The sequence below is a fragment of the Pelobates fuscus genome, chromosome 8 (assembly GCF_036172605.1).
Source record: "Pelobates fuscus isolate aPelFus1 chromosome 8, aPelFus1.pri, whole genome shotgun sequence".
Classification (NCBI taxonomy): Eukaryota; Metazoa; Chordata; class Amphibia; order Anura; family Pelobatidae; genus Pelobates; species Pelobates fuscus.
Genome location: NC_086324.1, coordinates 134620379 through 134875793, shown reverse-complemented (window position 1 = coordinate 134875793; position 255415 = coordinate 134620379). Strand labels below are relative to the sequence as shown.

Genomic DNA, 255415 nt, shown 5'->3' with positions numbered 1-255415 from the left:
CAGATATACATGCACATTAACACACAGATACATATAAATACACACAAATTCATAGACACTGACACATACACATACCTTAACACATGCATACACCGACATATACACACACACAAACATTGATACATGCACACACCATGACTCAGATACACACAATGACATAAAAACACACACCCTGACACACAGATGCACATCCTGACACACAGATGTATGCACACACACAGACACATGTGCACACACACATAGACACACAGAAGCACACTGACATATACACACAGATGCACACCCTGACAAACACACACACAGATGCATACCCTGACACACATACAGAAGCACACTGACATATACACACACATAGATGCACACCCTGACACAAACTCACACACACACACACACACACACGCACTTTCCTGTAGTTTAGACACTCAGGAAACACATTAGGAATGGTGCAGTCAATATTGACATGAAAATATATATTACTTTTTTTAAATCAAATATCAATTTATATAGTGTGTGTTTGTGTCAAAGTCAGCAAAATTGTTATTGAAATATATACTTAAAGCAACTCTGTCATCTAAAATTGTATTTACATAAATCTATATAAAACCATATTTCCCACATATTTGCATGAATCTAACCAAGCTCTAGTCAAGAGGGATGTACAAACAGGGTATGCAAGGTGATTCCAAGCACCACCAAAGGCAGGGCCAAATCCACCTCTCTGTCGGCCATGTAGATCCCACCTACCTTTTGCTCCAGTGTGAAAATAAAGATCAGGAATATTCCATATACTTTTTACTACAGAAAAAAAAATATATATATATAGATTTGACAGGTGACTATATTGGAATTAAAGACAATTTAATGTCAACAGCGAATCAGAACCCGTGATTTTAACAGCTGAATAACTCCCAGAATTCCACTCTACAGAAAAAGGAACACCATTTATGGAGCATCAAACATGTTCTTATGTTGTATTAACTTTTTTATAGGATTTGTTTAGGATATTGTGCCTTCTGTGAGAGTGTTACTGTCTAGAAAAACTTTTGTTTTATGTTTTAGGTGACAGTTATCAAACTTAAAAAATAAATTAAAAATATAGCAATTGAGCAACCACTGATAAAGAGTAGGTAAGATGTATGCTGAGGGGAAGTATGTACACAGTGCAAAAGCTGATAAATGGAAGTGTTAAAAAATATTAACCATCTTTAAAAAAAATAATACAGTTTTTATGCACAGGCAATACATGTAAAGTATTTTTTATGAGTCAGTATAGGAGGCAATTTGAAGGAAAAAAGGTTGTTGTTTGTAGTGATGTTCATGGTTCTTTAACATGTTAATATAAAAGTGTGATAAACTACTAAACGTTTCACATGTCAGCATTAAAACAATCAATAAAAAAAAAACTTTTTACAAAAGTCAATTTATATGCATTCCTCATTTTTATATTTTAACCATTTCCTGGTACGTTGTATAGTTATATAAATGCCTGTTTTAAATTTGAATGTCAAATTGCTGTTCTGTTTGTCCTTTCATTGCAGAATATAATGTAAATTCTCTGTGGCTAAAGCAACATCTGTTTTTTGCACAATGTTCAGAAGGGGATTTATTCTTCAAAATGGGATTTGTTACGAACTGACCAGGGAATTGCAATCGAGCAGCTGGACAAATAGCTGAACTTGAGATTTCTCTTTGGCCAACTTGAAACAAAATGTGCTCTTGTTAATTTGTTGGTGGTTTAGTGTTAGAACAAGATAATTTGTACCTTAGCAAATATTACAGAAACCCCAAATATCACCTAGACAGGGCAAGAACAAATAAAATTACTACAAAACTTACTTGCCATACCAGTGGCAGTTACAGAGAGATACCCCAGGACAAAACTGATTTACCATACCACTTGTAGTTACGGAGAGATACCCAAGGACAAAACTGATTTACCATACCACTGGTAGTTACGGAGAGATACCCCAGGACAAAACTGATTTATCATACCACTGGTAGTTACGGAGAGATACCCAAGGACAAAACTGATTTACCATACCACTGGTAGTTACGGAGAGATACCCCAGGACAAAACTGATTTATCATACCACTGGTAGTTATGGAGAGATACCCAAGGACAAAACTGATTTACCGTACCACTGGTAGTTACGGAGAGATACCCCAGGACAAAACTGATTTACCATAATGCTGGTAGTTACATATAGATACCCAAGGACAAAACTGATTTACCATACCGCTGGTTGTTACATATAGATACCCCAGGACAAAACTGATTTACCATACCGCTGGTAGTTACTGAGAGATACCCCAAGACAAAACTGATTTACCATACCGCTGGTAGTTGCGGAGAGATACCCCAGGACAAAACTGATTTACCATACCGCTGGTAGTTGCGGAGAGATACCCAAGGACAAAACTGATTTACCATACTGCTGGTAGTTACGGATAGATACCCCAGGACAAAACTGATTTACCATACCGCTGGTAGTTACAGAGAGATAACCAAGGACAAAACTGATTTACCATACCGCTGGTAGTTACAGAGAGATAACCAAGGACAAAACTGACTTACCATACCACTGGTAGTTACAGAGAGATAACAAATGACAAAACTGATTTACCATGCTACTGGTAGTTACATATAGATACCTCAGGACAAAACTGACTTACTATACCGCTGGTAGTTACATATAGATACCCCAGGACAAAACTGATTTACCATACCGCTGGTAGTTACTGAGAGATACCCCAGGACAAAACTGATTTACCATACTGCTGGTAGTTACGGATAGATACCCCAGGACAAAACTGATTTACCATACCGCTGGTAGTTACAGAGAGATAACCAAGGACAAAACTGATTTACCATACCGCTGGTAGTTACAGAGAGATAACCAAGGACAAAACTGACTTACCATACCACTGGTAGTTACAGAGAGATACTCCAGGACAAAACTGATTTACCATACCGCTGGTAGTTGCGGAGAGATACCCCAGGACAAAACTGATTTACCATACCGCTGGTAGTTGCTTAGAGATACCCCAGGACAAAACTGATTTACCATACTGCTGGTAGTTACGGAGAGATACCCCAGGACAAAACTGATTTACTATACCGCTGGTAGTTACAGAGAGATAACTAAGGACAAAACTGATTTACCATACCACTGGCAGTTACATATAGATACCTCAGGACAAAACTGATTTACCATACCACTGGTAGTTACATATAGACACCTCAGGACAAAACTGACTTACTATACCGCTGGTAGTTACTGAGAGATACCCCAGGACAAAACTGATTTACCATACCGCTGGTAGTTACTGAGAGATACCCCAGGACAAAACTGATTTACCATACCGCTGGTAGTTACGGAGAGATACTCCAGGACAAAACTGATTTACCATACCGCTGGTAGTTGCGGAGAGATACCCCAGGACAAAACTGATTTACCATACCGCTGGTAGTTGCGGAGAGATACCCCAGGACAAAACTGACTTACCATACCACTGGTAGTTACAGAGAGATAACAAATGACAAAACTGATTTACCATGCTACTGGTAGTTACATATAGATACCTCAGGACAAAACTGACTTACTATACCGCTGGTAGTTACATATAGATACCCCAGGACTAAACTGATTTACCATACCGCTGGTAGTTACTGAGAGATACCCCAGGACAAAACTGATTTACCATACCGCTGGTAGTTACGGAGAGATACTCCAGGACAAAACTGATTTACCATACTGCTGGTAGTTGCGGAGAGATACCCCAGGACAAAACTGATTTACCATACCGCTGGTAGTTGCGGAGAGATACCCCAGGACAAAACTGCTTTACCATACTGCTGATAGTTACGGAGAGATACCCCAGGACAAAACTGATTTACCATACCGCTGGTAGTTACAGAGAGATAACCAAGGACAAAACTGATTTACCATACCACTGGCAGTTACATATAGATACCTCAGGACAAAACTGATTTACCATACCACTGGTAGTTACATATAGATACCTCAGGACAAAACTGACTTACTATACCGCTGGTAGTTACATATAGATACCCCAGGACAAAACTGATTTACCATACCGCTGGTAGTTGCGGAGAGATACCCCAGGACAAAACTGATTTACCATTCGTTGGTAGTTGCGGAGACATACCCCAGGACAAAACTGATTTACCATACTGCTGGTAGGTACGGAGAGATATCCCAGGACAAAACTGATTTACCATACCGCTGGTAGTTACAGAGAGATAACCAAGGACAAAACTGATTTACCATACCGCTGGTAGTTATGGAGAGATACCCCAGGACAAAACTGACTTACCATACCACTGGTAGTTACAGAGAGATAACAAAGGACAAAACTGATTTACCATGCCACTGGTAGTTACATATAGATACCTCAGGACAAAACTGACTTACTATACCGCTGGTAGTTACATATAGATACCCCAGGACAAAACTGATTTACCATACCGCTGGTAGTTACTGAGAGATACCCCAGGACAAAACTGATTTACCATACCGCTGGTAGTTGTGGAGAGATACCCCAGGACAAAACTGATTTACCATACCGCTGGTAGTTGCGGAGGGATACCCCAGGACAAAACTGATTTACCATACCGCTGGTAGTTGCGGAGAGATACCCCAGGACAAAACTGATTTACCATACCGCTGGTAGTTGCGGAGGGATACCCCAGGACAAAACTGATTTACCATACCGCTGGTAGTTGCGGAGAGATACCCCAGGACAAAACTGATTTACCATACCGCTGGTAGTTGCGGAGAGATACCCCAGGACAAAATTGATTTACCATACCGCTGGTAGTTGCGGAGAGATACCCCAGGACAAAACTGATTTACCATACTGCTGGTAGTTACGGAGAGATACCCCAGGACAAAACTGATTTACCATACCGCTGGTAGTTACAGAGAGATAACCAAGGACAAAACTGATTTACTATACCGCTGGTAGTTACATATAGATACCCCAGGACAAAACTGATTTACCATACCGCTGGTAGTTACTGAGAGATACCCCAGGACAAAACTGATTTACCATACCACTGGTAGTTGCGGAGAGATACCCCAGGACAAAACTGATTTACCATACCGCTGGTAGTTACTGAGAGATAACCAAGGACAAAACTGATTTACCATACCGCTGGTAGTTACAGAGAGATAACCAAGGACAAAACTGATTTACCATACCGCTGGTAGTTACAGAGAGATAACCAAGGACAAAACTGATTTACCATACCGCTGGTAGTTACGGAGAGATAACCAAGGACAAAACTAATTTACCATACCGCTGGTAGTTACAGAGAGATAACCAAGGACAAAACTGACTTACCATACCACTGGTAGTTACAGAGAGATAACAAAGGACAAAACTAACTTACCATAACACTGGTAGTTACAGAGAGATAACAAAGAACAAAACTGATTTACCATACCACTGGTAGTTACATATAGATACCCCAGGACAAAACTGACTTACTATACCGCTGGTAGTTACGGTAAAATACAACAGGAACCAACCATAATTGAAAACCAAAAACAATATACTATGTCAAGAAGACCATATACTAAGTAAGAAGTTACTTTTAGGATTAGGGAAGTTGGTGAGGCTTATCAACATTAGCATTAGAATATATTTTATGACGTGTTCTTGGCCTTGTCCACATTTTCTAGTCTGCAACTTCCATCACTCTCAGCTTGTTTAGGTAATAATAGTAGTTCTAATGCATTTGGCCTGAACTCTTTGTTTAGAAAGAAGTACATGAAACACGTATACTTGATCAGCTGCCAATATGTACTTAGATGACACAGTAACTTTCTTTTTTTGCTAATGTTTTAAACACCAGAGAATAATACCACTTATATAAAGAGCAAATCAGTTAGGAGTGTCAGGGTACCTGTGGTCTCTACCTCTGAAAGAGGTAGAGACTTAGCTGTTCCTCCATCCAGACGGCCAGATGGCTCCCTTCCCCACGGTCTATCCGGTCATGCAAGGCCGGCCGCGAGGGAGTGACTGCCTTTTACAGCATCTAGGCAGGAAGTTGTCATCAGGACACTCCTCCGGAACGACCTGTCACTCAATTGCTGCAGGACCAATCAGGACGCCTCGGAGGCGTGGTTACTGCTCTGAACAGGGTATTTAACAGAGCTTCTTTCATTAGCTCATTACCCTGTCGTGGTTCTAGCTTGTTCTAGTCACTCAGTGCTTGTGTATTCTATTATCCCTTTTGGTTTTGACCCGGCTTGTTTACCTTACTCTGCTTATCTCTGTTACCCTTGATTCGGCTTGTCTCTCGCTTACCTGTCTTCTGTTACCCTCGACCTCGGCTTGTCTTTGACCATTCTATACTGTACTACTTACATTAGTCCGGCCATTCTAAGGTCCGGTATACGTATCTGGCTACTGTTTGTACTCTGCGTGTTGGATCCCTGTCCCGATCCTGACATTACGACAGGGCCAATGGATCCTGCAAGTACAAACAGTCAGCTGGCTTCTCCTGATCCTAGGTTTGAAGCCATGGACCACAGAATGGATCAGATGGCGCTTGCGCTACAGGCTCTATTATCTCGTGCCAATAACCCACCAGAGGAGATACGTAATACCCCTGTTTCTCCTGTCGGTTCAGGTCTAGAGGTAGCCACAGTGGGTGCTTCTTCTCGCATTACCCCCCCAGTACGCTATGGTGGGGCTCCTGAGAAGTGTCGTGGTTTCTTAAACCAAATTAGTATCCACTTTGAATTGCAACCTCGCTCTTATCCTACAGATAGGGCAAAGGTAGGATTTATTATCACCCTACTTATTGAGAAAGCTCTGAGATGGGCCAACCCATTATGGGAGAACGATAACCCATTAGTTTATAACTATAACGCCTTTGTAGCTGCTTTTAGAAGAACATTTGACCCTCCAGGTAGAAAGGTTAATGCAGCCAGATTACTGTTGCGTCTGAAACAGAAGAACCGAACACTGGTGGATTATGCACTAGAGTTCAGGTCTCTGGCGTCAGAAGTCAAGTGGAATGAGCAGGCGTATATGGATGTATTTTTGAATGGCTTATCTGAAGTAATCCTTGATGAGGTTGCTACCAGAGAACTCCCCGAGAATTTAGAGGATTTAATTTCGTTCATCTCTCGTATAGATGAACGTTTAAGAGAGAGACAGAACACTCGAGAGAGGAACCGGAGACCTTCTTTTAGGTTAGCCCCCGCTTTTCCAAGTCCTGACTCCACGGTATCTTTGCTTCCTGAACCTATGCAGATAGGGTATACCCGCCTCTCTGAGGAGGAAAGACAGTACAGGAGAAGAGAGGGTTTGTGTATGTATTGTGGAGCTAAGGGTCATTTACTCTCGAACTGTTCTAACCGCCCGGGAAACGCTCGCACCTAAGTCTCTCTAGAGGACAGGCCTTGGGTGTTTCTATATTGTCCTCTACTCCTAATTATAAAGATCACAGGCTTCTGCTACCAGTTTCCTTAACTTGCGGGAGGGAAGTAGTAAGGGCTATGGCTTTGATAGATTCCGGTGCTGCTGAGAATTTTATCGACCAAGCCTTTGCTAGTAAAAACTATTTCCCATCCCAGCTAAGGGAGACACCCTTGGCCGTTGAGGCCATAGATGGTAGACCACTACTAGACCCTGTTATCTTTCGTGAGACCATACCCATTGATTTAAATGTTGGTATCCTACACGTGGAGAAGTTATCTCTTCTGCTCATTTCGTCTCCTTCCGTTCCCATAGTTCTGGGGTATCCATGGTTGAAAGAACATAACCCTATTATCGATTGGGAGTTAGGGGAGATACTCTCGTGGGGCCAGGGCTGCCAGGATCGGTGTTTGTGCAAGGTTTCTCCATTAGCTAATATTAACATACAGGAGAATCCTACTCAGTCCACAGAAAGACAAATACCAGACCTTTACCTAGACTTAAGGGCAGTGTTTGACAAGAAGAATGCTGATTCTTTGCCGCCACACAGGTCATTTGACTGTAAAATTAAGCTTCTACCCGGGACTATGCCTCCGAGGGGCCATGTATATCCTTTGTCTGTTCAGGAAAACTCGGTTCTAGAAGAGTATATTCAGGAGAATTTAGAAAAGGGATTCATCAGGAGGTCTTCTTCTCCGGCCGGGGCGGGGTTCTTTTTCATTAAGAAGAAGGATGGCACGCTGAGACCTTGTATCGATTACCGAGGCTTGAATAAAATAACTGTCAGAAATGCCTATCCTATCCCACTGATTACCGAGTTATTTGATCGTCTTAAGGGCTCCAAAATCTTCACCAAGTTAGATCTCAGAGGGGCTTACAATTTGGTGAGAATCCAGCAAGGTCACGAGTGGATGACGGCATTCAATACCCGGTATGGCCATTACGAATACACTGTTATGCCATTTGGACTATGCAATGCTCCTGCAGTATTTCAAGATTTGATTAATGAGGTACTTAGGGAGTTTCAGCATGATTGTGTTATTGTTTACCTGGACGACATACTAATACACTCTAAGGAGATTGAGACTCACCATAGACAGGTCAGAAAGGTGTTACACAAACTTCTGCAACATGGTCTATACTGCAAATTGGAGAAGTGCAGTTTTGATCAGTCTCAGGTAGACTTTCTTGGGTACGTGATTTCTGGGGAAGGTTTTAAAATGGATCCTGGTAAAATCCAATCTATTTTAGACTGGCATTTGCCCAAAGGACTCAAGGCTATCCAAAGGTTTATTGGTTTTTCCAACTACTATAGGCGCTTCATTAAGGGTTACTCCTCTATCATTGCGCCTATTACCAATATGACCAAACAAGGGGCTGATACTAAGTTCTGGTCTGAGGAAGCTCTTGGTGCTTTTAAGACTCTCAAGGAACTTTTTGCCTCAGCTCCCATTCTAGTTCATCCTGATACGACTCTGCCTTTCTTGCTCGAGGTCGATGCTTCTGAGACAGGAGTTGGGGCTGTTCTGTCTCAAAGGTTAGGGGTGGATAAACCGTTACACCCTTGTGGTTTCTTCTCTAAAAAAATTTCTGGGCCTGAGAGCAGATATGACATCGGGGAGAGGGAACTGTTAGCGGTCATTAAGGCTTTAAAGGAGTGGAGACATTTACTGGAAGGGACACTACACCCTGTTACTATTCTAACGGATCATAAGAACTTGTCTTATATTGGGGAAGCTAAGCGCTTGTCCGCCAGGCAGGCTCGCTGGGCCTTGTTCCTCACTCACTTTAATTATGTACTTACGTATAGACCTGGTTCTAAGAACTCTAAAGCCGATGCTTTGTCTCGTCAATATGAACCATCCACTATAACTGAACCACTTCTGTCCTCCATAGTTCCTAAGGGGAATATCATCGCGAACACGAATCTCAGGATTCACTCTCCATTGCTTTCTGAGATCATGAAGTTTCAGCATTTGGCACCCAAACAGACCCCTGGGGATCGACACTTCGTTCCTGACGCTCTCCAACTGGAGGTGCTACGCTGTCTCCATAACAGCAAGGTGGCTGGGCATCCTGGCATCCGCAAGACTTATGCGCTGGTCTCTAAAGATTTTTGGTGGCCTGACTTACGCAAGGATATTAAAGAATTCATCGGGGCATGTGAAGTTTGTACCAAGACCAAGCTACCCCATTCGCTTCCATGCGGATTTCTGCACCCTTTAGAGGTTCCTGAAAAGCCTTGGTCCTGCCTGGCAATGGACTTCATTGTTGATTTGCCTATCTCTAAAAAGCAGACTGTCATCCTCACTGTGGTAGACAGATTTACTAAAATGGCTCACTTCATTCCCTTACCTAAACTCCCATCTTCGCCCGAATTAGCGGAGATATTCGCCAGGGAGATTTTCCGTTTGCATGGGATACCTTCCCAAATTGTCTCTGACAGAGGCTCCCAATTTGTTTCCCGTTTTTGGAGATCATTCTGCTTCCAACTAGGCATCAAATTGAATTTCTCCTCTGCCTATCATCCTCAGTCCAATGGAGCTGCTGAACGCACTAACCAAAAAGTTGAACAATATTTACGTTGTTTCGTTTCAGAACACCAGGACGATTGGGTCGGTTTGATTCCTTGGGCGGAGTTTGCACATAACAATCTCATTTGTGATTCTACGCATTCTAGCCCTTTTTTCTTGAATTATGGCTTTCATCCTTCCATCCTTCCTTCGGAGTCTTCTTCTCAAGGGATACCGTCGGTGGATGTTCATGTTGCCAATTTAAGAAAGTTGTGGGATCGAACTCGACAAATCCTTCTGCACAATTCTACGCTGGTTAAAAAACACGCTGACAAACGTAGAAGGGCAGCACCGGTGTTTGTTCCAGGCGATAGAGTATGGTTAAGTACTAGAAACATTCGGTTAAAAGTGCCGTCCATGAAATTTGCTCCTCGATATATTGGACCGTACAGGGTACTGTCTCAAATTAACCCAGTTGCGTATCGTTTAGCGTTGCCTAATGCCTTACGCATTCCTAATTCATTTCATGTTTCCTTGCTAAAACCATTAATATGTAACAGGTTCTCCTCCACGATCGCCCCTCCCCGCTCAGTTCAGGTGGAGGGTCAGGAGGAGTATGAGGTCAATTCCATAGTTGATTCTCGAATCTCCCGGGGGAAACTGCAATATCTGGTCGATTGGAAGGGTTATGGTCCTGAGGAGAGAAGTTGGGTACCTCAGGAGGAGGTGCATGCTCCCCGTCTCCGCAGGGCGTTTCACTCTCGATTCCCTTCTCGCCCTGGTGTATTCCGCCCGGTGGGCGTATCTGAGAGGGGGGGTACTGTCAGGGTACCTGTGGTCTCTACCTCTGAAAGAGGTAGAGACTTAGCTGTTCCTCCATCCAGACGGCCTGATGGCTCCCTTCCCCACGGTCTATCCGGTCATGCAAGGCCGGCCGCGAGGGAGTGACTGCCTTTTACAGCATCTAGGCAGGAAGTTGTCATCAGGACACTCCTCCGGAACGACCTGTCACTCAATTGCTGCAGGACCAATCAGAACGCCTCGGAGGCGTGGTTACTGCTCTGAACAGGGTATTTAACAGAGCTTCTTTCATTAGCTCCTTGCCCTGTCGTGGTTCTAGCTTGTTCTAGTCACTCAGTGCTTGTGTATTCTATTATCCCTTTTGGTTTTGACCCGGCTTGTTTACCTTACTCTGCTTATCTCTGTTACCCTTGATTCGGCTTGTCTCTCGCTTACCTGTCTTCTGTTACCCTCGACCTCGGCTTGTCTTTGACCATTCTATACTGTACTACTTACGTTAGTCCGGCCATTCTAAGGTCCGGTATACGTATCTGGCTACTGTTTGTACTCTGCGTGTTGGATCCCTGTCCCGATCCTGACAAGAAGCCAATAATCAGTTAGCGTCCACTGAAAGTATAAAGGCAGCACTACTCAAATTTTCTAGTTTGGCTTCAACTTGCTAGATCCATGGGGCAAACAGAAGACTCATGTGAGAGGTTCCTGTAGACTTCATACATGATGAATGTGGTAACCATGATTACAACATCTAAAATGTGAGACCGTTGAACTTGAATGGTCTTGAACTGTTCAATTTTAGTTTCTTTCCAAAAATATCATATATCTGCTGTTATGACCAGATTCTGGCAAATGTCTTCCTTGATATTGGACTAAGAACCAATTTCTTGAAAACTATGAATGAAGTAATAATCATATATACAAGTCTAGTAGTTATAGATATGCAATACTTCAAGGTTACTTCAGCTGAAAGTAAGGGTAGATTCTGTTAATGGTTCGGAAAAAAGACATGCTGAACTATCAGGATTAAATCTTTGGCTTCAGATATAACCGTGGGTCTTGGCTTGAGACTGCTGTAATGAAACTGATATCTGACATAAGATATAAGGATAATCTGCCAGAAAGAGGTTTACTGGGTATGTGAGGGATGTCACTTGAACTTTTAGAGCCCCTTGTTAAATCCCAGCTGAAATAAATCCAAAATCCTATAAGAAGATGCTAAGATAGGGGAAACAACTGCACCTCCACAATGCTTGGACTTTTTCCCAGATCTTGATATACTCTATAAGAGTAACCACCGTCCTGCTTTGATATATTGCCTCAGTGATTCTACTCAAGGGACCCTGCATGTTCTTAATCTTCTTTATAGTTAGTCAAATGTAGATAGCCTGGGTTGTCATATATGTGTCTGAGATTATGTGGAACACCAAAGAAATAACCTGGTGGGATATGGACTTCAAATCGGGATGGTCCTGTCAAACCCCGGGCAATTAGGAGTTGTGAAAAACAGCTGGAATGAGACCCCTACCTGGTTAGCCTCATAAATGTAGAGCAGTTTTCTTGCCAATATATAATTGTGGGTCCTTTACTGCCATCCTGACTTGGTTCCCTGGTGTTTCGCTTTTAGGGAGACACCAAGAAACTGTCCCCAAAAAGTGTAGCGAGAGTGCCCCCTGCATGTCCTACCCTCAATGGGCCGGCCTGGATGATTGACAGGCAGTCTGGCTTGCACCCCACGAGGCTGACCCGCCAATCCTTCGGGTTGCAACTTTCAACCTATCTGAGTGGGTCAGCCCCTTTGGACGGCACCAGTAACACAATCACATCACTGGCCCACCCACTTTTTTTCCCTCCCGATTCACCAGAACTGATGTTGGCAGGGGAAGGCATTTCAAACTCCGGCCCCCAGATGTTGCTGTACTACAACTCCAATGATTCTATGAACATATACACCATTCAAATCATTTTGGGAGTTGCATGCCTTCAACGTCTGGGGGACATAGTTTGCAATCACTGATCTAGAGTTAACTGGTGAAGTAGGTTTGCACACTATGCCAGTAAAACCTGTCTGACTGTGTTTATTTACTATGTAACTAGTCAATTAAGGCTTAAAGTGACACTGTCACTGTCTGGAGACTTTGCATTATTTGCAAAGACCCACAACGATTACATCGCCTTTGAAGGTCTGGTTGTGGGGGGAGGGAGGCTAAGGTTAGTTTAACTTACCTCAACCCATCCCTTGTGTGCGATGCCATCTTCTTTGGGCCAGTCCTCTTCTGCTTCTGGTGCTTCATTGTCAGGAAGCAACATCACAGCTGTACTCTCACGCACGCGAGAGAACACAGCATTGAGGTCTATGGAAGGTCCCGCAAGGCCGAGGCATCCTCCATAAAGAGAGCCAATTCCCTGTAGCCATCACTGGTGTCTCAGTATATATTTGGCTGGGCTGGAATGTCAGTGAAATTCCATTAGTCAATATGAAATACTAATTTTTGCAGGGGAGGGTGACAGAGTTGCTTTAATCAGATGTGGACTGAACAGATGTTGCCTAACAGAAAGCATATACACAAAACACAAAACTCATTCACCATCCCGTGTCTATGTACAGCTTTCAGGACAGTCCTGCTCTGTGCCCATATTGCAAAGTTTCTGCAATGAGATCATAATCTTTGAAAAACTTCCCACCAATTTGTTGAGCTTTCTAAAATTCCTTCCCAAGGGAAAAAAAATGTTTAGCATTTTACAAAGCCAAAAATGCACACTGAACGTCTATTCATAGAATATGTATATATGTACTGTGCCTCTAGCACTGAAATGTGTAGCAAAGGGTGGAGAACACCATCTTTGTACATATTTTTCAAGAAATCAACATTCTAGACAAAATTACATTCCAGATAGCATGTCTTGTCATGCATTTTATTGATAAAATCGCATTGTTACATTTAAACGACATACTGGTGATATGTTATACTATTATGTTCAGAAGTTAAGATTCGCTGTTACATTATTCTACATACTGGGGTTTATTTACTAAACTGAATAATGAATTGAAAACTGAATCATGAACTTTGGGCTAAAACAGATAATTTGGACAAATTATTCAAGTAACAGATCAGCTGTTTTAGTATTTCAAATGCTTTATTAAAGTTTTGTAACGGCATATAGTCATAGCATAAGTGAGACTCGCAGGTCTCTGTATCAGGAGGTAACAATGTGGCCTCACAGGGCCTATCAACTGAAAGCAGTTATTGGTGCATTTAACGGTAGTGAAGCGAGTGTCAACATCATAGTATGTAACTATAGGTCACGTGGAGTAATTGTATGTTTTCCTGGTTTGGTGGGGTTTAGAAAGGAAAGAAGTAGTGCAATGGGATGAGAGTGTGATGGTGTGCACCTGTTTTAATTTGTTTTTTGGTAGCCTGGTATAAGCATTTGCTTCGTGAAGGTCTCTCGGGTGTTGAGGATTTTCCTATACCATGCTGTCTCGTCCCTAGTGTTGTTGTCCCTGCTATCGGAGTAATGTAGGGTGCATGTTGAGTGTGTTGACTTGTGATGTCCAGTTCGCTATGCGTGGTTTTCAGGAGCGGGGCGTGTGATTTTCGTTCTTTGGAGCGGGTTTTATTGAATCAGCTGTGTGTTCAACTTTTTATGGTTTCTGGGGTGCTTGTGTGGCGCTATCCGCCGCGTGTTCTTACATTTTCTTCGGTTTGATGTGTTGCGGGTACCTGTCTCGTGTTTTTCCCCCTTCCCTTTTTTGTTTGTGTTGCGGTGTGTTGGGGTGGGTGGTAAGTGTGGTGTCATGTGACTTAAGCGAGGTTGAGAGTGCCAGAGCTGTTAGAGTGGTTAGTTAGAACCGTGTAGAGTTAGGTCAGGGGGGGAGGGGAATGTGATGGGGGGGGATGAGGGGCAAAGGGGAGGTACCTGAGCTACTTCCCAAGGGGCAGGTCGTCCTGCTCTTCACCGTGGGTGTCCTTTATAGGAACGCAGGGAGGCCTTCCAATTCGACTCCTTGCTTATCTCTTATGGTCTTGTGCTCCCCCTAGCCTCTGCCGTCCGTCCGTCTGTCTCGCCACATAGACCAACCATGGTCGCCATCTATCCGTGTGTTTCTCCTCCGTACCCATTAGTGTGGCCTGCACTGATTCTGCGGTATGTATCCCGTCTACTTTTTCCAGCCATTGTGTTATTGTAGGAATGTTAGTTTGTTTCCAGTGTTGCGGGATTAGGGCTTTGGCTGCATTCAGGAGGTGTCGGAGTATGGATTTTCGGTATGTTCCAATGGGGATTGGTGTGGAGTGCAGCAGGGCTAGTTCTTTATCGAATTCTCCTGTGTCACCCAGTATTTCCTTGATTTCTCGATGTATCGCTTCCCAGTATGTTGTGATGAGGGGACAATCCCACCATATGTGTGTTATAGTTCCTCGTGCCACACCTCCAACACACGTTTGGCGTCGCCAGGAACATTCTATGTAAATTGTCGGGTGTTTTGTACCACTGCTAGTAGTTTGAAGTTGGTTTCCTGGTAGTAGGTGCTGGACGAGCTTTTATGGTGTAGGATCAGTATTTTTTCCCATTGGGCCTCGGTGAATGTCTTATCTAGGAGTCGCTCCCAGCGTCTCCTGTAGGTGTTTTTCGTGTCGAGGTGTCCAACTAGGAGATGTTGGTAGAGGAGGGAGAGGGCTTTGTCAAGAGCCGTTTTGTTGTCGCAGAGGCCTACGAACCATGTTAGGTCTCGATGTAGTGTCTCTGTTTGGAAGTGATCGGTAGAAATTTTTGAGTTGTGCGTAGCGAAATGTTTGTATGATCGACGGTGGGGAGCCATCCGTCATTTCTCTTAGTGGTTTCAGGTCCGCGTTGGCCAGCGTATGATAACCCTTGTCGATGAAGTCCCATGCTTGTGGGTGTATTCCCCCTCCTATTTTGGGGTTGTGCTGTACTTGGATCAGTGGGCTTGGCGTTGGGGACACTTGGGTGGCTCCTCTGAGGCGGTCCCAAACCCTCAACGTGTGAGCTACTGTAGAATTGGGGTCTGGGGTGGTTGGTGTTGAGCCACCCGTGTTCCACACCCTCGGAATCAGGGTTGGGTGAAGGTGTCCCTTGTCCAGTGTAACCCATTGTTTATATTTTGGGTGTGCGTGCCAATCTAGAATCCTCTGTAGGATAGCCGCTTGGTGGTATTTGCGCATGTCTGGGAGTGCCAGGGCCCCCCAGGGTCTCGGGAGGCATAGCAGGTCGTGGCGGATTCGTGCCTGGTGTCCGTTCCATATGTAGCGGATCATGGCGGTACGTAACAACGAGAAGAAGGCTGCTGGCAGGGCCATGGGTATTGTTTGTACAAGTAGAGTATTCTAGGCAATAAATTCATCTTTAGCACCGCGATTCTACCGAACCAGGATATATGGGGATACATCCATTTCTTCAGGTCTTGTTGAATTCGTTGGAGAAGGGGCAAGTAATTCACCTGGTATAGTTCTGACATGTCTGCGGTGAGGGCTATTCCAAGGTAGCGCATGTGGGACGAACACCAGCGGAATGGGTATTGGCATTTCAGGGCTTCGGCTTCTGGTGTAGGTACCGTGAGGCTTAGTACTTCACATTTTGTCGTATTTAGTTTAAAATTTGACAGGTGTCCGTATTCCTTGAGTAATGTCATCAGGCCGGGTAGTGTGTTCTCCGGGTTGGTGATATAGAATATGAGGTCGTCCGCGTAAGTGGCTACTTTGTGTGTTGAGGCCTGCCACGGGAAACCCTGTATGTCTACCGACTGCCGGACTGCCTCTAGAAAAGGCTCCAAGGAGAGTGCGAAAAGCATGGGGGAGAGTGGGCAGCCCTGTCGCGTGCCATTCCGTATCTGGAATGAGTCCGTGAGTGCGCTGTTAACCCTAACCTTTGCGTTTGGGCCGTTATATAGTGCTTTAATCCATAGCATCATGTCGTCCCACAGGCCCATTTCCCTCAGTATGCTCATAAGGAAGGACCAGTTAACACGGTCGAATGCCTTCTCGGCATCTGTGGATAGGAGGAGGGTCTGAATCTTGTGTTGTCGTGCTAGGTGGTGGATAGAAAGGGTTCGTAGAGTGCTATCCCTGGCCTCTCTCCTGGGTATGAATACGGTTTGGTCAGGGTGGACGAGTTTCGGCAGTAGGGGGCATAATCTGTTGGAGAGTATTTTCGTGAGAAGTTTCACATCTACATTGAGGAGGGAAATCGGCCTGTAGCTGCCGCAGAGTTCAGGGTTCTTCCCTGGTTTGGGGAGGACCGTGATAGTGGCCGTTAATGACTCATGGTGGAATTGGGCCTCTGTTGTGAGGGCATTAAAGGCCTGAGTGAGCCTCGGGATGAGTATGGTTTTAAATTTCTTATAATATTCCAGTGTGAAACCGTCTGGTCCGGGTGCGCGTCCTGTTTTAGCGACCTGGATTGCCCCAGCTATTTCCGCTTCTGTGATTGGATCTAGGCTCCAACCAGACAAAAGGGAAACACTAGAGCCCTTTTGTCTGGTTGGAGCCTAGATCAGCTGTTTTACCCTACATTTTACATTTCTATTTTCAATTGACCACAAATTAGTGTTTAGTTATAAAAACATAACAATACATTATTCAGTAAAACACTTTTCACTAAGGCCAAGCCTTTCACTTTTTATTTTTAGATTCAACTATTTCATGTGAAATTTTACAACATAAAGATTTATTAAAAAAATTAACAAGCAAAAAGGCGCAAAAAATTTTGTGATAATGGTAATAGAAACATAGAATGTGACGGCAGATAAGAACCATTCGGCCCATCTAGTCTGCCCAATTTTCTAAATACTTTCATTAGTCCCTAGCCTTATCTTATAGTTAGGATAGCCTTATGCCTATCCCATGCATGCTTAAACTCCTTTACAGTGTTAACCTCTACCACTTCAGCTGGAAGCCTATTCCATGCATCCACTACCCTCTCAGTAAAGTAATACTTACTGATATTATTTTTAAACCTTTGCCCCTCTAATTTAAGACTATGTCCTCTTGTTGTGGTAGTTTTTCTTCTTTTAAATATGGTCTCCTCCTTTACTGTGTTGATTCCCTTTATGTATTTAAATGTTTCTATCATATTCCCCCTGTCTCGTCTTTCCTCCAAGCTATACATGTTAAGATCCTTTAACCTTTCCTGGTAAGTTTTATCCTACAATCCATGAACCAGTTTAGTAGCCCTTCTCTGAACTCTCTCTAAGGTATCAATATCCTTCTGGAGATACGGTCACCAGTACGGGGTACAATACTCCAAGTGAGGTCTCACCAGTGTTCTGTACAATGGCATGAGCACTTCCCACTTCCCTCTTTCTACTGCTAATACCTCTCCCTATACAACCAATACAATAAGTATTAAAAAGGGAAGCTGCACCTTTTAAGTGAAATAGCCCCCAAAGCACCATAAATACTTAAAAAACAAGGGGGGAAAGTGCGCTGTACCTTTAAAATACTGTACAGTGTGTATATTTGTGCAGCACAGAGCAAATAACAGTGCACTATAAGGTGCAAAGAAGATAGTAAAAACCAAAGAAAAAAAAGTTACCTGCCCTCTCTCCTTAATCCCTATGTTTATTTAGACAAAACGAGGTCATTTAGTTACTCCAATGGCCACTGGAGGGAATGCCCGCCTGCCAACGCCAAGGCAGACCCCCCTAGACGGGTCCTACTCTGACCCTTCACCTTGCTTCCTTGAGCTTCTGGCAAAGATATATCTAATGAGACAGAAAGGGATATTTTTTATATACTTATTAACCCTTAATAGGGAACACATGGGATGGGCGGCAGCATTGTAACCTAGCTGTGTTATACAAAAAGAAAAGTCCTACGCTCACTCCCATCCCTCCTGGGCGGCAGCAACGACCACAGTACACATCAGCTCCAATACATATAGTAAAAACCAAAGAAAAAAGTTACCTGCGCGCTCTCCTTAATCCCTATGTATAATTAAACAATTCAATTTACCCAAGTGTTAAAATATTACACTATATATTTTCTCTTTTTATTTTTTATGTATTATTATCCAATGTTATCTCTGGGAGAATACTATGAAACTCCAATTTTAAAGATTATTAGTAAGTTTTAATATACTTTGTGCACTTGCATATTTTGCACTCTATCTCATGTGTGTATTACTATCTTCTTAACACCTTATAGTGCACTGTTATTTGCACTGTGTTGCACAAATATACACACTGTGCTGTATTTTAAAGGTACAGCACGCCCTTTTCACCTTGTTTTATAAAGATTTATTCATTAAATCCAGCAGTGTTGTAAACTGGAATTTGAATAGCAAGCTGTAGGCTAAAATAGTAAATCTATCTCGAAGAATTCACTGATAATTGACAGCCAGGGGAGTGTATCATTAATTATTTATTAAGTCGATTTGTAATAGAAATCGGCACTTTTATAAACTATCATTAATGTGGGGTACTCTTTAAACATAAAGCACTTCAACAAACTGAAATGCCTTAAGAGTGTGGGGTGGTCCTTTAATTTAGCAATTTGCGTTTAAGTTTGCTATAATAGTGAATAAGCTGCTTAGTTACAAACTATTTAAAACTCACTGTATAATAAAAGTCTCTTTAGAGTTTTTTATTTGTTTTTTTTTTTACACGAAAGATTTCCATTGCTAAGGGTATCTGCAGTATAAAATCTGAAACACAATGCCTGTCTGTGCTCATTTGCATGTCAAGCTGGGAACTCTGGGATAGTTGTAGAAACATGATGTCTCTAGGTTTAACATACAAGAAGGACTCCTCAATGCCCAACTTGAGAAATACCGGTGATGCATAACAGCAATTTTTGTATTTGTGCTGTGGAGAGTATTATTGTGTTTCGTCTCACCACAATCTTTTTGGTACCTAGCTAAGTGCTCTCAGAGAGACTTCAATTTCCACACTTTAATTGGCACCCTGCTGATTAGATCCACATGGTTGAAACTGCAGCCATTCTTCAGCTTCTGCTTGCTGATCATTTGGGATTATAGCTCTTGCCTCGTTTTTTAAATGGCTGTTTTAAAACCAAAGCAAGATTAACCATAGGGTGACCCTAGGCAGCTATCTAGACCCAGGGGTTTCTTAGGAAAAGTATTTGCTTGACTGAAATCACCAGTAATAATGATCTCAACCAAGGAAGGAGCACCAGCTTAGACATCAGGTGTGCTTATCTTCACTATTTAATTGTTATGGAGGGGGAAGAAATATACCTAAATAGGCTAGAAGTATATCTAACAGAATAAATACTTGTTTATATTTCTAAAATCTGACAGTCACTAGAGGTATGTACTTGGACAATTCTAAACATTGCTGTTTCTAAAAAAATGACAACGTTTTACATTGAAATGTACTGGTTGATGTTTCACGTGTACCTCTAATTGTGCTATTTTTAATGCTCGAGTTAAAGAACGATTGTCTATATTTAAAAGGCACCAGCACTGAAGATGTGAATTGTGACTATAATTTTCAGCCAGATGTTATTTTATTGTGCCTATTTGGATAGGATTGGTTCCTCAATATAGCTACATTGATAATGCCACTATTCTTAATGCTTCTGCTAGACTAGAGCTTGTGGTATATAGGGTTTAAAGACGTGTGGACGTAAAGGACTCTCGCCATGACTTAGAGGGCACCTATATTCAAGAACTTATAGCCTGAAACTATAGGGGTTAGAGTTTATGTACCGAAATGTGACAATTAACTGAGGCATATTCAATGTTAATTGTCCTCCATACTTTAATACATTGATGGAGGACTGGTAGCATTTGTTTGGTGGGAAAAGTCAAGGGCAAACATTGCTGTGGGGTGTGTTTGATGTAATAAGGTTCCTCCTTGATCACAGGTGACTCAAACTAAGATTATTTATCTAGATTTTCCAATACTCACTATCACTAGACTTGTCCATTTGGTTTCTAGTGAATTCCTATTAGAAATTGCTGGTTCTTCTGAGTTCCATAACTCTGAAATGACGAATCACTAAAAGAAATAAAAAAAAAAAACAGATAATGGATGAACAGCTTCATTGGATTTAGCGTTCTATCTGTGGACCCCAAAAAAAGAGATGAATAATGAGAAAAAAGATGATTGATGGTTAGTGAACAGCCACAATATGTCGATTGTATTCACAGATCAAGGGAGAAGTGGCAATTAATGGGGAAAAAGGGGGAGCTGTAAAAATAATCTTATATTATATTGAATAAATATATATTTTATAAATATAGATATTTTCACTGTTCCCACTTTTTTTCCCCCCTATTAGTTACTTCTTCTCACTTGAACTGTTAAACAAATAGATGAAAAATATGCCAGTGTACTGCAAATTGTATACATAATATTTATTGTTTGCATTACAATATTTAGACCATTTTCTCTCCATTTGGTATGTTTAATCATGTTTCCCGAAAGGATTACATGGATGAAATTCATCCGAACTGAAAAACCACGTGGACAAATCCAAAATCGCCCACAATTTATTTTTTCGTATGAATCGATTTAAACGAACAGAATTTTTTCGCCACGCACAAGTCTAGTATTCACCGCTCGTGAACTACTTGAGAGAAGAAAATTGCCCCCTTTATCATGACATAGGAAGCAAGTTTTAAATTTTAACTTCTGAAGACAATATAGAATAAAAAAAATTATCATCTTCCGTAGCAAATATATACAGTTGTTCTGCATCCTCTAGCACAGGGGTAGGCAACCTTGGACACTCCAGATGTTATGAACTACATCTCCCATAATGCTCTGACAGCCATAATGCCGACAAAGCATCAATGGTAATGTAGTTCACATCTGTAGTGCCGACCGTTGCCTACCCTTGATCTAGCAGATTCTGTAGTTAGAATATTCTCAGAGATCTTAAAACACACATTGTACTATCATGCATACAACCTGTGACATACAATCCAAGGACTAACACAGACAGAACTAATTGGAGACTTTGAATATATGCTAATATTTTCACTGGTGGAGAAGGATGACATGTGGAGGCTGTAAAGGGGACATATTAAGCTCTCACAGAGCCCTGTGGTCCATCCATGTAGTGCAGCCCATGATCACAGACTTTGCAATATAATCACATTTAATTATGTCTTTGAGATGTACCTTTTTGGGAACTTTTCATTTGTGTTGCAGAACACTAAAGAAGAGACCATGATGAGAGGGAGCTACAGGTCAAATGCTGCTTCCTGGCCTTCAAAACCTCTCACATCATGGGCATCAGGGGGATGAGGATACCCTGTAACATTGGCATCCAGAAAAGTGGGATACCAGTGGGAGAGGGTAAAGGGGGCAAGCCATTCATTCAAATGTTCCACTGACTCCGCCCAAAGGGGGGCCTCCCAGAAAGGGTTTGGGTCTGCCTGAATTATTGGCAGGTCAGCCTAGCATGTATGCACACCAGGTTGCCTGTCAATGAATTTAGCCAGCCTACTGAGCGAGGGACATGAAGGAAGCACTGTTTCAATGCTCACTGCATGATGTCAACATAATTAGGTGAATGATGCTCGCATGTGACAGTTTTAACAAATAATATTAATTAAAAAAAAGAAAAAAAGAGAAACTGTGGGTAAGTAACTGCCTAAATTAGACATAATTGATGTGGAAAAATTGCTCTAATGTAGAATCCTGCCATCATGGCTACCAAGGCCTAAGATTTGCTTAACAACTCAGCAAAGTGTAATAAAAATTATCTAGAGTAACATAGAGCTTGAAGTGTTCATTTAAACTCCTCTGACAATTAAAACTTAATCCTCTAACCGCCTGGAGCAGGGAGTATTTTAAATAGTGAAGTTGTTGTGCAGCAAGCCAAGGCCTTTGGCATTTTGCAAACATAATAAAATGTTGTCAATATAGGTTGCCCAATAGTGAATTAGTTTCCACTGACTTTTCCCTCGACAATGAGCAGAGCGGTATGCAAATATGTTATTGCTTAGGGCTAGGTAGCTCAAAACCACCTGCTTTATTGATAGTGTTTAACACAAGCAAATGCTGCCAGTAAATGGTTACATAACTGTTATTTCTAAGCACGCATATTGGGTTTATTTACTAAACCAGGATAGGCCCTTTTTAGACCAAAACACTGAGGTTTGAAAAATAGCTGAAATGGAAATTCCCCCCTCCCCCACCCCTCCAATTTGACTATTTTAAGCTATTTATTGTAATTCCATAGACAGTTCTTTACCATTCCAAGTTAATAAAAAATAAACTCCATCTGTGCGTCAATGAAAGGAAATTATTAAAGGAGGATTTCAAGCACCATTATGGTGCCAGAAGTGCCCTGGCACTCCCTTCCCCCAATTTAAATTAGTAAAACCATTCTGGAATAGTTAGACTACTTACCTGGACACTGCTTCCTGTCTCTATTAGTTTCTATAGAGAGTCAGACAGTCTGAAGCAGGGCCGGACTTAGGTCTTTTGTTGTCATCAACAAAATATCTTCACAACACCCCTCACAGGCCACACCACTCCCAGGACAGACAGCGGCTTAAACGGCAAGGAACTAAAGATGGTGGCGCTGACATTTAAAGTGAAAAAGTGACCATTTCTTGTTCCCTTATGCCAGGAAACACTATTGCAGCATTTGCTCAGGTCAATAATGCAGGGGAGGCAAGTTGAAAAAAAAGCTAAATAAAAAACACACACTTACTACCACTACACTTCCATTTTGTTGGCTACTTTGCTACTTCATGATGCATCAGGTGACTTTTGAGAATTTCTGTAAGACTGCATGTGCGCTCAGCATTCTTTAAGCAGCGCTATGCACGAGCAGGTACATAGTACAGCAGGGGTTCATTTAGAATGTAAACTAAAAATAGGAAACGAGCTAAATTAAAAAAAAAAAAAGAAAACAGTAGTACAATTCATGGCTTTTAGTTAGCTATTTGGTTGTGCCAAAATCCCCCCCAACTCATTGAGTCCCAGATTAAAATTAGAACTGTGAGTATAACATTTTGTGCAATTTGGTCATTCTTGTGAGTTAGCAATGGTAAAGTTCAGTGTAGCCAATAGTAAAGCCCCCAAGGCGCTGCTGAACTATGCTTTGCCAGACTAAATGGGAGTTGTAACATAGTTGTCGACATCTAAAAAGTATTTCTAGGGACACTTTGATATTTATGACTGACACTTCTATGGCTAATTTTTGGCTAATATTTGGCGCAACTTATTAATTCTGTCTGTTTTTTTCCATTTGTTGCTTATTTTTGGTCTTTAAAATGAGCATAAGTTGTGGGTTCCATGACAGGTTACCTTTAACAAAAAAAAAATGCATTGCGATTTTTTTGCTTTACAACACTACAGGAAGGGTGAATAAAAAAAATTGGGAACCACTTGAATACCTATAAGAATCTTAATGTTAAGTCTCCTTTTTAACTCATCACATAATCTCCTCCTGTCATTATCTCATCACATAAATACCTGTAAGATGTTTAATGGTAAATTAATCTGATCATCATCTAACATTAACCATCTTACAGGTAATTGTGAGGTCATGACTGTTGCCTCACCCATTATATACAATTTAGGAATTAATAGATTAAAAAAAAAAAAAAAACGCTTGCTATCCCGTAGAATCAAATTTATCTGTATGAGAAACAGTAAATGTTTTATGAATGTTTTCATATACTTTAGGTCCATGACAGAACGGTAATCTATTGAAAAAAAAGACCAAAAAAAAACCAAAAAACTTTAATCCTTCATATTTCTAATGGTATAATAGGGCACAGATATAATGATTTTAAAATCTGCTAATGATATCTGTCATAGTAAATATAAGACATCCATTGCACTCTACCATAAACAAATCAAATCAACCGGCATAGAACCCTTTATGATTCCTTTTTAAATGGATAGATCTTTGTTTAAAATAATTGAAACGAGTTCTATGTAGGATGAATAAATTAGCTGTAGATTAAAAACTCTTACTTAGTGTTAATGTGACACATAATAAGCATGTTAGGTACTAAGTACGAGTGTTAATTTTGTCGACTAACAATTTTAGTCAAATTTTTTAGATTTAGTTGACTAAAACTAGACTAAAACTAAAACAATTCAGATCACTAAAATATGACTAAAACTAAAATGGCTTTTTAGTCAAAAGACTATGACTAAAACTAAATTGAAATCTACTGCAAAAATTAACACTGTACTAAAGGGCTGGGGAAGGGGCAAAAGAGACAGACCAGGGCTTGGGAGAGAGACACCCCGACAGGTTGGGAGGACACAAAGAGACATAGAGTGGCTGGGGAAAGAGGACAGATAGAGGCTATAACTAAACCCATTATATTTTAGTCATGTCGACTAAAATCAACTGGAGATTTAGTCAACTAAAATAAGACTAAAACGGCTTTTTAGTAAAAAGACTGACTAAAACTAAATTGAAATTTGCCGCCAAAAATAACACTGCTAAGTACTCTTGTTACTGCTCTAGTGCTCTCTGTTGCTCCCCCTGAAGCCTCCGCAGCGGTCAAATCCTACAGCCCATATCATCCTGGGTAGCCTAGAGCCAGTGGCATCCCACCTAATGATCAGCACCCCCCATGAGTAGCACCTGGGGTGGCCTACCCCACCTTGCCCTCCCATTAGTACAGTACTGATATTTATATCATACTTTGTAAAACCTGCCTTACAAGTGAAGCAAGACTCCAGGTATTTGGAGCCTTTGATTACAATACCTGATTTTCTGGACAGCTACAGAACAATACAGTGTAATTCTCCTCCCAGTTACATTTACAGTTTGCCAATACATGGGTCTAACTCTATTTACTAAACATTGAGCTGTTGAGAGCAAACAATTGACTCAGAAGAGTTGTGAAAGATCATATTACAGCGTTTAAATCCGCAGTGCACTAGGGCGCTGGAGTTTGGAAGGGCTCTGGGCACAACTTATATTGTATTGTGTAGACTGCGATGTCATTTAAAGGGAACTTGTCACAACAGGCTAATAGCATCCCCTTATGAAATTACAGACTACTTATCAATTTGTGCACACGCTTGAAAAACCAAGTGCAGCGAAAAAAGAAAGAGGGGATGGGGGGAGGAAAAAAAATATTAAAACAAACAAAAAAAACACCTTTATTGAGATAAGCCAATTAAATCAAATACTGCAAAGTATTTACAATAGTAATGTGAGTAGGACAACACTAAGACTGTATTCACATTGTGTGGGATAAACAAAAAAAAGTGTAGTAGGGTAAAAATATGGAGTAATATAAGAGAACTTTATTGAAAGGTAATCTAGAAACCACATTCCTAAGACACCCCTCTATGGGAAAAGGACAGAAAAATAGAGATATATTCTATATAATGTGCAGGTTAGCGAGACTAGGTGATGGCGATGCCAAATCACCATCAACACTTTTGGCGCAGCTGAATTGGCACAGGCTCACTGTTTGACAGCACATAAAAGGTTAATGGCGATTTGGAGCAGCCAAACCATTTTTACCACTAGAAGGTCATATGAGAAAGCTTCACCTTCCTCAATGTGCGTTATTGTCAAAAATGAGAATTCAAAGTGAATTTCAGATTTAAGGCCAAAATACAAACTGGAAACATAGCTGACATGGAGAGTTTTTTTTATATATACTATTTGGGCTTTAACTTGAAATTTCACTTTTAATTCTCAATTTAGTAAATAACCTTTTTAGAAATACTTTGGAAGCAGAATAAGGAAGGTGAAACATTCTCATATGATGTTCTTGGCTGAGGTGGGTGGGTTTTAGGTGCCTGGGAATCTTTCATTTTCGTCAAACTGCTTCAGAAGACATTTGACAAAAACTGAAGTGAATGCACCCACTACAATAAGCTGTTTCGAATTCTAGTTTTGTGTTTTTGCTGTCAAACTTTTCAATTCACTCATGTACAACATCAAACATTTTAAACTACAAAAGAGGGACACAGATGGTTTTTGATCACTGAATAACCCTGCAAAACGGACACACTTGATAGGCCATTCCGAAGAACTAATAGTGAAGCACTGTCTAAAGCTGGGGACTTTGCAGAATTTGCAAAGACCTCTGACAGTGACACCACCGTTGGGGGTCCGGTGGCAAGGGACAGGGAAAGATGAGTTCTACTTACTTAAATCTGGCCCTTGGCAGGCGCCGCCATCTTCTTTTGACGGGTCCTCTTTAGCGCCTCGTACTTTAATGCTTGGAGACGAGGTCGCTGCTTTACACTCGCATATGCACGGGAATACAGCATTGAGGTCTATGGAGGATCCCGCAGGACCGTGGGGTCCTCCATTGATAAAGCCAATTTCCTGCAGCCATCACTAGTTTCAGCTGGTGGGACTGACACTTCTAGACAGCGGAAGCTCTGCCCAGTGTCTAGAAGTATCAGGTGTAGGAAATATACAGAGATAAAGCAGTAAAGCGCTACGGAATTTGTTGGCGCTATATAAATATGATAATAATAAAGTAGTCCCCACTTTGTCTCAGTATATCTCTTGACTGGGCTGGAATTTAAATATATCAACACAGTCAGTATGAGTGTACTGCTTTAAATCCCAATAAGAACTAGCCTGCAGAAATTAGGAAGAATGTGAACATTTTTATTAAAATAAACCAAAAGCATGATAAAAGATGAAATGCTGCCTCATGGCCAGACAATTGGGATCAGTCATCTACTTTTTGTAATGTCCACTGAGCATAATTTAAAGAGATAGGAGATAAATGCAAGCCATATTTTATTATAATATATTTTCACATGAAATCATTTAGGAACTACAGAGGAACAGAAAAATTAACTGAGTAGCAATTCTCCAACAAAAGGCAGATGGGGTTAAATATAACAGGCTTTATTTATGGATTAGTTCATGTACAGAAGTTTAAAAAAAATCTCACATTCTAGTGATTGGGAGACGTTAATTTCCCTAATGTGGTCATGTTGGTCTACATATCTCACATCACAATTTAGTGAATATACCCATTTTTTTTAGTATCTAACTCTAACGGTATTTTGCTTGATCAAGGGTCAACCTTAATTATTTGAGATTAAAAATATAAACATTCTTAGTAGTGATCCTTGTTATGTCCTGTTATAGAGGATTACTTGTTATTGTCCTGTTATAAATGATTACTCTCATTACTGATTATAAAAACAAAACAGAACACACAAATAAAACAAAAAGTCACTTTATTTTTCTGCAGCGTCTAAAGGTGAAATTTTACAGGTGTAAAGGTGACGCATAGAACGTCCTATTTGTTTCCATGACAACTGCTTTACTTTTGGCATTTACCCGCAAAATAAGCGAATGTTCCACGTTTAAATCTGTTTCTATGTTGGATACAGGGCGACCCATAATAAAACTTATAATAATAATAAAATGGGACAGCCCTATAGTCACTGGACGGCAGGGTTAGAGTTAAGGTGACAGCTCAGACAGTTTCCAGGAAGTATAGCAGCAGATTGTCTGTGGACTTCATGGCACTATAACAGGAAGTATGAAACACACTGCAGCCCGGTGACAGAAGAGTTAATCCGCTGTTCCCAGAGCTGAAGGAGTTAAACAAACATTTCCCAGGCTTAGCAGCGTGGCAAGCGGAGCTCCCATGCTGTAATCATCCCAGACTGTGCGAGGCAGGGACAGGATAACACTGAGCCCGGCTGTACGGAGCGTTAAAGGGACAGCGCAGAGGGAATATACAGACTGAACGGGGTCCCACGCTGTACTCATCGCAGAATGCTAAGAATTCCAAGATCGAACTCTGCAATACAGTGACTCAACCACTGCTAATGTTACCTTGTGTAATACAGAGATCGAACCACTGCTGATACAAAACAGAGGCAAACTACAGCTGATACAATACAGAGACAAACCACTGCTGATCCAACCCTGTGTAATACAGAGATCGAACCTCTGCTGATACAATACAGAGACAAACTACTGCTGATACAATACAGAGACAAACCACTGCTGATCCAACCCTGTGTAATACAGAGATCGAACCTCTGCTGATACAATACAGAGACAAACTACTGCTGATACAATACAGAGACAAACCACTGCTGATCCAACCCTGTGTAATACAGAGATCGAACCTCTGCTGATACAATACAGAGACAAACTACTGCTGATACAATACAGAGACAAACTACTGCTGATACAATACAGAGACAAACCACTGCGGATACAATACAGAGACAAACCACTGCTAAACCAACCCTGTGCAATACAGAGACCAAACAAACTCCAGCGGCTTCTAACCTGTGTAATACAGAGATCAAACCTCTGCTAATCCCACTGAACAGACTGCAAGTTCATTGTGGTCCCACTCTGTGCAGCACAAATCCCTCTCCTATTGGGGTCCCACTCAGTGTATACCTGATCCCTACCCTGTGGGGGTCCCTCTCTGTGTATATTCCAGACCCCTTCCCTGTGGGGGTCCCTCTCTGTATATATTCCAGACCCCTTCCCTGTGGGGGTCCCTCTCTGTGTATATTCCAGACCCCTTCCCTGTGGGGGTCCCTCTCTGTGTATATTCCAGATCCCTACCCTGTGGGGGTCCCTCTCTGTATATATTCCAGACCCCTTCCCTGTGGGGGTCCATCTCTGTATATATTCCAGATCCCTACCCTGTGGGGGTCCCTCTCGGTGCAGTGCAGCACATGTCCCCCCCGGATAGCAGGATTTGGCAGTGCACCCCAAGCAGATGTAACCCAGCTCAGTCTGGTAGCACACACTGGCATTTCCTCTGAGCTCACAGAAAATATGACGCAGCCCCAGCCTCCCTCGGAAGAGGAAGTTTAACTCTGAATAACGGTCAGGCTGCACAAGCCGGGAAAAAAAAAAGGGACCACGACCCAGCAATTTGGAAGACTGGAGCATCCAGTGACCAGCAGGAAGCACCCCATACTCCATCTCCCCCTGACTGTCCTGCACACCTAGAGGAGCATGGGCTGACATCTCATCTGTCTGGGGCAGGATGACAGTGTACTCATTGAATCTGAAAGTCTTCTGGCTCCTGGTTGCCTTCCTCTTTACATGCAGTTGGTGGTTGTTTCTGGCCCTGAGGAGAGACAGCAATGTCGAGGAAGGAGGGGGCTGCCAGGAGAATGGGTTCACTCACTTGCAACTTCTGCTCAAACTTTGTTTTGTGTTCCTGCTCTTTTACATTGTCCTCAGGTGTTGCAACTCCACCTCAGCATGCAGGCATGGAAACCAGGATCTCACCATCCACCAGGAGGTGCAACAGCAGCAACTGAGAAGAAACTTGTTGGAGTCCTTCTATGAGCATCATATCAAACTCTCCCCCCATGTCTTGGGTCACAGCAAAGCACACGTTAGCCAGATTGTGGGAGAACTGATCAAAGTTGGCAAAGCTAAGCAGCAGGACACCGGCGTGACATTCAGGGGAGACTTTGTTCAGATCGGCAGCGCTTACGAGCAGCACAAAATCAACAGCCCTGACTGCTTCGATATCCTCATGCCACTAAAGATACCACAAAGTCTGAAGCTGGAGCCACTGTTTGCTGTCGCTGGCAAGGAGTCCACCGCGCCTGTCTTGCAAGGCAGTACCATGTGCCGAGTGGCAGCGCCCAAAAAATCCGAGTGGGTCAAGACGTACAAGCAGTTTAGCGACTATTTCTGTTCCGAGACGTTGCACGGCCACCAACTTTCCTCTGCCCTGGTCCTCAAGTGGTTCCACTGGAAAATTCAGAGGTGTCTCAACGTCATTAGGTACCAGTTTGAAGAGAGGTGTCATATCACACTGAGCGTGTGCGATGACAAATTAATTCTTAAAATATTGCCAAGATCGGATTATGTTTGTTGCCACATTTCCATGTCCGTACGCCTTATCCCGGCCTTTCACCTGGGTGACTCTGTGTTCCTTACAGCCCAAGTTTGGAGTGGTCCTTCTCATTTGGAATCTCTAAACCATGATGCGCACTGGGGCATCAATTTTTCCAAACACGAGCAAAAGTTTTTGAATTGGTTTAAGGACCAAGCTCCCGCCAACTCATGCCACCTAAAGTGCCTTCAGGTCATGAAAGCCTTGAGAGATCTGAACACTGTTACATTTCAGCCTTTTTTATACTCACAGTGGAAAGCTATTCTTTCATCTTACAATCTGAAAACTGTACTTTTTTACTTATTAGTAAAGATCCCCTTGGAAAAATGGGATGATACCTTACTCATGGACAGAATGATGGACTTTTTTCTATTCTTAAAGGAGTGTTTGCAGAGTCGGGTCCTCATGCATTTCTTTCTGGGGAATAAAAACCCTCCGAATGTTATTACTTTGCCAAAAATGTTCAAAGATGCGCAGCCAGTCAACTTGCTGGAGGGATACGAGTCAGAGTTATTGGATCAAGTGTGTTTTCAACTTTTCAACATGTGGATCCAAATGCCACGAATTCTAAGGATACGTTCCAGTCCAAAAAGCATTTTCAGGGACCCATCCAGATGTAAACATTCAAATATTTAATTGTTATTCCAAAAATTGAACAAGGGCAGTTTGAAGGACACAGCTTTAGAAATAGAAAACCAGCATGACGGAAACTTTCAGTCATTTGTCCTTAAGGGGTTTATTCGTAACTAATGCATCGGAAGCTTTTTGGGAATAAAAGTCTTTCTAAATGCAATTTGTATGGGTATTGAAGAGTTAAAAAACAAGCTTCTAGGTAGCCAGCAAGTAATTTTTTGAACGTCACTAAACTTAATCTCCAATAATTTACAACTAGGCTTATTCACTACAATGAGAATTGTCAGGAAATCAAAGTGAATTTCAAATTTAAGACTAAGTAAGCGAACTGGAAGCATAGCTGACTTAATTTAAATTCCCCACAATTCTCACTTTAATGACTAACTGCAGCTATTCCTTGGTCATCCAAATAATAGCTGAGATTCATAAGACTACAATTCTACTTGTTGGCTACATTTGCTTAGGAATAAGACAATCATACTCATTCTAAGAGTCTCTAAATCAGGCTTCCCCAAACTCCGGCCCTCCAGATGTTGCTGAACTACAACTCCCATGATTCTATGAATGAAATAGGCTGAGAATCATGGGAGTTGTAGTTCAGCAACATCTGGAGTGCCAGAGTTTGGGGAAGCCTGATCTAAATGGATTTGTAGAGCATTATACATGTTATGGGAATACCTACAGGGTTATTCACTAAGTGAGGATTCAAAGTGAATTCAAAGCGAGTTTCAAATTGAAGGTCAAAGTAGCCTATCTTGAAAAATTCTCCAAGTCAGATATGCTTTCAGTTTAGCTACTCTGGCCTTAAATTTGAAATTCACTTTGAATTCTCACTCTGGTAAATAATCCTGCTAATGTGTTTTGAGTGCATTTGGTTACATCTTGCAGCAATGTTTTGTTGAAATCGCTTCCCGTTTTGTAATCGCATCGAACACCTAACAATGAAATGGTGTTTTTCTTGCAATTCTAGACAATTCGGCCTTCTAACGGCTCTTTAGTAAATTTAATCTTCCTTTAAAGGGATAAAACATATTTAGATATATATTAATGTTTTTATCATCACATTCCATTTAGATATTGGTATATACACTAACAAACACAGTGTGTTTCACTGAAGTGTGCATTGTGGGTAATGTAAAGTAAATTTCAAAGTTGAGCTTTTAATTTAAAAAAAATGGCTGAATCGAAAACTAAGATGATGAGAATTTGTCCAATGTGGTTTTTTTTGGCCTAAAATTTTGAAATTCAGTTTGAATTGCCCAAATCCCACACTTTAGGGTTATACACTGAATCCCACACACATGAAAGGTAATTAAATTAAAATGGCAACTTGTTTTTATTTGTATTGCAGATTTCAATATTGCACATTTTTAACACGTTTTAGCATACAAAATAATTTAATTAAAACAGCAATATATTTTTTTTTTGTATTGCACGTTTTTGGGACGTTTTAGCACTCTTTTTCTAATAAACTAACATTTTATAATTAATTTCAGTATTAACAAGGTATGAGATTGCAAACAATACAAGATTAAGGCAAATGCACACCTAGAGGTATATTCACTAAAAACTATAGGAAATTGCAAAATTTAGACTGAACCAGCTAAACTGGAAAAACAACTGAATGTTTTTTTTTTTTTTTCAAAATGTAAAAGATTTCCCCCCCTAAAATTTGCAGGTCACTTGTCACATTTCCTTATAGCTTGTGCTACTTAATAAAACATAAAACTCTGTTTTATTTTAAAATGTGACCCTGTTAAACTGAAAATAGACCATTAGACCAAATTCTGCATTAATGTATTTTAACAGTTCAATTACTGTCCATTATCTGCTGTACATTCCAGATTGGTCTGGCTTAGAGTTAGGTATGAGTGTAGGACACAGATGGCAATTAAGCTGAATAAATTAACCTAATTTCTATAAGATTTTTTTTTGTCCCATATCAGATTGAGTGCCCAAATAGGAAGTAATGGCATGATGCTTTGCTAATGTCTTTTCCATTTCTGACAGTGCTCTAAGTAAAGTAAAAACATGACAGCTTCCCTCTTAAATTAAAAAGTTATGTTTAAAATATTTTATCTGCGCACCGTTATTATGGTACAAAAATATTGGGGATTTTCAGGTTATTGAAAGATATGTAAAAATATTTAAAACAATATTTTAGCACCCTGCACAATTTTTGTTTTAATTTAATTGTTTTTTTTTAAATGACAAAATGAAGAATCTTTTGTTAAATAAAAAATTAGTTATTTTTACTTGATATACTGAAAAAAAAAAACCATAGCACTTTAACATTACTCTGTGTCAGAGTGACGTTATTTTTTGTCCTTTCTTTTGGAACACAAGCCTCTGTTTCCCCTTCTACCAGAATAAAGTTATTTTTCTTTTATGATGTCCAAAAATGCTAAATAGGTAACCAAAAATATTCCTCATGTTCTATCTTAGGAGTTTGATAATTGGTTTATATCCTTTTAAATCGGTAATGGCTAACCTTGACACTTCAAAAATTTGTGAACTGCATTTCCCTTAATGCTCAGCTAGCTTTTAGACTTTGCGTGAAGCTCAGACAGCCTTCTGAATGGGTAACCATCATACAGATATACCTCTCTAACATATGTACTGTCAAAGGCAGCCATCACTGTATTTTAAATGTATGGTAGTGTTCTTAAGCAGACTGGTTTAGTAATTAGAGGCGATTTAAGTTAATTGGAGATTAAGAAACAATAGTGGAAGCTAATAGGGCTTCGACTAGCGGGGCAATCAATTTACTAAGGAGCATGTGTCCCTTTAAGTATTAAAAGCTTAAAGGAACACTCCAAGTGCCATAGCAATAACAGCCGCTTTCTGGAGATTATGGTGCCAGGAGAACAGTCTAACTTACTTACTAACATACTTACCTGGGATCCACTGGGCCCTGTCCGCCTCCTGCTCTGGAACCAGAAGTGCATGCATGTAACTTCCATTTGCTCCCGTGAGCTAAGCCCAAGATGATTAGCTCAGTGTAGAAGGCTTTCAGGCTGCAGAGAAGGTCACTAGTGTCCGCAGAACCCAGTTAAGTTGTCAAACCTTTCTTAAACCATTTGATTATTTAACATGGAAAGGTTCCTGGGCACAGAAAATTGCAGTGGTTATGGTGTTTACAGTGTTGCTTTAAGTTGGGCAGCCATTGGGTCCCTCCAATATATGAAGAGTAAAAAAGAAGCAATGTTGTCATCTGATCACGACTTCAGTTAACTTGCACCACTTTCATGCTTGAAGTTAACCAGCCCTGTTTGTATGTCTAGGTATGAATTTGTGGAATAGTTGTGAAGTCTGTGGTTAGCAGATACTCTGAAGGACTAGGTAAGTTTTAATGGTATTAGTGCTGCCATTAGCGGTAATGGATTAATGCTTTAACTTGCTTGAGTCATTAAGAGCATCTGCTAACCACAAGATTGTGAGATAAGATGTTCACAGACTAGAGCTGATGTGGCCCAGGACCACGGCTGGTTACGTCTGAGCAAGAAAGGTGTATTAGTTGAAATTGAGGCCAAGTGAGGATAGCGCCAATTTTCCTTTTCAGACATTAGAAGTACCACGGAATTACTGTTTGCCAAACTAATGTAAGCCATGCTGTAATGACAAGATTTGCTTCACCTCAACAAAATTGCTTGAAGACCCCAGCGCCAGAGTATAGTGTATAAACAAAGCACCATTTTTCTTTATTTACATATTTTAAGTGGCATTAATATTCTTTATTTTACTTATTTATATACTCATATTATTTCATGTGTGCCCACTTTTTTGTGTGTACTTGCTACAGTTTAACAGCCAAATGCACTTCTGTGGTACTACTTGCTGTATTATGATTAGCAGAAGCAGTCTTGCTTTCCTTATCAGGTATAGACAGTTCTCAACAGATTAAAACTCCATACACTATTACTATGCAATATTCCTTATTAAAGCTTGCATTCCATCACTAGAATATCTATATGATAGTGTGTGTCTACTGAGAAATTGTTTTACCAACGCGTTACCTCACCTGATGAAGCAAAAGCACAGAAGTGACTTTAGCTGCTTAATCGGAGCAGCAAGACATATAACTAAATCAATCAATTTGCATCTTGTGTTTTTAACCCCTTAAGGAACAAACTTCTGGAATAAAAGGGAATCATGACGTGTCACACACGTTATGTGTCCTTAAGGGGTTAATCTCTGGCAAATTGGTACCGGACAAATCAAATTGTATATATGTGTATGGGATGCTACCATAGGTTATATAAAAATATATTTGTACATTTTTCTAGATTCCCTTAAATCCTCAAAATATTTTTTTATTTTTTTTTTGTTATCCTTGTATATGGTTGTAAATAGTTTCATACAAAGGTATATAATACTTTCATACTTAAGGCATTTCTAACTTATTTTCTACTAATTGTAAAGATCATATATATTAATTGCTTTGATTGCCTGATTTATATCATACAAATTCAACATATGCCAGGACCAAAATAGTCAATTACTTGCTCATCTAAAGTTAAATGAATTGAATTATATATACATGCAATTTTAGACTTTTCTAACTTCTATATACTGGAGACTTTTACTACATATATATGTGTTTGTGTGTATGTATAAGTGTGTATTTATACATGATATACATCGTAGAATTGTAATACCTCATTTTTTGGATGTTTTAACAGTTCACTGATTCTTCATCAATAATACAATTTATGTAAAGTTATCTATTTTCTGCTTTATTTCCTACTATACATGTATTTCACTTACAAATATTAAGTTATTAATGCCTTAACAATATAATTGCAATGTATGGTAACCCCTTAAGGACACATGACATGTCATGATTCCCTTTTATTACAGAAGTTTGGTCCTTAAGGGGTTTTAAGGACCAAACTTCTGTAATAAAAGGGAATCATGACATGTCACACATGTCATGTGTCCTTAAGGGGTTAAATAGAACACTATGTTAGTAACAGTTATGAAGTTGTCTATTTCGTATGTTACTCCGCAATTTAGTGAAAGCCTAAATGAAAGGTGCTATTTGGTCATCCAAATGATTAAAATCTGATTTGTGTTTTAAGTCAAGGAATAAATGGACACGTGTTTCAGTCTCACCTTGACAAAGGTCTCATGGCGAGACTGAAACGTTGTCCATTTATTAGTTTGACCCAATAAAACTGCTAAAAAGAAACCATTGTGTGCCCATCAGTTATTGACTTTTATAACTGTTTAGTCATTTTAGAAAATCCAGATACTGTTGAAATTCAAATCTTGATCAGTGACCAGATAATCAATGTACGAGGATAAAATAAGTGTGGCCCTCATTGAGCTGAAATTTCCAGAATGAGAACAGTAAAAAATGGGCGTATTCCATCACTATTATAGATCTATTTTGTAAAAAAAAAAAATCTATATGCTCTATTTAATATTATAAATAGATTTTTTTTATATTTAGGTAGAAATTATTTTATTTTTTTATATTTCTCCTAGAGTGCCATGCGGTTCATTTATAAATAAATAAGTATATATTTATATCAGGGTATTCACGGGAAATATTCTCTAATTTTGAGAACTGCAGTTTCATAGTCCCTTTGAGAGGAGCAAAACAGATCAATGGTTTTACAAAGTGTTTGATACGTTTTTCAAACAGCTTTCTTAAAAGGACAGCACTTTGGATGGAGAAATATGTCCTTCCTAGCCTATTCCACAACATGCTATATAATTTATATTGTTCTTTGGGCTCCCGTAGCTATTGCATAAGACTGATTTCAATTGAAAAGGGTGCATGCGCAATATTACTGGACCTGCCATTTCTCTTTGCTAGATGTCCGTACTGAAACATTGCAAAAGAAGATCTCATTCATCCTATTGGCTATAATCTGCAGAAATAATTAAAGTCTTCGCATTTCAAATGTCATGTATTTGAGCAGTAGCCCTAGCAACTCGGCCATACTAAAGCTTTCTCAGAATGCAATTTGAGAACCCATACAAGGCTAAAATCAAATTTTTCACTTGTAAACGTTAACCTAAATAAGACCAAAGATGAATTTGTTTTGTAATGATACTGTTGATTTGAATGAAATGTTTACATTGTATGATGTTGTTACACATGCCTAAATTTGAAGGTGTTTTTTTGTATATTTAAAGACACGTGCAATTCTATTGTTCTAAATGCAAAAGTTATGGTACAAAACCTGTACACTTTCACAAATAAACAGTAAAACTTGATTTGTGTAAGTTTGAAGCATTATTATAAACTCATTTATCTAAATTTGTATTCTTCATTAATTCTGCATTACGACGACACAGCGCAAACCCATATTTAATCTCTCCACCCACCCCAGCCCAGCCTCGTTTATACATGGTTTAAATTTGAAATTTAAAAAGATATATAGATTAAAAATAATCCAAATCAAGGAGGACACAGAACATCATCAAATGTAGCTCATGGGGAAGCATTCTTTGCAGTGCTTCTCTATGAAAAGCATCTGATTGGACACACGTACAGAGGTTGCCGCACATGCGCGTCTTGTCCCCAAGGCTTCTCTATGATGAGCATTGAATTGGACAAGAAGCAGGAACGTGACGCCTCCAGGATAACGTGATAGGAGGAGGAGTGAGCTACAACACCATGTGAGTTTCAGTGCTGCAAAAAAGGCAAGTAAATAAATAGAGCATGTTTATATTAAATACTAAAATGCATTATGAACAAAATAACTTTCATTAGACTTTTCCCTTTTGAAAGGGGTTTCTGTTGCAGTAGGAAAATCTTTGTTGCTACAATAATCAATTTATTGTTAGGAGTTGCCTTCAAGCCCAATGACATGATGTGTCTATCCCATCCAGTGGTGGATCCCCTGACCCAATAAGGTTTCAACCCATGGCTTAAGAATAACTCGCTGGTTTAGCTATGACAAGACCAATCTCGCCACTGTGCATTGGTTGCCTGCCTGCTGCCTTTTGACTATGGACCGGCATTTAAATACTTTATTTTCCTATGCAGAAAGGTCTATTCATGTATTTCTGCCCTGGCGTTCGGTATATTCTCGGATTTACTGAATGAACTCATTTAACCCAGATAGCTATGCCATGGAGCCTATTCGTGTAATAAAAGACTTTGGCTCCATGGCAATTGAACTTGTGTGGTCTGAGCGCCATTCAGTAATAATGTGTGCTCAGACCTAAGCTATCTGGGGATATGTTGCATGTCTGTATTTTATGTAATAAATGTAACCTTGTCTATTTTATTGTATTTTACTGTCTTTTGCTACCATGTGGCTAATGGAGTTTTGCCTCTGTCCTTGGAGATAATTGGATTACTTCTCAATTATTTCCAGGATAGAAGACTCTGTGGAACTGGTTTTGGACAGAAAAGCCATGCTTCATTTGGTCACAAAGAACCAGAAGGGCGACACCAAGTTGTTTATTTAATTTCATTTTAATAGAGACAGCAAATTATCCCGCAGTGACTGATTAGGTCTCACTTATTACATACTTAGCATGTATGACCTATTAATACTTTCTCTTTCTGTGCCACCTTGCATCTCATGGGCGGCGCTGAAAGGGTTCATTTCAATAGTATAGCTCTCTTAGCGAGACCTTATGCCCAGTCTTACTAGGGCAGTAAAAATACTTTTTATAAAGCCTCTGAAAATGCAACTCCATTTAGTGATAAGCAAATGGTATTACGGTTTTGATGGTTTCCTATGAAATGCTCGCATTCCATCCGGAACCCTTTACTAGTTGGTGTTGCCTGATCATATCTGTGTAATGAAAAACAAAAAAACTATTCTGTAAAATTGCCTAATTTTTTTATTTATCCATGAGAATGTAGATTTAGTCGCTCTTACTGAGACATGGTATAAAATGACTGGGACATAGCAATACCAGGTTACTCTTTAGATAGAAAAGACAGGGAAGGCAAAAAAGGGGGATATGCATGTATTGCTTTCAAAGTAGACCAAAAAACAAGTTGCAAGAGAGTACTGAGAATGGACAACAGCTCAAATAGCTTGCCCTTCGGTGGGTCCCCACTCAGATCACAAGCTGGTTTTAGCTCATCTTGTGCCATTACAAAAAGAACCAGGCCATTTGCATATCAGGTCGATCCCACCCAGAAGTGAGGAACAGATGCAAATTGCAGACTGTCTCTCTCTGCACGAGAGATACAGCAACCCCAGACGATTGTTTCAACCTTGTTAGGGATAGTCAGTGAGGTATAACCCTATCCCTCTAGGTACCGTGAGCGTGTTTTCAAATTAACACTCATTACCAACAATAGAATTTGAAACCTGCCTTCAGGAAGATGTGGATTTTAACTCCAAACCCTAACCATAACCATAAATCCCCCCTAGGCCTAGCTTTAAATTCCTGTGAACCCACATGGAATTATTCTATGGGATACATTGCTGTGAACTGTGTAATGTACTTTCTCTGTAATGATAATGATGGTGTGCTGTGGTGGTTTTGGTGCATGGGGTGTTATTTTAATGACAGTGCTGCTTTAAGATTTACTCTCATGCAATATCTATTATTATGTAATGTTAATTCTTGCATAACTGTTTGTTTCCTCAAACAAAACAGAACATGAAACAGATACTTCTCCTATTGTGCCTAAGCGATTACTCAAACTTCATATTTATTCCTGATTAGACCCCAAAATGTTCTGGCAAAGACAAAAATTATAGTTAGACAAACCTGGCTCCTTTAAAAAAAATGGTTAGTATACACATACATGTTATAAGTTAAAAATGACCCCTGGGTTACTGTTGACCACAATTCATACTTATCGAGTCATCTTTAGGCAAAAAAAAGTTATTGAGTCATTTCCCTTTTATGTTCTCAGTGGCTTAAAGAGGAAAGGAAGTGATTCTGCAGTAAACATACAAAAATGACTACTGACTAATATGCATTTTTGTATTTGTACTTCTCACTTGTGCGTGTTTATATGTATGCAGTGAATGTATATATTTTTATATATATATATATATATATATATATATATATATACACTGACAAATTTCTATATATCGTACAAGATTTAGTGCACTCGCTCATTAACTAAACAGCAATTCCAAGGCTCACAGAATATAATAGTTTTATTTAACTCCTTATGGACACATGACATGTCTGACATGTCACGATTCCCTTTTATTCCACAAGTTTGGTCCTTAAGGGGTTAAAAACACCTCACCTAGGCAAAAAAATAATGGGTGTTTAGTTACATTATATAATCATACATTGCATAAGCCTGCCACAACTTCAATGTACCCAAATTTTGGCAGGCTTACCTACCTCAGGTACTTACCTTTTTCGTTCCACTATGTGAATAGGGAGCTACTGATGGGTTGCCCAGTCCAAGGCTTCCTGATTAAAGCCTCAGACTCAAACACAAGTAACTGGGCATAGCCTATTAACAGTTTAACCCCAGTAAATAAGCCAGAGCCAATGGACCTAATTGAGGCACAGTCCACTTACTTCTTTTGGCCCAGATTGTGGGACTTCTCTTCTCAGCTATGCAGGTGATCTTTTAGAGACCCCTGCATTACAGGGCAATGCAGCATCTAAAGGTCAAGTTCCTAACAATCCACCTGTCCAGTGACCAACGTATTCCATTGTTCCCCAACGTACGTACAGAACTCAAATGGATGCCAGCTAGCCTGCCTCTGGAACAGTCTGCGTTGGGACTGTCTGCAGGGGCTTAGTCAGATGCTAAAGGTCTGTGCACATTAATTACCTGGAACTGATCGACAGCGCCATTTAAATCTGGAGGCTGGCCAAGGATCTAATGAATTGTTGCATCCTCTTACGGATGGACAACATCTTGAGGGTGAGGTTCATCAACCACCTAGGCAGTGCTCAGTCCAAAATGCTGTCAGATATTTCCAAAGACATATATAATTTCTTTTTTCAATGGAACATTACCCTAAAAGCAGAATATCTACCGGGTGCAAATAATCTGTTGGCAGATGGGTTCTTCAAGCATTGGACAGATCCCTGTGATTGGATGCTGGACAAGACAGTCTTTACTTACCTGGTGGAGCTCAGGGGTCCATTCACTTTGAATCTGTGTCATGGAGAAATCATCAAGCTCCAGTATTCATCAGTTGGAGTGTGGTAGATATATTAGACCCATTCCTTTTAAACTGGCGCTTGCGCGTTTCCTCCTTTTACAATGATTGCACAAGTGGTTCACTGGATTCAGGTTTAATGTTTTCCCATCATGTTGGTAATATAGCTTGGTTGCTTCATCTAAGTGTTGCTTCTTAAACATTCCTAGTGGGTGGTGCTTTTAGGAGTTATATAAGGGTAGTTGTCATTAGCTTGGCTAATATAGCTTGGTTGCTTCATCTAAGTGTTGCTTCTAAGTGTGGTTGGAGATATTCTGGAGAGTTTTACAGAAGCTTCAACTGTCTAAGAGTTGTGCTAAGAGTTTTTCTTTTCTACTGTTACAGGTAAGATTCATCTGTAGGAAAAGGTTACTGACTGCACAAGGTTTGATTTCCTGTTGGTAATTACAAGGCATTTGATTTGATTAGTTAGCTACTTGCTATTGATTGCTGTTTAATTAGTTATTGTGTGCAAATAAGCAGAGGCCTACCCAGGTGTTCAACATTCCCAGTTGGTGGTGCTTTTAGGAGTTATATAAGGGTTGTTGTCCTTACCTGGAGGTAATCTGAGGTATTCAGGAGGATAAATAAAAAGTTAAGATTAGTTTGATTTAAATTATTCACCTCGTTGCAATGGCAGACTTAGTTAAGTGTAACAGTTGCTATGCATTTGTTTCACGTTCCACTTTTTGAAGGTTTGGTTGTTGTCTAATCTGTAGACAGTTCTCTATCTTGCGGCAGGAGATTGTATTTTTGAAGACTGAGATTTGTAAATTATCTGGTAAACAAACTCAGGCTGGAACTGCTGCAAAGCCACTGCCGCAGAGACCTACTAGGAATGGCAGATGGATCACTGTAGGATCTGGTAGACTTAGAGTTGTGGATAAAAGGCATATTGCACAGTCTGTGGCTCTACATAATTCATATTCTGCACTTTCAGAGTGTAATGGTGTTGTGAAGAGAGGCATTGAGGCTAGTGGTGTTGTGGAGAGAGGCATTGAGGCTAGTGGTGTTGTGGAGAGAAGCACTGAGGCTAGTGGTGTTGTGGAGAGTGGCATTGAGGCTAGTGGTGTTGTGGAGAGAAGCACTGAGGCTAGTGGTGTTGTGGAGAGAGGCATTGAGGCTAGTGGTGTTGTGGAGCGAGGCATTGAGGCTAGTGGTGTTGTGGAGAGAGGCACTGAGGCTAGTGGTGTTGTGGAAAGAGGCTTGGAGACTATTGTGAGGCCTAATAGAAAGCAGTTGTTGTTAGGGGATTCCATCATAAGAGGTGTGGAGATGGGCAATGGTGGTCTTGTGAGGTGTCTTCCCGGAGCTACTGCTCACAGAGACAGGAGACGTATTTTTAATATTGTTAAGCGAGCAAAGCAGCAAGGCGAATTGGATGTACTTGTCCATCTAGGGACAAATGACTTGGCTTGTAATGAGGTTTCAGAGGTTAAGGACGTTTTTAGTGTTTTTGCCAATGATAAACGGCAGGTTGCTTCCACACTGTCATTCTCTGAAGTTCTGCCTGTGCCTAACACTCAGAACGACAGGCAGATGCGTATTAGGGACTTTAACTTGTGGCTTGGTGAATGGTGTCGGGTGCAAGGATTTGGCTTTATTTCTCATGGTAGCTCTGTTTGGAATGGAAATAAACTGTACAAAAAAGATGGTTTGCATCTTTCTCAAAAGGGAACAAATATTCTCAGTGAGCAGTTCAGAGGTTTTGCTAGGATGTATTTAAACTAGGGGGGGGCAAAAGGGTGATAAAACATAAATCCCATTGTCCCCCAAAACAAGGACAGAAGGTGCCTGTAGCAAGTGTGTTAAAAAATGATGAGCTGGGGGGCGGAGCCAGCACTCAGCCCGATCAGTCGCATCCTTGCAGCTCTCCGACGATCGGACGACAAAACACCCCCAAAACCGACTAAAATAGCGGCATACGACCCGAAACCAAGCCCACTGGAAAGCTGCAGCGTTTGTGCACCCGGCGACACCCAAATCGGGACCCGGCATGCCCGACAACCGCAGTGGCCGGCTCGGGCCTACCCGAGGAGGTGACGGGGAAGGACGGCCGCCTTCCCGCCCGACTCAGCGACCCACAAGCGTATGGCAAAGGCTCCCCCCCCCCCTGTGGACCGGTGGGGGATATCCCGGTGCCCGCCAGGAGGGAGATCTCGCACGTCACACCAAGCGATGGCCCCTGCTAGCCCCTCATGTAAAGTGGCGGCGACGGCCTCCAAGATGGCGGCGCGGAAAGACCCAGCAGCACGAAAGATGGCCTCCCAGCAAGGAAGAAAGACAGAGAAAACAGACAGCTACAAGCCCCACCGCTCCCTGGAAGCCCTAGACCGGCTGTGCCTGAGCCTCTGCATGACACTGCGGAGCAAGGGGGTACCCTATCTGCAAGCAGCTCAACTAGTGGCCACATGGTTTCGACCTATAACCCGCCGCCGCCACTACGATCTCCCCTCCCGGGCTTTCCAGGCGGCAACCCGACCACGCAGAAACCGAAAGCCGGCATTGCGAGCAACAAAGCCACATGACCTGGGCCCACACACTCGCTATTATCCTCAGAAGTGCGAGACAGCCGGGCAGGCCCCAAGTACTCCATCCAAACACACAACACTAGAAACGAGCAACCCATCTGACCTGCACACTCGAGCCCTACGCAGCTCGGCACCACGCTCCCAAACAGCAGCGACGAACCAAGAAACCACACGGGAGAAGGTACCACGACACCCCGCAGGCCTAAACGATATACCCATGAGCCTCAACCCATCACCAAACGGCCGACTCTCACCTCGGCAGGAGGAACGAAGACCCTTACAGCTGGACTTTGTGGAAACCCGCCGGGGCATCGGCTAGACACTGAACGGGACTGAACTCTCGGGCGCATCTAGCACCCCCCCCTGACTGCCATCGTACACAGCAAGTAGAGGGGAAAACAAAGCTCTTACTGAACTTCTGAACACTATCTTGGGGCAATCAGCAGTACTATGTTTTTTAAAAGCCATTTATTTTGCAGTGAGTTCGTAATTGCTTCGAGAAATGTGCCTAAACCAGTTTAGTTTCATTCTTGTACTGAATTTTATGTCACTTAGTCATAACCTCCTGAAACATACCATGTGCCTCCTATTACATACTCTTCCCTTTTTCCTAAATCGCATCTTATAAACATGTCTATGACCTTGTCTTTACTCAATCACTCACACGTCCAGCTAACCCATATAGAAAGCAGAATCTATAGAGCTGATTAGCCGGACATATGTGAACAGCCTGAGACCCAGCTACTTAATTAATAACGTATGCAATAACACTGTATGCCTTAGATCACCCATCGCAGATGTTGTGTTGTGCCTACTATCCCTGCTTTCTTGATGATCGCTCCACTATACGCTAACTCATGTAGGGGACTGTGGGCCAACATAACACACCTGCGATTATCTTTTCATTGCGCCTCATAAAAACTGCGTTGAATTTAGCTTGCAAAACAGATGCGCTTAATGTTCCAAAGTAAAATTGTTACCAGATTGTTACAACGTACAAAAAAAAAAAGTGCAGTTCCTGAGTACCACATTGTCAAAACTGGTACTTAATCCATGTGTGCTGTTGTGGCACTTGATATATGCTTGTAACTCCTCATGCACAAATAAAATAAAGAATAAAAAAAAAAATAAAAAAAAAATGATGAGCTTAGAGTCATGTCTACAAATGCTCGCAGTTTAGGGTAAAAGATCCACGAACTTGTGGCAATAATGGCAACTGATAGTGTAGATTTAGTCGCTGTTACTGAGACATGGTATAATGAGAAAAATGACTGGGACATAGCAATACCAGGGTACTCTTTATATAGAAAAGACAGGGAAGGCAGGAAAGGGGAGGGGTGGCCCTGTATGTGAAGGATAGCATAAAATCTAGCCTAATAAAAGTTAGTGAGGCGAACATAGAGTCCGTTTGGGTTACGTTAGAATTTGGTAATCACACAGTAACTCGTGTAGGTGTGATTTATAGGCCCCCAGGACAAATTGAAGAGTTAATCTACTAGTTGAGGAATGGTGATGTACCGAACTGTTCGCCGGCGAATAGTTCCTGGCGAACATAGCGTGTTCACATTCGCCACCGCGGGAGAACACATGGGCGGTTCGATCCGCCCCTATTCGACATCATTGAGCAAACTTTGACCCTGTGCCTCACGGTCAGCAGACACATTCCAGCAAATCAGCAGCAGACCCTCCCTTCCACACCCTCCCACCTCCCTCCCAGCATCCATTTTAGATTCATTCTGAAGCTGCATGCTTAGTGAGAGGAGGGAAAGTGTAGCTGCTGTTGATTAGATAGGGAAATTGATAGCTAGGCTAGGGTATTCAGTGTCCACTACAATCCTGAAGGACTCATCTGATCTCTGCTGTAAGAACAGCACCCCAAAAAGCCCTTTTTAGGGCTAGAACATCAGTCTGCTTTTTTTTTTTTTTTTTGTAATGTAATTGCAGTTGCCTCCCTGCCAGCTTCTGTGTCAGGCTCACAGTGCATACTGTGCCCATTTGCCCAGTGCCACCACTCACTCACTGCTGGTGTCACAATAGCTTAAGCTTGCATTTATTTTAAATTCTTTATTTTTGTTCGTGCATAAGATTAACATGTGAATTTACACTGCCACAATAGCTGGTGCATTCAAGTTTGCAAACACGCATTGTTACATGGCATTATTGACATTGCACTTTTTTTTGTAGTTATATAAACAGGATAAAACATTAATGATGTACATAGCTTAGAGAGAATGAGAATCATAACATATAAAAACAACGCTTTTGTTTTCTACGCAGTAGATTAATATGCTGTGTCAGATGCTAGGCTGAAACATGTAAAGTTGTTCTGATTGTAAATTAAGCAGACATGTTACACATTACGACAATATATATGAAGCGGTCAAACTTTAGGACTAAACATAACCTAAGCTGATTAATGAGATGGTCAGACATATCTCTTGTCTAGCTAGGTAGAGATTAAGTGGTTGTTATGCTATCCTTAGAGTATAATATGAGTAACAGGAGAAACAAATGCCAAAAACAAAAGCAGCATCAACATTTTAGATTAAGCTTTAGATTTTAAATTTTCCACCTCAGGTGGGGCCCTGGCCAGAGAAGCGATCAGTGGTCGCAGTCCAGGTGGCCTGTTTTTATACAAAAGATTTAATGATGGGTACCTAGTAACGGACATATAGTAACATACTCTGTGTTTAAGTAATAACAATATGGGTCAAGATTATGGATATGACAAAGAATAAACACGTTTAAGTGACCGACAGATTGCATATTAAGAGGTGCCACTGGGCATATAAATAGGCTATACAAGGGCCGTCAGCACTTAGTGAGCTATGTGGTAGTGGAACCTTGCTCAGCCTATGCCTAACATATTATGCAGTTGGACCCGTATAGAGAGATCACAGATGTCCCGCCGACCTGTGCCCTTCCAACCCCAGTCCGCTGTACCCGTCTCCCAAGTCTCTATGTGAGCTGCACACCGGGGAGGAACCTGTAGCCAGCCGCCCGATGTCTGCATAGCTTGATGGGCAGGGGCCTTCCGCGGGTGTGAGCAGTGTGGCTGGGATTGTCCCATGATGAATCTTGGCCCGTGCGGGTTAAGGCACATAGCAGGCTTCAGAGCATCATCAGTAGTGGCCCTCCGAGGGTATGTCGGCTGCGGGTGAGCAGTGCTCCTTCGTCGCTTCTTCCGCCTGGTTTCGTGCTGATTATCCGCTCCAGCGGCTTTGCTGCTTTAGTCGGGCGCTCCGGCTTCTTGTGAGGAGGTGCACAGTGACGTACTGTCTGTTTGGCTGGCCTCGTAGCAGGAGGTGAGTGTTCCCCCTCTAGTCGCTCCCAGAATTTTTGGCATACCACATCGAATTTCGCACGGAAGGCTGCTGCCCACTCTTCAGCGGTCTGTTGCTGTGCGTTGGCTGCCCCCTCATCGGCCATTTTAGCTTGACCTCGTGGGATCGGCTGGTCATAGTTTGTCTGTTGGGTGCCCCAGATATAGGCGTTCTCCTTGGGCTGGTGGACCGGGATTACCCCCACCGGTCCAAAGGGGGGGGAATGGTGGCCCTTCTTCACCGAGGCGGCCATTAGTGGCGGGGGGAGAGCGGCCGTCTCTCCCGCGTCCGCCTCCCGAGTAGGCCTCAGGTGCCTGTCCGGCAAGTACTGCTCCTTTTGTCGCTTGAGGGGTCTCATTTTGCTCCGATTAGTGTCCACTTTTGGTATCTGGCCTTTGTGGCCCGATTAGTTGCCGTTTGGGTTGCCTAAAGAGGCTTTCTTCGCAGTTTAGTGCAGGAGCTCCTAAGATCGTCAACCGCTCGGCTCTGCGGTCAGGCCCACGCCCCGCTTAAGCTTGCATTTAAAACCCAAAAAAGTTTTTCACTGTAATAGATTGAAGAAGAGCAGTTAGTTGTCTGCCAGCTTCTGTGTCAGGCTCAGTGGATACTGTGCCCATTTGCCCAGTGCCACCACTCATATCTGTTTTCACAATAGCTTATGCTTGACATTTAAATATATTTTTTTTTCACTGTAATAGATTGAATAGCAGTTAGTTGCCTGCCAGCTTCTGTGTCAGGCTCACAGTGGATACTGTGCCCATTTGCCCAGTCAGTGCCACCACTCATATCTGGTGTCTCTGTAGCGTGCTTTTACAAAGCAAAAAAGTTTTCCAGTGTAAGCTAATAGCAGTCAGTGTCCTTAAAGCGGGTGTTTCAGGCCTTCAGCGTGCGCCCTGCAGACCCCTGCCAGTGTACTTTGACAGTTGCCACTCATATCTGGTGTCTCTGTAGCGTGCTTTTACAAAGAAAAAAAGTTTTCCAGTGTAAGCTAATAGCAGTCAGTGTCCTTAAAGCGGGTGTTTCAGGCCTTCAGCGTGTGCCCTGCAGACCCCTGCCAGTGTACTTTGACTGTTGCCACTCATATCTGGTGTCTCTATAGCGTGGTTTTACAAAGAAAACTAACTGCGTTAGGTTAGCTCCTGGCCCTGTCCAGAGGGACTTCCTTTTCCTACCGTCCGACCTGCTGTTTACCTTCTACCCGAGATAGAATTGGCGTATTTTTTCTTATCTACGTTAATTGTTCCTTTTTTAGTTTTTTCTTGACTTCCTTTCCTTCTCGCTTGGGTCGTCGTGAGGTCGACTTGACCTCCTCCGACCTCCCAGGCACCCGTGGATTGCAGGAGAACGTCTCCAGCTTTCCTCAGACTACCAACGGATTACCTGGACCCCGCGCGCACGCACGGGATCCGGATAGTCGGTTGATAGTTTTTTCCATCGTTGTTTCCGAAGATTACCCTCAGCTTTATGCTGACATTAATAATTGGTGCGCCCTAAAGTTTGGTCACCCTGAATCTCTAGGGACTCTAATTTGCACCACGGGAGGGTGCGGCCCTCCATCACCTCGATCCGAGTATATTTACTTTCAGGAACGGAGGGCGATCCCTCTCATACAGAACTGGATACTGATTTGTTATTAGAGGGCGCAACCCCTCTCTCGTTCTCAACCAGATACTGGGCTGGATTCAGAGGACAGGTTGGGAGGACCCACTTGCATAGAGAGAACCGGTCACGGATGTAGACTCTGCTGTTGGTTACTAACGGTGTGGCCCGCTCAGGCTAGCAGCCGGACGCTCTCACGGTGTCAGGATCGGGACAGGGATCCAACACGCAGAGTACAAAGAGTAGCAGATACGTATACCGGACCTTAGAATGGCCAGACTTAACGTAATACTACGTATAGAATGGTCAGGGACAAGCCGAGGTCGAGGGAACGAGAAGACAGGTAAGCGAGAGACAAGCCGGGTCAAGGATAACAGAGAAGACAGGTAAGTAATAACAAAGCCGGGTCAGAACCAAAAGACAAGAGAATACAAGAGCACTGTGTGACTAGGCTGGCTAGAACCACGACAGGGCAATGAGCAAATGCTGAGAGCTCCCTTAAATACCCTGGTTCTAGAGACTAATCACGCCTCCGCCGAGACCTGATTCGTGTCCGGGATTTGACTGACAGGTCGGGCTAGAATAGCGTCATGACGTCGACTATTGAGCGTCACGTTACAAAAAGGCATAGTTCTCTCGCGGCCGGCGTTTACATGTGCGAGGGGACCGCGAGGAACGGGAGAATCATGCCGTCTGGATGGAAAAACGTCTAAGTCTCTACCCGTCTCAGGGGTAGAGACTACAGGTACCCTGACAGTACCCCCCCTCTCAGAAACGCCCACCGGGCGGAAGGAACCAGGACGAGATGGAAAGCGGGAATGAAAAGCCCTGCGAAGACGAGGAGCATGGACATCCTCCTGTGGTACCCAGGTCCTCTCTTCTGGACCATATCCCTTCCAGTCAACCAGGTATTGAATTTTCCCCCGGGAGATTCGAGAATCGATGATGGAGTTGATTTCGTACTCCTCCTGACCCTCAACCTGAACAGAGTGAGGAGAGGAGACCTTGGAGGAGAATCTGTTACAGATCAAGGGTTTTAGCAAGGAAACATGAAAGGAATTAGGAATACGTAAGGCAGAGGGGAGCGCTAGGCGATACGCAACAGGATTAATTCGATTCAGGATCCTATAGGGTCCAATGTAGCGAGGAGCGAATTTCATAGACGGTACTTTCAAACGAATGTTTCTAGTACTCAACCATACCCTATCACCAGGGACAAAACTAGGAGCCGGCCTTCTGCGTTTGTCAGCGTGTTTTTTATACAGTATAGAATTATGTAGGAGAATTTGTCGAGTCTGATCCCACAACTTCTTCAGATTGGCAACATGAGTATCAACCGACGGTACCCCCTGGGAAGAAGGAACCGACGGAAGAATGGAAGGATGAAAACCATAATTCATGAAAAAGGGGCTAGAGCGAGTTGAATCGCAAACAAGATTATTGTGTGCGAACTCTGCCCAAGGAATCAGACCGACCCAATCGACCCTGGTGTTCAGAAACAAAACAACGCAGATATTGTTCAATCTTTTGATTGGTACGTTCAGCGGCTCCGTTAGACTGAGGGTGATAAGCAGAAGAAAAATTCAATTTAATGCCTAGTTGAGAACAGAATGATCTCCAGAAACGTGAAACAAACTGGGAACCTCTATCAGAAGTAATCTCGGAAGGTATCCCATGTAAGCGAAAGATCTCTTTAGCAAAAATCTCCGCTAATTCAGGTGAAGTCGGAAGTTTAGGTAAAGGCACGAAATGAGCCATCTTGGTAAACCTATCCACCACTGTGAGAATAACAGTGTGCTTTTTCGAAACAGGCAAATCCACAATAAAATCCATCGCCAAACAGGACCAAGGTTTTTCTGGAACTTCCAGGGGATGTAAGAGACCACAAGGAAGCGAATGAGGTAGTTTAGTCTTAGTACAGACCTCACAGGCTCCGATAAAATCCTTAATATCCCTCCGTAAAGAAGGCCACCAGAAATCCTTAGAGATCAAGGAATATGTCTTGCGAACGCCCGGATGACCAGCCACCTTACTCTCGTGAAGACACTGTAAGAGCTCCAGTTGGAGTTCAGGAGGAACGAAGTGTCTAGACGCAGGAGTCAGTCTAGGTGCCAGATGCTGCAAGCTCCTGATCTGATCCAGAAGCGGAGAATGGATTTTGAGAGTTGTGTTAGCGATGATATTACACTTAGGTACTATAGAGGATAAAACCGGCTCAGATATGGCAGAAGGTTCATGTTGGCGAGACAAGGCATCAGCTTTAGAATTCTTAGAACCAGGCCTATATGTGAGTATGTAATTGAAGTGAGTGAGGAATATAGACCAACGGGCCTGTCTCGATGATAATCGTTTAGCCTCCCCAATATAGGATAAGTTTTTATGATCCGTCAAAATGGTAACAGGATGCAAAGTCCCCTCCAATAGATGTCTCCACTCCTTTAAAGCCATGATAACCGCTAGGAGTTCCCTGTCACCAATGTCATATCTGCTCTCAGTACCCGATAATTTTTTGGAAAAATACCCACATGGATGTAATGGTTTATCCACACCCAACCTTTGGGACAGGATGGCACCTATACCCGTCTCAGAAGCGTCAACTTCGAGTAGGAAAGGCAGAGTAGTATCAGGGTGAACTAAAATTGGTGCGGAAGCAAACAGCTCCTTGAGAGTCTTAAAAGCCAGGAGTGCTTCAGTAGACCAATTCTTAGTGTCAACCCCTTGTCTGGTCATATTGGTGATAGGAGCAATAATAGAGGAGTAACCCTTAATGAAACGTCTGTAATAATTAGAGAAACCAATAAATCTCTGAATGGCCTTGAGACCCTTAGGTAAAGGCCAATCTAAAATGGATTGGAGTTTCTCCGGATCCATTTCAAACCCCTCTCCAGAAATCACGTAACCAAGAAAGGTAGTCTGGGATTGGTCAAAGCTACATTTCTCTAATTTGCAGTACAAGCCATGTTGAAGAAGTTTGTGCAAAACCCTTCTGACCTTTCCGTGGTGAGTCTCAATATCCCTGGAATGTATAAGTATATCATCGAGGTATACAATAACACAGTCATGCTGAAACTCCCTAAGAACTTCATTAATTAGATCCTGAAATACCGCCGGGGCATTACAGAGACCAAAAGGCATTACAGTATACTCATAGTGCCCATAACGAGTATTGAACGCAGTCTTCCACTCGTGTCCCTGCTGAATTCTCACCAAGTTATAAGCACCTCTGAGGTCTAACTTAGTGAAAATCTTGGAACCCTTTAATCGATCAAAAAGCTCGGTGATCAAGGGGATCGGATAGGCATTTCTAATGGTTATCTTGTTCAAACCTCGGTAGTCAATGCAAAGTCTTAAAGAACCATCCTTCTTTTTAACAAAAAAAAATCCAGCCCCAGCAGGGGAGGAGGATCTCCTAATGAACCCTTTGTCTAGGTTTTCACGAATATACTCCTCTAAGACTAAGTTCTCATTCGTAGACAAAGGGTATACATGGCCCCTGGGAGGCATAGTACCAGGAAGTAAATTAATTTTGCAATCAAAAGGCCTGTGTGGTGGTAAGGTATCAGCCTTTCCTTTGTCAAATACCACCTTTAAATCTAGATACAAGGATGGTATCTGTACTTTAGTAGAGTCGGTAGAGTTATTAAGTGTGTTAACAATACAAAGGGGTGACACTCTCTTTAAACATCTCTCTTGACAACCCTGACCCCACGAGACTATTACCCCTGATTTCCAATCTATAATGGGGTTATGTCTCTTCAGCCAGGAGTATCCCAGGACTATGGGAACAGAAGGAGATGAAATGAGTAGTAGAGATATCTCCTCCTTGTGTAGAATACCAGTAGTTAAGTTAAGAGGTGTGGTCTCCCGGAAAATCACAGGCTCAACTAAAGGTCTACCATCTATGGCCTCAACAGCCAAAGGTGTCTTCCTTAACTGGGATGGGATAGCGTGTTTGGTGAGAAAAACTTGGTCGATAAAGCTCTCAGCAGCTCCGGAGTCTATCAATGCCACAGTCTCTAAAGTTCCCCTCTCCCAAGTTAAAGAGACGGGTAATAGAAGCCTGTGTTCTTTGTAGTTATGAGTAGAGGACAAAATAGAAACACCCAAGGCCTGTCCTCTAGAGAAACTTAGGTGCGAGCGTTTCCCGGGCGATTGGGACAATTCAAACGTAAGTGACCTCTGACTCCCCAATACATACACAGTCCCTCCCTTCTCCTGTACTGTCTCTCCTCTTCTGAGAGGCGAGTAAGGCCTATCTGCATAGGTTCTGGAAACTGTGGAGTTTTGGTTTCAGGGCTTTGAAATGATGGAGCTAGTCTAAAGGAAGGTCTACCGGTTCTATCTCGAGTGTTCTGCCTCTCTCTTAGACGTTCGTCAATGCGAGAGATAAAGGAAATTAAGTCCTCCAAATTCTCGGGAAGCTCTCTCGTCTCTACCTCGTCAAGTATTACATCGGATAATCCGTTTAAAAATACGTCTATATAAGCCTGTTCATTCCACTTAACCTCTGCCGCCAAAGACCTGAACTCTAGTGCGTAATCCACAAGTGTTCGGTTCACTTGTCTAAGGCGCAACAGTAATCTAGCTGCATTGACCTTTCTGCCAGGGGGGTCAAAAGTTCTTCTAAAAGCAGCTACAAAGGCATTATAGTTATAGACTAATGGATTATCATTCTCCCACAACGGATTAGCCCATCTCAGAGCCTTCTCAATGAGTAAGGTGATAATAAATCCCACCTTTGCCCTATCAGTAGGGTAGGAACGGGGTTGTAGCTCGAAATGGATACTGATCTGGTTCAAAAAGCCACGACACCTTTCAGGAGAACCAGCATAACGTACAGGTGGGGTAACTCGGGAAGAAGCACCTACAGTGGCTATCTCTAGCCCTGAACTCACAGGAGGAATAGAAGTATTACGCATCTCCTCAGGTGGATTATTAGGACGTGATAGTAACGCCTGTAGTGCTAGTGCCATCTGATCCATTCTATGATCCATGGCGTCAAACCTAGGATCAGGAGAACCAAGCTGACAGTTTGTACCTGCAGGATCCATTGGCCCTGTCGTAATGTCAGGATCGGGACAGGGATCCAACACGCAGAGTACAAAGAGTAGCAGATACGTATACCGGACCTTAGAATGGCCGGACTTAACGTAATACTACGTATAGAATGGTCAGGGACAAGCCGAGGTCGAGGGAACGAGAAGACAGGTAAGCGAGAGACAAGCCGGGTCAAGGATAACAGAGAAGACAGGTAAGTAATAACAAAGCCGGGTCAGAACCAAAAGACAAGAGAATACAAGAGCACTGTGTGACTAGGCTGGCTAGAACCACGACAGGGCAATGAGCAAATGCTGAGAGCTCCCTTAAATACCCTGGTTCTAGAGACTAATCACGCCTCCGCCGAGACCTGATTCGTGTCCGGGATTTGACTGACAGGTCGGGCTAGAATAGCGTCATGACGTCGACTATTGAGCGTCACGTTACAAAAAGGCATAGTTCTCTCGCGGCCGGCGTTTACATGCGCGAGGGGACCGCGAGGAACGGGAGAATCATGCCGTCTGGATGGAAAAACTTCTAAGTCTCTACCCGTCTCAGGGGTAGAGACTACAGGTACCCTGACACACGGTATGCGATCACGGTAGTAGAGAGCGCGGCTCTCTCATACACTCGTCGCTCTACTGTACCGGTCATTTGTTAATCACACAGGCTGGTACCTGTGCAAACATCGATGACTACATAGCGGGGCGTCCCTCCTGCATTCAATTAGAGCTGACATCCACGCTACTGACTTCGTTCTAGAGGTCCGCCTGGTCATGCAAGAAATACTCAGAGGTATAATGGGGGGAGTCTCCCACTTATTTGCACACACTCCTGGAGATGGTACGGCTAACGGATGGCCCTCCGGTACTAGGAGTGTGCAGGTTTTTTGGCATATTCTGCACCATGTAATACAGAGATTGCCTTCTGTTTGGATATCCAGACCATTACCAACAAACTGCGCAGACAGTTTCTCCCTTGTCATGATGTCAGGAGATGTGGAGACCTTCATGGAGCAAACGGGCACTGCCTTGCTCGGATAACATGATTATGGAAGGCCTATTTTCCCGGCCTGAAGGTATAACAGTACGTATGGATCGCAGGGTAAGACCGGAAACCCCGGTTGTCTTGAGTTCCCGGTCTTTATGACCTTGGGATAAGACGGCTGGACTGCCTCGTCTCCTCGGAGGAGGACCCTCCGTCTATGCTCTATTTATCCCTCACGAGAGCCATTTTGTTGGATTCGCGCTAACCTACTTTTCAACTACCGTCAAGGAGACCTACGAGACTTCATGGAGGTTCCTGGTGTGCCCCGACTCCTACACAGACATCTTTCACTCTTGGACGAGGGCATTTCTGGATGGAAATCTGCGTTCCAGTTTGTTTTTCCCATTCATAGAAGATTTCTGGGATTCACTATTCCCGGAGTAGTCGACCACCGTTTCCTCCACACAAGTTCAGTTCGGAACCCTGAATGGACGTCCTTTGGCGTCTTTTCTCTACTACGTCCGAGGTTTTCACAGTCCATTTGGAATATTGGTATCACTTAGAGTAGGGCTGGTTTGGCCACACTCTTGCCTGCGTTATGTTTTTATCCTCGGATGAGACATCCCGCCGGGTAGGACAGGAAGGAACGGAAGATCTTCCTCAGGTTTTCTGTTGCGATTTTGGTGGGGGACTTTCCTCGCATTCCTCGAGATTGGAGATCTACCTGCAAGGCCGCATCGCCGAGGGACCCTGGCACGATCGGAGGAGCCGCCTTACGGATCGTGTGTCCGAGCTTGACCTTCTATATTATGCAAATACAGGAATATGGCTAATAAGTCAGCTTGCCAGCTCATGGACCAACTGCTAGGAAACAGGTCGCAACACCGCGTACAATGGATTTACCAGCGGATGGTGGTTTTTTTTCTGTATTGGAGATGCTTCGTCGACTGGCATCTTCTTTGATCCGTCTGCTGTCATTTATCGTTCTTGGAATGTCCGATTAGGATTACCCTGAAATTTCCTTGAATAGATACCAGCGACACAAACAGCGTTGGATTGGTGAACTGAGCATTGAAACAGCAAATACGAAGCCTCCTGTCATGTTATAAAATTGTAGATTATGCTAGCTTTAGTGTACCTATAATCTTAATTTTATTAATGACAGGAGGCGAGTATTTCCCACCCATTCTTGTCCCTCCCTTGTTTAATGTTTTAGTTTAGATTATCAGGTACGTATGCAACTCTGTTTGTTGTCTCTGCTACCTGTCGCTTATTCCTTATGTCTGAGTTTTTTTCATAAGTAGGGTTGGGATATCTACATATTAAGGTTAATTTTGGTTGCTGCATTGGGTACCTACATGCTTATTCAGAGTGCATTTCATTGGATAATCAACCTGTTCGATTCAGTTTTTTCTCTCGTTTCAGTTTACAGTCCATCAACACTATCTAGTAGGACGGTTACTCTCGGATGATGGACATCGTTATTTTCATCGTATCTAGGACTTCGTTTCTTCCCCATGATGTTTCTCTGCCTTTTATTCTGTTTTGTCGCAGCTTGAAAGAGGAAATGTTGCATGGGGAGGGGAGTTTTATAGTACCTAACTTTTTTCTGATTGGTTGTTTTCTGTGCTGCTGTGGAGTTCTAGTAAAGAGAGACTTAAGCAAATACTCGCCTCCTGTCATTAATAAAATTAAGATTATAGGTACACTAAAGCTAGCATAATCTACAATTATACAGATAATGTTCAAGACAAAAAATGTGCTATGTCCTTTATAGAAATGGAAACTTGTTAAAATGATGATGTTTCCTGTAGAATGTGATGTTCTTACAGTAAGTGCTATGCTTAACATTTAAATTATTTTCAAACAGCAGGAGGCAGACTTGCCGAGCCTGATGGCAAGTGTTTATTTACAGAATATTTATGCGTGAGGTGATTACCTCTGATAAAACAGAGCAATCCAAGCTGCAGACTTGGGATCAGACCGTTTACATTTCCAGGGGGTAATACAGCTCAGAAATCATCACACAACAATAACTAAGGTCGAAGGTTATACACACAGTGTTAGAGGGGCAACTAACGAGGTCAACAGGACACCCGCCTCTTTCCAAGAAACAAGCAAGCCAAATAAATTAACTATACCCACCTTACATCAAACAAGTAAATAAATGTAGCCAGCTTCAAACATTGGCCAGTGAGTGGCAGCCTGCCAGGGAATGCACGTATAGAGGACAGTTTTATACTATGGTTAGCAGAGGATGATGGGAGTTATACAGGCCAGATTGGAAGGACTGCTGCTCGCTCAGCAAAAATATATTTTGACGACTCCAAGGACCAGTGCAAGGATTTTCGGGTACACAGCCAAATAGGATTTTGTCACCCACCCACCCAAAAGCATCTTCACCTGTGTGCCCCTTAACCTACCTTTTGTTTCTTATCCCCTTTTTTAAATCTATTTCTCCTTTTGTGCATCTTATCCCCTATTTTTCTCCATTGTGTCTCTTACACCTCCCTTGTGTATTTCTTACAACCCCCCTTTGTATGTTTTACGCCCCCCATCCCCTTTGTGTGTTTCCTTCTCTCTCCCCTTTGTGTCTTTTACTCTTACCAGCTCCTGTGTGTGTGTGTTTTTCAACACCAGCCCCTCTGTGTCTCTTTTTCCTCTTCTCCAGCCCCTCTGTGTCTCTTTCACCACCAGCCCCTTTGTATTTCCACATCCAGGCCATTTTGTGTGGCGCTTTCAACCCCAGCCCCTCTGTGAACTTTCTCACCCCCAGGCCCATCTGTGTGTCTTTCTCCCCCCTCATGTCCCTCTGTGTATCTTTCTCCCCACACAGCCCCCCCCCCGTGTTCCTCTTTCCTTCCGTCCATGTCCATTAGTGTTCCTCCGCCCCCCCTTACTTGTCTCTTAGTGACCCACCATTCCCCTTAATGTTCCTCTCCCTTCTCTTTTAGTTGTCCCCCCCACCTGTGTTCCTTTTCCCTTCCTTCCCCTGTACTTTAGTGCGCCCCCTTAATGTTCCTCTCCCCTCCCTCTTTTTTAGTGTTCTTCCCCCATAGTGTTCTTTGCCCCCCCATCTCATAGTGTTCTTTTCCCTCCTCCCCTGTCCCATAGTGTTTGTTTCTCCACCCCCCATCCCATAGTGTTCTTTTCCCCCCTCCCCTGTCCCATAGTGTTCGTTTCCCCCCTCCTCTGTCCCATAGTGTCTCCTTCTCTACCAGCCCCTTTGTGTCTTTTACTCTTACCAGCTTCTGTGTGTGTTCTCTTTGATCACCAGCCCCTCTGTGTCTTTTTGTCCTCTTCCCCAGCCCCTCTGTGTATCTTTCACCCCCAGCCCCTTTGTATATCCACACCCAGGCCCTTCTGTGTGGTGCTTTCATCCCCAACCCCTCTGTGACCTCACACCCAGGCCCATCTGTGTGTCTTTCTCCCCACTCAGCCCCCCGCCCCCCTCCAAGTGTTCCTCTCTCCTCCCCTCCCCTCCATGTCAATTAGTGTTCCTCTTCCCTCTTTTTACCTGTCTCTTAGTGACCCCCCATTCCCTTTAATGTTCCTCTCCCTTCTCCTTTAGTGGTTTCCTGTACCCGGCTGGACTGACAGGAAGTGCTCTCTCAGTGAGCACTTCCTTTCAGTCCGGCCGGTTACAGAAAACATAAGTTCCTGTACCGCGGTGCGTGCTGCTCTTCTCGGCCACGCTACACAGAGTGCCTGGCAGGAGGGAGTGCTGTGCGCCCACCTCCTGCCGGTCACTCTGATCTAGCATCCCCCGGGACGGTGCGCCCTAAGGCAGACGCTTGTGCCGTCTTATGGATGTACCAGCCCTGATGACTCCCATTCCTTATCTATCTTCCTAAGAGTATTATTTTTCATCTTCCCATTCAAATAAATGAAAGGACTACTCACTGATCTGTGTATAAACGTGCAGATCAGGAGTCCTCAAACTCAGGCCCCCCAGATGGTGCTCAACTACAACTCCCATGATTCTCTGGCTATCTATCTAATTTTAAAAAATCATGTGAGTTGTAGTTCAGCAACATCTGGGGGGCCGGAGTTTGAGGACGCCTGATGCAGATGATCAAGTCTGACAACATAGGCACACCCTAACCTTTTGTGAATAATTTTCAAGTATAAAAATGTTTCTGATTTAAATGTAAATGTAAAAGGGGAGGAGTCTCCGATAGAATGTCCCTCTGCATATCCCACTGGTTTCCATGGAGATTGTATCACTTTTAGTACTTTGGACCACTTTTTAGGACATGCTAAATCCATTGTGTGTGAAGTATTTCCATTATCAAACTCCAAGGAATAAAGCACTGTTAGAGCAAACAGATTTATGTATTTTTTTTTTTATTTTTATTTTTTTTTTTTATCAACAAGCACATTGCAATTATTTACCCAAGTTTTGTACCACTTTAATATACAAAGATCCTTAGGGAATATTTGTATGTTCTGCAAAATACGATGGAGGAAGAATTTAAAAAAAAAATGGGAACAGCGCCATCTGCTGCATCCTTAGTACAACTGCTCTTCTTAAGTAGAGAATTTAACACTCAATAGAAGAGTTAGAGACCAAAATGTGAATTGTTGAAAATTCACTTGAATTCTACAAATTAAAGGGAGAAACAGCCAAACTAGACATATTCTTCATGCCAGTTTAGTTTCCAGCTCAGCAATGTTTTACCAGGATTGATAAATTGATATTTATCTTGTTTTCAAGTATGTCCAGGGTATTGAATGTATTGAATGGAGAAAGCTGTTTTACTCTGTCCTTACATGCTTGTATGTGGGTATTCTTTACTGGCATACCCACCAATTACAAAGGAAGAGTCTGTATTGCAAAGAATCATCTAATTAGAAAGAAAAACAGAAAGAGAAGGTGTGTCAAGATTGCTATAAGTGAAACTGGGGGGGGGGGGGGGGGAGGGGGGTAACCCCTATTGAAACAATAATAGTGGAGAAAAAGTACAAGTAAAACTGTAGGGTACATAGAATCTAGATATTAAACCCACAGTCTGCTGGTACATAGGTAGCAATCCATACTGTAATAAAATATAACCTTTAATTGATAGTTTAAAACCAATATTGATTCAGTCACAATGTATCTAAATAGCTAAATCGCTATGTCAAACTAAAAGTAAGATAGCAACAAAGGAGAGGGAAAGGAAAGATGAGATAAATAGAATCGTGCCTATTAGGATCCTGGCACTGGTAATAAGGGAAAGACAGGATTAAATACAGGGTAGAGCCCAATCGCCCAGCGTTGTCTCCCCACTCCCGTTTCCCAGTATCACCAAAAGTAAATTAAATTCCTTCCATCACTAATCGCTACCTAAAGACTATATGTGTGTATCGAAACCCTATCCTCCTTCACAGTTAACGCTTGATAGCCCAGTGTGCTGTGAAATAGGACAAAAACAAATACATTAGTGAAATAAATCACAATATTAATTATCATAAATCGAAAACATACTCAAAAAATAATAATAATAACTGAACTGAACAAATTATAAATCAGTGCTGTCCAATTGAGATACAAAGGAAAGGCAAAAGAAAGGTGCCTCCAGGGAAGGAAAAAATATAAATATAAATATAAATATAATCTTTGCAAAATAAATCCCTGATGTTAAAGAGACCTTATTGTGTCAATGTTGTATCCATAAAATTGCTAGTCACAAGGTGAATACGTATTGTAGACTGTTTAATACTGCCTATATTAATGTTGTTATGAATAGTCGTTATAGTTAATATGTTGTAAATACTTGATAGAGGGTTAGTCAATAATCATAATCCTATGAAAAAATTAATTAAAATCTCAATTGTCCCAGATCACCCTGGAACCTTAGTGTCAAAATCAAATTTACAAGTTGGAAATTAATAAACCTATAGTTGTTACTGTAAATGAATATCGATCCACTGTGTGATAAAAACCCTTTAGGTGGCCAAGAGGTAACAAGTCACGGATTTATTTATTTGGAGTAAAATTAAACTCCTCATTGAGTCCTTTCGGATATAATGTTTGAAAAAAAATAAATCCAACGGGACTCAGCTTTTAAAAGGGCAACATTAATATCTCCCTTCCGGTGGTTCTGAATTTTTTTTTGAATCACCTGAATTTTTAGTACATTAGATTTGGAGGCATGGTTCAGGCGTACATGTTTGGCAATAGGTGTGTCCATACGTGGATTCGTGATGGAATTAATATGTTGTAAAATCCGTCGACGTAATTGTTGGTATGTTTTGCCAATGTACTGTAGCCCACATTCACATGTTATAAGGTAAATGACATTGGTGGAACTACAGTTGATAAACTAATTCACCACTATGTCTTTTGAGGTTCGTTTGTTATGTACAGTTTTGGATGGAAGAATAAAGTCACAAGCCTTACAGTGGCCACATTTGAAAAGACCTTTGGTTTGGAGCCATGTGGATGTAACTGGTGCTCGTTTTAAATGGCTATGTGTTAGATGGTCTGCCAAATTTTTAGCTCTTCGATAGGTCATTGAGGGCTGTTCTGTAATGGTGTTTTGCATGCATGTATCATAACCTGTAGTGCTTGGTTCCAATCTTTGTCATAAGTGCCTATAAATCTCGTAACCCCTGGAGTTGTAGATTTATTTTTCGGGGGTCTATGCAGACTTTCTATCCGATCCACAGCTTTGGTTCTTTGATAGGCTCTTTTTAGTATTCTGTTGGGGTAGCCAAGATTTTTAAATCTGTTTCTTAGTTCCTTTGCCTCCTTTTCGTAGTCTTCCTGGTTAGAGCAGTTTCTTTTTGCTCTAAGATATTGGCCATAAGGTATATTGGCCTTGATGTGATGTGGATGGAAGCTCTGCCAGTGAAGCAAACTGTTGGTTGCTGTAAGCTTTCTAAACAGTGATGTAGTGATTTGTCCGTCATCTTGAATACTAATCATTAGGTCCAAGAATACCAGTTGTTTCTCATGTATAACATGAGTTAATTGGAGATTGATTTGGTTTTCATTTAGTGTATCTACCATTTCTTTGAACAACATGAAAGGGCCTATCCAGAAGATTAACACGTCATCTATATGGCGATACCATTTAAATATAGAAGAGGTGTAAATGGCATTAGAACCAGTGAATACCATGGTCTCTTCCCACCACCCCAAAAATAAATTGGCATAGCTGGGTGCACACGATGACCCCATGGCAGTGCCTCTGAGTTGTAAAAAGTATTTCCCATTGAATGTAAAGTAATTATGTGTTAACACAAATTTTAATAACAACAAAATGAACCGTTGTTCCTGTTCATTGAAAGTCTCAGCCTTTTCTAAAAAAAATAGGCCACACCTGCTAGTCCCTTGTCATGTGGAATATTATTATACAGTGCCACCACGTCTAGACTAGCCAAAGACGTATATGGTGGCACAGTGAGATTTTCCAAAGTCAATAGCGTCTGTTTGGTGTCACGTATATGGGACTGAAGGCCTTGCATTATAGGTTGTAATAATTTATCCACGAATTGACTGGCCCTCTCGGTTAGACTGTGATTGCCTGAGACAATTGGTCTCCCCGGAGGATTGCATAAGTCCTTATGCACCTTGGGGAGACAGTAAAATGTAGCTATAGTAATATTAAGCTGAGACACAATGTACCTATATTCATTTTGTGTAATTACTTTATCCGTTAAGCCTCCTTGTACCAATAGCTGTAATTCCCTCAGGAATCCTGTGGTAGGATCTTCTTTTAGGGTCTGATAAGCCTTATCATCTGATAGATGTTTCATACACATATCAATGTATTGGTCTCTCTGCATGAGGACTATATTCCCTCCTTTATCAGAGGATGTTATCACAATTTCTGTCTCTAATTGTAGTTCTTGTAAGGCTAAACTTTCCTCAAATTTCAAGTTGGAAGTTTGACACTGTTGGGTTCTTTGACACTCTAAATCACTGGTACACATTTGTACAAATAAATCTATACATGGGAATTCTTTAAGGTTCGGAGTAAACCAACAAAGAGGTTTACAGTCTGTAAGGGAATCTGATAGTTCCTGTTCAGAATACAGGTCTGTAAGGAGGTTGTATATTTCATTATCCTCTGATGTAAGACCTAATTCCCTCAGATTCTTTAGATTTCTCTTTTCATGAAAGGCATGAAGGGCCAATTTCCGACCAAATTGGTTTACATCCTTGGCCCAGTTGAACCTATTTCTAGAGGGTGTAGGAACAAATGATAGCCCTTTTTGTAGAAGTGAGATATGTCTTGGTTTGAGAACAAAGTTGGATAAATTGATTATTTTGTTATCTTCCAATTTATCCACTATTGGAAGTTGGACTGATGTATTTTGTACCCCCACTTTTTTCTGTCTCTGAGTCGTGCTCTTTGTGGTTGGGGCCATTCCTGATCTAAAAAAGTCGAGGAGGACTGAGATGAACCTGAGGGGTCTTATTGTCTAGAGTTAGAATCTGAGGTTGAACCAAAGGGAGGGGGATCTGAGAAGGAAATATTCCTATCTGTGTTTCTCAAGATGCCTCTAGTTTGGGCTGTAGATGTATATTGTGTCTTTTTGGGAGGTGGTCTTTTATTATATCGAGATCTTGTTTCTGATTCAGACCATTCTGTTTCATCAGAGGAGGAAAAACCCTTATTCCCCAGTTTGTTGTTTCTAAAACCATGTTTAGTTTTATTTTTATTTTTAAAGATATTTCCTTCCTGGAAATCCTTAAAATCCCTCTGGAATTTATAATGTTTTTTTGTCTTATATTCCTCTTAAAATTCTCCAAGTTCTTTTCTAACTTTGTTTCCATAGCTATAAAGTTTGGTTCTTTTTCAAATATTTAGATTTTTTTAATCTCCGTATCCAAATCCCCATTGGTCTTTTCTAAGTTCTCTTGTTCCAATTTAATTAAGAATTGCATTATCCTTGCCGAACAGTCTAGCAGAATGGAGTTCGGGCTATTTAAATGACGGCTATTCACTTATCCGGTTCCCTTGAAAAGCCGACTCTCGGCGAAACGCGCGTCGGGACTAGTGGGGCAGAGGGTGTGGGAGGCAGACAGGGACGACTCTGAAACAGATTGCTAGACTCGAACAGCCACCCCTCTGCTCCATTTTATTTTATTTCAGACGCATCAGACGCTAAACTAGATTAGATGTTTTCTAATGTTAGTCTTTAGGTAGCGATTAGTGATGGAAGGAATTTAATTTCTTTTTGGTGATACTGGGAAACGGGAGTGGGGAGACAACGCTGGGCAATTGGGCTCTACCCTGTATTTAACCCTGTCTTTCCCTTATTACCAGTGCCAGGATCCTAATAGGCACGATTCTATTTATCTCATCTTTCCTTTCCCTCTCCTTTGTTACTATCTTACTTTTAGTTTGACATAGCGATTGAGCTATTTAGATACATTGTGACTGAATCAATATTGGTTTTAAACTATCAATTAAAGGTTATATTTTATTACATTATGGATTGCTACCTATGTACCAGCAGACTGTGGGTTTAATATCTAGATTATATGTACCCTACAGTTTTACTTGTACTTTTTCTCCACTATTATTGCAAAGAATCATCTGTTCACTGGGAGCTCACCATCCAGATCCTGTCAGCACAGTGTGGGAAACTTCCCTCTCCCATGGAGCTTTTCAAACCCAGAGCCAGGGGTTATGGGGCTCTGGTCCGTGTGATTTCTCCCCATTACCCCTTTGTGTACATTAAAAATCCAAAATCCAAAAGGTGCAGGTGTGCAATGTTATTTGGAAAAATAGCAACCAGAGAAATATACTTGAACAGATAGTATGAGAAATATACCAATATATACACACACGTAAATACAGAAATAAAAACAAGATCAGTGAGCAGCTGAAGCTTGCATAAAACACCAAGTGGTCAGGCAAAATACATACAATATATATACAATATAATGTGAACAGCAAATTTATACTTGCACTTGTACTTGTACACAGGAACAGCTTAATCTAAAATACATAAAAACAAGAACCTAGTGCAATATTGTAAAACGGTCTTTTGTATGGTATATGTAAAAATCTAAAACTCACAATTGTGGAGTGGTTGAAGTACCACTCCAAACTATCAGGCTCTGGGAGGATCAGCCCCTGGAGAACGTAGGATCCAAGTGCAGTGTGCTTGATGAACTCACTCTCAGCCGAATAGTTGAAGTATACACAAATATTTCTTTAATTGTCAATTAAACAAATATATCAAATAATTAAAAAAGTGATGTAGGAGTACATCAAATATAGTCCTGGGTATCAGTGATTAAACCATACAAGTCCTATTACACTGTGTATTCCAGCTGATAACAGACTCTCCATCCACATGTAATGACTTCTGGGTTCGGCGTGCTACATGTTTCGCCCCGCCTCTCGGGCTTTCTCAAGCATAAGTGAGTTCAGTTGGGCGTGTGTTTTATACCTTCTCTAATCAATCGAAGGTGTGTCTACCTCCAAAGTATAAGTCCACATGGCATAGAAGGCGGAATTATAGAGAACAGATGAAGACATGAAAAGCACCAATAAAAGAAAAGGCAATCAAAATTACATGGAGTAAAAACAAGGGCATATCGCCTAAACACAGTATATCAATAGAAATATAAAGTCTAAAAAAACTCCAAATTATACATTACACTCTCCAGATTGTCTTCACTATATTGTGTTTTTTCTGTTATCTATAGATTAATTTTGTCATCAGTTCAAGCAAGCTTTTTGTGGTAATATTATTATCTGTATATACATTTTTGTGTCACGGTGGTACAGTGCAGCTGAACTGAGTACCTCATCACCTCTACAGCACTTATACACTTTTGGTTCCTTGTATTTGGTCTGGTGTCTATAGCATGTCCATGCAGGCCTAGCATTTGAAATATTACCTTCTCAGAGAAAAGGCAGTGTTTAAAAAGCTGCCGTGTAACACCTCTAGAGGTTATCACTCAGACAGCCACTAGAGGGAGTTCCTCGGTTAGGTCATGCAATCTTTGCAGGACCTACATTCAGCATCATCATGCTCTGCATTACTTCAATGCATCTCTATAAAGGAATGCTGATTGGCGCAGTGTTTGTGCATGCACCCTATCCTCTCAATGCTTTCCTGTGGAAAATCATTGGATTGGCTAAGATCATCAAGACTGGTCATCTCAGCTAAGGAAGAAGGGTAGCAGAGTGGAGACCAGCACGATGATGTGATTGGAGGGGGACTGGGACCTTAAACAATGATCAGGTCACATATTTGTATTCCTAACACTATCGTGTTCTTTTCAAGTAAACATTCTACAAGGCTCTATGCTTCATGTGCTGCATGAAAAAGTGATATTGTCTACCATATGTGAAGATATGGTGGATCTGGCAAGCTTATATCAGTTCCATAGTCACCACCATTTATTGAGTTTCTATGGAAGCATTAGATGTGGTTACTGAAGGGTTAGGATAGCAGATCATCAGTTATTAATCAAGGGCATAGTACGGCTGGCGGATAATCAATTTTGACAGATAACTGATATCTCTTAAACTTGTCCATTGATGGAAGGAATGAGGACCATTCACTAACGGAGATTGATTCTCTGCATTTAGTCTTTGGTAATCCACCTTTTTCAAAGCATTAGCACTATTATGAAACAGAATGTAAATTGTCTGAATAATTAAGTAGAGAGATAATAAATCACCGGATAAGCTGACTACTGTATTTTGAGGAGTGTTAGGATCAGTTTATTTAAAAGGATTCATGTATGTAAATAGACGTCACATTCTACACATCAATAACTATGGTGAGTTCAGCAGTACGTGCTATCCTATTTTTTTACATTCCAATGGATTATCTCAGAATGTGTTTCATAATTGCACATTGCATGCACAGGTGTATTACATCTTGGATGGTGTCCCCTGCAAAAAATAACTCATATGCTCCATAGGTTTTCCTGATAAACTGCATATGCCTTCACACTATATGATACCTCCCAACAGTCCTACATTTGACAGGGCAGTCCTGATTTGGGGCTCTTGTCCCAACATCCTGAGCTTCCTTCCTGGTGTCTCGTTTCTGGTGTTCAAAAGGTCAGTCTCCACAACAACTACAACTTCCATGATGCTTTGTCAAGCATCATGGTAGCATTTGTTTTGCAACATCTGGGAATCTACCACTGGTCTAATTCATTGGACATGCTGGGTGCCTAAAAGATAGATTAAAAAATGTTTTGCATTTCTTGGTGTAAATCTAGAAATGCACAGACACAATATTTCTGACACACAAACGCACATAAATACACATCAATCTTTTAATAAAAAAACAAACAGAAGTAGACGCTCACTATAATAGAGAGGTGGCAGTGGTCTAAAAAAGGTGTCCCAAAACCTTACAGAGAGTAAAACACACAGCAATAAATAAAGAAAATCGTGCTCAATAAAAAGGTGAATTAAAAATATCTTAACACCCATTAACAGTGATAGAAATACAATACGTACAAGTAGATATTGAGGTATCTGTGTTTGAAATCAGCAGCAAAAATCTAAAATAGATCAAGAAAACAACCAATAGTGCAATATAGCCAAGCACAAGTGTGTTAATAAGAATCTTGTACGTATTATGTTTCTAGCAATTTTAAGGGGTGTAAAGATATTTTTATTTCACCTTTTTATTAGGCAAGGTTTTATATATATATATATATATATATATATATAGTTATTTAAATGTATTTAGTTATTTTAATTTAATATATTTAGTTATTTTTAATTATTTTTCTGTTATTGGACACATCTAGACATTTTTGTCTATATTTTCTCAGTTTCTCTAATGCTGTATACACACTAAAACTTAAAGGGACACCCAGACCAATTAATTTAAATGAAGGAGTCTGGGTGCAGTGCCCAGTATAAGCCAGACTTCATTATTCAATAGAGAGCATTCTCTTTTCATAGAGAGCATTTGATTGGCTCAGCACAGCAATTTGCCTCACATACGCACTAGTCTCCCAGCGTTTCCTTATGGGAGGGCATTGGATTGGGTGAGATCATCAAGATTGATGATCTCAGCTATGGTGGTGGAGCTGACGCATCAAGACTAGCATGTTGTGGGATATAATGTAAGTAAACTTTAAAATCTCATCTTTCAAACCATTTTAAACACTCACAAAGGTGAGGTGGGGCACCTGAATAGAGAATAGAACACTATAGCATTGGCAATACATGTTTGTATTCCTAACCCTACAGTGTTCCTTTAAATACTTATTACATTGTTACATAGTTACACAGCTGAAAAGAGACTTGCGTCCATCAAGTTCAGCCTTCCTCACATTTGTTTTTTTTTCTGTTGATCCAAAAGAAGGCAAAAAACCCAGTTTGAAGCACTTCCAATTTTGCAACAAACTAGGAAAAAATTCCTTCTTGACCTCAGAATGGCACTAAGATTTATCCTTGGATCAAGAAGCTATTACCTGCATGGAAAAATTATATCCTTGAATATTCTGTTTTTGCAAGTATGCATCTAGTTGTTGTTTGAACATCTGTATGGACTCTGATAAAACCACTTCTTCAGGCAGAGAATTCCACATCCTTATTGTTCTTACAGTAAAAAAACTTTCCTTTGCCTTAGACGAAATCTTCTTTCTTCCAGTCTAAATGCATGACCTTGTGTCCTATGTAAAGTCCGGTTTGTGAATAGATACTTACTGGAATCGAGTACTCAACTGTACATAAATAGAAAATGTAAACCACGTGGACTAAATTACCAATTTAGCAGTAGCCTGGTGTATATATTAAAGTCAAAAGCAAAGATTACAAACAATTAAAACTGCCACATAAATAGAGATTTGAATTTATTTAGGGTACGGGCAAAACCAAAGAATACCCACATGGTCACATGTGGCACTCCCCATGCACGCTCCTCTGCATATTATACTTTGGGAATTAATTGAATAATATATTAACAGATGGTTTGCAGATAGGGCATAAGCACTTTTTTTTATAGTTGGGAAAAAAAATTGATTGAAATTATTCTCTGACCATTTCGAATGAAAACATTCATTTAAAAGGGAAATTAACTTATTTCTGTTTCTACTAGTAGGAACGGGCATGTTTAATACCGACCTAATCGATTCCTCGTGAAAAACACAACCGCAGACAGACATACACGGCAGAGACTCAATTAATCAGCAGGTTACAAGACATAAAACTCATTTTCAAGACTGAGTCAGCCAGAAGATTGGCAGAATTACTGAAAAGTCACAGTATCCTGCTTTATTTCTCTAGAGAAAAAAAAAATCGTCGGAGATCTAAGTATTAGAAAAGTGAATCAAACACAGGTGTGAATCCATCTGGTTAATTGTTTGCCAGCTTTTATTTATATTACACCAATATTTCGTTGTACACAGTAATTAACAAAGTGGTCAACAACACACAAAAATGGTGAATTGCACAGCATATATCTATCTAGAAAATATAATGGAAAACAGAGACCCAGTGTTAAGTGTTATAGTCCAAATTATAATTAGAGTTATTATTTTCTTTTAATGTGTGCGGATGGGTCCCCAAATACTATACACTGCCAGTGCTATTCAATAAATTCTGTATTGTAGGGAAATTAAATCCAAATGGCAAGATACAGACAACAACAGTGGATTTGGGAAAATTCTACAATTCGACAATAGTCACAGTTGGCTTTGTTAGCCTAAATGTTTGATGTTAATTTGATAGAGTTGGCAGTGAATAACCATTCTTTATGTAACAATATAGAAAGCAAGAATATAACCAGGAATTGTCACAAATTGCACATTTTAGGATGATATATTGGAGATAAAAAAAAATAGCTGAACTGAAGAAATGTTTTGTAGTTCGACTTGGGTTATTCACAAACACGAAAAAAAGGCCAAAAATTGGCGAACTGATAAAACATAACTGACTTTGAGAATGTATCCGGTTTTGCTCTTTTGGGGGGAATAAAAAATTAATTTCACTTTGAATTCATGATAATTGACAATTCAATAAATAAAGATGTAAATCATGAATTGTCAGGAATTAACCAAGTCATTGCACATGCTGAAGCTGAAATGCCCTAGAGTGCTTATCTAGTGTGGAGGAGGTTAAACTTTCATCTGGAGTACCCAGAAGCCAGTCAACCCAGATTCTAGACTGGATAAGATTCATAAAATTAATATTGCCCCACTGAATAAAGCATTGCTCGGAAGTCGACATGAATGATACCCAGAATCATTCAGTTAAGAGATTGAAAAGTGTTTCAAACACTGTTTACTGGTAAAAAAAATAGACTTTGGGGCAGGAAAGAGAGACTTAGGAATCACAACCCAAAATCAGGACTGTCCCACCTAAAATGAGACACTTGGTAGGTATACATCACCCTCGATAGCTTTATCTGGCAACACATTCTAATGCATGGGTCCTCAAACTCCGGCCCCCCAGATGTTGCTGAACTACAACTCCCATGATTCTCTGGCTATCTATGTAATTCAAAGAATCATGGGAGTTGTAGTTCAGCAACATCTGGGGGGCCGGAGTTTGAGGACCCATGTTCTAATGCAATTGTAATACCCAATGAGAGACCGATTTATGAATAGTAAAATAGTAAAATTGTAAAACCTGTTATTGCTAACACTTACAGGACTTTTCATTAAAACATGGATCATCCACATTTTATATTAAATTCAAAGTGAATTTAAAATTCTAATCCAATATAAACTAATAGGAAACATTCTTAAAGTTGTCTACATTTTCAGTTTGGGAATCTTGGTCTTAAAGTTAAAATTCACTTTACTTTGACTTTCTACTGTAGTGAATAGCCGTGTTTTAGGCAGACTTGATAGCAGTCTTATGCCAACAAACCAGGTTTTATAGTGCTGGTTACTGCATTTTTCTTTTGGTTGTGATATTCCTTAACCTTTTGTTTAATCTGTATAGAGTCAATCCTGGTCTCCTGCATGTGTTTGGAGCAGCTTGAATTACGGCTCACACTGTTCATTAGACACAAAAGCTGATATTACATAAATATTAATTATCTTCCCGGGTACATTATCCATTTCCACCCTGAAGTGGCCGTTTAAGTTTTCTCTTCCTCTAGAGTCATGCATTGATAATTCTCACCCGCAGCTTCACTGTAAACATCTCGTTACACCATAATTAAAATGCTGATTAGCTCGGGGACAGACAATTGCTATTAAAAGGTCAATGCAGAGTGCTCATTAATGTGTTGGCCTTTTAGGCTGAATGAGCTGGTAAGACGTAGCTGGCATGAACAGCACACAAATGGGAAACCTGTAGTTTATTTTCTTAACAGCAGGGGTAGGCAATCTCTGGCAGAGCAGATGCTCTAAACAAGACTTGGGCATGGACCTAAATTAGTTTCGTCCCTTTTCCATCAGAAAATAAAACCTGATCTACTGAACTAAATTTTGTCCATGGTTTGGTTTGGTCCATCTGAATTTCGTTTGCATTTACGTTGCAAGCTAAATTTTGACCAACCAAATAAATTTTTTACTTTTCACATATTGCCTGCGACTGAGGGGTTGTTGCGGTCACCGGCCCGCCGAGCCTCACGGCCGTGCCCGACCGGCACGACCGTGCCGACTACACGAGCTTACCTGCTCGTCGGCGAGCCGGGAACCGCGCACTCACTTCTTCCGGGCATCACGCCCGAATCCAATATGGCGCCGACCACGTGGTCGCGTCTATGGATAGCCCCGCCCCCGAGAGTTATACCAACGTGTGCGTGACGTCACGACGTCAACGCACACGCACGTTTTGGGGTCAGAGGTCGCCCTCTGACCAATCATAGCCTAGAGAGGGGTATTTAAACCCCTAGCTTTTCCCAGAACTTTGCCATGTCGTGGTTTCAGTTTCCTGGTTTCCCGAGAGTGCTATTTCCGTGTTTCTGATTTCCTGGTATCCTGATCCTTGGCGTTTCCCTGATTATTCTGATCTCTTGTTTCCCTGACTTGGCTTGTTTTATCGGTATTGAGTATTTTCTGGCTTCCTTGACCTCGGCTTTCCCTTTGACCATTCTCTGTCTCTAGCGTATTAGTCCGGCCATTCTAAGGTCCGGTTTACGCTCTATCCTGTTATTTTCCTTTTCTTACTTATGTATATATTTACATAGTTTCTGCGTGCTGGACCACATAGTTAGCCGTGACAGGGGTTGAAAAGGGAATTGGAGGGGAGGGGAGCGCCACAATGCTTCTTTCTCAAAATCCTCCAATGGCTTATATTAACTTTGCTCAGTTGTCATTAGTTTTAAACCTCCCTAATGCCCCCACCTGCCATGCCATCTACTAAACAGCAAGCAGCCACTTGCTGCTTGCTGTCATAAAAGAAAAGCAACTGGGCAGATAGTCTATGCTAAACCATGATCCTCCCATTATCCTCAGCTAGACGTTAGGCTGGCTGTGGATAATGTGGTTTGTAGAGATGAAGACCAAAGATTCAGTTGACTATAAATTCATTGTATCCTCTCCCACCACAGCCAACAGTCACTCAATAGAAATGTATTTCTTAACAATTTTTGTCCATCCCAAGTGAGCCTTCTTCAATTCCTATACAAACACAAAGCACCGCGTTTACAGCAGCAGTAGCTTAGTATCCAAGAGTTCAAAATACATAGTAAAAACAAAGAGAACGTTACCGTCGCTCTGGCCTAAATCCTTATGTACATTTAAACAAATGGCCATTGGAATAAAACTAAAGAGCCTCCATTTTGTTAAAATGTACCTTTAGGATTTAACTTTGTCCTTTCTGACTACACTTCTGCTTATTCCTTTTGATACCCCGCTTTGGCTTATTCCTGCTGCCTGGGCTCCTCCTGTCAAAATACGTAACACATGCTGGTGTCCAACTCACTATCTTTTGATTTCATAAAAACACATTACACACATTCAGACTTATTCACTAAAGCAAGAATTGTGAAGAATGCAAAGTGAATTCAAAGTGAATTTCAAATTTAAGGCCAAATCAACCAGCTCAGATATTTTGGCCTTAAATTTGAAATTCCTTTTGAATTCCCAATAATTTAAAATGTTGTAATTATCCGATTAACCATTTATCTCAACCCATCAAGTGCCCCATTCAACAAGGTGCAATCAAAGGAGATTTTGAGCCTGTGCTTGCTTGTTTCCCAACTTTTAAAGGGACTAAATTGTCGCCTGTGTGAATGGGCAGCAAAAGAGGTTTACAAGCAATAAAGTTTAAAACATCCTTCCCATTGCAACAAATGGGACTATTTGGCCAATTCTGGGGACAATAAAATGCTGCCACATAGCTTTTCATACAGAAGCAGACCTATGGAACCATGAGTAGTAATACAAATAATTATTAGCCGTATTCGGTGTTACCATACTGTGCAAGATCATGCCAAATATGAAGACTCTGGAACATTGGTTACATGCTTTCATCCAAATGTAAGCATTGCCATTTCTCAGAATTGTTTTACATTGTCCAAGAAAATATATTTGCATATTTTTTCAGAGAAAAGGCAGGGTTTACATTTCCCCCTAGGGACAGGGCCGGATTAAGAGCACAGTGGGCCTGGTGCTGACAATTATGATGGGTCTAATTACGGAATCTTATTGACCAAAAACACTAAAACAGTCATACCTCCCAAGCGTCATGTATCTGATGGAGATGGTGCTGGAGGGAAACTCATAGGATGCAGCTATGAGAAAAAACATACTCTATGCTAATCTCTCTCTAATTTATGCTTTCATCTTTCAAGTAAATCCATATCCCCTAACAGCAGTGTCCAGTGAAGCAAGAAGTCAATGGGCGGGGTAAAAGGGTGGGCCACTGGTGCGAATCACGTGACCAGACCTGCCAAAAGGGGGTGAACATGCCCAAAGAATTGGAAGGCCAGCCTGGCATGAATGCATGTCAGGCTGCCTGCCAATCCTGCAGGCTGTCCAACTAAGGCCATACTATGCAGGCAGCACCCCGAGCGTGACATAAATCCTTACCTTCTTACTAGCAGGCAGAAGTTCCTGGTATATAGTCTGAGACAGAGAAAAGGTGTATGTAGTGAGTATAGAAGAAAGGGGACATGCCACAGTGTTAGAGAGACCAACGTCTGCATTACCTAAACTAATTTTATTGTCAGCCAGTCCACACAAGTTTTGTTCCCATACATCCCTCTTAAGCTTCCAAACTTAAAGGGACACTATAGTCACCAGAACAACTACAGCTTATTGTATTTGTTCTGGTAAGTAGAATCATTCCATTCAGGCTTTTTGCAGAAAACACTGTCTTTTCAGAGAAAATAACTCCACTGGCCGCTCCTTAGATGGCTGCTAGAGGTGCCTCCTGGGGCAGTACTGTCTAGTGTGCAGCACTGACATTCAGGGTCTCCACCATCTGCATGCAGACACTGAACTTTCCTCATAGAGATGCATTGATTCAATGTATTTTTATGAGGAGATGCTGATAGGCCAGGGCTATGTTGGACTTGTGCTGGCTCTGCCCCTGATCTGCCTTGTTGACAGCCTCAGCCAATCCTATGGGGAAGTGTTGTAATTTGCTCAGACCACCACTCCTGATGATGTCAGCAGACAGTCAGTTCAGAGGCAAAGCTAGCAGCTGCAGACTTGAATACAAGTAATATTATACTATATGTAGGGAGGTAAGAAGGGGCCAGGGTGGTGGTTTTAACATAATAGGGTCAGAAATACATGATTGTGTTCCTGACCCTATAGTGCTCCTTTAAGCAAGAGTATGTGAAGAGTAGTTAAGGTTGCCACCTTTCTTGGAAAAAAATAACAGCCTTAATCATTTGTATAATTAATTAGTTATGCGTGACATCACATGATGTAAATCACAAGGAGTGACATTAGAGAAAATTCTGTAAAATCACCAACAAACTACTCACAGTTTGATTCTGCTGTATAGATGGATTGCTCCCAGTGTCTCCCTGTCTCCCAGTGTCTCAGTCTTGCAAGTCACCCAGTGTCTCAGTGTCCCTATGTATCACATTGTCAGTGTCCCCATACTGCCCAGTCCCCTAGTCTCCCAGTGTCTCAGTTTCCCCATCTCTCCCAGTGTCCCAATGTCTCAGTGTCACTAGGATACTGGGGACACAGTGAGACATGGGGACACTGAGAGAAATGGGGACACTGAGAGACATGGGTACACTGAGAGACCCGGGGACACAGAGACATGGGGACACAGAGACATTTAGGGAAACTGGGAGAAATGGGGACACTGAGACACTAGGGACACAGACACTCGGAGACATGGGGACACTGAAACATTTGAGGACACTAAGACACTAAGGACACAGAGACATGGGAACACAGACACTGGGAGACTAAGGGACACTGGGAGACTAGGGGACACTGGCTGGGAGACCAACACTTGGGGACACTTGGAGACATGGGGCAGTTGTGGACATAGACATGGGGACACTGGGACATATAGTGACACTGGGACATATGGGGACACTAGGCACACTGAGAGACATGGGACACAGACACTGGGAGACTTGGGGACACTAAGGACACTGGCTGGGGGACATGGGGACATTGGGAGACATGGGGACATAGTGTCTCCGTGTTCCAATGTCTCAGTGTCTCCCAATGTCCCTATGTCTCACAGCATCCCCATGTGTCTCAGCATCCCCATGTGTCCCAGTGTCCCCTAGTGTCTCAGTGTCCCCTGTTTTCCAGTGTCCCCAAGTGTCTTAGTGTTCCCAGGTCTCCCTGTGTCTGTGTCCCCATGTGTCCTAGTGTCCCCTAGTGTCTGTGTCCCCATGTGTCCCCTAGTGCCTGTGTCCTCTAGTGTCTCAGTGTCCCCATATGTCCCCTAGTGTCTCAGTGTCCCCATGTTTTCCAGTGTCCCCAAGTGTCTGTGTCCCCATGTCCCCTAGTGTCTCAGTGTCCCCTAGTGTCTGTGTCCCCATGTGTCCCCTAGTGTCAGTGTCCCCTAGTGTCTCCATATGTCCCCTAGTGTCTCAGTGTCCCCATGTGTCCTTGCTGCCTTTCCCCCATCCCTCACTTACCTGAGCTGTAGAGCTGCTGTCTGGACTCTGTGCTGTGTTGCTGCTCCCCCATGGATCAGTGAGTAGTGGAGAGAGGCAGGGATATGCTGTAACTTCCTATCCCTGCCTCTCTCCACACAGAGTGACCCCTACTGGCTGGTGCTGGTATTGCAGAGTAATCTCCATTTATTCTGAGAAAAATACCTGCGTTTGTATTGCAGGTATTACTGCAATACCGGCACTGCCAGGCAGCCTCAAATACCGGCTGTGCCAGTAAAATACCAGTCAGGTGGCAAACCAAAGAGCAGTGTGTTAAAAAAAAATATAATTTTTTTTTTTTTTAAATGGGCCTATTCCATGGGCCTGGGCCTGGAGCTGCAGCTCCATCAGCCCCTATGTTAATCCGGCCCTGCCTAGGGACACCTCCAAGTGGCCACTCCACAGACGCTCTGTATGGAGACGTAGAATTCTCCTCATAGCAAGGCCGGACTGGCCCACCGGGATACCGGGAAATTTCCCGGTGGGCCGTCGGCACCTGGGGCCGGGCAGACAGCTGGGTCTGCTGGCTGCCGCAGGGGGAGCAGGCTGTTCTGTCTCTGCTCTCCCGCCCTCGCGCGCAGCTTAATGAGAACGGGGCCGGAATATGATGTCATATTCCGGCGCCGGTCTCTTTCTAGCGCGCAAGGGCGGGGGAGCAGAGACAGAACAGCCTGCTCCCCCTGCGGCCGCCAGCAGACCTCCCCCAGCCAGCGGCCAGCAGATCTCCCCCAGCCAGCGGCCAGCAGACCTCCCCCAGCCAGCGGCCGCCGGGTTGAAGAATAAATATAAGATTTTGAAAAGAAGACTTCTTATGGTAAGTATAATTATTTTGTTTTACAGTCTGCCTTTATCTCCAAAAGCTTTAATGTTTTTTTTTTTTTTTTTTTTTAATGAATTAACCAGTTAGATAAGTTAGGGGAAAAAAACACTGACTGAATATTTTCCACACTTGACTAAATGACCAACTTGACTTTTTAGGGCTTTATATTGTGAATTCGGTTTTCCAAGCCTCAGGTCGCGGTTTTTAGTTTAATGGTCCGTCTCCACTCACTATTATAAGGGTCAAAGGGGGTTTTCAAGGGACTGGTTAGCAATGGCTCCCCATGTTACTAGTTTTCAATATATAGTAGATATGCCCACACCCACCCCATGATAGGTGGGGGCATAGGGAGATTTAGCATCTCCCCTATTGTAATGTGAAGTCTTATTAACCCCCATAGGCTTTTATTTATTTACATTTTTACTGTGGTGGTTGGCTAGCAAGCGCTGGCCAGCTCCCACATGGTGAGCCCTTGCTATGTTAAGGGTTATTTAACCTATTTTCTTTCTGTGTATATTTGGATCCAGACTAGATTCCTTTTGTACTGAGCACTCAACCCATCCACTATGAGTGCCCATTTTAAGGGGACCACAGAAAGTATAAATTGAGGAGTTTCTGGAAGCTGTTTAAGAAGTAAATATTACAGTTAGAAGGGTGGACCTTATGCCATTAGGCACCATGTGCGAAAAATCTTTACAGCACCTCCCTCCTCCCAAGGTCATACACTTTCATCCATGTATGTGTGTGTGTATAGGAGTGTAGTGTTTGTATAGGGTATATTTTAAATTAATGATTTAAAACCAAATATTAATTTTCCCTTCCCTGTTACCTTGCAGTGAGAGGGGAATTCTGATATTCCTGGTGATCCAGTGTGCTGGGAATCTGTTTCGCAAGCTAATTGTTAGAGCTTTTCTCTGGTAATCCATGGCAGAGCACTGTTTGGCCCGAGCGCAGAAGACAGCTAATTGTGGTCTGCAGCCAATAGTGCCAAGCCAGAAGTGCCAAGCTGCCTTCTCCGTATTACAGGCAGACACACACACACGCCGTGCTGGTCTCCCCTCGACTGGCCCTGCCTCTATGGCTGAGATCATCAAGCATGATGATCTGAGCCAATCCAATGCTCTGCCATTGGATTGGCTGCAAAGGCCCTGATAGTAGGTGCTGCACACTGTGCAATCATGCTGTGCAGCACTGACACAGGAAGCACCTCTAGTGACTGTCTGAGTGACTGTCACTAGAGGTGTCACTAGGAAGCAATGTAAACACTGCATGTGAGTATGCTTAATGTATAATTAAATTAAAAGGACCAATATTATATATTAGAAAAAGCAATATATATATATATATATATATATATATATATATATATATATATATATATATATATATGATCCAAATGAAATAGGCTGCTCTCCGGACTTAAAAAATTCAATTTTTATTAAAGTTGATTAAAAGCTACGACCAACGTTTCGGTCCCCGTTCGGGACCTTCTTCAGGGTCAAAATTCAGCAGGATTGTCCTGCTGAATTTTGACCCTGAAGAAGGTCCCGAACGGGGACCGAAACGTTGGTCGTAGCTTTTAATCAACTTTAATAAAAATTGAATTTTTTAAGTCCGGAGAGCAGCCTATTTCATTTGGATCATTTATCATTTTGGAGCTTTGGACTGGCGCCCGGCATTGGCTTATGGTACACGTGAGTGCTGTGGACTTTAAATAATTTTTATATATATATATATATATATATATATATTACTCAACCATCTGGGGTGGCAAGACATTTCCTTACATATGGCAATATATGGCGCAATGACTTATGGGGCTGGCATAGATCTTTTTTTTCCAGGGCTGCTTTGTATCCCCAGTCCGGCCCTGCCTCATAGAGATACATTGACTCAATGAGGAGGTTCTGATTGACCAAAATGGTGTTTGGCACTGCTCTCATTCCGCCAACTTTCCGATTCCAGCCAATTTTTCTATGGGAAAGCATTGGATTGGCTAAAAATCTTACAGTTTGATGATGTCACCAAGGAGGCAGATCGGGGGCGGGGGCGGGGCCAGTGCCGGCAGACCAGTGCCGGTGGAAATAAGGTGAGTTTTAAACCCTTCTAACGGGCTAAATCAGGCCACATAAATGGTGGTTTTAACACTGTAGGATCAGGAACACATGTTTGTGCCCCTGACCCTATAGTGTTCCTTTAATGAATAACTCTGAATAACTAATGAAAAACTGACCACCACCACACTTCTTTTTGTTTCTCAGATTTAGGACATTCACTGTGGGAGAACAGAAAATAAACTCATGCAATTACCAGGGAAAAGAATCTATAAACTAGTACGTTGGAACATTTCGATAAAACGTAAATCTCCAAATGCAAGAACGTTCTCCCATGAAATAAAAAGAGGCAAAAGACTTATGTTGTTACTTTATTGTGGACCTAAGAAAGAGAGTCGGTGTAAATACAGCTTACTGCAGTAAGTAAGTGAATTACAAAGCAGTATTTTTCTAATAGTGTGCCGAGGTACATTTTTATGCTATGACGCACCTCCAAGTGTCCCATAGCAAAGAGGGTTATGAGGTCGATGTGGGCTGATTCGGCAAATCACAAAAACTTCCTTGATTAACGCCATCTGTAAAATATGAGGCTGCATCAAACGTTCCTTACTCTCTCTGCGACTGGTGGGAAATGACCAGCTTTTGGATTATATCTCCTGTCTTATTGCCAAGTGCTGGCAACATCTGGAAAGGGAATCTCAGATCTAAGACAGGATTCAAGTCTTTATCATAAATCTTAACTCACCAAAATGTGATAAGAATCTCCTCACCACCACAAACACTTTTATGTGTAACTAAAGGGACTGTTAACTAATAACGAATTACTCCATTCATTTATTTATTTTTAAATGTATACATTTTATTGAGATTTTTTTTTCAATTTGGTTGATATTACATGACAATAGCAATCAATATTACAAACATAAAATAAAAAATAAAGTATAACATAAAAGTTCAAAAGTACAGTCAGTAAATTATACATCATATCAAACGTAATATAGGTTTTAGAGGTCATTGACGTCATGTAAGTATTGTATGTGTGATTCAGGCAGGGCTGGATTTTCCTATAGGCTAACTAGGCTTCAGCCTAGAGCCTCAAGATCAAGAGGGGCCTACATTCAAATTTTTAGCAAAATTAAAATTACACTATTCTAAAACCAGTGAACACTAAAACACTGAACTGAAAATAAGGAGAAATTCTACGCATATGATATGACCAGTGGCGTACTAAGGGGGGCGGTCTGCCCCGGGTGCCACTTACTAGGGGGGTGCCTGGGGCAGACTGCAATGACCCTCCTGTCACCCCCCTACCTCTTACATCACCCCCTCTCACAATCACCCCCCTCCCTCTCACAATCAGCCCCCTCTCCTTATCACCCCCTTCCCTCTCCTTATCACCCCCTTCCCTCTCCTTATCACCCCCCCTCTCACAATCACCCCCCTCTCCTCATCACCCCCCTCTCCTCATCACCCCCTCCCTCTCACAATCACCCCCCCTCTCCTCATCACCCCCTCCCTCTCACAATCACCCCCCCCTCCTCATCACCCCCCCTCTCACAATCACCCCCCTCTCACAATCACCCCCCTCTCCTCATCACCCTTCTCTCCTCATCACCCTTCTCTCCTCATCACCCCCTCCCTCTCACAATCACCCCCCACTCCTCATCACCCCCTCCCTCTCACAATCACCCCCCCTCCTCATCACCCCCTCCCTCTCACAATCACCCCCGTCTCCTCATCACCCCTCTCCCTCTCACAATCACCCCCCCTCTTCTCATCACCCCCTCCCTCTCACAATCACCCCCCTCTCACAATTACCCCCCTCTCCTCATCGCCCCCCTCCCTCTCACAATCACCCCCGCCTCCTCATCACCCCCTCCCTCTGACAATCACCCCCCTCTCACAATCACCCCCCTCTCACAATCACCCCCCTCTCCTCATCACCCCCCTCTCCTCATCACCCCCTCTCCTCATCACCCCTCTCCCTCTCACAATCACCCCCCTGTAACGAGAATATACCCCTACACGCAGGATCCAGCTAAACAGAAGACAGCACAGAGGAGAGATACGTCTACCGGACCTTAGAGTGGCCGGACTCGACGTATATAGGAGAAGTACAGAGTCAGGAACGATCCGAGGTCAAGGGCACAAAGAGACAGCGTAAACGAGAACTAGCCGGGGTCTGGTACACAGGAATCAGCAAGCCGGCAAACAGAACAGACAAGGATAAAGCGAAAACGAAGTCAGAATACAAAGCCAAGGTCAAATACGGAGGAACACAACTGAACACAACAAGCGCTAAAGGGAACTGTAGCAGAAACCACGATAGGGCAAGGAACTAAGGGAAGTATAGGAACTAAGGGTAAGTATAAATAGGTTCAAAACTAATGTGATTGGCTCCTGTCACTTCCACACCCCCAAAAGGTAAGTGTATGGGGTGTGTGGGATGACAGGGGCCAATGGGAGCCTTTTGGCAATTTAGGCTCCCACTGTCTCTTTAAGAGCGCGCCCGAGACTCGCGGCGCGCTCTTAGATTCAGGCGGGACATGTGACCGCATCTCGCGATCACTGCCCGCCTTCCTGTCTGAAGCGTCGGATGAGCCGCGCGCCTTGTGCAGCCGCAGGACCGCGCACGGCTTGAAGAGAGGAACGCGGCCGGCCCATGGGAAAGGTGAGTAACGCTACAGTACCCCCCCCTGAGGACACGCCCTCCGGGCGGGCAGGACTAGGTCGGGTAGGAAAACGTGAATGGAAAGAACGCACAAGGCGGGGAGCATGAACAGCATCAGCAGAAATCCAACTGCGCTCCTCAGGCCCATAACCCTTCCAATGTACCAAGTACTGAAGCCGACCCCTAAGGAAATGAGAGTCAAGAACAGCAGACACCTCGAATTCCTCATGACCCTCCACAGAGACAGGAGGGGGAGGAGGAGCATGCCGGGTATAGCGGTTGCGCACGTAAGGCTTCAACAACGAGGTGTGAAAAACATTAGGTATGCGCAGATTCTTAGGCAGACCCAAGGCATAAGAAACGGGATTAACCTTATGTATAATACGATAAGGACCAATGAAGCGGGGAGCCAATTTCATAGAAGGCACCCGGAGGCGAATATTCCGCGTGGAAAGCAAAACTCTGTCCCCCACAACATAGGAAGGAGCCGCTCTGCGATGCTTGTCAGCCTGAGCCTTCTGGCGAGCAGCAGAGTCAACCAAAGAACGCTGAACCTGCTCCCAAGTATTACGCAAACCAGCCAAATGCTCATCCAGAACTAGCATGCCCTGTGAGGAGAATGCAGCCGGGAGAACAACGGGATGCTGGCCATAGACGACGTAAAAAGGGCTTTTGCCGGAAGAATCATGAGTGGCGTTATTCCGAGCAAATTCAGCCCAAGGAAGCAGGTCAGACCAATTGTCCTGATGGTGAGACACAAAACAACGGAGGTACTGCTCCAGAGACTGGTTGGCACGTTCAGCAGCTCCATTAGACTGGGGATGGTAAGCGGAAGAAAACGAGAGAGAAATACCCATTTCTGTACAAAAGGCTTTCCAGAACCTGGAAATAAATTGGCTACCCCTATCGGACACAATAGATAAGGGAATGCCATGTAACCGAAATACTTCTCTAGCGAAGATAATGGCCAGTTCCTTGGATGTGGGCAACTTGCGAAGAGACACAAAGTGAGCCATTTTGGAAAACCGGTCAACTATCATCAGTATGACTGTGTTACCATTCAAAGGGGGTAATTCAACAATAAAATCCATAGATAGGTTGGACCAAGGTCTCTCGGGAACGGGTAACGGATGCAACAGCCCACAAGGAACTCTACGAGAGGATTTCATACAGGCACAAGTAGTACAAGCACTTATATAGTCAGTGACATCCTTTCGTAAGTAAACCCCCCAAAAATACCGAGAAACAGCTGACACTGTTTTGGAAATACCAGGATGTCCAGCAGTCTTAGTATCATGATATAGTGACAGAATATCCCGTCTCTCGGGAACGTCAACGAACAATTTATCATTAGGCCTCTCGCTAGGTGCCATGCTTTGTTTCGCTTGTATGGCCTGCATGAGGGACGAGGAAATAGACAATACAGTAGTTGCTATTATCCTGTCTAGGGGAATGACAGGAGTAACATCAATCTCCTGTTTGTCAATAGTTTCAAACTGTCTGGACAGAGCGTCCGCTTTAGTGTTCCGTTCACCTGGCCTATAGGTGATTATATAATTGAAATGGGACAAGAACAGTGACCACCTAGCCTGCCTGGAAGACAATCTTTTAGCTTCGCTAAGGTAGGACAGGTTCTTATGATCCGTAAATATGAGGATGGGATCCTTAGTGCCTTCTAACAAATGTCTCCATTCTTTGAGTGCTAAAATGATAGCAAGGAGTTCGCGATTACCCACATCATAATTCTTCTCTGCTTTGGACATTTGTTTAGAAAAGAAGCCACAAGGATGCAATGGCTTTTCAGGAGACTCTCTTTGAGATAAGACAGCACCTACCCCGATATCCGAAGCATCAACTTCAAGTATATAGGGCAATGAGGGGACAGGATGCTGTAAAATAGGTGCAGAGGCGAACGTATTCTTAAGAAAGTCAAAAGCTTGAAGTGCCTCGGTAGACCACACACGAGTATTGCCATCCTTTTTTGTCATACGAGTAATAGGTGCTACAATAGACGAAAAACCTTTGATAAAATGTCTATAATAATTAGAGAAACCCAGAAAACGCTGGATGGCTTTTAGACCTTGCGGCAGAGGCCATTCTATGACAGCAGCGAGCTTCCGGGGATCCATACGAAAACCCTTAGCGGAAATCAAATACCCCAAAAACTGGACTTCGGATTGGTCGAATAGACATTTTTCTAGTTTACAATAAAGACCATTAGCAAGAAGGGTCTTCAGAACTGTCGTAACATGTCTGTGATGAGTGTGTAAGTCTGTAGAATATATTAAAATGTCATCCAAGTACACAATAACAAATGAGTGAATAAAGTCTCTTAAGACATCATTAATAAATTCTTGGAATACTGCTGGGGCATTGCAAAGCCCAAATGGCATGACGGTATACTCATAATGACCTGACCTAGTGTTGAAGGCTGTCTTCCATTCGTGGTCCTTTTTTATACGTATCAAATTGTATGCTCCTCTAAGATCTAATTTGGTGAATACCGTAGCATGTTTGAGCCTGTCAAACAATTCTGTTATTAATGGTATAGGGTAAGCATTTTTGATGGTGATTTTATGAAGACCTCTATAATCAATGCAAGGTCTTAAATCACCTTCTTTTTTTTGATACAAAGAAGAACCCCGCTCCAGCCGGAGAAGAGGATCTCCTAATAAATCCCTTGTCTAATGATTCTTTGATGTATTCCTCCATGACACGGTTTTCTTGAACCGATAGAGGGTACACCCTGCCCTTTGGGGGTATAGTGCCAGGCAACAAGTCAATAGCACAATCGTAGGGTCTGTGAGGCAGTAATTTGTCAGCCTCTCTTTTATCAAAGACAGTCTTTAGAGATAAATACTGAGAGGGTATAGTCGTAGACAAAGGAGGAATGGTAGGAACATTAATAGTATTCACAGGCGTGACTTCAATAGTACAAGACTCATGGCAGGCTTCACTCCATGATTTTATCTGCCCTGTCTCCCAGTCAAAAATGGGATTGTGGGCACGTAACCATGGATACCCTAACACTAACTGTGAAGAGGGAGAGGTGATCACCTGGAACCGAATGGTTTCATAGTGTAAAACCCCTGTGTACATGTGTAGCGGTGCAGTCTCATGAGTAACAACTGGAGATATCAAGAATGTTGTTTTTCTTTACAAAACCAGAGTCTATAAAATTCTCAGCTGCCCCAGAGTCAACCAGGGCGAATATATTTTCAACTATACAACTCTCTCCCATGTGTAAAGAAACAGGGAGAAGCAGTCGGTTAGGAGGCAATGTAGGAGACTTAGAAATCACACCCAAGGCCAGTCCCCTATAAGGTCTTAGGTGCGAGAGTTTTCCGGGAGCAAAGGACATTCCTTTACCATATGGTCTCTCCTACCACAATATAGGCAGAGTCCCTCCCTTCTCCTATGTAATTTTTCATTATCAGAGAGTTTGGCAACCCCTAATTGCATAGGTTCCTCTTCAGATACTTTAACACTCTCCGGTGTATTAACTCTGGGGTGAATAGGTGTAACAAAACGTCTATTCCTGTTCTTGGTATAGAGCCTGTCACGAATCCTATTATCTATATCAATGAGGTAGTCAATAAGGTCCTCTAAGGCAACAGGAAGCTCCTTAGCTGCTACCTCATCCAATATAGAGTCTGATAAGCCTTCCATGAAGGCAGTAGTTAACCCATTGTTGGTCCAATCTACCTGTGAGGCAAGGGTACGAAACTGAATAGCAAAATCAGCCACAGATCTAGAACCCTGTTTAACTCTCATTAATGCTCTTGCGGCATTCTTAGACCTTTTCATAGTGTCAAAAGTTCTGCGAAAAGCTGTAAGAAAACTGTGAAAGTCATGCACCATAGGTCCATTAGCTTCCCAAATAGGATTTGCCCACTCAAGTGCTTTGTCGGTAAGTTGGTGCATAAAGAACCCAACTTTGGATCTCTCTGTGGGAAATGAACGTGGATACATCTCAAAGTGAAACTCTATTTGGTTAATGAACCCTCTGCATGTCTTAGAATCCCCTCCATACCTAGGAGGAGGCGTTAAATGGGCCGAAGTATTAGGCAAAGTAGATACTTCAGGAAGCAGGGGTGTAGGAGGGTTAGGTGTGGTTGCTGGAATGGTTCTAGCTAAGAGCGTCTGGAGAGCCTGAGCTATCTGATCCATACGGTGATCCTGCTCTACAAATCTAGCCTCATGGGACGCCATCTGTTGAGCTAAATCTGCGGGGTCCATGGCCCTATCGTAATGTAACGAGAATATACCCCTACACGCAGGATCCAGCTAAACAGAAGACAGCACAGAGGAGAGATACGTCTACCGGACCTTAAAGTGGCCGGACTCGACGTATATAGGAGAAGTACAGAGTCAGGAACGATCCGAGGTCAAGGGCACAAAGAGACAGCGTAAACGAGAACTAGCCGGGGTCTGGTACACAGGAATCAGCAAGCCGGCAAACAGAACAGACAAGGATAAAGCGAAAACGAAGTCAGAATACAAAGCCAAGGTCAAATACGGAGGAACACAACTGAACACAACAAGCGCTAAAGGGAACTGTAGCAGAAACCACGATAGGGCAAGGAACTAAGGGAAAAGGGTAAGTATAAATAGGTTCAAAACTAATGTGATTGGCTCCTGTCACTTCCACACCCCCAAAAGGTAAGTGTATGGGGTGTGTGGGATGACAGGGGCCAATGGGAGCCTTTTGGCAATTTAGGCTCCCACTGTCTCTTTAAGAGCGCGCCCGAGACTCGCGGGGCGCTCTTAGATTCAGGCGGGACATGTGACTGCATCTCGCGGTCACTGCCCGCCTTCCTGTCCGAAGCGTCGGATGAGCCGCACGCGGCTTGTGCAGCCACAGGACCGCGCGTGGCTTGAAGAGAGGACCGCGGCCGGCCCCTGGGAAAGGTGAGTAACGCTACACCCCCCTCTTCTTATCACCCCCTCCCTCTCACAATCACCCCCCCTCTCACAATCACCCCCTGACCTCATCGCCCCCCTCCCTCTCACAATCACCCCCCGTCTCCTCATCACCCCCTCCCTCTGACAATCACCCCCCTCTCACAATCACCCCCCCTCTCCTCATCACCACCCTCCCTCTCACAATCACCCCCTCCCTCTTACAATCACCCCCCTCTCCTCATCACCCCCCTCCCTCTAACAATCACCCCCTCCCTCTTACAATCACCCCCCCTCTCCTCATCACCCCCCTCCCTCTCACAATCACCCCCCTCTCCTCATCGCCCCCCTCCCTTTCACAATCACCCCCCCCTCCTCATCACCCCCCTCCCTCTGACAATCACCCCCCCTCTCACAATCACCACCCCTCTCCTCATCACCCCCTCCCTCTCACAATCACGCCCCCTCTCCTCATCACCCCCCTCCCACAATCACCCCCTTCTCACAATCACCCCCCTCTCACAATCACCCCCTCTCCTCATCACCCCCTCCCTCTCACAATCACCCCCCCTCTTCTCATCACCCCTCCCTCTTACAATCACCCCCCTCACAATCACCCCCACTCTCCTCATCACCCCCCTCCCTCTGACAATCACCCCCTCTCCTCATCGCCCCCCTCCCTTTCACAATCACCCCCCCCCTCCTCATCACCCCCTCCCTCTGACAATCACCCCCCCTCTCACAATCACCACCCCTCTCCTCATCACCCCCCTCCCTCTCACAATCACGCCCCCTCTCCTCATCACCCCCCTAAAGAGAAAAGTCCCAGAAAATGCGGAAAAAAAAAGGTGCTGAGTTGAGGTCAGAACTTGTAGGGTAAATATTATCCCAGTCTTGTGGCCACCTCATTATCAATTTTCAGTTGGATTCCCAATGTGTTGTGCATTTTGAGGTGCCGTGCATGTTACATGTTGCTTTCATCCATACAGGCAGCGGGAAGGTTTTCCACATTCTTGATTCTTATTGATGGAATGCCTTGATATTTTATTGATGTTTATGAAGAGGTTTTTTGTTTTCACATTCCTATTTGAGACAGGTCGTTGACACATTTCCATTTCCGCAGCATACCTGCACTGCGCTCTGATGGCAGGGAGGAGTGGGCGGAAGCTGCGGCTTCGCTCTCTGTGCTGCTTTCTCTGCTCGAATTGCAAAGTCCATGGACTTGATATATGATGACATCTGAGGTCTCAGGTGTGTTCACCTTCAATTTCTTTGGTTTTCTGTGGAAGCAGCAGCACAAGGCTCGTAGCAACCGTCTCACGCGGGATCCCCTCTTTTTCTTTTTTTTCTCCTCCTCTACTTTGTCGCCTTCATCAAACTCACTCAGGATTTCGATTTTGTTTTCATCCGATGTATCCTTCCCGCACTGAGGTGGTCTTTCCTGGGTGTCAGGTTCCATATCCTCCGCAACTACTTCACAGCTCTCTTCTGCTTCGCTTGACTCTTCCAGTAAAGGTCCTTCTTGAGCATGCTAGCCACGAAAGGAAAAGAAAACCATCAGAATGCATTCATTGAAGGCGTCAATTGGGCATTGCTATTCATTAACTTTGATCCATTAGGTGTGTGTGTGTATGTATGTGTGTATGTATATGTGTGTGTGTGTGTGTATATGTATGTTGTATGTATGTGTGTGTGTGTATATGTGTGTATATATATATATGTATATATATATATATATCGATTTCTCTGTAAAGAGTGGAATAAAATAGAAAGCACACAGGATATAACAAGTCAACACAATGCGCTATGCTGTGCTACGTGCCACAAGGTTAGAGTGAGTATAGCAGGGTTACACAACCATCTCCCAAAATGCTCTGACAGCCATAATTCTGGCAAAGCATCAGGGGAGATGTAGTTCAGAACATCTGGACTGCCAAAGTTTGCCTCCCACTGGTGTATAGTGTATCACAGTGACACACATGGGAAGGTGATAAATCACACACACTCAGTACTATAATTATCAAACTGTAAGCAGAATAAGCAATGTGTTCTAAATAAATAAATTATCCCTAGAACCATAGCAATAAATATAGATCTAAGATCTTCCTTTCTGTAATGTAGAGAGTATTGTCATCTTTTTTTTTTCTGTGTATAACAAAGTTCGGAGAGGTAAAGTCTCTACCTCCAGTCAATATCTAGTGCCCCAAAACCTTAAGGACTAATCTGCCATATTGCGTACATCCTTACCTGGTCTTGGATCTCGATCTGTGCTGATGGGGAACTCTCACATGCTCCCAGGGGCTCAGCCTCAGTTTGGCTAGCTATTTGCTTTGCAAGTGCGATAGAATTTGTATGCTACAAATCAAAAGAAAAACAGAATCAGAATTTATCCGTTAATGTATCCCTTGGACAATGTCATGTATCAACTTTCATAGTAATATGTATGACACTATGAATTATATTTTATACACAGAGATACAAAATAAAAACAGCACAAATAATTGCGACTGGGCCCTGGAATTCCTCCGATCAAGAAAGAAAATGGAAAAAAAAAAGCAACACACAAATACACACATATTCACTTGCACACAAACCCGACACACAAACACACCTTGCTTTTAAATAGCAAGTTTTTTCCATATAAACATTGACATATCTTTCCAGATATACCCTACATTGACATTTATGGGAACCTCACACTGATACAAACCTGAATTCACAGCACACTGATTATAAACACAACCCATTCATAAAATGTTCATTTTGCACTCAGTTTTATGAAAAGGGAACAAGTCAGTGGTACCAAGTCCGAGGCCTCTGGATTTAATGCAGAATCGGTTGAAGGCACTGTGCAGAGCAGACAGGGTTAAACCCTTCATAGACGGTTTAACCCTTTATGATAGGAAGGCACATAGGACTTCCTGGCACCATAACAACTTCAATTGATGAAGTTGTTATGGTACCCAGAGTATCCCTTTAAGGTTACATACAATCATCCAATTAAACACACAGTCAGACTCATCCCATCATCTCACTCAGATGCATTGCTTAGGGGGGACTGAGATTCTTTGATTCTTGCACCCAGTTACACCCATGGAAGTACTCACAAGTTCCAGATGTCTCTCGCTGCGATCATTCTTTTTTTCCTTTTCTTTCTTCCCAGAATCTTCTTCTATCAGCTGTTCCTTCTTGTCCTCTTCATTCGATGACTCTGTCTCCATTTCTGGAGACTCGGGACACACCTCCTGTTGTATGATAGCATAGAAAATAAAGAGAGAAAATAAATCCCGAAATGTGCTGCTCTGCGTTAACACAAATTAAATTGACATTTTTCTTATAAATACTAAGAGTTTATTTAGTAAAAATAGAATATCATCCCTTTACCTGTTCTATGTCTGTGTTCACGTTATAATTAGAGTTATGAATAATGATCCCCATCCCACAAGCTGGAGAAACCATTACATCTTCAGCTGCACATTGCTGTCATAAAGGGTTAAACCGTCTATGAAGGGTTTAACCCTGTCTGCAGAGCAGACAGGGTTAAACCCTTCATAGACGGTTTAACGCTTTATGATAGGAAGGCACATAGGACTTCCTGGCACCATAACAACTTCAATTGATGAAGTTGTTATGGTACCCAGAGTATCCCTTTAAGGTTACATATAATCATCCAATTAAAGGACCACTCTAGGCACCCAGACCACTTCAGCTTAATGAAGTGGTTTGGGTGCCAGGTCCAGCTAGGGTTAACTAATTGTTTTATAAACATAGCAGTTTCAGAGAAACTGCTATGTTTATCAATTAGTTAAGCCTTCCCCTATTTCCTCTAGTGGCTGTCTCACTGACAGCCGCTAGAGGCGCTTGCGTGATTCTCACTGTGAAAATCACAGTGAGAGCACGCAAGCGTCCATAGGAAAGCATTATGAATGCTTTCCTATGTGACCGGCTGAATGCGCGCGCAGCTCTTGCCGCGCGTGCGCATTCAGCCGACGGGGAGGAACGGAGGCGGAGAGGAGGAGGAGAGCTCCCCGCCCAGCGCTGGAAAAAGGTAAGTTTTACCCCTTTTCCTCTTTCCAGAGCCGGGCAGGAGGGGGTCCCTGAGGGTGGGGGCACCCTCAGGGGACTCTAGTGCCAGGAAAACGAGTATGCTTTCCTGGCACTAGAGTGCTCCTTTAAACATACAGTCAGACTCATCCCATCATCTCACTCAGATGCATTACTTAGGGGGGACTGAGATTCTTTGATTCTTGCACCCAGTTACACCCATGGAAGCACTCACAAGTTCCAGAAGTCTCCCGTTGTAATCCTTCTCTTTTTCCTCTTCATTCGATGACTCTGTCTCCATTTCTGGAGACTCAAAACACACCTATTGTTGTATGATAGCATAGAAAATAAAGAGAGAAAATAAATCCCGAAATGTGCTGCTCTGCGTTAACACAAATTAAATTGACATTTTTCTTATAAATACTAAGAGTTTATTTAGTAAAAATAGAATATCATCCCTTTACCTGTTCTATGTCTGTGTTCACGTTATAATTAGAGTTATGAATAATGATCCCCATCCCACAAGCTGGAGAAACCATTACATCTTCAGCTGCACATTGCTGTCATAAAGGGTTAAACCTTTATGATAGGAAGGCACATAGGACTTCCTGGCACCATAACAACTTCAATTGATTAAGTTGTTATGGTACCCAGAGTATCCCTTTAAGGTTACATACAATCATCCAATTAAACACACAGTCAGACTCATCCCATCATCTTACTCAGATGCATTGCTTAGGGGGGACTGAGATTCTTTGATTCTTGCACCCAGTTACACTCATGGAAGCACTCACAAGTTCCAGAAGTCTCCCGTTGTAATCCTTCTCTTTTTCCTCTTCATTCGATGACTCTGTCTCCATTTCTGGAGGATCAGGCCACACCTCCTGTTGTATGATAGCATAGAAATAAAGTGAGAAAATAAATCCCGAAATGTGCTGCTCTGCGTTAACACAAATTAAATTGACATTTTTCTTATAAATACTAAGAGTTTATTTAGTAAAAAGAGAATATCATCCCTTTACCTGTTCTATGTCTGTGTTCACGTTATAATTAGAGTTATGAATAATGATCCCCATCCCACAAGCTGGAGAAACCATTACATCTTCAGCTGCACATTGCTGTCATAAAGGGTTAAACCGTCTATGAAGGGTTTAACCCTGTCTGCAGAGCAGACAGGGTTAAACCCTTCATAGACGGTTTAACGCTTTATGATAGGAAGGCACATAGGACTTCCTGGCACCATAACAACTTCAATTGATGAAGTTGTTATGGTACCCAGAGTATCCCTTTAAGGTTACATACAATCATCCAATTAAACACACAGTCAGACTCATCCCATCATCTCACTCAGATGCATTGCTTAGGGGGGACTGAGATTCTTTGATTCTTGCACCCAGTTACACCCATGGAAGCACTCACAAGTTCCAGAAGTCTCCCGTTGTAATCCTTCTCTTTTTCCTCTTCATTCGATGACTCTGACTCCATTTCTGGAGACTCGAAACACACCTATTGTTGTATGATAGCATAGAAAATAAAGAGAGAAAATAAATCCTGAAATGTGCTGCTCTGCGTTAACACAAATTAAATTGACATTTTTCTTATAAATACTAAGAGTTTATTTAGTAAAAATAGAATATCATCCCTTTACCTGTTCTATGTCTGTGTTCACGTTATAATTAGAGTTATGAATAATGATCCCCATCCCACAAGCTGGAGAAACCATTACATCTTCAGCTGCACATTGCTGTCATAAAGGGTTAAACCGTCTATGAAGGGTTTAACCCTGTCTGCAGAGCAGACAGGGTTAAACCCTTCATAGACGGTTTAACGCTTTATGATAGGAAGGCACATAGGACTTCCTGGCACCATAACAACTTCAATTGATGAAGTTGTTATGGTACCCAGAGTATCCCTTTAAGGTTACATACAATCATCCAATTAAACACACAGTCAGACTCATCCCATCATCTCACTCAGATGCATTGCTTAGGGGGGACTGAGATTCTTTGATTCTTGCACCCAGTTACACCCATGGAAGCACTCACAAGTTCCAGAAGTCTCCCGTTGTAATCCTTCTCTTTTTCCTCTTCATTCGATGACTCTGACTCCATTTCTGGAGACTCGAAACACACCTATTGTTGTATGATAGCATAGAAAATAAAGAGAGAAAATAAATCCTGAAATGTGCTGCTCTGCGTTAACACAAATTAAATTGACATTTTTCTTATAAATACTAAGAGTTTATTTAGTAAAAATAGAATATCATCCCTTTACCTGTTCTATGTCTGTGTTCACGTTATAATTAGAGTTATGAATAATGATCCCCATCCCACAAGCTGGAGAAACCATTACATCTTCAGCTGCACATTGCTGTCATAAAGGGTTAAACCTTTATGATAGGAAGGCACACAGGACTTCCTGGCACCATAACAACTTCAATTGATGAAGTTGTTATGGTACCCAGAGTATCCCTTTAAGGTTACATACAATCATCCAATTAAACACACAGTCAGACTCATCCCATCATCTCACTCAGATGCATTGCTTAGGGGGGACTGAGATTCTTTGATTCTTGCACCCAGTTACACTCATGGAAGCACTCACAAGTTCCAGAAGTCTCCCGTTGTAATCCTTCTCTTTTTCCTGTTCATTCGATGACTCTGTCTCCATTTCTGGAGGATCAGGCCACATCTCCTGTTGTATGATAGCATAGAAATAAAGTGAGAAAATAAATCCCGAAATGTGCTGCTCTGCGTTAACACAAATTAAATTGACATTTTTCTTGTAAATACTAAGAGTTTATTTAGTAAAAATAGAATATCATCCCTTTACCTGTTCTATGTCTGTGTTCACGTTATAATTAGAGTTATGAATAATGATCCCCATCCTACAAGCTGGAGAAACCATTACATCTTCAGCTGCACATTGCTGTCATAAAGGGTTAAACCTTTATGATAGGAAGGCACATAGGACTTCCTGGCACCATAACAACTTCAATTGATGAAGATGTAATGGTACCCAGAGTATCCCTTTAAGGTTACATACAATCATCCAATTAAACACACAGTCAGACTCATCCCATCATCTCACTCAGATGCATTGCTTAGGGGGGACTGAGATTCTTTGATTCTTGCACCCAGTTACACCCATGGAGGCACTCACAAGTTCCAGAAGTCTCTCGTTGTAATCCTTCTCTTTTTCCTCTTCATTCGATGACTCTGACTCGGGACACACCTCCTGTTGTATGATAGCATAGAAAATAAAGAGAGAAAATAAATCCCGAAATGTGCTGCTCTGCGTTAACACAAATTAAATTGACATTTTTCTTATAAATACTAAGAGTTTATTTGGTAAAAATAGAATATCATCCCTTTACCTGTTCTATGTCTGTGTTCACGTTATAATTAGAGTTATGAATAATGATCCCCATCCCACAAGCTGGAGAAACCATTACATCTTCAGCTGCACATTGCTGTCTACTGGACACCCCTAACAGTTCCCCTCCGGTTTTTAATGGGATCATAATGAGGACTATCACTATACTCACCTGTTCTTTGTTTATCTCCATGGCCTGGGAGCAATGATTTACGCTGGGAAAAGAGAGACAAAGACAGTGAGATTAAATTATATAAAAAGGAAGAATGTCACTGAAAACAAGGAAGTGATAAACATTGTGAAGAAATTAACGAGTAAAAAGTTATGGAAAAATGAAAACAAATGATAAGTAATAGACAAAAAAGTAATAAAATAATTGAATAAACAGGGAATTATATGAGCAAGAAAACACAAATGACGACTCGTTGAATACAACATTCCTTCCCAGACCTGAAGTAAACATAATTTTAGCTGCTGTTAAAGTTAAAAAATACTCTTACAATATTTGTAATGGGAAAACTCCAGGCACCCTAACCGATCAGTGCACTGCAGTGGTTATGGTGCTTGGATTGCCCTGACACCCTTCAATGTAAGTGATCAAACCTTTTTCGGACAGTTTGACTTCACTGCTCGCTGCCTCCACTACACCCTTCACAGAGCAGGAAGCTCTCTTTCTCTGAGCTAAGCGTTCACCTCTCATGGCTGCAGAGTAGGTGGTGAGCTGTTTGACTTCTTGTAACAGAGGGGGCGCCAGAACAGTATGCCTAAAGGGTTCCGTTATATTATGAACCATCACAAGAGGCAGCAAAAAGCTAGAGTGCTGGAGGTTACTCATACAATTTATATAATTCTACATATTCTAGTAGATATATTAAGCTTCCTATATTATTTCTGAATATGATTGATCCTCCTACTCCCACATTGATATCAATTTTCCCAACATTTCCAAGCAACCTTCCAAGTGCACAAGGAAGATCACGTACTATGAACTCCGTGCAAAGTGCTGGAGATGTGCCATGGTTATGAAGGGATGGCTGAGAAGGCCTATCGGAGTTATTCTCTTGTCTGGGTCCATCGTAAGCATTTCCTTCAGCAGATCAATAAACTGCCATACGTCTCCCATCTCCACCAGCGTGTCACTGCTCACCAACTTTAATGGTAAAATTACCTGAAGAGAAAGAAACAGTCAATAAGAAGATTATTTGTTTTAGTGAGGTTAGTATTCATGAAAAAATATACAAAGCAATAATTTTTTTTAGTGGCATAGGGCCAACATTATTCAGTAACTTCAGTAGGTGATTTGGCTGCTTTTCAGTATTCCCTACCAACCTCACAACTTGGTTTGGTAGGATCTGGACTAAATGGCCACAATGTTACTGATGACACTAGTAGGGGTTCTAGGCAGATCGTCAGATTCTTGTAACAAGATCGGTAACTGAAGATAAGGCAGGGGTGCGAAAATCAAGAAATAGGTTCCTGTTTTATACTTTAATAATATATATATATTTTAAAATGCTGCATGTAAAAAAACACATATTACAAATGGAAAATGTAACACATACGTTACAACAAAATGAAGAAAAGTGTTTATGTAGAGGGGCAAAATGTTTAAGGTCTTGCCGTACGAACAATGCACATACAATTTCTTTGCCCCCAAGCTGTTGCTCCTCACATCCAAAGTTCAGCACAAAGAGATTGCTCCACCACCTCTTCTGTGCTTGACCAACTAGACAATTTTTAAAGGGACACTATAGTCACCAGAACAACACCAGAATATTGTATTTGTTTTGGTGAGTTGAATCATTCCCTTCAGGCTTTTTGTTGTAAACATTGTCTTTTCAGAGAAAATGCAGTGTTTACATTACAGCCTAGTGATAACTTCGCTGGCCACTCCTCAGATGGCTGCCAGAGGTGCTTCCTGGTTGAGTGCTGCAAAGTAAGCATCACAACATTCAGTCTCTCCTCCCTCTGCATACAGACACTGAACTTTTCTCATAGAGATGCATTGATTCAATTAATCTCTATTAGGAGATGCTGATTGGCCAGGTCTGTGTTTTACTTGTGCTGGCTCTGCCCCCGATCTGCAAAGACAAACAGGGGCAAAACCAGCAGCTTCAGACTTGAATACAAGTAAGAATGTACTATATTTAGGGAGGCAAGAGGGGCCCAGGGGGGCTGGGTGGTGGTTGTAACACTATAGGGTAAGGAATAAATGTTTGTGTTCCTGACCCTATCGTTTTCCTTTAAGTATTTTTTTTTTCTGCTGAGCCAAAGAGGTGAGAGAAAGATGCCATAAGATTTTGGATTAATGTGAGTGCCCCAGGAATACAGTACCTTCCTTATATCATCAAGAGAGCTGAAGACATATCTCCTTGTTTCCACTGGACTAATACCAGTCTCATATTCGTAGTGGTTTTCACTCTAGAGAAGAGGAAAAACAAGATTGTCCATTAGGTTCTGGAATGAGAACATCACTCAGTATAACATTCTACAGTGTGTCAGTTAGTTTCCTGCTAATGTTAGAATGGAACCGATAAACACGTCTTACCATTACCTGACCCAGCAGCTTTCCCTGAGTCTAAACAGTTTAGTTTTTTTTATTTACCGTGTGGTTGTGAAATTTTATTTATGAAATGGCTGCAAAGCTGACTGAGAAAGGGGGAACTAGGTAAAACACTTTAAGGAGGAACTATTATTGACATTTTATCACATCGGAACTTCCAAATAGCTGAATGTTAGTGTGTAAAACATAATCTGACTTAATAAAATAAATTAAATACAAATCCCGAAATGTTGCTTTAACCAGTTCATGGCAGGTCATTTACTGGGACTGTCATGATATCATAGGATTTGCTAAACCCCACATCCTGAAGGAGTTACATATCATTTTATTTTATATAAACATGGCTATGGTTGATATATAAGGACGCACCTTTAAACTCCATGATAAAACCTCACATTCGCTGTCGTTTCTAAAGTAATCCTCGGTCTTTGCTCCCAAATTGAGCATGTTATCAGGGGGCAAACCCTGGGTCTCAGTGATGTAGCGGATCTGCAGGGAGGAAACAAGAGGTCACAATTTTTCATGCCAGTACCGTCAGCTTCTAGTAAAACTGTAAACGTACCCGTAATCAATCATTTCCCACAATCACCTGCTTCAAATCTGTCTGATTTACTGCATTTCCACAACTTATCAACAACTAACATTTTCTGTGGTTATAACTTGAAAAATTAAGTAAATGAATGGAAACTAGCATTGTGAAATAATATATAAATTACTTAACGTTACAAACAGTGATTCTAAGTATATAAACTAATCTGTTTGTCTCCACATTCTAATGCCGGACACATTTTTATTAAAAGGCTTAGAATTCTATTTGCCACAGGGATACCCATTCTTCATTTTGTTTAAAAACTAGTTAAAATACAAATATTATCAAATTTAAAAGTTGGAGTGCAATTACTTCTTATAATAGAAATGTTTGGATTTAATAAATACATTAATTATACAGCTATATGTTTCTATAGAAAGTTACCTAAACTACCAAATAAACATTGGTGTGAGTATGCTAACGTGCATGCTTTAAAAATGTGTTTCATATATGAATATCTGATGTGAAATAAGAGCTCTGTTTCTCCTGAATAAAATGATTTATAATAAGTTGAGGTGCCCTTCATATGAAAAAAGTAAATTATGGTTGAACAGACATAGAGTTAAATTCCACGGTTTTGTTTTGATCAGAATGTGTACAATTGCCTCCATCCGTAAGGCATTCATTTACTAAACACTGGATTGAGGTGAGTTAATAACCGTATCCCAAACTTTAGGGTAAAAGGTATGACAGCAGTTGAGTTGAAGAGCTCTTCAAAATTTGCACTTTTGCCTAAATTTTTCAAATTTCTATCTTTGATTCACTACAATTCTTTCTCACTCAGTTTAAACAAAATTGACCATTTTAACTTTGCACTTTGACTCCAGTCTGTATAAGCAAATAAAACAGCTATGTGATACCTTTCTATGTGAACCGATTATGGATTCCTGACTGAGACCTTAATATATAATTAGACATAGATATCTATAAAATTTGAACTCACCTGATCATACTCAGATGATCCAGGATACAATGGATATCCTGTAAAAAGCTCTGCGATGATACACCCCACAGACCACATGTCGATAGCCTCCGAGAACGGTAATGCTAATATTATTTCTGGGGACCTGAATTTTATTAAAAGGAGAGAAGTCAGAAGGTTAGATGAATAATTTACCCGTTAGTGCTTAAATCACTTAAATTAGATGTAAATCACTGAAATAGTTACTATTTCTATTAATTTAATCTTTAATCTGTTTCATCTGGCTGCCTGAGAGTTATCAGTGGAAGTGTTTTCCCCCGACTCCTAAAACTCTCAGCACAAGTACATATCAGCTAACAGAGCGCTCAGCAAAACCCAACTCCCATTTCCCCTAGCTTATTGAGAGACCATGGACAGTCTGCAGTCATTTCCAATTACTTTAATGGTGATCAGTTTTTATAAAATGAGAATAATAGAGGAATACTGCCTAAATGGTGCTTTGGAATGTAATTGATATTCTATCATATTCCGCAGATTTACACAGCTTCTCAAAGCCCTTCATATCACTCTGTGCACATATGAGAATTTCGGCAGAGATCCCATGAAGCTATATTTTGTAATCTTTTCTACCAAGAATATACCAGTGACATGTCTTCTGACAGCTTGATATGCAAAGCTTTGAAGGAGAAAAATGGGGGAATATTTTGACTACTTCCCTTCTCCCTCGGAGAGCTTTGTAACAAGCAGCCACGTCACTTGGGCAAATTCTGATAAATCAATGTCCACCTAAGAGTCCTGTGTGCATGTGTAGAGCTAGCTGACTGCTACACTCCATCAGATGCCATAAATATCACTAATATCTCCTAATATTCAATAAAAAAAGTTCAATAGAAAAATAATAATTACAAGCAAAAAAAGGCGCTATGTGGCGCATATTTATTGCATGCTACCCTATGTTTTTTTTTCTTGTGTTTGCTTTGTATATCACCCCGAAGGGTAATCAGCGCCATTGCTGCGTCCTACAGCTATTATCTGTAAGTGTGTATCTCCTCCTTTGGATTTATATTTTCACAAGTTTGATATTGCACATTCACTTTAAAATATTGGTATACTATATATAATGGAATATTAGGTTTTACACATATTAAGTGTTTTAAAAGGTACAGCGCACTTTATTCTTTTTGGATAATAAAAAAAAGTTAACAAAATAATTAACCAGACCTAGTTAACATTATTCTTTATACTCATTTCATAAATGCAAAGGATATCTATACTTTATTTGAAATGTGAATTATGACTAATAAATGTCCCTTACCTATAGTATCTTGTTTGTATGTAGCTTGGAACTCGAACCTTGGATGTATGGATGGCACAACCAAAGTCTATGACCTTGATCTTGAATGGGTACTTGGACGTGTTTACCAACATGATATTCTCTGGCTTCAAGTCGGTATGAATTATCTGTAGACTCTGTAGTTTATCCAGTGCATTGCCCACCTGCTGCACAATAGGGCGTATGTGTCTCACAGGAAGCGGCCTATTGTTGCGTTTCTTAATAAAGTCGTATAGGCTGATATCTAACATCTCGAACACAAGGCACATGTTATCGTTGTGTTGGAAATACTCATAGTGCTTAACAACGTTAAATTTGTCTGGGTTTTCCTTGTTTAGCTGGGAGAGGATTTCCACCTCAGCCTTAGCATATTTAACAACACGTGGGTGGTCCTTCAAGATTTTGATTGCCACATTTTCGTTGGTTGCTCTTATAACACCCTTCACAACGTTTCCAAAGGAGCCGCTGCCCAAGAATTCCTGCACTATGTAATCGTTAGTGCTAGAGCACAGGATGTCACCCTGCTCCAATTTACTGACAGGAGAAAAAAAGGAAATAGTTTAAATTTAACACATTGCTAAAATTCAGTCACAACATGAAACCATCGAAATCAGGATTATTTGACTATTTAACGAGAAGGTTAATAATGCAATAACATGTACTTAGCGCTTAGTGTCTACATTTGTACATCTGATATTTGTGAAGTTTAATTTGTTTTGTCTGTTAACTTCAATAAACTCTCGGTCCCTTAAGTTGTCTGTCAGAAAAATTCCCTGATATTTACATTTTATAGTGGACCTGTCACCTTCTTACCATTCAGCGTCGTTGAAAATGTTTATTACATTTTCCAGTTGTTTTTAAAAAATATGGGATCAAAGACATAGACTGTTTAACCTCATCTGTGTTAAAAATTAGTCACCTAAAAAATTAACTACAATCTATTTCTAGCTTTACCATACAACTTCCACCAGACTGATATAACTGATTGGAGAGGAGTCTTTCAGTTAATAAAATTAGTTTTAACATAATAAACAAAGCTCTAATCGTGTCCTCCGATGTGGTCATTGAAAAGAAACCAACCTTACAAATTATCGCCTGTTAATCTATAGAATTGGATGCACACCTGCAGAGTCATTTACTTGTTTCTTTAAATTAACCGTGTCTAGTTAAAAGGGGATTTAAGTTCTAACAATATCATTACATTAATAATATATAAAATTAAATATTTTTCTATAAACGTACAGCAAATCATTTAGTTGCTTCCCAGGTTTACATAATTCAGAGTTTTCCTCCATTTCATATGGAGGACATTTATTTTCAAATCTGGTTAATACTGTAATAACGTTTAAAGGAACACTATAGTCACCTAAATTACTTTAGCTAAATAAAGCAGTTTTAGTGTATAGATCATTCCCCTGCAATTTCACTGCTCAATTCACTGTCATTTAGGAGTTAAATCACTTTGTTTCTGTTTATGCAGCCCTAGCCACACCTCCCCTGGCTATGATTGACAGAGCCTGCATAAAAAAAAAAAAACTGGTTTCACTTTCAAACAGATGTAATTTACCTTAAATAATTGTATCTCAATCTCTAAATTGAACTTTAATCACATACAGGAGGCTCTTGCAGGGTCTAGCAAGCTATTAACATAGCGGGGGATAAGAAAATCTTAATTAAACAGAACTTGCAATAAAGAAAGCCTAAATAGGGCTCTCTTTACAGGAAGTGTTTATGGAAGGCTTTGCAAGTCACATGCAGGGAGGTGTGACTAGGGTTCATAAACAAAGGGATTTAGCTCCTAAATGGCAGAGGATTGAGCAGTCAGGGGCAGGGGCATGTTCTATACACCAAAACTGCTTCATTAAGCTAAAGTTGTTCAGGTGACTATAGTGTCCCTTTAATCACTGACTATTCAGCACTTCATATACCAGATAATAAACCCAGATACATGATATTTTGTATCATAATCACACTTTGTATTAGGTTGTTTGGTCTGTAGCTGTAGGTAGAGTGCAATGTACAATTATGGTCAGCTAGCTGCAAGCATCCAGCGGTTCTGATGACCAATGATACTTTTATAATTAAATTTATTTTATATAACATAGTGCATGGAGACACATTGTATACGTATTGAATCATTCCGTGCTCCTGCTTCGATTGTTGGAAATAGTCGTGTATTTTTGAATAAATGGCTAATTACTATCATAATCAATTTTCCAACATAAATTCCCCCCCCCCTCATCCCCACCCTACACTTTGTAAATTATTTTAATCATTTTTCTAAAATAGGCAAACATTCTAGACTTTACAGAATAGACCTTGTACACTGTTTGTTTTAAACATTGGATAATTGTTAAACTAATTTTTTTATTCCTAATCTTAAAAATAATTTAAGAGACTAGGAATAACATCATTATTATAGTTCTGGTAGTATCCAGTATGGTTGAGGTTATAATGTCCAGGGTCATAAGTTAAATATTGAACATTGAAATGATAAACAAAATATCACCCAAAAATCCTAACCTGTTAAATTGTATTTATATATATATATATATATATATATATATATGGACGGCCATAGAAGTAGTTACCTAGGGATTTACCTTCTAACTTAATGATTATGTCATTACTAATATAGAAAACAAACTATTTTAAATAAACCTACAGCAAGTCATCCTCGTACTCCTCAGATTCAGATGTATCTAGGTTTGTCTCCATTTTATGAACTGGATATCTTCCAAATTGATCCAATATATGACTGGAGTAACTGTTAATCGCTGTCTACTCGACTCTGGACTAACAGATAATGAACCCCAGATACATCATCATTTTACATCATATCCCCACTTGGTCTGATTGTTACCACTGTTGCTAGGCAACGGCAGCTGTGAGCTAGAGGACAATGGCCATGCATGGTCAGGTGACTGAAAGCATCCAGATGTTCTGATGAGCCAGTAGTACCTGGATATAGTCGTATTTTATATAATAAAGTGCACAGAGATATGTTTGTACGTACACTGAAACATTAATTGCAGCTTCTCTGTATTGGACTGCAGTAATATTTATGACTTTTTATTTTACAAAAGTGTGTAATGGCAAATATAGAGAAAAAAAAAAGATCCAAAACTAGCAAAAAACTTTTAAATCAAACCTATATTCTGATTGGCTGCTATTCTGAAAGTTAAAAAGGGCCCATTAGTGGGCAGGTTAACCAATAATTAAGGAATCTACGACAGTGGTTCCCAAACTTTGGTTCCCAAACTTTTTAGACGCCCTTAATATTTCAATATTTTTCTTTCAAAATTTCTAGGTTGTATACCTGTACAGCGCTGCGGCATATACTGGCACTCTAATTGAATGTGTAGTGTTGGTGTTTGAAGGGGTGCTTGTACATAGTTTTAGTGTTTTAATACAGTGGTGTGTTTGTGTGTAATGTTTGCGTTTGATTGTAGGGGTGTGTTTGAATGTAATGTTCATCTTTAAATGTGGATGTACATTTATGTTTGAGTAAAGTGGTGTGTTTGTATATAATTTTGGCGTTTGAATGCAGGGGTGTGTTTGTATGTAATATTTGTGTTAGATTGCAGGAGTGTGTTTGTATGTTGTGCTTGTGTTTGACTGCTTGAGTGTTTGCATATACACTACCACATACATAGAATCTTACACAGATATGCATGCACATTAACACACAGATACATATAAATACACTGACAGATACACGCAAATTCATATAGACTCCGACACATACAAACACATAGATACACACGCCGACACATACACACCTTAACACACGCATACACCGACATGTACACATACAAATGCACACTCTGACACACAGATACACTCACCCTGACGCACAAAAACACTGACATATGCACATACCATGACACAGATACACACACTGACATAAAAACACACATCCTGACACACTTATGCTCACCCTGACTAACAGATGCACATCCTGACACACAGATGTTGGCGCACACACAGACACACACACTGACACAAATATACAGAAGGACACTGACATCTATACACACACACACGCACACACACACACAAATGGATGCACACCCTAACACACACACACACAATCTCACATAAACACATACAAGTAATGTTTTTTATTTTCTGCAGCCAGCCTCCTGTTAGCTTACCTTGTGTGTCCAGGAGGGTGGCTTGGAGTCCTGGTGGGAGTGAGCGATCTGGAGCAGCTCTTCATGCTCCTCTCCCCTCATGCTGCCTCTGTAGCGGCCTCCTCTCCCACCCAAGCTGTCTCACTTCCTCCCAGCCTTCTGACACTACCAAGTCTCGGTCTTAAAAGGATGCTGTGTCTGACTGGGCCCCAGTTCAGCTGTAATGTTTCCCGGTCCTAGAGTTTGGGAACAGCTGATCTAGGAGATAGTAAGGCATTTAGGAAAAAGCCTGAATCAAATAATTCCTAAAGTTCAGCTGATGACGGCGAAAAGGAGGAGGAGAGTTCCCCACACCGAGGGAGCCCGGCGGGGGAAAACAGGTGAGATTTAGCCCCTTCCACCTCCTAGAGCCCGGCGGCAGGGGGACCCAGAGGGTGAGGGGGACCCAAGGACCCTATAGAGCCAGGAAAACAAATATGTTTTCCTGGCACTATAGTGGTCCTTTAACATACACCACTTTTTTTTTATTTCAATCTGACCACCTAGCAACCAGGATTCACAACCATCCAGTCCACTCATATCTATTTTACTCTTTCACTCTCCTGCTGACAAATGGCCATATTCAATGGATGGGCGTGTGGCCAGGGACAGGGCTTTTATGAGAAATTTTAGGTACTTACTAATATCTGTAAATATGTCTGACTGTATGTATATAGATATGAGGATTTTGCTTATTGAGAGAGGCATATAGTCTGTGTGTATTTAGGTACGAGTGTGACATTATACACAGCCATATAGACTGTATGTATATAGATTGGGACATTTTACATATTGAGAGAGCCATATAGACTGCATGTATATAAAGAGGGACATTTTGCTTATTGAGAGAGTCATATATTCTGTGTATATATACAGGGAGTGCAGAATTATTAGGCAAGTTGTATTTTTGAGGATTAATTTTATTATTGAACAACAACCATGTTCTCAATGAACCCAAAAAACTCATTAATATCAAAGCTGAATATTTTTGGAAGTAGTTTTTAGTTTGTTTTTAGTTATAGCTATTTTAGGGGGATATCTGTGTGTGCAGGTGACTATTACTGTGCATAATTATTAGGCAACTTAACAAAAAACAAATATATACCCATTTCAATTATTTATTTTTACCAGTGAAACCAATATAACATCTCAACATTCACAAATATACATTTCTGACATTCAAAAACATAACAAAAACAAATCAGTGACCAATATAGCCACCTTTCTTTGCAAGGACACTCAAAAGCCTGCCATCCATGGATTCTGTCAGTGTTTTGATCTGTTCACCATCAACATTGCGTGCAGCAGCAACCACAGCCTCCCAGACACTGTTCAGAGAGGTGTACTGTTTTCCCTCCTTGTAAATCTCACATTTGATGATGGACCACAGGTTCTCAATGGGGTTCAGATCAGGTGAACAAGGAGGCCATGTCATTAGATTTTCTTCTTTTATACCCTTTCTTGCCAGCCACGCTGTGGAGTACTTGGACGCGTGTGATGGAGCATTGTCCTGCATGAAAATCATGTTTTTCTTGAAGGATGCAGACTTCTTCCTGTACCACTGCTTGAAGAAGGTGTCTTCCAGAAACTGGGAGTTGAGCTTGACTCCATCCTCAACCCGAAAAGGCCCCACAAGCTCATCTTTGATGATACCAGCCCAAACCAGTACTCCACCTCCACCTTGCTGGCGTCTGAGTCAGACTGGAGCTCTCTGCCCTTTACCAATCCATCCATCTGGCCCATCAAGACTCACTCTCATTTCATCAGTCCATAAAACCTTAGAAAAATCAGTCTTGAGATATTTCTTGGCCCAGTCTTGACGTTTCAGCTTGTGTGTCTTGTTCAATGGTGGTCGTCTTTCAGCCTTTCTTACCTTGACCATGTCTCTGAGTATTGCACACCTTGTGCTTTCGGGCACTCTAGTGATGTTGCAGCTCTGAAATATGGCCAGACTGGTGGCAAGTGGCATCTTGGCAGCTGCACGCTTGACTTTTCTCAGTTCATGGGCAGTTATTTTGCGCCTTGGTTTCTCCACACGCTTCTTGCGACCCTGTTGACTATTTTGAATGAAACGCTTGATTGTTCGATGATCACGCTTCAGAAGCTTTGCAATTTTAAGAGGGCTGCATCCCTCTGCAAGATATCTCACTATTTTTAACTTTTCTGAGCCTGTCAAGTCCTTCTTTTGACCCATTTTGCCAAAGGAAAGGAGGTTGCCTAATAATTATGCACACCTGATATAGGGTGTTGATGTCATTAGACCACACCCCTTCTCATTACAGAGATGCACATCACCTAATATGCTTAATTGGTAGTAGGCTTTCGAGCCTATACAGCTTGGAGTAAGACAACATGCATAAAGAGGATGATGTGGTCAAAATACTAATTTGCCTAATAATTCTGCACGCAGTGTAGGTGGGAGTGTGACATTATTCTCGCTGTACAGTCTATGTATGCAGGGCCGGCCTTAGGCATTTGGGCGCCCTGTGCGAAAAATCTTCACAGCGCCCCCCTTCCCGTCCCCCCCTCCCCCACTCCTTCCCCCTTCCCACACACCCTGTCACACACACACACAGGCAGACAGCCATACACACACACACAAACACACTCAGGCAGTCATACACAGACAGCCACACACAAACACACACACACACAGACATAGAATGTTACGGCATATAAGAACCATTCGGCCCATCTAGTCTGCCCAGACAGTCACACATAGGCAGTCACACACACAAACACACACACACACACACACACACAGGCAGACAGCCACACACACACACAAACACACACAGGCAGACAGCCACACACACAGGCTGGCAGTCACACACAGACAGCCACACACAAACACACAGGCAGACAGCCAAACACACAGAGGCAAACAGCCACACACACACAGTCACACACACAGACAGTCACACACACACACAGACAAACAGTCAAACACACACAGGCAAACAGTCAAACACACATTGGCAGACAGCCACACACACACAGGCAGACAGCCACACACATACAGTCACACACACACAGACAGGCAGACACACACACACACTGGCAGACAGTCACACACACGCAGACAGTCACACACACACACATAGGCAAACAGTCACACACACACAGGCAGACAGCCACACACAGTCAGACACACACACTAACAGAAACACACTAACAGACACACACTAACAGACACAGACACAGACACACACTAACAGACACACACACACACACTCACCCACATTAACACATTTTTTAAAAATTCCTCCCTGGTGGTCGAGTGGCTTCTGGGCGAGCGGCACTGGTGGGCGGGCTGGCGAGGGAGCACTTCCTCTGAGCTCTCTGCTCAGCTCCCTCGCGCGCCTCAGAGTGAGGCTGGGAGCCGGAATATGACGTCATATTCCGGCTCCGCCTCACAGCCTCACTGTGCGGCGTGCGAGGGAGCTGAGCAGACAGCTCAGAGGAAGTGCTCCCTCGCCAGCCGCCCACCAGCGCAGCCCAGCAGCCCAGCATGTCTGTTAGCCGCAAGGCTAACAAGACATTTGCCTTGGGCATTTGGGGGTGTTTTTTTTTCCCGCCCCCTGGAAAATGCCGCCCAAGGCAAATGCCTTGTTAGCCTTGCGGCTAATACGCCCCTGCCGTGTGAGCTATGCGGCCGCAGGGCGTCCCCTGCACCATGGCGCCTTGTGCGGCCGCACAGCTCGCACACCCCTAAGGCCGGCCCTGTATGTATGTATTTTATTTATAGAAAATAACCAAACAGTCTTTTCTTTATATAAAAGGCTCCCAACAATTTTTTTGATCTGGTTTCTCTATTACAGTATAAACAAGGAGACTTTTACTCCATTCTTGTAATTATAACAAAAAATAGCACTAACATGATTAGGGAAAACATAATAACTAATAATTATTAAGGAGAGCAGCTTTGGAACTGAGAGAGTTGAAGGCAGAAAAAATATATTGTAAATGTTATTAATGCATTAACTGTCTTGTAATTAAACAAATGAAAGAATTGGAAGAAAAAATCCAACAGCCAAGAAACATACAGTGAAAGAGAGACCTATTGTCCTACGTTCCCGGCCTCCACCCCTGAGCAGCGGAAGAGCGGCGGGTGGGGGCCCTAAATAACAATGAGGGGGGGGACCTAAATGAAAATGTTACCCCCGCCCAAAGGTGACTAGGGGTCACCAAGCCCCTAGTCACCCCCTACCCAAAAAATTATAATAAACCCTTTGTAAAATGACACAGAGCACTCTGATTGGATGGATTTCAAATTGAAAGCAACCAATCAGTGTTATGAGTCAAATTACATAGTGTGGGAAAATTCCAAAGAACTTTTCCACGCTGTGTAAAATAACACAGAACACTTTGATTGGTTGGATTTCAAGGCAACCAATCAGAGTGCTGTGAAAGGTAAATGTAGTGACTTACCTGTCATTCTCTTCATTTACCTGCCAGGCACTCTGATTGGTTAGCTTAAACCAACCAATCAGAGTGCTCTGAGCCTAATTGCAGGGTGTGGGAAGGCTTTATAAGGCTGACGTCGGCGGGTGAGACCTAATGCGCATGCACGGCAATGGCATGCTTTCTTATGGGGATTTCGGCGTCCTCACTTAGCATAGAAAGAGGGGAGAAAAAAAGGGGGGGGGAAGGTGGGGATGAGAGAGAGAGAAATGGAAAGTAACAAAAAAGAGGTAGAAACAATACCAAACTATATATGTTTATCCATACAGTATGCACTGTTTACCCTTCATCCCCTGCGTGGAAAAACTGTTTATTGTGATGACTTCAATAAAAAACGATTTAACATAAATAAGCAAACAGGTTAACTCATTTTGTGCAATCATATTTCAGAAAAAAAGGTTTATTATCAAAGCATTGCTTTGTTTTACTTCTAGAAAGTTTGATGTAGGTGACAAACTGCACGTTTTTCTTTTCTTATCTACAAAGCTTGCATAGCAATAAACTGGTCAGAGCAGAGCTGGCTTTAGCCTTATGAAAGACCACTAAATACACTTTAACCCTTCCAGCCTGTCTGTTTGTTTGTAGGTCTGTTTCCAGGCTATATCTGCTTTAGCAATAAGAGAGCGGGAGAGACGGATAAGCGCTGCGCGCGCATTCAGCCGGTCGCATAGGAAAGCATTCATAATGCTTTCCTATGGACGCTTGCGTGCTCTCACTGTGATTTTCACAGTGAGAATCACGCAAGCGCCTCTAGCGGCTGTCAATGAGACAGCCACTAAAGGAAATAGGGGAAGGCTTAACTAATTGATAAACATAGCAGTTTCTCTGAAACTGCTATGTTTATAAAAAAAATTAGTTAACCCTAGCTGGACCTGGCACCCAGACCACTTCATTAAGCTTTCACTTTAAGAACAAAAATATATATATTGATACTGTACTGGATCACTGTACCATCTGCAGAAACAAGGTATAATGCTATGGAAGTTAATATGCATGTGTGTACATGCCCTTATTTTCTTGCTTATTTGGATCCATTTTTTTGGATCCATTTTCTTTTCTCTAGATCTGTGCATTTATAACACTAATTGTTATACAAAGAGATTTTTTACTACTTTTTTTATTATTATGTAATCTTATTTGTTTTTTAAATAGTTGATTTTTATACTTAATTCATTATTATGATTTGTGGAGCTCTAGATGGGGATCATTACCCATCATCCACTATATATACCTGGAGTTATAAGAACTTAACATATGTGTCTGCATAGAAATACCAAATGTGAATTTATCTTGAATTTTGGAACATAGCCTTTATATGCCTATGTTGATAGGGTTTCAGTATGGAAGGGAACAAACATATGTTCCAATTTGTTAGCTCAAGTACTTATGTACAATAGTAGATTGGACATTAGCCCCTAATTGAATTTTTTTTTTGCTAGATTAAGCTTTTATGTGCAATAGTAGGATGGACCATTAGAGGAGTACGGTTAGGGTTAGGGTGAGGGGTAGGGTTAGAGTTACCCTACCCCTACTCTAACCCTACTCCTAACCCTACTCTAACTACTAACCCATCTCCTAACCCAACCCCAAACCTTAACCTTACCCCAACCCTTAAACCTACCCCTTACCCTACCCCAACCCCAACCCCTAACCCCAACTCTCTCCTGTTTTGCCACTTTTCAGAAATTCAAAGCACTGTGGCAATTCCGTTCGGCATTCCGAAATTCGGCACTTTGGAAATTCGCCACTTCGGAAATTCGCCACTTTGGAAATTCGGTTCGGCATTCCGAATTTCATCACTTCGGAAATTCGTCATTTCGGGTTGGTTAGGCATTCCGAAATTTGGCACTTTGGAAGCATCCGAATGTCCAAAATTCGTCCGAATTCGCATTCGAAATGAAACGAATTGCACATGTCTACTTCTTAGGTTCCTCTCATAGACTACTGTGATTTGTGGTTTCTTGCATCTTTGTTTGGGATGGCTGCATACTTTTAATTTTGTTGTATGTTCTAATGTTTTTTAAGTTTCTGTCGACCCACAATGAACACTTTAAAGAAAGAGGAAGTGGTGTAGGATTTCCAGCCTATTATGTGATATTCTTTTATTCTGTTTGGTTGCTTCTTGGTTGTATTACTGCTATCGGAGGTCTCAGTAAAGAAAAAATACAGTATTGTCAATATTAAAATTAAGATTATTTCATCAAGAAAGCTAACATATTCTACATTTATTTTTATATATTTTACTACATTGCTAGAAAATATATAGATCTGATTATTTCTGTTTTTATTTTGTTTTGTGGTCAATCAAATTTTATTGAGGCACAAGGAATAGTGGCAGAGTTGAGCAGTGGTGACATTAATGCATAGACATGTAGTGATTGTGCAATAAACTCATGACTTTTGTGAAATTAGACTATGATCACACAGTGGAAAGCACATGATATCACACACAGTACACAAAGCCCTCATTTTATATTAAGAAACACTAACTAGGGAATACACAGTGCGGTAAGGTTATAACTAAAGGGGGTCACAGTAACTTATAGCAATACAAACGCATTGGTAATGGAAACATTTAGGAAAGACTTACTGCCTAAGACGAGCAACATGCTATCAACAATAATAATGGTGCCACTGGGTATGAACTCATAAAGCAATGTCCTACAAATCAAAACAAAAGGCTACCCACTAGGAATTGAAGTGCCAAGATGAAACAGATAGGATGCACTGCAGTTTATTTTGAAGCTCAGTCTGTGCCCATCAAACATAGTTTTCTTTCCCGATATTATAAACTATGTTTCATATAAGCTGAAGACTTTATCACATAATCATAACAGCCCCCTTGAGAGACCACCAGTTTACTCTGACCTCCGGTGTGTCTATCATGAAAGTGGGTAAGAAAGTCCCAGCACACAGACATGTCCAGCATAATCAAACCTATGAACGCCGCCTCGCGGCACAGGAAGATATCCGACGCCGGAACAATCTAAAAGTGAGAGGGATCTCGGAGGAAGTCCCAGACGCCGAGCTGCCGCACTTCTTGAGGAGACTCATGGCCGCCCTTATGCCGTCGCGGCAGGTTAAAGCTATAGTCCTGGATGGCCTATTCCGACTCCCCAAACCGACTAAGGCACCGGCAGCTGTCCCGAGAGACCTGGTGGTCCACTTCAGATCTGGGGCTGACAAAGCAGCAGTCCTCGCGGCTCTTAAGGGGATGTCCCTATACCACTTGGAGAACATGTCACTAGCTTTTTACCAGGATCTCTCAAGCAGTACCCTGGCCTTGCGGAGGTCCTTCAAGCCGCTTACCTTACTCCTACAGCAGAGAAATATACGCTACCGCTGGCGCCTATCTCGCACACTCCTCGTCATGCACGGAGATTCCACATACCCGCTTCAAGACCTTCAAGACGCAACAGGATTGCTACGTGACCTGGGGCTGCCGCAGGACAGTCTGAGCAGTAAAGGCCAAACCACCGCTCTCAGAGCTCCACATACATGGAACCCGGCAGCAGTCACCCCGTTCATCCCACGGAACCCCTGATGGACTCATATGCGGCAACTACTACCTGAGGACGGTCACACACTCAGCCTTACTTTACAGGCTTCTGTTTAGTTTTTTCTCGCATTACTTAACACTTGTAATACTTTACTACCATACAGATCTTCATATACGCTAACTTTAAGATTTTCCACGGCAGACAGAGTACACATACTTACTATTCCCCTACTCAGGGACCCACATCCTAACCACCACCACTTCACAGACAACAGGGGGAAGCATGGGCTCATTCCTATATCTTTGCTGGCATGTTCACCAGCTCAAGCTTAATGCCCCTCACATCCATACCACATGGCACTGAGACGTGCACTCTGCTGGTATAATCTCCGGACGGACTGCCCGTATATACATCCACCTCTAACCTGCCACTGCTGTGTCTTATTTAACTCACAGGCGCTACCCGTAAACTCCCCGAACCTATACTGGCCCTTCTCATGCACCAGTCTGCATTATTTTTTGCTCGCCAAGTTGTCTGGTTTTAAGATGATAACCTACACGGTGCTCCCAAACTTGACATACAGCCCTTGGAAACCTAAGTAATATTGTCCCAACTCTTGCACAACTTCTTTGCAACATGCTCATACACCCTTCCTGCTACAACAGACAACGACATCACATTCTATTATTATTTTTATTATTATTTTTGTTACTATACTCATAAAAGCGTGCATATGTCTTGATTGCCATACCAATGTATCACACTGTCTGACTTTGCAACGTTTGCTGCTGCTGTTGTGGCTCAGCAAGCTGAATGTAATTGCTTGCACGTCAAAAATAAAGAATAAAAAAAAAATTATGTGATTAAGTGGTGCATGGTTGTAACAGAGATAGGTATGTATGGTTGGAGACAAGTGGGAGGGTAAGTTTATTGCGTGCTATTTGTTCTCTTTATTTAGATTCAGCTCCCCCCTCACCTTTAATACAAATGAAAACTGTAATAAAGAGTATTACTTACCTATTTTCCATCACATAGTTTGAGTCCATGTTGCCCCTTGATTTGCCTCGTTCAATGTCACTCCGATGCTTCTAAGTGTTCAATCCAATACTCCTTGGGAATTTTGGGGATAAAAAGTGCATGCTCTCCCAGTGCAATCCCAATAAAATGGCGGTTAGCTGTGAGAACTCAGCACTAGCTCTTCTAGTGGCTGTCAGGAAGACAGTGATAACTAGACAGAGCTCCGTGAGAAGCCAACAAGAACACATCGGCATTCCAAGAAAGAGAGAGAAATAAAAAACAACTAAGCAACAAACAAAAAACGTACAGGAACGCTATAGAGCAGCGGGTGGGGACCATAATAAAAATATTCAAGAGGGGTGACCTAGTTGTCGTCCCCGGCCCCCACCTCTTAGTGTTGGGTGGGTTCCCTAATAATAATCGAGGGAGAGGACACACGTGGGAATCAGGTGGTAACACTAATTAAATGGGGGGTGGACATGCCATAATATGGCAGGTGGGGGTATAAGAAGGTTTAAAACCTTCTTTATAGTAAGAGGGGGGTCTTTTTGACCCCCATAGACTGTTAATTCATATTTTTTTTTTATCTGAGCTGGCTAGCAAACGCTCTCCCCACCAAGGGTTTTTATTTAACTGTTTGCCCCCTGACTGCTAGAGCTACGTGTGGCAAATAGTTCCGATATTTTATTTATCCAAGCATGGATAGCATGTACAATGTCTGGATGTTGTACCCCGAATGACCCCGTATGCAGCTGGATAGTTTTTCCCCATTTGGTAAAGGGCCTTTTGTACATTAGTGAATAACCCTGTTAATTATTGAGAAATCAAAGTGAATTTTAAATGTTAGGCCACAATAGTCAAATTGGCAAAAAATCTCAAGTGCAACTATGTTTTCAGTTCTGCTAATTTGGTTCAAAATTTTCAATTTACTTGTAATTCACTCTGCAGTTTGGGGAGATTGGACAGCCCTTCTGAAAGGTCACTCAATGGACCCAGCAACAGGCTGTCTGCGTCACATCCCTGTCTGCATCATAGACAATATATAAAAATCCATGGGACTTATTCACTAAACACCAAATTGTAATGAGTTACATTCTGAATTGCAACATGTAGGTTAAAATAGCCAGGCTGTGTCTAGGCTGAATTGGAGAATTTTCTATCAAATCAATTATTTTTGTCTATAATTTGCAATTAATATTTTAGTTCACTACATTTCAGTTTAATAAATAATCCTCTGTAGTTTATTCCGTAAACTAAAGAATTTAGTGTGGAGGAAATCAAAGTACAAAATTAAGGCCAAAGTAGCAGACTTGGAATATTTTCCAGTTTTACTATAGTCCCAATATGGCTATTTATGGCTTGAATTTTGCAATTTGTTTTTGAATTTTGAATTTGTGTATTTAAGCATGTAGGTGTAAATTGTATAATTTTAAAAAGGCATGTTATAGGCACACTACAGATGCAAAAAGCAATTCAACTTTCGATAGAAATCACTACTTTTACAAGCTGATGCTGAAAGGCCTATCACTACGAATTCTCACTTTCGAAATGTAGTCAGAAATTAGCCGATTCAGAAAAAAATAAATCTACGACTCTTAGCCTTACTTCTACAATTCTTTTCTCAATTCACTAAATTTTTTTGCTTAGTGAATAAACTACTTGTGGTGTTAATTATACCATTTCTAAAAGGCATTTGCTTACAGAGTACAATACAGTACAAAACACCAGTAAACCCTGTCTGTACATGCATAATAACATACCACTGTCACTTCCTAAAGCAAATCCATTTCAGAGATCTCATTATTTCATGACAGTTACTTATACTGTATAGTGTAACATTGCATTGAAATGGTAGAATGTATCATGGCTGAGCCTGGAGCTCTCTCTGTGGACTAGTGTTAGTGAAGGCTATCATTTAACCATGTTCATATATTAGAAACATTTCGATACATGCCCATTACTAAGTTCAAAGGCATATACAAAGTAATTTTAGATTCCGTTTTTTTTGTTTTTGTAGTAATTATCTGTAATCTGGAAAGACTGTGGGATTTATCTAGTAAACAATGGTTTGTGGTGAAATAAAAAAAAACTTAAAGGGACTCTCAAGTGCCAGGAAAACAAACCAGTCAATGGGGTCTTATTGACACCCATAAATTATTTATTCATTTATTTTTACTTTTTTTTTTTTTAACATGACAGCTGGCTAGCAAGCGCTCTCCCCACCAAGGGTTTTTATTTAACTATTTGCAGGACTGCAGGACCCTACAGTGTCCCTCTCCCTCCCACCCCCCATCCCATGTTGCTGAAGGGGTTAAAACCCCTTCAGTGACTTACCTGAATCCAGCACCGATGTCCCTCTGCGCTGGGTCAGGCTCCGCCCACACTCCTCCCCCGCCGGCAGCCGGCGGGGGAGACCTAATGTGCATGCGCGGCAATGGCTGTGCCGGCGCATTAGACCTCCCCATAGGAAAGCATTATCCAGTGCTTTCCTATGGGAATTCTGGTGATGCTTGAGGTCCTCATGCATAGTGTGAGGACGTCCAGCGTCGTTTAAGACACTTTTTATGTTTTAAGAACCCAGAAGTTCCTCTAGTGGCTGTCTGATAGACAGCCACTAGAGGAGGATTTAAACCTGCAAGGCAATTATTGCAGTTTATAAAAAATGCAATAATTAACTTGCAGGGTTAAGGGTGATGAGGGAGTTGGCACCCAGACCACTCCAAAGAGCAGAAGTAGTCTGGGTGCCTAGAGTGTCCTTTGAACTGCAAAATTTAGGTCAAAAATAGACAATTTAGAAAAACTCTTTGCATTGGCGGATCCAGGGGGGGGGGGGGGGCAACGGGGCAATTGCCGAGATTCTCCCCTGCTGGCTAGTGCAGGGCTGGCATTGCCCAAGCGCCAGCCCTGCAATGTGCCTGCGGACCGGGGAGGGAGATCAGTGATCTCCCTCCCCGGTCCGCAGGCACATTACTGACAGCCGACCGGAAGGGGAGGGAGAGAGGACCCGGGAGCTGTTACCAGCAGCTCCTCCGGGTCCTCCTCTCGCGAGATTTGGAGCGTTGCCGCGGTTACCATGGCAACGCTCCAAATCTTGCGAGAGTGAACTCTAGCCCTGGAGCGCGGGCTAGAGTTCACTGGAACAACTGGACCACCAGGGATTCCCCACTGGGACCACCAGGGATCCAGAAATGTCCCCCTCCTCAATAAAGGTAAGAAGGGAGGGGGGACATAAATATATTTTATTAAATACATTTTTTTTTTATTAAAAAGCCTCCCTTCCCTCCTCCCCTCCCCCCATACACACTGCCCCACATACACTGCCCCCATACACACTGCCCCCATACACACTGCCCAACATACACTGCCCCCATACACACTGACCCCATACACACACTGACCCCATACACACACTGACCCCATACACACACTGACCCCATACACACACTGACCCCATACACACTGACCCCATACACACTGCCCAACATACACACACTGACCCCATACACACTGCCCAACATACACTGCCCCCATACACACTGACCCCATACACACACTGACCCCATACACACACTGACCCCATACACACACTGACCCCATACACACTGACCCCATACACACTGCCCAACATACACACACTGACCCCATACACACACTGACCCCATACACACACTGACCCCATACACACACTACACACACTGACCCCACACACACACTGACCCCACACACACACACTGCCCCCATACATACACACACTGCCCCCATACACACAAACACTGCCCCCATACACACAGTGCCCCCCATACACACACTGCCCCACACATACATACAGTGCCCCCCCATACACACACTGCCCCACACAGACATACAGTGCCCCCATACACACACTGCCCCCTAACACACACACTGCCACCCTTACGCACTCACACTCACTTCACCGCTCACACACACACTGCACCTTTCACACACACTTCACCCCTAACACACACCACTTCTCCTATGCCCTATATCCCAGCAGACCCCAGGTAAGTTGTCAAACTGTTCTTAAACGGTATGACTACTTACTCTGGGGTGGGATCCTGGCACTACTGGCACCATAACTACTAGACTGAGCTGTAGTGGTTATTGTGCTAGGATAATTTTTTTAAAATAATCTACAAGTGCCCCTCCCGAGATCAGGCTCTGGATCCGCCACTGACTCTTTGGCTAATCTACAGTCACAGCTTGGCTAATTTGTTTACATTTTACAGTTTGAATTTCACTTATTATAAACAATTATTTGTTTATAGAATCATTGTAAGAACCAAAACCCCATTAGCGTAAAGATATGGTTTTGGTGCACAGATCACCCCCTGCAGTAAAAGATGCAAATCACAAGAAGTCTTTATCTCGCTTAATTTTGCAGTGATGGAATTATGGTAGGTGAAGGGTATGACCCAACACGCAGAGCATGAACCAATGCTACAATATATAGAAAGGGATTGTTGGGTACTAGTGTTCCCATGCATTCCTGTGCACACCGAATGGACGTGTGCGTAGATCCTGGAGTGACACAGGGCTGGTTGTATCAGAAAATTGACACCAGTACGTCTTATGATAAAAAGACGCAAGGAGATTGCATTCTGCATCAAAATTAAGGCAAGTGTGAAAGTGTGAGTGTGGAAGTGGTCATTGCTCGATGGTGATTGCGTGATGTCAACATTTCCACAAACAGGTTCTGAAGTGCTAAAGTAGGAATGAAGAGCCACAGGTAATCTGGCAGGTAGAAAATAATATACTCATCAATGAATACATTCGAATGCCTAAAGGAATGCCTCTTTGAGGCTGTTTCCTACATAAAAAGTGTCTATTTCTTGAAATTGGAGATTTTATGAATTGGAACTGGAGGGGGGGAGGGGGGAAGGGGGCATCCCGTCAACCCATAAGGCACTTCACAAAGATAATTAATTTCTCATATATGCAACCAGCTGTAAGAATGTTTTTGTAACCATTTTAGTTTTTTGCATTTTTTTTAAAGGCTTTATTTAAGCAGATGGCAGGTTAGACATACAAATGAGAATTTTATATCATAAATCCGATACATGCCCCATCCAAAGGAATTTTAAACCTTTTTTTCTTTTGTATTCTTTATTTTTGTGGGCATTTACAACACAACCTGCACAAAAACTCTCAAAGTAAGTCAGAAAAGCTTCATAGATGCCAAGTGATACAGATACAAATCTGCCCTTGTTTAGTTTTAAAAATAGAGGCAGTAGCTCATGTAACTATCACTGAATAGGTGTAATAATCAGGGCTGGATTTCCCATTACGCAGAGTAGGCAAATGTGCCTTTTTGAGCTTAAATAGTTTGGTGGGGAGAGATAAATACCAGGAGCCTTGACCAGTGCCCTCTGTAGTCCAGTCAGCCTCTATAGCAGAGGCAGGACCAGATATAGAGGGTTTAAAAGTCAGTGCTGCCCCAGCTACTCCAGGATCTGTGTGTGAGGCTGAACGGGAAGTGGAAAGGATCACTTCCTATCTGCCCACTAATAGCCTCTCACACTGGAAGTGCATGTAAGGAGTAACAGGGGAAGAACTGAGTGATGCACACTTTATAACAGCTATTGCAGCTCTAATATAATGAATTATAGGTGTCTGAGAGGTCTGCAGAAGACATAGAAATACTTTTCAAATAGCTCTTTAAACTCCAGCACTTAAACCTGAAAATAAACTCTTTACCTTAAACACCCCGTGTACCCTGATGCAAAATATAACCCATCTCTAACCCTAAAATCAATAATCCTAAAATGCCCCCTGTACACAAATGCTTTATTCGAACCCACTGACACCCTAAGCCAAATAACCCTATACAACTCTTATACCACAACTTTAACCCAACTCAAGTGATGTAGATTAATTTAGAAATAAACAAATATGTTTAAATGTCTATCTGTTCCTGTCCAAATCTGAGATGATTAAATTGCGTATACGCAGAAGTAAGCTCACACTGACACATGGAGTTCAGGTTAAAAGCACTTCAGAAAATTTAATGGCATCTAGTTGGAAAACAGTTATGCAGACCTTTTTAAAGGCAAAATGACATCATCATTGAATATCAGATAATAACAAATAAACATCATTAATTGGATTAAATGTTATGTGACTATATCAGTGTCCACCCATCAATTTTATTAATTGGCTCAGGGGTTTGAGTGACTAGCTAGGTGTCCTCCCACCGGGAGGTGGTATTGTTCTGGACAAGGGTGTGGACAGAAGGCTCAGGCGCCATTTTTCCCAGCATGAGTTTTACTCGGTGGAAAGGGGGGCTTGAGCGTCATTTTACACAGTCAGTGATGTCAGGTCTTGTGGTCAGGTGCAAGGTTCTTTTATGAATAGAACATTTCATTAGTACAGTGTTCTCATGGCCTTGGCTCTGGCCTTGGTTATACTTTGTTGCATGTTACAGGAGATTCAATAATTCCGGAGTCAGCTATGTCTTTATAGAAAATACAGTCTCTGTTCATTGTATTAAATGTACTGGGAAATTCTGTAATGTAATGTAGTTTAAGATGGAGAATCTGTCAGGTAATGAGGACAAAATGGAGGGTTTGTCACAGTGTGAGGTTAAAATGAAGTTAGTACAATAATTCAGTACAAGTTCAATAAAGATTTTTAATAATTCTACATCACAAGCTTTTAATTTTCTTAACACAATCCCCATGTAATTTAACTCTGATGTTAACCCATCTCTACCCCCTTTACCCTAATAACCTAACATTTGCCCAACTGCATACACTAACTAACTATACTCACAGATTCAAACACAATACATTACAAGTAGAGCAGAAATTTGCACATACATACATTTATACATATGCAGTTGTCAAATATAAATATATGTGCTTTTGGCCGGTCAACTTCTGGAGTTCCATGTGAAAGAAATACTGAACGCACACTCTGGCTTCTTGGTAGCGTTTGTTCATGTGAACCATACGAAGAAACCTACAGAATAGCACTCTCCTGACATGTGTGGGGAAAGAGCAGGCGTTCGTCCAAGTTCAGCTGTGTTCGGGAGTTTCAGTATCTGCATTCTCGCAAACAAGATGGCCGTCACAGAGTTCCCACGCGTTTGTGCTTTACGAACGGCGGCCACCCAGCTGCACAATTAGAACCCACACTGATTGAAGTGTCAGGAGAGGTTAACAAGGGTCAACAAGCTCAGAGGTGGTCCGCAGTTCGTGGGTTGGTTCGGTTCCCAAACAGTCCAAGGGAATCCCATGAACCAATGTTTTAATAGCTTTTTAGCAGGGCCCATAGTTCTGAGGCAGGAGGCTAGCAAGCAGGCTCCTCCAGGAGCTCGTGGTGAGGACAAGTTCGCCACACCCTTAGTGACCGCAGATGTACCAGGTACGTCCGACAAAAAATGGTCGTTAATGACCTCGGACGTACTTGATACGTCCGCGGCAAATTTGAGCTCTGGAAGTGATTGTGATCGCTTCCTGCCACACTAATGGTATTGTAGCAATGCCTCGATGTCGAGGCATCCTGCAATACCTCCCCTGACTGCTGGGCCACTGGGTGATTGCCCCAACGTGGCACCCGGCAGTGGGGCATACCATCAGAAGCCATCAGTTAGGCTTCCGATGCTTTGCCTGTGTGCTGAGTGCCTCGAGGAGTCGCGGCACTCAGTAAAAATAAAATAGTAAAAAAATTTTTTTAAATAAATGAATAAAAAAAATATAACTAATAACCCCCCCAGGACCTCGGACGTTCCAGCATCAGAGGTATTCCTAATTACTTACCCAATCGCCATCGTTTCCCCACCAGCGATCGGTCTTCCTCTCTATCTGACTTTCCGACAGCCCAGACAGTCCCCCCTCTGCAAATTAAAAAGAGCGGTCACAGGGCTCTGAAAGAGCAGTCACAGGGCCGCAATAGGTGTCCATAGTGCTGCCTGCTGGTGAAAAAGGTAAAAAAAAAAGTTACAAAAATAAAAAAATAAAGCTAATAAATAAAATACAAAAATCTATATATATATGTAGTATATATATGAAATATATACATATATTATATTTATATATAATATGTATATATCATATATAACGTCATACAAAGTATATTTTTTTATTAATATATACATACATTATGTACAATATAAAAATACACTTAGATTAAAATTACACACGTATATATATAATATATATAATAACTATATATATTGTATATATATAGTATTATAGAAAATAAATAATAATTAATTAAAAATAAATACAAAAAGCAAACATATTTTTTTTAAATTATATATATATATATATGTAATTTTATTCTAACTGTTAATATACATTGATATCAAAATATATTTAGAATCAAATTAAAAGTGTATATATATATATATATATATATATATATATATATATATATATATATATATATACATATGTGTGTGTGTATATATGCAACACTGGTTTTGTGTATGGTTGTGTTTCAGAGTATACCAAACTATGACTAATAATAAGAGTTCTAAGAAACATAATGTAAATGGAAATTACTGTAAACCAAGGTGAAATCAAGTTACTTTCTTTAATGCCATATTACAAGAGAAAGAAGGGTGTTCAATTTACAAATCTTTAAGACACTTGCTCTGTTAAATTTGGAGTATTCTTAAGATGCCCTGTTATATATTTGTAGATTAAAAATAGTAATTACGAATGGGAATTGTCTGCGACGAGGAAAAAATTATTATCATGTGCAATGATAACCCGAATTTAGAGAGTTATCTGAAGAGAAGGAGGACAGACGTTAACATGGTCTGATTCATTATAGTTATATGGCCAGACACTAGACATTGATGATACACAATAAGAGCATGCAAGATGTATGGTAGGAACAGATACCAATTACGACAGCTGTTCTGCTCAGAAAGTTAACAATTACAAAACGGTGCAAATCCTTAATCAATGAATTCAACTAGAAGGAGATTGTAATTAGTTGTACTTAAACGGTTTTCGATATTTCAATAGTCTGTTAAAGCGGTCAAATTTAACGGATGGCTAAAGGAACCTTATCTCAATGAAGTGGTGTAGGTGCGGTGGTCTTTTAGTTTGAATGTAACACAAATTCTGCCCAAATAAAAAATGGACTAAAAAACCTTTTACTCGCCTTTTTTTCCAGTGTCTAGATTCAGTCCCTCAAACCGCAGGATACACCTACCGCGACATCACCTAGACTCTTCTTTATCGTACAAACCAATGCTCTTCACTTTGAATTTCTGTCAATTCTCTTCTAACATGTCTCACTTTAGTGATTAATCCTGACAATACGAAAATACTGTATCATTTTGAAAATTAAAATATGAATTTTGTTGAAGTGGTTATAGTGCCTGGTGTTCCCTGATGCTGTCCCTGCATTTAGCGTTAAACTAAACATATGAATGGGAGCCTTTGCAAGCCTACTGCCTTGCCCCTTTGCATCAGCCTTAGCGTGAGCAGTAATACGCACCACCTTTTATCATTTTGGAGCGTCAGCTGGCTGGTATCCACTTTCACAGCCACCTAGCGCTGGTATAAATTGGTGTGGCTAAGTGTAATCTCTGCCTTTGCTATATCACCGGTGGGAACAGCGATGTGAGAAGCCAAGAACCATGATTTGGTGTCAAACTGTTTCACACTGAACAGAGGGGCAGAACCAAGGGACTCGAACCTCAATGAAATGAAGTGGTTATAGTGCATTAAGTGCCCCTTTAATTTGCTTTTAAATGGACAAATATACCAACAAATAGTCCCTTCATAATTCATATTGACCCTTAAAAGATTACAACATATTGTATGTTACTATTTTATTACGATATTGCATTTTCCGTCACCACGTTCCTATCAGTATTGTCCACTAGGTGTCACTGTGCAGTCAATTTTCACAGGTCTTGAACCTGTACACCTGTTGCTTCATATGGTAATTTCCATTGTTGATGGTGGTTTTAGCTATTACAGAAAGCAGACCGAGACTTAACACTAATGACATTAATGTTCTCATTAATTTACCTATTACTAATGCCGGTCACACTTTCTGTGTTTTATTAAACACACCTAAAAACTAACAAATGCAAAATACGATCTGTACCCAAATAAAATTTACATTTTATATAGAAAACAAATCAATGCTATTTAAAGCAATCATTTAACAATTCCATGCTATATTTTGGAGATTAATTGCAACCTGACTATTTTAGCTTCATATTGTGACATATCTGTCAATAAAACGTAACTCGCGATTTAATGAATTACTGCGCAATAATCAAATATTAAACAGTGTCTGTTGATGTAATTTTTTTAAATGTAATTTTGTTCCCAGCAAATTAACATTATACATTGTTATGCTTTGCATTTTTATTTTATTAGTAATTGATGAGGATAGACGCTTCAAATAATAATAACAGCAAATACAAGATAAATGATTTTATTAAACGTGGCAGTACTGATTTGCTTTACATCCATTTCTGTCCAGAATCCTCCAGGGAGTTTAAAGTGAACATGTAATGGAAAAATGACTCACCTTAAATCACTTCAATATACACACAATATATCAAATATCATAAAGATACATGGTGTATTCAATGTAAAATATAAAGATTTACTTACTTTTCCCCTGTTACAGTGACGCTTCGTGAGTCTTACTCTTCATGTGACACCCGCCTCCTGGCCGTCCTGCACACCTCCCCTTCTTTGATTTGTCCTGCTTGTGACGCATCCACAAATAGGACAAATCTCGTCCAGGGCCGGCGCATCCTATTGGCCAACTAGTAGGCCGCCTAGGGTGCTGTTTAAAGGGGGGCGCCGACAGGAGCTTTACTGCTCTGCTCGTTTGGCCGCCCCTCTATGTTTCAATAATTCTAAAAATCGTGCTGCCAGCCATGTTACCGGGCGCTAGGGACACTTACATGTCTGCTGACTAGCGCTAAGTGTAACACTGGTCCGGCGGCACCCACTTCAGCCTGCTCAGCCAGGCCCCCCAGAAGCAATCCCATGCCACGAGGGCGCTTCAATCCCTCGTTGACACGCAGTGAAAGCAGCCAGGAACATGTGACAAGCAGTCAAATATTAAGAAAGGTAAGTGGGTCAATTGGGAATCTGTATTTGTGAAGAATTTGTGTATGTCAGTCTGTATGGGTCAGTGTTTCTCTATATGGGTCAGTGTGTGTCTGTATGGGTCAGTGTTTGTCTGTATGGGTCACTGTGTGTCTGTATGGGTCAGTGTGCGTGTCAGTCTGCATTCATCAGTGTGTGTGCGTCAGTCTGCATGGGTCAGTGTGTGCGTCAGTCTGTGTGTGTCAGTGAGCGTGCATCAGTCTGTGTGTGTCAGTGCGTCAGTCTGCATGGGTCAGTGCGTGTGCGTCAGTCTGCTTGGGTCAGTGTATGTCAGTCTGCATGAGTGGGTGGAGCAAATGGGGAGGGAAAGTTTTTTTTGCCTAGGGCGGCAAAAATCCTTGCTCTGGCCCTGATCTCATCATTGACATTGTTGCCAGAATGCCGGTGTCGGAATGTAATGACATCACATGACTCTGTTCCTGTACTTCTAGCGTCGACTAGGCAGATTCCATAGCAACCGCAGCACATGTAATATGACCGATATGGAAGGAATGCAAAGGGTCCTCCTTTGGGAGATGTTTTCTGCTCTCCCCACCTAGGCATTGACTGACAGCTAAGAGAAAAAAAAAACGATTTTTAAATAGGTTTTGCTCCTAATCTAGACATTTGTAGTAAAACTGCTAGCAAAAGCATAGATAAAATGTTATGCTCACTCTAATGAGCAAATGTTGTTTGGGGCATGACAGGTGCTCTTTAACCCCTTAAGACCGGAGGGCGTACAATTACGTCCTTTTTTAAGCGGCTCTAAACGCCGCCGGGCGTAATTGTACGCCCTCCGTTTTTTTTTTACTTACCCGGTCGCCGACGATTCCACGCCGGCGATCGCGGTTGGGGGGACTCCCAGGGAGCCACCCGCGGCACGTCCGCCCTCTTCAGCCCCCCCGGGCCATGTGAGAGTGAGGTCCTTGTGAGGACGTCACAATCACATGGCTGGTATAGCTGGCTGCAGCAATGCCAGCAGGGGGACTAACTGTAATGAAAGTTAGTACCCCTGCTGGCTGAAATCAAATAAAAATAAATTAAATAAGTGTAAATAAAATATATATATATACTTAGATCATATATATATATTATATATATATATATGATCTAAGTATATATATACACTTATACATACACACATACACTGTCTAGGTGTATTTTACTATTAATATATATAATTATATATATATATATATTAATATCAAATTACACGTAGACTGATACTGATTAAATATATATATAATTATTGTTATATATATATATATATTTATATATAATATAAAAAAAATATATGTAAATACGTAAAAAAATAACATTTAAAAAATAATTAAAAATAAATAATTAAAAAATATATAGATGTGTGTTATTTCATTCTAACTGTATTGTGATATTAATATATATATATATATTTATATCAAAATACATATAGAACAAAATAATATATATATCTATATACATAAATATATACGTATATATCACTATATATATACCTATATATAAATAAAAATATAAAACAAAATTATATATATATATATACGTATATATACACATATGTATATATATATACATATATTAATTCTACACATATATTTATGTAATATTTTTGCATAATTAGGTATCCTAATTAATTACAATTAGCGGGACCTGCCTGACAACCCATGCCGAAAGTATAGGGAATTTAATTTGCTAGCACTATATTTAGCCCTATAACTTTCCAAGACACCATAAAACCTGTACATGGGGGGTACTGTTTTACTCGGGAGACTTCGCTGAACACAAATTTTAGTGTTTCAAAACACTAAAATTGATGATATCGCCAGTAAAAGTGAAGTTTTTTGCATTTTTCACGCACAAACAGCACTTACACGGTCGATATTATTGCTGCAATACTTTTTACTGTTTTGAAACACAAATATTTGTGTTCAGCGAAGTCTCCCAGTACCAGTACCCCTCATGTACAGATTTTATGGTGTTTTCAAAAGTTACAGCGTCAAATATAAGGCTTGTGTTTCATTTTTTTCACATTAAAATTCGCCAGATTGCTTACGTTGCCTTTGTGACCCTATGGTAGCCCAAGAATGAAAATTACCCCTATGATGGCATAGGGGTACCCAAGGGGGCAACCCAAGGTATTGCGTTTTTTGCATTTTTCACACACAAACAAATACTAACGCTAACTTTGGCCAGTGTTTGTGACCAAATGGCTACTAAAAAAGACAAACCCCATTTGCAATACCTTGGGTTGTCTACTATTGGAAATGGTATGCCATTATGGGTGTAAATTTAATTCCTGGGCTACTATACAGTCTCAAAGGCAACGTAACCAATCTGGCGAATTTCAATTTAAAATGTAACGTGCTATATTTGACCCTGTAACTTCCCAAAACACCATAAAACCTGTACATAGGGGGTACTGTTTTACACGTGAGACTTTGCTGAATACAAATATGTGTATTTTATTGCAGTAAAAGCAAACAGTATTATGACATTGACAGTTAAAATGTCATGTAGAACTAAAAAAATAACAACATTTCTTATTTTCTCACATTATTTTCATATTAAATTATGTTTCATAGCTAAATATTTGATATTAAATGAGAGCCCTGTTTCCCCTGAATAAAATGATATATAATAAGGGGGGGTGCATTTAATATGAAAGAGGTGAATTACGGTTGGACAGACACATAGCGCAAATGCCAGGTTTTGTTTACGTTTTGTATTGTTCACAACTTGTACATTTGGCTCAGTCCTTAAGGGGTTAATAAAAAGAAACAAAACAAATAATATATGTGAACAGCAGGTGGCAGCAGCGAGTCTGCAACGGAGAGATCGACACCGTTCAAAAGCAAGTGGCACAAGACGGCAAAAAAATAAATAAACCACTTTAATCAAAGCATTAGAATCAGCAAGTGATGGAAGGAGGACCCCGTTGACAGAGGCAGACTCACAATGACCCCCGAAATATGCAATCTACATCTGATCTAAAAAGCACCACTCAACTAGTTCAAAGAGACCTGTCTGCTCAAGTAAAGTCTAACCATGAACGAGAAGGAGGGTCGATCGGCTCTGTTCTGATCAGCTAAACAAGTCACGTTCTTTTTTTTTTCTTGTGTAATTTTTTATTTATTTATTTATTTTTCTTTTTTGAGGGCAAAGAGAGAAGAGAATCGTCATGTTCAGGCAAAACTGTGAACTGATGGCAGTTTGAGTGAAGATGGCGTATGTACAGGTAGGTGCTATCTGCACTGTTATATTGTGTTTTGAATTCGAGGAAATGTTTTCCTTTTTTTTTTTTTTTGCTCCAAGAGCTTACATGTCCCTACTTTCTGATAAAGTAACTAACTAGAAGATGCTTTGTCGAAGCACAAAAAAAATATTATAGTAGACGATGCTACAAAGAGATTAACAGATGGTCTGCTTCGTAAAAACACAATATTGTAGAGAAAAGACAGAGCACGAAGAATCGGATTAGATGAGATAGAGCTAGAGATATAGTGTAGTTTCTTACTATCGATAACTGTGTTTACTGAACTCTACACACACGTTCTGTTATCTTCTACATCGTTTTTCTGCTTTTTAACTCCAACTTTTCTGTTGCAGAATATAGGCAAATGGGTATTTTATTATCAAAGATAATTGAATCTCATATAGTAAATTCAGATCATAGTATATCGCAGATATTAAGAACATTGTATGCAGTCTCAGAGGGCAAAAAGTCATGATTATTATCGAATAAATTACAAACTACAACTGCAGAGGATCTGCTCAGCTAATCTCTTTTGTTGTATATTAACATTTTGCAGCCAGCAGACAGAAAATGAGGCTTGACGTGTAAATAGCTTCTTAAGTCAATAATTATTTTTCCAGTTCAAAGAGTTAACCTTTGGAGTGCCAGGGGATTGTTTGTACACCGCTGTAGTGCTCACAAGAGGGGGGCCCCTTTGAAAGTTAGGGTAGCAGCATATTGTACTGTGAAGGGGTTAAAGTGAGATTTTATTATAAAACTAATTGTTATAAATGCATATTTTTTATATAAAAAAAAAAGAATCAAACCACAGAAACAAGTGTTGATTGTATTTTTTTTTTTTCCTCACAAGACTTATAGAGATGTGATACATTTGTGCCTGTCGGTTCCAATAAGCATTGCACGGGGACATTATTCCTGATTTGTGTCACTAGTTTTCATGTATGATGGGTGGGGCTCAGAGTTTGAGTGGAAGTGATATTGATGCACAAACAGTGGACGGTGGTTGAAGATCAACAGTTGTATATGACGGCAGATCATCAGTAAAACTTGTTATGAAATTATGCGTTTTGGTGTTTGGAACCCAGTCGCCACAGACCAGCCTTCATTAACAAATTAAGCAGGCAATTGCACTGTGGGATTTATTCATTAAACACTGAATTGAAGTCGAATCGCACAATTCAGGCCATTGTAGCTGATTTGACACAGATTTTCTGCTACGTTTTGCGATTCATTTTAAACTCTCCACAGGTTGATGTTTAGTGATTACAAATTTATAAAATGGGGTGGGAGAACCACTCACTCAAAGTAGGCGGTCCCCACTCCACGTTGAGAGGACCTCCAGGAATTAAAATATCATTGTAGTGGTATAAACCTTTATTGATATATTGTGCCGAATAAGGAACTAATGAGTACAAAAATGAAATACAAAAATAAGTTTAAATGTGCAAACCCAAGTGATGTAGAAAAATCAAATAAACCATACTAATACAAAATCTGGGAGAGTTTGTCTTAAGTATCAAATTCATATATTAGAGGAACCTGTGTACATGCAAAACAGATCCTTTAGTGGATTAGTAAACAAATGGGTACCTGTAAAATATATAGATAGTAATTAGGTCTGAAAAATAGAGAGACTGTATAAGGTAACAGGTAGGGAAACCAGAATTAGTGTTAGTCTCGCATTATGTATCAGCTTCACTCTATTGTGTATGTTGAAGGATACATAAAATTGAACAAAGTTGCTCCTACAATGTATATGTTAAGTCCTTAACGGATAGTAAATGCACAATCCTGCATCTAGCAGGTGCAGGCAACACAATAAACCCCTATCCAGACAGCACACACCTTAAACCCACATGGAATCCAAGGTTGGAGGGGGTTAAATATCGATGTAGTTACCGAGTAGATGTACGTGTAATCGGGGGTAGCTGATTTACAAATGCCCACCAAAAGCAGGGTTATCACACATCTATTCCCCCCTAACTAATAGGTAGTACCCTCCTGCCTATAGTGGTAAAGACCAAGAGATAGTACCCAAACCCTCCAAGTCGAAAGGTCTAAGTCTTAATAAGGTTTATACCACTACAATGATATTTTAATCCTGGAGGTCCTCTCAACGTGGAGTGGGGACCGCCTACTTTGAGTGAGTGGTTCTCCCACCCCACTTTATAAAAATCTCTTCTCTCTCTAGTATATCCAGGGTTCATGCCCTTGAGTACCTCTGTAACCTTCTGTGGGGTTCAGTGTTGACTAGTTCAACATTGTAGCCTCCCTTTTTTCCTTTCTATGTTTAGTGATTAAAACCCTTTTTTTTACAAGCTAACTTTACTTTGTGATTTAATCACTATACACGTAATTGTAGTGAAATGAAAATAGAATTGCAGACCAATCACCCTGTCACAAACAGCTTTTGCTAACTAACGATAAGATAATTTACCTTTCTGTATTCCGTCACCACAAACCTTGTTTTTGCTAAGAACAGAAGATGACAGTAAGTTTATTTTGTGGACACAGTGACTACAAACCAATCTTTGATAACAACACATTAATGGCAGTTTCGATTTGTGCGCCCCGTCACCACAGAACTACCTTAAGGACACCAGACGTTGACAATTCCACATTGTGTGATCAGTCACCACAGAACCGGGTTTTATAAACAACAGACGACAGTTTCACTTTGTGTACTCTGTCACCACAAGTCAGCCTTACTAACAACAAAATATGACAATTTCTCATTATGTACTCAGTCACCACAGAACAACCCTAAAGAGCCGTGAAAACACTGTGTTATTAGTTTGTATGCCCAGTCATTACAACGCAACCTTTAGAGAACAAAATAAAAATGGTTTACCTTTTTATTGCTGATTACTTGATTGCTAATTTTTCAGCTACATTATGTACATATTTGTTAAATAAATATTGTTTACAAAAACTTGGCATTTTAATTAGCTACAATTGAACGCATTATTAGTAAAAAAAATAAAAAAATTAAAAGGTGTGCTTACCCTAAAATGATTAATTGGGGCTCTGTTACGTCAATATACCTTTTTTTAGGTCCACCCACAACTAGACCACTACTATCCCCCCCCAATTTAATTATGTATTTAAATTAACTCCCCTAATCATCCTATATTCTTCATGGCGCCGGATCTTTATTCCAGACACCGCCATCTTCTAATTACTGGCAGTGACACAACATTGCTGCCTTCTTTTGCCCAGAGTATACAACGACATCGAATTCCCATGCATGGTCAGTAGAGACCAGTACAATGCGGTCATGTGGGAAGGTGATCTTGCAAGACAATATAGAGAAAAGACTGGGATGGAAAGGTGAGTATTGGGAGAAAAGTTTACTTAAAGTGGCACTGTCATGCTGAACTTATATTTCTCCTATTGTTTCCTCTTATCTTCCTCTCTCAAGATCTGTTCTTCTTTTCTATATTTCTGATCTAATTTTCTTTAAAACATAAGAAAAAATAGGGACTACTTTGTCTTACATATTTTGCCTATGCCTGACTTTCTCTGACCCAAGGAGAAGTAAGCTCCATTTCCTGTGTCAGAGAAAGTACTCTCCCTTCTCCTTGACACAGGAAATGGAGCCGACGTAAGCTCCTTCTTAGGTCAGAGAAAGTCAGGTGTAGGGAAAATGCATAATACAAAGTAGCCCCTAATTTGTCTTGTGTTTTATAGAAAACTAAATCAGAAATAAAGAAAAGAAGAACAGATTCTGAGAGAGGAAGAGAAGATGAAATAATAGGAGAAAGGTAAGTTTGGCGTGACAGTTCCGTTTTATCAAAGGAAGTGGAGCTTCCTTAAGCTCCTCCTTTTTGTCAAGATTGTCAAGCGGAGGACAAATACATAGGGCAAAGTAGTACTTTTTTCTTATGTTTTTCAAGAGAAATAGATCAGAGAGGAGAAAAAGAAGAATGGATTCTGATAGAGAAAAGGAAGATGAAACAACGGGAAAAGGTAAATTTGGGGTGACAGAGCCACTTTAATTTAGGAATAGGGAAATAATGTTGAATCAAAACATTTATTTGAGGGCAAAGTATAGGAAAATACTAAAAGAAAACACAAATGTTTATGAGGGAGCTAAAACTGCACATTCATTCTTTGGTACAGTCTTGGAGCTTGTAGTTAGTCATTGCCAAGCAACTATCTAACCATAATCAAATGTAATCTAATCTGTAACTGAGCCTGTAATGTCAGAGAGGCTCCGAGAGCGTCTGTTTCACTGATTCCCTAAGACAATGATCGTGAGTATTCCTAAATGCATGTAAACCCAGATTGTTTTGCTTTTTTTAAACCAGGGACATAGACCGGCTCATTATATTTTTGTATGCAATGCTACTTTGTTTTAGATATTGAATAAATCACTGCTACGCGGATTTGTAGGAAGGAATATACTGAATATCTGTCTTTATAGCAGAGCGAGATAATTGCGGTTTCTCCATGCAATATGTAGAAAAAAAAGAAATCACAATATTATGACTATGCTGTCTACTGTTCAGATCCTATTGCAATCATCCTATTTGTGCAGCTCCCGTGGATATCTGTCTGTCATTTATCTCTGTAAGAATAAATAGATCGAATAAATGGGTATTGGAGCTGGATAATTTAATACTCACAATAAGATTTACAATTGTTGTGGCTGCTGGCTGGAATGTATATACCGTATATATATATTATTGAATAGAAGACAATTTGTTGGTTTCTCAACAATATGCGTTTACATGATTGCTCTGAGGGAGCAGGGGTTAATCCATGATGACTTCTGAGAAAAGCAGATATTACATTATGTTGTGGAAATCACTTGTCATCTTGGGGACAAGATTCCATTTTTATATTTAGTCACGATTCTGGCATACGGTGATTGTAGTGTCTCTTTTCCAAACTCTTCTGTTAAAATATCTTACATTTTGATAAGTGTGATCTCAGAAAAGAGACCCCTCTATTCTTCCTGGATAACCTATTGAAGGTGCAAGATATGACCTCATTAGGTGCTGGTATTTACGTTAGTGGAGAAATAAGTAGAGTAAGGAACATTGAGAAACATGTGGAGAGGGGACCAGTGAGGAGCAAGAGGAAGGGGAACAATGAGAAACAAGGAGGAACAAATGGAGAGGGGACAGTGAAAAGAGGAACATATGGAGAGAGGATATGTCACGAGAAATACCCAAACACTGCGATAGTTGTATTACTGCATCTTAGAATGGTCAGGGTGGGCTTAACGTATAAAACAAAGAGATACAGAGTCAGATTACTAGCCAAGGTCAGGGATATGGATAGGCGGATAAACTAAAGGTACTAGAAAGGTCAGAGATACAGATAATCTGAAAATATAGAACAAGTGTGGTCAGAAACGCAGAGGCACTCAATATTCCTATAAACAAGCCAAGGTCAAAACCAGTAAACACACAGAAGACTTAAGAAACACACTGAGGGGATCTGATGCAAATAATTCCAAACCAGAAGTGATGTTACGCAAATTTTCATCACTTAAAGACATGCACTTATAGCAGGCAGTGTCCAAATTGCCATGCTGAAGCAGCTCGTGGGTCCGAACAGTGCATTCCATGCGTGTGACCTGCTAGGAACACCGAACTGGTGGCATTGATCGGGTAAGAATTGTTACTGGATAAAGGGGGACAAGTGGAGTATTGCTTAAAAGAAAAAACAAAATACAATAATAGTGCAATATATTTTGATGATACAGTGGATGATGGAGGAATATATAATTCTCACTCACACTTTGGAGAGCTTTATAAGCTCAATTTCAAGGGCCTGGACGGAATAATCCCCATCTGCGGATTTCTTGGTATGCAGTCTTCTAGGTAAACTTAAAGATATGGATTGTCGTGGTATATAGAACGAAAAAATAAAAAGAAACCAATGGTATAGATAGTAGGTATATGTAAAACGCAAAATAGAAAAGATCCTACTTACATATACTAGAGTAATGGACCTGCTCTAGTTTAAACAGCTTCAGGTGGAACAATCCCCACCTAGGGATGTAATGGACCCAAATGTAGCAGCAGCAAGATGGAGTAGGAAGTAGGACTAAGGTAAACTGGGTATATATAAAAATGTATATACTTTATTGTAACAAATATTTAAAAGTGGAATAACAAATATATAAAATACCAGTCAGAGTAAAAAAAAGTCAGTGGTTCTTCCTCGCGTTTCGCAGTGGCTTTTTCAAAAGTGAATACTTGCTGCAGGGGGTGCTCTCGGTTATAAATCTTCTGTAATTGTAGAAATGGATTCCGGTGTGCATAGTGTGTCACACACAGACACATACACTCACACACACACCTCTGTACACACTGACACACCAGGAAGGGGAGTGTGACCACTAAAGGGGTGTGGGGTGCACCAAGGGACAGGGAGGGAATGGGAGAGAAACACCAAGAGACAGGGAAAAGAGAGGGGAGGGGAGAAGAACACTAAGGGACAGGGAAGGGACCATTAATGGTCGGGGAGGGGAGAGGGGCTGGTTAAGAGGCACATAGGTGAAGATGTTTTTTTTTGGGGGGGGGGGGGGGGGCGGAAAAATGCATCTTCGCCTATGTACCTAAAAATCCAAGCACCGGCCCTGAAGACCAATCAGGAGAGGGTTACAATAATCCATGTGGGAAATTACTAGAGCATGGACAAGCTCCTTGGTAGTATCTGGTGCAAGAAAGGGGCGGATGCGGGCAATGTTTTTAAGATGGAATCGACAGGATTTGGCAAAATGCTGGATGTGAGGCTCAAAGGTGAGGCCAGAATCAAGTATGACGCCTCATACACATACAGTTTCATAAACAAACATACACATGCAGACATACATTAAAAAACAGGGAATGTTAAATGATTACAGAATGTGTGGGGGAAATGTCTGTGATTTTTATCATCTGTATTTTTATTATTTGTAGGTGATTTTTATAAAAGCTTTTTTTTACCCAATCAAAATTTTAATTTCTGTTTGCAATAACCCCTGCACACGGGCACTTCTGTATACATGACTGCCAGGCCATGCAACCATACACGGCAATCATGTATAAACAATCAGCATCACTGCAATTTAATTGTTTGCAAATTATGCCATAACTACAGTCAGACAGCTCACAACACAGCATCACAGGGAGCCACGACAATGAGAGCCTCTGAACAATGAATAAATGAACCCAGCGCTGCAAGCCCGCCTTTTAATACAACTACAGCTCATTATACACACACGATGCAACCTCTATATATTTTTTAACTATGAGTTTTAGTGGGGGCCTCATGTTTGAGTTTCGCCTAAGGCCTCACAAAGACTAGAGCCGCCACTGGGGGGGGGGGGGGGGTGGGGGGGACGTCGCCTGACTGTCAAGTTGTGCAGACGTGTGCTGAATGAGCTCTTGCACTTGGCACATTATTATCTTGATTTACTGCAGTCAGATAGACTCTTGACCCACAAAATAGATTAGATTGTGAAAGAGAATCTTTGGCATACTGATTGAGACCAGATTTGGTGATACCCTTGTCCAGAACGCCCACTGCGGCCTTTGTGCACAGATGGCACAAGCTAGCTTACTACGACATCTCTATCATTGGATTGCCTTCTTGCACTTGGTTTTGAATCTTCATCCTATAGCACTCTAGTGTCCCCTTCTGTTGCTGTGGTGTCTGTTCTATTTACACCGCAGTTCTATTTTCATCCATACCCATACCTAGTAGCCATTTTTCCATATTATGTTTCTTCTGTCTCTAATTTTTCTTTTTATCTCATTCTCCTTCGATTGCCTATATGTGCAGATCTTGTGACTCCTGGGAAGTGAACCCTGCACTCAGGGCTAGTGCAAGGATTTTTGCCGCCCAAAGCAAAAAAAAAATGTGCTGCCCCATTTGCTCCACCCACTCATGAAGACTGACATACACTGACCCAAGCAGACTGACGCACACTCACTGACCCATGCAGACTGACTCACACACACTGACCCACGCAGACTGACGCACACTCACTGACACCCACAGACTGACGCACACACTGACACATGAAGACTGACGCACACACACTAATGAATGCAGACTGACACGCACACACACACTGACCCATACAGACACACACTGACCCATAGATACACACACTGACCCATACAGACTGACATACACAAATTCCTCACAAATACACTTTCCCCACTTACCGTTCTTAATATTTGACTGCATGTCACGTGTTCCTGGCCGCTTCCCTGCGCCTAGCCACCTTCATTGCGTGTCAGCCCCGCCCCTGCTATGATCCTGCCCACTTGTCCCCACGTACAGGGCAAGGGGCAGGAGCGAAGAATTGAAGCTCCCTCGCGGCAATGGGAGTGCTTCTGGGGGGCCTGGCTGAGCAGGCTGAAGTGGGTGCCGTCCGGACCAGTGTTACACCGGGCGCTAGTCAGCAGACATGCAAGTGTCCCTAGGGCCCGGTAACATGGCCGGCGGAACGATTTTTAGAATTAGTAAAACATCGAGGGGCGGCCAAAACGAGCAGAGCAGTAAAGCTCCTGCCGGGGCCCCCCTTTAAACAGCACCCTAGGCAGCTATCTAGTTGGCCTATAAGAAGCGCCGGCCCTGCCTGCACTCACATCATGTGTAGACTTACGCAGTTTACATATTGCAGGTGGCAATGTTCAAGCACAAGTGATACAGTGTTCAGTTGTACTAACATTCTAATTTGAGGTCCATGTAGAAGGTTTACTCCAGACCACCATAGGACTTTTAGTACTGTCACAGCTGCATTCCTTGGGTTACCTGATTTACACCAGGAACTAAGCAAACGCAACTCTCTGTACTGGACCACTCCATAGAAGAGATGTTGTCATAGTGTGTCACAATGTAACAGTAGCTTTGCAATATATGCAATTAGTAATCTTTGTGTCTTAGTCAGATTAAGCCGCTCATATGAAAAGCAAATTCTGTTGCTCATTCCAAATATAAAAATGTTAACATATGTACAAGTCGAAAATTACAATTGAGGCGTAGGAGGAACGTTCCCAAAATTTCTTGTGACATTACAGACTAAGACAATAATGCCTGGCACTGTCAGAATCGATTGCCTGGTGTAAACACTTCCATGCAAAGCTATGTGCTTTTAGAATTCACTGTGCCTTTTTTATTATAAAATTATATATATATTATTAGATGGTACTTCTCAGCACTTGGTAGAAAGTGGTTGCAACTGCAGTTTGCTTCACAAAACTGACACAACTGTGACTCTCTTTAATCTAGTGTGGATTCAGAAATAATCTTCCACCAATTGGTGTTCTTCCACCAATTGGTGAAAAAAATGCTATAGCACACCATCCAACATTTCTAATGGACAAGGTGAGACACTTTAATTTTAGGAGTGTGCGTGGGGATGTGGCCAGGGATGGGACTGTTCTGACTCATTTTAGGTGACTTACTAATAATTTAGGAAACTAAAGTGTATTAAGAACAAGAAAAATGCATCTAATTTACACTGGTTTCTAAACACATTTATTGTAGTTTAATGACACAATACCGTGCTGTGGAGCTTTGTTTTACACACTAACACACCAACAATATAGAGTTTCTAGAAAAAAAGAGACATTAGGGTAGAGGACAGTCCCTCCTAAATGAGAACACTTGCAAGGTATGCTATAGGAACACTGGCGGATCCAGGGGGGGGGGGGGGGGGCAACGGGGCAATTGCCCCCCCCCTGAGAATCTGAGGTTCTCCCTCTCCCCTGCCGGCTAATGCAGGGCTGGCGCTGTCCAATCGACAGCCCTGCAATGTGCCTTCATGGACCGGAGGGGAGATCAGAGATACAGTACTGTTTGCTGGCCGCCGGCAGGGGAGGGAGAGAGAGAGGACCCGGGGGAGATCAGTCTGCAGCTCCTCCAGGTCCTTCTCTCGCGAGCACAGAGCGTTGCCACAGCAACGCTCCGGATCTCGCAAGAGTGAACTCTAGCCCTGGAGACCGGGGCTAGAGTTCACTCTCACCACATGGACCACCAGGGATTCTCCACCGGACCACCAGGGATCGAGAAATGTCCCCCCTCCTCCCTAAACAAAGGTAAGAAGGGAGGGGGGACATTATGTATATTTTAAATAAATACAAAAAAAATCATTTTATCACATAAAAAAAAACACACATACCCCCCACACACACACACTGCCCCCACATACATAGACTGCCCCCATACACACACACTGCCCCCACATACAGACACTGCCCCCATACACACACACTGCCCCCACATACATACACTGCCCCCATACACACACATTGCCCCCACATACATACACTGCCCCCATACACCCCCATACATACACACTGCCCCCACATACATACACTGCCCCCATACACACACATTGCCCCCACATACATACACTGCCCCCATACACACACATTGCCCCCACATACATACACTGCCCCATACACACACACTGCCCCCATACACACACATTGCCCCCATACACACACATTGCCCCATACACACATTGCCCCCACATACACACACATTGCCCCCCACACACACACATTGCCCCCACACACACACATTGCCCCCACACACATACACTGCCCCCATACACATACACTGCCCCCACATACATACACTGCCCACATACACACACATTGCCCCACATACATACACTTCCCCCATACACACACATTGCCCACATACACTGCCCCCAATACACACACACCCTACACACACATTGGCCCCCCACACACATACACTGCCCCATACACACAAACTTCCCCCCATACACGCACTGCCCCCCATACACACATACATTGCCCCCAACTCACACTGCAATGCACACACACACTGCCCCCCTAACACACACTGCCGTCCTCACGAACACACTGCAACAATCACACACACACACACTGCTCACACAGTCCTTCTTACACAAACACACACACACTGCACCTCTGCTCCTATGCCCCATTTCCAAGCAGACCTCAGGTAAGTTGTCAAACTGTTCTTAAACGGTTTGACTACTTACTCTGGGAGGGGGTCCCGGCACTACTGGCACCATAACCACTACACTGAGCTGTAGTGGGTATTGTGTCTGGATTATTTCTCTAAATAATCTGCAAGTGCCCCAACCGTAATTTTGGGCTTGTCGAAAATGTCACCTACATATTTTGATGTTCAGACACACACATACATATTAGATTAAAATGCAATCATTTAACTTTTAATATCACAAAAATAAAGCAAATAGGTCCTGGAGCTGTAGAGCGCTTGCCTCCTTGGCGATAGCCCAGATGATGCACTATACAGATCTAAAATAGGACAGGCAGGGAATTAAAAAACGGAGTCCCCTGACTTTGCCAGTGTACTATGTAATATGATCCCATAGCCCTGGAAACATTGTGCTCTCCCTTATGAGATATCTGATATTTAATTATATTACATTTTCCACCAGTTATTTGCCTTCTGCATGGTGGGTGATGTCATCTGTGTATTGTTCTCTAGAATGCATGGTTTGGCTGATTCCATTCAGTATGGAGTGCAAATTGCAGGGTAGCAACAGATCATAAATGTTCTAATTTGCTCTAGATTGGTGGAATTCACAATCCTTGACAACAACTTTTATTTTTAGCTGATGCTAATTTAATTCAGCTCCTCTCCCTATTGATATTGCAGGAGAGGAGCTACGGAAACAGAAAAGACAAAGCATTATTGGGAAAGGAGCTGACTGAGTCAATGGCAAGAGCTTCAGATAATAGCTGTTCTCTGGAAGTTTAACTGACATCAATCTCAGGCAGACAGGGACATGTCTAAGATCGAAGAACACCTAACTTTATCCCTAACACTAGGTCGATCCCTAAAAAAACATGTAATCTAAAGTATACGTAACGATGAAGAGTGTTTAGTGAAGGGAAATAAGGACATTTTGGGGAAATCCAGAAGTCACTCAGCTTTCAGTAACGATCTTGATATAATATTATTTGTCCAAAAACTCAATGTCGTTATATACCCTCAGCACTCCGTTCACCTATGTATTTTATTGTTTGTGTTAATTATAGCACCTAAAGTATATTGCAAATATCATTTGTTACACTTTGTTAATGTGCATCAGTTAACTTATACTTTAATGTTACTGTATTTCCAAGAGTATCATGGGAAATTCCATTCACAACAGGTGTGTTTCCAAAGTTTAAAGGGACACTCCACTGCCCAAATACAAAATAAATAAAAATCACCATTTAGTAGATACACACCAAATGAAAATGTGCATGCATTTTATCATGTATTTTTTCATTGGGGGTAGATCTAGAAGCAGCTTGCAAAACCATCAGTTTCTTGTCTGCAGCCTTTGCAAACCCTCCCCTTCTAACCCCGCCCAGACTTTCTGTGCCTGTCCAATCAGAGACTTCCCAATGTAGCTCAATGAAAAGTCTTTGCAAGGCAGATGCTCTGAGCAATTGCTGCCTCTTGAGTATAGCACCACTGAGCTAAACACACCAGGAAGTAACAGGGCTGGTTGTCAGATTAAAAGTCAGGGAGCTGTAACCTGGTAAATTTTAAGGGATACTATAGTGCTAAAAATACAAAGTTGTATTCCTAGCTATATAGCTCACTCTTGCCCCTGCCCCCTCTCCCCCTCCCCCTGTTCAATGTTGCGACCAAAAGTCCCCTAACAAGGAGGAAGTGCCTCAAGGGGCTGTCTGACTGATAGTCACTAGAGACAGTCTTAACCCCCCTGCAATGTAATTATTGCAGTTTCGTAGAAGCTCGAGTGCACCCAGATACTCTTCAATAAAATGAACTGGTCTGGGTGCCTATAGTGTCTCTTTAAAGTGTTGATTTCTTTTTAAATCTGCACTCTTCGAAAAATAAAAAATATGACGCACTGTTCACACATAAAGCTTTTCAGCAAGCTAAAGTGCTTATGGCGTCTGAAGTGTCCCTTTATCTATCAAATGGAATACACGACGCATATTATTAGCCTTTACTGCAATTCCGTTTATTGGATATTAAGACGCAATGCCAATGCAAAGAAAACAACACAACCTCCCCATTTTAGGTGGGGACATTTGTAATGCACATACTTTTAAATAACCTTGCCATCCAACAAGAAAAGCCACTTCGCAAGCAGTGTCTTACATGAGTTGATTGGTTTTATACACACAAGCTGCAGCCCTGATTTATGCTGTAGTTCAGCGTGCATGGAGGAGTGGCTGATATTTTTTTTTTTTCTACTTGTTGCAAATACTGAACGCACACAAGAGAATTCATCAGTGCTGTCTGATTCCCTGTCTCCCATGAGAGGTGGAAAGGGTCTGCAGCCCTGCCAGTCTGTGCAGATGTTTCTATGGTAACAGCTTCAGCTAATTTCTAAGCTAAGATCTGTCCGCTGATGCTCAAGTTCGCCTGCACAAAGATCACCCGCTCCCTCCCCTTTGTATTGAATAGTTTTTAAGGATGCCTTAAGCAGTCATTTGAAGGTCATGGGCCACATTGGTAATTTTGCTAAAATTGCTAACACATTTTCCAAGACCCTTCTGTTTATACCGAGACACAACCCTTAGAGTGAATCCTCATTGATATTTTCATTTCACCTTTGATATTACACGTGGCTTCGTTCTGTACAGTTGACTAACAAAATAAAAGAACTTGCTGCTACCGTTATTGTGGGAGAATATGCAGACACTAGGCCTTATTACCTGTGTGCAGTGAAAATGAGTTTATGGGTAGCACCTTTTAGGCTAAAAGTTAGAACCACAGCTGTTGAACTACGCATTAAATGATGTTTTGCTAGACTGGCAAAGCATTGTGGGTCATTAGGCTATAGCAGCTGGGGTTCCAATTCTTGGCCACCTGTTCACGATTACCATCTAATTTTAGCAGGGAAATCTTTTTTTTTCACCTCTTGTGCCTGTGTCATCATTTTTTTTGTTGAATATTCCTAATGTGTGGCTCTGCAGATCAGGTCATCAGTATCATAAAAAATTAAGCCATGCACTCAAACACCCAGGGCCAGATTAAGAGCCCAGTGGGCCTGGTGCTGACAATTATGATGGGGCCTAATAACAGAATCTTATCGACCAAAAACATTAAAACAGTCATACCTCTCAAGCGTTGTGTATCTGATGGAGATGGTATTAGAGGGAAACTCATAGGGTGCAGCTATGAGAATATACACACTATATGCTAATCTCTTTCTAATATGCTTTCATCTTTCAAGTGAATCCATACCCCCTAACAGCAGTGTCCGGTGAAGCAGGAAGTCAATGGGCAGGGTGAAAGGGTGGGTGACGCGAATCACGTGACCAGAACTGTAAAAAGGGGCGAACATGCCCAAAAAGGGGCATGTCTGTCCAAAGAATTGGAAGGCCAGCCTGTAGAGATGTCGCGAACATAAAATTTTCCATTCGCGAATGGCGAATGCAAATTTCTGCAAATGTTCTTGAACGGGCGAACCGCCATAGACTTCAATAGGCAGGCGAATTTTAAAACCCACAGGGACTCTTTCTGGCCACAATAGTGATGGAAAAGTTGTTTCAAGGGGACTAACACCTGGACTGTGGCATGCCGGAGGGGGATCCATGGCAAAACTCCCATGGAAAATTACATAGTTGATATGTAGTAAAATTTCTATTTTATTTTTTTTATGTGCACTACTGTTACACCAGATATGAGTTGCACTGGTGTGACACTGCCCTGGCAGGACCTGAAACTCACACATGTGAAGGAAACTGACTGCTATTATATTAAAGTCCAAAAAGTTTTTTGGTTTTTTTAAATGCAAGCTATTGTGACAACAGATATGAGTGGTGGCACTGGGCAAGTGAGCACAGTATACGCTGTGAGCCTGACACACACGCTGGCAGGCAGGCAACTGCAATTAGATTACACAGGAAAAAAAAAAGAAAAAGCAGACTGATGTTCTAGCCCTAAAACGGCTTTTTGGGGTGCTGTCCTTACAGCAGAGATCAGATGAGTCCTTTAGGACTGTAGTGGACACTGAATCCACTAGCCTAGCTATCGATTTCCCTATTAAATAAGCAGCAGCTACACTATCCCTCCTCTCACTAAGATTTCAGCCCCCCGGGGAGCGGGGCCTAGCTGTCATAGAGGAAAGACGCACTTCGTGTGAGCTCCCTCAATATCTCACTTTAAGCAGCTATCAACAAGCGAATTTCACCCCAGAAGGGGATGACCCAGCAATGTTGCTTCTACCTGACTGACCCGACATGTTTAATAGTGGTCAGCAACTCGACAGAGTCTTACTTACCTCCGCGTGGCAAGTGTGGCCTGGTGCTCACCGGGCGGGAGAGGCGGCCGATCTCCCGATCCTGGGATGCCCAGGAGCAGCTACTTCCCGGCAGGAGCTCCGTTACCCCCCCTCGGACCGGTGGGGGTTATCCCGGTCCACCCCTGAGAGGCTGTCTGGAGCTAATGGATGCACAGAGCACAGCCGCCCAGGCTGACATACTCATCTGCGACACTCCCAATATGGCGGCAGCCGCGTGTCCTCCTGGTACCAGCAAAGCATGGCAGGATATTGAGTCTAAGCTGGACAGACTCTTTAATCAATTTTGGAAGCAAATAACAAACAGGAAGCCCCAACAAGCTCCACCACAGCCCCAACAAGCTCCACCACAGCTAAGCGAAGCAGTCCCCATTAAAATCCACCAACGCAAAAGGCGTCGAAGATGGGACCGGAGGCACAAACAGAAATGCAGAGCCTGCCCCACGTCAAGCACTCGCCTCCACCTTAAGCCACCACAATCCTGCACCGGACGTGAAGCACCACCGGGACAGATCCGACCACCCGACAAAACAAGCTCCCACCACCTCAAGCCGCGAACCCGGCACTCAGCCTTGCCTTTGTTGTTCCAGGTAACAGGGACTCCCAGGGTCTGCACCTGGAGCCCAGAAGGGATCGGATGAGCACAAGCAGTAAACAGCAGCCTGCCAAGCATGTCCCACTATAGCCGATCCTCCACACCATGCCTTTCACAACAATGTACTGCTATATACTCATACCCTCAGTGCAACTAGCCATGATATACGCACGTTCAGCCTAGCATGCTCAAATATAACACACTTCTGTCTAAAAAAAGAAAAAAAAAAGAATGCAGCTTCCGAATGAATCTAAAATAGATGATGTCCAGGAGGTGGGAGGGTCTGGGAGGGAGGGTCTGCTGCTGATTGGCTGGAATGTGTCTGCTGACTGTGAGGTACAGGGTCAAAGTTTACTCAATGATGACGAATAGGGGGCGGACCGAACATCGCATATGTTCGCCATCCGTGGCGAACGCGAACAAGCTATGTTCGTCAGGAACTATTCGCCAGCGAACTATTCGGGACATCTCTACCAGCCTGGCATCAGTGTCCCTATGTATCACAGTGTCAATGTCGCCCAGTCCCTCAAGTCTCCCAGTGTCTCAGTGAGACATGGGGACACAGAGAGACATTGGGACACTGGGAGACATGGGGACACTGAGAGACTTGGGGACACTGAGAGCCTTGGGGACACAGAGATATGGGGACACTTGTGGATACAGATATGGATACAGATATGGGGACACTGGGAGACATGGGGACACAGACATTTGGAGACACTGGGAGAAATGGGGACACAGACACTAGGGACACAGAGACATGGGGACACAGACGCTGGGAGATATCGTCATGATCTTGTGCAGGTCAGATAGGAGACTTATGCCAGGGTTGACTTCAGGTACTTTATTAGTGTTTTTAGACATGAAACTTGAATGAAAACAGACTTTAGGCAATATACCACCAAACAGGATACTTGCCATAGAACAGGTTACTTGCAAATAATAATGAATGTCTGTAATTTCCAGGTAACAAAGGCAGGCTGGTAACAGTAGAAGGCTGGTTACAGAGGCAGGTTGGTTTGAAGGATAGGTAAGGGTGGAGCTGGTTATTGTTAGGAGCAGGTTTGAAGGTAAGTCTGAAGCAGGTTCACAGGAGCCAGGATATGAAGTCTTTCAATAAGAACATTAACTTGCTTTCTACGACAAAATTTATGCTCTATCATTGGTCAAAATGGACTCCTAAATTGCTAAAAGGTGTAAAGCTATTAGTCTTAGCACCATTATATGTAATAAAGTACTTTATACAAGATTTAAATTTGAATACTTGGGAAACTAATGGCATTAGTAAAGTGCATATGTTATATAATGAGGCAGGGCTCAAATCATATCCTAGTTTGCAGGCAGAGTTTGCCCTTCCGAATAAAGAGGTATTTTCGTATTTAAGGATCAAGAATTTTTTGTTAGAAAATAAGCTGTTAAAATTAGATATGGCCTTAGTGACTTGGTTGGGTAAATTCAGTTTGAACCCTAATATGGAGAGTAAACCTCTTTCAATATGCTACAAAAGCCTTTTATATGTAAATGGGGAAGAAAAGTTGCCTTATATGATATTATGGGAACGAGACCTATCAAAAACCTTTGATCTATCCCATTGGTATCAAACTATAAAAATTACTAAACAAATATCTCACAGCCTTACATATTGGGAAGCTTATAGCAAAATATTAATGCGTTGGTATTTAGTTCCCGCAAAAGTGTCTCGAATGTATGAAGCTGCCTCTGACAGGTGCTGGAGGTGTCAAAGGGAGAAGGGAACTTTATTACATATTTTTTGGGGATGCTCTCGTCTTGTACAGTTTTGGAACGATGTTAAATTAGTAATTCAAATTTTAATGGATACAGTGATACCAAATTTCCCTGAGTTCTATCTTTTACATATATACCAAGAGTGGAGTCGAATAAAAAATAATGTAGTTATTATTCATATATTAATCGCTGCAAAAATAAGCATTGCTCAAAATTGGAAAAAAAACAATCCCACCATATATTTTGGAAGTGCAGGAAAGAGTAGACAAGACTTATGAATATGAGAGAATAGTAAATAAAATAGAAGGAAGAGAAGGTGGCCATGAAAAAGCATGGCAAGATTGGTTAGCATATAGGTGTAAGGTATAAATAGAGGTTATAGCAAAAGGAGGAATAGCCTAAAACAGATATGAGGTTAAAGCATGTACATTATTGCATATTAATGAATAATTGATAGGGTATGACTGCAAAGCTGAAAGATTTAGGTAAAATAGTGTTAAAACTGTTAAAACAGGACGAATATGCTGAGCATTCCGCTTGTGAGTAAGAACTAATTGTCAATGTCAATTATTTTTACTTTGCATACTGGTATAAGTTGAATATAAGGATTATAAATTAAATCAAGGTAATAGCAAAGAAAAGTAAAATTGAATTTATTTTGTTTATGTATTTTTATTTTCATTTTATTTAATTTTATGTTATTGTGTTTTGTGTTGTTTATGGCTTGTGTTGTTTTTTCTATGTGTGTAAGAAATAAAAAATGAACAATGAAAAAAAAGAACATTAACTTCAATGTAAAGGCCTTAAACCGGAGACTACAGGGTTAACCAACGTTCTAACAATCATTACTGAAAGTCTCCTGGAACTATGCAAAACTGTTTCTTTCTTACTGCAATCAAGCTCCTGCATATCACCTGAGAAAAAGAAAAAGAGACTGTCTTACCTACTGTACCTCATGTACCTACCTACCATACCTCATGTCCCGCGCCGTCCCGGTCCCACCGTCCATCCTCTCCTGCCGGCGATGCGGCTCCCTGGCTGGCGTCGTGCGCCTCCAGGAACGCGCGCATCTGGGAAAGTGTCCACGGACGTGCGCATGCGGTAGCCGACAGGGGTGACGTGACCTTAGAATTTAAAGTGATAGTAGCCTTTTGCTACTATCTATTTATATCCTGCCTCATTTCTGTCCCTGCCTATCAGAGTACACCTTGCCATATATTAACCTCCTTCTGACATCACCTTCTTGCCCTGTCGTGGTTTATTATAGCCCGAGAGTGCGTTCTGATTAGTTGTCTTTCTTTGGTTCCTGACTTCGGCTTGTTATTTGGTTATTTGTGTTTCTGGCTCCCTGGACTTTTGGCTCTGTCTATTCGCTTGCCCGTACCTCTATATCCCTGACCATGGCGTGTCGGACTATTCTTATCTCTTATTCCTACGTTCGTTCGGCCACTATAAGGTCCGGTAATACGTCTGCCTGTGCTTGCCTTTATTGTTCTCTGGTTTGCGTGTTGGGGAGTATTAACCTTGACACCTTCCAGGAAAAGCAGGAAACGAGAGCCGTTAACAAAGGAAGAAATACAAAAGAGACTTCAGTTCCTGGCTCCAGATTTACCTTCAAACCTACTCCTAACAATAACAGAGACACTGGGAGACTAGGGGACACTGGGAGACATGAGGATACTGAGACACTATGGACACTGGCTAGGAGGCATGGGGACACAGGAAAACATGGGGACACTAGAGACACTGAGAGACATGGGGACACAGACACTAGGGACACTGGCTGGGAGACATAGGGACACTGGGATACATGGGGACACTGAGACACTGGGAGACATGGAGACACTGGGAGTCATGGAGACACTGGGAGACATGGAGACACGGAGACACAGATTTAGGGACAATGGGAGATATGGGGACACTGAGACACGAGGGACACAGACACTGGGAGCCATGGGGACAAAGACACTAAGGACACTGGCTGGGAGACATGGAGACACTGTGTCCCTAGTGTCTCCGCGTCCCAAAGTGCATCTCAATGTCCCTATGTCTCACAGCATCCCCATGTGTCACAGTGTCCCCTAGTGTCTCAGTGTCCCCAAGTTTCCCAGTGTCCCCAAGTTTCCCAGTGTCCCCTAGTTTCCCAGTGTCCCCAAGTTTCCCAGTGCCCCCTAGTTTCCCAGTGTCCCCTAATTTTCCAGTGTCCCATAGCTTCCCAGTGTCCCCTAGTGTCTCAGTGTCCCCTAGTGTCTCAGTGTCCCCATGTCTCCCTGCTGCCTTTCCCCTCATCCCTCACTTCCCTGAGCTGTAGGCTGTCTCTGCAGCTGGGAGCTGCTGTTTAGACTCTCTGTGCTCTGTAGCTGCTCCCCCGCGGATTAGTGAGTAGAAAGACGAAGGGAGGAATATGCTGTAACCTCCTATCCCTGCCTCTCTCCACACACAGTGACCCCTACTGGCTGCTGCTGGTATTGCAGAGTAATCTCTGTTTATTATGATAAAAATATCAGCATTTGTATTGCCGGTATTACGGCCAGTCAGCCTCAAATACCGTCTGTGCTGGTAAAATACCAGTCAGATGGCAGACCTAAGAATAGTGTGTAAAAAACAAACAAAAAAATATATATATATTTTTTTTTTAAATGGGCCTGTTCCATGGGCCTGGGCCTGGAGCTGCAGCTCCATCCGCCCCTATGTTAATCCGGCCCTACAAACACCCACTACTCTTAGGCGGCAGCAATGGCTTTAGTAATCATCCGCCCAAATACATAGAAAAAAAGCACACAAAAAACACACTCTAATGGCTATTAAAGTGTGAGCTCACCTGTCTCGTTTACTAGCCGCTTAATTGAGTCCTACACTAACAGTTCACCTGGCTGCTTTTAGCTAAAAGGCAAAATCATATTTTGCCATACTTTTTCTACAATGATGGCCACAAATAGTGGAAAAAAGCTCAGTGTAAAGCATAAAGCATTTCTTAATTTGTTTAAGTGCTATATAAATCCATAGATAGATAGGATTATAAGGCTGTAGTAAATTAGCATTGAATATACCTTCAAGAAACTTTAAACTTTAAAATTGAAACTTAAAATTTAAATGAAGGGCTCGTGTGTAAGTGTATATGCATAATCAATCATAATGTGTTTTCATGTATTAGATAAAAAATTACATAAAAAGAAAATATTATTGTCTTAAAATCCTGTGCTGTTGTGCATATTATAATTAAACAAAGCACACAAAAACTTTAACACTTACATATACAAAACATACAAATAATACATAGAATAACATAAAAAATAATAACATACCATAATAGTGTATTCAAGGAAAATAAAAAGCACACAGGTTTCGCCTATAAAAATGCAAATGTGTCAATTTGTTTATTTAAGCCTTTACGTCTCAAAGTATCCATCAGGTGACCATAGGCGTGCGCAGCCTATTGCATTAGGGTGTGCACCCTAAAGCACAAAAACACACATACATACATAGACTGCTGTGTGTGTGTGAGGGTGCTGTTATATGCTGTGTGTGAGGGTGCTGTGTGTGTGTGTGTGTGTGTGTGAGGGTGCTGTGTGTGTTTGGGTGCTGTTTGTGTGAGGGTGTTGTGTGTGGGATGGTTCTGTTAGTGTTGTGTGTGTGTGTGAGGGTGCTGTTAGTGTGCTGTGTGTATGTGTGAGGGTGCTGTTAGTATGCTGTGTGTGTGTGTGTGTGAGGGTGCTCTGTGTGTGAGGGTGCTGTGTGCGTGCTGTGTGTGTGAGGGCGCTGTGTGTGTGTGTGAGGGTGCTGTGTGTGTGAGGGTGCTTTTAGTGTGCTGTGTGTGTGAGAGGGAGCTGTTAGTGTGCTGTGTGTGTGTGAGGGTGCTGTGTCCTGTGTGTGTGTGAGGGTGCTGTGTGTGTGAATTTGTTTGGAGTGATTGTGTGTGGGGGTGTGGGAGGAAAGATTATGAAATATCCCCCCTCCCTTCTTACCTTTTGCCAGGGAGTGGGGATCCTTGCTGCCATCTCTGGTGGTCCTAGTGGTGAGTGAACTCTAGCCTGCGGCAACGCTCCGACCTCGCGAGAGGAACCCGGTGGAGCTGCTGGCTTGAGCTCCCTGGGTCCTCTCCTACCTCCCTCCCTACCTGTGGGAAGATCTTTGATCTCCCCACTGGCCCATGGAGGCACACAGCAGGGCCGGCATTTGGATAGCGCCGGCTCTGCATGGACCGACAGGGTAGATCCTGTGATCACGCCTGCTGGCCTCGAACCATGCGCGGGCTGTGGGAATTAGGGTGTGCCCAGGCAGGAGACTATTTTGGATTCTCTAATAACATTTTCCAGTTGCCATGCCTACTAGTGGCTGTTAGATTTACACCAAGCCACTAGGGCAGAAGGATGCAACCTTCTGCACTCCAGATGCTGTGGACTACATCCCCCGTGATGCTTTGTCTCCATTATGGTTGTAAGAGCATTATGGGAGATGTAGTCCACAACATCTGGAGAGCCATAGGTCGCAAATGGGGCTTTAGACTAACTTAGTTTCAGTGACTGACTCACCTTAATGTCAGCTGTCCGAATCTAAAGTATTCTGAGGCTGAGAGCAGTATCTGTGTGCAGTGTTTCTCTATGAGAAGCATTGGATTTAATGCTTCTCATTAGACTTGTGCATTTGTTCTCAAACTGAAAATAGTCAGAATGTTGGCCGATCGGCAGATTGTCCAAGTTCTGTAACTTCGAAGCACCATAAGCAGTATATTTATACAAACGACTTGCACATGCTTGGTTGCTTTGTGATTTGCAGTTCTGTTTCTAGTGCCAATAAAAGGTGATGGAATGGAGAAGAAGCTGATTTTTTTTTAGGAAATCTTTGACAATAGGTCTACCCAAAGATATGGGCTGTATCTCCAGTCCAATCTAGAGGTGGCAAAATATCCTAATATGAGACTGGTTAGGTTTAGGTTACTGCTGTGCCCACCTAGCAACTGCCGGTGCTACTTACAAACACTTTTTGTGGGAGATAGATATAGCTTATTTCATTTTTAAATTGAAATAAATGTGAGACTAGGTAGGTGACTTTTCTGCCTAGCCACTGCCTGTGCCACTTACATCAACTTTGATTTACTGATTGAGATCGTGGCAGATGTTTTTTTTTTTACTGTTTGTAAAAAGAAAATTATTATTTAAAATTTTTTGAATTCTTTATTTTTGCACTGATAGACATGCAATAGTATGACAAGACAGGCTTATGCAAAAGCCATGGAAGAGTCGCGGTATCTTGTGGGTTACAGAAAGGAAAGTTGTGTAGTTAGTACAGTAGTCATCTTACATACAATGAACAACAATTGTTTGGAATGTCATCAGGGTTTTTCTTGTTTTTCCATTCTACATTAACTATATACAGTTGCAGTACTTTCGAGGAGCTGGCTGCGTTGACTGGTCACAGTCAACAAATGTGTACTTGAAGACAGTTATTACACGATTATAGGTGATTAAGGTACATTTTTTCATTGCGTAATGATTACATCAGTCTTTCTATGGAGCTTGTACCAGCTTGTGACAGTTAATTGTAGCCATTTGTGTATAGTAGCCGGATTCCAGCCAGTCCCCTCCTCCTGCCGGATTGCAAGTCTAGAGTACTTGCGAGAAGTAAGGATAGGAAGAAGGATAGACCATCGGAAAAAGAAAAGTAAAGTAGAGAGATAAGTGATCTCTTGGTGGCCAAGTCCAGGATCGTATCGATCTTTCCTATGAGTCTTAGTGGCCTGTGTCCTGAGTCTTAGCGTTGGCCAGATACACTTCCGTTGATCCTAAATATATAATTGATGTCATACCTCCCAAGTGTCCCTATTTAAAGGGTCTAGTCTCTATTTTGGGCCCAAATCCCCTCTTTTTCTAGCCTAATGTACATCTTTTCTAAGAGCTCAATATTGTTGATGTGTCTGAGTGTATAACAGAGCTTCACAGCAATACTACTCATAGTAATGTCTTTAAACTACACTAAATGTGATTAGAAATCAGTCTGTGTAAATAAGATACATTATCCTGGTTTTAAATTACATTTTAATTGCATAAATAACTGCTAGTAAGGCACCTAAGATTTCCTAGGGCTGGCCAGACTCCCACACACTCCCCCAAAGGGCCCTCTTAGTCCATTTGAAATGGTTTGAGGTAGGCTTACACCATCTCTGTGTAGAGGATACATAGCCTGTATATTTTAGTTGTTTAATTGATCCTAGTGTGAGACTGGTTAGATTACTGATATGCCTAGCCATAGCTATATAGTCTATTTATTTTAATTGTGTCATAGATCCTAATGAGGTTGTGGTTACGTTTTTGCTGTGCCTAGACAATGTCCGTGCCACACTTACAGCAATTATGATTCACTGATTTAATTTTTTTTTGTTATTGATTTGTGTTTGTGTTTTAATTTCTTGTTAGAAACAAATTATTTGCGTTGCAGTGTGCTTCAGTGCCACTATTTGTGCTTTGCAAATTGCAATATAGTTTGTGTCAGTTTACCGCATAAGTGAATTGTGTGTGGCAGGTCTTTTTTTTTTGTTGCTGTTTCCAGTATGTGCTGTACAAATGTGTTAGTACTGAGCCGTGCACTTTGTGTACTGTTAATTTCTTAAAGTCAAACACAATAACGTTACATTAGCAGTAAATCCACCAAGCAGAAAACTAATTTTTTAACATATTTTTTTTTCCAGCTTAATAAAGTGGGAATGGGTGAGTGAGTGGGTCATCAATTGAAATGCCCACTCGCTGTTTCCTTTAATTTGTTTGAAAACATCCCGTTTTAAATTAAATTATTCCAGTAGTTGCTCCCGATGTCCTAAAATGCCTTTCTTTGTAGAGGTTTCATCCTGCCTGGCTGAGTCTTGGGGTGACTCCTACCTCCACATATGCAGTTTGTAGAAGCTGATAGGGCTCTGTGTTTTTCCCACACTGTAAGTCACTTCTTTTTGTCAGGAAGAAGCTAATGGGCAATTGACAACCTATTCAGCCCTTCTAACCTGAGAAGAAGAAAGCTTTCTCACACATCCAGTCTGCAGCGTGAGTGATTGTCCTTCAGTGTGAAAAAAAACAAAACAGTACCCTATCACTTTCTACCAATTGTAACTGCGGAGTTAGCAGGCGTAACCACAAGACTCACCCAGGCAAAAACAAAAACACTACAGTAAAAGTAATTTTAAAAAGGGGGGAGCAGCAGCAGGAGTATTTAAAAAAAAAAAAAAAAAAAAAGTCAAATAAAATTACAAAAAAAGATTTAGTGGGCAATTAATTATTATTATTATTTTATTATTTATATAGCGCCATCACATTCCATAGCGCTGTACAATTGATGACTCACACATCTGTGTTACCCTTTTACTTTTTGAAAAGTCGTGTTTTTCAAATTATATCACTCCTGCTGCTGATAAGGCGGTGCTGTTTTTTTCCCAAAACCTGATTGTCACTCACTACCGGCTGGATGTGTGAGAAACCATTGTGATTCTCAGGGTGCAATAGGTGAGGTTTCAATTGCCCACTGACCTTTTCCTTAAATTTTTTTGAAAAAAAATCCCTTTTTTTCAACTTTAAATGCTGCTGCTGCTCCTCATTTTTCATTAATACACAATGGCAAAAGGAAAAAACGATCCATCATTATAAAACTAAGGACTTTTTATTTGTTTGAATCAGCATCAAAAATTATACCGATCTGTCGGGGAAAAAAAAGTTTCAAGTGATTTGTCTAAAGAAGTTAGCATTTTGTAATAGTTTCATTTATTGTTACATTTCCCCCTTTCTATAATATTGTAAAGCGCTGCGGAATACGCTGGCGTTATTTAAATGCCAAAAATAATAATAATAATAAAAGTCTAGGAGAATTTTTGTAGATAAATCATTTGTGAAGTTTTGTTCCAACGGATTGGAATTATTTCAGGTGCTATTCAAACAAATCGAATCAAGGCCTAAGTTCTTATACTTTTTCTTTAATAAAAATATAACTAAAATATAATTATGCCAACTCAGAATTGTCATTGCAAAAAAATGCCTGATATTGTGCAGACACTAGGCTAGACGATATTGTAGCTAGTTTTGCATTGCAGCACACTGATAGACAGCAGTCCTTTTTTTCCCACACTTTTGGCTTGTCCGAATCTAAAGGTTTTCGTAGGTAGCAATGCAAACACTGCCCTTTCTCTGAAATGGCAGCATTTACATTACTGAGCTTTCAGGGACAGGACATTAAGCTGTAGTGGCTCTGATGAGTATAGTGTCCTTTTAAAATATTTTTCATAATTTTAATTAATTTTACAAATTCATCCAGAAATATTAAATCATTTGGAAAGCTTATCCAGCAATATTATATTTAGGCCCAAGTTATTTATTAATAGGATTTCAAAATGTTATGAAGTCTATTGCATGTTCTGTGGTCTGGCAATTTTGGATTCACATCTATATGTGATATTTGTTACTCTACTGGAAGTGAATGTATTACAAACCGTGCACTTAATAAGGATACAAAATATATATATTGATATAGAAAGACCTGTGCTTGAAATAAATCACTAAATTGCTTTTTTTCCCCTCACTCTTTTCCACGTGCTTCATGGTACATGTCAAAAAGGACAGTTGGAACCAATAAATGAGGTGAGATTATTAGCTTTTTTATGAGAGCATATTGATATGTACTGTTTTTATATTGATTGTTTAGGTAACATAAGTTGTAGCCATTATTGAAAATGTCCATTTTTGTGCATTATAATGTTCTTGACTGATGAATGTAATATCATTTATGAAAGAATGTCAGGATTAATCACTAAGAACCAGATTAGTATGTGGGATGGAAATGGTCATAGTATGTGTGATTAAAAAGGCCATAGTATGTGTGATTGGAATGGCCATAGTATGTGTGACTAAAAGGGCCATAGTATGTGTGATTGGAATGGCCATAGTATGTGTGATTAAAATCGCCATAGTATGTGTGACTGAAATGGCCGTAGTATGTGTGATTAAAAGGGCCATAGTATGTGTGATTGAAATGGCCATAGTATGTGTGACTGAAATGGCCGTAGTATGTGTGATTTACATTGCCATAGTAAGTGTGATTAAAATCGCCATAGTATGTGTGATTAAAATCGCCATAGTATGTGTGATTAAAAGGGCCATAGTATGTGTGATTAAAAGGGCCATAGTATGTGTGATTGAAATGGCCATAGTATGTGTGATTAAAAGGGCCATAGTATGTGTGATTAAAAGGGCCATAGTATGTGTGATTGAAATGGCCATAGTATGTGTGATTGGAATAGCCATGGTATGTGTGACTAAAAGGGCCATAGTATGTGTGATTGAAATTGCCATAGTATGTGTGATTAAAATCCCATAGTATGTGTGATTTACATTGCCATAGTAAGTGTGATTAAAAGGCAATAGTCTTTGTGATTGAAATGGCCATAGTATGTGTGATTTACATTGCCATAGTAAGTGTGATTAAAAGGCAATAGTATGTGTGATTGAAATTGCCATAGTATGTGTGATTGAAATTGCCATAGTATGTGTGATTGAAATTGCCATAGTATGTGTGATTAAAATTGCCATAGTATGTGTGATTAAAAGGACCATAGTATGTCCGATTAAAAGGAATTTTGCTATCACATCTCATTCGATACCATCCAGTGTTTAAGTTAAAAGTAATTCAGTAAGTCTCATATGCAAATTCTATATGTAATATTGGATTTGCTTAATTATCATTTAAAAAAAAAAAAGTTTTATCTGGTAGCAGGTAAATTTGCAAGATAAATTCAATTGCTTTGCGCAAGTTAACTTATGCAAATCTGTAGTGTTAAATGTACCCAATGGCATAGCCAACCAGACATTGACAATCCTGAGACCAATGTATGGATGTTTCAGTTTGAAGGCCCCTAGATGGTACAGGACTATTAACCAGTAGGCCTCAAGTATTTAAAATGGTTACTAAGTCATAATTGTTCAATAACCAACTTCCAGACCCTGGAACAAAACCATCTAGGTTTTCCACTCAATCATAAAATCTAGAAAATAATTAATAACGTAAATATGGGGACTTGTTAATTTATGCATTGGATGCTATGGGGTACAGCATAAGTGATGACAATAGCTATAGATCTGATGACCCATATCTTCTCTCTCTTGAGCAGGACGTTGCTTTAAGATACATCACATGGTAGAGGAAGCACAGTGTGCCCCCCCAGATTCTGTGGGGGTATACTTTGTATTAGGCACTTTGGCCAAGAACAAGAGTGACTAGCATTACAAAATACATTGGAAAATAGACACAATGCAGTCATGGACAGGACTCATATTTTGTGAAATGTGATAAAAGTGATTCCTTACATCATGCATAATATTAAATTGCTGTTTAATAATCCTTCTGGAACAGGGATTCCTGTCTAAAATCTCCGATCTGCTGCTGTGTCGATGGACGTGCAGAAATTGCTGTCAAAAATGCTATGAATGTAGCTGTTGCCAGTCGAGTGAAGATGAAGTTGAGATTCTTGGGCCTTTTCCGGCACAGACACCACCATGGATGTTAGTACCGATGACAGATTACTTATTGATGTTGCTTGTAGGGAATTGTGTCAAGAAATGAGAATCTGTCTTGTTTCTGTTCCTGTAAGCTGTCTTGAAAGAACAAGAAAAACAGAATATAAATGTATTATTGTTGTGATAGTTGAAAATATTGTTGTTCATTGCTTAAATGTTCATATCAGTTTTCCAAATATTTTTTTGCATTGTCACAGCATTACCATCAAGATTTTTCTCAAAAACATTGTTTTTGGTCTGAGTAAATGTTCTATTCTGGACACCAGGGCGATCCGGCTGGGGGGAGAACATGGGCCGCACGGAGGGGGCCTGCCGCCATTGACTGTCTGTCGCCAGCATGCTGTGCTTGCTGACAACACATGCCAAATATGCACAAAATTAACATAAGCCACCCAGAACTCTTGTTATGAGCTGACTAATGATGCCCTAATGACTCTGTTGGCAGCAGAGATGTTAAACTCTGCATGTGCAGCATTTCAATGTGAAACACTACACATACTCTATGAAAATGTATTGGTGTTAGGGGTGCAGCAGAATTAAATATACACTGATTCCTGCAACACCTGCATCATGTGTATATAAAGAAATATTGTTTGTGAAATACTGATGAAGACTGCGTTGTAATTTTATTGCAATTCCAATGCAATCTAAATATACCGCAAGACAAAGTTGGGACTACTCTGTCTTATGGGAAAGCCTGAGGTTGACTACAGGCAGAGCTCCGCCGTCAATGTTTGTCCAATCTCAGCAGCAATATGGGATTGTGTGGGATTCAGGGTCTGTCTATGGAGGTTCCACCAGTCTCTGTTCTCTCGTGCATCTGCAAGAGTACAGCACTAATGTGTCTCCTGGCAACTGAACTGCCAGGAGGTGAAGAGGACCGTAGCATGACGATGAAGACAGTCATGAGGTATAGCCTGAAGTAAGTAAAGCTTACCTCCTATGCATCCAGCCTCCACCAGACCCACATCAGATTGATCAATTTTGGGGTCCTTTGTGAAATAGTCAAAGACCCACAGAAGTGACAGACCCGCGTTAATATTATATAAAAGGCTGTATTATGTAATTGAATTTATACGTAAATATAGCCAAAACTAAAAATCGTTATCACTGCTTCTGAAAAATGTCTTTACATTTAGATTTATTAGAACACAGGGAAAATTCTGCAAGGCAGCTAAACTTTGAGTTTGGCTACTTTGGATTCCAGACAATGTCTATTTTAGTGAATAGCCCTGCATAAATTGCTAGCACAAGAGATTATATGACATTACTTTACATATCATAATTGATTAACCTTACATTTCATTGTTTCTACAGGATGAGCAATCGCAGTGATGAAAAGGAAGGGGATTCAGATAATGCTGCAAGTGAACCTCCACCAACGCCACTGGACACTTCACCTGACAGACGCAGGTCATCTTCTGACACATCCAGGTCTACTTACAGTCTCACGAGGCGTATTTCAAGTAAGACTGTTATATATGATGTGACATGTGATAAGGACTGTACAAAAACACTTAACTTTAAAACGTTTTAATACAATAGGATAAGAATCTACGACTGTAGATTTGCAAATCCATGTTAAAAAAAAGCCTTACAGCAAACAGGTGATTGGTTAACACATAATAAGGTGCTTCAGAAATTAAATAAAGTTAATGTAAACAAAGCCCCAGGGCCAGATGGTATTTAGCCATCTGTGCTCAGGGAGCCTAGTGTAGAAATATCAATACCATGGTTTAAACATTTTCAGGATTTTTTTCTTTCGGGAATTGTAATAGAGGATTGGAGAAAAGCAGATGAGGTGCCTATATTTAAAAAAAGGTTCAAAAACTCAACTCGGAAACAACAGACCCAGGATCTTAACATCTGTGGTCAGGAAATTATTTAATATCATTAGCAAGATTCAACATGGTTTTATGGGAACAATTATATATCCCAAACTAGGCAACAATATGCCGATCTGCTGTTGCATAAGCTAGTAAGGTGCTTTTGTGTATACAATGTCTTTTTATTCACGTGAACCAAATATAATTTTAGAAGACACTAATTTAACCCCTTAAGGACACATGACGTGTGGGACATGTCATAATTCCCTTTTATTCCAGAAGTTTGGTCCTTAAGGGGTTAAATTTAATTTAATTTTTAATTTCATTTAATACATTTAATTATTTTTTTTATTCATTTTGTTTGGAGGGTTAGCCGAGCACTCAGTTTATCATTACAGGGTTGATAGAATAGATATTGAAAATGTAAAATAATACATTTCACATTATGAAGGCAGTTGGGGAAGGGGTGGTCTATGGGTGTTAGGGAGAGCCCACTTTTTGGCAAACCACTCTGAAACAGCTTACAAAACATATTTAGTAAACTGTAGTTCAGTAGAGGCTATGATGCTTGTACTGTCTCTTTAAATGCATGTAGGGCAAATGTTGCACCATTGGTCCATTAGTTTAAGGTCATCATAATGAAAGTTCAGCATAGACATCAATTTGCTTGGCTACCCACTCATTTGTGAGGTCTTTCGATTTTTCTTTTGTGAAGAGCTCCGATTTACATGCATGAAGTCCTTTATCCACATTCATAGTTAGATTTGGTGTCAATAGATACATACTTAGCTAAAGCTCTGTTTTGTTGGGCCGCACGGAGGGGCACCATTGCTGTGTCACTTGTGCACTCACATGCAAGAGCATGAGTACAGAATGGAAGATCGCCCATAAATGTTATCCCACATGCACAATGAGGTTCCTTAGACATCTACTGTACATCACACACAACGTTTCTGCTGCCTTCACCTGTGGTCTTCATTCATTACTGGCTGGCACACTCTTACAATGTTCCCTTGCCAAGTGAAGATCTTAAAGCTATAACAGTAGTTATGTATTTATTAAAAACAGTTTATTCTAAACATCAGAGGGCCATTGTCTATGTAGCCCAGAGCAGGAAACGGACCTATTGCTATGGTTCCTGAGATGCCAGTACTGTACCTTATATATGGTGATCGCATATTACATGTCCGTGCTCTGTGTAGAGAGCTTTGACAAAGTGTTTCTGAAATTATGAATACTGAGGCTATTATTAGCTGACCTTTTGCTAGAAACACAAATAATTATCATGATGATTGTCCTAAATATTGCTTTTTGTCCCAGATTGGCTTGATTAATATGCCTCCCACAGAAATTTGCTGCTGTATCTCTGATAAATCTTGCAAATACTGATAATGACATTTGTTTATGTTCTAGGTTTAGAATCAAGAAGACCAAGTTCTCCATTGATTGATATAAAACCAATTGAGTTTGGTGCATTGGGATCAAAAAAAGAAAGCATACAACCTACAGTTCTGAGAAAAACATACACCCCAGAAGACTATTTTAGAAAATTTGAACCACGTCTTTATTCCCTCGATTCCAGCAATGATGATGCAGACTCATTAACTGATGATGAAATCCTAACTAAATATCAACTAGGTATGCTGCATTTTAGTACTCAGTACGATCTATTGCACAACCACCTGACTGTCCGGGTGATCGAGGCCAGAGACTTGCCACCTCCCATATCTTATGATGGTTCAAGACAAGACATGGCTCATTCAAACCCATATGTGAAGATATGCCTCTTACCAGACCAGAAGAATTCTAAGCAAACAGGCGTCAAGCGTAAAACTCAGAACCCAGTATTTGAGGAACGATACACTTTTGAAATACCCTTTTTAGAATCCCAAAGAAGAACTTTGCTTCTAACTTTAGTGGATTTTGACAAGTTCTCCCGTCACTGTGTTATTGGAAAAGTCTCAATGCCTTTAAATGAGGTTGACCTTGTCAAAGGAGGGCACTGGTGGAAGGCCATTATACCAAGCTCCCAGGTGAGTTACCTATTCCTAATTACTTTCTTTTGAATGTGTAAGACACTTCATGCTTGAGCATGATTTACTAATGGGCCCATTTAAACTAAATGACAGACTGCACGTTTTTAAAACAATATTTATCTAGAGAAACACAGTGATGCATAAATCTCCCTAGTCACCGACTCATTGCACATCGTTACTTATAACTTCAGCAAATTGTGAAAATTGCCATAGGTATAAGATTGTCCCTTCAGGCAAATGAGGCAGTTTTGTTGTCTGAGGCATGTTGAGTACACTTGTCCTCTGCCCTCTCAGTTCCTGTGGAGAGATAGAGCTATGGACATGAACTGTTGGTGGCTAACGAGGTCGCTGAACACTGTTATACTCAATAAAGCTGTGAATGTGCTCATGTAAATTTATTGAGCAGTTCCTTTGTCAACCCTGAGGATTGCAACTGTGACTTTAGTGTGAAGTAGAAATCATATAAACCATTTTGGCTCAAAATGAAAGGCTCCTGATTGGCTGTGCCGTTTCCTGCTCTGGGGGCGGTCTGTTTGCTGTTTTTGTTCTCAGTGTATTCATATTTTTATTTGCCTATTTACAATGCCATATCTTTGTAATGTTTAAAAAAAAAAAAAAAAAAAAAAAAAAAAAAGGTTTTATTGGTCCCTAAAGAAAAAGCTATTTTAGAATTCAATGGTGATCTCATTTTTCATTTATCAACATTACCCAGCATCCAGAACCCTACAAGCATGCATTTGCTATACATATATAATTTATACTCTTTTTGAAGGTATCGACTGAATCCGCCAATTCGTCTTTGTTGAACAGCTCATTTCACATCTTAAGTGCATGTAACTGACAAAATCTGTTTGACATACGGGAAGAAAGTGTGATGGAGAGTTTTCAGTCATAGTTTGCAGTCATGTTGAAGATTACAGTCATATTTATTTAACATTTAAGTAATGATATCACATAATTAATTAATAGATAAGTGCCAACCTATTATAGGCAGAAAACCCATTCCAAAATCAGACTGATATTATTTTGTAATGCACACACTGCATGCACTTCTTGTTAGAGATATGTTTATTATTGGCATTTGTACTTTGTACAAGTTCCTCCTTTGTTTTGTTGTCCTTGTAGTCATTTTGAGTTAAAAGTTTAATCTAATGCATCCATTACCATAATAAGAGATCAGTTGCACCAGACATAACAAGTTGATCGAAAGGACCTGTTTCCTGTTCCATTCTCTAGCCATATGTGAGGTGGTTAGGGGTAAATATTTGTTTATGGAAGGAGAGTCAGTTTCCTCATATATTCTATTATTAATTGATGTTACTTGGTTAATAGATGTTAAGCACATCAGTTAAATACAATCTGGTCTCTCTTTATTGAATTTCAAAATACAACATAGCCTCTGTGTGTATTATTTTGTAATCCACACATGTTAGTAAATACTTTGCTCCAGTGTGTTTCTCCTGTCTTACCCTTGCATCTTGGGGGGCAGCCATCTTTGAATTCTCTTTTGTTCAGAATAAATAGTTACCCAGTCACAGCCCATACAGGTACCAAGAGCTGGTGCACATTCACAAATCCTTGATATCTATCATTTGCAAGTGTTGGCCATATCAAAATCATACCTTAACTGGTTTGATCAGTTCATACTCTACATGGTCTTCCCACATAACATGGTGCTTTTGGCAAAGGGAAATTAAAAGTGGCCACCTTCACAGAGCAAGGATAAGCCAAGGTAAACTGAACATGTAAGTAGTTACTTCTATATATACAGTACAAAGCATTACACAAAGAGGCTGTATTACATGGAATATTTAATTGCAATAATAGAAATGTGTCACAATTTTCCTTTAAACCTTAGTTTACTTGGTTAAACTAAATGATATTTCATTTGACTTCAGTCAAATTTCTCCTCCCCCCGCCTCCACCCCAATATATCAGGAATATAATAAAAACTTGGCTTCCTTCATAGTCGTTATTTAGATCGATCTGTCTAGTTTTCAATTTATCATTTTTATTGTACCATAGCAAGGTGTACAGTGGTTATCAAGATACATTTTGCTATATTTTCATTGCAACATAGATGAACAGTATGACATAGATCATGGAAGAAGAAGATCTGAGAAATAGCGCATATTCTATAACATCATACATACAAGTATCAGCTTGAGGTTGCACATTAGAAGTAGTAAGGATCATCAATTGCTTATTGGAAGGTGCTTATATTTGGGAGATGTGAGCAAATTGGGAGAGATATTGCTGTTACCGTTAATAGTAGCACAACGGCTGCATAAACAGAGTTAGAGGAATAGCCTAAGTGAGAAATAATAACCAAAAAAACTAAGACTTAAACAAAAGAGGACCACAACAGATTCTCCTGTTGCAATGGTGAGTCATCCAAACTCTGTATATGCTCATGTAATTAGTTAAGTAGAGCTCAGTGGGCCTGCATCATGGCTCGATCTTGCGAAGAATGGTTGGATTCTTTTAACATTTCATAGCGTGGAGGAGGTCGTTGGTACTGGTTTTGCTTGGAGTGGCCTCAAGAGAGATACCCAAGCCTGTAAGAAGCTTCTCAGAGTTGCTGGCTTGCGCAATATGCAATCGTTTGCCATCCTGAGTAACAGACAGCCTTCGCCCAGGTCTCCAGCGATATGGTTTCCCTTGTTCCACAGAAGCTGGGTTACTGCTTTCATGGAATGACGACAGGTTACAGTCGCCCTCGAAAGGTTATTATAGATGGATAAATCAGATCCTTCAAACTTGTAGGTGGTTGCTCCACAGGCAGCCATTGCCTCTGAGGGATTAAAAGCATATTAGCAAGTTCCGTGAGGCCTCAGCTGGGGCTTTAGGAGGCTTAGGGACTCGGAATTGTTACTCCAGTAGGATGAATTTTGGAGCCCTTCTAATCCTGAGGTTGAACTTGCGTTTAGAGTCTTCCAGTGCTGCCACTTTGTTTTCCATAGTAATGTTTGCCTGTCTAAGTTTGGCTATATCACTCTGAATGGCCTCTATTTTGTTTGCCGTAGCCACCTCTTTTACCTCCACGTCCTGTATGTGGGCAGTCATTGCGCCCAGATCCTCTCTGATTAATGCAATGTCAGCTGCAAAGTGGGCTTCGAGCTCTTTGAGCAGGTTGAGGATGTCTGCTTTTTTCACTGGTATTTGCTCTGGAGGTGGAGTATGAGCCGTTCGAGTGAATTTATTTGTAAGTGTCAAGCAGTTTCAACCTTGCTTTCTTCCGAGGTGTAGTCAGATGTCTCCCGCGTGGGCGCAATCTTGATAGGCCTCGGCCGCGGAGTTACTCTGAGGAAATCGCTGATAGTTTTAGTTGCCGACATTGTCTCGCTCTTCAGATGCTTAGATTTGCGTCCCATTTTGCTCAGACAGGCATGGGATGGTAAAATTTCCTAATCAGTGTATTAATGGTTTTGCAGCGGATTTCTCCCAGGAGCTCAGTGATTTCACGTCTGCTTGAGTCGAGCGCTAGCTCCGCAACTCTATCTGCAGAGTTTTAATGATCCATATAATCTCTCTTTTTAAAATAAATTATCTTAGAGATTGCTTAACCCTGTATGGCACGGGAATATTGTCTGTAACTTAAAAATGATTAATGCTACATCTGCATTATTTTTTTCACATTATTTGGTGGAACTAAATGTTCCGATGATTCTATTACAAAATGTGCACAATGAGAAGAATCCATTAAAGATTTGGGAATAAAGTTTATTTTACGTTGGGAATTTTTTGATGAAGGAAATGATTCCAAATGAAATGTTTTCCCATAATCACTATCAATTATCATTTAGATATCAACGTTTGAAGATGTGTTTTTTTTTTTGTATTGTTTTTTAATCAAGGTATTCACTAATTGGAGAAAAATATAAAGGGCTATTCACTAAAGAGATTTGCAGAGAATTAAAAGTGAAGCTTTCCTAAAGAGATTTGCAGAGAATTAAAAGTGAATTCCAAATTGATAGCAAAGTAGCCTTTCATAGCTGACTGGGAGAATGTTTCTGGTTTATCTATTTTGACTTTAAAGGGAGGCTGCCGTGGGCAAAACTACTTTAGCTCTTGAAATTTCACATACATATATGTTGTGCGGGATTTTTGCTAGATGTGGAGTAAAGCCTATTTAAAAATAGATTTTTTACCCCATCTGTCTCTCAATGTCTCGACAGACAGTGAATGCTGCATGCGCTGTAGTTACTATGGTAACTCCCAAGCCGATGCAGCTAGCGCTGACTAGGGAGTATGGGAACGAAGTAACATGACATCACCCCGTTCAGACACAGCATACTCTGTAGCGCTTTACAATATTATCAAAGGGAGAAATTTAACAGTAAATTAGACAATTGCAAAAAAACCTTACAGGAACAATAGGTTGAAGAGGACCCTGCTCAAACGAGCTTACAGTCTATAGGAGGTGGGGCATAAAACCCAACAGGACAGGAGGTAGCAATCAAACAAGGTGGAGTGAAGCAGAGCTGGAGGAGAGAGTAGAGTGCGGCCCTTTAGGAGAGAGAAAGATACAGGTATGTGAGGTATTGGTTACTCTGGGAGGCCATAAGCTTTCCTAAAAATATGGGTTTTGAGGCACTTTTTAAATGATTGAAGAATAGGGGAGACCTTGATGGTCGTAGGCAGGCTATTCCATAGGAAGGGAGACACCCGCGAGAAGCCCTGCAAGCGTGAGTTGGCTGTACGGGTGTGAGCAACGGACAGGAGAAGGTCATGGGCAGAGCGGAGAGACCGAGTAGGGGCATACCTGCAGATCAGTGAAGAGATATAGGAGGGACTAGAATTGGTCAGTGCTTTATAGGTATGGGTTAGTACCTTGAATTGACTCCTATAGGATACAGGAAGCCAATGTAAGGACTGACAGAGGGGTGAGGTGTGAGAGGATCGACTAGAGAGGAAAATCAGTCTGGCGGCAGCATTCATTACAGACTGTAGGGGGCAATACAACTTGTGGGAATACCAATTAGGAGAGAGTTACAATAATCCATGCGAGATTACTAGAGCATGGACGAGCTCCTTAGTAGCATCTTGCATAAGAAAGGGGCGGATGCGGGCTATGTTTGTAAGGTGAAATATATACAGGATTTTGTAACATACTGGATGTGAGGCTCAAATGTTAGTCCAGAATCAAGTATAATGCCAAGACAGCGCTTTTGCAAGGATGGACTGATATGGGTACCACTAACTTGAAGGGAGAGTAAAGGAGGAGGATCAGTATTAGGGGCAGGAAAGACAAGGAGTTCAGTTTCAGAGAGATTGAGTTTCAAAAAGCGGGAGGACATCCAGTCAGAGATGGAAGAAAGGCAAGCAGTGACACGTTGCAGGAGGGCAGGTAAGAGATCAGGGGAGGAGAGGTATATGTGAGTGTCAACAGCGTACAGGTGGTATTGGAATCCAAATGAGGTAATCTGTTTGCCAAGAGAGGCAGTATGAAGAGAAAATAGTAGGGGATCAAATACAGAGCCTTGGGGGACTCCAACAGAGACAGGGGCGGACTGAGAACCCTCAGGGCCCCCGGGCAAAATAAATCAAGGGCCCCCTTACAGGCCCCACCCATACTCCGCAGCAAGCGCCACCCATGTCCCGCCTCCATGCACCGCCTCCAGCCACACCCTACACAATCTTTAGACACAAGGAACAAAAGTGCAATAATCCCTTCAAGGCCCCAGTAGAGACTACAATTGAGGGCTAATGGGCCATGGAGGGGGGTCTTTCTAGCAGAGGCTATCTCAGTGTCCTTTAGAGAGTGTGTTAGAAAGAATCCCCTCCAGGCCCTATTAGAGACTACAATGGAGTCTAACAGGCTTGGAAGGGGGTCTTTCTAACAGAGGCCATCTCAGTGTCCCTGCTGGAAACAGTCGCCTCCAGGCCCCAGTAGAGACTACAATTGAGGGCTAATGGGCCATGGAGGGGGGAGCATTCTAGCAGAGGCTATCCCAGTGTCCTTTAGAGAGTGTGTTAGAAAGAATTTCCTCCAGGTCCCATTAGAGACTACAATGGAGTCTAATGGGGCCTGGAGGGGGGTCTCTCCAACACTCTGGTTCCTATTCACAATATAGCAACACAACATAGCTGATACCTAGGCCAAGTTGGCTCCTCTTACCTTAATTACTGTTGCTGGCTGGCAGTCTGTGGGCTTACTGGAAGGCTGTGGGCTTACTGGCTGCGGCTGGCAGGCTGTGGGCTTGCTGGCAGGCTGTGGGCTTGCTGGCTACTGCCGGCAGGCTGTGGGCTTGCTGGCTGCGGCTGGCAGGCTGTGGGCTTGCTGGAAGTCTGTGGGCTTACTGGCTGCGGCTGGCAGGCTGTGGGCTTGCTGGCAGGCTGTGGGCTTACTGGCTACTGCCGGCAGGCTGTGGGCTTGCTGGCTGCGGCTGGCAGGCTGTGGGCTTGCTGGCTGCGGCTGGCAGGCTGTGGCTTGCTGGCTGTGGCTTGCTGGCTGGCAGGCTGTGGCTTGCTGGCTGCGGTTGGCAGGCTGTGGGGTTGCTGGCTTTAAGCCTAACTGGTGGCCTGTAGGCTGGCTGGCTGTCTACTGGCCAGCCTGTGGGCTGGCTGGCCTGTGGGTTGGCTGGCTTGCTGGCTACTGGGGCACTCGTAGATTATTTAAAGAAATAATCCATGCACAATAACCACTACTACTCTGTGTAGTCGTTATGGTGCCAGGAGGGCCGGGCCCCCCTCCCAGAGTAAGTAGTCAAACCGTTTAAGAACAGTTTGACAACTTACCTGGGGTCTGCTGGGATATGAGGCTGTAGTAGGGTATAGGAGCAGTGGTGCAATGTGTAAGGGGTGCAGTCTGTTTGAAAGGTTCAGTGTGTGTGAGGGGGTGTAGTGTGTGAATGTGTAGGGTGTGTGGGGCAATGTGTGTACAAAGGGGCTGTGTATGTGTGTGGCAATGTTAGTATGGGGGGCTGTGTGTGTATGGGTGGGCAGTGTATGTGTGTGTGTGTGTGTGAGGCAATGTGTGTAAATGTGTATGGTGTGTGTGGGGGCAGTGTGTGTGTATGGGGGGCAGTGTGTGAATGTGTATGGTGTGGGGGCAGTGTGTTTATGGGGCTAAAGTTCACTCTCACCACTGCGACCACCAGGAATACCTGGTGGTCACAGTGTTGAGAGTGAACTCTAGCCCGTAGCTCCAGGGCTAGAGTTTACTCTTGCAAGAGCCGTAACGTTGCCGTGGTAACCGCGGCAACGATCTGTGCTCGCGCAAGAAGGACCCAGAGGAGCTGCAGGCTGAGCTCCCGGGTCCTCTCTTCCTCCCTCCCCTGCCGGCTGCCCGCACGGTGCCTGCGGACAGGGGAGGGGGCAATTGCCCTCCTCTTACTCCCCCCTCCCCCTCTTATTACCCCTTCCCCCTCTTCTTACCCCCTTCTTACTCCCACTCTCTTCTTACCCCCATTCTTACTCTCCCCTCTTCTTACTCCCCCCTCCCCCTCTCCTTACTCCCCCTTCTTACTCTCCCCATCTTCTTACTCCCCCCTCTTCTTACTCCCACCTCTTCTTACTCCTCCCTCTTCTTACTCCTCCCTCTTCTTACTCCCCCCTCTTCTTACCCCCTCCCCGCTCTTCTTACCCCCCTCCCCCCTCTTCTTACTCCCCCTTCCTCTTTTTACTCCCCCCTCCCCTCTTCTTACCCCCTTTACTCCCCCCCTCTCTTCTTAATCTCCCCTCTTCTTACCCCCTCCCCCTCTTCTTACTCTCCCCTCCCCCTCTTCTTACTCCCCCCTTCCTCTTTTACTCCCCCTCCCCCTCTTCTTACCCCCTCCCTCTTCTTACCCCCCCTCCCTCTTCTTACCCCCCTCTCTTCTTACCCACTCCCTCTCTCTTCTTACCCCCCTACTCCCCTCTCTCTTTTTACCCCCCTCCCTCTCTCTTTTTACCCCCCCTCCCTCTCTCTTTTAACCCCCCCTCTCTCTTTTAACCTCCCCTCTCTCTTTTAACCTCCCCTCCCTCTCTCTTTTTACCCCCCCTCTCTCTTTTAACCTCCCCTCTCTCTTTTAACCTCCCCTCCCTCTCTCTTTTAACCCCCCCTCCCTCTTTTAACCCCCCCTCCCTCTTTTAAACCCCCTTTCTCTCTCTTTTAAACCCCCCTCCCTCTTTTAAACCCCCCTCCCTCTTTTAAACCCCCCTCCCTCTCTCTTTTAACCCCCCTCCTCCCTCTCTCTTTTAACCCCCCCTCTCTCTTTTAACCCCCCCTCTCTCTTTTAACTCCCCCCCTCCCTCTCTCTTTTTACCCCCTCCCCGTAGCGTGGCCGAGAGGCTCTGCGTCCGTGGTGCCGGCCGGATTGATAGGAAGGTGCACACACACTGAGTGTGCACCTTCCTGTCAGTCCGGCCGGGTACAGGAAACAGAAACTCCTGTTCCGCGCGGAACAGGAGTTTCTGTTTCCTGTACCCGGCCGGACTGACAGGAAGGTGCACACTCAGTGTGTGTGCACCTTCCTATGACTCCGGCCGGCACCGCGGACGCAGAGCAGCTCGGCCACGCTACGGGGAGGGGAGGTGAGAAGCTGCAGCCGCCTGAGCGCTCTTAAGAGAGCGCTCAGGCGGCTGCAGCATTTAAAGGGGCGGCCGGGCCCCCTGATGGCGGGCCCCCCTCCCGGCCGGGCCCTCGGACCATGTCCGAAGTGCCCGACCGGTCAGTCCGCCCCTGAACAGAGACAGGACGAAGGGAGGATGTATCATTAGAAAAGGAGACACTGAATGAGCATTGGGAGAGATAGGAAGAAAACCGAGACAGGACAGTGTCACAGAGACCGAGTGATTGAAGAGACTGGAGAAAGAGAACATGGTCAACAGTGTCAAAGGCAGCATCGAGGTCAAGAAGAATTAGCATGGAGTAGTGCACTTTGGATTTAGCTGTGATTAGGGCGTTCGTGACTTTAATAAGAGCAGTCCCAGTCGAGTGGAGGGGGCAGAAGCCAGACTGAAGAGGGTCAAGGAGAGAGTTAGAATTGAGGAAACAAGTCAGACCAGTCTTTCCAGAAGTTTTGAGGAAAAAGGGAGCAGGGATATGGGACGATAGGTAGAAGGGGAGGATGGGTCAGGAGATGTTTTTTTAAAGATGGGTACTAAAGTAGCATGTTTAAGGGCAGCAGGGGCAACACCAAAAGAGAGAGAGAGCAGTTGAAGATGTGTATTAAGAAAGGCACAAGACAAGAGGAGAGATATCTGATAAGGTGAGACGGGACATAGAGTGTTGTCCTGCTTGGGGAAGTGTCCACGAGTAGGGTAAATTGACCAAGAGCAGAGGAGGAGCGCGGTCGGAATGTAACATTCACCTCTGTAAGGAGACCGTTTTCTGTTGCCAAAGCTGAATGTAGCTGCAGTGTGACTGCTATCAACTTACTGATACAGTGTGTGTACAGTGTGTATTTGCAAATTGCTGCAATTGTAAGCCTATGTTAGCATGGGGCATGGTGACTGGAACCTGCTTGCTCAGTGACCTATGCAAAGAGCATACATTTTTATAGTACTTGTAGTGTCCCTTTAAACAGACACTGTAGGCACTATAACAATTTCATCTCATCAAAATGGTTATAGTGCCTGGAATCTCCTGGTGCTGTCCCTCCGTTTGGTATTAAACCATTTTAAACAGTTAATACCAAGTAATTCCTTTGCAAACATTCAATGGTGAGGATTTGAGAGACAGGGGTAGCAGAAAATGAATACCCTCTCAATTACGTTTCATAAAAAGAAGCAGGGGAGCTTGAAAGTAAAACAGTAGCCACAGGAGGCCATTCATCTTTATACAATGTATCCTGCCTATCCATGAAATTGGCTTCTTTCTCCAAGATTGTAAGTCCCTTTTGAGGATACATAAAATAATTAGCCGAAAAAAAAGTCTTAGGGTTATCTGTAAATTGAATTCCCAAATACTTAAAAGAGTTAGCAGCTGACAAATTCACAGGTTAATTGATCTTATATCCTGAAAGTGTACTAAAAGAATTAAGCAATTCAAACACGAGAGTAAAGAGAAAATTGAATCGGCAATAAGTCAATAAAATGTCATCAGCATAGGCAGCTACCTTACAGTTATACCCTGAATGGAGTTTTTTTTTTTTTCAAATAAGATGGAGTAATGGGTCTAACAAAAAGGGAAAATAACAAAGGAAAAAGGGGACACCCTTGATGTTTCCCATTTGACAGTTCAAAAGGGTCTAATAGCCCTTCAAAATGGTATTGGAAAACTCCAACATACCAGCAACCGAAAAAAATGTGGAAAAAATAAATAGTAAAAAGAGAAGCACCGACGCGTTTCCACTAAATAATAGTCTTTTTCAAAGTGCATAGGTTGTGTCTCACTCTCCTATCATTTAAGTGTATTCATTGGCGTGCTTTAGGGCTTTGTTTTATGCACTTTTCAGATGCGCAGGCATCAACTTAACTCTGGCCATTGCCCGTAACTTTGTTCTGATCACTCCAAAGCAGGCAATTAAAGTCCATAAGCAGAGTATAACTTATCCACAAACAAAAATGTCTATTTTAAGGCAATTTAGAATATGGATAATGTCCTTATTCCTTATGAACTTTTTTAAAAACTGATTAGAATACACGCCCTAATGCATAACATTAAAATCAAAAGATGTTTTTTCTAAAGCTATTAATATGTTAATATATATATATGTATAAAAAGGGGAAGAGTTATATTGAGAAATATTATATATGTACATTTTATAGATAATTGAACCAATTGCTCACTGGGTAAATGATTAAAAAGGCCTGTAGCCTAAGAGAGAATTAAAGGACAGAAGAATGTACATTAATATAAATATTTATTCCAAGATATAATAAATGAAATAATATTACCATAAAATCAAGAGAAAATGTAATACATAAAGTATTAGATATACATAAAAGAAAGGAATACAAATTATATATATTTATTTTTTATATTTTTATGATAATACATAAGATAATTAATATTACTATGAGAAAAAAGGCAATACAAAAGGGAAAAAAGGGGAAAGGAAAACATTTTCCTTTTTACTTAATCTCTTATAAAAAATATACATTATATAAACAATATACCTTCAAAATCCATATTAAGGCCATTAGGTGTTATGGTATTTAAATGAAACCTCTACCACATTTCTTTTTCTTTATACATAGATTGTTGCCCTCTAAATTCAAGCCTTTTACTGGTAGATTGCTGCATCAGAACTTCACTGTGTCTAGATGGCCATGTTTTGTTAGTTTTGTCTTCCATCTCATTGCTGTAACCACGGCCTCCACCCTGTGTTGCAAATTCTTAATGTGGGTTCACAGAATTCTATTTTGGCCTTGACACCTGCAGCCCTTTATTAAATTTCTTGGCCAAGTAGGCTCCATCTGCCTTCATTTGGTGAAGAAGACGGGCGATGTCATCTGAGTAAAACAAAGAGCCCGGTCGCATCGTACTGTTCCTTCACTGAGCCATGAGTGCACATATGAGTGCAATCTTGGACCCCTGGTTGTGTCAGGCAGGCTGAAGAAAATTAGGACACCACTGAGGAATCCTTCTTATGAGACTTATTCTCCAAAGAGTTCATATTTGGAACATGGTAAGTATGGTGGTTAGGGCTCTAGATTCAGCCGTCCATCTAGCAGCATGTCCAGAGCACTCCCCTCATTTCTGTTTTTTAAATATTTCTTGTATAATTTCTTTTTTATGTCTTTTAATTATATTGTTGGGTTTGCATGGTTATTTGTGGTTCATTTATAAGATATATGCTTTCGGAGTGTGTACACAAGTGAGAGCTTTTGATTTGACAGTTTACAGAGGTTTACAAAGTATTTGTACATAAAAGCATTTTTAGGTAATTATTAGTTATTATTGATATGTATGTAAATATTCATTATACTTTTTAATATTTTTCTGAATACAAAATAAAAGATATACAGTTAGGTTCTGGAAATATTTGGACACTGACACAGTTTTCATAATTATGGCTCTGTACCACAATGGATTTAAAATGAAATAACCAAGATGCAATTGAAGTGCAGGTGTTCAGCATTAATCCAAGGGATTGAACAAAAGTATCAAGTGAACTGTTTAGGAAGTGCAACTATTTTCATACACAAATTGACGAATTAGCGCAATCATAAATAAAATGTTAATTTTTAACTTTGTCGAGAATCATTTGTAGACAATGATTGCTTAACCCTTTAAGACCGGAGGGCGTACAATTACGCCCTATTGTAAGCGGCTCTAAACGCCGCCGGGCGTAATTGTACACCCTCCGGTCTTTTCTTACTTACCTGGTAACTGGCGATCCCACGCCGGCGATCGCGGTTGTGGGGACTCCCAGGGAGCCCCCCGCAGCAGATCCTCCCTCCTGGGAGCCCCCCGGCCATGTGAGAGTGAGGTCCTTGCGAGGGCCTCACAATCACATGGCCGGGTTAGCTGGCTGCTGCATTGCCACCAGGGGGACTGCCTGTAATGACAGTTAGTCCTCCTGCTGGCTGAAAATAAATTACATTAAATTAAAATAAGTGTAAAAAATAATAATATATACTTAGATCATATATATATATTTGTGTGAAGGGCTCATGATGGTATAGAGTAATAAGACCTTAATAAGTGTAGGATGGTATAAAAGTAGCAAGTCGGTTGTGGTGTGCCGGAACCGACGATGAGGTAGGCCTGAAAATAAAGAGGGCCCACCAAGAAGAAATGTAATAAAAAGGAGTTTGATAAAGAGGAGTGGGTGGGAGGGTGATGCAACGCTGACCTCGAAGGTAAGGAGCCAGGTAAGGGGTGTCCCTTAAGTAGGGAAGGGGTGTGTCATACGCCCCTCCCACAAACACAGGCCAAAAGGCCTTACTACTTGTGTGAAGGGCTCATGATGGTATAGAGTAATAAGACCTTAATAAGTGTAGGATGGTATAAAAGTAGCAAGTCGGTTGTGTTGTGCCGGAACCGACGATGAGGTAGGCCTGAAAATAAAGAGGGCAAAAATAGAAATTTCAATATTTAATACAAACCACCAAGATGCATACTTTTAACAAGACATGTTCTGAAAAGCATTTCTTACTTCTTGTACAGGGTTAGGAATGTATCGTGTGTAAGCGGATGATTTCCAGCGCCCCAGTGTCTTGATAACATGAACCGGTATGTTTACACTGGAGGCTGTGGAGGCTGCTCCTATGCGGAAGGAGTGGCCTGAATAGTTAGCTGGCTTGAGTCCCAGCTGTGTCAGTAATGACCTGACTGGGTCATGAAGGTGGTAGTAGTGAGTACTGAACCGCGTAGCACGAAAAGTGGTTGTGATGGCGGTGCCTTGTTATTCTCTGTATACGAGTCCAGTATTTGGACGGGGCACCATCTGTTGTGTGTCGGATAGTACTTAACCTCTACTGGTGGTGCATGTTGATTGTTTTTAGAATGAGGTAGTGTCAGGATATAATAGTCCATATGTTTGGTTAAGTGCGAATGAAGCAGGAGGTGAGTGGATTGTGTTGTATTGATGGCAGTAAATTCTCTAGGTCTCAAAAACCCATAAAAAGCTACGTAAATTGCTGTCTTGATGACTAGAGTTGTGCTGGTGGCAAAGGGTTTTAGATCTAGTAGTTGTGATAATTCTTTAACCCCTTAAGGACCAAACTTCTGGAATAAAAGGGAATCATGACATGTCACACATGTCATGTGTCCTTAAGGGGTTAAAGATATGAAAATCTATAGGAAGCCTCTGTGCTGTATGCAGAGGTTCGGATCTTTGTATACCCCTAAGGATGTTCTTAATTTGGTATGATGACATAAAACTTGAATTGTTGGGTTGTAATGTTAGCATGTGATGTTGGATGCCTGTAAGATATAATTTGATTGTGTTGTAAGAAAGTTTGAGTTTGATGTGGCAAAAAGAGGCAAAACCTAAAAATGATGTCATGATGAACGGTTGTAATATGTTGTGTTCCAAAAGGAATCTTTTAAATAAAATGAAAGCTCTGTCATAGGTTTTCCGGGTATTTGTAGACAGAGCTAGTTGGGACAACGTTCTGCAATGTTGCATGATTGCGTCTAGTCCATTACTAGCTGATGGAACAGTGGAGTGGCCGTGGCTGTGAGTGCGGCTGACGGGAGAAGTTGATGAAAGGCCTGGAATTTAAAACGAGACAAATTATCAGCTGCCTCGTTACATTTACCTGGAATATGAACACAATGCAAGAAGAAATTATGACATGCTGCCAACCAAGTGAGTTTCCTCAGAAATCTCATGATAGTAAGGGATTTGGAGCGACCTTTGTTAATAATGTAACAGGTTGCTTGGTTGTCTGAGTAACACCTTACTGATGAACCTGTCCATAGATGTCCCCATGCCACGGCAGCCGCCACGATGGGATATATCTCAAACAGAGCTGAGGTAGAGGAAAAACGCTCCAGGTCCTGAACCTCTGAAGGCCAGCTGCCCCAAAGCCATTCGTTCCCAAAAATCGCTGCAAAACCTGTGGTAGATGCCGCGTCTGACCAAACAGTAGGAGAGGTGTCAGATAATGGAGGGAGGAACATGCTTTTACCATTCCAGGTGGTTAAAAAGTTTCTCCACATGAGTAGGTCTGCCGTGGCTTGGGTATCTAGAGATAATCTGTGTGCATCATGTAGAAACAGTGGGAACAAGCTGAGGAGACGTGAGATGAAAGCACGGCCTTGAGGTATAATACGCATGGCAAAATTGAGTGACCCCAGTAAAGATTGTAATTCTTTGCGGTTACAAGTGCGTAGTTGTATATAAAGATTGATGTTTGTCAGGATGTTTTCTACCTTAGTGCGTGGCAGGCTAGCTTGCATGTTGGCCGAGTCTAGCATGATGCCCAGGAATGTGATGATGGTATCTGGGCCTTCGGTTTTGGTAGGGGAGACTGGGACCCCCAACTGGTTGAATAGGCTGACGGTTTCTTTGAGGCTACTGGGAGGGGAAGAATTCTCCTCGACCAGTAGGAAATCGTCCAGATAATGTATGACTGTAGTGCATCTGGATATATTGAGTAGTAACCAGCATAGGGTTTCGGCAAATGTGTCAAATATGGCTGGACTACTTTTAGAACCAAAAGTTAGGCGTGAGAAGAAGTAGTAGTTCCCTGCCCATTTGATGCCATGTAGGTGCCACAGTGTGGGGTGGATTGGTAGTAGTTTGAAGGCATTCGTTATGTCAGTCTTGCTGAGCCATGCACCAACTCCTGCATGTATGATAGCCGTAATGGCGTGATCTATGGTGGAATATTGCAGGGAGAATTCCTCAGATGGTATTAGGGAGTTAAGACTAGGAGTGGTAGAGGTGTGTGGTGCCGATAAATCGATAATAAGTCTCTGCTTGTTGGAAGATTTCCTTGTGACAACCCCGATAGGGTTTGTCCTCCATGTAGTGAAAGGAGGGGATAGAAAAGGTCCTAATAAGAAACCTTCTGTGACTTCTTTAGCTATGAGTGTGTCGACAGCTGTAGGGTTGTGTTGGGCGGATTGTAGATTTGGACATTCCAGGATTCCTGAAGGCATATGTATGATACCCGTGTGGAAACCTTCTGATAGACCAGAGATTATGAAATCTACTAAATGTGTAGATGGATGCTGTGACAGAAATGTCGCAAGTAGGGATATGTTTATAGACGTTAGGTATTGTTTAGGATACATTTTATTGGGACACATGATTTTAGCATGTGCCCTAAAACATTTTGAGCATATATGCAATAAACGACAACCGCTGTAATTACATGTTCCAACATTAAAGTTATTACATATCTGGGATTTGCCCAGAAACTTGATAGGCCTTCACAGTTTGTCTTTAGATATTTTCTCCATAGGACCAGCGGAGCTAGGTACTTGCAAGTGGGTATGCTCGTTAGCAGTGGTGGGACAAAAATTTGCGGAATGAGACATGGAGGAGCAGTATGCACAAGCCGGCGTCCTTAGACCTGCAAAGTGTCTGCAGAAAATAACTGTGTCAATCTTGCTCCAGTTGGACCTTGTCCCGTACTGTGAGAAGGCGCCTGACACTTTCGCAGAAAAAGATCTATGGTAATCATAGAATGCCGATCCACCATATTTATTGCCCAGGTCCACCAGCTTGTGCATATACATGTCGAATTCCTCACGCCTGTGTGGGTAAACGGCACATATGACATCCCGGTAGATGCCAAAGGCCAACACAAATTCCGGGATGGTGAGTTTCCTATTTAGGCGTGCATCCCTGGACTTGACCACCACAGAAATATCCTCATACGCATAAGTTTTATGCTCCACTACATCCTGGGAGGCAATAAGTAGTGAAGCTAAGTTGACATCTTTACCTTCCAGGATGTCTTTCTTAAGGTGCTCAGGTATCATATGGGCAGGGTTAACCTCCTGCTCGTCAGAGGTGGTGGCTGGAGAAACTAGTGGCAACTCGACCAGTGGCGGAGGGGTCGCGGTGGCTGACCCAGCCAAGGTAAGGGCTGTGGTGACCGATTCCAGTTTCTCCAGCCTGGAGTTGACCTTGCCCATGGATGACATGAGGGATGTTAGCATGCCGTGTATATCTGTCGGGTTAGATTGGCTAGTCCCTTCCCCTGCATCAGTGTTATCGGTTGAGGCGTGCAACAATTTGTACAGTTCAGCTTTCCTGGCCGTAGCGGGGAAAGGAATATGTCGCCTCCTGAGTTCGCTGGTTATGCGAGGGATTGTCCAGGACCTGAATGATGCAGGACTAGCCATGTCTTCTTCCGGTGATGGGGTGTTTGGTCTAGCCGGAGTGCTCGGGATGGAGAAATCCTCTACCCCTTCTTGAGACATACTAGATGAGAAAATATACCGTTAGTGTTGAACCCCAGGGGATGTACTGGCGGGCTAATTATGCCGTGTAAGGCGAAAAATTAATCTTGTTCTTTGGTGACAGGTGAGGCCCTGCTAGTTGCCAAGTGGCTATGAGAGGCTCTATCTATGCGTTGGCGCGAGGGGATATTGAGGCCACCCATCGTAGTGGCAGGAATTCGTAGGCCTCTCGGTGACAATAAAAGAAAAACAGGGGAAGGGAGTGACAGGTGACGCCCTCTCTATACTTTGCGAGGCGGCTAACTAACGTGTGGCTCGAGGGGTGTTTGCCTCCGAAACGTTGAGGCGGGGTGTTGGCCTCGCGGACCTTTAAACTATAGGCGGTATGCCAAGAGGGGAGATACCTATTTGGGCCTATACCCCTAAGTTGCCAGTACTCTATGTCCTATTTAGGGAGAACATATGTGATACGTGAGCAGGCTTACGTACCTGATAGTATGTATACGTATATGATGCGTAAGGTATAGAAAACCTGGATAAACCTAAATGGGTAGAAATAGATATGATAGTATGAGAAATGGATCCTGTGATACTAACGTAGACTAGATATGCTGTAGTTGATTTTATTAACCATATGTGTTGAAGGGGGACAATTTAGAGTATGGTAGTACCCAGCCTGATTTGTTATGGAGTAAAAAACCGTAACGCAGGGATTAGCTTGTAGTGGCTACGTATAATGTGTATATATGGTGACCAATTTAAAAATATATATGGCCGTGCTACTGTAGTAATCATTGCAGGGAGTATTACGTGATTTATCCGGTATGGATTATATAAGTCTGGGTGCAAAACGACAGATGGTTTGGGTGAGTTATAAAATATGAAAATTGACCATATGCAGAAAAAAGTTGACGTATGAGAGGTTAAACCAAAAGTGTGATTAAATCCCGAAAGTGTGTGATGTTGGGACCGTGTTCTTGTATACTCGATATATCGTTTGAGTACATGCAGAAAGGTCAGAAATTGTACGTGCCATGCAATCGGGTGTACATGGTTGTGACAACGTAATATACACAAATAACTTAGAGAAACCTTATCACATATATATACTATACCTATTTTCTGATTAATTATCTGAGTTCTTGTGTATGTAATTTGAGTACATAAAGAAAAAGTCAGCATATGAAACGTGCCATGTAATGAAAGTGTACATGGTGTGTTGAAACAGGAACAAAACCCGTTGTTTAAAACAAAATTCTCTAAGTGCTGGTGGGAGGTACACAAAATAATGTAAAGTTTAATCAAGCAAGACTATGTATATGTATACCAAGATTAATATCAAGATCTAATAATACAGAGAGCCCTAACCTAAGTATAATTAATGAATATGAAAGCACAAATTAGGAAGTGTATGCTCTGATCATTATATGTATATAAAATACAGTCTGTGTACTCAATGAACTATAAACTGCATATTAAAAACGGATAATCCTAATATCAGATACTAAAAACTCTTATAATATGGTAAATAGCAAAAACTGAAGTGAAGGAGGGAGAAAAGCAAAGCATCCGAATGCTACATACTCAGTACATTGGTTTCCGGAAACCAGAGGGTTAAATTCGCCTGAGACTTGGCCGTAAAGCGTGTGGCCATAAAGTAAGGCTGAATAATGATTGCAACGCTGTGGGAATTGATCCGGGCGAAGGACTTACGTTTTAGAAGTCCTGAGGACTCAATCAGCGAAGAAGACCGGGTTTTTTGTGCGTGGCTGGCCGTGGAAAGACCTGTAAGGAGTTCCTGGACACAGCTAACACTGAAGAAAAACGCGGAGTTTCCGAAAGCAAGATGGCGCCGTCCGTGAACCGGAAGTGGATTCAGGATGCAACGCTGACCTCGAAGGTAAGGAGCCAGGTAAGGGGTGTCCCTTAAGTAGGGAAGGGGTGTGTCATACGCCCCTCCCACAAACACAGGCCAAAAGGCCTTACTACATATGTTATATATATATATGATCTAAGTATATATATATATATATACACATATACATACACACACATACACTGTCTAGGTGTATTTTACTAGTAATATATATATATATATAAATATCAAATTACACGTAGACTGATACTGATTGTATATATATATATATATATATATATATATTGTTATATATATATTTATATATAATATCTAAAAAAATATGTAAATACGTAAAAAAATAATTAAAAATTAATTATTACAAAATATATAGATGTGTGTTATTTCGTTCTAACTGTATTTTGATATTAATATATATATATATTTATATCAAAATACACATAGAACGAAATAATATATATATCTATATACATAAATATATACGTATATATCACTATATATATATATATACCCATATATAAATAAAAATATTAAATATATATATATATATATACATATATATATACACATATGTATATTTATATCTGTATATATATATATATATATATATATATATATATATATATATATACATATATTAATTCTACACATATATTTATGTAATATTTTTACAAAATTAGGTATCCTAATTAATTACAATTAGCGGGACCTGCCTGACAACCCATATGTGTATTTTATTGCAGTAAAAGCAAACAGTATTATGACATTGACAGTTAAAATGTCATGTAGAACTAAAAAAATAACAACATTTCTTATTTTCTCCCATTTTTTTCATATTAAATTATGTTTCATAGCTAATTATTTGATATTAAATGAAAGCCCTGATTCCCCTGAATGAAATGATATATAATAAGGGGGTGTGCATTTAATATGAAAGAGGTGAATTACGGTTGGATAGACATATATCGCAAATGCCAGGTTTTGTTTACGTTTTGTTCTGTTCACAACGTGTACATTTGGCTCAGTCCTTAAGGGGTTAAAGTCTGGAACACATGGACCACATCAAACATTGGGTTTCCTCCTTTGTGATGTTCTACAGGCTTTTTTAATAGTTGTTTTTACGTGGGTCTTTCTGCTTCAAATTTTGTCTTCAGCAAGTGAAATGCATCCTCAATCGGGTTGAGATCAGGTGATTGACTCAGCAATTGCAGAAAATTCCAATTCTTTGCTTAAAAAGCTCCTGAGTTGCTTTCACGGTATGTTTTGGGTCAGTGTCTATCTATAAAGTTGTCCAATCAACTTTGCTGAATTGAGCTGAATCTGAGCAGGCAATATATCCCTATACACCTCAGAATTCATCAGGCTGCTTGTGCCTTCTGTCACATCATCAATAAACACAAGTGACCCAATTCCATTGGAAGTCATGCACACCCATGCCATCACACTGTCTCCACTGTGTTTTACAGACGACATGGTATGCTCAGGATCATAAGCTGTTCAAAGCCTTCTCCATACTCTTTTGTTCCATCATTCTGGAACAGGTTGATCTTTCAACCTTTCACGTTTTATCTGCCCTTCACCTAATTTGGATGTGAATACCCTCAAATTAAAACTGAGAGACTGCACTTTAAGCCCATAAAGAATGCTGTTCCAGAACTGGCCCGGCTTTTTTCGGGCCTTTCTATTTTTGAGGCTTATGAATGGTTTGCACTTTGAGGTGAACCATTTGTACTTGCTCTCGTGTAGTCTTCTCTTTATGGTAGACTTGGATAATGATCTGCATACTTCCTGGAGAGTGTTCTTCACTTGACATGATGTTGTGAAGGAGTTTTTTCTTTACCATGGAAAGAATCCTACAATCATCCAAATGCAAATTCCAAACCTGGATTTAACGACAGGACTGTTACCTGTTTAATTGATGAAGAAATAATGAAGGGATAGCCCACACCTGTCCTTGAAACAGATTTTGAGTCAATTGTACAATTACTTTTGGTGCCTTGAAAATGCAGAGACTACATATTAAAGAGTTGTAATTTCTAAACCCTTCATCAAATATGAATGCGAATACCCTAAAATATAAACTGAGAGACTGCACTTTAAGCCCATGTTTATTATTTAAGCAAAAAAAAAAACACTATATCACAAAGTGTACACCACAAGTGGATATAAATAACATTGCTCTTAGAATATGTTGTAGATGGTAAGAAGATTCCTCATATCCGCCAACCAACATTGCCCACCAATGAAAAAATAGACAAATAAAGGCGTCAACATCATTAACCTATTAAAGGTACACACACACACACACATTATGTGAAATTGAATCTGATTGGACAGAATTAACTTAACTCATTAAAGGGGAAGACCCAGATGGCATTTAAAATGGAGGATTCAGAGGACTAACATTACAGCTGACTGAAGAAGCTCTATTTGAGAGTGAAACGCGTATTGGCCATTTTTAACCCCTTAAGGACACATGATGGAACTATTCCGTCATGATTCCCTTTTATTCCAGAAGTTGTGTCCTTAAGGGGTTAAAGGACTTTTATTTGAGGACTTTTCTCATCTTTGTTTTTATGTTTATTTTAAACTAATAAATTCACCATTTTTATTCAAAACCTCATCCAAGTCCTTTTTGGAGCCTCCAAGGAATCCTCACAGGGGAAGTGCCATCCCCATTCAAATTGGCACAAAACCTACACACCTAGAGCCGGGATTCGTAGGCTCAGGACCAGGTGAGCACCCCATTTATTGAACACATATCTGTGTCATTTATCACCATAAGTCTACACATTGGTCTGCTTTCTTCCCTTCTTTTTCGTGTTCCCGAGAAATTCTTCAAGCCGAAGTAGGAGGGTTGTGCTACCTTAACAGCACACAAGCCTTTATACGGAGCCAGTGTTTTCTACATACAGGCTCCTTGAAATGTGAGTGTAATATTCAGCATGATATCATTCTAATCACTGTGAAGCCATTTTTCAGTACCATCTACACTATATTGTATTTTCTGTATTTTACTTTGACATGTACCTCAAATTTTACCATTGAATGAGACTACGTTTTGGTAAGATTTATCTGTGTTTGAGCGCTCCACTTATAGGTGTAGGTCCTTGTCACTTACACCGCACCAATATCTACTAAATTTATTCAGTGGAATAGAGGATATTTCCACACTAGTGTATTGAGCTGCCTGTAAATCACTTTTTGACTCTTTTGAGCACTTTTGTTATACACACTCCTCTGTAAAAAGAGGCAACCTTTGATTGGTATTCATAGATTCCTCATATCATCTATATAAACCATAAAATTATGCAATCTATAGAAATGAAGAACGCAAATAGTATAATACTTTATTACACCAAAAGAAAATTAAGATGATATAATGCATTCCCAAAGGTAAAATTGTTTGTAGGCACGTAGAAAGGATTTTAAATATATGACCTTCTTATCGTCTCTTACCTCACGTTCAATACATAAAAGGAAAGAAGAGAAACATGCACATAGTGTAACAGTATAAACAAAATTAACAGCTTTATTTAAGTTTCACTCACAATAAAAACATACATCGCACATCAAATATCACATATATTGCACATCACATATCACATATATTGCACAGTGAGCTGTTGCTGTGCAACGTTTATTTTATTTTATCATGTGAGTGCAACTTAAATAAAGCTGTTAATTTGTCTATACTGTTACACTATGTGTATGTCTCTTTCATTTCCTTTCATGTATTGAATGTGGGGAAAGAGAAGATAAGAAGTCATATATTTAAAAGCCTTTCTATGTGCCTACAATCAATTGTACCTTGGTGAGTAGAATTGATTGTAGGCAATATATCACCTTCATTTTCTTTTGGTGTAATACAGTATTACACCATTTGTCTTCTTTATTTCTATAGATTGCATATTTATAATTTAACTAAGTTGAATTTATTTTGGTAAACATCCAAAATAACAAAACTTAAAAAAAATATTTCCAGACCTAACTGTATAACATATACCTAACAACATACTATACCCAGTACGGATCTTCAAGTCTCATATACTTAATAATTCCTCCAACATAAAATATTTTCCATTCTAGCTACATAGAGTTTCTATTTTTGTCAATGTGCAAAATTGTTTTCTTTCATGCTCCGCTACCTATGATGTCTAGACACTGGATTATAACAGGGCAAATACAGAATGTTCAGTTCAGACTGATGTTTTTATTATGTTGTCAAGCTAGGCACTTGTTTAAAAATAGAGATTAGAACACAGAAAGTGGTCCAGTGCATCTGTTAACATACACAAGTAGATTCATTCATGTTTTTTTTATGCATGATTACAATTACCTAGAGTTTCATTAAACATATTGTATTGCATTTTTTTTTCCTTTAGTTGTCTCACCACTTTCTCTTGGAAGTGGTAGAGTGCATGATAAAGATAAGAAATGCTTAGTTTTTTTCATTTTTTGGTCAAAACAAAAAACTTCCTTGAATTTGATGTACAATCATAAATAAAATCAAAACAAATGTGTTTTCTTGATAATGTACCAAGTGTATTAAATCTCCGTAGAAAGGGTTGCCAGTTCATGGTTTAATATACACTGCTCAAAAAAATAAAGGGAACACTTAAAGCGGCACTGTCATGCCGAACTTACCTTTCCTCAATATCTTCCTCTTCTCCCCCTCTCTCAGGATCTGTTATTCTTTTCTTCCTGTCTTCTTTAGTTTTCTTTAAAATCATAAGACAAAGTAGGGACTCTTTGCCTTATGGAGGATTCCTCTGCTTGACCAGCTCTGACCAGCGGAGGAGCAACGTGTGCTTCATTTCCGCTGGTCAGAGCCATTTTCCCATAATCCTTACCTTTCGTCTGTGTTCCCTGATGCTTCCTGTCATTTTAGAAGAAACTGCCGAATTGCGTTCTAACTGAATGAGAACAGTATGTTCGTTTATTTTAGAACGCAATTTGGCACTTTGTTCGTATCGGAATTTCATTCTAATGAATGAAACTCCGATCCTATTCATTGCCGCGGCTGCATCTTGCAGCCACTTAGTAGATAACTCCCTCATTCCCACGGTATTAGGGAGCTATCTACTAAAAGGCTGAAAGACCTAAATTGGTCTTTCAGCCACATTTACTAATACTAAGTAAATATTACTTAGTATTAGTAAATAATATGCCCCCACTCGCTATATCGTGAGTAGGGGCATGTGTAGTAAGCAGTGAGCAGCCTATGGCCTATGGCTGCTCACTGTAAAAAAACAAAAAACCTAATAACACCCCCCCCCCCCCCGCGCGGCTGGTGTCCTGCCCCCAAACTAAGGCGAGATACATTACTGATGATGAAAAATAATGCTCTCAGTGTACTTAGATCATACCCTCCTCAGAAGAGAATCCTTTTGGATCTATAGATTCAACACACTGGCCCCCAATGGTTTGAATGAGGGGTTTACATTTACTCCCTTCATCGAAAGATGAGTTACACTGAGAGCATTATTTTTCATCATCAGTAATGCATCTCGCCTTAGTTTGTATATAGTTTAGTTATTATTTTTTGTAAAAATCTTTGTAAATATTTTTGTTATAATTTGAATTACACTGATCACAAAAGCCTGTCCCTTTAAGAAGATAAATGGAAAAAACAAACAAACCATAAACTTCATTAAACTATTTCTGAGAGAAGTGAATTTATTATGGACTTTATACAGTAATAAGTATTTATTTATTTTGTTCTGTACATAATTTTTGTTCATTTAATTTATATATATAAAAAAATTCTTTTCATTCAGTCATATATGACCAGGCCCTTTTCTGTGTTAATACCATTACCCTTGAATGTCCATTTACACTATCATCATTATTTATTAGCTAATAAGTGTATTTCAGGGCTTTGACGGTTCTCTAACTCTATGTTTAGGTGATGAGACACTTTAGAGTAATCTGCATGCCCTGTCAATCATGTTGTGACGTATCCAGAGGGGGCGGGACAGATTTGAACGCCGTTTTTCGGCGCGATCGAGTCCGCCGGTCCATCACACATAAAAGAGCCGCTAAGGGGGCAGTCAGATGCTTTACCTCTGACGAAGGCGCACTTCAAAGCGCTGAAACGTACGTTAGGTAGTCAGGAGTGGTTCCAGATTCCGTTATCTTTAGTTAGCCTAGTTAATTCTACTGATCCTGGGTTTATTTGAATCTTCGGAGGTTGTTGCTGGGAGGGTATTTGAATTATTTAGTATTCCTCATCCTGAGCTCTACTATAAATTTGCATCCTTATTTATTTAAGTTTTCATCCTTCATTTGACGTTCTGCCTTCAGGGGGGTGGTGGTAACTCCGGCATTTTTTTGCTATATGGGAGTCTGGGCATGTTTTGCCTGATTGATACTCAGTGTTACCAACTGCATTTGCAACACTGTAGCACATGAGCCTCTCTCCGTACTCCTATACATATATTTTTCCTTCCTCTCATGATATAGGAACGATCAGTAAATAATTCTGAAGGCTGTTTCTGGGAGGAAATTAGAATTTTATTTCCTTTCCTGGGCTGAACTTATATTTAAGTTTGTATCCGAATTTGATTCAAGTCTGTATCCTTTACTTGATAACATTTAATAAGGGGGGGGGGAGGTACTTCAGCTCCTTGTGTTATATGGGAGTATCGGCATGTTTTGCCTATCTGATACATAGTGTTACCAGTCACCGGTGTATCAACACAGGAGCTACTCTCCAGTAACCCTTCCCTGTATGTTATAGGATCGATCAGTGACCAGTGTTGACTCTGGATTTGAATCTCAGGTGGTTATCAAGGACAATAAATAGATTTTTTCCATTTGGTGTTATTGTCCATTATCACAGTAATATAGACACCACTCCTTATCATCTTTTTTATTTATTATTTTTTATTTTCTTTTGTTTTCACTGTGATCACTTACACTTATATATTTTTTCTATTAGTATTTGCATTGTTTTATTTTACTTCATTAAAGGTTACGTTTTAGCATTGCAGCAAGGTAGGGGTGTCCAGTCCTGGTCGACCTGGACAGAGATTAGGAGTGCCCTATTTCTCTCCAGTTCCTCCTCGTTTATATCATTCTCCATAAATGCACCCAATTCACTGCAGCCATTACTGGTAACGGCTGTTAGGAATGACCATTGGACTGACCCTTGAGTGTAAGAAAGTCAGGTGTTGGAGAAATACAGAGAGAAATGTCAAAATTAGTATTTCATAAAGATTCAATCTTGATGAAATACTATTTTTTCAGGTGTTGTTGACAGTGACTGTTTAGTTGTCAATTTCAATGGTGGCATTTACAGAATGCAATGGTTTCACTGTTTATAAACTGATACATTTTGAATGAGGCTCACTTTTAACACAATTGGGAAATTATTGGATTCTGTAAACTTTGCTGTTAAATTTTACCGTGTGATTTTGTTTCACATGTAAATATTTGTTTGTAAAAAAAAAAATTAAATATATACGCAAACACCAAATTAATACAGGAAACATGTATTCAATTTCTAACTTTAAACTTTATTAATAGCATAAAACTTAATCTTTATATATTTTAATTTAAAAATCAATTTTAATGTTTATTTAACTTTTTAAAATTAATTCAAACTGTTAAATATTTAAATGTTTTATAAGTTTAATTTAAATAGTTTTTAGATGCAATTATTTTAATGTCATCAATTTACAATAAATATATTATAGCTAGAATATTACAATTGTAATCTATAATATTGGTATAAAATAAAAATTTAAAAATTACATATTTTTTTCTCAATTATGTAATTACATTTTTTCTGAATTATGCTAAACCGAGAAATTAAAGTTACTTTTTAATTATTTTATTATAAAATTGTTTTAATATGATTTATTTAATTCTTTCTTAATCTAGAATATACTTTTCATTAATACAATTACTTTTTAATGAATTAATTATAGACATTTTTAGGCAACCTTGTAGTCAAAGCTGCATTAAGTGTTTTAGTAACTACAGAATAATTCCTAAATTTAGTTAATATTCTAAGACTCTAATTAAATATTTTATTATTATTATTTTAATCTAATTGTTGTTATTTTAAAATATGATGTATGCTAACCAAAAGATCGAGCTTAGTGTTTACGTGTCCTCAAACATATAAGCAGAATTGTTTTTAATAAGTCCTCAGAGTGCTACTTTTATCTTTGTGTTGATTTAACTTTTAACTGCAAACTTTAACTTGAACGGATAAAAATAACAGATATAAAACTTAAAACTCAATTTTTTTAAAGAATAACTGTCAATGCCTTAGAAAATTTTTAAAAGACCATTGACATTGGCGAAATTTGCACGATGGCTGGCCTAGGATAGCCAAGTACGATCAAACTTACCAGAACCTCTCCATCGTTGTCTTGTCATCTTTGTATCCATCGTTGTTCTTTCAATCTTTCACAAATAATCATTTATCTTTTTTATTTCTTTTTTGAGAAGGGGAGGACAGTTCAATTTTAAAGGGTCACTATATTCACAAGAACAACTACTGCATAATGTAGTTGTTCTGGTGAGTAGTCGGTCCCTGCATGAGGTTCTTCCTAGGACAATGCTCTGCATGGAGGCGCTGAACTTTCCCCATAGAGAAGCATTGATTAAATGCATCTCTTTGAGGAGAAGCCGATTGGCGGAGCGGAGTTAGGTTCCGGCTCCTTGGTTGACATCGACAGAAATTACGATCTCACCCAATCCAGCTCTTTCCTACGGGAAACCATTGTGATTGGCTGAGATCAACAATTGTGATGATGTAAGTCAAGGAGGTGGAATGTAGGCAGAGAGAGCACAAGTGGACATGTGTGGCTATGGAAATAAGGTGGGTTTTTATAATATTGAAGTGTGCTATGGGGGGCTAAATAGTGTTTGCACCATTCTAAAGTCAAGAACACTTTTGTGTTTTTGACCTTATTATGTTTCTTTAAATTGGCACTGTTATGCTGAACATAAACATACCGTTCTCCAATTAATTTATCTTCTGCTCTCATTTATCCTTTTTTTATTTCTGATATATTTCTTTAACACCAAAGACAAAGTAATGACTACTACTTTTTTTTTTCCCAAGGCTTGACTTTCTATGGCTAAAGGAGGAGCTTAAGTATGCTCCATTTCCTGTGTAAAGTAGTAGAGTGAGTATTGTGCCAAAACTTTATTGGACACAAGAATTGGAGCGGACTTAATCTTCTCCTTTGATCAAGGAAAGTCAAGCATAGGAAAAATACATAAGACAAAGTAGTCCCTTCTTTGTTTTATGTGGTTAAGAAAACTACATGAGAAATAATTAAAAATAAAAGAATAAATTATTCTGAGAAAGGAAGAGAAAATGGAACAGGAGACGGGTACGTTCGGAATGATAGTGTCGCTTTAATTACTTGAAACGGCTCACATGTTCTTCTTCTGCCTTTTTTTATCAGGCTTTGGAATTTTAGCAATGTTTTTGGGTACTGTTGTGGATTTTGAAGTCACTGCAAATTTTGAATACACTCATAAGAATTTGTTCTATATGAGTGATTGTCATTGGCTCGTACATAGTACGAACAACCCATCTTTTTCTGGAACGTGGGAATTCTAATCTATTCCGCAAAGTTCCAACAGGATCAGTGCCTTTGAACGAAACTTTGACAATTGCTTGCTCACGATTAACATTACTGTTGTGAGTAAGAATGGCCAAAATTGTTCTAGCCTCCATGGAATCCAGTCCAAAATGAATCCTTTTGGGCCTGTATTTCAAAACAAGGCTATGGAATGTCTCCAGACATCCTGTAAGACAGAAGTGGACTAAGTGGTCAAAATCCTTCACAAGCTGACCATCATTAATAAATTTAAATAGGTTTTCATATGCTTGTGACTTTGGTTTCAACCATAAACCTTTGTCAATCACTTCATGTGATAGTGGTTCGTGCGCACAAGCGTGGTACTTCTCTGCACCTTCCCATTCGTGACAATTGGAAATGTGACAAGAGAGTGAATTCCAACGCTCTTTTAATTGCACTATGTCCCCTTCACATGTCTTAATGCACCACCAAAAGTGGTTTAGAATTTGCCTGATCCAAAAAGAAATGTCATGACATTTTTTTTCTTAGAAATTGCCACGAGCTTCTTTCTGAGATTTTTAGCATAGTGCCATACATCAAATTGATGTGTAATGCCACTATACTTTTCTCTCATCAATTTACGGATGCCAACATGACGATCAGTAGCGATCATTTGGACATCAAGGTTTTCAGATCTCATTCTATCCAAACAAGTCTGAAAACATAGTTTTTCCATAGCAACGGATGACGTTGTCTGAGACACCTGTGTAATTTCGAAGTCAATAATTTTTTACTAAAGACATCCATGAAAGTGTAAATGCAATATTTAGCACTAAATCCTGGACTGTCACATTGACCATCTCCACTCAAGCAGAGTGGAAGTTCATTCCACAGGGGTCTACAAATGTCTTTCTCCAATTGCCAATGATGTGACAAAGCGGGAAAAAGGTATTTCCGTTGGTAACGGCAATACCCACTTTCCGAAATATGCTGTAATCCATAAATGTTTAACATTTCATGGATTTTTTTTAAATTATAGCCACTGAAGAGAATTGATGCTGCCATTAATATATTGCCAGCATCAATTTGGCTAATGAGTGGCTGACTGTGCCACAACAGAAATTTATGTCCAGATTTACAATTCGCATAGATTTTAAATAGCGAACCCTCTGTACGCTTTCTAAGAGAAACAATTTTAGATGTACAGTTCAAGTTTTTCTGGCATGGGATTTTGTAGCATAACAAATCTAGACAAGATTCAAATACTACAAATTTCCGGTCAGTTACAGACTGAAATTCAATATTTGATTCCTCAGTGTTCACATCTAATTCAGTGGATGTATCCATAGTGCAAAAACTATCCATGACATAGTCTGGATCACGCTTTTGCTCTTTGGGGACATTCAAAGTACTCTCTAAGCCCGACTCCTTAATTGCAGCACTACTGTCAATATCTGTAGATTCATTGTGTAGTTCTGCAATATCTTGGTTAAAAAAATCCAAAAGATCCATTGGATCTTCATTTGATTCCTCTGTAATGGTTCCGAATTCCATTTCTTTATCTTTAATTTTAATAGGGGTTGAACACTTCAGTCTCTAAGATAATAGGCATGTCTTTACAATATGAATGCTCCATTTTTATACATTTTAAAATTGGAGCCTCATGGTTAGTGGATTTGGCAAATTCAATTGCCTCTTCGAGAATATAAAATATGGCGTATACTGCGCCCAAGGATAATAAGTACATACACCTCTGAGAGGGAGAGTTGGTAGATATCTCGGAGTAATAAAACAGAGAAAAAATAATAGTGCAATACAGTATATAACAGTGCAAATATTTGTGCTGGGTAACTGTAGGAAAATCACTCACATACAGTAGAGCTATATAAGAGCTCTACTTTGTTCAGCGTGGACGGTATAATCCCCGTCTAAGGATACAGGATGGTAAAGATGGTATTGGTCCTCCAGATGAATAATGGGAATAAAAGAGAGAAACACTCTGATAGTGTAGTAAGTACTGTAAAACCAGGGTAGTAGAATAAAGTATTGTACTTACAATTTGTAGAGCAAGACCTGCTCTAGTAATCACAGCATGGGTGGTACTATCCCCACCTAAGGATATGATGGCACCAGGTAGTCAGCAGGACATCAAATGCAGATAAAATAATAAAAGATAAATGTCTAAATGCAATAAAATAGACTATTTATTATAAAAGTATAACATGTAAAAGTATAAATACAAATATCCAAAAAGAGGGTGTGTCCCACTTGACGCGTTTCGCCTCTCCAGAGGCTTTATCAAAAGTGTGGGGTGGTTCCTCAATGTCCTGTATAAATATGAGCAAGTTGATTGTAGAACGCTACCTGGTGGGTGTTTCTTCCGGTTCCGTGATGTATACCGGAAGTGATGTGGCAAGAAAGGAGACGGCCGGCAAAAATGATGATGCGTGCGTTCCAAGCAGAAGACATGTGACCGCCGAGTCTCAGACCACGCCGCGTCACTTCCAGGTATGACGCGTGCGTTCCACGCTGGTACGCACACCACGGCCGGAACTTGCCGACCGTCTCCTTTCTTGCCACATCACTTCCGGTATACATCACGGAACCGGAAGTATTATCCTTGGGCGCAGTATACGCCATATTTTATATTCTCTGTTTCACCAATACACAAGGTTTGGGAATCCTTGTATTGTATACAGCAGCCCTCACTGATTCATCACGCTATAGCGAGCACCTAAATACCCTGTTCTTTTCAATTGCCTCTTCCACTGGTATACAGTCCGTCTGAATTGATATTTCCCTTGTACAATTTAAATCTTCAGTTGAAGTTGAAGCATCGCACATAATCTTGGCAAGCTCAAAGTGATTTACAGAGGCACAGGCCAATGATGTGTTTACATCCATTGCTTTGTTTTTTTTATGCCTATGGAATAGCTCTTCAGCTATGCAAGGCAGACCTGCTTCAAAATTGAATTTTGAAGGCAGTGCATCCGGTTTTAAAAAACGCTTTGATCCCCTCAACTCAAAGGAACTGTCCTCAAAATGTCTGGAGCAGATCCGGTACGTAGACTGATATTTTGGGTCAGTTATAATATCTAAAATTTGTTCTATATTAACAAAATTTTGACGAGTCTGCTCCAGCCATTTTCTGGCTAAAAATCTTTTAATGGGAAAGACATGAAGAGTTATTACTTCATGCCCAGTTCTCCCAGGTCTGCTACTGCACCCGGTAACAACGCAGTTAGGCATCTTTACCTGAAAATGAAAATGTAAATTTAAATTAGGATGTTTCTTTCAATAATGTAATACAAATTATTTACAACCATTGATAATGTACCGTACCTTAAAATATATTGGACGTTAAGAAATAATAAATCAAACGACGATTCGCGCATAAAAATCCTGAAATATACAAAATAATCGGTCAAAATGTACTTACTATTACAAAGCACTCTTTGCTATTTGATATATAATTATTGTATTTAAATGTAGTGTCTAATTTTTTTTTTAGATATTACATAATGATAATAAGCGAATATATGTTATGTTATATGTTAGGTTAAAATGGCGTTTAACTCAACTAGTTGCAAATCAGATTGTAGTTATATTGCCATGACAATAATCTCAGACATAGAGGTTGCTTAGACATAAGTGTGTGTTTGAGAAATAGCAGTGAGAGTCAGTAGTGAAATGTTGGCTACCCTCCTTATTATTTGTGCTAAGGAAGCTGGATAACTAAATAACTGACTATGCATTAAGGTGTCCACAATATGAACATTCAATACAGGTGTAGTGATACTGTGCCAGTATAGGTCGCGGGTCCCAGTATCTGGTTTCCCGGGATGGAGTTTCACCCGACTCCAGTCTTTAGCGGGCACCTCGGATGTTTGTGTGGTGCGGTGTTATCCCCCTGCGCCATCTTGTGAGGCAGTGGCAGATGTTGGGCCTTATGCTGGTGCGGCTCGGGTCGGGGCTGTTGCGAGAAGCCACCCCCGGGGGCCCAAACTACCGGGTGGTCCGTAGCGATCAGCTCCAGGGCCGCGGTGTCTACCGCCGGAGTTTGGGTCTTCAGCGTCGTGTCTCCGCTCACCGCTCGGCATGAAGTGGGTGCCTCTGAACCCCGCTTGTCATCCTGGGAGTGATGGGGCTTTTTCACCTGCCTGCGAGATAGGTAAGGAGCCTTGCTGGGCACCCTGCTTCCACGTGTGTACTGTCCAGCTACTAATGTCCCATACATGCTCAGGTATACGTGGTTTGGTGTTCGCTCAACCCTCTGGCCCCAGTCACGCTTGCTGCTTCGGGTAGGGACTCGGGTGCCATTGTGTTTCTCTCTGGGTGGGTGTTTGTACTGCCGCTTGTGTGTGCTGATCCCTATGTTTCATCTTCTTTGGGTCCTCTGTTTCGGTAGGTGGTAGCAGGTTCTGTACCTCTTGGGACCCGTCCGGGCATCGGCTGGGTTGATGATTTGCTTTTCCTGCCGCGCTGAGCCAGGAGCCATGCGCTGCATCCGACTCTTGTCTGCCAGGGGTGCAGGAGGGTCTGGAGGCTTGTTTGGGCATTTGCCTTTTCTCCTTTGTTCATTCCTTGCCTGTGCCTCTCTGTCCCGCAGCTTTTGCCAGAAGCCGCTGAGCAGCGCGTCTAACCGCTCCTCCAACGTCTTTGATGGGCCATGTGGTGCGGTTTCGGAGCCCTCCGCCGCCATCTTGGTTTCTGCGGTAAGGGTGGTGGTAGGCCACAGGGGCGGATGAGTTACCAGGGACCTCAGTGTGCCTGGGAGAAGTGCCTGCTTGCTTGAGCCGGGATAACCCCCACCAGCTGAAGGGGAGGGAACGGGGGTCCTGATGGAGTCAGTGCTGATGTGCATTGCTGCTCGCTGGGAGATCGGCCGCTTCTCCCGCGTTTGCAACCGCTGGTAGGCCGCGCTTTGTATTTGGTCTCGGAGTACATACTTTTAATGCACTTTTTTTGGCTATAAAATGTGCACAAAATTATATATGAAATGATTGACTCTCCACATGTTAATTATTAAAGATTACATCTCTGAAAAATAATCAAACTGGAGCATGTTGATTTTGATCTATATACATATATTGATTTATCTCCATATCATGCTGGTGCTATACCGCTGCTGGTGCTTGAATACATACTGCATATTTCATGTATTTAAACTTTGTTAATCTATGAAATATTTTAAGCTATATTATGTTTAGGTTCACATGATCATATATGTTGCACTGCATATAGACGGGTAGTTCATCTTTAGTGTCCGATTCACAGTGTGTTATAGATGTTGAGAAGGGTGTTGTAGGAGTTGTTGTCATTCAATAGTGTTGTTGATCCAGCGCTATATTACATATAAAATATATAGAACCTATTAATGCATTGTGGTTCTTATGCTCACAATACTTTGCATAATGGTGGTGAAGTCTTCTAGTTATTTCAGATGGCTTGTTGGTTATACGTCAAGAGGTATCTTTAAATGTGTGAGTGTGTGTGTGTATATATATATCCATAAAAAAAAAAGTGTGTTTTTACACTATGGTTCATTGCTTCAATGCTCACTACATAACGCTCATTTTAGGTATTAACACTTTTGTATTGTACGTACGCAATATTGTATACTATATTATGTTGAAGTGCACATTATAATGGATGTATATTTTCCTTATTTGGATGTATTGCTGTAATTATTGCTTGGTAATACCTCTTTATTGACGGTGTCACAGTATGTAGTAGATGGTGGCACCATACAAGTTTACTTCTGGTAATATGCGAGTTGATCCTGCAGCAAATGACATTTATTTATATTTATTTTTAAAATATTTTACCAGGAAAGATACATTGAGATTTCTCTCGTTTTCAAGTATGTCCTGTGTCCACAAGTCATTGCATTGTTACAGTTAGTGTACAATAAAATACAAAAACAATATTAATACACAATAAATATAAAATTTAACATAGAACAGGTAGGAAATATATAATCAACCATGACATGTGCGTTCTGTTTTGAGGTATGTAGAGAGGGATCTCTTAAAATTGAAAATTTATTCATACTTACCGTAATTTTCTTTTCCTGGCTATTATTCATGGCAGCATATACACATGGGTTAGCTCCTCCCCTTACAGCCGATAGGACAGGAAAACCACCAAGGTTTTAAAAGGAGGCTCCATCCCTAAGGTCCTCAGTCAGTTTACAAGCTCTACAGTACATAAATAGAGACATTAATGGGTGGGAAGTATATGCTGCCATGAATAATAGCCAGGAAAAGAAAATTACGGTAAGTATGAATACATTTTCCATTTTCCAGGCTAATCATGGCAGCATATACACATGGGGAATACCCACGCTTACAAAGGGAGGGACAGAATAGCCAATCAAATAATCAGAATAATTCAACATAGATAGAATAATTAACTGAGTTAAGTACTTGAGTACCAAATTGTGCATCATAGACTGTTTTAACGAACAGTATGAAATGCCAGACAAACGTGTCTAAAGAGGTTCAAATGCTAGCTAACAAAAAGTGTCAGCGGAAACCATTACCATGGCAACCCATGATGCTGCAACAGCATCAGAGGAGAGTGCCCTGATACCCTCCAGCACAGGTAGAGAACGGACGTGACGTCCAAATTGTGCCTCACGAATTACTTCAATGTCCAATATGTAATGCAGGACAAACTAGTTCAAAGAGGTCCAAATGCCAACTTTACAAAGTTTCAGCAGAGACCATTGCCATGGAAGCCCACGAGATGCTGTAACAGTACTAGTGGAGAATGCCCCAAATCCTTTGGTACAGGTAGAGAATGGCATTGAACGGCTCTCACTTTAGGCAGGATCTCTGGTGCTACCAGCAAGACAACCATATCCTGTTGAAATTCAGTGAATGGGGGTACACAGGATCAAGCCTGGAGTTCACCCATTTTCCTTGCTGGGGTACTAGCCACGAGCACTTTCTGTGCTACCACCATGAAAGCACCTTCTAGAGGTTTGAATAATGGTTCAGTCAGGGCCCATGAGAGCAGTGGTACGTCACACATTGGCTTCACCACACTCCGTGGAGGCATGATTTCATTCAATGCCTATATGAAGCAAAGTGCAGCTAAGTGCACACATTCACCTTGCTGAGGTACAAGTCACCAGCAACAGCAACGTCTGGGCTAAAATCATGGAAGCTCCTGCTAGAAGTTCAGTCAGAGTCTGTGAGACCACTGGTACGTCACATATTGGTTTCAACACCCTCAGCGGAGGCTTGAGTTCAATTGTTGCTTACATGAAGCAAAGCACAAGGGATATCAACGCTCAATCGGTACCCTTCAGTACAGGTAGAGAATGACCTAGATAAGCATTCACCATAGGCAGGATCTTCAGATGCCAAATGCAAGATGACCATATCTGTTGAAAAGTAGTGAAAGGGGGTTCACAGGATCAAGCCTGGAGTTCACCCATTTTCCTTGCTGGGGTACCAGCCACCAGCACTTTCTGTGCTACCACCATGGAAGCTCATTCTAGAGGTTCGAATAATGGTTCAGTCAGGGCCCGTGAGACCAGTGGTACGTCACATATTGGCTTCACCTCATAACCAGATCCTGGTGAAGAATCAGACACCTGACAAATAATAATAACTAAATATTACCTGTGGTAAGTATTAAGAAAAAATGTGCACTGTTAAATTCTATAAGAAACCAGCGAAACAGCTTTAAAACAGGCTGAAGACAGCACTTATCCATGTCTGGAGACACTGCAAATACTTACCAAATAAGTGGTAGGTTTACTGTACTTTTCCCTTTATTTTAGGCACTTTCTGGCAATTGCCCTTATCCAAGATGGCTGCCACAACGCGTATTCCCACAATGCAAGTCATCTGTATTAGGCCCAATAAGGCACAAACTGCACACATGTGGGCCTATTCCGAGTGTGTTTGCCGTTTAGAGACCAGGGAGAGGACTCTGTCTGAAGCCTACATGGCCCCTAAACACCCAGGGTACCGGGAATAAATCACTGGGACCGAGGGGAAGCAAAATAGATAACAAAAGTGCCTGCAAGGGAGTTGAAAAGGCAACCACGTGCAAAAAGTCAAAGTTTAAAGGCACCACAGTCTAAAGGCCTCAAGATATAAAAGGTAACACAGTTTTCAAAATGTATCACAGTTTTAAATATATCAGTCTTCAAATGCACTGCAGTTTTCCAAATGTACTGCAGTTTCAATACATGCAAAAGTATTAAATGCAAATTTAAATGAAACAGTTTTAAATGCCACACAGCTGAAATGCAACACAGCTTAACCCCTTAAGGACATATGACATGTGGGACATGTCATGATTCCCTTTTATTCCAGAAGTTTGGTCCTTAAGGGGTTAAATGCTTCCTAGCAAAAGCACAACCGCATAATGTACCACAATCTTAAAAATAAGGTACAGCTGTATAATGCACTAGTTTAAAGATATCAAAGCTTAAATGCATCACAGCATAAAAGCACAACTGCATAATGTACTACAGTAAAACAGGCAAATAAAGTAATGAAGATAAAAACCATACATGTCCGTAAGTTAAGGGAGCAAATTGCTCACATCCTAAGGGCTGTAGGACAGGAAAAAGACTGAGGACCTTAGGGATGGAGCCTCCTTTTAAAACCTTGGTGGTTTTTCTGTCCTATCGGCTGTAAGGGGAGGAGCTAACCCATGTGTATATGCTGCCATGATTAGCCTGGAAAGGACTTTAAGCTTAGGGAAGATTTTAAATTGTGCGCGAGGTCGTTCCACTATTAAAACTATTAATATACTGTAATTCCTATTTAAACATTTTTTAACTAAAGCTTTGGATGAGTATTTTAGGCTTTGTCATTCGATTGTTGTTTGTTGAATCCACGCCGCGTATTGGTTCAGTTTCACTGGTTCAGGGTGAAAGCTTTTAGGGTTACAGGTTGGATCTGGTAGTATTTGAATATGATGTATTTAATAATGTATGTATTCAGTAACAGCAAAATCATACAGCTACTATTTCAAACACAAACACAGATACCACGTGCAGCAAACAGATACCACATGCAGCAAACACAAACAGATACCACATGCAGCAAACACAAACAGATACCACGTGCAGCAAACACTTTCAGCGAAAACATTCTAACATGTGCAGCAAACAGATACCACGTGCAGCAAACACAAACAGATACCACGTGCAGCAAACACAAACAGATACCACGTGCAGCAAACACAAACAGATACCACATGCAAACACAGATACCACGTGCAGCAAACACAAACAGATACCACGTGCAGCAAACACTTTCAGCGAAAACATTCTAACATGTGCAGCAAACAGATACCACGTGCAGCAAACACAAACAGATACTACGTGCAGCAAACACTTTCAGCGAAAACATTCTAACATGTGCAGCAAACAGATACCACGTGCAGCAAACACAAACAGATACCACGTGCAGCAAACACAAACAGATACCACGTGCAGCAAACACAAACAGATACCACATGCAAACACAAACAGATACCACGTGCAGCAAACACAAACAGATACCACGTGCAGCCAACACTTTCAGCGAAAACATTCTAACACGTGCAGCAAACAGATACCACGGGCAGCAAACACAAACAGATACCACATGCAGCAAACACAAACAGATACCACGTGCAGCAAACTTTCAGCGAAAACATTCAAACAGATACCACGTGCAGCAAACACTTTCAGCTAAAACATTCTAACACGTGCAGCAAACACAAACAGATAACACGTGCAGCAAACACAAACAGATAACACATGCAGCAAACACAAACAGATACCACATGCAGCAAACACAAACAGATACCACATGCAGCAAACACAAACATCATTTGGAAATACTTTTATTTCTAGTTTTGTAAAACATACCACCAAGTTGTACCCAAGAAAATAACCTGTATATCTGGAATCATGGTGTATACTATAATGATTTGCCACCCAGCTTTTTGTCTGAGCAAAAATATAGGATACGAAATTTAACGAAATTTAAATATTTGTAAAATTGCTTCTGTATACTCTTCGTGATCACTGGCATGTAGCATACTTAGCTACAACTGCACATTTTACATTTCTTTTCCTTGCTCGCCTGCAGATGTTTAGTTATATTGTGCACTAATGTACCCGCTAAATTACTCTGCCATGTGTAGGTGTTGTGTTCACCCTGCTGGGATGTTTTGCTGTTTCAACAATAACAAGCAATATATTATTTTGGTATGAAATATTTACAGCAACGTCCTCAGTACATGTCACATTTTTATTAGGGTAAGCATGAGTCATACATACTATTTGTGGAAAAGGATAGCAATTTCATTATATTCTCTTTGGAAAACATATTTGTGTCACTGTGTTCACAAATTTAATTTCAGCTTAAAGGTCTTGTCTACAATTTACATTTTGATGTATTTTTTTTTTTTTTTTAATTCTTTATTTTTGTTGTGCACAATAGTAACAAATGGCTCTGGTGCGCCACAACAGCAACATCAGGAGAAGTGTAAAAAAAAAAATTTTCAATACAGGTTGTGACATAGGTTATTCAGGCACAATTTTAAGTTGTTAGGATTAGTATTTCGACAGTGTAGATTCTCGCTTGATTTCTAATGTGCTGGTAGGTACAAGATATAAATATGCGCTATAACGGTGTACTGCAAGGGTATTATACATGAGGAAGTGGCGCGAGCATTCGCACATTTTACAGAATTATGCAGTTCAATTTAACGGTTGCAGTATCAGGCTAAAACAAGAGTAAAACAAGTGTGCACAGTCACTGCTTAACAGTTTGGGGCTAATTACGTTAGTGTCAGCTCCATACGAATAAGAATAGCATCAAGGCTTGCCCTGTCATGACGGCTGTATGCAACCACTCGCGCTAAGGGAGATAACCTATCCCACCTGTTGTATGTCAGGCAGGATTTAACACCGGCAGTTTCATGTATATAAACAGGCATTGTTTAAAATTTTTTAAAAAAGGTGTTAACATATATAAGCAATCAACTAGTGTATCATAGAACTCAAAGAACAAGGGAAAGATCTGTAGGTGAGTAAGTCCCAACTTGTAGATGGAGGGTCTTCCCTGGTAGGTGAGTGTTTCGTCAGCCCTCTCCCAATGCCGGAAAGCACATTTTGATGTATTTTTAAAGGGACACACAAGGTACACTAGACAACACAGTGGTTATGGTGCCACATTTCCATGGGTGCGTCTATTAGTAATCTGTCAAAACATTTAGAAATTATTTGACAGTTACTCAATGAAGTGGCATGTGTGCAGTTCCTCTGTCATTTTAACCCTGCAATGTAAACATTTTCAGTTTAGACAATGTTTCCATTGTAAGGCAAAACATACCTCTAGTGGTTGTCTTCACGAAATCCACTAGAGACGCATCTGCTTTGACAAACAAGGAAGACTAGGCTATCACAGCTAACCTTCTTAAATGCTTCTCATTGAGAAGGTTAGCAATGCTCTTCAGAAATGAGAATTGGATTGGACGAGAAGATGAACAGTCTTCGCTGAAAAAAAGGTAAGTAATAATCGAAATCATATCTAGAATCATAAATGCCGTGGAGAATATTGTAGCATTCGGAATGCAGGTCTGTATTCTTAATGCAATAGCTTTCCTTTTAAATCATTTGGCATTAGTGATGTCCCGAACTGTTCACTGGCGAATAGTTCCTGGCGAACATCGCTTGTTGGCGTTCGCCACGGACGGCGAACACATGCGCTGTTCGGTCCGTCCCCTATTCGTCATCATTGAGTAAACTTTGACCCTGGCCTGTACCTCACAGTCAGCAGACACCTTCCAGCCATTCAGCAGCAGACCCTCCCTCCCAGACCCTCCCACCTCCTGGACAGCATCCATTTTACATTCATTGTGAAGCTGCATTCTAAGTGAGAGTAGGGACAGTGTATCTGCTGCTGATTTGATAGGGAAATTGATAGCTAGGCTAGTGGATTCAGTGTCCACTACAGTCCTGAAGGGCTCATCTGATCTCTGCTGTAAGGACAGCACCCCCAAAAAACCCTTTTTAGGGCTAGAACATCAGTCTGCTTTTTTTTTTCTGTGTAATGTAATTGCAGTTGCCTGCCTGCCAGCCAGCCTGTGTGTCAGGCTCACAGCATATACTGTGCCCACTTGCCCAGTGCCACCACTCACTCACTGGTGTAACAATAGCTTGCATTTAAACAAAAAAAAAACTTTTTTTAATGTAGTATAATAGCCAGGGGCGTATTAGCCGCGAGGCAAACAAGGCATTTGCCTTGGGCGGCATTTTCCAGGGGGCGGCAAAAAACGCCGCCCCCAAATGCCCAGGGCAAATGCCTTGTTAGCCTTGCGGCTAACTGACAAGCCCTCTGGGCGGGCTGTCTGCTGGGCGGCGCTGACGGGCGGCCGGCGAGGGAGCACTTCCTCTGAGCTGTCTGCTCAGCTCCCTCGCGCACCGCAGAGTGAGGCTGGGAGCCGGAATATGACGTCATATTCCGGCTCCGCCTCCCAGCCTCACTGTGCGGCGCGCGCGCGAGGGAGCTGAGCAGACAGCTCAGAGGAAGTGCTCCCTCGCCGGCCGCCCGTCAGCGCTGCCCAGCACTGCCCAGCAGCCACTGGACCACCAGGGAGAAATAGGACCCCCCCCCCCAGCATTCCCAAAGGTAAGGAGGCTGGGGGGGGTAAATTAAAAAAAAAAAAAAAATGTGTTAAATATGTGAGTGAGTGAGTATGTGTGTATGTCTGTTAGTGTGTGTGTGTGAATGTGTGTGTCTGTCTGTTAGTGTGTGTGTGTGTGTCTGTCTGTTAGTATGTCTGTGTATGTCTGTTAGTGCGTGTGTGAATGTCTGTTAGTGTGTCTGTGTATGTCAGTGTGTGTGTCTGTTAGTGTGTGTGTATGTCTGTTAGTGTGTGTGTGAATGTCTGTTAGTGTGTGTGTGAATGTCTGTTAGTGTGTCTGTGTATGTCAGTGTGTGTGTCTGTTAGTGTGCCTGTGTATGTCTGTTAGTGTGTGTGTATGTCTGTTAGTGTGTGTGTGTATGTGTGTGTATGTCTGTTAGTGTGTGTGTGTGTGTGTGTGTGTGTGTATGTCTGTTAGTGTGTGTCTGTTAGTGTGTGTGTGTGTGTGTGTGTGTGTATGTATGTCTGTTAGTGTGTGTCTGTTAGTGTGTGTGTACGTATGTCTGTTAGTGTGTGTCTGTTAGTGCGTGTGTGTGTGTCTGTTAGTGTGAGTGTGTGTATCTGCTAGTGAGGGTGTGTCTGTTAGTGAGTGTGAGTGTGTCTGTAAGTGTGTGTGTGTTTCTGTTAGCGAGTGTGTGTTTCTGTTAGCTAGTGTATGCGTATCTGTAAGTGAATGTGTGTGTGTGTGTATTTAGAAGGCGGGGAGGGGGAAGGGTGGGGGTGGTGCGGGCGGGGGGAAGGGTTGGATGGGGGTGGCGCGGGCGGGAGGGGGGCGCCTGAGTTTTGTCCTGCCTAGGGCAGCACAAAACCAGGATACACCACTGATAATAGCAGTCAGTTTCCTTCACTAGTGTGCATTTCAGGGCCTGCCAGGGCACAGTGTCACACCAGTGCAACTCATATCTGGTGTAACAGTAGTGTACATTTTTAAAAACAAAAATAAAATTTTGACTGTAATAGATTGAATAGCAGTTAGTTGTCTGCCAGCGTGTGTGTCAGGCTCACAGCGTATACTGTGCCCACTTGCCCAGTGTCACCACTCACTCACTGGTGTCCCAATAGCTTGCATTTAAAAAAAAACTAAACTTTTTGGACTGTAATATAATAGCAGTCAGTTTCCTTCACGAGTGTGCGTTTCAGGGCCTGCCAAGGCACAGTGTCACACCAGTGCAACTCATATCTGGTGTAACAGTAGTGTACATTTAAAAAAAAAATACCATTTTGACTGTAATAGATTGAATAGCAGTTAGTTGTCTGCCAGCGTGTGTGTCAGGCTCGCAGCGTATACTGTGCCCACTTGCCCAGTGCCACCACTCATATCTGGTGTCACAATAGCTTGCATTTAACAAAAAAAAAACTTTTTGGACTGTAATATAATAGCAGTCAGTTTCCTTCATAAGTGTGCGTTTAAGGGCCTGCCCAGTGCCACCACTCACTCATATCTGGTGTCCCAATAGCTTGCATTTAAAAAAAAAAAAGCCTTTTTGGACTGTAATATAATAGCAGTCAGTTTCCTTCACGAGTGTGCATTTCAGGGCCTGCCAGGGCACAGTGTTACACCAGTGCAACTCATATCTGGTGTAACAGTATTTAAAAAAAAATTTTTTTTGACTGTAATAGATTGAATAACAGTTAGTTGTCTGCCAGCGTGTGTGTCAGGCTCATAGCGTATACTGTGCCCACTTGCCCAGTGCCACCACTCACTCACTGGTGTCCCAATAGCTTGCATTTAAAAAAAACTAAACCTTTTTGACTGTAATATAATAGCAGTCAGTTTCCTTCACTAGTGTGCGTTTCAGGGCCTGCCAGGGCACAGTGTCACACCAGTGCAACTCATATCTGGTGTAACAGTAGTGTACATTTTTAAAAACAAAAATAAAATGTTGACTGTAATAGATTGAATAGCAGTTAGTTGTCTGCCAGCGTGTGTGTCAGGCTCACAGCGTATACTGTGCCCACTTGCCCAGTGTCACCACTCACTCACTGGTGTCCCAATAGCTTGCATTTAAAAAAAACTAAACTTTTTGGACTGTAATATAATAGCAGTCAGTTTCCTTCACGAGTGTGTGTTTCAGGGCCTGCCAGGGCACAGTGTCACACCAGTGCAACTCATATCTGGTGTAACAGTAGTGTACATTTAAAAAAAAAATACCATTTTGACTGTAATAGATTGAATAGCAGTTAGTTGTCTGCCAGCGTGTGTGTCAGGCTCGCAGCGTATACTGTGCCCACTTGCCCAGTGCCACCACTCATATCTGGTGTCACAATAGCTTGCATTTTAAAAAAAAACTTTTTGGACTGTAATATAATAGCAATCAGTTTCCTACACTAGTGTGCATTTCAGGGCCTGCCAGGGCACAGTGTCACAGCAGTGCAACTCATATCTGGTGTAACAGTAGTGTACATTTTTTAAAAAAATAAAAATTTTGACTGTAATAGATTGAATAGCAGTTAGTTGTCTGCCAGCGTGTGTGTCAGGCTCGCAGCGTATACTGTGCCCACTTGCCCAGTGCCACCACTCATATCTGGTGTCACAATAGCTTGCATTTAAAAAAAAAAACTTTTTGGACTGTAATATAATAGCAATCAGTTTCCTACACTAGTGTGCATTTCAGGGCCTGCCAGGGCACAGTGTCACAGCAGTGCAACTCATATCTGGTGTAACAGTAGTGTACATTTTTAAAAAAAATAAAAATTTTGACTGTAATAGATTGAATAGCAGTTAGTTGTCTGCCAGCGTGTGTGTCAGGCTCGCAGCGTATACTGTGCCCACTTGCCCAGTGTCACCACTCATATCTGGTGTCACAATAGCTTGCATTTAACAAAAAAAAACTTTTTCAACTGTAATATAATAGCAGTCAGTTTCCTTCACTAGTGTGCGTTTCAGGGCCTGCCAGGGCACAGTGTCACACCAGTGCAACTCATATCTGGTGTAACAGTAGTGAACATTTTTTAAAAATAAATAAAATTTTGACTGTAATAGATTGAATAGCAGTTAGTTGTCTGCCAGCGTGGTGTCAGGCTCATAGCGTATACTGTGCCCACTTGCCCAGTGCCACCACTCACTCACTGGTGTCCCAATAGCTTGCATTTAAAAAAAACAAAACTTTTTTGACTGTAATATAATAGCAGTCAGTTTCCTTTACAAGTGTGCGTTTCACGGCCTGCCAGGGCACAGTGTCACACCAGTGCAACTCATATCTGGTGTAACAGTAGTGTACATTTAAAAAAAAAAAAAAAATACAATTTTGACTGTAATAGATTGAATAGCAGTTAGTTGTCTGCCAGCGTGTGTCAGGCTCATAGCGTATACTGTGCCCACTTGCCCAGTGCCACCACTCACTCACTGGTGTCCCAATAGCTTGCATTTAAAAAAAACTAAACCTTTTTGACTGTAATATAATAGCAGTCAGTTTCCTTCACTAGTGTGCGTTTCAGGGCCTGCCCAGTGCCACCACTCACTCACTGGTGTCACAATAGCTTGCATTTAAAAAAGCAAAACGTTTTGGACTGTAATATAATAGCAGTCAGTTTCCATTACGAGTGTGCGTTTCAGGGCCTGCCAGGGCACAGTGTCACACCAGTGCAACTCATATCTGGTGTAACAGTAGTGTACATTTAAAAAAAAAAAAAAAATACAATTTTGACTGTAATAGATTGAATAGCAGTTAGTTGTCTGCCAGCGTGTGTCAGGCTCATAGCGTATACTGTGCCCACTTGCCCAGTGCCACCACTCACTCACTGGTGTCCCAATAGCTTGCATTTAAAAAAAACTAAACCTTTTTGACTGTAATATAATAGCAGTCAGTTTCCTTCACTAGTGTGCGTTTCAGGGCCTGCCCAGTGCCACCACTCACTCACTGGTGTCACAATAGCTTGCATTTAAAAAAGCAAAACGTTTTGGACTGTAATATAATAGCAGTCAGTTTCCATTACGAGTGTGCGTTTCAGGGCCTGCCAGGGCACAGTGTCACACCAGTGCAACTCATATCTGGTGTAACAGTAGTGTACATGTTAAAAAAAAATACAATTCAATTTTGACTGTAATAGATTGAATAGCAGTTAGTTGTCTGCCAGCGTGTGTGTCAGGCTCGCAGCGTATACTGTGCCCACTTGCCCAGTGCCACCACTCATATCTGGTGTCACAATAGCTTGCATTTAACAAAAAAAAACTTTTTGGACTGTAATATAATAGCAGTCAGTTTCCTTCACTAGTGTGTGTTTCAGGGCCTGCCAGGGCACAGTGTCACACCAGTGCAACTGATATCTGGTGTAACAGTAGTGTGCATTTTTAAAAAATAAATACAATTTTGACTGTAATAGATTGAATAGCAGTTAGTTGTCTGCCAGCGTGTGTGTCAGGCTCGCGGCGTATACTGTGCCCACTTGCCCAGTGTCACCACTCATATCTGGTGTCACAATAGCTTGCATTTAACAAAAAAAAACTTTTTCAACTGTAATATAATAGCAGTCAGTTTCCTTCACTAGTGTGCGTTTCAGGGCCTGCCAGGGCACAGTGTCACACCAGTGCAACTCATATCTGGTGTAACAGTAGTGTACATTTAAAAAAAAAATAAAATACAATTTTGACTGTAATAGATTGAATAGCAGTTAGTTGTCTGCCAGCGTGTGTCAGGCTCATAGCGTATACTGTGCCCACTTGCCCAGTGCCACCACTCACTCACTGGTGTCCCAATAGCTTGCATTTAAAAAAAACTAAACCTTTTTGACTGTAATATAATAGCAGTCAGTTTCCTTCACTAGTGTGCGTTTCAGGGCCTGCCCAGTGCCACCACTCACTCACTGGTGTCACAATAGCTTGCATTTAAAAAAGCAAAACGTTTTGGACTGTAATATAATAGCAGTCAGTTTCCATTACGAGTGTGCGTTTCAGGGCCTGCCAGGGCACAGTGTCACACCAGTGCAACTCATATCTGGTGTAACAGTAGTGTACATGTTAAAAAAAAATACAATTCAATTTTGACTGTAATAGATTGAATAGCAGTTAGTTGTCTGCCAGCGTGTGTGTCAGGCTCGCAGCGTATACTGTGCCCACTTGCCCAGTGCCACCACTCATATCTGGTGTCACAATAGCTTGCATTTAACAAAAAAAAACTTTTTGGACTGTAATATAATAGCAGTCAGTTTCCTTCACTAGTGTGTGTTTCAGGGCCTGCCAGGGCACAGTGTCACACCAGTGCAACTGATATCTGGTGTAACAGTAGTGTGCATTTTTAAAAAATAAATACAATTTTGACTGTAATAGATTGAATAGCAGTTAGTTGTCTGCCAGCGTGTGTGTCAGGCTCATAGCGTATACTGTGCCCACTTGCCCAGTGCCACCACTCACTCACTGGTGTCCCAATAGCTTGCATTTAAAAAAAACAAAACTTTTTGGACTGTAATATAATAGCAGTCAGTTTCCTTCACTAGTGTGCGTTTCAGGGCCTGCCCAGTGCCACCACTCACTCACTGGTGTCACAATAGCTTGCATTTAAAAAAACCAAAACTTTTTGGACTGTAATATAATAGCAGTCAGTTTCCTTCACTAGTGTGCGTTTCAGGGCCTGCCCAGTGCCACCACTCACTCACTGGTGTCACAATAGCTTGCATTTAAAAAAACCAAAACTTTTTGGACTGTAATATAATAGCAGTCAGTTTCCTTTACGAGTGTGCGTTTCAGGGCCTGCCAGGGCACAGTGTCACACCAGTGCAACTCATATCTGGTGTAACAGTAGTGTACATGTTAAAAAAAAAATACAATTCAATTTTGACTGTAATAGATTGAATAGCAGTTAGTTGTCTGCCAGCGTGTGTGTCAGGCTCGCAGCGTATACTGTGCCCACTTGCCCAGTGCCACCACTCATATCTGGTGTCACAATAGCTTGCATTTAACAAAAAAAAACTTTTTGGACTGTAATATAATAGCAGTCAGTTTCCTTCACTAGTGTGTGTTTCAGGGCCTGCCAGGGCACAGTGTCACACCAGTGCAACTGATATCTGGTGTAACAGTAGTGTGCATTTTTAAAAAATAAATACAATTTTGACTGTAATAGATTGAATAGCAGTTAGTTGTCTGCCAGCGTGTGTGTCAGGCTCATAGCGTATACTGTGCCCACTTGCCCAGTGCCACCACTCACTCACTGGTGTCCCAATAGCTTGCATTTAAAAAAAACAAAACTTTTTGGACTGTAATATAATAGCAGTCAGTTTCCTTCACTAGTGTGCGTTTCAGGGCCTGCCCAGTGCCACCACTCACTCACTGGTGTCACAATAGCTTGCATTTAAAAAAACCAAAACTTTTTGGACTGTAATATAATAGCAGTCAGTTTCCTTCACTAGTGTGCGTTTCAGGGCCTGCCCAGTGCCACCACTCACTCACTGGTGTCACAATAGCTTGCATTTAAAAAAACCAAAACTTTTTGGACTGTAATATAATAGCAGTCAGTTTCCTTTACGAGTGTGCGTTTCAGGGCCTGCCAGGGCACAGTGTCACACCAGTGCAACTCATATCTGGTGTAACAGTAGTGTACATGTTAAAAAAAAAATACAATTCAATTTTGACTGTAATAGATTGAATAGCAGTTAGTTGTCTGCCAGTGTGTGTGTCAGGCTTGCAGCGTATACTGTGCCCACTTGCCCAGTGCCACCACTCATATCTGGTGTCACAATAGCTTGCAGTTAACAAAAAAAACTTTTTGGACTGTAATATAATAGCAGTCAGTTTCCTTCACTAGTGTGTGTTTCAGGGCCTGCCAGGGCACAGTGTCACACCAGTGCAATTCATATCTGGTGTAACAGTAGTGTACATTTTTTTTTTTTTTAAATACAAGTTTGACTGTAATAGATTGAATAGCAGTTAGTTGTCTGCCAGCGTGTGTGTCAGGCTCACAGCGTATACTGTGCCCACTTGCCCAGTGCCACCACTCACTCACTGGTGTCCCAATAGCTTGCATTTAACAAAAACAAAACTTTTTTGACTGTAATATAATAGCAGTCAGTTTCCTTCACTAGTGTACGTTTCAGGGCCTGCCCAGTGCCACCACTCACTCACTGGTGTCCCAATAGCTTGCATTTAAAAAAACTAAACTTTTTGGACTGTAATATAATAGCAGTCAGTTTCCTTCACGAGTGTGCGTTTCAGGGCCTGCCAAGGCACAGTGTCACACCAGTGCAACTCATATCTGGTGTAACAGTAGTGTACATTTTTAAAAAAAATACAATTTTGACTGTAATAGATTGAATAACAGTTAGTTGTCTGCCAGCGTGTGTGTCAGGCTCGCAGCGTATACTGTGCCCACTTGCCCAGTGCCACCACTCATATCTGGTGTCACAATAGCTTGCATTTAACATAAAAAAACCTTTTTAGACTGTAATATAATAGCAGTCAGTTTCCCTCACAAGTGTGCATTTCAGGGCCTGCCCAGTGTCACCACTCACTCATATCTGGTGTCCCAATAGCTTGCATTTAAAAAAACAAAACTTTTTGGACTGTAATATAATAGCAGTCAGTTTCCTTTACGAGTGTGCATTTCAGGGCCTGCCAGGGCACAGTGTCACACCAGTGCAACTCATATCTGGTGTAACAGTAGTGTACATTTTTAAAAAAAATAAAAATTTTGACTGTAATAGATTGAATAGCAGTTAGTTGTCTGCCAGCGTGTGTGTCAGGCTCGCAGCGTATACTGTGCCCACTTGCCCAGTGCCACCACTCATATCTGGTGTCACAATAGCTTGCATTTAAAAAAAAAACTTTTTGGACTGTAATATAATAGCAATCAGTTTCCTACACTAGTGTGCATTTCAGGGCCTGCCAGGGCACAGTGTCACAGCAGTGCAACTCATATCTGGTGTAACAGTAGTGTACATTTTTTAAAAAAATAAAAATTTTGACTGTAATAGATTGAATAGCAGTTAGTTGTCTGCCAGCGTGTGTGTCAGGCTCGCAGCGTATACTGTGCCCACTTGCCCAGTGTCACCACTCATATCTGGTGTCACAATAGCTTGCATTTAACAAAAAAAAACTTTTTCGACTGTAATATAATAGCAGTCAGTTTCCTTCACTAGTGTGCGTTTCAGGGCCTGCCAGGGCACAGTGTCACACCAGTGCAACTCATATCTGGTGTAACAGTAGTGAACATTTTTTAAAAATAAATAAAATTTTGACTGTAATAGATTGAATAGCAGTTAGTTGTCTGCCAGCGTGGTGTCAGGCTCATAGCGTATACTGTGCCCACTTGCCCAGTGCCACCACTCACTCACTGGTGTCCCAATAGCTTGCATTTAAAAAAAACAAAACTTTTTTGACTGTAATATAATAGCAGTCAGTTTCCTTTACAAGTGTGCGTTTCACGGCCTGCCAGGGCACAGTGTCACACCAGTGCAACTCATATCTGGTGTAACAGTAGTGTACATTTAAAAAAAAAAAAAAAATACAATTTTGACTGTAATAGATTGAATAGCAGTTAGTTGTCTGCCAGCGTGTGTCAGGCTCATAGCGTATACTGTGCCCACTTGCCCAGTGCCACCACTCACTCACTGGTGTCCCAATAGCTTGCATTTAAAAAAAACTAAACCTTTTTGACTGTAATATAATAGCAGTCAGTTTCCTTCACTAGTGTGCGTTTCAGGGCCTGCCCAGTGCCACCACTCACTCACTGGTGTCACAATAGCTTGCATTTAAAAAAGCAAAACGTTTTGGACTGTAATATAATAGCAGTCAGTTTCCATTACGAGTGTGCGTTTCAGGGCCTGCCAGGGCACAGTGTCACACCAGTGCAACTCATATCTGGTGTAACAGTAGTGTACATGTTAAAAAAAAATACAATTCAATTTTGACTGTAATAGATTGAATAGCAGTTAGTTGTCTGCCAGCGTGTGTGTCAGGCTCGCAGCGTATACTGTGCCCACTTGCCCAGTGCCACCACTCATATCTGGTGTCACAATAGCTTGCATTTAACAAAAAAAAACTTTTTGGACTGTAATATAATAGCAGTCAGTTTCCTTCACTAGTGTGTGTTTCAGGGCCTGCCAGGGCACAGTGTCACACCAGTGCAACTGATATCTGGTGTAACAGTAGTGTGCATTTTTAAAAAATAAATACAATTTTGACTGTAATAGATTGAATAGCAGTTAGTTGTCTGCCAGCGTGTGTGTCAGGCTCGCAGCGTATACTGTGCCCACTTCCCCAGTGTCACCACTCATATCTGGTGTCACAATATCTTGCATTTAACAAAAAAAAACTTTTTCAACTGTAATATAATAGCAGTCAGTTTCCTTCACTAGTGTGCGTTTCAGGGCCTGCCAGGGCACAGTGTCACACCAGTGCAACTCATATCTGGTGTAACAGTAGTGAACATTTTTTAAAAATAAATAAAATTTTGACTGTAATAGATTGAATAGCAGTTAGTTGTCTGCCAGCGTGGTGTCAGGCTCATAGCGTATACTGTGCCCACTTGCCCAGTGCCACCACTCACTCACTGGTGTCCCAATAGCTTGCATTTAAAAAAAACAAAACTTTTTTGACTGTAATATAATAGCAGTCAGTTTCCTTTACAAGTGTGCGTTTCACGGCCTGCCAGGGCACAGTGTCACACCAGTGCAACTCATATCTGGTGTAACAGTAGTGTACATTTAAAAAAAAAAAAAAAATACAATTTTGACTGTAATAGATTGAATAGCAGTTAGTTGTCTGCCAGCGTGTGTCAGGCTCATTGCGTATACTGTGCCCACTTGCCCAGTGCCACCACTCACTCACTGGTGTCCCAATAGCTTGCATTTAAAAAAAACTAAACCTTTTTGACTGTAATATAATAGCAGTCAGTTTCCTTCACTAGTGTGCGTTTCAGGGCCTGCCCAGTGCCACCACTCACTCACTGGTGTCACAATAGCTTGCATTTAAAAAAGCAAAACGTTTTGGACTGTAATATAATAGCAGTCAGTTTCCATTACGAGTGTGCGTTTCAGGGCCTGCCAGGGCACAGTGTCACACCAGTGCAACTCATATCTGGTGTAACAGTAGTGTACATGTTAAAAAAAAATACAATTCAATTTTGACTGTAATAGATTGAATAGCAGTTAGTTGTCTGCCAGCGTGTGTGTCAGGCTCGCAGCGTATACTGTGCCCACTTGCCCAGTGCCACCACTCATATCTGGTGTCACAATAGCTTGCATTTAACAAAAAAAAACTTTTTGGACTGTAATATAATAGCAGTCAGTTTCCTTCACTAGTGTGTGTTTCAGGGCCTGCCAGGGCACAGTGTCACACCAGTGCAACTGATATCTGGTGTAACAGTAGTGTGCATTTTTAAAAAATAAATACAATTTTGACTGTAATAGATTGAATAGCAGTTAGTTGTCTGCCAGCGTGTGTGTCAGGCTCATAGCGTATACTGTGCCCACTTGCCCAGTGCCACCACTCACTCACTGGTGTCCCAATAGCTTGCATTTAAAAAAAACAAAACTTTTTGGACTGTAATATAATAGCAGTCAGTTTCCTTCACTAGTGTGCGTTTCAGGGCCTGCCCAGTGCCACCACTCACTCACTGGTGTCACAATAGCTTGCATTTAAAAAACCCAAAACTTTTTGGACTGTAATATAATAGCAGTCAGTTTCCTTTACGAGTGTGCGTTTCAGGGCCTGCCAGGGCACAGTGTCACACCAGTGCAACTCATATCTGGTGTAACAGTAGTGTACATGTTAAAAAAAAAATACAATTCAATTTTGACTGTAATAGATTGAATAGCAGTTAGTTGTCTGCCAGTGTGTGTGTCAGGCTTGCAGCGTATACTGTGCCCACTTGCCCAGTGCCACCACTCATATCTGGTGTCACAATAGCTTGCATTTAACAAAAAAAACTTTTTGGACTGTAATATAATAGCAGTCAGTTTCCTTCACTAGTGTGTGTTTCAGGGCCTGCCAGGGCACAGTGTCACACCAGTGCAATTCATATCTGGTGTAACAGTAGTGTACATTTATTTTTTTTTTTAAATACAAGTTTGACTGTAATAGATTGAATAGCAGTTAGTTGTCTGCCAGCGTGTGTGTCAGGCTCACAGCGTATACTGTGCCCACTTGCCCAGTGCCACCACTCACTCACTGGTGTCCCAATAGCTTGCATTTAACAAAAACAAAACTTTTTTGACTGTAATATAATAGCAGTCAGTTTCCTTCACTAGTGTACGTTTCAGGGCCTGCCCAGTGCCACCACTCACTCACTGGTGTCCCAATAGCTTGCATTTAAAAAAACTAAACTTTTTGGACTGTAATATAATAGCAGTCAGTTTCCTTCACGAGTGTGCGTTTCAGGGCCTGCCAAGGCACAGTGTCACACCAGTGCAACTCATATCTGGTGTAACAGTAGTGTACATTTTTAAAAAAAATACAATTTTGACTGTAATAGATTGAATAACAGTTAGTTGTCTGCCAGCGTGTGTGTCAGGCTCGCAGCGTATACTGTGCCCACTTGCCCAGTGCCACCACTCATATCTGGTGTCACAATAGCTTGCATTTAACATAAAAAAAACTTTTTAGACTGTAATATAATAGCAGTCAGTTTCCCTCACAAGTGTGCATTTCAGGGCCTGCCCAGTGTCACCACTCACTCATATCTGGTGTCCCAATAGCTTGCATTTAAAAAAACAAAACTTTTTGGACTGTAATATAATAGCAGTCAGTTTCCTTTACGAGTGTGCATTTCAGGGCCTGCCAGGGCACAGTGTCACACCAGTGCAACTCATATCTGGTGTAACAGTAGTGTACATTTTTTAAAAAAATAAAAATTTTGACTGTAATAGATTGAATAGCAGTTAGTTGTCTGCAAGCATGTGTGTCAGGCCCACAGAGTATACTGTGCCCACTTACCCAGTGCCACCACTCACTCACTGGTGTCCCAATAGCTTGCATTTAAAAAAAACAACTTTTTGGACTGTAATATAATAGCAGTCAGTTTCCTTCACGAGTGTGCGTTTCAGGGCCTGCCAGGGCACAGTGTCACACCAGTGCCACTCATATCTGTTGTCACAGTAGCTTGCACGCATAGTACCACTAATCGAAAAAAAAATGACAGGCAGAGGCAGGCAACCCCGCAGGGGCCGTCATGGCTGTGGTGCTGTGATTCCCTTTGGTCCTAGAATAATGCCCAGTGTTCAGAGGCCACGTACCCTGAACTTGAAAAGTGCTGTGGACATAGTTGACTGGCTAACACAGGACACCCAATCTTCTACAGCTTCCGCTCGGAACCTTGACGCACCATCCTCCTCCAGCTTAGCTTCGGACACCTCTTAAGTTACCACTCGCCCGCCTGCTGCCACCACCAACACTAGCACCACAGCCGCTTCACTTGATCTTGAGTTATTTACACATCAGTTGGAAGAAATGAGTGATGCGCAACCATTTTTGCCAGAGGATGTAGATAACAGGGATATGTCTCAGACAGGCAGCATTACACACGTACGGTGTGATGATGATGATGTTGTACCCGCTGCTGCTTCCTTTGCTGAGTTGTCAGATACAAGTGAAGTGGTTGATGATGACGATGCGTCCGTGGATGTCACGTTGGTGCCCGCTAGAAGGGAAGAAGAACAGGGGAAAAGTTCAGATGGGGAGACAGAGAGGAGGAGGAGGAGACGAGTTGGAAGCAGGGGGAGGTCGTCGCATGGAGCTAGTGGCACAGTCAGACAGCATGCATCGGCACCCGGGATCAGCCAGACAGCACGCCAATCAACGCATGCTGTTGCCACCACCAGAATGCTGTCATTGCAGAGCTCAGCAGTTTTGCATTTTTTTTGTGTCTGCCTCTGACAACAGCGATGCCATTTGCAACCTGTCATAAAAGAAACTGAGTCGTGGGAAGTCCAACACCCACCTAGGTACAACTGCTTTGCGAAGGCACATGATCGCACATTACAAACGCCTATGGGATCAACACATGAGTAAAAGCAGCACACAAACTCAAAGCCGCCATCCTCCTCCTGGTCCAGCATCTTCAGCCACGTTAACCACTGCTGTCCTCCTTGCCCCCCTCAACCATCCGCCCCTCTGTCTCTCGCCTTGAGCAGTTCCTGCTCATCTGCCCACAGTCAGGTGTCTGTCAAGGACATGTTTGAGCGTAAGGAGCCAATGTCACAAAGTCACCCCCTTGCCCGGCGTCTGACAGCTGGCTTGACTGAACTCTTAGTCTGCCAGCTTTCACCATACAAGCTGGTGGAGTCTGAAGCGTTCAAAAAAATTGTAGCTATTGGGACACAGCAGTGGAAGGTACCCGGACGAAATTTCTTTCGCCCCAACCTGTACTCGATTGTGCAAAAGGAAGTAATGGCATGTCTGGCACACAGTGTTGGGGGCAAGGGTCCATCTGACCACTGATACCTGGTCTGCAAAGCATGTCAGGGCAGGTATATCACCTACACTGCGCATTGGGTAAACCTTGGGTACACCGCCACGACTTGCAGGCAGGCCTGCTGCCACCTCCTCTACTCCTCCTACTTCATCCACTTCCATAACCTCCTCGGCTGAGTCCTCTTCTGCTGCTGCGTCTTGCTCCACATCAACGGCACCCCCCCAGCTCCCCAGGCACTGTTCCACATCCCGGATACGGCAGTGTCATGCCGTCTTGGGGTTGACTTGCCTGAAAGCAGAGAGTCACACTGGACCAGCACTCCTGTCCACCCTGAACGCACAGGTGGATCAGTGGCTGACTCCGCACCAACTGGAGATCAGAAAAGTGGTTTGTGACAACGGAAGAAATTTGTTGGCGGCATTGCATTTGAGCAAGTTGACACGTGCCGTGCATGGCACATGTGTGTAATCTGATCGTACAACGCTTTGTGTATAAGTTCCCAGGCTTACAGGACGTCCTTAAGCAGGCCAGGAAGGTGTGTGGCTATTTCTGGCGTTCCTATACGGCCATGGCGCACTTTTCCGATATCCAGCGGCGAAACAACATGCCAGTGAGGCGCTTGATTTGCGACAGCCCGACACGTTGGAATTCAACACTCTTAATGTTCGACCGCCTGCTCCAACAAGAAAAAGCTGTTAACGAGTATTTGTATGACCGGGGTACTAGGACAGCCTCTGCGGAGCTGGGATTTTTTTTGCCACGTTACTGGACGCTCATGCGCAATGCCTGTAGGCTCATGCGTCCTTTTGAGGAGGTGACAAACCTAGTCAGTCGCACCGAAGGCACCATGAGCGACATCATACCATTTGTTTTCTTCCTGGAGCGTGCCCTGCCAAGAGTGCTGGATCAGGCCGTAGATGAGCGTGAAGAGGAAGAATTGTGGTCACCATCACCACCAGAAACAGCCTTATCAGCATTGCTTGCTGGACCTGTGGCAACGCTGGAAGAGGATTGTGAGGAAGAGGAGTCAGAGGAGGAATGTGGCTTTGAGGAGGAGGAGGAAGACCAACCACAACAGGCATCCCAGGGTGCTCGTTGTCACCTATCTGGTACCCGTGGTGTTGTACGTGGCTGGGGGGAAGAACATACCTTCAGAGAGATCACTGAGGATGAGGAACAGGACATGAGTAGCTCAGCATCCAACCTTGTGCAAATGGGGTCTTTCATGCTGTCGTGCCTGTTGAGGGATCCTCATATAAAAAGGCTGAAGGAGAACGACCTGTACTGGGTGTCCACGCTACTAGACCCCCGGTATAAGCAGAAAGTGCCTGAAATGTTACCGAATTACAACAAGTCGGAAATGATGCACCAGTTCCAAAATCAATTAAAAAGTATGCTTTACACAGCGTATAAGGGTGATGTCACAGCACAACAGGAATTTAACAGGGGAAGAAGTGAAAGTAATCCTCCTCCTCCCACAACCACACCGGCAAGGACAGGACGCTTTACAGACGTGTTGTTGATGGAGGACATGCAGAGCTTTTTAAGTCCTACGCATCGCCACAGCCCTTCGGGGTCCACCCTCAGAGAACGACTCGACCGACAGGTAGCAGACTACCTCGCTGTAACGACATCCCCAGGCATAAAAGGGTTAAACCACCATTTAGTAGATCTTCCCCTTCCAGAGACACAGGCACAGCTACTGCAGAACACCAAACTCCCAAACTGGATACAAAATAGCACTCCACCTCCCAAACTGGAACCTCACAAATAGCTGCTAGCAGACGAACAAGAAAAGCAGATAATCAGCTTACACTCCTGGCAATCAGTCTCTAACAGCATACAGTGAATCCCCCCAAGAACGAGACAGAGCTCCGTGTTGAGGGTCAAGCAGTGGTCTGTTTTAATTAACACTCACAGACTTTTGTGCAAGTCCCCATGCAAGGGGACATCCCACAGGGAGGGACAACATGTAACCAATCCCGTACAGTAAAACATAAAACACACCCAGCACAAACACATGAAATCCTCCCCTCTGCCTGTGATATAATTACTGAACACAATGGGTTCATGTAATTTATCACAGGCAGGAAAAATACAGTTTTTACAGCATATTCATAACTTCTAAAATATACATCACATTCACATAACAATTATATATTCACAATCAATCCATTCAGGGGAACAACATATCAAAAAATGGCATGAATCAGACAAGGGGTTAAGAAGTTAGTAAAGTATCTTTTGGGGCCTGGTTGGCAGCATGGCTATCTGGCCCAAACCGGTTTTACAGAGCCCTCTATCCTGGAGACAATGGGGAAAATAATCCAATTATATCCAGGGATAGAGGCAGACTCCATTGAGCACATGTTACCAGTAAAACACAAAAGGATACAAAAATACATAACTCCTATCATACTAAATTGAACGGGCCAAATCTCCCAGGGTCCATAATCCCAAGGCAACAGGCGGGCAACCAGGCTCCTCCAATGCAATGTGGCGAGATTGGTCTTGTCACATTCGCCTTAACTTCAGATATCGACACTCTGAGGAGCAATGAACCCCTTGACTACTGGGTGTGCAGGCTTGACCTGTGGCCTGAGCTATCCCAATTTGCGATAAAACTTCTGGCCTGCCCCGCTTCAAGTGTCCTGTCAGAAAGGACCTTCAGTGCAGCAGGAGGTATTGTCACTGAGAAGAGAAGTCGCCTAGGTCAAAAAAGTCTAGATGACCATCACCTTTATTAAGATGAATGAGGGATGGATCCCAAAGGGACTGACAGTGGGCGATACATTCGACTAAAAAAGTCCTGATGAGGGGGACTACTTAACACACCACTCCTATCTGGTGGCACATTAGATTGCACGCGCAGTGCCCCAAATTTGAAGTAGGAGGACCGACCAAGCATCTTTTTCCATCTCCCGCTTCCTAAAATCGATGCCTTATATACACGTCCCCTGATAGGGGACGTAACAGGGATTAAACTGATAAGAATAGTACTACTTAACACACTACTCCTATCTGGCAGCACATTAGACTGCACGCGCAGTGCCCCAAATTTGAAGTAGGAGGACCGACCAAGCATCTTTTTCCATCTCCCGCTTCCTAAAATCGATGCCTTATATACACGTCCCCTGATAGGGGACGTAACAGGGATTAAACTGATAAGAATAGTACTACTTAACACACTACTCCTATCTGGTGGCACATTAGATTGCACGCGCAGTGCCCCAAATTTGAAGTAGGAGGACCGACCAAGCATCTTTTTCCATCTCCCGCTTCCTAAAATCGATGCCTTATATACACGTCCCCTGATAGGGGATGTAACAGGGATTAAACTGATAAGAATAGTGCTACTTAACACACTACTCCTATCTGTTGGCACATTAGATTGCACGCGCAGTGCACCAAATTTGAAGTAGGAGGACCGACCAAGCATAATTTTCCATCTCCCGCTTCCTAAAATCGATGCCTTATATACACGTCCCCTGATAGGGGACGTAACAGGGATTAAACTGATAAGAATAGTACTACTTAACACACTACTCCTATCTGGTGGCACATTAGATTGCACGCGCAGTGCACCAAATTTGAAGTAGGAGGACCGACCAAGCATCTTTTTCCATCTCCCGCTTCCTAAAATCGATGCCTTATATACACGTCCCCTGATAGGGGACGTAACAGGGATTAAACTGATAAGAATAGTACTACTTAACACACTACTCCTATCTGGTGGCACATTAGATTGCACGCGCAGTGCCCCAAATTTGAAGTAGGAGGACCGACCAAGCATCTTTTTCCATCTCCCGCTTCCTAAAATCGATGCCTTATATACACGTCCCCTGATAGGGGATGTAACAGGGATTAAACTGATAAGAATAGTGCTACTTAACACACTACTCCTATCTGTTGGCACATTAGATTGCATGCGCAGTGCACCAAATTTGAAGTAGGAGGACCGACCAAGCATCTTTTTCCATCTCCCGCTTCCTAAAATCGATGCCTTATATACACGTCCCCTGATAGGGGACGTAACAGGGATTAAACTGATAAGAATAGTACTACTTAACACACTACTCCTATCTGGTGGCACATTAGATTGCACGCGCAGTGCCCCAAATTTGAAGTAGGAGGACCGACCAAGCATCTTTTTCCATCTCCCGCTTCCTAAAATCGATGCCTTATATACACGTCCCCTGATAGGGGATGTAACAGGGATTAAACTGATAAGAATAGTGCTACTTAACACACTACTCCTATCTGTTGGCACATTAGATTGCATGCGCAGTGCACCAAATTTGAAGTAGGAGGACCGACCAAGCATCTTTTTCCATCTCCCGCTTCCTAAAATCGATGCCTTATATACACGTCCCCTGATAGGGGACGTAACAGGGATTAAACTGATAAGAATAGTACTACTTAACACACTACTCCTATCTGGTGGCACATTAGATTGCACGCGCAGTGCCCCAAATTTGAAGTAGGAGGACCGACCAAGCATCTTTTTCCATCTCCCGCTTCCTAAAATCGATGCCTTATATACACGTCCCCTGATAGGGGACGTAACAGGGATTAAACTGATAGGAATAGTACTCTTTAACACACCAGTCCTGTCTGGTGGCACATTAGATTGCACACGCAGTGCCCCAAATTTGAAGTAGGAGGACCGCCCAAGCATCTTTTTCCTTCTCCCGCTTCCTAAAATCGATGCCTTATATACACGTCCCCTGATAGGGGACGTAACAGGGATTAAACTGATAAGAATAGTACTACTTAACACACCACTCCTATCTGGTAGCACATTAGATTGCAAGCCCAGTGCCCCATATTTGAAGTAGGAGGACCGACTAAGCATCTTTTTCCATCTCCCGCTTCCTGGGTGGAGGAAGAGAGACCTTCAATGACATCAGTGAGGACAAGGAACAGGACATGGCTAGCTTGGTATCCAACCTTGTGCAAATGGGGAGTTTGCGGTTGTGCAAATGGACTGTTTGCAGTTGGTTTGCGGTGCGTTAAACGGGGAGTTTGGTCTGTCACCAGGCCCGGACTGGCCATCGGGCAAACCGGGCAAATGCCCGGTGGGCCGCGATGGCCACGGGCCGGGGAGATCCAGCTGGTCTATGCAGGGCCGGCGCTATCCGAGCGCCGGCCCCGCTGTGTTGCATTAAGGGCCGGTGGGGAGATCAAAGATCTCCCCACCGGCCCACATGCAATCAAACGCGGCCGCCGCCGGGGGAGAGAGGGAGGGAGCCAGCCTGCCTGGAGGAGGACCCGGCGGAGCTCTAACTTGCAGCTCCGCCGGGTTTCTCTCGCGAGATCCGGTCCGTTGCCATGGCAACCGGCCCGGTCTCGCGAGAGTGAACTCTAGCCCCAAAGGGCTAGAGTTCACTTACCACGAGGACCACCAGGGATGGATGTCAGCAGCCCCCCCTCCCCTCCAGGCTATAGGTAAGAAATTAAGAGGGGGGGGTATAATGTCTATTTAAAAAAAAAAAAATGTATTATTAAAAAAAAAACACATCAATATTGGCATTTACCTGCCCCTTACTACTAGAGGGGTTAAAATATATGTTTATTATTATCATTGTATGAGGGTGATGTGTGTTAGGGTATTATTTAGGGTACACCACCCTCATACAGCATCCTAACACACATCACCCTCATACATCACCCTAACACATCACCCTAACACACATCACCATCATACATCACCATCATACATCACCCTAACACACACCACCCTCATACAGCATCCTAACACACATCACCCTCATACATCACCCTAACACACATCACCATCATACATCACCCTAACACACACCACCCTCATACAGCATCCTAACACACATCACCCTCATACATCACCCTAACACACCACCCTCATACAGCACCCTAACGCACATCACCCTCATACAGCACCCTAACACACACACAGCGCCCTCACAAATCACGCTAACACACAGCACGCTAACACACACAGCACGCTAACACACACAGCGCCCTAACACACTCAGCGCCCTAACACACATCACCCTCATACATCACCCTAACACACATCACCATCATACAGCATCCTAACACACTTCACCATCATACATCACCCTAACACACATCACCATCATACATCACCCTAACACACATCACCATCATACATCACCCTAACACACATCACCATCATACAGCATCCTAACACACATCACCCTCATACATCACCCTAACACACATCACCATCATACATCACCCTAACACACATCACCATCATACATCACCCTAACACACATCACCATCATACATCACCCTAACACACATCACCATCATACATCACCCTAACACACACCACCCTCATACAGCATCCTAACACACCCCACCCTCATACAGCATCCTAACACACATCACCCTCATACATCACCCTAACACACACCACCCTCATACAGCATCCTAACACACACCACCCTCATACAGCATCCTAACACACATCATCCTCATACAGCATCCTAACACACATCACTCTCATACATCACCCTAACACACATCACCCTCATACAGCATCCTAACACACATCACCCTCATACATCACCCTAACACACTTCACCCTCATACAGCACCCTAACACACATCACCCTCATACAGCACCCTAACACACATCACCCTCATACAGCACCCTAACACACACACAGCGCCCTCACAAATCACGCTAACACACACAGCACGCTAACACACACAGCGCCCTAACACACTCAGCGTCCTAACACACTCAGGGTCCTAACACACTCAGCGCCCTAACACACTCAGCGCCCTAACACACTCAGCGCCCTAACACACTCAGCGCCCTAACACACTCAGCGCCCTAACACACTCAGCGCCCGAACAAACTCAATGCCCTAACACACTCAGCACCCTAACACACACTCAGCGCCCTAACACACTCAGCGCCCTAACACACTCAGCGCCCTAACACACTCAGCGCCCTAACACACTCAGCGCCCTAACACACTCAGCACCCTAACACACACACACCACCCTAACACAGCGCTCCAACACACAGCACCCTCACTCACACACACAGAACCTTCACACAGCACCCTAAAACAGACACACACACATCACCCTCGCACAGCACCCTAACACACACACACATCACCCTCACACAGCACCCTAACACACACACACATCACCCTCACACAGCATCCTAGCACACACACACACACACTGCACACCTCACACACACAGCAGCCCCCAAACACGCTGCACCACTCACACACACACACAATACTACACACCAAACATATATGTATATATACTACAGAACCCCTCACACACATACTGCACCCCTAAACACATTAAATTCCAGCCAAACAATAGATTCCTACCCAACTCTGGATATCTACAGATATACACACACTAGATCTCTATATACACTCTGAATCCTCTATACACGCACACACACACACTCACTAGATCTCCTATACACACTCCTGAGTCCTTCAAACACACACTAGATCCCCTACACACAGACGCTGCACCACCTACACACACACACTACATTTCTGACATACACACTCTGGATCCCCTATGCACACACTAGATTCCATGTAAGCAAACACATCGTGTCTCCATAAATGGGATACAATGAGTATCCCAATTATGGAAACCCCTGAGACAAGTTTCAAGCAAACAATGCAAGCATGCTATTAAATTTGCTTGCACTGTGCAGAACAAATACAGGGCCCTTTTCTCATGCCCTGGAAGAGCATTGAACCAACATGCTCACTTTGAGATGGGGCGTGCTTGTCATTGGGGATGACAAAACACACCCTATCTGGCCCCGCCCCCTTTTCAGTGGGCCGCTGTGAACAAAAAATGCCCGGGCTGAATTTTTTTCCCAGTCCGGCCCTGTCTGTCACTGTGAAGCGGGCGTAACCCTTACATTACCTGATCGATACATCATACCTGATGTTTTAAAGCAGGTTATTCGAAACAATTTAGGAATGTTAGGTGATTTATGCCCTTTATGGATTAAAACCAGACTCTGCATCAACTATGTAATTTTCCATGGGAGTTTTGCCATGGATCCCCCTCCGGCATGCCACAGTCCATGTGTTAGTCCCCTTGAAACAACTTTTCCATCACCATTGTGGCTAGAAAGAGTCCCTGTGGGTTTTAAAATTCGCCTGTCCATTGAAGTCTATGGCGGTTCGCCCGTTCGCGAACATTTGCGGAATTTCGCGTTCGCCGTTTCGCGAACCGAAAATTTAATGTACCCTGGCTTTGATATGGGTTTGTAGAAGTAGGAATACTTTCAGTCCAATGCTAGTTAGCTTCTCATCTCCGGGAATTATAAATGCATCTATCAGAACTTCACTTAAGTCCCATCTTCTCAGTTCCCACCTCACTAGCTGGTTTCCACCAGTCCATTCAATTTACTTTCCATAATACATCTGTTCACATCAGTTACCTATGTCTATCTTAGCAATATAAGTAGAGCTTCTCTTCTTTACACTATTCAACATCTGACTCCATTGTTCAATCTCTAAAGGTCAAGCAGACACAGAGTTCCCCATCACTGTTCTCCTTAACGCCACTGGTGGCATCAATGCTGTAATATCACTGTCACTAGGTTATATCAATCCACACTTAATAATGCCTTCAAAATAACTGGATCTCGTTTTTCAAGAGATCTCCAGTATTTCACATACTTTCTACGTTCTAAAACATTATTTGATACATTGTGTTCCCTTATATTCCTCACTGTCACAGATTGATTCTGATGTTTATAGAAGAGTACAATTAATATTCAGTAATCAACCGTAACATAATCTGAGCGGTGGGCAAGGCTTTCAAAAAAGCATTGCCCCGCCCTGCGGAGCTCAGTATGCGCAGTGACTTCGCCGGGTGAAGATGGATTCATTTTTTTAGCGTCTTTTTTTTTTTTTTTTCAGCTGTTTTTTTTTTGCGCTCTGGTTTTTTATTTTATTTTAAGTTCGATGGGTATGATGTTTTTTTATTTGGCATTTTTTGGGGATGAAAAATTAAGATTTTAGAAAAAAAAAAGACATCAAATGGTAAGTTTTATTTTTCTTTACAGATTAGTTATTTATTCCCCCCTCACTATTTTTTTCATTGTGCATAGATTGAGTTACATGGTGGCCTAGGATGCCACAACAGCAGGCATAGGCTTAAACAGATATGGAAATGCTTTGTTATGACATTTGGGAGTACAGCACATTTTTTGAGAGGGGATAGGTTTTTATTTGGGTGGGGGGGTGACTAGGCCCCCCCACATTCTTATTTAGGGCCCCCACCCACCGCACAGAGGTGGGGGCTGGGGGGGGGACAGTAGGTCCCCCTCTTATTGTTATTTATGGCCCCCACCCACCGTGCAGGGGTAGGGGCCAGGGGGAGGACAGTAGGTCCCCCCCACATTCTTATTTAGGGCCCCCACCCACCGTGCAGGGGTAGGGGCCAGGGGGAGGACAGTAGGTCCCCCCCACATTCTTAATTAGGGCCCCCACCCACCGCGCAGGGGTGGGGGCCGGGGGGGAGGACAGTAGGTCCCCCCTTCTTTATTGTTATTTAGGAGGGGGGGTTACTAGGGTTTTTTTTGTGTTTGTTCTTTTTAACAGTGAGCAACCACAGGCTGCTCACTGTTTAGTAGATATGCCCTACCTGCGGTATAGAGAGTAGGGGCATTCGGGAGATTTTAATCTCCTTTATGCTATTATGGGGGTCATATTGACCCCTATAGAGTGAGGGAGGACATGGGGGTCTTAGGAAGTGGTGGGGAGCACTGCTCCCTGACGCTTCTATCTTTACATATTACAAGGAGGGAGCTGCGAGCCGGTAGTTGTAATAAACTGAACGAACAAACGAACACTGATATTCAGTGTTTGTTTGTTCGTCTGACATTTCTATTCATTCATTCGGCTTTCTGATGAATGAATGAATAGATGAAATTCCCGTTCGCATGCCCAAGTGTTAACTGAACATGTGCGGGAATCTCACAGCACTATCTAGTGTGGGCAGATGACGAGTCCCACAGGGACTTACTCTACCCACACAAAGATGGCGGTGCCCCGGAATATAGGTCGGGGCAGAAAATAAAGAGAAAAAAAATAGGTAATATAGGGGGCCTAGGGGTATTTGGGGGTGACTAAGGGGTCAGTTAGATGTAGTGGAGTCGGGAGGGAGGTTAAAAAAAAACGGGATTCAGCCATGACAGTGCCGCTTTAAGTCCACTTCAGCCATCCAATGGCAATTCTGTGCAGATTTTCATGCACAGCATACCATTCTGGAGAACTGGGACAGGGTTCTTCTGGCATCTTAACCGCTGCATTGGGCTGTAGAGATTATGATGCTTGTTCTCTAACCCTTTAAGAGAACTGGTGTTATTCAACTTTAATGGAACAATCCATAGGGGGAAAAAAAAATTCAACCATTTAGCATATATACTCTACAAAAAGTATCAAGTTAATGTTTTTTGTATATTTTTGAGTGGTCTGAAAATTTTGCTTACATTAACTGCAGTACTAGTTTCTGCAGCTACTGCAGTTGTAAGCCTTCTTTTTATCCAACACAGACTTGAGAAACATCTGATCAAACAAAGTCCATCACAGATGGGACAGACCTTTCATTGAGAAGATTTGCCAACACATCATCATGCATGCATATGACGAGCCAGCTTTTTGGAATAGCAAGGTTGCATTGTTCAATTAGAAAGCCCCGAAAGCGACTCTTCCATGATGAACTATAATTCAAAGCAAGCAACACTGAGCCCTTCTAGCTGTCTCATTGACAGCTGGGAAGGTGTGACAAAGTTAGTTTATAAAAGCACCACATTTTCTTCAAATAGACACTTTTATTAAATAAGCCTGCAGGGACAGACAAATTAACCCTAAAATAAGCCAGGAAGCTGAAATGCTTTATATGCTTGTAGTATTTCTTTAATTATTATTTTATTATTTATATAGCGCCATCAGATTACGTAGCGCTCAGCGCTAGTTATTAGGTACTGATGGCAGCATTATGTCATTGGGGACGAGAATATCTCTAAGACTGTGTAATGTTATGGGCATATTATATCTGTGTTAGCGCGCAGTTCCAAAAAATAGCCCCTGCTGTGTCCTTCTCATTGGCCATATATTTTATTTATCAAATAACAATATTTTATACATTATTAGCATAAATATATGTATTGATTAAATACATTTTCTTTACCATTACTAATAATAAAAGCACATGTTTTCTTAATGAAACATTCTACCTGTATATAACTTGTTGCAAATTTTCGGTTTAGTACCAACCAATATTTAGAGTGCCTTTATTAGCCTTCCATGTTAAACGCCACAGTTAATCAATAGATTCACTATGTATACGGATGCATCAATTGACTCTTCCTGTGACCCCTTATTGAATATCAGGCAGATAACATTTAAACAGTTTTTGATCATGCATTTGTAAATAATAAGTAATTGGTTGAGATGTGGTGAGATGTTTCTGATAACCTTTACACAACTAATCCTTTACCTTAGTACGGGCCGGCCTGTTCCTTGACATTTACAGATTTTCTGGCATTTATTTAAATACAGAAGGCACATGCCTGTCCTTACGTGTTACACATAAACATGGATGGTGATGATTCATACAGTTCAATGATATCTCACATTTACATGCCTATTCACTTTGCTCACTAGACTCGTATATGAAAGATCAATACTTTTTGAATCAGAATTGACAAAAAAAAAAAATCAAAGCAAGATTAAGATTTACCGCTTGTCAATATGATACAACAGAGGAATATTGGCACTTCTTGATGATGATGTCTGCCTCTTTACCTCTTCTGGGGTTATCATATTAATTTAAGAGGTCTGAATGTAAGATAAGTTTTTATTTTTCCAAAATTCCAAAAATGTGTATGAAATTACGCAAATTCACAACACACAAAAGATCGTTATTGTGAGCTGATATTAAAAGTTTGAGATGAGGGTATTTTTTTTTAAACAAGCACCTAAAAGAAGCTATTACATATGTTATTCATTTTTATCCATGTACAATGCTGCGTTTTTGACTTTTCAATGAATAAAGCAATACTATGGAATATGTCATGAAAGATAATTTATTATTGCTAAATGGTGGAAACTCAATGCAAGGGGGTTAGCCCAATTCTGAAAAAGCCCAGCCTTGACCCCAACTCCCCATCCAACTACCGCCTCTCGCTACTGCCATTTGCCTCCAAGATCCTCGAGAGAGTTGTGTACACCAGACTGACTGACTTTCTCAAATCCAACTCTCTGCTTGACCCCCTTCAGTCTGGATTCTGCGCTGGTCATTCTGTTGAAACGGCTGTGACCAAAGTATCCAACAATTTAATTGCTGCTAAATCTCACGGCTGCCTTTGACACTGTTGATCATCAACAGCTTCTTTGCATTCTCCATAATTTTGGTCTACGGGATACTGCTCTCTCCTGCCTCTCCTCCTACCTCTCCCAGCGCTCTTTCAGTGTTTCTTTCTCGGACTCTGCCTCTTCCCCCCCAACCACTCTCTGTCGGCGTCCCCCAAGGTTCTGTCCTTGGTCCTCTACTGTTCTCTATCTATACTGCCTCCCTTGGTAAACTCATCAGCTCCTTTGGCTTCCGTTATCATTCCTATGTGGATGACATGCAAATCTACCTGTCCTCTCCTGATCTCTCTCTGCCCATCTTGACTCGTGTCTCTGACTGCCTCTCTTCGATTTCCAACTGGATGGCTGTCCAAAACAGAACTTCTGGTCTTTCCTCCCTCAAGTGTTACTACTCCCGTATCTGTCTCCCTCCAAGTCAATGGCGCTATCATCACCTCTACCTCGCAGGCTTGCTGCCTGGGTGTTCTTTTTGACTCCAACCTTTACCCCTCAGGTCCAATCAATCGCCAAATCCTGTTGCTTCCATCTCAAAAACATAGCGTGCATCCGCCCCTATTTAACCCCAAATGCGGCTAAGGTGCTGGTCCATGCTCTTGTTCTCTCTCGCCTAGACTACTGCAATACCCTTCTCAGTGGCCTTACGTGTTCCCAGATTGCACCGCTGCAATCTATAATGAATGCGGCGGCGAGGCTCATTTTCCTGTCCGCTCGCACCTCCCACGCCTCCCCCCTCTGTCAGTCCCTGCATTGGCTTTCAGCTAGATATAGGGCTCAATTTAAAATTCTGGTGCTTACTTACAAGTCCCTACAAAATGCTGCTCCAACCTACCTATCCTCCCTAATACACAAGTATGTCCTGTCGAGGCCCTTACGCTCTGCTAAAGACCTACGTATATCCTCTGTCCATACTCCCAGCTCTAATGCTTGCCTCCAAGATTTCTCCAGGGATGCACCTCTTCTGTGGAATGACATACCCTTCTCTGTAAGACTTTCACCCAGTCTCCACTCATTCAAAAAATCATTGAAAACTCACTTCTTCAAGAAAGCATATCGCCCACCCCATGACTCCTCTCTTGCAACTGTCAAATATCACTTACTAAGCCCTCAGTAAATACTTTTGTAGCAGCCTACTTCGTACCCCTACTTTTACCCTTTGTGTCACTATACCCCACTCTTTCTAGAATGTAAGCTCATTGAGCAGGGCCCTCCACCTCTCTGTTCCTGTTTGTCCAGTTGTCTGGTTACAACTACTGTACATGTCTGTTAGTCCACCCATTGTACAGCTCTACGGAATGTGATGGCGCTATATAAATAATAAGATACTAATAATAATAGACAAACCCCATTGTATCATCTCTACCATGGAATATCATTAATCTTTATGGGGTTAAGTAAATGGAGAACTTGGAGTAACTGGTAACACACTGACTTTTGATCGCACCAGGGAATCATTGAGAAACTAAAATATCTTGCGTAAAATACTGTGTCTGTACCCTTTTAGATGCCATAAATTGTGTCAGAGTGTTGTTGTATTTATCAATCAATATCAACTTTATTCTCTGAATACAAAAAAAAACATATACTGTGATCAGGGTTGCCATCAGAAATGTTGGGGCCGCTTACACTGCTCAAGGTCTGTGCCCCTGAGTCCGCCCACAAGGCCTACCTTGAGTCCACCTTGAGATGCAGTGTGTGTGTTTGTGTACTCTATGCAGTGTGTGTGTAGTAAATTAAATGTGTGTGTAGAAAATGAAGTGTGTGTGTAGTGAATGCAATGTGTGTGTAGTGATACAGTGTGTCTAAAGGGGATGAAGTGTGTGTGTGTGTGTGTGTGTGTGTGTAAGTGATGCATTGTATGTGTGTAGGGGATGTAGAGAGTGTGTGTATGTAGTGGATGAAGAGTTTTTGTATAGTGGATGCAGAGAGTTTGTGTAAGATGCTAGGGATAGAGGGTGTGACAAATTGCCCTTCGCCACTTGGTCCTGGTGAGGCATGCTTGCCAGCCTCTTGCCTTGGGACAATGGCCCCTGGGATATTGTGTTCTTTAAAAACAGTATTGGGGCTTATGGACTTTTATTGGACTGTGCTGGCCCTTTAAGAACCATCTGGGGACATATTGAGACTTTGTGTGACAATGTCCAACTATGTCCCCAGACCTTTCAAATCCTTTGTGCATGGCTTTCTCCCACTTGGTTCAGTAAATGGGGCTTACTGAACCAAGTACTAAACTGGCGGACCACACAGAAGTGGAAGTGTGCAGGCAATTTACCTCCCAGGCTGGGAGCCTGCTGTAGGTAAATTGCCGACCACTGGGCGGCCATCTTTATTCAGCCGAACGCGGTCAGCAGTGTGTGCAGCCAAATCTATGGAACTGTTTTCGGAACTGAGATGTAGTGATTTGGGTGCTTGTAGTGGTCCTATAGTATGGCTCTGTTTTTCATAATGGTATAGTATATATATATATATATATATATATATATATATATATATATATAAAACCAATAGAACTACACTGAACAATATTTGAGAGAAACAGGCCTTTTGTGTACATAGAAAAAGTGGGACAGCCAGAAACTTTTTAAAACTTAGATCTTTGAGTTCAGCTCATGAAAAATGGGGGCAAAAACAAAAGTGTTGCGTTTATAATTTTGTTCAGTGTAATTCTAGCACAAAATCAGGGCCACTTTGTCTAATGGACAAGTCAATTTTTGGCATCTTTTTAAAAAAGGTTGAGTTTTAAATAGTTTCTGGCTGTCCCACATTTTGCTGTTTCCCATCAGTCATCACTTCAGCACCTGATAGAAGCAATCACATTGTAATGATAGTCAGGACATGACAATGGCACCTAGATTTAAAAGATCCTTGAAGAATCTTGCTTATGTTCTTCAGTAGACCTCCATTTTGTTCTCATAAACATGTATGAGAATGCACAAGTGACATGACTCCTCGGCAGGAGCTGAAGATAGAGCTGAACTGGTGGCACTTTGAAAGAAAGAGCTTCAGGCTTCTGTACCTACATTACATTTCCCATACTCATCTACCACTCTAAGTGCCACCATGCAAGCTGTTGATAGGTGCTGCAGAAGTCAGTGGTAGGCACAACCTCTGTTTACTTGAGACTGCTCCTTTATCTGCCTACATAAAAATTGGGGAATTTTAAGTGTGTGACCCCAACAATGTCTTAGGTATTTTTATTTTAAGATGGACTAATGAAGGGAGAGGTAACTGGGAAGCAAGACACAATTATTGATGGATAGACAATTAATTAATAAATGAAGGACAATAAGTAGTGGTAGAACATCCATATGATTCTTTCTTTTTATATTTTCTCCATTAAGAATGAAGTTGAGCTGGGAGAATTACTTCTGTCTCTTAACTATCTGCCAAGCGCTGGAAGATTAAATGTGGATATTATACGAGCAAAACAACTTCTTCAAACAGATATGAGCCAGGGATCTGGTAAGTCCGTTACAGTCTGGCCGGTTTGTTAAGACAATACCTGCTACGATAGCTCAGTGGTATACACAAGCAGATTTACAGTACATATGATTATACTGACAGCAATGTATTTCACTTTAGCTGTCGGTGTCTATTTATAGAATATTTATTAATATAGATGCCTGGCTAATGGCAATCACATTGTAAAGTAGACTCTTATGTTTGTCTCATCATCTTTGCCTCTGTTAATGTTCTGTTCCTCTGTGCTCCATACTTCCCAATATTTGAAATGGACAAATGAGGGACACTTTAATTTTAGGAGTGTGAATGAGGGTGTTTGCCAGGCGCAAGTCTCTTCTAAGATATTTTAGGTAACTTCCCATAACAATTTATGCAATTTAAATTTAATTTGCAACAAGAACAATGTATCGTATTTACACAGATTGATTGCTACACATTTATTGTAGTTTAAAGACACATTACTGGCAGTATTATTGTGTTATAGCTCTGTTATACACACCAACACTATGGAGCTCTTAAAACAGAGGAACATTAGGATAGAGATGAGGGACATGAGAGATTTGTGCCCAAAATAGGGACTGTCCCTGCTAAATAGGAACACTTAGGAGGTATGGAACTATGCAGCATCTCATAACACTTCCAAGCAATTACCAGACCATTTTCTAACTGCCTGGTCATCGCGTGATGTTAAATATGTTTAGCAATAAGTTCTTTCAAGAAAGCTTAGAGAATAAATGAATTCTTGCCATTTATGTTAGTCTAGCTTTAGCTATGTCTCATTATGGCTTTGTATAGCACACGCACTGGGCATGCTTTGCTTCCAGGCATTCAGAACCTGCAAGGACAGCCTGTAAGGAAATAATAACACCTTTATCGATCTTCTAACCCCATCTCAACTAGCACTACTTTCAGTCCGCAACATCCATAAACCCACTCATTTTCAAATTTCCCTGTATTCTTTTCCCCAAACATTTCAATTTTAGTAAAAGCTAAATGTTCCCTTTCTGGTTAACTGCTTTCATGTTATCATTAGTAATTTTTTTGTCATTTGCTGGATTGAAAAATACTAATTTCAAATCTGACTACTAGTATTTATGGAGAGAAAAATCACATTGCTCCCTTTTTTTCCATCATGTTTATGGTCATTATTGCAGGGGTGTTTTTTTTACTTTTTTTAAAGTTTAGTTTCAAATATAAAACATTTAGTTTTCTTTATTCCCATGTATTTGCATTATCATTGTTTTAAAAACAAACAGTGTACATTCACCTGTGTGTAGATAGCAAACACACTTAGTGGGTATTGGGTGAAACAAAAACACAAATTACCCTTAATTAACTGTATTGTAGATAAAGGATTCCTCTTATATCCTCAAGGCAATAACAACAAAACACCCAAAAAAATGGCAATCTACAATACAGAAATAATAGAGAAGGACATAGCGCAATACTGTTGCAAAATAATATAATTGTGGTTTAAATGATTGCACTCACAAAAACAGTTTGATTGAAGGCACATCAAATATACTGCTGTGAAGAATTCAGGACTTGTGGACCATCAGAATCATGCATAGGAAGAAAGAAAGAAATAATAGTGCAGAGTATCCAAGTAAAAAAAACACACTTTATTCACAAATGCACTTACAGAATTGCAGTGTCAAGTAGGCACATCAAGGTTCAGATGGAATGGTACATCCCAGTGGAAAAATCCAGAGGAGCAGAAAAACCAGGTGCATAAATAAAATCAACAATATAATAAAAAGTATTAAAACAAAAAACTCTAGCACTAAAGGAAAGCCCTACGCGTTTGAGCCCTACTCAGTGAGTCGGCTTTTTCGCGCCAAACCGGACGGATTTAAAAGGGAGGTTTCTGGACTTGATTTTATGCCTGCATTTGGAGGACTTCATATTTGATGCCCCTGAGGAAGTTCTTTTATGAACGAAACGCGTAGGGCTTTCCTTTAGTGCTAGAGTTTTTTGTTTTAATACTTTTTATTATATTGTTGATTTTATTTATGCACCTGGTTTTTCTGCTCCTCTGGATTTTTCCACTGGGATGTACCATTCCATCTGAACCTTGATGTGCCTACTTGACACTGCAATTCTGTAAGTGCATTTGTGAATAAAGTGTGTTTTTTTTACTTGGATACTCTGCACTATTATTTATTTCTTTCTTCCTATGCATGATTCTGATGGTCCACAAGTCCTGAATTCTTCACAGCAGTATATTTGATGTGCCTTCAATCAAACTGTTTTTGTGAGTGCAATCATTTAAACCACAATTATATTATTTTGCAACAGTATTGCGCTATGTCCTTCTCTATTATTTCTGTATTGTAGATTATCATTGTTTTGCCTTGCTTCGAAGGACATAGGCACCGAGCTATGTGTAATTTATACATGATTTTTTTTCATTTCAGATCCCTTTGTGAAAATCCAGTTAGTACACGGGTTGAAATTAGTGAAAACCAAAAAGACATCCTGTATGAGAGGAACCATAGATCCTTTCTACAATGAGTCCTTCAGCTTTAAAGTCCCGCAGGAAGAGCTTGAGAACGTCAGTTTAGTTTTTACTGGTAAGATTATCAAGCGTTTTTTTCCGGTATAAATGTTTTTTATTGATGAAACATAAACGACAAAGTATCATCATTTGCAAAACCCCAAATGTCATAGGTATGGAAACATGAAAATATAAACAATACAATTTAAGCAGAATTTCTTCTTAGGCTGAAGAAAACAAACAAACATATAAAAGTGTCCCCTTACTTGGCCGATACTCCCAAAACCAAAGTCACCACTTGCCCAGCGCAGTCCCAGAAGGTGCTTCGGACCAAGTAAGGGATAAGATTGACACCCTTATGGAAAAGGAACATGTGACTGTCTTACTACCAGGCATTGTAGGTACCAATTAGTAAATTGAAATATCAGCTAAATCTGGGCCTTTAAAATCCTATCAAGTTACTCTATATGTTTTTTGCAAGTATTCATTCAGTTGTTTAAACATCTGTACAGACTCTGAAAAAAAACACCTCTTCGGGCAGAGAATTCCACATTCTAATTGTACTAACTGTAAAAAACCCTCTCCTTTGGCTTAGACTAAATCTCCTTTCTTCCAGTCTAAATGCGTGACCTTGTGTCCTATTTATATTCCTGTTTTATTTTATTTAGATTGTATTTTTTGCATATATTTGTAATGCATTGTGGATATCATGTATTCAAAGTGGGTATTAGCTGATTAATGTAGTTGTGTCAACATGTACTCTACGACATGTCCCATCAACATCTGTTGGGCAGGGATCTACTGAAAATGCTGAGCTCTCATTAAAACAATAGGAGTATAAAGACTAGTTGAAACACTTCGTGGTTTGGTGAGAGCTTACTGCAGAAAATACAAATCCCGAAGTTTTGCAGCAAATGGTGTGTCACGGCTAACTATGTGGTCCAGCACGCAGAAACTATGTAAACATATACATAGATAAGAAAAGGAAAATAACAGGATAGAGCGTAAACCGGACCTTAGAATGGCCGGACTAATACGCTAGAGACAGAGAATGGTCAAAGGGAAAGCCAAGGTCAAGGAAGCCAGAAAATACTCAATACCGATAAAACAAGCCAAGTCAGGGAAACCAGAGATCAGAATAACCAGGGAAACGCCAAGGATCAGGATACCAGGAAATCAGAATCACGGAAATAACACTCTCAGGAAACCAGGAAACTGAAACCACGACATGGCAAAGTTCTGGGAAAAGCTAGGGGTTTAAATACCCCTCTCTAGGCTATGATTGGTCAGAGGGCGACCTCTGACCCCAAAACGTGCATGTGCGTTGACGTCGTGACGTCACGCACACGTTGGTATAACTCTCGGGGGCGGGGCTATCCATAGACGTGACTACGTGATCGGCGCCATATTGGATTCGGGCGTGATGCCTGGAAGAAGTGAGTGCGCGGTTCCCGGCTCGCCGACGAGCAGGTAAGCTCGTGTAGTTGGTACGGTCGTGCCGGTCGGGCACGGCCGTGAGGCTCGGCGGGCCGGTGACCGCAACAGTACCCCCCACTCAAAGACCGCGCAAAGGGCGGGAAGGACCCGGCTTAAGAGGAAAGCGGTTGTGAAATGACCGGATAAGACGGGGCGCATGGACCCGGTCAGCAGGAACCCAACAACGTTCCTCGGGGCCATAACCCTTCCAGTCAACGAGATAGGACAAGACACCTCTGGATAACTTGGAGTCCATGATAGAACGGACTTCATATTCTTCTTGATCACCCACTACCAAGGGCGGAGGAGGAGTGGATAACTTGGTGTAGCGATTGCAAGTAAGGGGCTTGAGCAGAGACACATGGAAAGTATTCGCAATTCTCATATGAGCCGGTAGTGCCAAAGAATAGGTCACTGGATTAATACGTTGGGTAACTCGAAAGGGACCTATGTATCGAGGGGCAAACTTCATGGACGGGACCTTGAGCTTGATATGTTTTGTGGAGAGCCACACCCTGTCACCTGGAAGATAGACAGGATTAGCGCCCCGTTTTTTGTCAGCTTGGACCTTTGCTCGTAATGAGGCTTTTTGCAGAGCTGAATGGACGGAATCCCAGGTATCATGAATCGATTCTAAACGGATGTTCAAAGCAGGAATTTCCGTGTCTGAGAATTCAGAAGGAAAAACCGCGGGGTGATAACCCTGATTTACAAAGAATGGAGTATGATTAGAAGATTCATGAGTGGCGTTGTTCCTGGCGAACTCAGCCATGGGTAAGAGTTCATACCAGTTAGACTGATTGGCATTTATAAAGCAACGTAAATAGGCTTCTAAAGACTGATTCGCCCTCTCTGCTGCTCCATTTGTTTGAGGGTGATACGCTGATGAAAAGGAGAGTTCGATGCCCAATTGTTTACAGAAGGAATGCCAGAACCTAGAAACAAACTGGGTGCCTCTGTCAGATACTATGCTTTTGGGTACACCGTGAAACCGAAAGATTTCTCTCAAGAATATTTGAACTAGATCCTGAGCAGATGGTAATTTTTTAAGTGGGACAAAATGTGCCATCTTTGTGAATCTATCGATAACCATAAGGACTGTATTAAACCCGTTTGAACTGGGTAGATCCACAATAAAATCCATGGCTAAGTGGGTCCATGGAGCACTAGGTATGGGCAGTGGTTGTAGCAGTCCAGGAGGCGATCTAGGAGGTACTTTAGAAACGGCACATATTTGACATGCCCCAACGTACTCTTTGATATCGTTCCTAAGAGCAGGCCACCAAAACCTCCTGGAGATGGCAGAGAGAGTTTTATGGACTCCAGGATGGCCCGCTGTGAGGTTGTCATGGAACATATCTAGTACCTTCTTTCGGAACTGAGGTGACACATACAGTTTGTCCGGAGGCTTTCCCACAGGTGCCTGAGTTTGATCTGCTATTATGGCACCGAGGAGTGGAGAAGACACTTCGGAAACTGTAGTGGCAATGAGGCATTCAGGAGGTATAATAGGATATACCTCTTGTTCCGGAACTTCCTCTGTCTCAAACTGCCTAGAAAGTGCATCTGCCTTGGTGTTTTTAGTACCAGGCCTATACCAGTGGCGGATCCAGAGCCTGATCTCGGGAGGGGCACTTGTAGATTATTTAAAAAAAATAATCCTAGCACAATAACCACTACAGCTCAGTGTAGTAGTTATGGTGCCAGTAGTGCCAGGATCCCACCCCAGAGTAAGTAGTCATACCGTTTAAGAACAGTTTGACAACTTACCTGGGGTCTGCTGGGATATAGGGCATAGGAGAAGTGGTGTGTGTTAGGGGTGAAGTGTGTGTGAAAGGTGCAGTGTGTGTGAGCGGTGAAGTGAGTGTGAGTGCGTAAGGGTGGCAGTGTGTGTGTTAGGGGGCAGTGTGTGTATGGGGGCACTGTATGTCTGTGTGGGGCAGTGTGTGTATGGGGGGCACTGTGTGTATGTGTTTGGGGCAATGTGTGTATGGGGGGCAGCAGTGTGTGTAGGGCACTGTGTGTGTATAGGTGTGCAGTGTGTGCGGGGCAGTATGTGTATGGGGCAGTGTGTATGGGGACAGTGTATGGGGACAGTGTTTGTGGGACAGTGTTGTATGGGGACAGTGTTGTATGGGGACAGTGTTTGTGGGACAGTGTTGTATGGGGACAGTGTTGTATGGGGACAGTGTTTGTGGGCAGTGTGTGTTTGTGGGCAGTGTGTGTTTGTGGGCAGTGTGTGTTTGTGGGCAGTGTGTGTATGGGGGGCAGTGTTTGTATGGGGGGCAGTGTTTGTATGTGGGGGCAGTGTGTGTAGTGTTTGTATGTGGGGCAGTGTGTGTATGGGGTCAGTGTGTGTATGGGGCAGTGTGTGTATGGGGACAGTGTTTATATGGGGACAGTGTGTATATGGGGACAGTGTGTATATGGGGACAGTGTGTATATGGGGACAGTGTGTGTATGGGGGCAGTGTTTGTGTGTATGGGGGCAGTGTTTGTGTGTATGGGGGCAGTGTTTGTGTGTATGGGGGCAGTGCTTGTGTGTATGGGGCAGTGTTTGTGTGTGTGGGGTCAGTGTGTGTAGTGTGTGTATGGGGTCAGTGTGTGTGGGGTCAGTGTGTGTGTGGGGTCAGTGTGTGTGTGGGGTCAGTGTGTGTATGGGGTCAGTGTGTGTATGGGGTCAGTGTGTGTATGGGGTCAGTGTGTGTAGTGTGTGTATGGGGTCAGTGTGTGTATGGGGTCAGTGTGTGTAGTGTGTGTATGGGGTCAGTGTGTGTATGGGGTCAGTGTGTGTATGGGGTCAGTGTGTGTAGTGTGTGTATGGGATCAGTGTGTGTATGGGGTCAGTGTGTGTAGTGTGTGTATGGGGTCAGTGTGTGTATGGGGTCAGTGGGTGTATGGGGTCAGTGTGTGTATGGGGTCAGTGTGTGTAGTGTGTATGGGGTCAGTGTGTGTAGTGTGTGTATGGGGTCAGTGTGTGTAGTGTGTGTATGGGGTCAGTGTGTGTAGTGTGTGTATGGGGTCAGTGTGTGTATGGGGTCAGTGTGTGTAGTGTGTGTATGGGGTCAGTGTGTGTATGGGGTCAGTGTGTGTAGTGTGTGTATGGGGTCAGTGTGTGTAGTGTGTGTATGGGGGCAGTGTTTGTGTGTACAGGGGCAGTGTTTGTGTGTATGGGGGCAGTGTTTGTGTGTATGGGGCAGTGTTTGTGTGTGTGGGGTCAGTGTGTGTAGTGTGTGTATGGGGTCAGTGTGTGTGGGGTCAGTGTGTGTGTGGGGTCAGTGTGTGTGTGGGGTCAGTGTGTGTATGGGGTCAGTGTGTGTATGGGGTCAGTGTGTGTATGGGGTCAGTGTGTGTATGGGGTCAGTGTGTGTAGTGTGTGTATGGGGTCAGTGTGTGTATGGGGTCAGTGTGTGTATGGGGTCAGTGTGTGTAGTGTGTGTATGGGGTCAGTGTGTGTATGGGGTCAGTGTGTGTAGTGTGTATGGGGTCAGTGTGTGTAGTGTGTGTATGGGGTCAGTGTGTGTAGTGTGTGTATGGGGTCAGTGTGTGTAGTGTGTGTATGGGGTCAGTGTGTGTATGGGGTCAGTGTGTGTAGTGTGTGTATGGGGTCAGTGTGTGTATGGGGGCAGTGTGTGTATGGGGGCAGTGTATGTGGGGCAGTGTGTATGGGGGGAAGGGGAGGAGGGAAGGGAGGCTTTTTAATTAAAAAAAAAAATGTATTTAATAAAATATATTTATGTCCCCCCTCCCTTCTTACCTTTATTGAGGAGGAGGGGGGATATTCATGGATCCCTGGTGGTCCCAGTGGGGATTCCCTGGTGGTCCCAGTGGTAGGAATGAACTCTAGCCCGCGCTCCAGGGCTAGAGTTCACTCTCGCGAGATTTGGAGCGTTGCCGTGGTAACCGCGGCAACGCTCCAAATCTCGCGAGAGGAGGACCCGGAGGAGCTGCTGGTAACAGCTCCCGGGTCCTCTCTCCCTCCCCTTCCGGTCGGCTGTCAGTAATGTGCCTGCGGACCGGGGAGGGAGATCACTGATCTCCCTCCCCGGTCCGCAGGCACATTGCAGGGCTGGCGCTTGGGCAATGCCAGCCCTGCACTAGCCGGCAGGGGAGAATCTCGGGGGGGGCAATTGCCCCGTTGCCCCCCCCTGGATCCGCCAATGGCCTATACGTAATTACGAAATTGAATCGGGAGAGGAACAATGACCATCTAGCCTGACGAGAGGATAGTCTCTTAGCGTCCCCAATATAAGCCAAATTCTTATGATCAGTAAAGATCAGAAGTGGCTCTTTGGAACCTTCCAAGAGATGCCTCCATTCTTTAAGGGCAAGTACAATGGCCAAAAGTTCCCTATTCCCTATGTCATAATTCTTCTCGGCAGGTGTGAGTTTGCGAGAGTAAAATCCACAGGGATGTAAAGGCGTATCAGGACTTTCTCTCTGAGACAGAATGGCTCCAACTCCTGTCTCTGACGCATCTACCTCTAGGATAAATGGTTTGGTTGGATCAGGATGGGTCAGGACAGGTGCTGAGGAAAATAAAGATTTTAACCGTTCAAATGCCTCTCTTGCTTCTTTGGGCCAAGATATACAATTTGCTCCTTTTTTTGTTAAATTGGTTATAGGGGAAATCACGGAGGAAAATCCCTTTATGAATTTGCGGTAGTAATTCGCAAAACCTATAAAGCGTTGAGTAGCTTTAAGGCCCTTGGGCAATGGCCACTGTAAGACTGCCTCCAGTTTGCGGGGATCCATCTGGAAACCAGACGGAGATATAACGTATCCAAGGAATTGTATCTCCGTTTGGTCAAACTGGCATTTCTCCAGTTTACAGTAAAGACCGTTCTGTAACAGGGTTTTGAGTACAATTCTCACATGTTCGTGATGTGTCTCTAGGTCTGGGGAATAGATGAGTATGTCGTCCAGATACACTAGAACGAACATGTGAAGGTACTCTCTTAGGACATCGTTAATAAAATCCTGGAATACCGCTGGAGCGTTACATAATCCAAACGGCATAACCAGGTATTCGTAATGTCCCATTCTGGTGTTAAATGCGGTCATCCATTCGTGACCGTCCTTAATTCTGACTAGATTGTATGCACTTCGGAGATCGAGCTTGGTAAAGACTAGAGCTCCTTTCAATCTGTCAAACAGCTCTGATATAAGGGGAATAGGGTAGGCATTTTTTATGGTAATCCTATTCAAACCCCTATAATCGATACAGGGGCGTAGGTCTCCTTCTTTTTTAGAGACAAAGAAGAACCCAGCCCCGGCTGGTGAGGAGGATCTACGGATATGACCCTTTCTGAGAGCATCCTTTATGTATTCTTCCAAACAAAGATTTTCTTGGGGGGACAAGGCATAAACTCCTCCCTTGGGAGGCATAGTCCCTGGTAATACATTTATAGTACAGTCATAAGGTCTATGAGGAGGTAACCCTTCTGACTGGACCTTGTTAAATACCTCTTTTAAATCCATATACTGCGTAGGTATTTGTGTGGTCAAGGGAGGTGTAATAGGAACATTAATGGTGCCAATAGGTTGTGGGATTTGCTTCAAGCACACACCTTTGCATCTCTCACCCCAACTCACAATCTCTCCTTCAATCCAATTCAAACGTGGATTGTGTTTCAGGAGCCAAGGGAAACCGAGTATTATCGGACATGTAGGGGAAGATATGATTTGAAAGGTCATTTCTTCAGAGTGGAGAATACCCACTGAGACAGTGATTGGCAGAGTTTCGTGTGTGATGAAAGGCTGGGAAAGAGGCCTTCCATCAATGGCCTCGACTGCTATAGGTTTCTCTTTTTGTCTTAAGGGCAGGAGATGTTTAGCAGAGAACTCTTTGTCTAGGAAATTCTCCGCTGCCCCAGAGTCAATCATAGCCTCACACTGGATAGTAGTCTTCTTAAAAGACAAGGTAACTTTGACAAGGAAACGGTTCTTAGTCAATTTAGGGGACATATACATCACACCTAAGGTCGGTCCCCGTACGTGCCTTAGGTGTGCAAGTTTTCCGGCCGAACCGGGCATGACGATCTTAGATGTCCCTTCTTGCCACAATACATACATAACCCCTCGTTACGTCTGTGTTGTCTCTCTGCCTCAGTGAGTTTAGCGCTACCCAATTGCATGGGTTCAGGTTCTGAAAGAGGCGCTTGGCTACTCACCACTGGGTTAGAGAAACGAGGGGCTATGGACAAATTATAACGTCTGTTACGTTGTTTGTTTTTCTCTCTCTCTCTGAGCCGGTTATCAATGTCTATCATGTAGGCAATAAACTCATTAAGATTAACCGGAAGGTCTCTAGCTGCGGTCTCATCTTGTATACTCTCAGCTAGACCTTCAGAGAAAGCAGCCACCAGACCACTATTAGTCCAATCAACCTCAGACGCCAATGTCCTGAACTCTATGGCATAATCGGCTACAGAACGACTGCCTTGCTTTATTCTCATAAGGACTTTGGCAGCGTTCTTCTCCCTGCCTTTCGGTTCAAACGTTGCCTTAAAAGCTGTGAGAAAGGCACTGTAATCACGGGCTACTGCGTCACCACTTTCCCATAAGGGGTTAGCCCAGGTTAAGGCTTTTCCAGTTAATTGGTTCATCAGATAGCCTATTTTTGATCTATCTGTTGGGAATGAACCTGGGGAGGCCTCAAAGTGGTATTCAATTTGGTTTAAAAAACCTCTGAATTCTTTAGAATCACCTCCATAACGAGGGGGAGATGACATTGTTATGGACGGTGGTTTATGTGGTACGGGAATCACTACAGGTGGCGGAATCACAGGTGGTACAGGAGGGACCTCTAAATAGGCAGTCCTCTGGAGCAAGGTCTGAAATGCCTGGGCAAATTGGTCTAACCTGTGGTCCATATCCTCCACCCTATTTTCACAGGCGATCATATGTTTGCATAGTTCTGCAGGATCCATGGCCATGTCGTAATGTCACGGCTAACTATGTGGTCCAGCACGCAGAAACTATGTAAACATATACATAGATAAGAAAAGGAAAATAACAGGATAGAGCGTAAACCGGACCTTAGAATGGCCGGACTAATACGCTAGAGACAGAGAATGGTCAAAGGGAAAGCCGAGGTCAAGGAAGCCAGAAAATACTCAATACCGATAAAACAAGCCAAGTCAGGGAAACCAGAGATCAGAATAACCAGGGAAACGCCAAGGATCAGGATACCAGGAAATCAGAATCACGGAAATAACACTCTCAGGAAACCAGGAAACTGAAACCACGACATGGCAAAGTTCTGGGAAAAGCTAGGGGTTTAAATACCCCTCTCTAGGCTATGATTGGTCAGAGGGCGACCTCTGACCCCAAAACGTGCGTGTGCGTTGACGTCGTGACGTCACGCACACGTTGGTATAACTCTCGGGGGCGGGGCTATCCATAGACGCGACCACGTGATCGGCGCCATATTGGATTCGGGTGTGATGCCCGGAAGAAGTGAGTGCGCGGTTCCTGGCTCGCCGACGAGCAGGTAAGCTCGTGTAGTCGGTACGGTCGTGCCGGTCGGGCACGGCCGTGAGGCTCGGCGGGCCGGTGACCGCAACATGGTGAAACTTCAAAAGTGAGTTTTTATTTTTCGATTTTTAATTTTGTTCTTGTATTTGCATATTTATAGTTAAATAATCCATTAGGAATGGGGGGGGTCAAGTACACTCTAATAGACATTTCGTAGCTGTTACTTACGTCTTAGTCGCAAGCAGTGTGAAGAAAACCTTATCCAGCATATTAATGTGTTTGCAAATATGTCATTGTTAAAGTGCCAGTGAGCAGCAGTTTCAGAGTTGCCCTTTCATGTTTGAAGTGTTTTTAATACACATCCTGTAATTAAGAGCTTATTAATATTCAACACTATGCGCATGTATGCGACTCAACAGCTCCAAGACAAAATGAAGCCGTTGATTCCATTTAGCTATTAGATTAGAAGTGTTTTACAACCAGCTGCCATGTATTTTTGTTTAATATATGTGACTTGTGCATGATGCATTTAAAACTACAAATTTCGCAACTCTGTAGGATCTGTACCCAGGTCTGCAGATAGAGGAAGATATTTCATTATGCAATTGTGTGTTTCCCACCTGGTCACTGCAGATGTGATGCATCCACCAAGATCTTTTAAACGTCTGTCGGCTGCAGTGCAAAACCAGTTTTTATCACCCTGCAGGGAAATTAATATACCTGCCTGCTCCCAATTATGTCCCTTTACATCACTGTAAAAGGACTATAAATGGCAACCCACCTCACCTCTCCCACACTCCAAAACAACCTTTGGAGGCCACATGTTAGAGATGTATTCTGCAGCCAGGGCCGCCATCAGAAATTTTGGGGCCCCTAACACAGCTCAAGGTCTGGGCCCCCCTTCGAGCACGCCCACAGAGCCCGCCTCCAAATCCCGCCCACAGGAATGCACACACACATATACAAATACTGAAACAGACATACACACATGCATAGGGAGATACTGACACACACACACACACATATACATGCAGACATACATACTGACAAACATACATATACATACACATACTGCATACTGATATATACATACATACATACACACACACTGGCATACATACACACTGTGGCATACATACACACACACTGTGGCATACATACACACACACACAGTGGCATACATACACACACACTGGCATACATACACACAGACACTGGCATACATACACACACACTGGCATACACACACTGGCATACACACTGGCATACATACACTGGCATACATACATACACAGGCATACATACACTGGCATACACACATACACTGGCATACATACATACATACACTGGCATACATACATACATACATACACTGGCATACATACATACATACATACACTGGCATACATACACTGGCATACACTGGCATACACACATACATACACTGGCATACATACACTGGCATACACATATACCTACACTGGCATACATACATACATACACTGGCATACATCCACTGGCATACATACATACATACACTGGCATACATACACTGGCATACATACATACATACATACATACATACACTGGCATACACACATACATACACTGGCATACACATACATACATACACTGGCATACATACACTGGCATACACACATACATACACTGGCATACATACACACACCTCATTTTCAGCCACCCTCCTCTCTTACTTACCATTTCGTCGCAGGAGGGTGGCTGGGGATGATGTGAGTCGGCTGCCTCTCCTCACGGCCTTTCTCTCCTCCTTCCCCCGCGCGGAGTAAACAGGGAGGAAGTGACGGGACGTCACTCCCTCCCAGCAGCACTTTCCGGCTTTCCGGCTGCATTTTCTTTTTAAAGGGGCCCGGTCGCGCTTTTACAGCGCTGACCGAGCCCCTGAAGATAATAGGGCCCATTGGGTGGCCCTAAATGCTTGGACCCCGGTCAAGCTTGACAAAGGCCCTAAGGGGTCGAAACTTTGCTTTTTGGTTCCTGGTCCTCATAAAATTGCCTTTGCTTTGGAATTCGCTGGAGTGCCTGGATTATTTTCTATATTCAAAATTCTATTAGTAATATAACACCTTAACTGTTTTCAAAAATTTAGATTTCAGCAAACCAAAGGAGTGACTATTTGTTGTATGTGATCACATATTTTTGCACCAATCGCCAAGATTTTGACCTTGGAAATAAGAGCAGAATTTGACCCAAATCCATGGCTTCTATTTGGCAGTGTGGCATATACGTTTAAATTAGAAATAGGTTTCTTTGACCAGTAATTGATATCACTAGCTACCTACAATCAACTTAATGTTGTGTCTGTTAAAGACCAAACACACCAAAGAAGCTTTTGTATTGTGTGGTTCATCTTTCTTTTCTGGTTTTATCCTAGCCTTTTGAGACGTATCCTGATCATTATTTTCTTTCACTTGTTAAATCCAGATTTTGTTCCCCCATCCTGATTTTGTTTTCTTCAAAAGATCAAAAATATATTTGTTGAAAGCCGAATGTTCTTTAATGCTGTTGAAGCTCACAATTGAAACCACTCACCAGCCAGAAGCCCATAAAGGATTCTCGGAAATAGAAGATTATAGCTGTGAGTGAAGTACCCAGTGCCTCTCTCGTCAGCATGGGGTGGCAGTAGTGAAAATTCAGCTCTTTATTTATAAGGATTTTATTGTGTACAACCCAACAGCGATTAAAGCGTTGTGTTCCATTCCTTTTGCTTTAATGCAGTGCTTTTTTCAGAGTTAGAAATATGTTCTGGCCCTTGCTGTTAGCTTTTAGAAACTCTGATTAAATATTTAACAGCTACCTGCGACTTTGTTGTTGAATCCGATATTTAAAGGGATACTATTTTCTATTTAAACACCCCTTTTCTTTAGTGGCCATGCATGGCATGCTGAGAGCTTTCACATCTAAATCTGCATCTGAGTCAACGCGTTTTCTAGGAGAAAAGGGGCAATTGTTAAATTTTGTCATTTTAGCTCTTGCAGCAGTTTTGTATATTTGTATAAGACTAATACTCCCTCTGACACTTTTTGGTAACCATTTGTTAAGCAATTTCAGTTAACTAAGTCCTTTTGTTGCCTTTACCTCTTTACCCGATTTCAGGAACTCTTTCAGTTTCATAATGTCCTCCCTAAGAAATAAGAATAATATTAGGTCTTATAAACCTTTTCTCTTTGAGTTTGCGAAGTAGCTCTCTGTAATCATATGAAACTATTTAAGAAAATCCCCAAACCACTGCAAACCTCTGATTTATATTTATAGACAAATTCCCATAAAATACATACCTCCTATGTATGTATGCCGGATCTAGTGGGAGACAGTTTTTAATTTTGAACCCATACTCTCAGGTTGTCCTTCTTGTGGGAAACTTATTGGGGACATCAGAACAAATCTTTTAAAACTGCAGTGCCAGTGCACCATTGAACAGCCCCATAGCTATGCAAGAACCCTTGCGGAAGGCACAGGCTATTCGGCTCTGGGCAGACTCCTGGTTGGACGGTTAGCCTCTAGTATGTGTCAACTAGCTATGTGTGCAACACAGCCCCATTATGAAGTTAGATTTTTATAACATGTAGAAATTAAATGTTGTTATATTTTTTGTTTGATTGATTTCTCTGTTAGACCACATTGGTTTTAATTTAACTGATCAGCGTTTTATTCATTGAAGTCTGAATTCCCTCTGTCGAAATGGTGCATAGCCATTCCTTTTGCGTATGGGGACTAACAAATCAAGGCATTGTTCACAATTTTTAACAATGTGTGGATTTGGCAAAAAAGGCTCCCAGTGTTATTGACTTGGGTCTAGATATCAGCCTGACTGAATGTTTGAAATGCTGATCTGAATTTTAAAATACGGGCCTGGATTGGTGAAACAAAACCCTCGGCAGCGTGAGGGTTAAGTATATGGCAATCGGCCAGCGTTTGCTAGACAGCTGTTACAAAACATTGAAATAAATAAATACTTACTGGGGTCGATATAACCCAGGATTTAATCCTCCTCCTTTGCCCCTTGCCTAACATAATACAGGTGGAGCCATATTAATTGAACAGTGAGCATTTAGCATCTTAAATATTTATTTTATGCAACTTTTAATTTTCATCTTATCTTATATAAATGTGGTCCTATTTCCGCTGTGTATACGGTTACCTCTTGGCATTTCAGCAGTACCCCAATTATTTAGGTGTGTCCTTCCGTATTACAATATATTCCATACATGTATGATTTTTTTAATGCCATTTTCCTTTAAGAAAGCAATACACTCAGGCACACATTATTCGATTTATTTTCACCACTGTCCACACTTATTCTTTTAGCATAATTAAACTCAGACACATACACAGCTCCCTGCAGGGAACCCTTGAGCCCTGTTCTACTTGTATCCATAACTGTTTATTTATCATCGGCTCCCACCACAGTTTTTACTGGTAAAGTAGAAAGAGTCATAAGTGGATCAGAGTGATAAAAAAACACAGCTAGCGCTCAGGGCTATTTTTAGCCTTTAGTTCATGCACACATTACAAGGTTAGCAGCCTGATGACAGAACACCCAATTTAAAGGGACTTACGGGCTCTTGTTAATGTAGCAACCCAGTATTTCTCTGTTACAGTGAAAATCTGTTTTTCTTGGCTGATACACTTATCTTTTATCCTTACTGATAACCTTGAGTGTTTATTCCAAAAACAGCTCCTCTTTAACAGCTGCCATTTTATAAATATCTCCTACAGATAGGGGAGGTATCCTAAAAATATAAAACCTTGGACTAAATGCCATAAAACATGCTGAAAAGGATAAGCATGTTACAATCCAGGTTTCCTAATCAGAACTTCCATTTGTGTTTAACCCTTTCACTACAAAGGGACATGCCAGGAACAGATATTTGCATTTTACAGCTCTTGACCAAAATCATTATCATTTGTACGTGCATATTTTAAATAGGCTTTTCAATAAACTCCACCCCCACCCCCCCCCCACCCCCCACACACACACAATTATTTTGCGGAATTCTGCTTCTCAATCTCACCTCCACTTTCTTACATGCACATTCTTAAATACTTATTGATATGTTTCCTGAGTATGTGATATCTCTACTCATTAAGCACACCCTTTCTGTCTCTCCGTCATAGCTTACCTCCATTAATACAATTTCAGATCTCACCACCAAAGGTTTCATGGAGGTGTAATTCAGTACCCTCCCAACAAATGCCCCTATTACTTCCTACACTCAAAGCGGTGGGATGGAGGATAATAATATTGCTAAATGAGGTAGGGGGCTTCCAAAGCTCCCACCACCGGGTTCGAAAATGCCAGCCCCTCTGGTATAGGGCTTTTATAGTCAACCATACCAGGGGACCACAGGCCAAGTTATCCTTTCCCATGGGGGCCACAGACGCACACACACAAAGGGCTTGTGCTCAATGCCTTCCTCACTCATGACTCCAGTTGTTGCATGTCTACCACATCTGTCTTTAGCTAGGCTAGGTAGAGAGAGAGATACACAAAGTTGAGCAATTTTGTTGTAACCAGCTGGCCAGTCTCCTCATGCACAACCCTATAGCGGCTCTGGCCAACTGCGTTCTGGGACATAGGCATGCCTGGTCAGGTGGCTGCAGGCTGCGTTAGAATACTTATGAGTCTAGAAACTATGGGCCGGCGCTTTGAGACCCCTATTGTAGTGTATTATTTAAGACCATATATATGCAGGGTTTACTGTGATAAGCTCAACGGGCAAGCTACATATACCATGGATCTTTTAACTGGCTTCCAAGTATAACAAAATGTTTACCTTTATTTGTAATGTGTTTAGTACATGGACCTGATTGTTTCTAGAGAAAGCGTTAAGTGAAGAACTAATACTCTTAATTGAAACATGAATTTGATCGCATTTTCCATTACAAAATAAGGCTTTAAGTAGCACTCTTTTTGATTTTTTTTTTTTTTATATTTATGGTACATTTACTGCAACAATCAAAAGTAGTGGATAAAAAATGCAGACACACAGAGAGGACACACATTTTGTATTATTTCCCATTGGTTATGTGTTAATGGCTTCAGTAGTTTTTAAGATATATTTTTTAACACATTTAAACTTACATTTTCTATCTCCGATAGATGCTATGTGTAATTCCTTTCATCCACTTGATCTACTGAATTAATGCTAACTTCCCACTAGTTCATTAAAGTATGTGAACGTGGTATGCTATTTTTTCTTCTTGTCTCCAATTAAAGTTTTGTATATTTTTTTTTTATCTTACATTCATTTGTGGTATGCTTTTTTTTCATTATATAGGACACATGATCTTGCAATATTTCATACAAGGTCGAGAATAGGAGAAACAGAGACACACATTTTGCTAAATATATTAATTATTTACAAAACAGATAGATTAGAATGGTCGAATACCTCGCTCAGGGATATTTGTAAGAAACTGTGTGATATTTATGGGAATGTAACTCCACCAGAAAATAAAACTAATGATAGTCTATGGGTGTAATGCTCACACAATACATCTGAACAATACAGATAATTGGTAGTCTCCAAGCATCTGTACAATACAGTGCATCTGTATAGTACACAGGACATTGCAGAATCATTTTGCAGTGCAATATAAACTTTAGAACAAACATACACATCGTTGGGAAGAAAGTTGTTAAACTGTAATTATCCATTAAAACAAGAAAAAATAATTTTAGTGTTGTAAAATATTTTCATTATATAATTTTTTATGACGTGATATAAAATTCTGTTTGACTCTGCAGTGTTTGTATAATATTAAAGTATCAGAGAGATGGCTATTCCAATTTAACAGCAAGTTTGGCTGCCAAGATTAATATTTAACTGTCTGTAAAAAATGTTTATTGGTGGGCAAGAAGAAAATCCATCTTAATAGGAGCAGAAATGTGATTTTGTACTTGGGTTGGTGGCTCGCTATCTTAGTAGTGCAGTATCTATCTAGGGCTGATCAGGGACGAGTGATATCACATCTTGTAATTCTACCAGTCTCCATGTACCAAACCCATCCACACAGAGGTCCATCAGTAATCTGTGGAAAAAAAGTCTATTTTTTGCCCACTGGCAAGAAGTTTCCAACCCTCCCATGCTCCGATGGCATTGTCACCACATATGTGTGGCCAGACGAGACAGCCCATGCCTTGTCAGACAGAATAAAATCATATTTTTGACTCCATTGCCAAGTAAGCACTCACTTTATCAAAACGTCCACATTGGTGTGGCGCATGAGGTTAGCGTACATAAAAGACAAAGTCAGGATGGGCGTTTGGTTTAGAACCATGAATGGCTTATATGCATGGTGACTTTGTGTAGTAAATATATATTTTTTTCAGCTTATAGCTGGGTTTAAAAATTATAATTTTACTAATGGATCCTCATAGATAACTTAAGTCAATTTATAATTCAATTTCAAACATTCTCAGTAGTTTATAATGCAAAGGGACAAAATGGCCTCCAAACAGATACAGATACTTTATGTCAACCTCCACAGATGTGAGTTCTGTTACACAAAGATTTTTAAGTATTGCACTGAGCCATTAAGCCATGCTTGAATTATATGTTCCTGTGTGTAATTGCCTTGCCAGAGACTAGAGAATAGGATTATGGTGCTGGTAAAAAAAACATTTAACATTTCAGGGTTCGAAAGACCCTTGTAATGTCAAAAGGAATTAGATCATTCGCAACAAGCCAGAGTTTAACACAAGGCATAATTGGCATACAGATTCCCTGTTTTAATACTGGAAACATTATACAATGTGACATTTTCTTCAGTGTCATCTATTGTATGAACAGTTATATGTAATTACCATTAAAATTGCAGATACGAGGACATATATGCCAAAATTATGAGGAGATGTGGGGACAATGATTACAAAATCTGGTCAAATAAAAGAAACGAGTATATTAGTCTCACAAATGTAGCATTTGAATGTCAAGAGGATTAAACTACTACCGACCACTCCTGAAAGTTTGGATTTCAATTTACGCAACAATCGCTTCTGAGATTAAGTGGTACATAGCTCAGCCTATTTGTGATTTGGGCAGAGCCAGGTTACCTATTAGGTATCTACCTAGCGCACTGGCTCAGAGAGGGACCCAGTGCGCCCCTGTCGTAGCCTGGAACTTTGTCTGTCAACGGGTCATCCTCGAGCTGGCAGGGAGATCAAAATATATCATAAGCAAACCAGGAAAACAAATATTCAGAATATAATAGAGTACAGTAGTAACCTCCCTTTTGGTGAAGCCACCAGGAGCTGAAGACTGGAATTATGAAGATGATGGTAACAGGAAAATAGAGTTTCAAGTAGTTATGTCTACCCTACTCCTCTCATTCCAAGTGCCCCCATGGTGACAGATATGTAATCTTGAAGAAAGGGTTATAGAAATGCAAGCTCACTAAAGGAACAGCTTTGCTATACCATCATCACCCATATGATTCACAAGTTATGGATATCAGTCCGGGATGCCCACTTTGTCCCAGAGCTGTCATAGCAAGTTTTGTAAGCATCTGACATCTACCCCCAATCCTACACTAAACAGTCTCTGTGAGGTGGATGATTAAACTGTTCAAAGACACCAAATATGGGGTGGCTATTCAAGTCGACAGGATTCTCACTGTCAAAACTACTGTAAAAGCATAGACTACAAAGACCCTTAATTGAGAGAATCACAGAAAGAGAAATACAGTGGAAGTCACTATTTTTGTATATCCTAGAGGGTTGCTTACCCCTATCTTAGAGCCTTGGGAGATGTCAGAGACTCTTGTGAGACACACATGCTACTGCGTAAAAGAACCTCCCCTATTCAGAGATGCAAGTTGCCTAGTTGGAGGAGGCTGTACAGCTTCTATCAAATGTTAAATAACATTTCATCTCTACAATTGTTAGCATTTTGACCAGAACAACTTAAACAAGAAATTTTGTTCACGATAAGGTAAAACTGAGTCATGGTCCTCATGCTGTTTTTGTATTCAGCTTAACTAAATAACATGACTACGGGAATGTAAAATATTTAACAACATCTTTAAAGAAATATGTACTTTGAATTCTGGTATTTATAATAGTTATATAGTTATATAGTAACACCTTTCTAGATACTATCCATTTATTAGATATTAAACAGTAATCCTGGTGAGGGCAGCAAAGTTCTGCTTGTTTCCCTTACTTTACTTTTTGGACTTGAATGAAGTACAGTGTACGGTATCATGCAGTTACTGTATTGTGAGTTAAAGGGAAACCCCACAATAGATTTAACCATTTTTTTTCAAATACATTGTAAAAATAATGCATTAGAATTACAAAAAGAAAATAAAAAGATACGGCTTGTCATGGGGGCTGATGTAATTTATTATGTATACACAATTGTTTTTGGGTATTTTGGCTTCTGCGCAAGCCTCACAGTTGTATTTTTCTTGCCTTACCTATCGTGAGCAACAATACAGAATTTAAACATTCTAGGTGGGAGGCAAGTGATTTATAGAAGAATTTATAGCGAGGCTTGGCAAGTAGGCTGCTGTCAAATTTTGTGTTTACGAAACTGGTCTTTTGCATTTTGGCTTCTGCGCAAGCCTCACAGTTGTATTGCTCTTGCTATGCCTATCGTGTGTTAAGCTTAGAATTTTAAAGGAACACAAAATCCTCGATGGGGGGCGAGTTGTATAGAATTCATACAGAGGCTTGTGATGTCGGCTACTGTCAATTATTGTGTTTACAAGACTGATTTTTTGTATATTGGCTTCTGCGCAAGCCTCCAAGTTGTACTGTTCTTGCCTTACCTATCGTGTGCAAAAATAAAGAATTTAATAAAAAAATTTTTTTAAAAAAATACAAAAACATTAAATGAAAAACGTAAATTTATTGAATTTTTTGCAAATGCTCAGGCTGCCCAGCTTCTACTACAGTGATGGCTAACCTTGACACCATAAATTGTTTCTGGACTACATTTCCCATGATGCTCAGCTAGCTTTAGGACTCTAAAAGCTAGTTGAACATCTTGGGAAATGTAGCCCAGAAACAATTTATGGTGTCAAGGTTAGCCATCACTGTTCTACCACAAGCTCTCATCAAACCAGGCAGTGACTCAGCCAAGTGCTTGATGGACGTAGCAAGGGTTTCTGGGAGTTGTTGTTTAGTTGTCAACTTTGCATTGTAGATAGTACACGCAGTATTTTTGGAGCAAAATGGCAAACACTGCACATTGGGAAGAAAAGCAGGGGTTGTTATATTTAAGAAGAATATTTATTACCTGAACTGAGTGGAGCCGGGGGTGGAGCTGTTCTGTGAAATTGTAGGTGACTTAAATGAGTTCTAGACACACTTATTATAGTTTAAACACATATCACTGTGAATATTATTGCTGTGGAGCTCTGTTATACTCTCAGACACACCAAGAATTTGGAGCTCCTAGAAAGAAACGGCATTAGAATAGAAAGGAGGGACAAAGGGATTTGGCCCTAAATAGAGACACTATGGTGGTATGTTTTACTATTTAGTTTAACCTTGAAAGGCATGCAAGACTAAATACTTTATGGAACTCGAGCTACACTTACGTTTCCTTCATTCCTATGTGTCTTTGCAGTTGTCTTTCACACGTGTGCCTATTTAATTAATAGACACTACACAGAAGATCATCCATTTTATTTTTCGGGGATATATGGCGTTGTTCCTCAGGTTTATGCTTATGGCCATTCACCTATGTCACGTATTATGAACTGAAGAGATCAGTACACATTGCCATTCAGCTGGATCTTATATGTGACTGGGCTAGGAGGCGGGCTAGGGGCGGGAGCAATAGTGGGATTGGTGGGTTAGCCTGATATAAAGAGTCGGCCATTTTGTATCCCTTATTCTAATTTCTTACCTTGCAGAGTTGGTCCCTCCCTCCCCTTTTTGTAGCCTTTTTTCCCCATTTGCTCACAGCGGTGGGGTGGGGTAAGGAACATTAAGGCAAAAATGGGCCTTAGTTAATATAGGAGTAAGGGGAGTTAGTGGATTGGTTAAAAGGGTAAACTGTTCGTACATGTTTTGGTAAGTTTTGAGTCCGTTGGTGGCTCAGAACCTCAGTGGTGTAAGAGTATCTGGGTAAACCCCTACCAGGTGAAATTGATGAATGCTGGCACTTTCCATGTTATGTTTATATGGTTGTTATATATTGTGAATTATGTTATGTTGTGGGTCATTGCCTTGATTTAAATATGGGAGAGATGATATAATGTTGGGGGTGTGGCAGATAATGACCTTTATATATTATTATATTTTATTATCATTAAAGCTGTTGACATTTTTGACCCATACCCATGAGTGTCGGTGTCTTATTGGGTGGGCTGGGTTCAGGTTCATAGATCCCTCCCCTGAAAATATGGCGACTATGCACCTGTCATGAGGTTTAGTCTGCAACAAATGCTTGTAGCATTATATTGTCTCTAATATAACATTGCACTGTTGATGTGATCTCAACTTTCCATGCTACAGTGTTGCAGTGCTTTGCACTGACATATGAAGGGAACCGTCAAATGGTAAAAGTGCTCAGTACAGGGAAGTACTACTGAACAGGCTGCATGCGAATACCATAGTTGTTACCAACACTCCACATGCATGTGACATACCTACAGATTTATTCTAACACCATTTATTAACGTATGGTAATGTATCTATGCTGTGATGAGTAATTTGCGCTTGGTTGGAAGCAAAATAGAACACATCCTGGCATTTATAAAATCTTCCTGCACGCCATCTGAAAAAGTATCCCTACAGAACCTTGGATTTTAATTACAGTAACACATTAGGTATTTAAGATGGCAGTGGACCTCTAATCAATTCTTTGCTGTTCTTACATTGACTCAGCATATCAGTCTTTGACTTTTCACCAGTGGAGGTCTTCTTTGAGACTAATAATGGGTTGATATTTTCTCTTTGTAAGCAAATTGGTATTTTATTTATCAGGAGTGTTTATAATAGTTAACTGTAAGAATAGTCTCATCGATATGAATAATATATGTGCATGTCCATCCAAGGATCAGGCAGTTGCCAGTACTGAAAGGATATCATTGTCTTTGAAAATAATATTAAAGATGTTAAGGTTGTGATGTTGCTCAGCTGCTCTCACCCTACGTAGAATATCATGATGAAGCAGAGGCTGGAAGTAGAACAGTTTTCGTTATTCTCTGTCTGCTTGCCGACATTTCATTTATATATCTTAGGCACCAGCCTGGCCACCCTTGGGACTGGTACCTGTCCCTTCACTGTTCCCTTAGGTTTTCGTGTTAAGGTATCTCAATTTTTGACATTTCCGTGGCATAGTCCCACACGTAGCACAATTTTTATTCAGCCAGAAGCTCCCCTATCTGATTTGTTTTTGAGTGAAGGAACTATGGCATCATAACCTATACAATAACCTATATAGTGTTTGGAATGTCCTGCCTTCCTTGTACTGCAATAAATGGACCTCTTTATTCTTGAAGATAGTTATTAACGTCTTTGGTGTTAACTGCTGGAGCCATTTGTTTATAATTATGGGCTAATTTAATTTGTCTTCATTTCAGTGTATCTCAGTTTATCTCATCTTGAATGTGTCTCTAATTTGTCTTTAAATGTAATGAATGTTAGTTTAATAAAATTAACCCAATTGACCCAGTTTGGTCTAATTAGCTGCTTTAAAAATATATAGCTAGTGTGTATATTTATAATTTCGATGTTGTGCCAATGAAACTTCAGTTAAATGTTATACTTTAGATTATTTATGGCCACAGGAAACTCTTCACATCTATTTCTGATAGGCATGTGTGTCCCGAGGGCCACTTGGAACAAGAAATGTAACCATATGTATACAATATAGAATTCACTTGATAACTGCTTAGATCATAAAATTAATGGATTGGATTTAAAGGACAACAAAATGTTAAAATGCTTTGATGATTGGGGTAAGTGTAAGTGGGAAGCAAATGTAGAATGGTCTGAGGCCAGGGTGACCCAATAATACAGTTTGTTTTTAATTTTCTTCTAGTTTATGGACACAACATGAAAAGCAGCAATGACTTTATTGGAAGAATAGTGATTGGTCAGTATTCATCAGGTTCCCCCGAAACCAACCATTGGCGACGGATGCTGAGTGCTCATCGGACAGCGGTTGAGCAGTGGCACAGCCTGAGGTCTCGGGCTGAGTGTGACAGAGTGTCCCCTGCCTCATTGGAAGCAACGTGAAAGCCAATATGAGTGATGTCACAACAGTTACGCAAAATAACCACCGTGGCATTCGGAACAACTTGAGCTGCTTGTAATTATTTAGCAGCATAAGCCTATGTGCCTCGGTATATAATCATGAAGATGCAACTCATCTGTTACATGTTCATCGTATCAGTTAGTTTTGATGATGTTGGACATGCTGATTAATATTATTACCATCATGGCCAGCCTTGCGCACACATTCACACATTCATTCAATGTCTTATAATGTACGCCAGTGTTTCAGTGAATGTAACTCAATTTCACATTGTGAATTGACTTAAAGGAAAATTACAGATCAACACTAAGTGTGGTCTTATACAAAAGAGTATTTTTTAACATTTACAATATGTTACTAAGATGTACATAGCTTGCTTGAATGTTAAATATTTGCAATAGAATGTGCAGTTTTCAAAAGAAATGGGGGGATAATTTCCTTTGTCTTCAACAGTCAGCTTAACAGACTTGATGATTGCAGAGATCTTACTGGAGATCATGATATAGAAAAGTTTACGTACGAAATGATCACGAATGATGCATACTAATTCATATTGGCAAAACCTGTAAATTAAGCTTTGAGTTTATTTTACATAGCAGCTAGATGATTGGTCAGCTCTAGATAGGCTTTTGAATATCCCTACCTCCCACAAGTCCACTACACATTCCACTTTGAAGAATATATTGAAAGATGTGTGCTAATTTGTCAGTGTGCTAAAACAAGTATAAGATATATATATAAAAAACAACATTAATTCTACAGTATGCGACATAATTATAAAATGCAGTTTTGTCCTCGTACGAGTTGAGTACCTGTTAATACATGTGTGTGCAAGTATGTTTGTGCAAGTCTGTATATATAATTACCTAAATTTATAAATATAAATATATATATGTTTCTACAGTACAAAATACAAAAACATATTTATAGATATTGATAGATAAAATATATTAATATACAAAATTACATATATATATAATAAATGTTATTTATGATTAAATATCTCATGTAATTATGAGTTCCTGCAAATTGCAGTCAAGACGTTGGTATTAGACACTTGTTGCTGGGAATGTTCTTTCCCCACTGGCAGCAATTTTAGTGCATTGACACCTTTACCAATGGTATTCACTGCTATTTAAATGAGTAACGGGCCTTGAACAATGATGATCGTGCCCTTAAATACTATGGATCACCTGAATAAACTGCACAATACTTCTGTACATTTCAGTAGGAGCCTGTAAAAACTGCAAAATAAGTCTGTACATTTCACAAGAAAATGTGTAGTCTAAGAATGTATATTTATTAAAAATAAATATATATTTATTTGTGCCATTAATTTCCTGTGTGCTTACTGTACTACAAGGGCTGTGTGTGTGTGTTTTGTGTGTGTTGCCTTCCGAATGGTAGAACCGAGATTCAGAGATAAATATGAGTAAGAAACGGTATCAAAGGCCAAAGGTGAAAAAGATAGTTAAACAGTGTAAAATTATCAAGGGGTAGTGTAATGGTAAATTAAGTAATTTCTTTATATTTATGAAGTTCTGAATTTCATAAATATGAAATAATACCACAAATAAAATAATAAAAGGTATACTGGTCAATCACATAAATATTAGTGAATATCTTGAATGAACAGACAAGAGGCAAAGTTTTGATGAAAGTATAAACAAAACTTTACTGGGAATACAATTATCAAGCACACAAAAAAACAAATACTTTTAAAAAACACACACTGCTATAAACAATACATTCAGGTAAGAAATCTACTTAGCTCTATTCATGGAGATTCAGCAGCTTACACAGGATAATTGAATCAGCATAACACACAGAACAATGAGGTGAGTTCCTTGCCACATGTTAATGGATTTACATGGGCACCTCTAAAGACACCTGGCTTCTTCCGACCCAGTCATGAAACTGCTCTCAGGTTTCTGGTAACCCCTTGAATAACCTCCCATCTAGTATCCGCCCACAGAGGTAACATAACCAATACCTAATGGTCATCTCTAGGAGGCGGATACTACATGTGGTCATTTGTGAAAGGAAGTGACTTAAGAATTCTCAATACCTTCCTAAAGCACATGTCTCATTGACTATGCGGCAGCCATCTTTATTCACTCGACGTCACAGTGCTCACTAGGCCACCTATA

The 255415-nt window shown here is 41.6% G+C and overlaps 3 protein-coding genes across 5 annotated transcripts; 2 read left to right on the top strand and 1 right to left on the bottom strand.

Annotated features, from left to right (window-relative positions):
• The first annotated feature begins 28890 nt into the window (after positions 1-28890).
• Positions 28891-31522, top strand: ITPRIPL2 (ITPRIP like 2). The gene has a single exon (XM_063430325.1). The coding sequence runs from the start codon at positions 29691-29693 to the stop codon at positions 31191-31193; it is 1503 nt and encodes a 500-aa protein (XP_063286395.1). The 5' UTR covers positions 28891-29690; the 3' UTR covers positions 31194-31522.
• Positions 31523-87271: 55749 nt separating this feature from the next.
• Positions 87272-101740, bottom strand: LOC134571301 (uncharacterized). The gene is made up of 19 exons (XM_063429477.1): positions 101688-101740; positions 99005-99556; positions 97711-97834; positions 96548-96667; positions 95950-96036; positions 94599-94783; positions 93617-93830; positions 93403-93477; positions 93073-93168; positions 92845-92934; positions 92515-92610; positions 92286-92372; positions 91660-91746; positions 91035-91124; positions 90705-90800; positions 90476-90562; positions 89304-89441; positions 88444-88551; positions 87272-87727 (listed from the first exon to the last, which is right to left on the bottom strand). The coding sequence occupies exons 1-19, from the start codon at positions 101738-101740 to the stop codon at positions 87272-87274; spliced, it is 2841 nt and encodes a 946-aa protein (XP_063285547.1).
• Positions 101741-126104: 24364 nt separating this feature from the next.
• Positions 126105-254126, top strand: SYT17 (synaptotagmin 17). 3 transcript variants are annotated; one of them, XM_063428855.1, is made up of 9 exons: positions 126105-126303; positions 126427-126506; positions 152710-152727; positions 154496-154644; positions 155977-156125; positions 157899-158518; positions 228435-228555; positions 230973-231128; positions 253050-254126. In XM_063428855.1, the coding sequence occupies exons 2-9, from the start codon at positions 126492-126494 to the stop codon at positions 253244-253246; spliced, it is 1425 nt and encodes a 474-aa protein (XP_063284925.1). In that variant the 5' UTR covers positions 126105-126303; positions 126427-126491; the 3' UTR covers positions 253247-254126. The 3 variants fall into 3 exon arrangements, with proteins under 3 accessions (XP_063284925.1, XP_063284924.1, XP_063284926.1); XM_063428854.1 differs by having other exon boundaries at positions 126105-126506; XM_063428856.1 differs by lacking the exons at positions 126105-126303; positions 126427-126506 and adding an exon at positions 130705-130780.
• Positions 254127-255415: the final 1289 nt, after the last annotated feature.

Coding starts and splice junctions, on each gene's coding strand:
- SYT17 (XM_063428855.1), top strand. Junction 156,126..157,898: donor TCTCACGAGGCGTATTTCAA/GTAAGACTGTTA, acceptor TTTATGTTCTAG/GTTTAGAATCAAGAAGACCA. Junction 231,129..253,049: donor CGTCAGTTTAGTTTTTACTG/GTAAGATTATCA, acceptor ATTTTCTTCTAG/TTTATGGACACAACATGAAA.
- ITPRIPL2 (XM_063430325.1), top strand. CDS start 29,691: ATGACAGTGTACTCATTGAATCTGAAAGTCTTCTGGCTCCTGGTTGCC.
- LOC134571301 (XM_063429477.1), bottom strand. CDS start 101,740: ATGGAGACAAACCTAGATACATCTGAATCTGAGGAGTACGAGGATGAC. Junction 99,557..101,687: donor GAGTACGAGGATGACTTGCT/GTAGGTTTATTT, acceptor TTCTCCTGTCAG/TAAATTGGAGCAGGGTGACA. Junction 93,831..94,598: donor CACTTTGCACGGAGTTCATA/GTACGTGATCTT, acceptor CTCTTTTCCCAG/CGTAAATCATTGCTCCCAGG.